Source organism: Lathamus discolor, chromosome Z, assembly GCF_037157495.1.
Source record: "Lathamus discolor isolate bLatDis1 chromosome Z, bLatDis1.hap1, whole genome shotgun sequence".
NCBI classification, from domain to species: domain Eukaryota; kingdom Metazoa; phylum Chordata; class Aves; order Psittaciformes; family Psittacidae; genus Lathamus; species Lathamus discolor.
In genome coordinates this window covers 15,641,306-15,910,000 of record NC_088909.1, presented here as the reverse complement: position 1 = coordinate 15,910,000, position 268,695 = coordinate 15,641,306, and the positions used below count along the sequence as shown (strand labels likewise).

The window sequence follows — 268,695 nt, the reverse complement described above, 5'->3', positions numbered from 1 at the left end:
GAACATAGATTGCTCTCACATAGAACCATGGAGCAAAATATCCGCAATTGTTTCAACAACACTAATCAGCTGAGGCTCAAAATCCTGCCAAATTTCTACCCAGTTTGGGGTGTCCAGTTTAAGACAAAAAGAGATCTAAAGAGCTATGTAGGCTAAGCAGTATACGGTTGTGGCAGTATGACCCAGAGCCACCAAAGTCCTGATATATTCATGAGAATAAGGCAAGAGTTGCAATTTTTCAAGCCAAGGTCCATGCAAACTCTGAGAGTGGTGAAGAGCAGATGCCTAGGGAACAGAGTAAAGACAGATTAGACTGTGATTCTTTGGTCTACTAATCTCCCAGCCTCCAGCAATCTGTAGTTCAGGGACCTTAGGAACCAGGTAAGGGTGTTCTTCTGTTCAATTTTTATACTTTCTCATGATTCACACAGCTAAAATATAGTTTATTCTAACCTATTTTGTGAGGTCAAGCTTAGCTCTTGTCAGGATTGAGCCACAAATATGTCACCCACGATCATATGGTCACATCAAAGCATGCCTCTCTCATTTGACAGGCCTGAAATAACATTTTCATAAGAACTGCACTGATTTGAGTTCAAGAGCAAGCATGCACAGTAAAGGTGACAGCAGAATTAGGTTGGCTTCCGCTACAGTTAATCGTGCCTGATTGAAAACATTACTAAACTAACCTGGCACGAACTATAATGTGGATCACAAAATGAGATATAAACCATTTAATAAACACTTACTTTGGCCGCTGCTACACACTGGAGCCCTACAGACACTTAGACACTACGTATTGTTTTACCAAACCCATCCTACTTATTTGCTAAAGGAAGCAGAAGCAGTAGCTGTATACACTTACAGGTTTGAAACATAGCTAAATATTTGCTCTATCAAGTTGTCCCTGGAAGAGTCGCTTTTAAGCCAAAGTATTTGAAGCTTCAGAAAGCAGAAATGTATTTAGCATGTTAATACACCAAAATTTTCAAATTCTCTCCCTCAACTAATAAAGCTGATACTGAAAATCTTTATGCAATGCATGCTATTCTAACTTGTACTGCATACAATATATGTCACAAACAATGATGAAACTAACTCTTATTTCTTTGTAGTGGCACTTAGGAACTATTTGGATTAAATATAAATTTCCTAATCACCACTTCAGTGAAAAGATTTAGCCACTGCTTTGACATGCCAGAGTATATCACAAAGTATCTTGATCCTCACTTACTAGATTTACACAGCAATGTCTTGGGTAAGCAATGATGATACACAGACATCTGTTATCTTTCTGATTCAGACAGCTCCAGAGGGAAATATTATTATACAGTGAGATTTTCAAAGATAGAAAGAAAGTGAAGTATTCAGTTAATACTCATTTTAAGTCAGATGTCTAACTGCCTTTGTAGCTTCAGAAATTCTCCCATACATATTTAGGGTATTCTGACAGTAGCAGGAAGTTGGACTCGATGATCCCTAATGGGTCCCTTCCAACTTGAGATACTCCATGTTTCATGTCCTCATCAGAGACACTGAGCCATTCTGGTCACTATCAAAAAAGGTTACAGACACATGAGGGGGTTCAACAGTGTAATGATAGGGTCAAGGACAGAGATTGAAAAAAAAGAAGTAAGGGGATGACCAGGAATTTGTCTTCAAAAGTTAAAAAATACGGGCTAGGAAGACAAAGATTTAAAAGTAACATGGAACATAACTCAGACACTGCTTTTTACCCATTTCTTTAAACTAAAACATTGTCTCATCCAAAGAAATGGAAAGGCAACACACCTAAATCTCTGAGAGGGCATATTTTTTTCCAAGCATTTTTTCCACAACAGTAAATTGATCAATACTTCCTCCTAACAATGAAAAATTGAAACTTGAAACCAAGCACAGTAACATTATTTCATGGAAGTAAATATGTCATTATTTGGTTTTAGTACCACTGTAGCAACACATTAGGATTTTGATTTTCTGTACCTTTTTGTAACCTGTCCCCCGACGATTACATCCTATTGACACATCTTTGACACCAGCTCTGTAAACGTACCTAATATTACTTTAAATCGGTTAGTTTAAAAGCAGATAATCTACCAGCACAAAGCACAATACATGTTAACTATGCAAATATTTTCCCTGAACCTCAGCAGGTGCTACAGCTTCCCATAACTTCTGTGATGCGATTAATGACCCAGGCCAACCAATTTGGACATATGCACACCACACAAAAGTCTCAACTTATTAGTCATTATAATAATCAATGACAACTGTATAACTACTTTATACCTTATTGTATTTTTGCAGTTATTACAAGATTGCTTCTAGCAGAATTCTAAAAATGAGTGAGCAAAATTTCTAGATGCTTGCAGGGCATACATATCTCTTAATCACAAGGCAGCCTGGAAGTAATCATAGGTTATGTCAGATGCACTTCAATTTTTTTAAGACCTTTGATGAACAATTGCTCTTAATCTCAATTAAAATTAGTCAGAAAACCACAGGCAAACATAAATTACTTAAAAACTAAATCTTTATTAACACAAGATGAATTTGTAGGCAGTGGTGTTTCATGCTTTCAACAGTGACAAAGAAGAAAATTCATCAGTATTGATAAAGTTTGCAGGTAACAAATGGAGAGCTCAAACACAGCAAGAACAGGTCATTTATATCCAATTAAAGAACAGATATAAAGAAAGCTAAATGTGAGATAGGTATCTATGACCAAATGTAGTTGGTCATATTGATAGGATGAATTGTTCTGGAAAGCAGTAACTCTGAAAAGAATGTTATAGTCCTAACAGGTAGCAGAGTGATAACCTAAAAAGCATGAGCTCCCTGCATCATGCTGTGGAGGCAAGTGCTACTGAGGTAACTCTTCCAGTGTGTGAGAACAACAGCGTAAGCTCATTTAGTTTTTTAGATCAATGGAATAGAGATCTCAAAGACCTCCTTTTCAAAAAGATTAAATACTGACACACTTGCCTCTTCCCTCCAGAGGTCAGCTAAGTGTCCTTCTTTTGAAGCAAGCAAATGAAACCTCTGTATAAAAGAACAACATTACTTACAAGACGAATACATGTCATTACATGCTTAAACCATTATAGAATTCTTTTTGTCTATTTCTTAAAAACAAAGAAACAAACATGCTTTACTAGAAAAAAAACAGCAAAGTGGAAGGTAGGATATCCCTTCTTTAATTAGGAGCAAAACAACTGAACAATTTATTTTTCACATCTTCAGCGCAGAACAAAGAAGTGTAACAGTTTGCTGGGAGGTCACAGAACACCTGATACACTCATCTATATAGAACACTCTTGGGCAGAGTGATTATTACTATATACAGATCTAGAGAGTTCCCTGTTGTCAGGCAGATTGTTGTTGAGAATTTTAGGATGCTTAGAGTAGTTAATTAAAGAGAAGTGCTGGGAGCATTGCAAGGCTATAAATTCCTCCCTCATAGCTTATGGGGCTCAGTGCTGGAACTTTCCATATGTCTGTTTTTAACTGGCATAAACTTGTTTTGACCTTAATCAGCATTTTAGAGTAACATTACAGAGGGAGGAGAGACAGAAAAGGAGGGAAGAAGTTACTAGTCAAAGAGGCTTGCTTTAAGACCTGTATAATGGGAAAATAAGCACTCTTGATTTATCCATTGGTATGTTAAAAGATTCAAAGCAAAGACAACATGGCATTTTATAAACTAACTGTTCTACAAGAACATAAGTTTATACACATTTTGCAATTAAACCAGCAAGCATTTGAAGAACAGGTTTGCTGTATCTGTAGGTATCAAATATCATAAAACATATAAATTAACGAGTCTGTAGATTATTAAATGACAGTTGAGATGCCAGCTTTCCTTTTTTTATCATGGAAGATATTCCCAGGATCTGTGACATCTGTGGTGGCTAATCCCCCATAGAGAAACTGACATTAAAAGGAATTCACACTGGTAAAGACATACACCATTACAATGTTAGCTATGGGTTTCCAAAGCTCTCCTCAATTCTAGGCTGCAGAGCAGAATGTGGGTGAAAAATGACAAGGTTGTTTCTACACTTGGCTTGCAAACAATAGCTTTATTAACTGTGACTTTGAACAACTTCACTGTGGTGAAAATTTCCAACATCTTTCACAGGAAAAAAAATGTGCCACTGTTCTCATCTGGTGTCCTGAATGCCTTGCATCTTTCAAGAAACAAGTCTTTCCAATTGCTACCCACATAATTTTCAGCATATGAATTGTGATTTTTTAAATTTTACAAAAATGGGAAGATATCACTGTGAAATATCACTGAAGTCTCTCCAAACAAATTGTGTAGTTGACAAATTTATGCATTATTCACAACAACTTTTCAGAGAAAAACCAAGAAGGAATGAGCAAGTCTACCAGCTACACCATTTCATCCCAGGTAGTTAAGGAGTATGGTCTTGCTTCCATTCCAAATTCATGCTCTGCTGGTCTTTCATTCATGATCTCATTCCAGTTCTTCCTTCCTCTCCTAAACCCCTCCAATTTAATTAGTTCAGCTCCTTTCTGATAATGACAGTAACATGCTTTTTTCTATCTTGTGCTTTTGGGTTGCAAATATTAAACCTTTGCATTTCCTCATTCTGGCCTCAGAAGTTCCTTGCTGTGCTATCAGCTTTTCAGTATAAACTAGCACAAAGAGTGACTATTTTGGATAGAAGGCTCATGTCATTCAAAGATTCCATCATCACACTCCCAGAAATACAACCTACATAATCAGTGTAGTTCAAAGTATTTTCTAGTATCACAGGACCAAAGAGAATAAACCCAGAAACTAGCAGATCACATGATAAAAGGCCACTGTTTCAAACTGCAACCTCATTTGTCATTTCTTCATATTAGCTGCAAACAGCCACCTGCTGGGCTAGCAGTTGTAAACAGGCAACTATAGGGGACGGACACTGCAATGAAATCAGGCAATTACCCCATAACAAACTGCATCAGTAAAAACAGAAGTGATAAGGGACCCAACTGAATTTGCATTCAACATTTGCCTCTGCTAGAAAGATTTCAAATAGGAAACTATTTCTGCTCCATTACTTTCAGAAATAAAACTCCTAAAAGGGACGTGACCTTTAAGCATCTCATACAAGGAATTTGTAGGGCTCAAGCTCATTTATAACGCAGGACTAAGTCCTTATTGTGGTATTGCAGTAACTTCACACATAAAAACATTCAAAATACATAATTTCTAAAGCAATAATCATACTTTCCACTAGTCCTGAAACACAGTATTCTTTCATTCAAAATAGCATCCCCAAAGTAATACTACATATTTTTACATTGCTGCTACGATAAGAATAGCAATTACCAACTATGCACATAGTTTCCACCTATTTAAACAAAATTACTCACTCTTTTTTAAAAAAGCATTTTATGCTATCTTATATTATAATAAAGATATAAATGAGAACTCTCTACAGCATAATATTTACCTCTCATATAAGTTAAATCACCCATGATGTTTACCTGAATCGCAACACTGTCCTATCATTACACATTCACATCCCACTAGACATTCATTTTTTCCTTCAGTATGTCAGTCTTTCAATGACCACTTCACCATGCACTGTATAACATCTAGGATAAAAGCATAATTAATTAGCACTGAGGAGAGAGAAGAAGCTTCAACAAAAAGCCCCAAATAATTAAATAACAAAGGTTTGAGTTACATCAGAAGGATCATATTTAAAGAAAGGCTGACACATCATTCTAAAAGAATACAAACTATGTAAATAAAACACATAATTCCCACACATACATAGAATCAATCATCTATGAAAGGAGACACCTAATCATTTGGTGGTAAACACTGTAACACCACCAGAATTACTGCTCAATCCCAGCAATCTCTTTTTGCTGTATTCCAGATAGCACCTACTTTTACAATACTGTGCTCCATCACTCTGAACTCTTCAAGCTGTATAAACACAACATGAACAATGTGACAGTCACAGTGAACCAACCATCCCTGAAAGCACCTGTCTTACTGCACATAAACACAACAGCAGCCCCATGCAGCACTACAGGTTCTATCTACGACTTGTGCTTCATTTATTTTTAATCCAGGCACATGATAGATCACACAAGTACAAATCTATGAACAAAATGAAACTGTGAGATGGAAAATTTTCCTAAGTTTTATAGTCTTTAGCTTTCTAATAGGAGCTGATGTAAATCACATTTTGAGTCACTGAAAATATGATTAGGTAAAGGTACAGGAAAATATTCTGAGCCATAACTTCATCAAAATATAAAAAATTGTAGCTCCATTCTAGTTTGCACTTAGATAGTAAAATATTTTGGATAAAGACCATCTTCTTTAGGTACCTATAACACCTAGCACAAAGAAGCCTTGACCTCTACACCAACAAAGCAGCTGCCAGAGCACACATCAGCTAAACAACCTTTTAATGTGCTATATTCCAGGGTTAATTGAAACAAAAAATTAGGTCTAAGGATATCAAAATCCATAAAAAAGCAGGAACAGTTGTCACAGGAACATGAAATCCAATAAGCTGCTAATATCAGTCTGATAATCACGAAGTATAATTGTTTATTCTAGATGGTGGTAGCAGTGTTTTCTCTGTGTGATCAATATGGATATAGATCCACAAAGAAGATTCTCCCTACTGTTAAGCAAATGTGTATCTGATTGCAGAACTAAGACAATGAAATATGGAACTTCAGTTCCACACAGAAGCAGTAGTTCCTGTTATCAAATCATGAATCACATCAGATATCCTTTCATTTATATCCAAAACTCAATTCCATGCAGTAATGCTGAAGAATTAATGCTGACTTGAATGCTGAATAATATGCTCAAATAAAATGAGACAAAAAAGGAGGCAGCACAACACTGACACTCCAAATGGTGTAAGTCATACACAAAAGCCTTCTAGTTGTCTTCCCAAGGTCTTCAGGTGCATGAAATAGGCATAGAATCATAGAATAGAATCATAGAATAGTTAGGGTTGGAAAGGACCTCAAGATCATCTAGTTCCAACCCCCCTGCCATGGGCAGAGACACCTCACACTAAACCATCCCACACAAGGCTTCATCCACCCTGGCCTTGAACACCGCCAGCGATGGAGCACTCACAACCTCCCTGGGCAACCCATTCCAGTGTCTCACCACCCTAACAGGAAAGCATTTCCTCCTTATATCCAATCTAAACTTCCCCTGTTTAAGTTTTAACCCATTACCCCTTGTCCTGTCACTACAGTCCCTGACAAAGAGTCCCTCCCCAGCATCCCTATAGGCCCCCTTCAGATACTGGGAGGCTGCTATGAGGTCCCCACGCAGCCTTCTCTTCTCCAGGCTGAACAGCCCCAACTTCCTCAGCCTATCTTCATATGGGAGGTGCTCCAGTCCCCTGATCATCCTCGTGGCCCTCCTCTGGACTTGTTCCAGCAGTTCCATGTCCTTTTTATGTTGGGGACACCAGAACTGCACACAATACTCCAGGTGAGGTCCCACAAGAGCAGAGTAGAGGGGCAGGATCACCTCCTTCGACCTGCTGGTCATGCTCCTTTTGATGCAGCCCAGGATACGGTTGGCTTTCTGGGCTGCGAGCGCACACTGAAGCCGGCTCATGTTCATTTTCTCATCGACCAGCACCCCCAAGTCCTTCTCTGCAGGGCCGCTCTGAATCTCTTCTTTGCCCAGTCTGTAGCTGTGCCTGGGATTGCTTACATCCAAGCTCTTCAATGGCTTAAGGGCTAAAATGTTATAGTGAAAATCAAGCAGCTACTAGGAATGGGGTTTGACCTACTGGTAGTATTCTAAATAGCCTTCAGGCTAGCAGGAGCTTCGAACACAAACCATTCTCTGTACAGCGGCCATGTGAGAGCAGCTTAGTGGACATTTTTTCACAGCATAGCTGAAAGGTAGCCACCATTCCCAACACAGTTCCCACAGTCATAAAGCTCTAGAAGCAGAGGCAGGTGGTCTGAGTTTTTCCTTCACATCTGAATGCTAAAATCAGCCTGAAGATTTTTGGCAGAGTCACATGCAACTATATAAAGGTTAACTTGAAGCAGCCAGAGGCAAAGAAAAAAAAGTAGGCAGCAGGAAAGTCAAGGACACAGACAGAAAGGCATGGTAATACATCCCTGAGAGAAAGCTGAAAGAAAGCAAGGGAGCAAGTGCACCTTCTAAACCAAAGGACTAGGAACTATAAACCAAGAAATTATTTGCTGTGATTTGATCCCAACCATGTTTAGACAAGCAGAATGTACAATAAGGAACCGCTTTTATGTGTCTTTCCACATAAAAATTTCTTCTCTGAACAGGAACCTGTAAAATGCTGAACAATAAAGCTCTTATGCTATTAATATCCTGCATTTATGAAGTACCAGTTGTCATCAAGAATACTCAGTGTACCAGTCACTTCCAGAGAAACAGTCCAATTGTAAAACTTTCAGCAAGCGTTTGTATGATTAGTGAAGGACAGTGAAACATAAATCTGCATTTGGCTAAAAATAAATATGAAAGAAAGAATACAACTACATTTGCTATGGACAACAGGAACTCCTACATCCCTGTTTTGGAAAGTGTTCTTCCTAAGCACCCATGTAAACAGCCAACAATCCATGTGCTCTGTTTAAATAATTTATTTTAAAAGAGCAATGTGATTTGTCATTGCACCTGCAGTAGATGTAACATAGAATTCACACCAAGAGGTCACTTTAGTATTTTCCTTCAGGAAATTTCTTTTATCCAAAAGATACAGTATGTTCACTCTAATAATTCATTTGGGGGACTACTCACTAGCAGTGGAAAGACCCAGACCTCTCCTTTCCATACGAACACTGACCGACCTTTCCTCCTGTGCCCTACATTACACTGAGCCCTAAACAATGGCCTTATCATAAAAATCTTTGCATAGTGTCTGCATCATGCAGTGCTTGGAGCGCCTGCAACTGTTCCTATAAACTGCAGTGTTATTTTACATTTAGTTAAACTGTGCAAGTCTTGTCTATCCTTAGAGAACCATATTTTCCTGGTCAGCCAAGCGTTCTAGTTAAACTGACCAGCAGAGTTCCACATAAACAGTCCCTGTTAATAAATGCCCTTCCACCCAAAAGATAATCAGTGGGACTAACCTGAGAAGGAAGGCTGTTGTTATTCAAAGTATTAACTAGAATCTGTGCTAAAATTAAATAGGAACACGATCACCCAGAGGTCCAATATAGTTGCCAACATTTTTCCCTTTCGTGTGTCCTCTAGAGGAGGAATTAAAACTGTAACCAGGAAACCAACATAATAGCATGAACTGAAGTTTCTTTCATCTAAAATGACCCAAAATGCCCTCCTGAAAAAAAAAAAAAAAAGGGGGGGGAGGTGGTGGGGGGAAGCTTGCCTTCCCACACTACTGCTAAATCTCTGGGTTAAAAATCCATGCAAATCTAATGCAGTGAAGAAATATGAGGAAAATGAAATTAATGTACTTTTGTACATTTGAGGATTTAGAAGAATCCCCTTTTCTTTTGAACATATAAAATGAAAAGATCCACAACACCCAGAAGGCTGTGAATAATTATTTTTACTAACAGGACTGCCAGAAATTTTTAAACACTTACTAAGCACAAGATTTCAGGATAAAAAAAAAAAAAAGGCAACTTTTAAGTTTTTTTCCCCAGATTCCTTTCCTCAATAGACTTCACATAAAGAACTTATTTCAATTTTCCCCTCTATTAAAAATAAATTACATTAATAAAGCCAAATAGGAGGCATTTCTATTCATCTAAATTCTGCAAAGGGAGCGCATTTATGCAGATGGATGTGGTAGTGAACAGTAAAAATCATTCAGAAATGAGGCTGCAGTGATTCAGTTTTGGCCTTCCTAGTGAAGTAAACAATAAGCTTGATTCTGCTCTGTGACTTCTTACATAGGTGCCACTCAATGGCATATTTTTACAGCTGATAAGAAGTACATGTTCATCTTATTTCTTGTGAACTTTCAGCAGCTGCAGCTTTGCATCAGTCAGTGACAAGTATGGAATAGTTCTGTGGAAGAGAACTCAGAATTATTTATCATGAAAGCCAACAGAGAGCTCAAGTTCTTCTGTTGCATATGCTGAAGTAATCCTGAAGTAACTTGATTTGTGGAACCAAACTGAGTTTTGAATGAATTTTGGTTAAAATACTCCAGGTGCTGTGCTAACAAATAACTGTAAAATAGTCTTTTTCCCCTTGTGGGCTAAGCTGAACTCTTCCAAATAGGCAGAATTTAACTGTTTATGAACTACAGCATTCCAGAGTAAAGACAGTGGTCCTGTCTATTTTGCTCTTCTTTCTTCCTGATCAGCATGTATTTCTATCAGCCTCTGATCTCTAGAATATGACAGTGTGGGCTGTGAAATCCCCAACTGCCAAGCCTGACATGAGAATTCAAGTATCTTTAACCTTTGGTAAAACCTGATCTCAGTTCTCCTACATGTTAGACAAGATGGTGGTATTACAAAAACAGAAGATCATCCTGGCTGCAAAGGGCCTCGGATCTTACATTCACAGAATAACCTTTCTTGGTATAAGGAAAATAACATAAAGACTATGGTTGATGCATGCTACATTCAGTTTCTAATACAAAGAGGCCTGAAATTAACTAACAGAGCCTATCAGAAATCTGACCTTATATTAAGGTATGAAAACTTATGTATTTAACTGAAATATTATTATTTAATGAGCTGCCTGTTGGCTATGAGAAGTCATCACACTTACACCCTCACTCCCCAGTTTAGCTGAACTGGACAGTAGCACACTCTAGCCCAATTAAGCCACATGCTGTTCTAAATCTGGTTATAAACATAAAGGCTCCACATATCTAGCCGGCTTATACAGCAAAACATGCAAAACTTTGTCAGTGAATAGCTGCCAAAGAATTAAAGCGAAAAAATGTCTGTCACCAAGAATAACCCATGCAACTCCTTCACTACAAAATTATATGTCCTTGAAGGACATCTAAGTAAGTCAACTATTCATCTGTGTAAACCAGGTGAAAATACTGACACTGTCATCTCAAGTTCAATTCTAAATTTACCGTAGAAAAACAACTGTTCTGTTTTTTTATAAATCAGTTTGTGAAGGTGTATACTAAGCATCGTTGATAGAATTATAGTTTTAATGATAGCGTGCAATACCCTGAGGAGACTCTCTATCCTATTGACAGGACAAGAGCCTAAGATAAATAACTCTTCTAAATAAATATTACTTCTGGAGGAACAACATTAAATATTCCAGTACATGGAAACTATTAAGAATTTCAGCAAGAAATCTCCAGAATTGTACAACAAAATTGCACACTCTCCATTCTCCTCCTGCCCCAAGAAAATGACAGCAAATACCACGGTCAGTGCTCACGAACAATTCTACTTTTGAATTCTGAACCCTGACTCTTAAAGTCATGCTTAACTGTTATCTTGAGCTGGGAGCAGAGGACCTAAATTAAATATTATCATTTTTCTCTGCACTCCTTCATTCTTTATTTCCAAATCAGCGTGCCAGTTTGTAGTTGACCAACAGGGGGCAAGGTAGGATCCTGTTAAAATAGCAGCTGCTGTAAACCTTAGGTAAAGTGGCTCCTAGTGTTACTATGGTGGAACAGCAAAACAAAGATGTGACTGCAACACAGTTCAAAAAAAAAAAAAAAAAAAAAGAAAAAAAGAGAAAATGAACCTCCAAACCAAAAAACACAGAAAACAAAAAAATTCTGCAGAGAAAATGTTAATAGGTTAATAATGACCACATAATTTCTGTCTTCATTGCTGCCTTAGATGTACCATTACAGGGCACAGCTTCATTTTGGCAGACATTTATAGATACTTAATGTCTCATCAACTTTTGTGGTCTTTGTGTACTCATGCCAAGTCGAAAGTTACTGATATCTATTCCTTTTCGGCAATGAGCTTGACTTAGTGATACACCTCTGGAAAATGTAATTTCAGTTTTCACTACATCACCTATTGCTGTAGTAGCATTATTCCCTTCCCATGTTTTACACCATAAATTATGTCAGAATAATAATGAATCAACTCAAAACGCAGAATGACAGTGTTTACCTGGTATGAACATACTTTGAGAGTGAAATTAGACTTGCTAAACTGCACAGGCATAAAACCTCATCATGTACATACATCATTTAGCATTCTGACAAATATGTAAGTGCATATTATGAATGCAGTTCAGCACAAAATGAAAAAATGTGGGACATCCTGACTGTTCAGTGCCCAATAAAAATTGGCTTTTACATGCTGTGGGAATACCTTTTACATCATTATTTAAGCCTTAATGGATTGCTACCAACTTTGCTTGCTGGTTTTCTCACAACTGTAACAAAACTTCACAACTTCCAGGTATCTGGGAGTTTTTTCCAGTGTTTACTCCACATACAAGCTATGGTCCTCCTTTCCTAGCAATTTCTACTTAAAACCTTGCTATTTGTCTCCATTTCTTCCTTGGATAAAGTGAAACAAAGTCATTTTAAGCATATTGCTTGTCAAGTTTCAGTCATTGGTATGTAAACATGTATTTGTACTCTTATGGTTACTCAAATGGGTGGCAAATTTAGTCAGGCAGAACCAAGATCCTAGAACTTTCTAACAACCACAATTAGACTGATAAAAATTTGATGGTCTTGCAACCTACTGATGAAAATACCAATTTAAATTATAGTCTCATTGATTTTTGTTCCACCACCCTATTACAAGCCAAGCACATAAATGGGGGAAAGGAACCAAAACAATACAATCATATAGAAACATTTTAAAATGGTATCCATCAGTACTTCAGTTAAATACCCCCCAAATGATCTTATTGATGTTAACATCTTTGACGATTTTGCACACCCAGAATAGATTCCGTGACATTTTGACTTGTCTGTTGTTAAAAACAGCAACAAGAGGAAAAAATGTATTTCAGTATTATCACAAAATATTTTGATTTGAACAGAAAAAAATAAGCAAGCTGATTGGCAATCAAAACATTAATACTAATGTAAGCACTGTAAGCTTTATCTTATTTTATCCTGTAATTCTTTCAAATAGTGTTTGTTTATAGCAATAAAAGTAAGTATTGTAATGTGCTAGATAACAACCTTTTAGGCTGATTAAATAAATCCAGTGCTATTTTATCTTTAAAAAGCCATCAGACTTGCAAAGAAAATACTCATTAGTAATTTGAAAACCATGTTATGCTACACTGGCATTTAATAAGGTAACAACTTACATTTATGCAGTACCTTTTATCCCAAAGCAATTTACAACTTACAGCCAGAGATTATCACTTCATCTCCAGTGAAACTTGGCAACTGTGAAGTGTTGCTCTGTACAATAAAGTAAGAATTCTGGTAGGTAACAATAAATATAAGGTTTCAGTTGAATAAATATGACTCTTGTATTTATGCCTCCAATTAAATAAAGCAAAAATATTAATTTTTTTTTGAAGTTTCATTGCTCTTTTCATCCAGCATGAACTTGCCAAATGAGAAACAGGTTCTATAAATCTGCAACATCCCCTTACAGATTATCTGAAACAAACATTTTCAGCAACATTACTGATCCAGCAAGGACCCTGAAAGTGCCACCTAATACATAGTTAAAACTTCTTCCTGAACTGCTTCCTATGTATAACTTTGGCAACAGTACTTAGGCATAGCTTGTGATCAGGCGCTACATTTAGAAATACCTCTAATGTTCAGATATTTCAATGAAGATAAGGTTTGAGAGAGAAAAAAATAGTTATGCCAAGCATTCAAAATGTCACAAGTTCAGCTCTTGCCACTAGAATAACCATATTATGCTAAAACAAATACAAATTGTATACTTCCATTTTCTGTTAATTTATTCTCCAAAATACGTATTTTCAACTTACACCCTGGAGCAACAAAGATGAAAATATTACTTCTTAAAGTAAACAAACAGACAAACAAAAACCCAAATTGAAACTAAAAACCAAAAACCACTGAAGGCAAGAAGTTATACGACTTAATGTACTGTGGATGTAGGGAAAAAACTCACTAGATTGCTATAAAGTTAAACACAAGCAGTTTTGTTTTTCAAAGAAAATTTGGCATGAGGGTAATTAAGTACAACTGAAATTCATGCTTTTCTATGTAGAAAAACAAGGGCATGTGAATTAAATGAGAACTCTGATGAAAAAGAAAACACCTTCTTGCCCAATCAGGCTGTGGGACCACCTGCCATAAAACAGGGTGAAAAGCAAAACGTGAGTTTAAAACTTCAGACAGTATTGGATCATCCCATCCTCAGCTTGCACACAAAATCCTTCAGAGAAATAAATGTTCAACATGCCACCACACATTTAAGTTGCCTAATGCAACTCTATGTAAACTTTCATGACCTGCTAAGATAAGCAATTTTTAGAATTAGGAGGTTCCTTTGGAGACAAGACCGCAGAAGGTAAAGAAAGGTTTACAAAAACCTACACAAAAATTCCATTCCAATTCCAAGATCAAAATCTGATTCTTGCCCCAGGGCCTACAGAGTGCTGTAATTCAGTTAACCTTCTACTAGAGGGGGAAACAAGGAAATTACACCAAGAGGCAGATCTTCTAAGAATCTATTAGCAAAAGAACCAGACAGATCATTGATCTGACCGATTTAATTTCATACGATACATAAAAATCCTGCGAGAACCATTTTCATGTTTTAAAAATGGAAAGAATAAGTAAAGCACTAATTGATCATCTCCTGTGAAAAGGTTGGGAGAAATACTTAAAGCACCATTGTGAATATTCTGTGAGAATAAATGATAAAGCATGCATTTCCATGTGTATCTCAGAGTGAATTCTTCATGCAAGCTGACACAGCCGTTTTGACATCCAGTTCTTCTCAGACACTCATGAATAAACACTTTGTTACAACAACATTGATGAGCAATGACATAAGGAATTTAGGTCTAACCAACCAGAACAGTTGTCTGAACAGTTACATGCTTAAATCCTCAAACCCCTTCCCCTCACTCCTTTAAGCAAATGAGGTGGGGTTTTTTTCTTTAAAAATGCAATTTTCTTCAAAATCTGATAAAAAATTGATCATATATTTGTCATTTAGTACATTTTTTCAGCAAACCCCCCAACAGAAGAGCAGCACAATAAAGAGAAGCATAATGAGAGTACAGTGGAGCCATGTTCTTCCCCACAGATTGCACCCATCTCCTCTCTCATTCTACCTCAGGCTAATTATTCACAAAGACTTCGGAACAACTAAAATTGGTGCAGAGTTTTAGCAAATCAGCCTAGCCAGACAAATCTCTCACAGTTTTCATTTAATTTCATTTCCTTTCTGCAACTGTCAACTTTCTAATCACAGCCAGTCTTTTCTAAAGACTCTGTATTCTACTGTTTTCAGAATACAATAAAAAGCAGAATCTTAAATCAAAAGTTCGTATCAATTTTTATGTGATAGTAATTTCTAAGTAGTAATTTCTAACAGATTCATAGCCTGCAACAGGTCCTTAATATTTGGAAATTGAAATAGTATTATTTCAGTTACATATAACCAGCAATCTAAAGGGTCAAGTGACCTTATAATACATCCTATTTATGCTGCTGTCCTCCAAGCTTTCTCTCAGAAAACATAATTGTGGAGGCCATCAGAGGCTATAAAAATATGCTACAAATTGTGTGTTCCCCATCCACACTACATCTTTGGCCAGCAGTATCTCTTGGAAGCTTCAGGAGATAGGATGCACAACATAAGAAGATCAACTATCTGCCACCTTGCTTGTTATGGGAAAGTTAAAAATATTTCAGGTCTAATTTATATAAAAGTCTGTGGAGTGCTGAAGGTATTCTGGAAGAATATGATCCAGGATGTCATCACCATACTAACAAGCATGATAAGCAGCAGATCAACCATCACTGATGTTGTCTGTCTTCTGAAGCACAGGCGTACACTCCACACTACTTTAAAAAGTAAGTCACTTCTTCCAGCTCTTACAGGCAACATGTGAAGTCCTCACTTCTGGACTGGCCAAGAAACATAATAATATGACACAGATAAATTTACCTAAGCTGAGGTCCCGGTACGTTAGCACCCTCTGGGTCACCACCCTGGTCACTTGTTCTTAAAATTAGCAAGTAACTGCTACTTCTTTCAGTACTTATATTTGGTAACAATCATCAAGGACAAGGCTAAATCATATCTTCAGCTTAATCTGAACAGCCCAGGCTGAAGTTGTTCATAAATTTTATTTCATTTTTAGGCTATAGGCTAAAAAGCCAAATGAAAATCAAGCCAAGGAGGAGTTAAAACATCTTTATTTTTAACTTCCTCAATCTCAAAATGAAACTTCACTGTTATTTTGATGTTTTTGCCAAACAGGAGTGGAACCTTCCTCTTTTTTCCTTTGTTTTTTCCTTTACCCAGAAAGAAAATTCCACTTGCCACTTCAGAATAGTAGTTTGACTAAAACTGACATTCCTTAGCAGGCCCCACTTAGCATGGAAAATGTTTACTTCTGCTAGAATTTGCAGAGCAGCATTATACTGATTCTTTTTTCCTTGCTTTTCTCCCTTGACATGTACACCAGTGCATACAGTATAAATTTTCACCTCTGCACACAGTGCTCTACAGACCCTGTGGCATCCTGCTGAGCTTCAACATTTTGCAAATGCCTAAAAGAAGTTTGAACTAAAAGGCAAAGAAAGGCTGGACCTTTCATTCTTTTTATTGCAGGGAGAAAAATAAATGGGTTCCACCAACCTGATCAACAAGCAAAAACAACACATTACCCTGCCTGTTGGCATTCACGGCAGCATCACCATGCAAACTCATGTGTAACTTTGGCAGGTGTATGTGTGTGCAGGAGAGCATAACATACTGTTGGAGCCCATTACCCCTGCTTTCTTGCCCCAGCTCATGCAGTTCATGATACCTCACACAGTATTGCAGTGTCACAGCCTTGCTGGAGCATCTCAATCATGTATAAAATACAAAGAGCTGAGGAGAAGCTGCTGCACCTGTTGTGAATGTCCAGGACTCCAGACCCTAGCAGGTGAAAACCAAAGCTGTTACTAAAGTCACACACAGGGTGGGCTGCAGATACCCTGTGGCCCTGTGTATTTTTAAAGTATGTATTTTCAAAGTATGTATTTTCCACGGCAAACTGGTTCAGGATTTCTAACCAACTAACAGTTCATTAATGGCTTGAAGATAAACACCCTCAGTAAGAGCTGAGCTAAAACCAGAATTTATCCTAAAAAACATATTTGACTACTTGAAATTAAAGGTCTTTTAAAAGTAACTGTTCATGGTAATGTCTTGTACTGTGTTTAATCAGATAAAAAGCAAGTAAAAATGGTCTATTATGTACACGTGAACAAAACGGATTCGTTTTCCTTTGCGAATTACACCACCAAGTGGCTAACGCTCTTATTTTTTTCTGTTCACTGTTTCCTCTAGAGACACAACTACACAAAACAAAATAAAAAGCTGAACTGCTACCTAAAATTAAAAAATTAACCGGAGTATAATCTGAGAGATTCAGCCGCACATTTGTATTAAACTTTTTCCTATTCTACCTTGCAAGTGCAAATTTAATACAAGCATAAATTTTATTATTTGTTTCTCCTCTTATAGCAACTTAGGAAAAAGTTCATCTCCACCTTTGCTTGGGTGATACATCTGTCTAATGGTATAGTCTGATGGACCTGCTATGAACACAGGCATCTTCAGATGCTTCATTAAATTTAAAATATGACATAAGCAATTAAAATACATACTGCTATGGAAGGGAAAAAAAATAAATAAAAGAATGGTTTAGGACTTCAAATAAAATCTGGCCAAGCAAGTGAATCAAAGAAATTCAGAACAAGCTTGTAATATTTTAACTGAAGAAGCAAAGCTTGCAGGTATTTGAAATGAGCAGGACTACACGAGTGAGACCAACACTGCTACAAGATGGCATGGCTTTTCTGGAAATCTGCTCCATAAACAACTAGCTCATCATTTAGACAACACTGAGCTACAATTTTTATGTTAAAATTATTTATTCCTTAAGCTATCTTACTGAGAGGATTTTATTAAGAGTTAAATACTTCTCCAAGCCTGAGGGACACACTTCTTTCAGTATGATTACAGCAAATGCCAAGCAAAACTTTAGACCTTGCTGTTTCAAGCACTGGAGAAAGACGGCAGCCAGGCTGCATGCAGGACTCACACAGATTTTAGCTAGACATGTACAGAAGTAGACCCACTTCCCTGCTACATGGTTATAAGCATACAGCAATCACAGAGTGAAGCTTCTGTTTCTTTGTCCCGTATGTGTTCCAGGAAGTCCACTCCATGATAGCCGCTGCCTTAAACACCTTAGAGTAAGCTTGAAGTAGAAGAATATAACTAGTAAGCAAAACAGACAACACAATGGGATTCAGATTTCAACTAAACCCACTCAGGAATACATGTGTGATTTGCATTCAGAAAGGACTAGCTAAACAGAAACAGAGGGCATGAAGGTGAAACGCTGGGCTGGAACAAGTCACCACACAAGACAATACCCTGCACTGAAAAATTTCCTCTACCAGTAACACTCTAAAGAACTTACCTGCTGCAACTGCTAAGAAAGGCTTCAGTCCCAACTTGTTTGCTATTCAGGTTTCTCCCTTCTTTAGCTCCAAATCCTCCAGCTGACTAAGGAGAAATGGGAATGATTAATAAATCCCATTTGTCCATCCATCTCCACTCAGGAGGGAAGCTATGCAGACCCAGCTGAATCGTGTTTAATTTTCCCAACCTGTGCAGCAATAGCAGCTAAGAACTAATGTCATAAATATTCAAATTTCATGCAATTTCATGCACGTCTAGCAAAAATTGTGCTATTTTAGTTCAGTGCAACAAGGTATTTCTTCAGGTGCACAAAATAAATTCAACAGAGATTTATTAAAAGAAGCACCCACAGGATTTGGACAAGGTTGAAGGAAAAGTATTCAGAAAACACAGACTTACACAAATATACACACCTATCTAACAGAGTGATCAGTACGACTGCTCTATGGACATCAAGGTAATCATCCATAATTACAACTGAATTTCAATGTTATTATAAAGTTTATTACAGTCTTACAGATCTTGGGGTAGAAACAGATTATTATTTCTATTATCACAAGTAAATTAACTAGGAGTACTTTTCTTAGACAAAGTGCCATTTCTTCACCACTAATACTTTATGACGTGCTTCCAGAAGGGAGTTACCACTCCCAGAATATGCTGCACTTCAGTGCTAAAGTAAAAAAGCGAAAACACACCATAATAATGAGACAGTCTATTCAAGCTAAGGGATACATTCCATCTGCCACAATAGATTTTGTCAGGGCATATACATGTGGCAAATGACACTGTCCTTTTAATAGTCACAGGATCAAGAAAATAGTCACATCAAATCTTTTAGCTAATAAGTAAAAGTCATACTGATAGTAATACAGGAATCAGTGAAACACTGTCTACATTCCTTACTTCAGCTATGTGTTTAGATATTTTTAGAAAGGTGTGCTAGTGTAAAATACTGGGCTTAAATAAATATTTGTCATGAATAATGTTTAGCCCAATGTTTCTGTGTGTCACAGACTACAAGCCAAACCTGCTTATGAAAAACTCCCAAGCTTTTACATACTTGTACACACATGGAAATATTCTTCCAGAGCTTTTAGCAGACTTGGCTCCCGTGCTTTGCAGTGGTCTCTGCATCCTTCTGCTTTTATTAGAATCTACCTCTTCCTTCTGGACTACACTAGTCATTAGCAAGAGGGTTTCAGTAAGTGAAAGAACTATTATATTGGTTATGCTATTTACACACTGATCAAATACATACCTAGAAATTACTGTGCTCATTGCATCCTTCTTTGCTCAGTGTTTTGGGTGGAAAAAAAAAAAAAAAAGAAAAACCAAACCCCCCCCCAAAAAAAAAAAAAAAAAAAACACCACCTACAACCAATTTAAATAATTACACTATTTGAGGTCCAGTTAAATGAATGTAGATTAATATGATCTTATGCTATCCACAGATCTCCATCCAAGTTCTTTAAAAGACAGATGAAGGTCCATGAGAAAATACTTGGACTTCTCTTTTCCAACATTTCCTCCATTACTCTTTGAGGCTAACAGTGATAGCAACATGCATTATTTTCTCTCACCCTTAAATGCTAGTTGCTATAGAAACTTGACACTGATTAAAATGAGGAAAATGATCCTCAGAAAATATCCTCAGAAATTATTAATCCTGTACATGCAACCAGCAAGAATGAGACCTTGCGATTCTAATACTACAAAGTGATAAAACTTACAAATGGCTTTCTAGAAATTATGCCCACACAGACATTTTCTGAACAATATCATACATGGAAACAATGTGACCTGAAGCAGTTACTGACAGCTATTTGATTGCTAAAGAAAAGTATTTCAAAGAGCATAGGTAAGAGCTTTAAAAGCATCTATTCAGAAGCAACTGTTGACACAGAGGTTCTTGCCCTGGCCTAACTCTGTGTTTCGTGTGCATAAGCTGCAACAAATTTCCTTCTTACTCTGTGATGTAATTCTGGAATCCATTCAGCTGACATCTGAAACATCTCTGTTCACATTAGCAAAACACATGCACACTTCACGCACTTCAACTTGCAGTCTCAGTAAGAATTCTACCATGTTATTGCATTAGCAAAAGTCATGCAGCTTCAGCTGACATGCAGATCTTGTTACAAAGCTACATGCAGACCAAGTAACAACAAAAACTGTTAACTTTCCTAGGTGACAACGCAATATTTTCAGAGCCAAAGCAATATTGTCTTTTTCTTTGTAAGTAATGGAAGCTTCTCTATTTGCATTCCCTCAACCAGAAAATGTATTTTGTTCAAAAAAAAAAAAAAATCACGCAGGAAGGATAAATTTACTTCCAAAAGTTGCATGCAAGTAAAAATCTATCATCAACTCCCAAAACAAAGTTTATCAAATGGAACAAAAGTTTCTGCAACCTTTAGAAGAAATAGAAGACCTCTCATCTATTTAGTCGTTCTTTAAGCCATACTGCACATTAACTTGAGAACATAAAAGATATACCCATTGGTATTGAGCATTAACATCTAATAGCTTCCCTTTTAGAAATCTGATTTGCCTTCTGGAAAGCTGTGTATTAGAAACTGTGTTACATTGTTTCCATGGTACTTCTTATATAGTTCCTCATTAGAAACTTACTGTATGATATTTTTTATATAGAAGTTTCTATATTATACTTCTTACATAGTTTCCAGATAATTCTGCATACAACTGAAAAATGTTACAATTAAACAATGATTCAGTAGGCTCAGTATTAGCATATAGCACACATCACGCAAAAAAAAAATCTTAAAATAACTAGCAGCTAATTTATTCCACTTTAAAGCCTATTTATGGGAGGCACCCCATTTTCTACACAAACAGAAAATAATGAGATTATATAATTTTTAGTAGCAACAGAGAAACATAGGATACGTTCTTATTTTCCAGCTGGAGTTAAAGACTGTTGAAGGAAATTTGAACACTCCAGTGATCTGACATATTGTAGGGGGTCTTGCTGTGCTTGTAATCAAAACACATGCTTCATGAACAGATTTTTAAAAGCCTGTATGATAAAACTACCAATAGCTGCTCTCAGCCTTGTTCAAATTTGTCTATTTCAGTGCAAATATACACCATGAAAACTTTTCTGAAGACAGGGAAAAGAAAGAAAGTGTTTGACATCAAATACTTTGTCTGTTGAAGACATTTTGTTAGGAATGAAGTTAAAGCCCTTCAGCAAAAGTCCGATGGAAATCAAATGTCTATGTGTGATTTTAATTAAAGACTAGGAGAACAAAAGTTTCTTTCACAGCCATCTGCAGACTGTACACTGGAGACAGTTACAAGTTTTCCTATCTATTCTGACTTAAGTTAAAGGAAAAGGAAGAGAAGAAAGGAAAAAAAGAATAGGAGAAAAGGAAACGAGGGGAAAGGAGAGAAAAGGAGGAAAATACGGTATGGTGAAATGAAATACTCCACTCCTCAATGCTTCACCCCTCAGGTAATGATGCCAAATTTTACACCTCGAAGTAGGGTGCTACAGTTACTTCAAATCCAAGTGACAAGAGGAGGCTATAGAATATACATCACATATGTATACAATATATATATGATGTATTCTTGCTGTGAGTGGATTAAATCTTTGGATTGTCATACACTGGGGGGGGGGGACAGGGACGGGGACGGACGGGACAAAAACCACAAAGAGGTCCATTTCTTGAACTTGTAAATGCTTTGAAATTATTTTCCTAGCCATAGCAACTCAAATCAGCAGAACAGCCCATTCGGGAAGCATTACAAACCCGAATTTTTGAATGTGTATTCCATGCTAAGTTGGGTCCAAATCCTGAAGTCTAGAATATGACTAACAGACATCACAGAAGTATCAGACAGAAGTCAAGAGAGTCAGATTTCCAAGGAAGTCACCAGATTAAACAGTGCAAAATGTAGATTATTTGAACGTGGGGTTTTATTTGACTTCCCAGTCCCTAGGGTTCACCTTCGCCATATTTCTAAGTCTTTTTCTATAATAAGAGTATGTAAGAGATTTTATTTTAATGAAAATTTTAATTACAGGTAAGTAAATCACTCCTGTAGACAGGAACTCGGCAAAACATTAACAGTGTGAGACTTGCAGTAAATCAAAGAAAGTCAGCTTTCTGCAGTCTGTAGCTCTGGCCACCCTGAGAGCTCTTCTGCCATGGCACCAGGCATCTCAGCAAAGCTCTGGCAACCTTGAGTCAGCTCTGAACACAAACAGCCTTCACTTCCATCAGGCAAAATCAAACATGTGAACAATGTGCTTGGTTGTTTAAAAATATCATTTTATCTGAAAATACAAAACACCATTGATAGCAAATAGCATGTCACAGTAAGGCCTTTATTTAACAATGATAGAACAAATTACTTTTCAAACATGTAAATGACAGCTCTTCCAAGTCACAACCAGCATCTGCATTGAGCTGTAGAACATTCAGGATTTTCCTCTTTGCACAACTGAATTCCCCTGAAATTGGAAGGGATGTCCCTGGCTGGGGCTGAGAAAACATTATGTATTGGAAGAGGAGGCAGGGATAAGATTCCTTTACTCTTCCTCTGGTGCTACAGGTAACAGCAGAGCTGGTTCTCAGGGAAGTGACAAGCAAGACCCAACAACAGTGCTCTCGCAAACTGCTGAGGAATGAAGCACCTTCTCTTTCCAAGCTAGCCCAAGCCCAACAGCGATTTGAAAGGCTGTGTGAGTAATTTTGAGGGGAAAGGAATACCGCTCTCTTAATGGGAAGGGAGAGCTAGAGACGAAGATGGCAAACCCAGTGCATTCCAGGGGTGGGTGGGGGTGGGGGTGGGGGTGGGGGGAGTGTGTTTGCTAACAGTTAAGAACAAGCATCTTTCTCTCACCCATGGAACGTTATTGAAGGAGACAACTAGAAAGAGCAGCTCTCAATGTTGCAATATCTCACATTACTTGTTTGTGTATAATTCTCTCAAATTTCATTAAATTCAGGACATGAAATTTCAGGATAACAATTGAACAAATGGTCATGTCATAACATTTAAAAGGAAAAAAAAAAAATACTTGGAAAGTCTGCCAGTCCTCTTGTAAGAATAGAGGATATAGCAACTTTTTTTCATTCTATAAAGCACATCCTTTTAATATTTACTAGTCTTGTATTTTTTTACATGTGGCCACATTCCAAGCAAAAGCCCTCTACCTCTCACTAAAGTATGCTTAAGAACATTCACTGCGCATGTAATAAGAGTATTAAAGGATCCAGATGTGAATTATAAAAACAACTGTGTCTATTATAGCTGAATTTCAAACTACTGGAGTAAGATCAAGCAGCAAAGCTGTGGCTTGTTCCAGAGCACCACCCACACAATTCTCTCAGTAGGTTACCAAATGACACTAAATCTAACCAGTAAAATGCAAAACAAAGCTGTCACATCTGATTGCATTCCCAGTGACTGAATGGACAATGAACAAGAGATTTTCCTCTAACTTCTCAGGCTTTCAAAGTAATCCTTGTGTAGATGTACAGCCACCCATATCATACATTTCTAATTAACAATGTATTTTCTTTGGCTATGAAGTATCACATATGAGTCAACAAACTTGAGAAGTACTTACAGGACTATTCTGTTGGAATAAAATTGAAGCTTCTCTTTTTAAATAGACACAGTTTATTTTTGGCACTGTATAAACTTCAGAGAAGTAAAATTTCAAGAGGTATTACAGAATAGGTGTTAGCAGGAAACATTATGTTGTTGAAACAGCCACAACTCCAGTTTAAGCAGTGTCAGCAAATACACTGCTAGCTTTGAAGGACTATATAATCAGTGTTATTTAATTTTGAAAACCATTTGCTTGATTCGAGAAGTACTGCCAGGAAATGCAAATGGGTTAACTTCCACCGCTTCTAGGAAGCCTCAATTTCTAAGTTTTTTTAACCTGTAATGGGTAATACACATATATTTGCCTTAAATTAGTAACCTGATTATAAAAGCTTGGTTTTTGAAACTGGTGAGCATTCAGTTTAATCACTCATTCTGAAAGGCAGGGCTGGAACAACCATCACAACTTTGTGTCAGAGCACAGCACAGACCTGTCTGTCCCTCCCACTGCTGCAGACCTCAGCGCACCTCTACAAACTCTTCTCTTCCTCAGGCACATACAGCCTCTGCTGTTCTTGTCGGTACAAAGTTTGGGCACAGGTCCTCAACTTTTGGGCCTAGTTCTCAACCTTTGGGCCTTTATCCTGGACTGAGGGTCTGCTGCAAGCCAGAGCTCTGCAGCAGCACCAGGTCGAGCGGACCCCTTCATGCCTAGTCAGGTGCAACTTAAAACTGCTTTAGGAAAGCAGGCTTCCCCAGCACCCCTTCTGCTTGTACCACACCCGCCCTCCAGCGCTTACACCCACAGCAGGGCGATGCCGCAGCGCAGGCTAGTTCCAACAAAGGAGTACTTGGGGAGCATCCTACAAAAGCCACTGGAGCGCCGCGCTACCCCTAGACCCAGACGTGGGCAAACAGCGGCTCCGGCAGGAGCGGTGGGCCCCGAGGAGGGCGCACCCGGAACACTGCCATCACTACTCCTCAACCGCGTCAGCCGAGACGGCCTACTTGCCGCCCTTCCGCCACTGCGCATGCGCCGGCTGCAGCGCTGCTCGCCGTACCTCCAGCGCGCCAGGGGGCGCTGCCTCCTCTCCGCGAGCCCTTCCCGCCGGTCGCGCGCGGCGCCGCTTGTCCGGGGGGCCGGTCTCTGCCACAACAGCGCGGCCTGCGCAGGCCCGGCCGGCGCCATGGGGAAGAAGCACAAGAAGCACAAGTCGGACAAGCACCCCTACGAAGGTGCGTGCGGCGCCTGCCGGCAGGAGCTGCCACAGCGGGCAAGGCCTCGGCCCTTCCTGCTGCCCGCCCCGCCCGGCCGAGGGGCCTCGCGGCCTGCTTGGGCCCGTGTCCCGGGCGTAGCGGCCTAGTGCCGCCGCTGAGCCCGAGCGGGGTTTGCTGGCTGGGGCTGGGACCCGGCCCGGAGGCGCTAACTCCTTTCGAGGGCGATGCAGAAGAGGCTGCGAGTGTGGGCTAGTGACAGGCTGGGGGGGGAGCTGGGGCGGGAGAGCTTGTGGTGGCGGGTTCAGGCTGAGGGCAGCAGGGCTGCGCTCACACCGATTGTTTCTCCGCTGTTCTAAGAATACGTAGAAAAGCCACTGAAGCTGGTGCTGAAAGTTGGAGGAAGTGAAGTCGCTGAGCTCTCTACCGGAAATGCAGGACTTGATTCCAGCCTGTATGAAGACAAATCCGAACATGAGAAACACAAGGACAGAAAAAGGAAAAAGAGAAAGAAAGGAGAAAAACAAGTTCCTGGAGAAGAAAAGGAGAAAAGAAAGAGAAAAGTTAAGGTATGTATTCATGAAGCATGTAGACATGCCTCAACTTTCTCTATAGTCTTCACATGAAGAGGTGAGCCCATAGGACTGTTACTTGTATCCTTAAGTTGAAACATATTCAGACTCACTATGTTAGTTTTGCAGATTCCTTTTCTCCGGGTGGTTTCATCAGAAAAAGATAAATGAAGTCATCTGGAATATCTCATCTTGCAGAAAATATAGAAAATTTAAAAGGGGGGGGGCAATTCTGTCTCTAAATTCATTTATATAAAATAGGAAGAAGGCTTTTCAATTTAGAATAATAGAATCATAAGTTCTTAATTAAAACTGAAAAAAAAATTGTCAAATTTTTAACATGGTAATTAAAACACACATTTATTTGAAGAATTATTGGTACCTGTAATTTAAATTTCCTGGCTATTTCATAACAGCTTTTTTCTAAAACTTAAATAAAAAATCTTATTGGGAGCTTCCCTGTAAACTCTGTGTGCAGAGTTGTTCCTGTCATGCTGTAAGTGGCTGTTTGTCACATTTAAAAAAATAATCCAGTGGTGCATTGGATTCTGTAGCTGAATTACTTTATTGTCCAGCAGAGGGAGACAGTACATAAAGTTTAAGACTTACAACTTTATTTTTTAAACTATGTGAAGTTGTTTTGAATGATCCAGAGAGCATTATGTGCAGTGGTAATGCTGGTTTTGCAGCTTCTGTAAGTTTCTGTGACAGTATTTCTCTTTCTAGGAAGATAAAAGGAAACGGGACCGAGACCCTGCAGACAGTGAGGGAGAACAGGAAATGAAATGTCAAACCCCCATCAGATTGGAATTGCCACCAGAAAAACCATTGACAAGTACTTTGTCAAAACAGGAAGGTAGGGGGGGAAAGAAAGAAATTCCTTTTTTTAATTGCAGTTTTGCAGTTTTCTTTAATTGACTCAAATTTTATTGTTCTTTGTTTCGGTAGCAAGTAACTTGACATTTTTTGCCATAGTGGTGTTTTTCCCCATCTCATACAAAAATCTGAAACTACATTCCTCTATACCACTTTTGCAGAATGGTACCTGGTACCTGTGTCAGAGTGGGCAGAATGTCAAGGCCAGTGAGAAAAGTAGATCCTCTATATATGTTGTCAGTTTTGCCACAGTATTCTTTTCATTTATGATAAACTCTCAAGTGGCATCAGTTTTGTTTAGTTGATTTCTAGTACCTTGGACATTTAGTACCTCTTGCAGTCAGTTCTGTCTCACACCCTTTCCCCCTCCACTTCTTTTTGATCTAGAGGTGGAGCAGACACCGCTTCAGGAAGCTCTGAATCAACTCATGAGACAGCTGCAGAGGTAAATGTCTGTGCTACATGCGTTCAGGGCTATAAAATGAAAATAACATACATTAAGGAAAGAGGCATATAAAAAGCTGAGTGAAAATATTGCTAAATATATTGCTAATAGGACTGGCTTAGGAATTTACAAGTTTAAGAATGCATGCGTCTAACTTCTTAGTTTAAACTTCTGGTAAACACTTCCAGTTTCAAGTTTAAGGTATTTTTAAAAAACTTCCAAAATGGGACAATTTTCCAGTAATGTGATGCTTTCTGTATAAGAACTCTTTTTTCAGAGAGGCCCAAGAGTTTGGAATGAACTTGCCAAACCAAACCTTCTTTTACATGGCGTTTTCCTATTTTTATCATTATTTACTATAGAAAGGAAGTACACATTGAAAACTTAAATCACATTCTCTTACTGTCTTATTTACCAAATGTCTTGATCAAAATACTCAAATTTGCAGAGTTTGCAGTTCTTTCAAGTAATCTGTGGTTTAACATATTCATTGTTGACTTTAAGAATATCTGTATGTCTTGCACAAGAGTGGTTGAAAGATCTCTCCCTTTACCTGTATCATCAGATTAAGCTTGAAACCTGGTTCACAACTTTTCTCTTAACTTTAAGTTTTCAAGACTTTGGTGTCAGTTTCAAGAAATTTAACAACCATAAAAAAGTGGATGTGTTGTTTTGGCTACCTTTCCACACAAAGAAGCAGTCACTTTTGCTTTTGAGTCCTTTCTCTCAGTTGGAAGCTGTTGTGCAAGTGTTCCACAGATTTCGTAGAGTATCTGTGCTGTGTGCTTCTGCAGATGTATAGCAAAAGGCTTTTCACTGTTCTTTAGCAACTTGGAGCAGAAATCCCTAAGTCATAAGTAAGCCTCAGGAAGAAGGCCTGAAATGCCAAGGATTCCACCAGTGAGTGTAGTATCAGCACTGGTATAGGAGGCCAGTGTGACACTGTTTTGCTCTTCACTGATTTCAGTGAAAAGCAAAACAATTTTTGCTTGGTTTTTTTTTTTTGCTTGGTTTTTTTTTTTTGCTTGTTTTGTTTTTTCAAAACACTGTTTGCTTTGCCGTGAGTTCAGTGAAAAGCAAAAAACAATGGTTTGGGAGGAGAGATTCTTGCCAGCTTAAAGCCAAGCCTGATCCTAAGGAGATGATAACAACCAACTATATTTTGATTTGAATGCTATTAGAAGCACCCAGGAGCATCAGTGTCTGTCAGAGATCACCAAAAGTCTTAGGAAATTTTAATTTAAAAAACTATTAACATTAATTAGTACTTCTATCTAGTACTTCCATCAACAAGCTTTCCCTTCTGTTAATTTTATTGTTAAATAAACAATGACAAGTATATAGTCTCATGGCATGTGTTCCCTTTTGGGTTTTGGTGATTTAATTATAGTACAAAACCACTTTTTGAAAAGCCAAAACCTAAAAAGGAGGTGGTTTTGTTTTGTTGGTTTTTGGGGTTTTCTTCTCAGGAGTACAGGTAGTTATCAAAATGTGAAAATAACTTCTGTAATATGTTTGTAGCCCTTTTTTGTTATATAGGTTTGCCTAAGGGATCTGTTCAACCTTCAAAAGTGAAAGATTGTGCTGACACAAGCCATTTCTAGCTTATGTTTTTGATTCCTTTTCAATTTAATCCTTTTCTATTTAATTTCCAAGCTCAATATGTTCTTTGTTATAAATTGAAGCATAAAAAGCTGTCTTTTCATTTCTCAACAGAAAGGATCCAAGTTCTTTCTTTTCATTTCCTGTGACTGACTTTATTGCTCCTGGCTATTCCATGATCATTAAAAACCCAATGGATTTTAGTACCATGAAAGAGAAGATCAAAAATAATGGCTACCAGTCCATAGAAGAATTAAAGGTAATTCTGTAAATTTTATTTTGACTACAGAGATGTATTATGCTGAGTTGACTTGAACTCTAGTATTTTATGAGAATATGAAGGTGCCAAAAAAACCAATACTTCTGCCTGAAGAAATGTTTCTTGTTGAATTTTAGTGAGCAAATTGATTCTGGAAGTGAAAGAGAAAACAATTCTGCTTTGGACATGCACATCCCAAAGACGTGGACAGTTTCAGGTTTTATGCAGGATTAAATAGAACCTGTCAGTTTGTTCTTTGGTGTGTTGTTTTAGATGTTTACTTAAGAATGACTACGTTATCGTTTCTGTCAGTTTCTATCATTTTTGAATGTATTGCCTTTCAAAAAACAAGGAGTCTGGTGAATTTCTTGACTTTGCATGTCTGTTGCTACTTCATTACTTGTTTCCAGTCACCTCTCTGCTAGCCAGGCTTATCCAAGTAGATTCACAACTAGCCAAGGCAAGATGAGCTCAGTCTGTTGGCAGCAATGGCTTAACCCTGTGCTGTAGTGTGTCCATTCAGGGTCCTGTCTTGAAGGCCCCTAACATTTCTAGAAGGTGTGGGAGCCTGTTTTATTGTTCTTTTCAGCAGAAGTATTCTCTAGTTCGATAAGCACTCAAGAAGTGTAATTTGTGTAACAGTTGCACTTAGGCAGATTTTGGTTAATAGTATTGGTTGTATTTTCTAGCACATTCCTCTTTAGAACTCAAAAACTTCAGAAGAGTATTCCCTGTTGTTTCAGCTGTTTCTGGTTAGTTTTTCATTTTATCATTTTGTCTTCGTAAATAGCTGAGAATGTGATAAAACATAGCTGCCCGTAGAGGCTCTGCAGCAAGTATAAAAGTGAAGTTCTAGTTCAGTCATTCAAGAAATGAACTTCAAACAAGCATACGTTTCTTTTCCTCATTGTAACTGCAACTTTGGCATATTCCTTATAATGATTTAACTTTGAATTGCAGCTTTTCTGTTGTAAAGGTTAGCTTTATTGTCTGTTTTATGTTACTTCACCTTGTTTTTTCTTATAATGACTGCCAGTTGTTCAGGGAAGTGGGTAATTTTAGCTGAGAGGACTTCCATTAATGCTTTAAAAACCACAGACAATACTGGACACCTAAGAATACTTTCAGGATGTTTATTGCTAGTTTTGAGACTTGTAACTTATCTTTGTTTAAATTTTTAATTAAATAGATTTTGTAGATTCATGAATTAAGAGTGTTCTTTGAAGTTTATTTTTTCCCTCAAGCTCATGACACTGCATTTGCAACAAGGATTTTAACACAGTATAATATAAAAACTTAATTTTCTCTCCAAAATTATTAATGTCTTTCCAGGACAACTTTAAACTGATGTGTACTAATGCAATGATTTACAACAAACCAGACACCATTTACTACAAAGCTGCAAAAAAGCTGCTGCACTCAGGGATGAAGATACTGAGCCAGGTAATAGAAAATACAAAACAAAATACTAAAAGATATGCTGCTTCTTTTCTGATCCCTATTTCATTCCACTTTCCTTACAGGGATCTCATGAAAACTAATAAAAACTTCATATTTGTCAAATGTTTGCATATAAGAATTTAAATACATTGTTTTAAGGCTCAGGCTTCAGTACTGCTGCCAGATCAGTTACTGAAGAAGTAGTTTGCATTTAATGATTCATTTTTTGAACTGTCTTTATATTTGCTAATATAAGAAAGAATGAATTGAAATAAAATCCTATCTGTGTAGGTTACAAAAAGATTCATTAAAGCAGCAGATAAAAGGATTTCTGTGATTTTTTAGGAGAGAATTCAGAGCCTGAAGCAAAGTATAGAATTCATGGCAGACCTGCAGAAGACAAGGAAGCAAAAGGACAAGCCGGAACTGCAGCAAACTGGGGAAGATGAAAATGGTCATGGAAAAGACAAAGGAGAACCTGTGGATGGTGATGCTAAAGCATTCAAAACACCTGGCAAAGAACACAAAAAGTGAAGTATTATGTCAATAATAGTTACAGCATACACTCTTTACATGCTGCAGAAACAGGATGACTTCTAGGGACCAGTGGATGGGGGTTTGTCTTTTCCTGATACTGCATAAAGACTTCCTCATCTCGACAGAGCAACATTTATATAAAGCGTCCTCATAAACCAAAAAGAAATTAGTTTAGACTCTATTTACAATACCCTTTTTTTTCTTATGTATAGATGAAGAATTTTTTTTTAATCTATATAAATGACCTTTTAAACATTTTGGTACAAATAACTATGTAGCCAATTTCAAGTACTGTTGGGGGTTTTTGCATTTGAAACGTGTAAATGCATAGCTACTGAATGTATACTTCCTGAAATATCTTTTAATATCTAGAAATACCCCTTTCAGTGTTCTGAAATACTAGAGACTTTATTTTCACAGATTTGAAAATGCATACAGTAAAATTCAGAGTTATCTAGTATTTTACCAAAACTATCCTTGTTAGTACTGTGGGAGTGATGACATAAAAAAGCATTTACTGATACAAATCTGTCACCTACTTTTGCCAGCTATATTCAGTGGCACTTTTGTTAGTTGTTTGTCTACAAAAACAGTTTGCATAGGACACAAAACCAATTTCTTCACTATATCCTTTCATGGTATTTAACCAGTTGGCATCTGTTAAATCTATCTGTTAAAGCTAGTAACTAAGTTATGTGCGTTTTATTCACAGGAAGGACAAAGATCTGCTTGAAGACAAATTGCGGAGCACTAACTTGGAAAGGGAACAAGAGCAGATTGATCGTATTGTTAGAGAATCTGGAGGGAAGTTAACAAGACGGCTTGCAAACAGCCAGGTAGGTCTTTCTGTATTTAGTAATGCCTTTCACTTTTTCATAAATAGGATAACTTAGCATCTTGCGTCAGCTGAGACTTAAGGTATGCTTTTACTACAGCTACAGTTTACACCATTCCGCATGTGACTGATCTTCCGTGTAACATCTTAAGGTCAAAAAAAAAAAAAGGCATATCAGTTGAACACATGCTGATTTTCAGCAGCAGAGCAAGTTCAGCTTAAATTTCTAGAAATTTTACATAAAGTAGTAGAAAAGTAAGAAAAGTAGGAACCTCAAAAAGTCTGACCTGCAAAAACCTGTAGTTCTGAAAAAGCCACATACCTGATCAAAGGTTATTAATGCTCCAGGAGAAGGAACCCAGTTTGGTAATAATGGGCCCACTTAATTTTCAACAGGAATTACGTGTATTATCTCTTAGCCTCTACAGAAACAGCAATAGTTACCATCATTTCTTAATTCCTTGTGCCTGTACCATTAATAAAATTATCTAGTGAAAATAAAAAGCTAAAGCAGCACTCACTTCTGAGTCTGACCTTTCCAAATCCCTTTCTGATTCCTGCTGATAGAACCATTTCATTGAATGTTTTTATTACTTTAAGAAATTAAAGTAGTCTGTTCTTATTTCAGTGTGAATTCGAAAGAAGAAAACCAGATGGTACAACGACTCTGGGCCTTCTTAATCCAGTTGACCTTACTGCAGGGGGTAAGTTGGTATGATTTAGGTAACAAGCTGCTTTCACCTACCAGGCCTGCTGCTGTTTTGCTTGAGGAGATCAGCAAATGCTGGCTAAGAACTGAATGGGTTTTTTTTCAGTCTGATAAAGATCTGGATTTAAAAAGCTGCAGCTCAGGGAGCACGTAGATAGGGACCAGTTGTGCCTGTTACTGGGAGCAGCTGGAGAGAGCCCTTAGTGGCTGCTGCTTCTCCTGTGTGTGGGAGCTGCACTAGAAAGCTTTTGCCATTGGAGAAGGGAGCACCTGCCATATGCTTGGGCACATTTCATTCTTGGACTCCCCTTAAGTCTGGTCTGTGTACAGAATGCAGTGTCTCCTGACCCAAAAGGTCACAGATGTTCCAGAATTAGTCACTGGGAACATGTTGGTGCCATCTGTGTAATGCCACTAGCTAAAAGAGTGCAGGTGGTTGACATTTTAACTGCTAGCTCATTACAGAGCTGAACTGAGTAGGTTAAGAACAGGCAGAAGTCAAGCTGAAGTCTTGAGTTTTCTCTTTCACCTATTAGTTCAGTAGAAAACATCAGCAAGAATAAATAAAACGTGGTCTTTCTCGTGAAGAATCAGATCCTCTAGTTACGTAGCCTCTATTAGTGGAGGGCAGGAAGGAGGAAGACTGATAATGAAAACTTAAAGTAAATTTTAAGTTTTCTATACTGAAGTAGTATTACCGCTTACTTAGTCTGGATTTCATGTTTAAGACTACACATAGTCTTCATTACAAAGCATTTGGGGAGGAAAACTTGCGAGTTGTGGCCTGTTTATTCTGACGTTTCTGGCTGAGTATTAAATGAGTATTAAATAATTTCCACATCTTGCTATGTCACCTAACTACGCCTAACATACGATTGTTGTATAATGATACATCCTATTGCAGAGCCAGGTTACTGCCCTGTAAAACTGGGTATGACAGCTGGAAGGCTTCAGTCAGGAGTTAATACATTACAAGGGTTCAAAGAAGATAAAAGAAACAAGGTTACTCCAGGTAAGTGCTCGTTTGTTTTGTGGTTGGTTTGTTTTGTTGGTCTGTTTGGTTTTTTTTAAACATATATCATTCTTCTTTTATAATTAAAATATGTTGATCTCATTAACACACAAATAGTTTTTGGAACTAAGTTTTTTTTTCATTATAAAGTGAATTATTGCATGTCTGTCAAACAGCAGCATAGCACAAAGTCTGGCCTAATTTACACATATAAGAGGAGGCATGCTTAATCTTCATCTATATTGAGAAAAGGTTTTCGCAAGCTTTGAGGGAGTGTAGTGGATAGCCTGAAAAGCTGTTACCAGCACCAGACTGAATTTTCATATTGTGTTAAGGTGCACAATATTGCTAATAAAACATTTTTAAACAAAAATGCATTTGAGGTGGATATTGCTGGAACATGTTACAGTGTGAACAGATGGTATTCTGTGGAAGTTTGTTTTCACTGTAAGAAATGTGTTCCTAAAAATTTCTTTTGGGGGATTGTTTTACAACCCCTTCTCACTTTTACCTGATGCACACATATCGGAGGTAATAATTAATACTGTTGTTATTCATTAGTGACATACTTGAATTACGGACCCTATAGTTCTTATGCTCCGACATATGATTCCACATTTGCCAACATAAGCAAAGAAGATTCTGACTTAATCTATTCAACATATGGGGAAGAGCCTAATCAAGGATCTTTCAGGTAATAAACCAACTAGAATGTGTATTACAGCTTTCACAGTCAGAAGCAGCTATATGTCACCGCAGGATGGACTTTGTCTTTGCTGTTTGTGTGATGTTACTACTGTCCTTATAGTCTGCTGGGTTTTGTTCAGTTTAAGAAACAAATAAGAGAATTTGCCTGTGAAGTGAAATTAACCAAAATTGAAGGATTTTGATACTAGTGATGCATACTACACACAGACTAAAATTTAGGTATACTTATGACTAACTTTGAAGGACTTGGGTTCAAAGCCAGGAAAACGTTGAGTGGTACAAGTGTTTATACAAACTGGATATTTTAATATTAATGAACTTCATTACTGCCTTGAGTGAGGCATGTATTTGCTCAAATACTGACCAAACTACTGTGGTTGTAGTGGGAGAGCTGAGTGCAGAGATACTAGTTCCCAGCTGCATTCTTAAATACTGCGTATACTGTTTGATTTTTTGGTATTATTTACTACAGTGCAAATAATTCTCATTCTTTCTGTTATTCTTGATTATAAAAACTTCAGTGTTGAAGTGCTCTTGATTTATGAGAATTTCAAAAATGGTTACACAGTGGTATAAATTTGAATGAGATGTGGGAATACCAAAGGGAAGTACAGTGCAAGTTTTGCGCTCTGTTCAGTGCAGCTGCCTGAGGCAGTATAGTTTCCTAGTTTTTCAGGTTTTGTTAGGAATCTGAATGGGTTCCTCAGCTACAAAAGGCATGGATAACTAAAGCAAGCTGTTTAGGTCCAGTTCTGTGCTACTTGTATTTCTATGCTGTACATACTGGTTTGAGTTTACGTAACATTTTTCCATTGAACATTTGGTATTAAAGTAGTTACATTAACTCTTTTGATCTTCAAGTTTTTTGATCTTTAACTCTTTTGATCTTTCAGTATCCATGATTTTTTGATGAAATCACAAGATTATCCTTTCTTAATGGCTGATAGTTTGCTTGATGTTCTAACTAAAGGAGGACACTCTAGAGCTCTCAGAGAACTGGAAGTGGTAAGAGTGGATTTGGGTACTGTCAGTCTTTGGTTTTAGAACACAAGCTCCCACTCTTATCAGCACTAGCTTCTATTCCATTCAGTAGGAAAATGCCAGTAAGCAGTAGTTTAGAAAGGAGGTGACCATGGACAGGCTTTCCTGTTTCCATGAGAAATATATCGTGTTCCTAGCAGCCACTCTTTAGTTCAGAAGAACTAGTACTTAGTTTTTCCCTTTACTTGGTGCAGTGCTTTTAAACTCAGGTATGTGCTATGTAAAAATACTAAGAGCTACTCTTCACCTCTTAGGAGATATCAGTATATTCCAAACATGAAGGGAATCAAAAGGGCTGATTTGACAATGTTAAATTAATTGGCAATCTAAGAATGAGTTGAGAATCTCCACAGGACAGTTCCTTTTAACTAGAAGTTTTGCCTTGAGCTTCACATCAGTGTAAACTATTAAAATAAATGGATCATAGCCTTTTATTAATGGGTCATACATTGGCTAAGTTAATACTAGCCATAGTTCATGGGTCAAAGATGAGCCCCAGTTCAGACATTTGCTTAGTGTTACTAGTTCAGCTCTTTTTTGGTACCCAGCAGTGACACTTATAGGGTTCCTGTTTCAAGTATAAAGAGAAATACAGTTGCATAGAAACAATACATTTCAGCCTCTAAAGGTCATCCTTCTATTTCTTCTTGCCCCCCAGTAAATAATCTCTGATGTAACATCACTGGGGAAGAGCATGTGGACTTTGCAAAAAGCAATACAGTGTGTGCTGTAAACGTGAATTTTAGTCAACATTAATACCTGAAGAAAGTCCTCTAAAAACCAGCTTCTTTGTGACTTGGTTTACAGAGGAAGGTCATTATACCATTATATTGTTACCACAGAAGTCGGTCAGAGAAACTCTGAAACTCAATTTGGAGTTTTAGAAAGCAGCATTCTTTATTGCAGCACTAGGGTGCACATGCAAATCATTTCGCAAAGGTGAGCGCCCAGTAGTTGCCGACAGCGGGTATATATTTAGCATACTCATGCATATTCATAGCTTTGCCAGGAACTAATTATTATATTTGCACCCTAATTACGATATTTGCACCCTAATTACACATGCACTTTTCTTGCTTTGTGGGGGTCTTTGGTGGTTGCCAGTAGTCTTCCTCACTGTGTTTACTGAATGACCTCAGTGCTTGTGTGTGCTCGCAAGGTCCTAGGGCTGAGTATGAGCTGGTATGTCCTTGCTTCTGTTCTGTTCTAGTCTTGCCTCATGTTGGTGCCACTCGCTATCTTGAAGGCCAGTATCCTTGGTCTTAATTTACTGTCTGCTTAGTTGTTATCAACCCAGTGATGTCCCTTCCCCATCAGCCAAACATTCCTTTCTTTCTGCTAGCAAGTCAGAAAAGTTTGGTTTATTCTACTGTGTTAAAGCACATGCACTATGGTTAGTTTAAGATTTAAGGTTACAGTATATTTACCTCAATTTAAAAATACTGTATTTTGCAAGGTTTTGCTTTGACAATTCTAATGCCTTTTTAAAAAATCCTTTCTCAATTCAGCCATCAGAGGAGGCTGAAGTCCCACATGAAAGAAGCAATACAATGAAAGATGTAAAGGTAAAACTTCTGAATCAATTAACTACTCTAACCTGTCTAGCCCCACAGTTACAAAACTGCCTACAACTGCAGGGCCTGTTCAGCTATGCAGAGTGACAAGCTGTAAATGTATACTCTGTGACTCGTGACAGGGGTGTGCCATTGTGTAGGCATTTGGAGAGTAAGAATCTCCAAAAAGTTAAGGCTTAAATGAGAGTTTACATCAAGAGAACTGGAAGAAAATGTCTATATATTTTTTCCTGATTATTTAACCATGCTTTAGATCTGGTTCGCAGATACAGTCATTTGATTGTTACCTTAACCTGATTTGGTTTAACATGAACTTGTAACATAAGTGGGGAATACCACATGATACACAGTTGTCTTTGAGAAATTTTCTCAGATACCTTGCGGCCATGTAAGTGTACAATACAGCTCTAAAATCATTCCACCCAAACTTGTTCACTTAAAAAAAGTGTAGCAGCATTTCTAGGGGAAGGGGTTGCTCTCCTGGAGCATTCATCTGCAGCCCGTGCCCAGACTAGTTTTCAGTTCTGGCCTCAGATCTTAAAGCAGAGAATTTGTTTAGGTGAGCTAAAGGGAGTTTTATTCTTTCTTTTTCAAAATGGGGAGGCTGGTCTTAAGTTTCTCTATCATTTGTGCATCCCCCCAGCGGTTTTGGCAGGTGCCATTTTCTGTGCAAGTATGGAACAGAATCATAAACCGAGTAACTGTAGAGCAGTGGAAGTTTCACAGGGTGTCTTTTCAGCTTTCCCTCCATGTGTTCACATTTGTGGAGCAGATTAATTTTAACTAACTTTGCGTTTGGATTTTCCCCAAACAATGTTGTTGTTGTTTCAAGGCTGATCTAAATATTATCTAAATTACTACTTGCTGCTTTTTCGTTGTTTTAGATCATGGAAATTGATATTGCTGCCAGATTGGACTCTGCTAATAATGACAGGCTTACAGCACTAAAAGCAGTTACAAACTTTGGCATGCCCATAGAAGAGTTTGATTCTGAGGGTGAGTTTTCTTGGTACTTGCACGTTTGGTCTGTCTGTAACCGTTTCAGTTTCTCAGTCCCTTTGCATAATCAGCCTTACTATATTTTCTGTCATAATTTGAATAAATACACTCTGTTACTAGTTAGGAGTTTCTTTTCTTCGTTACACAGAGGCTGAAATCTTCCAGAGGAAGCTTGATGAAACAACAAAGCTGTTGAGAGAACTCCAGGATGCTCAAAATGAACGACTAAGTACAAAACCACCCCCTAATATGATTTGTCTTCTGGGTCCATCTTACAGAGAGATGCACTTGGGTAAATACACTTTTTCTGATCATTCTTGCAGAACTGATCAAGTCTCAACTTGTGTTGACTTCAAGAAAGATAAAAGTTTAACAGTTACAGTGCAGACTGTATGCCTTGTTAGGCATAGAAAATTCAGGGGGTGTCAGTGTAAAGCCACATGAAAGTTTTGAATAGTAATTACAAGTATTTCCTCTTTATGAATAGATTACCCTTAAACTGATAGGGAGCTTTCTGTATGCTGCAGCAGACGATGGAAGCGTCTGGTTAGCTTATTGATTTTTGAACAGGGCCTGCTTAAGTATTACTGGGTTCTTAGCATAAGGCTAGCTTTACTCTAGGTTTGATCTGGTTATCATCAGTTTATTTTACTATACCAGTTAATACCAGTCATACATTCTTTAATTGTTTGAGCAAAGCTGCCCATCTCTCAGGTCAATTACACAGCCTGGGTTAATGGCAGCCTTATAAGACAGGACTGTGTACAGGGGTAGCCGTTATGGAAATAAAACCAACTCATGCAGTACCAACTATAGCATATGTGGTCTAAAATCACCCCCTTGAAGTGGTAAGATAAATCCCCCATTATTGGGGAAATATTACCAGTTGGTATTACACCAAGTCTAAACCAGATCAAATACTACGTTTTTTAACATGTTTTAAGTACTTACAGCTTCCTTCTGGGCTGAAAACGACATTTGTAGCAATAAGATCAGTGTCTCTGAGGTACATACAAAACTGAATGCGGGCTCCCAAAAGCCCTCTAGTGCTGACAAAGTGGCTGTGGGTGCCACCACGTTCCCCTTCTGAGTGCTGTGTTGGTGTGCACCAAACATTTTTAGCTCACATCTTAGCTTCTGCTGTTCCTTGACCACTTCAAGCCTGACCCAGCAGCTCTTCCCTTCCTCCTCCTCTTCATAACCATCTCTAGTTCCCAGTGTGTCTTGCATAACTGCATGCAGTACAGCCAACCACTTCTGCTGCAGATACAATACTTAATGTAGTTGCATCTGTATTTAAACAATTAAGCTGTTTTTGCAGTGCGAAGTGCTTATTTTGGGGATTTTGTGCTGGTATGCAGCATATAAACACATCCACTTATCTTTTCCAGCGGAGAGAGTAACCAATAACCTGAAAGAACTTGCACAACAAGTGACTCCAGGTGACATTGTTAGTACGTACGGAATCCGGAAAGCAATGGGAATTTCAGTTCCCTTACCTGACACGGAAGACAGCTGGGTAGATTTGACAGAGGGTGAGTGTACAGAGATGTATTGTAGCATCTGTTCAACTAAAACAAAACCACATCTGCAGATCATTAGACTGGCTTGCGGTAAAACTTGCAGTAACCTGGTTCCACCTTTCAGTTCTTCTCCCCTTTTTAAATTCTCTTTCAAATGGGAAGGTGATGTGCTTGGTCTCAGTCCAGAATTAATCTTTTGGATGTATGGAATTTGCGAAGCAAGGACATCACGCTTCCTCTTCTTCCAGGCTTGTACAACTTCCTTTGCTTAGTTTGGCCAGCTGCACTGCATTGTAGGTTGACAGCATCAGGCCAACTCAATTTCTCCAGCCAAAAGTAACTGCTGGTTTGAAGGGGTTTAAGGAGTCAGGTCAGTGGAAAACCAAGTGCCAGAAGCAGCTCCCCCCATGTGGCACATGATGCGGAAAAAGTTATGTCCCTCCCCACTCTTCACAACAGGCGAGTGGTTCCTTTCAAGAAACTAATAAACACAACAAATTTATTCAGTCTGTGGTTGCAATTAAGATATTTCTTAATAAGAAGCGCGGGATTACTTCAGGAACTTACCTCTGCAAGAATACTGCTCAAGAAATTTCAACTGCAGGAGTGTTGAACATTTTCTATTCCATAGCACTCTGCAAGTGAGGGTATGTTACAGAGCCAGCCAACACATGGCATTTTCAGTACAGATCAGTGCAGATACTCTGGCTAGTGCAGAGTGTGTAGCTGACTTGAGACTGTGCACCAATAGCAGATGCCAGGAGGAGAACTCTAGGGGAATATGTGTAGCATTTAGGCATTTCCTGTGCTAACTGACCTGGTACCTACTGTAACCTTTCAGACTTTCAAGAACCTAAGAAGACTGTCACCATCCTGGAAAGAGAGTGTGGCCCAGTCACAGTCTGAGGCTCTGGTCCAGTTTACAGCTGTCTAAATGAACCTCCTTCAGGTGCATTTGCCTGGCACATGTACTTGGTGTGTTAAATTACTTCTGTTTATGAATTCTTGGGACTGGTGACACTTGAAATTGAATGGTTTGTACTAGAGTTAAGTCTGCTACATAAATGCACTAAATTATTCTTTTGGCATTCCTTGGTGCCTCTGATGTGTTTAAGTTTTCCTGGATTGTTAAATGTCTGGAAAAGTCAAAGCATAAGTGAAAATGTACCTGTATATGGGTCAGGGACTCCATCAGCAGTTTCTAAAAGCAGTCTATAGACTCTGCATCTCAATCTGGTTGGGGCAGAAATCACTAGTATCCAAACAGGCAAGTGTCCCGTTTTAAAATTACTGTGCAACTCCAATGATCATGAGGAAGAGAAATGAACTTTTTAAGAAATAAAGTTTTTAAATACAAACAACAGACCCTGTCTTAAGAGAAGATCAGCTGTGGAGACTCTGAATGTGGAGCCATCTCATCTCAGAGAGGCACCGCTATCTGCTCCCAGGGTTCTTAAAGCTTGAGGGCAAGCCAAGGCACATACCATGCTGGTGAGGGGAGACAGACCCACCCGCTTGCTGCCAGCAGGTGAAGTACCACACTGCTACAGGATAGTCAGCTCTTGAGAATTTCACACAGGCAGTGTTACTGGGAGGTACTACTGAACATTACCTGCGTGATGATTTTAGGCAGGCTTGTCAGAAAGAAGCATCTAGTTGAAAACACCTAGCATTAAAAGTAGAGTTCCTCGTCACCAAACCACTGCCAAAGCAGACTGTGACCATACAGCTTTTGGGCATGGAGGAGAAGTCAGGCACCTCCATGTCACTGCACAAGTAGGGTGAGCCCTGTGCTCATCAGTCTCCCACAGCTGGGCAGTGTTATACATGGGCTCACCATAGGCATCCTGAAGCATTTGTAGGTACTGCTCCTTTTGCATGGTGTTCCCAGTATAACCCTGGATGTGGCCAGGAATGATGTGCAGCGTGCCAGTCCTTCTGCTCAGCAACCACAGAACATGCAGGGGCATGGAACTGGACTACTAGGTAACACAGAGGCAAACTATCATGGTGAACTTTACCCCTACCCCAGTCTAGCTTCATCCCTACACTCCCTCCCTTCAGCCACAGGAATGTTCAATTGTTCTGAAAGTTCTACAATTAAAATTCATCCCAGAAAGACTGAACTCTAACCCTGGGTCTTGCTCCAGTAGTTCCAGTTGTCCCAGCTAATTTCTTAATAAGAGTAAAACTTCAAAACCACTAAAATTTTTTCACAAGTCAGTCTTGGTAATTGCAGCTGAGATACTGTTCCAGGGCATGATTTTTTCCATGGGTATTTTAGGTAATTTCCTTGCTATAAGAACACCAAAGGCACAAGCACAATGCATCTCCCTTCCCATCTTTTACATTGCGGATAGTGGAGCAGGCGGACACGGGACAGAATACCAAGTATTGAAATTATTCTGTAGCTGTTGACACGAGATTTTACAGCATATTTTCCACTTGTACACTTTAAAAAACAAAAAATATAGATGTTGACTTTACAGGTAAAAGCAATCTCATTAACTCTACAGGGGTATAAGAAATGTACTTCCTTTTCATGGGGATCTTTATCAAAATTACTGCAGACCCAAACAAGTTTCAGGAAGTTTTTTATTTAGTAGTAAAACCAAAAGTTTGTTCTTTAAAATAGACTGCTAGTTCAAGATGTTACTAGCTCTTCAAGTGAGACACAGTGCCGTTTTTTCAGTTTAAGGAAACAATAATGCTGTAAAGAAAGATTTTGATAACAAGGTTATTCCTTGATCTTAAATTTCACAGTTTGCTCTCACAAGGACTGTTGAAAACAATTATTTAAATACAACAATTATTTAAATACACCTGCTGCTTAAATTGAACTTTTTTGGTGATTGAATGTAGCTCTCATGTTACACAGTTCTAGTTCTGATGAGAAATCAGTCCTCTGTCATCCCCAGATCCAACTCCTTTGTGACAGGCCATCTCACGTCCCAGGTGTGCCTTGTATAGCACACAGACACTGGGTGAGCAGCGCCAAGTAGCATTGTGTCCTCTTAAATATGCAATGCTCCAGGTTCATCCCATTTGGAAGCTGCAGCTCTCTACATCCCTTCTGGAAGTGAGCTTCAGTTGAAGTTATGCCCAAGTAGGTTGGCAGTACAGTGTAAATAAAAGCATTTCAAAATGCTGTTATAGGGAATTTTCTTTCACAGATAACATACATCAATGTCCTACCAGGTCTGTGACCAGGGACACTTAGAAGCCAGTGCCAGCCTCAGGCACAATGCACTTGGCAAAACATTCATGAGGCAAATAGTCACTTCACCTAGCATACAGTATCAGTGACCAAAAGGAGCCTTTGAGAAATTCATGGTCCTTAGAAAACAATAAATAAATATCTCAAAACAAGTGCTTGCTGAGCATCTGTAACTACAAACATACAACATATAAGAGTAGCAAAAGCCACTTTAAAGTTTATTCAACTAAAGTTTATTCAACTACAACACTGACCTTACACTAACACGAAAAAGTACAAAATGTCCTTCAGTGAGTCCATGTGTGACCCAGTCAACCTCAAAGTTTTCTAACCTGCTATTTCTTGTTGGAGACTTGCTACAGGCACAGGCTTGACCTACCAAACTGACAAAGGCTAGAAGCACAATGTTTAATCCATAGCTGGCCAATACTTGGATTTCTGCCTGTCTTGAAACAGTCACTTCATCTTCTAAAGAAATCACACACGAATTGGAAAGTGGCAGTGATGTGTAGAACTGCTTGTTAAACACTTTTCTGGTACTGGTTAGTACTAAACCCAGAAGGATTAGTAAACACTGCTTTGTAGAAGAGTAAGGCTTAACAAAATAGATGTTGAACTTAACCACCATGCTGCATAGTCATACTACATGTGTATCAGGGAGCGGGGATCCATCCTTAGTTAATACCTATAATTGGGCACAAGCTGTTAGCCTCACAAAATACTACCATCTCCACCAAGAGAAAACAGACTGACTGCAGTAAGTAGAATAATGCAATTTAGAAAACAGCAAAAGCCATTAACAGTGTACAAGTTAACAAACAAAATCAATGTCAGCAAGTCCATTTCTGCGATGATCTTAACTAACACTCTGCATGTACTTCCAGTATTGAGGCTCTGCTGAAAGATTTCCATTATGAATACATTTTTTCCCCACATACTTTCAAAACCTTCAAACCCAATCTGTTTCATAAACTACATTGCCTTTAAAAGGTACATAAGCCAGCCAGAGGCTAGTCAAACTGAGGAAATAAGAACATAAAAAAAAAAAAAAAAAAACACAACCCCAAGCCACCTCTAACACAGTTCTGTTTCTATTGTATCTGGTACTGCTGCTAATCTGACCTTATAAATCTGTTCTTCAGTCCAAACAATTCAAACTGGGTTATATTTGATCCCGTAAGTGCCCTCAATGCAGCCAGCACACAGAGCTACCGCTGGCACCAGCAACAGAAGCTGCCCTTGGATCCTATCTAATAAAGCACCAGGACAAACCACAGGAGGTCACTTCTCCTTGAGGTCAAGTCTATGTTTTTACATCTAAAGCCTTAACACTCACCTAGGTGACCATACAGAATGTGCATGCAGATAACCAGTACAGACGCACAGAAACACAACAGAGGACATGTACTGTAAACATGCCAAACTGGGTGAAATTTAGCTCTGAAGAGATGTTGGTCACGAAAACATTTGTTCAGTACAAGGTACTACTGTGGAGGAGGCACAGACAAGGAAACAGGGATTCCATGATGTGCAATTCTTTTTTCCTGAAGGAGCTCAGCACAATTGTCACAGGATATATTTACTTGCAATCCTCTTCCCGTTATTCATCATCTGCTGCTGTGCAGTCTGGTTTGCACTAAAAAGCAGGATATGCAGCACCCACAGCGTCACATCGTTGTCCATGACAAATGCAATACTGTAGTAAGCAGGTGTGGGGCAGAACCAAGCAGAGTAACATTCTAACCTAGTAACGAGTTCTGCTGTGCATCCACAGCTTTTGGTACTGGATCTGTTAAACTCCCACAGTGCAGGTAAGGAAAGGATCTAACTGAAAACGCTTCATGATAACTCCAGGTAAATCCCCAAATCGATACAGGAAAAGGTAGCCTGTTTCAGGCTGGTGGCTGCGAGCCTTCCAGGAACTATTCAGAACTTCTCCTCTTGAAAAAAAAAAAAAATAGTAAATCATTCTCTTATCTTGAGATGTAGAGGAAACAGGAATAGTATATGTATGGTTTTAGAGTAAGTCCTTCACATAAGGAGAGAAATTCTAAGTCTTCACAGAAGGGAGGCAGTTCTAAGTCTATTTTGATCAAGTTCATCATAGCCTCAGTTCAGTCCCATACCTTGGTATTTGGCTGTCTCCGTGCAAACAAAGTAAGTCCTCAGTTCTCCCTTGCCTTTGACATTAATGAGTCCCCTACATTCACATGAATATCCCAACTCCTGCAGTATTTTACTTGTTTCTTCTGTGACCTTTGTGTGGAAAAGAATGAGAAACTTGTGAAAATCTTCTGATTATTCACAATAAACAATCAGCAATAATGTCTTAGACATTCCGGGCTCGTATGTTTACCTGGATTTTCCCAAGCTCCCCCGTACTCTCCATGCGGCTGGCAACATTGACAGTGTTCCCCCAGATGTCATACTGAGGTTTCCGAGCACCAATCACACCAGCTATCACAGGGCCATGATTTATCCCTGCATAAACAAGAGCAGGTGTCACTACTTGAGCAGAAAGTGTGATCTCTACCTTCAGTATTAGCTGTAAATCATGAGCTTCAGGGGAAAAGAAACAAAACAAAACCAAAACAACCCCTTTACCCTGCACACATTTCTAGCATGTGGTGTTGCCATCGGTCTATAAATATTAGCACTGTCGCTCAGGAGATTTGAAGTGACTCATTCGGTGTAAAATGGGAAGTCTGAGAAAGAGCTAGGGCACAGTTCATGCCAAAGCAAAGTTCTTCCTTGTAACACACAGAAATGAACATTTGTATAATGACAATTCTGTCTTTAGTTAACAGTTAATGGGAGGGTATTTCACTCTCCATCTGTACCTTTAATGTTCTCCAAACTCATCCAGCTGCAGTCTTCATACTACTCCCTCCAGTGATTAGAACAGCCCATCCATGAAGGAACTTGGCACATTTAAAAAGCTAGATTAGACAGCACTGCCTTCAGTTATTCATCATTTTATAACAATACAAAGACTGTGTTCAGTGCTAAGAAGAGCTCTACCGCACTTAGCAATTTACCTGTGTTATCCTACCTCATTTTTAACTTTTACTGCAGAGTTCATGTTCTTCACAAACTGAACTTACCAATACGAAGGCGGAAATTGTTAAAGGAATGTCGGTTGATGCCATCCAGTTTACTCATCAAGGCAATCCCATATTCCACCATAATCCCAATGTGAGCATGCTGTCTCTCCTTATCCTGTGCAGTTCATAATGCATATTAATGATCAAATCATGACACAGAAGGTTGTGTCAGGCCACTATTCCAAAACAGTACTATCAGCACATAAAATATGTGTTTATAAGGATGAGAGCACTCACCCTTGTCGCTGTGCCGAATTGCACATTCAACAAACATTCAGAATGGATTTTAAAAAGTATGTAAATTGAACCAGAATGACTGTGAGGCAATAAGCATGGCATGATTTAATTTTATAATGAATTTCTGACTGGCCTTTGGTATTTCAGGTTTCATATTACACATTTTGTAGATATTATGTAAGTGCATCCTAATGTCACACGTAAACCTGTGATGGTGAAAGTGAGCCTGAGTACAGAAATTGTTTTTTATTCTTCTGGGAGACAGTTTCAGATTCAGATCTAACGTGGCACTTGAGGATTCCCTTTATGTGCCAGTTAAGAGGTGTGACAAAAAGCTTACTGTCCAGTTCTGAGATGGCCTTGTCTTTGGCAGCCATTCTTTGGTCTCCCTATTATGACAGCTATCCTATTAGGCATCCAGAAATGTTAAGCTACTGGAATCAAATATTAAAGATGTAAAAAGTATGCTGGGGTTATAGGTTTAATAAGCGCTTAGGAAAAAAAAAAAAAAAAGATGGAACTAGGAGACAAATAGCGAGTTCAACAGCAGACAGCGCACTTTTATAACATTTTTCATATTTCAGAAAGTCACGCTTGGAGATTTATTTTCTTTTTGATATCACATTACGTTTTGTTACTTTGAAATGCACCCCGCTACACAGATAATATCAAGGGCTGATTTCAGCGACAACGCACCTGGCTGTTCTCTTGGCCGGGTGTAACACTGAGGCCAGCTGCTGCCATATAAGTGCTTCCAATGGTCTTTATTTTTTCAACGCCACTGAACTTAGGTTTTAACAAGAGCTGGTTTTGAAGGGAAGGAAAACAGAAACTTGAGACTTTAATACCATATTTCAGTGTGAGATTTAGCCAGAAATCTTTTACTGTCTACAATAAGCATTAAAGATCTCTAGGAATACTATCAGTCACATGAAGGTCAGATAAAGAACTGAACATTAGTTTCACAGTTTTGCTCTACCCACTCTCAGGAGAAATAAAAACACTGAAATACTGAAAGTCCTGAAATTCAGGACTTTCAAACCATACTGCAGACGCATTAGGTGATGTAACTGAAAAAAAAACATCAGATGGGAATATATCTTTCACAATAGCAAGGCTGAAGTCAGAATTTAGTTCAGCGTAACAGCCTTCCCTCCACCCCAGTGCTCACAGATGTAGTGAAACACTGTATTTTGCAATAAATATGTAGTCCAGGCCATTTTTGCCAGAAGCTTAATTACCTCATCAAAATCAGCAATGATTTCATTTAACAGCCGCAAGCATTCCAGGCCTTCTTTATTGACATCACATTCGGTATAAAACACCTTAAAATCTGGTACTGATGCAAACATGACACAAACACAGTCGTAAGATTGATGGTACCAGTCCTACAGGAAAACAATATATTCACATGTTGTCAGCAGGCACTTTCCACCACAGGTATTCAAAACTATGATTATTGTTTGTAACCACTAATCGAAATTACAGTATTCCATGAAGTCATCTCCAGTACTTTACAGTGGACATACTACATTTTATCAGAAACATCAACAAAAACGACTTGCCTAAAGAAAAGCTGAGATATCTGTGTATCTTAAAGATTCTCATCTACTTTCGACAGTACCAGCGTTCTGACACTCACCATGGCTGTGAAATCAGCAATATTTATTCTAATAGCATGCTGGCAGAATAAGACAGATGTCTTTAAAATAGAAAAACATTATCAATGAACTTCTCACTGGGTTGTTACCAAGGCGATACTATCTGTTCCTCAAATAACTTTTTTAAAAGGAAGGCTATCTTCTGTGGTAAAATATAGTCTTTGGAAAAAAGTAAATCTTGTTCAAATACTTGCCAAACTCAAACTGTATCCTGAAACTGGACTACGAATTCTGAAAACAGATTTCAGAGGCCAACGCTAAATGTTGGCATTTTTTTTGAGGCCACCTGGACAGCAGATTCTTGGGCTGACAAAGGTCTTGGTGTACAAAGAGACAAAACAGTGCAGACCCTTACAGACTTCTGTGTGCTTGTTAACATGGCATTCTATGTCACATAAGTCCAATTTACTGTCCTTCACACAGCAGAGAATAAACATACCTCATTTCGTTTTTCACCAATGAAATATGCAGCAACATGTGCTGGAAGCACATTTTCCAGCAAAAGCCTGTTAACATTCTCCATTGTTTCAAACTGTTCATGTTCTTTTTTAAACTTACTCTTCCACAGACAATCCAGTCGACAGTAATAGTCAATCTGCAAAGGGACAAAGTATGATAAATTAAAGCCATATAATATCTTGCTGATAAATATTAATCAATTTAGTTCAAAAGTGTAATAACAAAGTTTCTTCCAGGCCTTCCTTTGGAGCCCATGTAGTTACGAAAAACATGCTTTGAGAATGAAGGTTAGAAAAATATGAAGCAGTCAGTATAAATATACCAGGTGTATTTACCAAAATGACATTTTTATAATATGGTGATCATTTTAATCTTGAATTGCTGCCTATATTTATAACTAATATTGACATAAAAGTAAAGATAGTTTCGAAGTGGAAGAATTTTAAAGTTGTGTCTTCTGTAATGCACTGTTCAAAAAGATAAGAATGATCCCACACCTTCACAGTAAAAAGTTTTACATTATCTGTAAGTACAAGTGAGCTCATTATCTACAACCAAGTACAATATATTAAAAAGATTCAAATATGTAGTCATTTAGAGCACAATCTCAATGAACAACACTTTTGCACTTTATCTAAATCAACTTGCTGCAAGCAGAACTCACCCGTTGCTTTTTAAATACATACCTGTTTTGCAAGTAAAATCAGAGTTATGTAAAACAGAACCAGATATAAATTAGTCGTTATCCTTGGCTCTTTGATGAAAAGCCTGAAAATAAGAAAGCAATACAAAGACATCTGTATCCTTTAAGAAAATCCACACGATTAAGGGTTGGGGGAGGGGGAAGAGGAAGAGGAGAAGAAGAAGAGCACAGCAGACAAGGGTGTCCTTGTTCAGACATCCACCACTAATGCCATTGCTCCTTTGTGCCAGTAGCTATCTGGCTATAGGCCCTATCCTAACAATGTGAAAGGATTATCACTCAATTAAGCACATGAACTGTGTTTCCCATAACAACAAAACGGGTGCTGAAACTTTGTTTAGTAGCTATTATAGCAATGTGCTCAAGTAAACATGGCTTTATCATAATGGAGCCATCTTCATTTCCAGTGCACCAAGTTGCAGCTTTCCACCCCACACTGCCGCACAAAAACACAGCCCCACAAAAACACAGCCCACAAAAACACACCCAACACAACCTGGAAGTAGGAAATTTCATATATACAGAAGGAAAGATGATAACAAAAAAACCCCTAAATGCTAAAACAAAGACAGACATTAGAAATCACACCTGTATATAGTTCCATACAAATCTGAGAGGCCACTCATATTTCATAGTAAGATTAGTCTGCCTTATCACATCTACCAATTTTCACAAATGCATCAAACAAAATTCTCATTATATGAATAGCCTGGGCTAAATTATGAGCTCACTTAGGCTTTTTAAGCTGTGCTGGCAGCTCATAGCCTCTGCAAAATAAATTCTTCCTAATCTTCAGCTATGAGACTATGCTGAGAATCTGAGACGGACTTACAAATGAACAATAAAACCCCTTAATAAGAGAAATCTTAAGTGTTTTTACCGTTTTTCAATTAGTTTGGTAAACTGCTGTTACTTTTCAAAATACATGTAATTAGTAAAGTAAACAAAGAGTTCACTATTCTACTGACTAGCAAGGTCTCTTAAGTACAGCTAGAGCATCAGACCTTAGCAAGGCTTTTCTTCATAGTTTAACAGAAGATCAACCTCATTATGAGATTAATATTCTACCCCCCAGCCTTTAACTTAAGGTTAGTTTACAGAGCTCTCAGAAGCCATGTTACAGAATTTTTCAGAAAACACACTTCCTTAAAAAAAAAAATAAAATAAAAAATCCATGTCATTAACTTTACAGAAAAGTTTTTAATGTCCAGCTTACATGATTTTGATATTTCAATATTCCTCTAAGTGTAGAAAAATCTAACACCTTTAATGAAACATTATTGTCAATTATAAAAAACCTCACACTGCACCTGGTACTATTGCCATAAACGCTCAAGTTTCTGTGCTGAAGGGTGTTGAAAATGATGAGGTACACGGTCACAGCAATGGACAGGAGGAGAACTTTGAGTTCGAAACTTATTTGGAGGAACACAGAGCAAGCGATGAATGCCAATATGCAGCAGTAAGCGTAATACTGTAAAAGAAGAGTTGAAAAAGCAGTTGAATTATTCAGGCTTTATGCCTAAGAGGCCTTCAAACAAATGTTCTAAATTCACGATAGTTATAATTTAGGTAGAAGAAATCACAATCACTTGCTAAATACACCTATAGTTTGGTTTTTTTTTTAATTACACTAAAGGCTGAACTTAATAATTTCTTTTTTAAGTGTTTCTTCTTTTTTAATTAAGGCAAACAAAAAGCTTTAAAGAAAAAGGGTAACACTAACATAAGCAGCATCAGATAAAAATTGAAGAGCATTGAGAATTTATCTTCTGAAAGCTATTAATTTAAGCAATTGTTTTTTTAAAGTTCAAGCTAAAGCAGGCTCATAGTCCAGTCCATTATCCAAGGGAATTTCTGCAAAATATCCTAGAGAATCTCAGTTCAAGTGTGGTGTCTGAGGTCACCATACAGCCGGGAGCACTGAAACTATCAGGTGCTACAAAGTGCACTGTGCAGGCAGGATTGCTCCCTCCAGCCACAGACACAGGTATAGGACACTGAGCTAGCACTCTTTAGTCTACAAACAACTCCAAAATTACCTCAGCTTCTGCTCCTTAAGAGTTTATTTCTCTTTATGTACAAAGCACAGATTTTCACCCACAACAGCACAGACCTACCACAGATCTGGGAGGTTCTTGGCTAAACAGTTCTCACTTCTGCTGAAGTGAATGAAACCAGAACAATTTGTAGAGTAATTCAGGATCAGAGCCCATATAGTATTGTATTATACTAACTCTGTCACCCTAAAGGCATTGAGTCTAACTTCCAAAAGGTAATGAACACTCAAAACTTATAACCCTGAAAAAGAAACCACTGAAAAACCTCTGGAAAAGAAACCACTACCTAGAGAACACTTTTTCCTCAAAGTTTTAGATCTACTTTTAAGTCTGAAATTTCAGAAATTGCAAACCCATACTTCATTCAGCAAAGCAACAGCAGCTGAGACAACTTGATTTCATGAAGACATTTTCTGTTGTCATATACCTAAAAAATCTGGTTTATACAGGAACAGAAGCTGCCAGCTGTCAGTAATATATACAATATTCAAAGATCTGGGTTTTAAAGTAACATGTATTCACTACTTACAGTTTCCTCAACGCAGGATTGAGTTGTGTTTCCAAAAGGCTGATTTACAGACATGCAAGAACAGAAATTACCAGATGAGCACAATGTGCATTATGTACGCGTAACATCTTTTATTGTAAGGACATGAATGAAAGGGCCCTCGCACAACCTCCTGCACTTCAGTCACAAACATGTCCAGCATCTAAAAGGTATCTAAGAGCATCCCCAACATTTGGACAATCTGAAAATAGATTGCTACTTTGAAATTAAAGAGGTAAAAGAATGAAACCCCCAGAAATAATCCTTTTGTGTCACTAGCAAGTGATGAATAAATCCTTATTGAAATGCTCAAGAACACCTTTCGAAGGTGCTGAGTAACCAAAATAAGCCAAGATTCCATCTTTACCCGTGAGTAGTCCAGACTTCTGAAAAATTCAAAAGAGATGCACAGTAAAGCCATAGCTAAAAATAGAAAATATCCATTGGACTACCTTGTGGCATGAATAAGTATTTGTGTTCAATGATTTAAAAATTCTACCTTTATAAAAAGATTAAGAATATCAAAATGCTGCCATCCATCTATATTACACACACCATTCAAAACTGATTTTATTTTAATCTTAGAAATGAAGACAATACTCACATAGGTGGCATCAACCAGGTCATTTGATACAGTAAGGTTTGCAGGTTTGTTCCCTTCAGTGGTCTTGATTTATTGGGGAAAAAAAGAACAATAACAAAACCACCTTAGAAACTTAATAGCAGGTAGTCACTAATGTTAAGTTTTTCTCCATATGTTATACAATAAGTACTGATCTGGTTGCCCTCTTAGTGCTACTGTGATACAAGTGTTGAAATACAGTGATATCCCATATAGCTGTAGTAAACATACACGAACACACAAGGTGCAAGAAGGTTAAAATTGCTGAGTAGTTACTTATTTTTTCATTTAGGGTGAAGTTTCATATTATGACCACTCTCAGACAGGAGCTAACTAGCACAAGTGTGTGGTTCTGTCTCACCCCTGAGTTCACAGCTGCTGCTCCTGTTTTCTTCTAGTCTGTCCCTGATGCTGTCATGGTTTAAGCCCAGCCAGTAACTCAGAACCACGCAGCTGCTCGCTCACTCCCTTTCCCTTCTTCCCCCTGGCTTGCAGAGGGATGAGGAAAAGAATCAAAAGAATGTAAATCTCATCAGCTGAGATAAGAACGGTCCAGTAACTAAGCTACAATACAAAACTACTACTGCTACCACCAATAATAATAAGAGAAATAAAAATGGGAAAGAATAGGAAACTAAAAGGGGAAAATAAAACAATAAACACAGGTGATGCACAATACAATTGCTTACCACCTGCTGACCAACACCCAGCTCAACCTGAGCAGCAATCTGGGCCTTCTGGGTGACTACCCCCGGTTTATATACTGGGCATGACGTGCTGTGGTATAGAATGCCCCTTTGGCTAGTTGGGGTCAGGTGTCCTGTCTCTGCTCCCTCCCGGATTCTTGTGCCCCTCCTCACTGGCAGAGCATGAGACTGAAAAGTCCTTGGTGAGGGTAAGCGCTACTGAGCAACAGCTAAAAACATCGGTTTGTTATCAGCATTGTTCTCAGACTGAAGTCAAAAACACAGCACTGCACCAGCTGCTAAGAAGGAGAAAAACAACTGCTACTGCTGAACCCAGGACAGGTGTTGCTCACAGGACACTACTGAGAAAATTCAAGGACCGAAGCCAGCAGAAAAATAACCCTACAAAAAAAAAAAAATTTAAGCATTTCCTGCAGAGTTTCAGAAGAAACTCCCCATGGTATCAGAAGAAAGGCAGATGAAGCACGAAGGATCAGAAGGACATTACTTTTAGTAGCTGGCTATCAGACAGAATCATAGAATAGTCAGGGTTGCAAAAGGACCTTAAGATCATCTAGTTCCAACCCCCCTGCCATGGGCAGGGACACCTCACATTACACCATGTCACCCAAGGCTCTGTTCAACCCAGCCTTTAACACTTCCAGGGATGGAGCATTCACAGCTTCCTTGGGCAACCCATTCCAGTGCCTCACCACCCTTACTGTAAAAAGAACTTCCTCCTGTCACGCAGGACAGTGTCGAATGCTTTGCATAAGTCCGGACAGACGACGTCAACTGCTCTACCCCTGTCCATCAGTTCCGTAGCCCCATCATAGAAAGCCACCAAATTGGTCAGATAGTAGGTTTAACTCTTAACATGATGTGTTATATACAACTTGTTTGAAAAAATAACACAGCAGAGTGGTCTTGATCATGAGGTAACTCCAAAGGGTTGTTTTTCAAATGCATATATCCCAGGTTCAATACAATACTCAAACTACAGGTAAAAGACCAATGCCATAGTCTAGCAGTAACTACCCACAATATCTTGGGTCTTAAGAGAGCCAAGCTATATTCTTCCCTCCCTCATCTGCACTAATATTGCATTAGCAAGTAGCACAGTAAACTGCTTAACCACCTACAGCCAAACATTTAAACCCACATTAAGAAAAATGGAAGACCATCTTAGTGATGATGATTACAACCAGTAGTAAATTCCATCTTGAAAGCGAGAAAAGGTGGTGTAAACTAGAATTCAAGTCTATCACATGCACTTTTAGTTCTACAAACTGGGAGTTTTTACTTCTAATGCTTTTACATGTCATCATGTGTTATCTTTGTGTACATCAACTCATGTTGCAAATCAGACATTAGAAAAAGCAGCAAAAAGCACAGTACTTGACAAAAAGAATACAGGAAGTTAAACTGTGGATGTTACAATAAATTCACAGAATAAAGATAAAGTGATTACTTACAAAATTAAAAATGGCTATAATCAGCAAGGCACCAATAGTGATGACTGCTAAGGGAAGCCTGAGTAAAGGCATTGTTTCCACGTTTTCCGAGATAGCACAAAGGTGGCGTAGAAAAGGCCAACGTTCTGAGCACCGCTTCTGCAAACAGAATTAGGTTGGTTTAGTAGCATGGGTTACACTTTGATACATGGGCAAAAAGAGTTTTAAATATAAAATGCTTTTTTCTTGCAGGAGAGTGTCAAGAGTCTTTGCTGGAGCCCTAATTTAGCACCGTGAAGCAAGTCATTCAGATCAAATATCTAATATGCTTCTTCACATCTGAAAATAGAGATAATGCTTCCTTACTTCAAAGAGGCTGGGTCCCAAGCTTTTCTTAATTTCTGCTTTAAAAATGCAAAATTATAATCTCATTGAAAGCTCTAGAGAAATGTTACTAAAAATACAGTTTTAACCTATGTTGTTTTGGGAGGGTTTTGGGGGGCTTTTTATTATTGAGCTGTAATGTTGTATCTGGAACTACATTGCCAGATGACTGAATCAAAACCCATCATAGATGGTCCCCTTTCTTGCCATCCTTATATCCTCCACTTGTTGCTATATAGAAAAGCATCTAGTAAGGCACATGCTTTTCATGACTGCAAGAATTATTCAAGGTGCTATACCAAAACACTCCCAGTGTAAAACTCCAGCCTGCTGCAATTACAGTCTTGGAATTATCTTTTTCTTTTCTCCATGTGTTTTTTCATATGTAGAAAACACCCATGCACACATATACACACACCTTTCCCTCTTTCTCTCCATAGACATATATATAGACAAACATATATATAAAACCCCATCCATACATATACATATATATATGAACACTATACATACATAAAATCTATACATACTATCTAACTGTACTTTTAAATTAGTCATAAAACTTTACCCTGTGTACAGAGTGTAATCATATTGGTTTTTTCTTTCCTTTTTACACAACTCAATCATGGCTCTGTAAGTGTCAGTGTCTTTTTGTGCTAGTTTTCCTGCAAAAGCACCACCACCACTGGGCTGCAGGGTGATGGTGGCATGTTCTCAACAGAACTTCAGAATTCCCTCCCACCCTTGGCTTAGCACAACATAGATTTGACAAGTGTAAGGAACTCCCTAAAATCCCTTCCTTTTCCCACACCTGCCTCCGTGTGTCTTATGTCACTATGGGCCCATGGGCTGTCTCTATGTCACTATGCATTTTTTTATACAGTAATTGCATACATATTTAATAATGCAAAGAAAAAGGAACTACAAATGCAAAATGGCCTAATGGATGTGATGGTGAATTTGGAATCCTAACAGCTGTGGAATTGTTGCCAATAAATTATTCATGTTTGTAATTTTCATGGGACCTTATGAATTATTATCAAAACCTTCATTCAAACTTATTTTTAATATTTTTTTCAGTATAGAAAATATCAAGTTTAAAAGCAAAACTACTATTAGGGACAAACATACAAATAAAAATAAATTTAAAACTCCCAGCCCCACTCAGCAGGCATTAATATCTTCTTCCTACCCACCTATTCTGCCATCCAAGTAATTCTGAATTACAGTGAGAATTTTCAGGCATGAAAATCTGTTTCAGGCAATAAAATCTTCTGGTAAGGCAAGGCTCAAGGCTCTTGCAATTCCTATTGGAATTAACATCTTAATTCATCATCCTAAAAGATAGACCAAGGTGCTGAATTGCCTACATCTGCTTCTGAAAAGAGGAAGTTTTTTTTTGTTTTAAATAAACTTACCATACATTTCTCAGCAAAGCATACAAACAGAATGAGTACAATGATGACTGCAACAATGCCAAAAGAAATTCCCAGTTTTGCAGTTCTAAACAGAAAACATAAAACAAACCAGTGTTAAGTAGATAGGGAAGGGGAGAATCAAGCCACAACTTAGACTAACGTTTACTAACACTGTTTCTCTAAATTGAAATAAAATTTTTCTTCTAATAGCACTGGATGACCATACCACTGCACAGGCTATTGTTGCTCTGTTGTACAAATACTACTTTATGATATTCTATTGCTCACTGACAGCCTGAACTGCCACCCCTTGCATAAACCACATGGAAATTGCACTGCAACAGCCATGAAAAACACACCATAAACTTCAGAATTATCAAACATCTGCTTTCTCAGAGTATGAGAAGCAGCTCAAAATTCCCTCCTTGTATTTCTACAGACAAAAGGATCACTTAGCATATTTAACCAGGTAATCCAATTTTTCATTGCTCACTCATATTTTAATATGCTCACAGCCAACTATTCTTGTAAAATAGGATTTCTCATTTAACTGAACACCTCCCTGTGTGAAGTAAGCAAAAATAATATTAAAGAAACATTTTTATTTTATTTTCATCCTGATATCTAGGCAGTTATGCCAACATCATGACTGCACTCCTTTATTAAGGTGTAAATTGGTCCTAAGACGTATATATTTCTTAAATGTAAACCATCAGGTTCTCCAAAAGACTGTAAAAAGTTCCATGCACATGAGTTTCAATTTAGCTATTGGCTAGCTTGAATTATAAATTATTAAAATACTGACACTTACTTTGGCATTATGAACATCTGTATCAGAAATATACAAAAGAACACGAAACTGGCACATGCAAAGTAACTCTTCAGTTTTAGAATTGGGATGGTGCGATACTGAAACACAAACCATAATAAATTTTAAAGATAATTCCAGGCTGTTTTAAAATTCTATTGCATTTTTGTGATGATACACATATGCAAATTTATGCTGTATCATTAAAAATATACATATAACTAAATGGGAATGAAAGAAAACCAAATAAAATTTATTCAAACATCTGTCAAGAAAAAACATCTAGTCCAAAAGATCATTTCAGACCAAGAGGGAAATCCAGCAAGTACGTAAATCAGTACTTCACAGATGCAGAGCCAAAATCATTAAAAGAAAAGGATATACACAGAAGTAAACATAAGGTGTATACCTAGTCCACCCACCCCCCCATTAAATACATACAGTGCACCACAGCACATTAAACTAAAGAGCAGGTATTCAAACAGGAAAAGTACACTGTACCTAACAAATAACATTATACTTGCAACGAAACAACCACAGAAAGCAAAGCATTTTCAAAGTACTTTCATTATGGATGAAGAATTTTTTTTTTTTTTTTTTTTTTTTTAATTTTTTAATTTGTATTGCTTCCGAGAGAAGTTCTTCATATCGTAAAGTTGACAAATTCCTACTTACTCCTTTATGGCAAGAATTTAACCACAGACTAGAGACAATTTCCTTTAATTTACAGAATTAGCATTCTCATGAAAGAATGACCAACTCAAACGAATCATAAGATGTGCTTTCCATTAGTTACCAAAAATCTCTTCAGACGTGCAGCCACCTCCAGAATCCAGTTTCAGAACAAAAACAGTTTCAAATATATTCTTATGCTGCTCTGAAGTGTAAATCAAAGACCAAAAAGGATTATTTTGATCTTACCAACCTCTTTTTCAAGACTGGGTTCTGCAAAAATCAGTGAAAACCCACAGAAGTCATCTGATCTGCCACACCATGGGCTGCATTTAGAGAGACACACATTACAAAATGTAAGCCAACAGGCCAAGGAGATTATGCAAAATCATCATACTTGAGACACCATAGTATACAGGGTAAGAGTGCCACTGTTTTACACACATTTGACAGTTCTGCAAGCTCTTTATGTTTCATAGCACAAGAGCAGTTATGCTGTTATGTAGCTGACAGGCAGATCCAGAACACTCTCACAGGCTCCAGTGCCTGCCAGTCACACGCAAAATGTAACCCCAGGCCTTGCCAAAGGTTTACAAACACCAGAGTATAATAGCAGATGTTAGAGATGGCTCACAGCCTCCAAAAACTTCCCCTAAATAATATCGAGCCTCCATTAGGAATAGCTGAAGTACAGTGTTAACAGTCATGCTATAATTTAGATGAAAGAATTTTTTTTCTTCTTGAATCCACTGTTTTACATATGATAGCAATTTAAATACTGTTTTAAATTAAAAACAAAACAAACACCAACCACAAACAGCATTGCCCGTGTTTGTCTGCTTTTAAATGCAAATATAGTGCCAAATGCACCACCTGCTACTGATACACCATTTACCTTCCATGAACTAGGCACTAAGGCAATTATGTTGCTACCCCCAAAAGTGTGGTTTGACTTTATACACAGGTTTTGTCCAGTACTGCACCCAATTTCCTGATATTTTAATCAGCAGAACACAAACATTAACTTCCTATACCATCCACACTGCAGTTCAGCTCATAACTTTGGACAGTCCTAAGAAACAAAGCAATCATTTTGCTATTTCATACCACCCCACATTGAACAGCTATAGTAACCATTTGCTTTTTGGCATAATAATGCAGTAATACTCTCTGATATTCAAACTAAAACCAAAAAGGATCTAAAATAACTGAAAAACAAACAAAAACCAAATGAGAGGCAAGACAAGAATCCTGGTAACTATTCATTTTTTAGAACTATTTTTTTATATGACCTTAAAATTGAGAGTGAAGATTATTCTCAAAGAAAAGATGAAGAAAACAATAAGATACTGCATACTTTGTTGAACTGAGGCCCTCAATGGTTGACATCATTTCATCATAAATATCTTCCTCTATCCTCCCCTTCTGAGATGAATTTCTGGGAAAGAAATTAAGTCCATGTCACAAATGCTATTCAGAAACAGGGAATGGCTACAGGGGTCACACTTCCAAATGACACAAGTGGGGGAAACTACCACAGAAACATTAAAAAAGAATCCTCCAAACTGATAAACATGCATCCATAAGCACTTTACTGAGCATTTCTTTAGTTACTCAAACCATGCATTTTTCAAGGCAATATTTTTATAAACTATAAGAATGTTTGACAAGTGAAAAAATCATTTACTTGGTTAACTCAGGGGTGCAGGTACTATTGTAAGCTTTTCTACATATAGTGGCCAATTTTTTATTACAATATGATGGCATACATTAACACTACTAGCCAAAGGCATTGTCTTGTAAAACATAAGATGTATTTATTTATAATACAATGATAAAATTTATTTATTTGGTACCATAATGCTCATGAACAAAACTAGCATCTAAGAGTAAGAAAACTAAAAGCTGAGGTAGCACAAGCAGTTACAGTATAAACATGTATACCATATATGAGGTTTCTTGATTTGCTTTCCAATGCTCTATAGGTCTCTTACTTCCCTACTCCCTTCCATCCTGCTACAGGCCATAAAGTAAAATGCAAGACGAATGACTGAGGGGACAGTGACATAAAAAGCGTGGTGTGACGACCTCCTGTTAGAGTCTAATAATAACAAGCGTCAATTCAGAGATCTTTTAAAGGCCAAAGATTTAGCTTAACCCATATAATGCAGGGATACTGTATGCACAGTGATTAATCAGCCAAAAGATCGCATGCTCTCAGTACCCTCAACTTCAAGAGGAGCACAGGATCACATATTTTAAAAGAAGAAAGTACTTGACAAACCTATCAGAGTTTCTCTGGCGCCCAGTGGAACTCAAAGGTATTTCCTAAATCAAATGAGGAATTAAGAATAAGTTACACACTCAGTAAATGGCAAACAACTATTGAAAATCAACTTCAGGAAGCTGCCAAAACCATTTTTATCCAAAAATAAAAATCAGGAACCCTTCTCAAGTAGAAAAGCTTATCAAAAAAACAATCCTTCCAGCAATGTCTTCTGCTTTAACAACTGAGTGTTTTCTGACAAAGAAATCGTTCAAAAATAATTGAACAGATATTCCCTCTTATTTTTCTCCACAGACAGAAGTAATTAACATCAGCAGAAGCAAGTAGATTGAAAACCACTTCCACAGACCTGAATGGACCCATACTTAATTTAACATTTACTACAGCTATCTGTCCACAGAGAGTAGTACAGCCTTGCTGCACCTCCAGGAGCACACCAGAAAGCATGCACATCTCATTTCTGCTTTCAGGAAGAAAAATGAGTTTTCTTAAAATTTAAAATCTTAAAAATTTTAAGAATTCATTATCTTAGAAATCCTTTACTGACACAAGCCTGTTGCAGGCAGAACCTGTGGATGCACTGTTAATTTTCTGTACATTTTAAGTAAATGTTCTGTGCATCTGGAGGCTGAGATAAATTATCGTTTTTCCAAAACCACATGTGAGCAGGACCCATAGATGGAAAAAATATTAGGGAGTGGGAGGTGGAGGAAGGAAGATAATTTCAAAGTTTTACTTTGAAGGCATACTATGAGTATAGCATTCTAGAGAATGGCTAAGTTCGAATACTGTTAAGTTCTGACAGAAGCAGTTGTTTCAGAGATAAGTAAACACCATGAGTCAAAGCAGAATTTCAGCCACAAAATCCATGTCAGATTTCAAGTTTCACACCACAGACACAAGGAGCAGTTTGCAATTGTAATTACTCCTTTAAACCTCACCTTTCTTTGCTTTCCTTGTGAACTTGAAGAGTCACTGCTCACACTTTCTCTGTGATTCAAGTGGGCAAAGGGCCTGGCTGCTCCCCAGGACTCTAAATAACGTGTCATTCGAACAGATGCTCGCATCTTCAGCCCATCATTAACTCTCGTTTTAGGGAGATGATTATTTGCTGTGCATTGTTTGGACTAACAGAAAACGCACACATTTAAAAACAAGAAAATTACACAAATTACACAAATTACAAACAAATGAAGCTCTGCGTACTTTAGTAGTTTAATCTAACTATTTAGTAGGACTCTAAACACATACCAGCAATGTGTCAGTCAGCCTCAACTCCTTTACCTCTTTTAATTAACGTGAGCTAAACCAGATTATGACGTAATCAATTTGCTCCATCTGCCTTTACAAGCCTTCACTTGTAACATTGCAACATCCAAACTTCCTTTTTTATTTACAATGTGAGAGACTGCAGGATCTTATGATTATGAATAGATAAAAATTCCTTGCAGTCAGCACCTCATCAGAGGAAAAGATTCCCAGTTGCTGATCTGGGGTATATCAAAACAGTGGTTAGGAGAAGATCCCACAAATTACAGACTCAACATTAGATCATATCCCTGCATCATAGGTAATGAGTTAGACAGTATATACAGGGCATCCAGCAATACCTTTGTGGGTCTACAAGGAAGCTAAAACTGCAGAATAAGCCATTACGTCAATCACTGGTTATCCTCTAACATTTCACAGGTACCTTCAGGTAAGCAGGGACCATTTTAATAGACTTAGATCCTTATTCTGAGAATATGTGCTGTGTACATGTAGGGAGGGTTGCAGTGTTGAGTACATAAAACATGCAACAAAGATAAGATTGTGCTCTTGCTAATTAAAAGTGGTTCTATGCTGTTCCTTCTTGTAAAGATCCTGAAAGAAATAACTTCGTCATTTTCATTCTTTTTCCTTTTGAAATATTTTACTCATCAACCACAAGCTGATTCAAACCTGCAATACTCCAGGTGTCTGTGGTTAGCAGGCTGTAAAGGGACAACCAATAGTTGCTAACTTTATACTCTGAAAAGAAGGTGACTCTCACATCCAAGATAGTGAGGAAGATGATGTCAGAAACTGTTTTACAGGGAGTATCTTTCTGAAGGTGATCACACAGTACAGGCATTCTTTCATTACTTCATTCCACCCTTTGACTAGTATTTGCGAGAGGCACACTTCACGTAAATACAGTCAAATACGTATTTTTACTGAGTTGACCACATAAGAGGTTTCATCATAAAACTTACTACCTTCAAGCTAAAGACATCTTATAAAACAGTAGCATGTGCTTTCAGATCTGAAGTCCCAAATCCAAGCTACTCAGATGGCCCATACCATGCTTCAATTCTGCTGCTGAATTTAAAAGGTATATGTACCACAGTCACCTATGTCCTTAAAATGTATGTATATATTTGAATAAATACACATTTAAAAACAACCACATACCCTTGGATCAATCACTAAGTAGGTTTTGATATTCATAGATTCAAGATAAGGATCCCTCAGGTGTCCATTCCCTTCTTCTACTTCATATGCTTTGCCTAGGTGATTCAATGTTGCTTCAGTGATGTGAACACGGCTGAGAAGAGGAAAAAGAACAAGAGACCAAAACACTTACAGAAAGGTCACATTAGGCATTCCATTTACATTTCAAAGGCCACTGCTGACATTTCTCCTTTTCAGCCATCTTGTGCTTTGGCAGCCAACTGCAAAATCCTGCCAGTGCTTGAAACCATATTTGCAATCCTTTACTGCAGTTCTCCACAGGGCATCTTTCATAGAACGCTGAGAAACACTTCCAGAATGAGATAGCATCAGTATAAAATTAAATTTAAATAAGCAAAGATATATAAGAAACAAGAATAAATGTGATCAAAGGAGATCTGATGACTGACAAGACAAACTTGCAGGCAGGTTGTTTCAGATGGCAAGAGCTGCAGGGAAAGCCCACAAACAAAGCACAAGGGAGGGCTGTCTCATGCTAGAAATGCATGAGGAGGGGAGGAGACATCTGGGGGAAAAATGGAAAAGGTTTTTTGTCAGCTAGGGGCATAATTGTGAAGGCCTGTCTTTTCTGAAACAATCAGAGGAGACCATAGCACAGCAAGAACAGCAGTGTGCTTCTAAGGGGAACAGCTAGTGTTTTTCTGTACCCATTCACATGCTCCCTTTAACATTACTTAGTTCAGTATCCTTAATTGCATAGTTCCATAATAAATTCTGAATAAAATCTTTCCATAGAATTTCTCAACAAGAGACCTGAGTGTGTTCATTAAATAACATTTCTTTTCTTATATTCTACTTTTTCTTTGTTATCTTCCCACAGCTTTTCTCACTATTCTTTGGCACGGAGGGGTTAAACACTGCTGCCAGTCCTACATCCATCAGCACAGAGCTGGGGAGGAACATTCCCAGAATGGAAGCTGACTGTGCAGCACTCCCACCTAACTACAGAAAGCAAGGGGATCACTATCCCATCTGCCTCTGCTTCCTTATGCTGCATGAAGGTTTGCCTGGAGATAGTTTAGCCAAGACCTGGAGACCACTGGCTGTGGCTTCTCACAAGGAAGATGAAAAATTCCTCAATGCTTTTAAAGCCAAAATGTACAAGTTCTGGAATATACAGGATGCATGGTTTTATTTGTTAACTGCTAATTCACCTCCCCCCCCCCCCGAAAAAAAAAAAAAAACAAAAAAAAAAAAAAGTGGTCTTTAATTGTTACCCTGATTATGTAGTTTTGCAATCAAGGTGAATCTTCACACCTGAAATTTTAAAGCTTGCTCTAAAGCATCACTTTTTCCCATAGAGCCTGGGTGATGTCTGTATTAACTGAGCCTTGTAACACTCATGTACCGCAGCACATTTTCTGTGCTTTTCCACCTACCTCAAAAGGAAATAAATTTGTTCACTATCCCCATGTTCCACTTTACCAAGCTTTCTCTCCCTTTTTCCCCAAATCACACATCGTTGTGGGACATTTCAGATCTCACTGCAAACTTCTTCCCATTTAAATTACCATGCCAATGATTTCTCAGCAGTTACTAACACTTATTGGATTCTGGGATCAGTACATAACCAAAATTGCTAAAGCTGACTCTCAAAGGCAAGCTGTAACACGCATCATTGCACTTCCAATGCTACTGCAGAATACCTACTCTACTGCATTTCATTTCCTATGCTTACAGGCCTGAGAATACCATGTTCTCATCTTTTGGGCATATAGATATTAGAGAGAATAGGTCATAAACACATTTTTAAGTTCAGTTTTATGCTAGTCCATTCTGTTTTGCTAATGTATTACATTTTTTAGGAATTCAAATAAGAAAATTGGGAAGATGAACAAGAAATAGAAAGAAAATATTTATACAGTTATAACTTTTCCTGCATCCTTTCAAAAGTCTTTAGAATTCCTTCATTTATAGAAACCCAAAATAGACATACTTCCTATTTTAAATAAAAACCTGCAACTGCTCCTAATGACAAAACTTCTGCTTCCAAAGGAGCAGGACTAGCTAACATTGGAATGGGGAATCCCAGACACATCTTTTTTCCACAGAGCAGGAAACAAATTTAACATTTACATAATGAATAGAAACCCTTCCTCCCTGTGAGGCTCAGTTTTCCACAAGTCGAAGGTTTCCTTTGGCTAATTTTGAACCACATGATAAGTGAGTTCTAGATATGTATAGATATAAGAAGCATTAAGTGTAATGTTTCTGAATCAGCATGACAACCAGCTTTAATCTTTAATAGATCATCAAACATAAGCATGCAGAATGTAATGTAATAATCAAAGTTTCCAAGATTAGGCAATGGTCCTAAACATGACTAAGAAAATGACATTTGCATGCCATATTCAGTCATGGTGTTTGCTTTACCAACAGAAGAAACTTTACAACTCTGTATTAGTGTTTAATCATGCTGAGTAAACACACCAAAACACTCAGTGTGAATGGTATTGCAACTCTTAACCAAGCAACAATTCATTGTCTGCTTTAAGCACCAATGCAAGAAAATAATTTTGTATTCATGTCCCCTTATTGCTTTGCAGAAATTAACTTTTAAGTTACAAGCATATACCTAAAAGCTGACTGAAGCACAGAAACAATAAGAAACCCTTTTATGTGCCTGGTTAGAATCACGTTCTAAAAGAAGCCAATACTTTAATGCTTAAACATACATCCTGATGAATGTCATTCAATTAATAAGTACTAATTTGCACGCACTACCAAAAACCTACAAAATCACAGGCTTATTTGGTAATGAAAAATGGGAAACAATATGGGGGAGGAAGGAAGGTGAAGTTTCTTAGCTTAGTTGTAATCCCCTAGTTCAGCTTGGGAAATAGCATACTTTTCTAAATGCTGGTGATTTTTAAAAGCACTTGTATTTGTCCTTTTCAATGAGCATCTTAAAAACGGCAGCATGAATACTAGCCTAAGACCCAATCCTCTGCACTGCTGAGCAGCACATGGCAAGTTACACTACCGCTTTGCCTCAAGCTTTTTTACTCAGGACCACTCACTTTAGTTCCTGTCTGCCCATGACAAATGCTACAGAGAGAAATACAACAACCAACAACCCCAAATTCTCCTGGCTTGGATGCTCCTCAGCAGGCTGCATTTTAATTTTTGAGTTGTTCACGTTTTTGGGGGGCGCTGGTGGTGGTGCATATAGGTGCACTCTATATATAAATTTAATATAAATTGAATATATTAATATTCAATACATTAACAGAAACACTAGTTAAATATGCAGCTTTGCTTTGTCATCCTAAATAGTATATGTATTCTTTAGGTAAATTTACAAATATATGTTATACCTGTGCACATGAGTTAACTAAATCAAAGTAATGCACTGCTGAGGATACACAAGTTTCTCCAATGAAGAGAAGGTCAAGAAACAGTCACTTGCCAAAGAATAGAATTTTATAGCCCACTGAAAACAGAATCAGAAAATATCAACATTTTACAGCTCTGGTGAGTACACATTTGTCCTATTGTCATCATCTCCTCATGAAGATCTGTGTCATGACACAGTTACAATTTCAGACTCATAAACCAGGATTATAAAAACCATAATGATAGAGTGCATTAGCACTGACAGGGAAGATTCTCACCCAGGTACGCCAGCAGATTCCATGCGGTTTGCTAAGGATACATCATGTGACCAGACATCATACTGCCACTTCCGGAGGCCGATGACGCCGCACAGCACGTTCCCAGAATGGATGCCAACCCTCATGTTGATATCCACTCCCGTGGCTTCTCTCACCTGCCTATGGAGGGAGGAGAGTATTAGAGAATAAGTTACACCTGTGATTTTCTCCCCACCTCCTGGAGATCCATTAAGATTTAGTCTCATTGTACACTTAGTGCAAAAGACAAGAGACTTACGACCCAATGTGTAACTATTCAACTACAGCTACTTTGAATGTTGACAAAAAATACTTTATTCAGTATCTTCATAGCCTCAATATGTTAAAAAGTCTTCTGTGCTATACTTACTTTATTGCTTCACACATGTCAAGTCCCATTTTAACACAGTTCCTGGCATGAACCGGTAAGGACACAGGTAGGCCTGAGACACAGTAGTAACAGTCTCCCAGGATTTTTATTCTCATGCATTCATTCTCCTGTGAAATTATAGTAAACATATATAACAGGAAAAAACAAGTAGGCTAATGACACCAAAACTAGGACTTGTCTGTATCATTTTGAGAAAGTCGGGCTTCATTCAATCCTTGTTAAAGCAAAACTTATTTCTCTTTTCCCACATCCAAATGACTGGATATTGCTCAGTGGAGAGTAAGAAGAATGATCACTTCAAGCACTTCTGAAATACAATCATCTTACTTGTTTCTCACTTTATTCTTGGAACTGTGTGCAACTGAGAAACTACAAATAAAAATAAAACTGTCACAGCATTTACCATCCCAAGGGTGCAATCTTCCTGTCTATTTTTTAACCTCTGCCTTTATTAGCACCTGAACTAGAGGCAGTTTCTTTACCTTTCGCTCAAGTTTGGCATAGCAGCCTCATACATAACATTGTGCATCATCGTAAAACCCATACAGAATTTAGAGAGAAGTGACAGATACCAGGTGCCCAAACTGGTAGCTTTGCAGAAGCAAAATGGGACTTTTGTTTCAAATATGACTGAAGAGGAAGCTGCACACACTACACTTTGCTATCACTAATATGAAAAACATGCATTACTATCTGGCAGCAGCAAACTTTTTCCTAACTGTGCAACAGAGGATACTGCTGCCTATGACTGGCTGGAGGGAGGAAAGGGGAAGAGCAAAGAGCTCCTCATACTGTCTTTTGCTAAAACACTTTTGAAGAATTTTAACTACAAAGGCGAAAAGCAAGCCAGGGCTAATTCTGCAAGGTTATATATTGATGAGTAGAGATGGTTTCATTTGAGCCAGCTCACACTTCCAGTTGCCCAACCCTCCCTGCCGTGGAACCAGCCCAACAATTCTTCAATCAACCAAAAAATCAGCCCAAATCACTGGCAATTCAACAAACTAAGCTGCTCTTCCTCATCAGTCAAACACTTAAGAGAATGTCTGTCATTCTGCTCCATCTTACACCCTCCAGTAGGTTCTGAGCATTGCAGCAAGCAACAAGCTTACATGATCAGCAAGGGAACCCAGCCCTAGATTACAACTGTTAGACTTCAGCATCCAGCTCTGTGTCCAGGTTAGCCATCAACTTTTACTAGGTAAACTAGAGCCCACACCATTTTTACAGTATGGAAAAGATGACTGAGAACACTCCCCGGCAGAACAAAAATAGCTCAAAAAGCAGGAATCTCTTCTTACAATCAACCACAGAGTTGCAAAAGACCTTGACTCACTAAATCCAGACATTTTTTAAATAGAGCAGTTTGCAGATGGGAGAAAATGAAGCGTATCACTCAAAACCTAGAATCTTCTATATTTTTATATCTGAAAAACAGTTGCAAAAAATTACCAGATATGTGTAACTTCTACTCTGACATAAAAACCTTGTAGCAAATAAGATGACATGGCCTATTCTGTGTATTCTGAATAGCTGCTTCACAACAATACAGTATTTAGTACGACTCTCTAAATAGCCAGTACTTTTGTTACAGCAACTGTTTACAGTAGTTTTAACAACAACCAAATTCATATACATACAAAATTTAGCAACGTCTCTTAGTCAAAACTGTTAACTAGGTTTTTAGCCAGGTTTTAATCAGTGATATATTTAAGAATTTATTCAATGACATCCACAAAGGTTTAATTAAAGCTATTTCACTCCTCTGCTACATTAATGTTTTTGGAATTTTTCCACTTTTTCTGAAGAATTTCTAGAATTTCACAATCCCAAGATTTTTCAAGTCCATTAGCTTTCTAATTTACACTGAGTATATACAAATACAGTAAATTATGAAATCAAAACAACATCTTTAAACCATGGGAAGTTTTGATAGCTGGTAACTCATTAGTCTCGACTTACGCTTTACCAGTGTTAGATTTCTAGAAGCATAATTTGGGTCGGTTTGGGTTTTAATTTTTTTTTTGTCACTTAAGATGCACTAAACACAGTGTTTATTTTCCTAAAGCTGTATTTGCCTCATAATACTAACAAAAAAATCAATAGCTATGATGGAACATAAGCCTAGGATTAGGATCAGATTTAGGGAATAACAGAAATCATCACACAGAGTCAAATCATGCAAACAAGTATATGATACAGTCCCTGTAATGTGAGAACTCAAAAACAAAGTTTGCAATTACCACTGCAAAGAAGTTAACCTCAAGCAGCACTTAGAAGTGGAAGAACTACTGCCAGCCTAAAGGGTCAGTAGTAGGGGTATCTCTTGATAGGGGCCATTTTAATCAACTTCCCATTCTTACATTTTCCTGTAAGCACTCATTACTAATTATTACTCCTGAGTAAAAAACTCCTTGGTCTGATGCAGTATAACTGAATTTATTAATGTAAATGTGTGCCTGAGAGTTCTCCATTTATACAGCCAACAATCCTTCTAACTGTATACAGCAAAGCTCCTCAATAGAGCTTGTGTATAGTACCTCTTCCAGTCTTGTTACAATTATTTCTTGCCATCAGACAATTCCCTGAACAATACAGATAAACCTCCAGACTCAAGAATTAGAATTACAGTAACAGATTGCTAAATCTCCTAATTCTGATAAAAATTTTACTGTAATGTGATTTTGCTAGTTAGTTTTAAAGCTAAAACAGTCTTCCCTTTCTGACTTCACAAGCACCAATACCAATCGCCTTCTGTCTTGTGGAAAAGACGATTTCTTTTTCCAGTGGTGGCCTTTATCCCTGCTGCACAACAAACTGCAACACCCACCTTTGCAATCTGATCAAACTTTCCAAAAAGTTCATTCAGCATCACTACCAGTTCCTTAGGAGAGCAGTCACTGGCAAGGCGAGTAAATCCAACAATGTCTGCATAAAGAATGCTAGACAGGAACAAAACGGAAAATCAACATAATAGAAATACGAACATATGTCTATTCTGCAGTCAGCTTAAATATTACAGTGCATTTAATAGCAAGTGTCTCTCTCCTTGGAAAACGACTCCAGAAAAAAGGATTCAAGTAACTCAACTGATTAGAAGACAGCACATCAGTTCACGACATGTTACCTTCCCACAACAGAAAAAAAGCATATTCAGCCCGAAAGTCTACTTCCAATTTTTAATTTGACTGGACCATATGGATTGTTAAGAATCAGCAGCTTAATACAATTGCTTCTAGACTTTGTACTTACCTAACATTTTGGTGCCTTTTCACATATAGACTATGGAAGTTATTGTCATGCATTTGTCTATTATCGTTAGTTTCCTTTAGCCGCTCTATGATTGCTAGCTTCATTTCCATAGAGATATGAGCTGGCAGTATGGATAAAAGCAAATTTTCCTAAAAGGAGAAGAGGAAATAAAAATAAAAATCAATGATGCAAAATTCTCAATATAGTAAATTTGAAATGGCAGGATTTCAGTGACTGCAAGAAGGAACAGAAAAAAAGAGAAGCCTTTATTCAAATAGCCTTTGAGTAATGTATGTCAGGGTTCCCAGAAAAGACTTTCACATTTCTGTTCTCAAAAAATCAGAGATTTTACAGTTAAGTAAGGTTGTTGCCTTTTTTTTTCTTTTGTTGCAACCTACATATGACATATCTCTGTAACTACGACACACACACAAATTCAGTACTACAATTTCGGGATAAATGAATACTTACTTTGCCCACCAATCTCAGTGCTATGTTAGCATTGTCAGATAAAGCTTATGGTAAAAGCTTACAATTGGTAATGAAAACTATGCGGTATTAAAAACCCTGGTGAATTCTCAAATGCTGGAAAAGCAGCAACAGACACCAAAGTGTCAACAACATGCTATATAGCTTAAGTGAACTGATGCCACTGAAAGAAAGTCTTTTGAATTAAGTGACAATACAAAGTCTTCAAAACCCACTTACATTGTTTGACTGTCCAGTGCACTGTTTTACACTGGCTTTGGCTTAAAAGTATTTTCTTCAAAAGACAACCTTGCTAAGCTGGTGGGCAGAAGAGGAAGACAAAAAGAGTACTTTTAACCCAGGAAGGGCTCTGCCTCAGAGACAGTCACCAGAGAACAGGAAATGTTACATGGAGCAGCTACAAGCAGGAACTTTTTCAGAGGACATCACCAGCAAGGTCAACACATTGCGTAACTGAGTGAAATGCTGTCGTCTTGGACCAAATCTTTTCCGTTTTCTGTCCCCTTTTCCTGAATACCCAATGCAGCAGCATTCAGAGGGCAGTAAGCTGCTAGTGTTACTTAACCAGTGCCTGCCACCAAAATTAAATGCCTCAGGATCACAGTGGGAGCCCTTGAGCATCAATTACTGCCCTACACTACATATACACAACTTAAGTTTGATACTGCCCCCAGAAACAGAAACACCTCCTTCTCTTCCTCTAGCATTTTAATACTAGGAGAGTCAACCTTGGAGAGCAATTTAAACAGACAGCACAGCCCAGCGACTGCAATAGGGCCATTTGAGGCTGACACATTACACAGTTTTCAAGGAAGTGATGTTGAACACTGAGCTGCATTTCTCACATCACCTTCACAGAGAAAAATTGGGTGGCAATAAGGAGACTTAGAATTGTCTGACAAATTACAACACAGATGAAAGCAAGCTATCCATAGAGTTTAAACATACCTACACCTCAAACAAGCAACCATAAAAACCATGCAAGTTACCACATCACCCAAAGAATGAGAGCACAGCGCCTGTATAAGCTGATCAGATGCTTTCCTGGCTGCTGTGTTGGGAAATCCTGCCAGGACTTTCATGCAGATTTGTCCTCTCATCTGACAAGATTAGCATCAGAGGAGAGATCACATTAGCACTGTGGCATTTTCTTCCTTTGAATTGGATCCTGTCAGTCACTTTTCAGCCCCTTCCTTTTATCTAATAACTTGTGGGCAGAGAACTCAGTACACATCAGCCTTCTAGGGCTGCTGTTCTTAACCCTAGTTATACCAGGATAAAAGAGGAAAGGCGCCTTAGTTTCAGCTTTGCTTCTTCTTTACAATCCTTCCTTTGTAAGAAATTTATGTTCCTTGCTTATTTTTTAAATAGCACTGGAGTTTATGGAAATAAACAATTTCATACTCAAACGCGGCAATGTATTACACAGTTTCTTTTTCTGCCTTAGGCTCCAATTTTCTTCTAATAAAAGAAAAATAGTTTGTGAGACAAGAAAATACAAGAACAAATAAAACAAAAAAATGTGACCACGGGAACCATGAAACTAACTGTTGAAATTGAAAGTATTTTTCAGGGCATTAAGGGCATGTTCTTTCAAGTTATCTTGAGTCAGTCCCAGTAACATTTTACGCTTGGAAAAAAGTACTAAAATAACTGGAAAATGCATTCCTGTTACAAACATGGTGATTTTCATATAGACAAGCCACAGAGAACAGCTTCCTCCTTTTAACTTCCTTCTTTTGTTACAAATGGCACAACTTTTGTTTTTGACACTAGGTGGGTATCTCAAAGATTGGACCAACCCTTTCAACATGCATTAGTCATCAACTTCATAAAATTATACAGACTTTAGAAATTAAAACAAACAATTCATAACATGAATTAATTCACTCACTTGTTGCCTCTTTTCAATCTTCAATTTCATTCGGACCTGAATGCACTTTAAGGTGTACCTATACAAATCCCACGAAGCAACCTGCATTTGGCGTTTGTGAAATGCACCCATCAAGTTACCACAAAGGAAAATGACGGCATTGGCAAATAGCTGCACAAGAAGAAAAATATTTATCTACTGCAGAACAGTCACTGATACTTCACTAACATATACGCTAGTCCCTGAAAACCTATCTACCCCAAGGCGCATGCAATTTACCCCATAACACACGAAATCACACTGTTGCAATTAGCCAAGATGCACGAGGGGTATCAGCTAATTTGCACAGTCACAGGCATTCCTGTCCAAACATACAGTAGTATAATGAAACAGAAAATTCTGCTATATCAGTTAGCATTTATTAGTTTGCAGAAACCTGCAAACACACTCATGCATCAGTATGCTGTGTGAAGCCTGACGCATCAAAAGAGCTGGGGTGCTGCTTTCAACACACTATACTAATAAGTGTTGGTGAAACTTATTAAAAAAAACACAGAGTGGCACTTCTAGGTCCTACTGACCCCTCAGGGCAGCAAAAGCCCTTTTGATCCACCTGGTAAGCAGCGCTAGGTGAAATTAGACAGACCCATCTGAAATAGCAGAGACTGGGAAGAATGACTGTGACAAAGTCTGACATATTTTGAGTAACCTAACAAAGAAATTAAAATAATAATTCTTCTTCTTCACTTAGGTCAGAAAGTCAAAATTCGTTCGAGATTAAAATAACTGCAATTTTATGAAAAGCTTGAAAACCATATTGGGCCCAACCTCCAAATGCATGAACGTGAAAGATGAATGTGGAAACTTGCAACTTATTTAAACAGGATAGTTACGCCAATATCAAATAGTGATAAGACTAGGGTTTTTAATTACTTAACAAGGAGTATTTCCTTACCTGAAATAGAATGGATTCCTTATTTTCTTGAGAAGTCATGCTTACCATAATGCTTAGAACAATAATATGGGAGAGAGCAGAAAGAACACTAATTATGACAGCACCTCGCATCCCAAAGGGTAGCATGGTATAAACTGTGAAGATCATGAATAGAAAGAATGGCACCTTTGGAAAGAAAGACAGAAAGAAAGAAAAAAAAGGCAAATAATCACACACGCGTGATATGAGGCACCTGCCAAAAATCACTACAGAATAAGGAGGAAAGTAGCAGGATTCTTGCTCATTAAATTAAACAATTAATGAACAATTAAATGTTGACATTTCCAAAAGCACAATTAAAACCATAATGACAGTGGTAGTCCTAAAAGCCTGGAGGGAATTGTTATAGAGGGAAAATTGCTTGGAGGGAAAAGCTATAGATTCATAGGTAAGACAGTTTAACATGACACATCACCTTTAAGTTTTTCAGTTGTCCTTGCCCTTCCATCCTTAACTTATCCATCACAGCTGAAGATGCATTTTGTACATCCCATACCAGGAACAGTGTGTTGCAAGGGTAGCAATATTGAATAGAATCAGATTTCTTACCTTCTCCAAGTTTTTATTCTAATGTTAATACCACCCAATCACATGTATATATTTACTCCGTATTTGATAAAAATCAAAAAATCCAACCAACACTTCCTGTTGCTGACACAATAATCGTTATTGCCGCTGACTACATATTTAGCTGCACAGATTTTACAAAATGCACAATGGTCCACTAAACTGCTAGGGAGCAGATGGAAGGTCTATAAAACTTAAATCCATACTTAGAGCTTTGCTATAGTGTTTAGCTCATATATATGGAAATTAACAACCCTAATCAGAGAATACTGCAGTGTTCCTGGCTCAGCTCCATCTCACCACCACAACTCAACTTGTGTCATTCCAGACATGAGCTTCTTTTAAGGAAGTTTCAAGGCCCAGTCTGCATTTAAAAGTTTTGCCAGAATTGATAGCTTTACTGGGACAACAATAAACAGACAAACAAGAAAATAAGAGTTTTCGTTCAACCAAAGTTATCTTTTCATGTTCATTTCAACCCAAACCATTCCATGATTCTATGATCTTTACTATTTTAGCTGGACTGAAAAAAACCTTTTCTGCCATATGTACAAGCCCCATCACATAATGTTCTAAACACTGTGTAACAGTTTTATAATCATGGACAAGCAAAGGTCATACCTGCTTTTAAGTAATAGCTTTAATTAGTGATAAATTTGTAACTTAAGATAAAAGTCTGAAGTGCACCTGCTTAGTTCTACTTTCTAATCTAGCATCTTATATTTTAGGCTTTAAATCAATATTAATGAATTATTACCGCATGACAACCCAAGACATTGGCTTGCAGCACTGAAAGCAGCAAAACCAAATCTTGCTTCGTTACATGTTTGTTAAGAACACTGAATTTTTTTTTTTTCCTAAACTAATAGGTTCTTCCTTAAGTTAAAAAATATTGAACAGCAACTGTAAATACACAGTGCTGGCTCTAGGCCATAATACAAATCAGATTTTGGTTGTTTAACTGATAAGTTAAATCTTTCATTATTTGAAATAAAGAGGGGGAGAGTCAGTAAAACAAGATAAAAAGTAATTTTTATTTCAATCAAAAACTCTTCTGTTTACATTATGCGATCTTAGGAGGAGTTTCCTACAGATTATGGTATTTTTGGCATCATATTGCCCGTTTTCTGATCAGAGATACTGAGCAATGGACTTTAGCCACACCCAGCTATGCCAGGATGTGTCACTAATTCTCATTGTTCACTTCACCTCTCCCACTGATTTGAAAACAGGCTCCCTAGGGCACACCCAGCTCTAGACTCCTTTATACATTTCTTGAACACCACTTCGACCCTATAAATTAACAAAGCAAGTATTATTCATGAAAAATTCTCTCAGTGATGAATTCAGGGTAGTTAAGATTCAGCAAAAGACAAATAAAAATACAATTTAATTATAACTTAATGATGCAATTCCTACACAAATTTATGCTGTGATCCAATTTTCTCAGCTGAACTGTATTTCATTATCATAAAGAATACAAACTAAAATTTACTAAAATAAACTAATAAAACCAATTTAGAACATGAATCTAAATCTCACAAAAAATTATTATGCAATTATAATATTCAGAAAAAATAAAGCCCACAAAACACATTCACATATACTGGCTAGAAGTTTCATGCAAGCACCTGAATAAACAAGATATACACACCTGCTCCCACAATTGGTAATCATTTTCTCTTTCAAAAAGTGATACATATCCTACGATTAAGAAGCAAACCCAAATCATAACTCCAAATAGCATCAGCCACTTCCGAAACAGAGATTCAATACATAAAAGTAAGTACATGACTGCAAATATGACGAGAGCAGCACATACTGCAATAATGAAGGCAAGATGATTATGTGCTTCCTGCAAAAGGAAAACAAACTGTTATAGTTGGTCTAAATGTCCCCTTCAGAAAAAAAAAAAAAAAACAACAACCCAAAACCAAAAAAACAAACATAAAATGCTATGCTATACTATCCTGGAAACAGGATAGTTAAAGCTTAGATAGCTTTAAAATATGCTAACCTGAGTTCCTAAGTAGTCTAACTGCGGCAGCATTAGCACTTCCTCATATTCACACACACAGAGATAACATAATAAATACTATTACAGATATCCAGTCTACCCCAGTTCCACCATTATTATTTCTAAAATTAGCAGGTTTATGTTTTAAGCTAAGGTCTAACTACACTATATTGTACAATGCAGGTGTACCCAAATTAAAACATTTGAGGAGTTCAAGCTTTACTAAAAAAGTTGTTCAAGGCTCTTTCCCAAAGTTTTACAGGAGATGACTTCTTACATACAAATAGCATTGCTACTTCTTTCCTTTTTTAAGATAATAAAAGCTAAAAGGGATACAAGTGCAATCGGTAAGATTAGATTCATTGCTAAAGAGAGATGTAAAGGCAATTTATCATGAAGCACAGTATTTGGAGAGCAGTTTTAGAAGACAGTGAAGGATTAGAACAGCTTCCTTATTGCCTTTTACAACATTATCTTTAAATCAACTCCCCTTTTCAACAGCTGCCAACTGGACTGGCTTGGACGCTAAATTTCTTTACAGAAAGTTTATACTACGCAACAACAAATTCTTTAAGCTGCATCTTTCCTATGCCTACAGGATCCCTATTCTTTACTAACTATTGATTCAATGGGTCACCCATTGTACTGGGAGATTCCTGTTGTGTTTGAATTAATATCTATAAATGCTTAAATAAAAACAAAAAGAATCACCTCAAGAATTCATAACCAATGAATCACTGTATTATTTCACATTTCTTAGCTGACTCTAAAAAACAAAATATGAGAAATGAAGTACATTTTAACTTTTGTTCTTGTTCCTTCCTTGGTCCCTTTAATTACTAACTTACTACCATAGCTACAATTTAGCATAGATTATGATTTTTTCATAACATACAGGAAGACAAGAACAATGCTTATAGTAACTGCATGTGCCTATAAACAGTCTCCTCTCTTCCCTGTCCTTTCAAAACAAATACAACATTACATACATAACTACTTGATTACTTTCAACACTGCAACTTTGATATCATGCAGCTCAAAAAATTATTTAGCTAAGTGTTTCATGTGCTGTTATAGTAACTTATCATCTTTGTAAATATCAAACGCAAAGAAAAAGGTATACTCACCTCAGTGGTAAAAAAGACTATAATTACAGTAGTCCAGAAGATGATTGCAATGAAAAGCAGCAGTAGGAGGAGCGGGTGCTGCTGGCTTGTATAGCGGTACTTCTCATAGAGTGGGTCTGACATCCTACAGTCATCAGTTTCATTGAAGAAGTATTTACCTTTAGCTGGCATTTTTTCCCAGGTTAGCTGCTATTGCTCTCAGTTCCCAGTGCACAGAATAAGACACAGCTGAAGCCAGTGTTTCAAAGAGAAGGTTTGCCTTTTCGCTGCTGCCTCTGCAGTTTTCAGGCATACAGAGTAACTCACATTCTTTGGTTTTACTTCTCATGAGCATTAACTTCAGATTTCCAATACAACAAGAAGCAGTAGCTAGCCTCCCCACAACCACAGGCAAATCATCACCAACCTGTATTTGTGAAGAAAAGAGGTTTTGGTATGTGGTTTTTTTTTTTTAATTATTATTTTGCAAGCCTATAACTCCTTTCCATAAGCTTGAATCTCACTTCCCAGGATGAACTCTGCTGAGACACAGTATCATCAACAGAATGTATTCAGTTACATGTATAGAGTGTTGCCCAAGGCAAGAAAAAAGGCAAAACACATTCCTTAAATTTCCTATCCAAAAGCTCTAACCAGTGAGCAATCAGTCTCTTGTTCACAGGGTGGAAGCCCAGCAGCCCTGTCAGTGCCTGGCAGATACAGGGACTGGGCTCAGGTAGTGCTCACCAGTGCCTGCCCTGCACACACCAACTGTGCCCTGCTCTAACAGCTGAAATGTTTTCATATCAAAACCATACTAGCTCTGTTTTGCTGCCTTTTGAGCAAATGACTGAGTTTCCATGAGCATGTTGTGTAACTAACTCTTCTGAAGTGATTGTGCATGCCTCCGTGTGTGTACATATATGGAAGTGTAATCACATTATACATTGTATTCTTCTTCAGAAAATACATCTTAAAAATTAAGAAATCCTCCTTTTTTTTTTATACCTTTCACACTTTAATTAAAAGGCATAGAAAAAGGAAAAGAATACAACTGTCCACACCAAAATTCACTAAACTCTTTTGTAAATGAAAAAAGATAGTTAACATCTAGTTCTGTACACTTCATTCAACTCTAATTAATAGTGTTTCCAAGGTAATAAGTGTGTTCTGTTAACAACGAACATTAAGGAGTGAACTGTATTGTTAATGACTAATGACCAACCTCTTTCAAAGAGATTCACAAATATAGTTCACTCAATGCCAAGACATGTAAAACAAAAAGAAAGCAGGGGGATGGGATGGAGGGAAGCATGAAAAACAGGATTCCAGAAGAAGTTTTAATAAAACTTGATAGCAGCACAACAGCTTTTTTGCCACTTCACTACCATCACCATGGTGCCCAAGGTTATTGCTTTGGGGGAAAAGAGCCCACTAAAAGACTTGCAGAAAAGGCAAATCCTTACTCTCAAAAGGCAAAAATTTAACCAGACACGTGTTGAGACTGCATTCACACTACAACCAGAAGTGGTGTAAAGGAAAAAGTTTCAGAAGCCATACTGAGTGATTTAGCCTATGTAAATAGAGCCAAACACCAGCATACTACCTAATTACTAATGGCCAAGCAGACAAAAACAGATATGCCAATGGTGAGACTGGACAAAAAATGTTAACATTGCAGCAAAATGAGTAACTACAACCTAATGCCCAGAGTTTATCACAAACTTGGATTAATCACAAAACCAGAAAAGATTATTTTATTATTTTTATTCAGAATAAACTCACATCCGTATTAAAAACTGAAATAAGACATCTTTCAATACTTCTTTCCTGCGTATAGTTAATGGTACACCTAATATCTCACCTTTACTGGTTATTACTGAGCTTTCCTTCATAAAAAAAGGCCTCCCATTTCTCATCTAAAAAAAAAAAATTCTTCTGGTACTCATACATCTGCTGTGCGTAGTAGTGCTCTTGCAAAGATGTGCAAATGCAACGTGGAAATGACAGACACGTAAAGTAAAGGCGATGCCAAGAACAAATGGAAACACTCAGATCATGCCCTAATGCATTTTCCAAGTCATACTGGTGTCTGCAGAATTACTTGAGTATAGGCCATTTTTTTCTGAAGACGAGACTATCAGGGGCAAGTATTTTACTCAGAATTCATCTTTCAGTAACAAAGACAACACGCTATAGACAGTGGGAAGGATATGACTGTGACACACTGAAGAGACCAACAATTCCTGAAGAATTCCTGAACAGCCTGAAGAATTCCTTTACCATGGGGGCGTAAGTGCAGGTATGCACTCTGCCTGATGTGATCTACTATATACAGAAGAGATTATAGGTTTGCTGTCCCAGTTCCCTTTTAAAAGTGTATTTTCAGACTAGAAACAATAAAAAGGGTTCTTTAATATACTTAGAACTTGCAGAAATATGATTTTGAGGGTAATTTTTATGATAATGGGTATTGTGAGAGGCAGCATTATTTTTTTCAGTTAGCAGAACCAAACCCATTTTCTAAAAATAACTGCTCATTGCTAAGCAGTAATACTTTCACAATTAGGAGAGACAAGCAATCCTGTCTTGGGCTACTTAATATTAAAATCCAAGAAATATTACTTCACAGCCCACTTTCTGTAACTTATGCGTCTATGTCAATGAAAAAAAACAATACCAGGGACAATCTATTCTATAGAACTATACTGTGTGGCTGTGATTCAGCTATCTAATGTTCAAAAGATGAAAAAGATGTCAAATGTTAGCTTGGAACTATCTCTCAATATTATTTAACAGTTTTACAGGATACCAAGTTGAAGAGACATTTCACTTCAATGGTTTAATCCATTTTAACGAAAAAGAGACTGCTGCCTTATCAATTTGTTCATTTGTCCACCAATCTTTGTGGATATATAAGTAATTATGAATGTCATAGATTTGCTTCTCAAAACTCTGTTAGGTAAAGAAAGCTTCAAACAGTACTGTACTGGTTATCAAGAATTTATAATACACTGCATAAATGCTACTTTGAAATGAATAATTAACTCTGAACTATTTTTGATTTGCATCCCATGTCCCCCTGCTGCTACTACACCCCTTAAGAAGTACCCGAGCAACTTGTGCTCCTTCAGCACAAGTTAAATATTTATTTAGATTGCAAATTACTTGCAGCACACAAAATTGGCTAGTTGAGAATCATGCAATTATGCATTAGTTAAACAAACACATTTTTCCATGTGACAAACATAATGATTTCCCAATCATCACCTTACAATCAAAACCAGAAATACACATACATGTATATTAGCATAGGAATTGTATTTTGGCTCCAAAACCACTACAAACACTTAACAGCTTGTTGTTGATTTTATTTATTTTTTTTTTTTAACACTATTGGCATTACCCCTTTCCATCAACGTACAAGACAAACTTTTGTTTAAGAAACTTCCACAGACTAGGCTGGAAGTCACCACTTTTTGTGCCCTTCCCCCTTCTTCTCTGATAATTTTTCCAGCAACCTTCTGAAAATGTAGAAGACAGCCTTGAGAGAGCAAAAAAAGCTTCTACCTCAGGGACGGCATTACACTCCACTAAAATCATCAATCTAATATACTCCTGCTCACATATTTAAGGCTCACATGAGCCCTGTGCAGCACAGCATCATTTTTGCCTTTTTTTTTTTTTTTTGGTCATTGTTTCTTGGAGGTCTGCTATTCTCACACCACTAGAGAGGTGTAACCCTGAAACGGCAACAAGCCACAAAAACCAAGAAGCACTCCCAAGAAGTACCAGTGGCAACACACCAAGCCAAGTGGAGACTGGATCTAGGCTGCTGCCATAAAACCATGGAGCTCTGATCATCTGTTTAATAAAAAAAAAAAAAAAACAAAACAACTAATTTCTTTAGAAGCCTTCATTGTGTTTTGAAGAATTAGAAAGGAGAAGGAACAATTTGTCAACCAGATCTATATATATAAGAAACAACCCCAACAATAGGGGTTGGAAACTGTACTAAGAACCTACAGGAATGTCTACCAAACAAAGAAATATCATTTAGTCAGATCTGGGCGAATTCCACAGCCATCTGCATGCCAATTAACATGAAAAACATTTGATCACCTAAAGAAATTTGCCTAATGAATATGTGAGAACGAACATTGGACATGTGATAGGCATAAAAAAAAAAATCCTGTACAATAGGATTCCTTCCAGAACATCAGCCAGGACAGCTACAGCCTTCCAAATCTACTCTGTTTCAAGCCACTGGGCCCAAGGCTGTGCTCAGATTCGCAGAAGAATCTTAACTAGGTATGTACTGGGCAAGACCTAGCACACATGCACAGCCACTTTTCACCTGCCAGCAAAAAATACAAGCTTCCACAAGTATGGGTACTTCTGACTGCTCTGTGCTCTTCTCCCCATAAATAGGAATTTTCAAGCTCTCTGATATCCTACTGAAAAGCTGTAACACTTCACAAAACATATGAAAGCCAGTATTTCATTAAGCTACTAGGCTTGGACTGAAGCTCTTTTGTTCTCCTGGGCTAGTTAAAACTGTCCAGAGTGCTTTGTGTCAATACACAACGTTTTCTTAGGAACTGACCTGGACTAAACCATTGCAGAACAGACATGACCAGGCTACAAAGCCTACAGAGACTGTTACAAAGCCTACAGAGGCCAACTGTTTTACATAAAACTAACTGAAACATGGTATCATGGGCTACCCTAGCAGTCATGTTACAAAGATCAGAGAAGCCTCTTTCTTTGGCAGTTTGCTTAAGGTAAGTAGCTAGAAGAGAGCCAAATCTCTTCATAAGGAAAACTAATCTGGGAACATGCATCACACAGACCAACGTTTTACGAGGCAAAGCAGAAAATTCAGGGCAGATGAGGCAAATCAGCTGATGGGGTAAGAACACAATTCCTTGCGCCTCCAAAGCGGCAAGGACTTCCTTCATTTCCTGTCTCCAGTCTTGTACACTACATATTATTTATGACATCTAGGTAAAAGCCTTCACCCACATATCTGCACTGCAGGCATATTTTCATAATATATTTTCATAATATGGCTAGTTACTAAACAGATCATTCTTCCTTTCATCTTATTTTCTAAATAGGCTATTACTACTTTCTAAGGCGCATCAACAATGTATTTTCCTTTCTAATGGCAAACTGTCATGCAAACGAATTTGTTAGCACCTCAAATTTCGTACTCTGGTGAGGTGACCATCTGTAAAATAACGCTAAAGTCTGGAAAATGGAGATGACTTTTGCCTTCCAGTGATTTGTTCAGCCCTGCCTGCACAGCAGCACTCCATAGCCAGGAAAATCCAAGTTGATTTTTCTATCAACTTGAAATAGAATCACATTGAATTCTTGTATTTCAGAAGCCCCTTGAAGTTTAGGCTGCTAAGGTTTTAGTTTTCTGAAACAACAGTAAACAGGAAAATGCCATAAAGCTCCAGGCTTCTTGAGATGCCTCTCAAAATGTATCAGGATTAAAAGTTTGGCTTGAGTCTTTGTCCTGATAATACCTAAAAGGTCTTGCCCCTAGGCCCCAGCTCTTTTGACCAGCAGTAGTTAGTCACCAGTGTGCAACAGCTCTTTTTCAGTTCCAGTGACCTTTTCTGACATCTGGACAACTGCCTTGCCTCCAGAAAGTCCCCCATCCTCACTGCCTGCTTGGAGCTAAAGGTAGGCGCTGCTTTGCTGCACACATCCATCCCATCTACAGCTCAGGTAGCAGAGGCCCACCAGTTTGCCCCCACAACATGTGGATGCATTTGTTTCAGGCACACTGCACTGGGCCCCATTTTTCCTTTCTTTTTCTGTATTCAAATCACTGTGGGTCACACATCAGCACAAGGGTGTTGATGCAACTTCAGCACTTTACTTTCCAGCAACTGTCCACAATAAGTAATGCAAGGGCAGACAGTGGAGAGAGAAAACAGAAGAACACTGAAGGCATAAAGAGAGCAGTGAGTTATCTTAAACTGTGGCACAAAAAGCATGCTTCCTTCAGCAACGCAAGGTGGAACAACAGGAAGAATCATGTGTTACCCAGTACAAAAATCAGACATCACAGCTCTTGGGATGGCCCTCTTTGTCTCCATTTTTGCAGAGCATTAACAGTTTTCAGCTGCTAGCTCTGTTGCTGGCTGGGGAGTGCATCTGGTAAACCTGCACCCTGCACTTTCTTACTCACACAAACAGGATGCACAAATGGCTAGTGATCATGTCCTTCCCCCCTTCTCTTGGGATAGTCATTCACAGCAGCTACTGACCAAGTTAATGCTTTTCCAAATGGGACCAGAGTATGTTGCAGGTCAGTTCTTCATTTCAACATTACTGATGTGTTCATAAACACATCCACAACTGCCTGGACAATTACTGAAGTATTTTTTCACTTAGCTATTCGTCTGCCAAGGACTCAAGGCTTGCTCACCTAAAGAAGTTTGTTTACTAAAAAGCAGTCTCACCCACGAAATATTAAAGGAAACCCTTACTAAGCAAAAAACAAGTCATATATATTGCCTTATACCGCTGCACAAAAGCAAGCTGAACCAGTTTTTCCATCTTTAACTATTACAGCATCAGAGACAGAACGTGCAGTTTTGATTTCCATTACATCTTTTGTTTCACACAAATGACAACAGCGTTTCTGAAATTACTTTAGCAATTTCCGTGACAGGAATGATTGCTGATCATAATTACCCATTTGCAAATATTAAAAGAGAATCAAGGATCTACAAACATCCAGTAGAATAATTGAAGCAGATCAGTAGATGAATTATGAATCTCAGGCAAAAATAATCTCCAGTCTAGTGGACTCCACAACTAATTCAGTCTAGGAAATTAACATTACCAATCCAAACATATACCACAGGAAATACCATTCATGTTAAAGACAACACTTCTTCCTTTTAGACTTTGCTTTCAAACGCTAGCCTGCAGTCACCTCAGCTTTTTCTGCTCATACAGGAATATTACACAGCGAGTAGATGGGGTTTTAATGATCTATCTGCTAACAGTGGTGAATACTACTTGCGCAGGTAAGTTTCTTTACAACGGTAAACCTTTTTTTTGTGTCTGTGTGTGTGTACATATATATATATATATATATAAAATGAAGTTTTTCCTGTGAAATTTCACCTTAATTACATCTAATTTCTGAAGAGCTCCTTCTGCAACACTTATATTTACAGACTATTTTCTTACAAAAAGTGAGCATACCCACTTCAGCACATCATGACTCAAAACAGTATTTACATAAAAAGAGCCAAATTGATGCAAAAAAGTAGCCTGTCATTTGGGGAGGAAATAAATAAATAAATAAATAAGAAATCCCACCACATGTCAGAAAGACGGGAGTTAAGATATGACATTACGTTACTTAGGCTGTGCCCTTGAACACTGAGAGCCACAACAATGACAGTGCTGAACGCACTGGAAGGCAAGCATTGAGACAGAACTTTATTCACCATCTTATTTCAGTAGATTGCTTCTTCTCAGGACATTTCTTCTAGAATAGCCTTTAAAATAGGAATAACCTGTTATTCTTATCTCAGATTACACAAATTGTGTAATCTGAAAACAGTTTTTTGGTCACCAGTAAAAATGGAAGATGCAAAATACCAGAGGCTGTGGTTTCACAAACACAGACCTGAGCCCAGTGGTGGCTCAGAGCATTGAAGAAGGAGGTCTCACCCACTGGGACCACCCATCCTGCGCAGCTGCAGGGCCTGCCTGCCCGCCCAGGCACCCAGCTCCTGCACCCACTGGGCCCTCTTCAGAGCTTGTTCACTAACTACAGCTACAGAGAGCTATTTTTGGCAGGTCACTTCTCTGTCAGGGTGGTGAGGTGCAACAGCTAGCAGAGGTACTGATGAGCTCTGGAGCTGGCCCAGCGTGTGGAAAGGAAAGGCAAACCACAAGTAGTAAAGCAAGGGTAGCAGTGAGCTGTTAAATTGAGTCATCATGTCTCACAGATCCACAGCCTAAGAATACCAAGAATTTAACTTCTAGAGCTGGGGGGTTTGTTACTAATTTTTAAATACTTCTATTATTACGGGATGCACTTTGAGGAGAGATTAGTCACAGAAAGAAATCTCTACCAATCCAGGCAGGACAGAGAAATTATGACAGAAAAATGATGACAGAAGATGGGTCAGGACACTGAAGATTTGTAATTTAAGACTAGCTCACAAACTAATATAGTGAAAAGGAAAGAATCCATATAACCAGATTGGTGCAACTCAATTATATGGGAGGGTTCACTACTGTTCTAAGGTAGTTTATTGTGCAAACACATGATGGTTCAACCAACAAATCTATTAGGCCTTATAATTAACTGCTGGGTCTGGCTCAGCAGGGGAGGGAGGGGAGGGAAAGTAGTCTTTTTATAATACTGGTTTTCATAAGCAGCTAACTGCAGGGTGTAAAAAGATACATCACACCGGAAAGGAACTGAGCTGTGCTTTGCATCTTTCAAACTCCAAGGTGTGTGATTATTTCGTGATTCCCAGACTCCCTGTCACATCTCACAGATAGATTTTCTGACTTCAGCAGGTTTAAAACTGAACTTACTACTACAAAAGTCAATATTCACTTACACTTTAAGTTTTCAGTGACCTATTTAAAATTCATGTATTTGAACACTGTGGCCTCAGAAGCCAGGACAGGGTTAGGGTTAGGGTTTTTCATTGTGTAATTTCAATTTCATTATATCACATGCAGAATGCTTTTGCATTTATTTGTATCAATAAACTCTGCAACATTAAGCTATATAAGATGCAGGAAAATATAAAAACAAAGCAACACTGAAACACAGAATATTTAACTTGAACACCATGAGGAAAAGTAGCGTTTTCAGCCCATATAGAAATATGGTTGAAGTGTGTGTGTGTGTCTGTGTGTGTGTGTCTGTGTCTGTGTCTGTGTCTGTGTGCGTGTAAAAGCCTCAACTTCTACTAGAATGCCCCCGATTTTTACAAAAATTAAAATCCTTGACACTTTCAGGGTTTTGTTGTTTTGGTTTTTTTTTTTTTTTTTTTTTAAGGAAAAAGGTGTATTACAATACATAAGACTAAGACTATATTGAAATTTGTGATAAGAAAAAAAAAAAACCACTTCAGGAAAGGTATGTTTAAACTGTCAAGAGGTTATTTTTCCTGACTTTATCATTTAGGACACAGAATTATAAGCATAAGGCAAACAAACATGCTCAAGCTGACAGACTTCCTAAGCTCAATATATAGTTACTTAATTACATCTAGAAAAAAATATCTCATTTGTATGAATATGCCTCAGCTTTTCTGCTCACAAAAGGAATCAAGAAGCACAGGCTAATGATGTGATGGAGCCAGAGCATGAGGCTGCAACATTACTTTTCTAACTATGGTTGGATATGCCAACAGATATTCAAAAGTTAAAAAACATTCAAACACACACACACTGTGAACAGGAGTGTAAGGGGCACTACACATTACTCTTATTTTTCCCCTGTCTCAGTTACTTAGGAGGAGTGTTACAGCTCAACATAGAAATGCATCTTTCCCACCTCTAGGGTAAACAGCGTATTTGCACAGAACAGGTGCAATCATGGCAAGGGATAGGCCATGCTATGAGTGGGAAGAAGATAAAACCTGACCTGAACAAGGTGAGAAAACACTTGTTAATCAGGTTCAGTCCAACTAAAACCAATAAAACAGAGAAGGACGCTCAAAGATAAAAACCTCTTTCCTGTCTACAGCACTTCCACACTGCTGAAGTGAGTAGAAATACACAGAGGCAGCTGAAATACAAGTACTGTGCTGACATCAACAACAGCTTCATTTCTTTGGCTATTTTTCTTTTCTCCCAAGTCTCTAATTTTGCTGATGAACAGGGACACATGCACTGAAAATGTGTCACTGAATGTTTGCCAAACATCATGACCAATTAGGGAGAGTAAACCATAAGGTAAGAACAATATCACTTGTGTCTGCTGCTGAAGGCCAAACTGATTGTTTCTATCTTTATTTGTTTACTAAACAGTCTCATCTGTATCCTCCTTCAGATTAGTACTCCTTCTGAAGCAGCCACACTGGCAACCTTGCTTTGGAAATAAACTTCAGCCCAAGGCCAAGAGGTGGACAATGGAAAGAACACAGTTGTGCATCAGTTCTTGGAGCAATGAACAGCAGGATGATATTCCAGTACAAATATTTTTGTTAAGGTATAAAATGCTCTTTAGGAAAGCAAAGCCTTCATACCATTTATGAGGCAAGGGGGAAAGGAAGGAGACAGATTAAATCCAATCCCACCTTTACTTAACAACTAGTACGTCAAGAATAAATCCTATAAAGTAGACAGTTTTTAAAATCTCATTTCTAGATCCTATTTATTACAGGGGAACTTTAATGTTCCCCGAACTTCTTCACATGTCAACCAACCAACATTTGTTACACCACCACATCCGTACTTCACAGCCAAAAAAACTAAAATGAAAACTAACACTTGCAATGAGGAAGTTCCCTCCCTTGGAGGTTAAGTATTCAAAACACCACCAAGGAGACACACTTCTAAAAGAAGAGTTGTTTCTGCAGTCATGCCCTGCAACTGCAGCCAACCGCAATTCTTTTTAAGAAGTTTTCCAAAAAGTAACATTTAGGGTTTAGGAAAAGTCCTTTGCAAACTCATTCTGAAAAAAAGCAACAGTAATGGGATGCAAACCTCTGCAATCTTGTGCTTTCAGTGCCACTTGACAGCAGCACATGCTTCAAAATTGTGAGGAGTCATACACATATATTTCACTGGTACAGGCAACATGCCACACAATCCAAGCATTCACGCATGCCTGGATAAGCATTCTGATTATAGAAAGAGCCAGGCCATGTAGAAGCAGTGACAGCTTTACACGGACAACCAACATGCCTCATGGGATATTTTTTTTTTCCATGCTAAGTTTTGATGGTCTACTCACATAATGGAATGTCCATATCCAATCACTTTCATATTTATTTTGTCCTATCTTTCATCTTACCACTTTTAGAGCTTTGCCAGCCAGCCCTACTGTTCCCAACTCCACCTGGATATTGGAAGTCTGTACCATGGAAAGACCACCTGGTGACTACTGAGTTGCCAAAAAAAACCTGGGTATCTCACCTGACAACAGCCGAAATTAAACAGACACTTTGCAATTAAATTAATTCTCCTTGAACAGCTTTATCCTTTCGGTTTGCTGATACTAAGTCCAGTTAACTAGTATTAAAACAGAATTCGTTAACACCAAAATTCTGAAATAATAAAATACTCATGGCAAAACTTCAGAATATGGCAAAAGCCACTTTTCTAAAAAGCTATGTAATTACTGCCTCAGAGCAACATTAAGTCCACAGAAGAACTTTCCAAAATAGCAAAGTACACAGCCACTGCCCTAACAAGGGTTATCACTGACTAGTACTAGCCAATCTCCAGGGCTGTGTACAGCCATTGAGAAAGCATGTTTTCCCTGTAATGTAATGCTGAGCTGTGCACAGCAGATTACTCCAGGGGTTTATGGTCCTCAATCTCATTGAGACCACCTGCTTTTTGTTTGCTTACCATTACAGGCCACAGGGTTCATTGGCAAAAGTCATATTTCTCCACTCCACTGTGGTCTGTTCCATCATTTTGAAATTCCTGCAGTTGAGCAAGTGAAGCCCACTTAGGTATGATCCTTGCCACTAATATCTTGACATATCACATACACCAACCTCCAACAACACAGGAAATCTTTACTCCAAGGACCATATTAACAATGCTTCTGTATCTTCCCCCTTAGGAACTAGAAACTAGTCAATCTCCATCTCCACACACTATGAACCTTTTAACCAGACAATCAGTAAAAGTATTTAACTATTCTGTGGCAAGCTGCAACATTAATGTAACTTGACAGAAAAACTAAATGATAGATGGAAATGTCTGAGCAGAGGGCTGAAGACTGATGAAGGATATCACCTTTACGTTAACTGATCCCAATGCTTTTCAGCCAAAGCAGTGTGACAGCTAAGGATACTCTGCTAAAAAGAATGTTTTACTAACTTGTATAGCCTTCTATAATGAAGGCCTTAAGATTTTTCCTATGAGATTTATTACACGTCAGCAATATCAGCAATAAAATAAATAAGCAATCAATATAAAATTAAAAAAATAACCCAAGAAGTAAAATTTTAATATAACAGTGTATATGTAGTTTAAAACAGCATAAAATATTGTTTGGTATTCTGGATCATAGCAAATATGACAGTACGGCAGGAAAAGCAGCTAAAAAACAAAACAATAAAATATTCCCTTCCTGCATCTTGCAGATCTGGATAAATACTTTTCTACTGCTAGTGTAGAAATGAAAAGGTTCTGCCCTCTAGGTTTGCTTGTCTTAGAGCACAAGAAAGGCAGAAAGACACATTCCTAGGATGTCATGAATCGAAGCAAATGATCAGAAGGCATAGTTGGGTTATCATCCTTTAACTTAGCACACCAACTCTCCCGTAGAGGAATCTGTATCATAGGCAGCAGCTGTCAGCTTTGCCTTCCTCTCTTCCTACTTCATTGTCTTCACATGCAGTACAGGAACCGTTTAGATGTGAAAAGATGCCAGAGAAGTTCAATACCTCGAAGTACCCCAGGCACCAGCAGGAGGCATGGTTGCTCACTATTCATTGCTGGAGTCCAGCACACTCTCACCAGGGACAGGAACCAAGCAGGGGAGTAAATAGTTATATGTAGTGTTGAAACAATCACCCAAAAGAGAAGAGGCCCAGAGCAGGAAACCAGAATTGCTATGTCAGTGGGAAAGCTGATACAAGTTAAATAGCTGTGCTGGAAAGGGAACATATCAACACCTACTTTGTTGTTCACCTCAAAGCTCCGTCAACAGAGACCTACTTTGGAAACCAAAAGGCAAGTGAAACTGCCCCGTAATGAAGCATAAAATCAGAGTGGATGCAAAGTATTTTATTGTAAAAGAACTCAAATAAACCCGTATTTATTTTCAGATAAATTTTTGCTAGGACACACGGATTACTTTAATCACCACTCAAAATAGGGTACCCTATTCTATTGCAGTGGATTAAACGTCCAGTTCACACCTAAGCCCTGGGACAGTTCTGACCAAGTCCCAGTACCTTTTGGGCAGGAGTTAGCTCCACCTAGCCAAGCCAAACAGGCATCAGTATTTATAAAGGTTAGGCAGAAACTGGAGCTGATTCTTAAGAAAAAGGTCAAGAACTTGACAAAGTCTTCTGGCAGCCTTGGAGATACATAAGAGGGGAAAAAGGACATCTTGCAGAATTCATCTGAAAAGGCAGATACAAATCTACTATGTGTGTGTGTAAAAGCAGACAAAAAGACTTAGAATCATAGAATCATAAAATAGTTAGGGTTGGAAAGGACCTCAAGATCATCTAGTTCCAAGCCCCCCTGCCATGGGCAGGGACACCTCACACTAAACCATCTCACCCAAGGAACCTGGCCTTGAACACTGCCACGGCTGGAGCATTCACAACCTCCCTGGGCAACACATTCCAGTGCCTCACCACCCGAACAGGAAAGAACTTCCTCCTCATATCCAATCTAAACTTCCCCTGTTTAAGTTTGAACCCATTACCCTTTGTCCTATCACCACAGTCCCTGATGAAGAGTCCCTCCCCAGCATCCCTGTATGCCCCCTTCAGATACTGGAAAGCTGCTATGAGGTTTCCACACAGCCTTCTCTTCTCCAGGCTGAACAGCCCCAACTTCCTCAGCCGCTCTTCATACGGGAGGTGCTCCAGTCCCCTGATCATCCTCATGGCCCTCCTCTGGACTTGTTCCAGCAGTTCCATGTCCTTTTTATGTTGAGGACACCAGAACTGCACACAATACTCCAGGCGAGGTCTCACAAGAGCAGAGTAGAGGGGCAGGATCACCTCCTTCGACCTGCTGGTCACGCTCCTTTTGATGCAGCCCAGGATACAGCTGGCTTTCTGGGCTGCAAGCGCACACTGCCGGCTCATATTCATTTTCTCATCACTTTGTTTAACCTGTTACAGGTTCAAACTGGAATTCGCAAATAAGCTGCTGCTTTACTTCCACCTTATTATGCATTCAGTGTTAAGGATGAATCCCTGGTAATCAGCAGAGAGAGGTATCATTTTCCTTTGAAATGGACCAGCGCTGTGTGTAGAGCAATACGAGGCAGCAGTTTATTGGTATTCAGTTGGGAAAACTAGGTTGCCCAAATAGGGGGTCCCAGGAATCTCACAATGCCTTTTAAAAAAATATACTATGACAGATTTTAAAAGTCATCCCTGAAACAATACTTTTCAGAGTTTTTTAAAAGAGCAGCTAAAGGACCTAGAATTGTTGTTGTCAAGGTTTATGAAGGTACTTAAGTGTAACAAGTGTAACCTGCAGTGTACTAATTTAGCTTTTAGAGAACTAATTGAACGACTAGAACTATGCCAAATTCACAACATTTCACCAATATTTTAAAAATGCATCTAAAAGCAGAACTTTCACCATAGCCCCTGATATGCAGTTGTACGCAAGAATCACTGCTGCAGAGGAATCAAGCTGCTGCTCCCCCAGCAGTGTTCTCAGACTTAGGTCCTGAGGAGAGTTTACTTCCTATCACGCACAGACATGAGTTCACACACAGACATGAGCAAAGACAGTAAGTGAGAGAAAGGCTACATCAAAACTTAAGGACTGGGTGGAGGGAAGAGAAAAAACAGAAGATTCTCTGTGTATTTGTAACTGAAGCTCCTCAGGGGGACCATCTGCTGATAAGTAGCAAAGCTTCCGGAAGCAATACACAGACTGAGTACTTGGAGCCATTTTTTGATCTGCAATACAGACAAACACCTCCACATTCAACACTAACCACAGGCACCTATTTCCCTAGCAACAGCTTGCAGGTCATTTTCATTTTGACTGAAGAACATTTAACCACTTACATTATAAGCACTGCACCTTGCTGCTCTAACAGCAGCTGCTTTTCACACCTACAAAATTGTTATTTGTGTAGTATTGAGCTGGTGGATCAATGCTGCACCTGCAGCACAGATCTGCTTATCATGTTTTTTTAAAAAGTATCTAAACTTTACTAGGTTAGAACTGGTAAAAGGTGAAAAAAAAACCTACAATATTAAAAAAAAAAAAAAAAAAAAGAAAGAAAAAGAGAGAAAGAGAGAAAGGGAGGGAGGGAGGGAGGGAGGCAGGCAGGCAGGAAGGCAGGAAGGCGGGAAGGCGGGAAGGCAGGAAGGAAGGAAAAGAGAAAAGTCTTCATTTTGCTCCATAGAACACCTCTGTCTATGATTATTTTCGAGTTAGGTTTGGAGTATTGGAATACACAGTAGAGGACAACACACATGACAACAGTTCTTGATTAATTTTAGGAAGACTTCAGTAGCTTCAAGAAACAACAAATTTCACATAACAAATTCCAGAATGGAAGAATGGATTACTTTTATGTTATGAAATCACAGATTTATACACTTTACCAAATGTAATACTTGTTTAGAGCAAAGACTTGTGAAATTGTTTGGTTCTTCCTAGTTTTATTGAAGACATCTGTTCATTGATTGTTCAACAGAATATTTAATAAACTGTGGAAATCCAGATTTCACTGTGGTTCTGGAAATTACAGAAGTTAAAAAAACATTGGGTTTGTTTGACTCCCTTTTTCAAAACAGTAACCCCCTTCTCTTTCTTCTTTTGATCCACTTATGAGATTCACTTTGTATTCTGACCAGTAGCTTCATTTTTTTAAGCATAAGTTACTAATGATAACAGCCTTGACTACTAATTTCAAAAAGTGTTCCCACTGTCCTCACTCAGAGTTTCTGACTGGTTTAGTCGACACATCCACAAACCTCTGTCAAGAAACTCTGCAGTGCACCAAGGCTTGGGTTATCTACCTAGTTTATTTATTAACTTAAAAGTACAAAGTTGCCATGAGTCTCAAGAGTTTAGCCTGCTACTAGGCACAACAGCAACACCAAGATTGCGGAAACCTTCATATGTATGCTCACCCTGAATTGACACAATTATACAAATACTTTCTTTTAGTTCAAATTAATCACATTTACACTGAGAACTGAACTGTTCTACAGGAAATCTTTTGTATAATTTTTTTTTAAGAACTTCCCTAATAAATATTCTTAAGTGAAGTACTGACATTCGTTTATGACTTTCAGGGCAAAATACAGTTGCATAATGTGTACCCAATACATGTTTGGAAGTATTTTTCAGATCTGTAAAAAACTCACTTTTTACAATAATTTTAACTGAACAAAAGTAGTTTAAAACAAAACTGTGATTGCATTGTTAAAATACCATGCTCCACTTCAACTATATCTTAACAGTCAGATCCTTCAGACACCATTTTATAATGCCGCTGAAGTTATTTTCCCCTCAGCTACATATAGTCCTTATTTGAAGTACTCTCAATATTTTTCAGAAGTGTTTAAGATATGTTTCATATTATCTTCTTAAAAATAAACAATCATTTATGAATCAAACAAATACTCTTGCAAATACCAAGATACTTCTTCCTGTTTTACTGCCTGGCTGGTACTCACAGATCTTTCAAAGATCACTTCCATGTTATCCTAAATGGTAGTGTAAGGAAATACAAATTGAACTGATGCTTAGCTTAAAGTTTACTTTATTCAGAGGCATCCAAGATTATTTATTGTAGAAATACTATAAATGCTCAGGAATGAAAAAGAAAGTCAGAACAAAGCAAACACTACTTAGATGAACTGGTACTACTTCCTCTCCTATACCTATACCTTCTAAATTACATTGAAAACCACAAGAGTTGACAGTCCACTGATTTCTCCCATAAAAGGGATTTTGAAATTCCTAAACTACAACATGAAGGAAGATGCTGACAATACATGTTCCAACTCACTGAACAGCTTTCAGTTCACTTCATTTTACTTCATGTTGCATTTGAACATGGCTACCACTATCTTATAAACTTACATGAAATAAGATCCTCCTCTGGATATATCTAGAAAACTACATCTGTACACAAAGACTGATTCCCTGTTTCTTGGGAATAATATTTCATTAATGCAGGAACTACTTCCTGAATGTGTGAAGTTTGAAGTGAGAATATACACAGGCAGAGCCAATCTTGAAAGTACTGCTAAAGAGGTTTCCGAGAGTTTCTGGCACAATCTTTCTTCCTCTGACAGGTCTAAAGGTTATGTGGCACTGCCAGAGTGGTTTTCAGTTTCAGTAATTAGGGTTTTTCTACCTGGTACAAGAAGTTAATTAAGAACTTTGGAAGCAGTAGTTCATATTTAAACTATTTCACACCTAAACCTGCAACTTTTTTAAATAAATGCAACAACAGAAATGTCATTACTACAGGGCATTTTCAAAGAATACATGGTTGTTCTTGCAGCTGCAGCTCTCCAGCTTCAGCAGAAGCCATTTGGCAAAACTCAGCATGGGTCAGTTTGAAACACTCCCTTTCAGCACATCCATACTGTTGTCTGGTTTACACACGCATCTTAACAGGGTTGATAGTGACAGGGATTGACACCAAACCTAGCCTGAGTGAAAAGCACTACAGGATCCACCAAAGGAGACAGAAAATGTGCCAAACTAATAACACAACAGTGGACTTCAACTGTTCACCTACAAGCACGTCAAAAGGCACAATGAGATACAAAATTAAAAGTGCTGGAAATTCAGAAATTACAATCTAAGAAGTAACCATTCAAAACTGAGAGTAAGCAGTATCCTTTCATGAAAATGTAATTGAACTATCCAACAAGTACCCAAGTTTATCTTTTGATGTTGAGGGAGGAAAAAAGTTTTCATGAACACTACACCCCAACAAAACACAAACTAATAATGGACTTAAACCATATGCCTAAGATATGACCTGCTGATGGCTTCCTAAAAGGTGACCTATGATTGAAAGACTTTACATTCTACATAGAAACACCAGAGAAAAGCAAGCAGTTACACTTAGGAGAAAGTCAAATCCCATGCTATGAAGCACCTCAGGACCAGATCTGTGAAGAGAACCCAAGCTTGGTAGCTTGATACTGGCCAAATCCTACCCAGTATATCAGGGAGCTCATGCAGAAGCACAAATTACCCATTTAATTAGCATCACAGCCATTTCCCCGCTTTTCAAAATTCTAATTACTTTTAACTTTCACTGAGTTGTTCAGCACAGTTTAAGAGCAGGCCTGAGATCCAAACATTGCCAAAAAACCAAGAATGTTATTTCATAAACCACATCCTGTGGTTAAAGCATAATAAATTCCAGAGGTATTTTTCTCGCCTGTAATCCTAGCCTTCTTTTCTGTGCACATACAAATTCTCTTCGCCTCTGTATGAGAAGGATGACCACTGTGATTAAAGCAAAGAACTCAAACCCCATTTTCTAGCTTTTGGCTCTCCCACAGATTTCCTGCTGGCTGGCCTGGTCTGAGTGTGTGGTATCTCTCTCTTTTCTCCCAAAGGAACTGACCTAATACAATCATCCATCCACAAAAGATGCCAGCAAAATAAGTGAATACTCACAAGACATTTTAGGAGAACGGTAGTCCCAAAGCTTGTAAGACACAAATAAATTTTGAATATAACAATGCATTATAGTAAACACCTTCATTAGCACTTAATTAGTCCACTTTGCTGGACTTCAATCTGATACTTCCAGAAACTGATATAAACCCTGAAGGAGAATGTCTGTTCAGCTGTGGCAGGAAGCATAATGCTGGGCTTTAAATATCACACAAAATAATAATTAAGTTATTGTGTAATATTATTATGTTTAAAATAAATATATAATTAAATAAGAATGCATGATATTAAAGATTGAAGGACTGACATTCTGCTGCTCCCACTGATAGACACAGCAGTTACAAAACCAACACAGCAAATCAGTGCTGTAAATTCAGTTACAGAAGCAGGGGGAATCTTTCATTTAACACCATATTTTTTATTGGCAAATGAAATCAGTATCTCTGAGCAATGGTAAGGCAGAACAGTGGATGAAATCATGAAGTTCCTTTCATTCCTTTTATATGGTGGTAACATGAACACTCTTTTTTTTACATACAGTGCAAGCTGGCACCTACATTATTACCATCGCTTCCTATTTCTAAAGTACAATTCACTGTTCAAGCAAACAAACCCAAACATAATGGGAGAAGGACCTACATGTGAAGTGAGAGGTACTACTATCAGGGATGTATTCAAATACAAATATCTACTGCAGCAAATATTCATAAATCAGCACCCTCCCTACATGTAGTTTAAATTAGTTTAATGAACCGAAATATAGAAAGGAAACTTTTGTTGCCCGTTTTCAACAACTAAACCCAAAGGTCTTGCCTATGGCTCTGCAACAGGGGTATCCCAAGTAATATTTGCTCAACAAGTTTCTCCTCCTCCTTCACTGACCACTAGCTCCTATCTCATCACGACACCAGAACATTCTTTAGTTAGGTGGATGTCACTCTTCCTAGGCCCACACACTGACAGATCAACTCAAATATAAGCATTTTTGTCTCTTCTTTTTTGTTCCTTTTTGCCTACAAGGCAAACAGTGGTCAGTGATTGCAGCACAGTTTTGTGGGCAGCATGGCAAGCACAGCTGGGAGCGGTGGGCTGCAGAACAGAGGCAGGACAAGATGACAGCAGGAGGGTGTTCCTTAACCTGAAAAGGCTGCTGCAGCCATCAAAGGAACTGTGCTCCCACAGGTGCCCCAAAGCAAGGGACAGCCCGGAGAGAAACTAGACAAACACCAGCAACAGAAAACATCAACTTATCTGGGGGGAAAACAGATCTCTTAAAGCCTTTGCTAAACAAATGGTTAGGGTGGTCTGTAATTCTCTATTTTAACACCTGATAAAGCTATTAACAGTTTGGCTATACCCAGTCCACAACTCAAGGAAACATTCAAGAATTTGAAGAACAGGGACCAGTAAACATACACAAGCAGGGAAGACTCACCCAGTCAGACTGGCTTTGGAAGCTGGAGCTGTGAATAAGGAGATCCAAGATGCTTTCCCAGACTAGGGAGGAGAGTCATAATTGCATCATTTTTCTAGAGGAGCAGTGTCAACAATTTAGGCTGTGAGTCAGTACTGAGGCAGTCAATGCCCCACGATGGTCCCTGGGGCACTGTGCTATTAGAAGTGATGACTTTCACAACCAGCTGCTGAGCAGGATCCAAGCCGACTTACACTTATTAAGATAAAAAAGAGAACTGCTACTTTATTTTTCAGTAAGAGCAAGAACATACTGCCAGTACTTTGGGCAACTTCCAGCAGCCAAATTACTGTTAACGTCCAGAACGCTTCCACTTTTGTCTGGGGGCCTCTGAGATGAGTAAATAAAACCTCATGTACTCTTACTTTCTTTTTCTCCAGAAAGAAAAAGCCAGAAAAAAGTCTGACTTGCTAGAATCACCCTGTGAACACTATTTTACTGCCAGGTTTATGCCTCCACCACTAAATCACACTCAAGATTGCTGCCTTAAAAACCCCAGTAATTTCATGAGGGAAATGAAAAACAAAAGTGCTCTTTACTCCCAACTTGGAATTGTTGCCTGGCAAGGTGTACACCAAATGTATCTATATTCAAGTGCAGGAAATGGGTGAGGATTAATCAAGGGAGTTTCAAGATAAAAAGAACTAAAATCCTTAAATTAAAAACCGTAGCTTCTAGTCAGAAGGGAGTTAAGCACACACACTGAAAAAAATACTAATCATTTTGGACCATTTTGCAGTTCATAATACATCTTGGTTTTTATCTTACACAACTCCCGTAAGCAAACCTCACAACCAAGTATTTTTGCATTTGATTATCAGCCTAGAAAGACATACAAGTTCCCATAAGAAAAAGTCACAAACATTCATATGTGCGTAGAGTGTTTCAGAAGTGACATACTTCCAATATGTTTACAAATCCAAAAACCACTTTTACACTAAGACTTCTCTTGCACCTTTCTGTTGGTTTTAAATTAACTCATTGAACTGACTTTCACAAACTTTCACTATGAAATACCATGAGGCTTGAAAAAGAAAATGTCTCAAAGGCAAAAATGTAACAAATGAGGCAGAAACCACTGAAATACAACAATGCACAATATGACAAATCCTGTATTCATATCTGTTACTGAGTCGGCCCAGTTCATCCAGGAGCTAACAGCCAAATGTTTCAGGGTAAGGAAAAATATAAACCATATGCAACCCTTCAGTGACCTGAACCATGCATACAACACACACATCTACATTTTTAGCTACTCTACGTATTACACACAGACAAAAAAAATCTGTAACACGTATTTAAATCATGAAATACTGGTTTACATCCAGACTTTTAGCACTTTATCACCGTATTAAGCCTAGGCATACAGACACTACAAGAAGTCAGAAATGAGGAAGGGAAGTACAAAATCTAAGTGAAAATGTCTGGTATGTACTTCTGTTAAAAAATTCTAATCGACTATTTAAAATGACTGTAAGCAGTTACTGTTTGATCATATATGCATTCAGGCACGTATAACTCGGGCTACAGCAACAATTCCATCACCATCTCCTTGTTACGTATGCACATAAACACATACAAGCACAAAAATCAGATGAGAAAATAAGTTGCAATTAAATACAAGGCAACAGTCAAAACTTGAGTTTCAAAACTTTTTAATTGTTCCAGAAATTTTTCAAAAAGTCAGAAATACTTGAGTATGTTCAGAGAAAAGTGTAGAAAAAGACTTGCTCACACAAACTCCCAGTTTTAGATGGACTTTTAAAAAAAAAAAAAGGTAGGGGGGAGGGAACACAGCAGATCTGCAAGAAAGGTGCCAACAGTTCAAATGATGTTCCAAACAAATCAGCGAGGTAAAAGAAAAAAGCACCGCATTGGTAAACAAATTGTGCATCCTTGATAGCAGATATGAAGCACAAATTAAGAAAGTGTTCAGAACAAGGTTTTATATTTAAACAATAGCTAGGGCCAATGAAAATAGAAACTAACTTTCACTGAGCTCTTCATCCAAAACGCTGATTTATGAAACCCTGAATTCTTACAAAGGATAATACAACAAAAGAAGTAAAATAAAGTAAAATCAAAGCTGCAAGTCAAGCATCCCAAATACAAGAGATATTTTACATGTAGTATAAATACTAGTTCCCCGCTTTATCAGCATCAGGGCTGGAAATAATACTGTGAACATAAAGGAAGGATTCAAGTCACCCACAATAAAAAGATATTAAGATTTACAGAAAACTATATTCATAACAACATTTCCCCTAAAGTTTCCTCCCTTGGCTGAGATGAAGCCTAGGACCTAGCACAAGAATGTTTAGAAACCCAGCATTTAAACAAAAAGCAATACATAAAAATTGTGAGTGTGAGAAAAAAAAATCCCGAATTAAGTACTGCTACATGTGTGTAATTCTAATGTTTCTTCCTGCAGTTCATATTGTGAAGGCCAGCTGCAGCACTGGAATGGAGCGCTACCCATTCCCCAGTAACTCTGATCACAGCCCTGTGATGTGACCTCCACAGAGCTGTTAAAGACCAGAGGAGAGGTCTGATCATCCCCACTGATGGACAGGGAGTTGGACTTGGCCTTACGACTGCTCTTCCTCCAAGCACGTGAGCAACTTTGTCATTTTGACCTTGGTTTCTGGCACAACAGACCAGGAGGAGGTCAGCCTAAGGAATAGGGACAATTCAGTGAAACATGCATCAAGGAACTCAGACTGCATGGTAAATCCATCAAGAAATCCCAGATAAGAAGGTATATTCTCATTCTGGCAGAAGTCAAACATAAGAAAAGCCAGGATGCTCATCAATAAAACTAGATGTTTGTGTCAGGACTCCTACTTTGAGAAGGCTGTACCTCTAGTTCTTGTTCAGAAATTAGTCTCTTGCACAAACAAGCTATAAAAACGGTACAAAGCCAAGGTAACTGCATCAATACCAAACCCTATAGCATATTCCAAAAGCATGGCATATAATCCTAGCTATATATTCCTTCATTTAGTGTGCCTGAAATCTAAAATTAGTATTTCATTACAGAGAAATATATGTAAAAATGTAAGTCATAGGCTGAAAGAAAGTGTTTAAAGGTTTGCTGACTTCTTCATTAAGACAGGAAGGAAGTTGTAAGAATGATTTAGCCCACTGGCTCACAAGGCTGGTACTTTATCAGAATATTAATGATAGCAGACATTTTTAGTGGAGGCTAAATCACAAAATTGTGTTTCAAAAAAGCTTTTAGCACTTGACAGCAAAGAAAACCTCAACTTAGGCCAAAAATAGATTAAAATTCATAAGGCAAGTGAAAGAACAGCCTCGCAGCTTTGAAATGCCTTTCTTCTTTTTAATGACTCGTAACCAAAAGCTGTTTGTCAATATTGTAAGGAAGGGGCTCCCCCAGGGTTACTATCTTTTAAGAAAACTATTGGACTTTTGGTTTGTTTTTTTTTTAAACAAAGAAAGGACAGGTGGGTAAAAATCACTGTCGTTTGACTTCTCCTTTTTTTAGCTACATATCAACATAGGTAAGACTTAGCAATAATTAATAGTTTATGGGAATACAGGCAAACATCCCCAGCAGCTTACAACTACATAAAACTCCATCTTGGGATCATCCTGACACAGGTGTTCTTTCCAATCAAAAGGCATACAACATTTTGTGTTCTACAAACGGTCTGTCCAAATTATCAAATTGATCAGATTTTAAAGATTTTCTGGGGTTTTTTTAAGGCTACCATGGTAAAGAAAACTACCTACCTAGTTACACAAATAAATTATTAGTAGATAGTCATCCCCACAGCAAGGAGGCTGGAACTACATGCTCTTTAAGGTCCCTTCTAACCCAAACATTCTGTGATTCTATGATTAACACATGAGGATTCATTGCATGTAAAATCTCCCATAGTAACTCCCAATGTACAAACTCAAAGCCTCTTGTAAAAGAAAGTAGAACAACCTGTCTCACATTCACCTCATGTAGGATAACATTATACACAGGTAATAACTAAAGCATTTAACTTGTTCCCTGGCAACATTTTGTACAGTCATCCTCTTAGGGTGCAGCTACCTGCCCAATTACTGTCTAAAAGCTTGTGTGGCTGTAAAAACCAATCTGCTCCCCTGATGTAAGAATACAAGTTTCTGCTAAGAAGATACACATGCAGCCTGGCTGTATACACTTCTGGAATGAGTGAGGAAACAATGTCAGCATAAGCAGCTCTGCAATCACAAATTCTTATGACTGTAGCAGAACCCACATACATATTCTGAAATTCAGCTGGATGTCACTAATGCTCTTTTAAACATAACTTTTTTTGTTCAAGAAGGGGAACACAGTTAGGAAGGGCTGGTTGTATGGCACTGCACAGAGTGATGAGCAGCACTCAGCTTCCTCTGCTGAACAAGACATCATTAGACCATCCACAATTACCTGGGCCATGCCCTAGCAGAACAAGTAGCTAGTGCCTACAAAAACCAGTTTTTCAGGTCTGAACTCAAATTGTGTGGTAACCACGCAACAGACCACCCAAGGGTTTGCGACTCACCAGAGGGTCACACAGCAGCAGAGGGAACAACAAAAGAGTCAAAGTCTCCTCAGATCGTTCTCACAAAGCAAAGAAAAGCCTGTGCTGGAAGTGTCAAGTACAGGAATAGGGACATGGGAACTCTGGAGAGCATCGATCAAATCCCAAAGAACACTCCAAAGAAGGGAGATTCAGGGAACAAACAGCATGCAGTATAGTTTATTTTGCATTGACCAGCAATCTCCAGCCTCACCTAGAAAACTGTTTTAAAAATTCCCCCCACAACTATCTGTGTGTCTTTGTGACTGTCAGCTCTCGCATGCCTCCAAAAGTTAAGTGTTCCTAGCAGATGGGACTTTGGAGAAGTTTACTTCAAAACAGATGCAGAAGCAGTGATTTTAAGGTCCACACCAGTTGGTTCCAAGGTACAGGCTCTATGAGCAAGTCCAGAGAGGCAGCAGCCAGAACCCAAAGGTGCTTAAAGCACTCACGTATGGGTTAGACATAAATAGAGCTAGCCAGTGTCTCACAGAAAAGGCATGAATCAGGCTAACACCACTAACTAGCATACAAGAATAGACCTCACTAAAATTCGACCACAACAGTGAAAAGAAGAATGGAGTTGTTCCCCATTCGGAGTCTGCACACTTCCCCCACCCACTCCTAGGCCACTGCTCTGAGACCAGTGCTCAGGTCACAGCAACTAAAAAAATGCTTCTGGACTATGTAATCTCCAATGTGATACGTAGCAGCATGCACAAGTGCTTTTAAAACACACCAGGTTTCCAGAAGACATAAGCCGCATTTCCCCTTTCGGCATCTACGGAGTTGACATTTCAACATTATCACTAACCCAGCCTGACTCTGGATCAGGACAAGTTTTTCCGAGGTCCACTACAGTATTATTATATAATATAATTAGGTCTCCTCTGCCCGCAACCTACAAGTTACTCAATTTCTGTGAGGGCAGTACCACAGCTAAGGAAATCTTTCCTCTCCCCAACTCATTTCTCTCCCTCCCTCTTGAAAGCCCCTTTATTTCCAGTGAAAATGTTTTTATAGTATGTAAGAACTGCAACGCCTCACCCTCTTTCCAACTCCCCCAACTAAACACTGTGTTATTCAGTGTGCCAGAAGTCATGCTGAATACACTGTACTGGAGAAGTGCTGCCTCACTCCTTGCCTTAGTTTGAATGAGAAGCAAATTAACCAGTTCCCAGATTTCCCATACTTTTTACAGCCAACACTCCTCAGACTTAGCAGCAGATAATAAGTTTGGTTGTTCTGGGCTTTTTTTTTTTTTTTTCCTAGCAAGTGCTTCTCAAAACATTAGCTATCCATTTGTAAATATACAAACCCAAAGAATGATGTCTGGGATACCAATACACAGAACATTATGAGAAGCCATCCAGAAAAATAAAAAGAAACAAGCACAGTATCTTTCAGATTGTGTAGCATCCAGAAATGACACTTTAGTTTTCTTTATTTATACGTATAATTTATATGTACCTTATATACACATATTTCTATTCACAGCAGAGACAAATCCAAGAAAAGCCTAACCATCACTGATTAAGGATTTATATTTCAACACAGTTCAAAACAGGCACAGCAGAATGCATTTCTAAATACAACAGCCTGCATAAATGTAGGACAAAAATTAGTTCAACATGTAAAACAAGTGTTTAATGCTACTCTGGTAAACCAGTTTAGCTACAACTAGATCCAAATTCCCTGTGTGAACATGTTTGATAAACAGTTATGGAACACAGCCAATATAAGAACAACTCTCAGTTCTTGCCTAAATCTTGAAAAAGAATCTTGAAACACAAATTTACCCCCTTTATTCTTCCAATGTATTATTCATGAATTGCAATTTAATCTCCTTTATCTAGCAACATTGTAATTTATTGATCTGCACCTGACCAGGAGCAATTAACACCCACATGCAGCTCTGCTCACACTGGCAACCAGTGTCACTAAATCATGTTCTACAGCTCCGCAAATGTGCTCTGAACATGCAAGTAATCAACAAGTCAGCTTGCCAGGGAAAATAAAACTACCTGTGTGGAATTTTGCCTATCCTGGCACTAAGAACCGCATCAAAGCGTTTTTTACAAAGTAACTAGATGCAGGGTTTTTTTTCCGTTTCTTTGAAAGCTAAACATGGTGCTTATGGTCTTATCAAATTAAATTCTCACTTTCTCAGAGCAACTCCTAGCTTTGACTAGCTTCCAGCAGCTGTGACTTTTGTATTATTATGCTGGGTGCAAAACCACTGCACTGTTGCTATAGCACTGCAATGCATTTTCTGCCTTATTTAGTTCAGCATCCTGAGGAAAAAGGGAGTGGGGGACTTGTAACTGTTACTGTATTACAATTAGCAAACTGAAAATAAAAAGCAAAAACTACTAAATCCAAAACAGCATACTCCTCAGGAACTTGCAAAAAACTACAGGTGTTTTTTTAAAAAATACTACATTGAAGTATTTTCACACTCATTTCCTCCTGTACAAATAAAGCAGAGAAGCAGAGTTCCTTCTTAAGAAATACTGATACTGAATTAACAATTCCAGTGGCAGTACCTCAAACCAAAACATAGTACAGATTACTTTTCCAATGTATCTGCAGAAGCATAACTTACTACTTGGATAACAAGTAGTTAGATAACTTGGGAGTACTGTTTACAGTACAGCCACTGCAGAAAACAAGGGAACTGTCCTTGCCTGCGTCTCCAGAAGTTCAACACATTCTTGCCACTTCATCAAGCTTAGCTGTTCGGTTCCTACAGTGAGGGAAGGATGCGTAGTGGGGTGGGAGAGGGGGTGGAGGAGAGAAGTCAGACTGAAAAAAACGCTTATCCTATCAAAAAATAGCTTTTTGACCATTTGGTTCCTTGAATAAGCTCACCAGCAGGTTAGATGAGCACCAGTGCTGACTTCAGGGAGCAGTGTAGCACAGGCATTGCATGCTTTCAGTAAGGGCTGCTGGTTGAGCTAGCTCAGCTACACCACAAAAATCACACCCTCCATTGCTCTTACTCCTGCAGTTATAGTCTAAGTCATATAAGAATATTTCTAGGAAAAGAAAAAAAAATTATCAACCATCACTAGTCATTCATACGTAACTAGTGAGTAGAAAGGAAGTTGAAGTTCTCAGGACATTTCCAAAAGCTTTGCCCTCCTGTACATATACAAGCCCTTGCTGGGAAAAAAAAAAAAAAAAAAAAAAAAAAAGTTAAATTCATGAGCTACATGAACACCTCACAACAGAGCAAAATCAGTCACAAAAAACCAAACCTCAATCAGATCACAAGATTGCAAAGTGCCTGGCAGTCTATGTCAATTCTAGAGGAAGAAAAAAGACTTTCGGAGTTAGAAGTCCACTGCCAGCGGTTTCATACCAGAGGAGAGACCTTCTGGGCTCTTCTCATTGTAAGGTAAGGACTTGCACAATTAATTAAAAATCAGAATTGATTTATTGGCTTATATGTGGTAAGAATTTTTAAGGCATTTTTACCTCAAAATCCAGTTCCTGATTAAAACGTACTAGTAACGACTACATACATTTCTCACATCTTCTGCCATTATCCCAGCAAATGAGTATGTCACAAACATATAAAGGCTTGTTTCCTTGGTATTAAAAGGATAGCCACTTCATGGCAGCAGGCTGATACTGCCAGCAAAAGAGCAGCAGAAGATCAGGCAGAAAGTATCAGGAAGTGAGAAATTTTGATAGCCATACCCCAGCTTCCTTTCAAAGAAGGAAATTGAAACCAACATTCTGTTCTACTACTGCAGATTTTTTTTTATTTAGTCCCACATAAGCTCAGTAGCAATAACAAAGAAAAAGAAAAACCCCAGTACAAAGTTCATCCTCTCTCAACTTGACCCAATTTGTTTCCCCCCCTACCCCCAGCCTAAGTCTGAGCTTGTTTCACCAAGCAGCTCCTGCCTTAAATACTGTTAACAGATGGACTGCGGTTGACATAAGGCAGGTGCTAAGATTATCTGACATTTAAATGATCAGGGGTTTATTGCCCTTTTCCATTAATTTCAGCTGACTTTGAATAAACTTCAGTGAGCTCAGTCTGCTTGAATCCACCTTTGACAGCTCCTTCACAGCTTCATTCATTACCCAGTCCTTCCACGTGCTTTGTCATTTTATTAGCACCCTTGTTTCCTCACCATTTTGGTTATGTGGATGGAAAACAGTATCTGAGTAAGAATTAGTCACTGCTAGCTGGTTTGATCATCAACTAGTTCTTTAAAAGAACCCTCTAGTATGAATGTATTATATTTTTATATCAATAAACTTGACATCACAGATTGTACATTAAGTAAATAGTAAATAATACTAAAGCACAGGCTGTATTGCAATGAAAAACATCTTACTGAAATATTTTATTCAACTCATCAAAATGCTAACTAATCATTATTAGTTATAACAAAACTTCACAGAGTAAAAAGTAACAAATTAAAAAACAAAGTTATACAGTCACATGTAAACTATTTCTACATTTATCTACCTGTAAAACACTTCTTATATTGTCTCCATATTTATGTTGAAATAAAGCATGCATTCTGAAGACCTCACAACTTAAAGTCCTTTTAAAACATTTCCATACTGATTGTATTACATGAGTTTGCTTGTGGCTTTATAACCAGTCATTTCCAAGGCAGCATTAAAAAAAAAAAAAAAGGGAAGGGAAGGGAAGGGAAGGGAAGGGAAGGGAAGGGAAGGGAAGGGAAGGGAAGGGAAGGGAAGGGAAGGGAAGGGAAGGGAAGGGAAGGGAAGGGAAGGGAAGGGAAGGGAAGGGAAGGGAAGGGAAGGGAAGGGAAGGGAAGGGGAGAAGAGAAAGGAGAAGAGAAGGAAAGAAAAGAAAAAAGAAAAGAAAAGAGAAAAGGAAAAGAAAAGAAAGAAAAGAAAAAAAAGAAAAGAAAAGAATAATTTATTGCTATACTTGCTGAGCACCTCAGAGAGACACATGCCTTTTGTTATGGCCTGAGTGACCACTCACATGTTAAACAGTACTTGTTTCTGCATCACACAGAACAGAAGATGGTACAAAGCCCAGTCACTATTCTTCAGCAAACTGTGATACAGGACACAGGAAAAGGGGTCTGAAAATTATCTTGTTCAATTATCCTGACCAGCAAGTCCCTGAAAGCTCCCTGAGCAGAGCAAACAGATACACACTATGGCCAATGCAGGTATACGTACAGCACTGTGGCCCTTCAGGGAGAAGTTGCCAGAAAGAGACAGCCCTATTCAAAGAAATTTGTCACCTTTCTCCAACTTGTGCCTTGGCAGTCTTCGTTATTTCTGGTTTACTTATTCTCCCAGTTTTATGCCCAGAAACAGAAGTTAAACACACCCTGTTTGTTCCTTCTCTTTCATTACAGACCAGAAGCTACTTTTAATGCTGAGATGAGGATTACAGAACAGCTGTTAGAGAGAAGAACATTTTGGCCATTAGCTGTGAAGGAAGCTCTTAGGAGAAGTGGTATTTGTGGCCCCACATCACATGAGAGCCAGCTTCGACTTTGTTTTGTCTTTAAAGCACCAACAGTACTGAAGCCTCTGAACTGTGGGTTCTGTAAAGTCAAAACAGCAGCCTGGCTGCCACAGAAGACAAGGTTTATTTGATAGTTATAAAAAATGCTACTGCAAACAAGTAAGTTTGAAGGACACGTTTTGACACAAACTCATAACTCCAAGCTACTGAGATAAAGCAATTCCTCAAAAAAAGGAAGAGCAGCCCCACGTTCTACTTAGATTTTGCCATTTATCTTTGCCATTTTTCTAACATAGACAAAATTATTTCACCCTTTACAACTCAATTTTACTAACTCTGAAGAGGTAACACTCTGCAGTAGCAACTTATACCTGATGTGCAGGAAATACTACTACAGCATATTTACACTATTGTACGTTATGCTTATTAAGCAAAGAAAAACACTTCCGAAGGAAAGATCAAATGTATTGCTTGCTCCTCTGCCTGCATACATGGAGGACCCTTGCTGCTTGGCACTGCAAGACAGAGCCTGGATCCTACTTGAGGTGACTCAGGAAGATAGGATGGTGTAAGAAGCAAAAGGCAAACAGCAATAGTTATTTAAAGTGACTTGCAAGTCTCTGGAGATAACAATGATAATGATTTTTATCATGAGATAAAATTGTTATAAAACTCCCAATTTTTTGAAGACAGCATTTTTTTTGCAGGTGAAAATTATGGTGTTTTTAAAATAAGAGGAAATCAAACATCAATGTCTTTACTGTTTTCAAAATGTAAAATATAAAATACATTTTCAGCAAACACAAGAAACTGGCTATTCATGAAGTACACCATAATGATCAAAGGAAGAAGCTGCACTTCCTTATTTTAATAACAGATGATCTAACTGCACAGTGGTTACAAACTATTTCACACTGTAACATCCTGTCAGCTTAGCAAATAATCATCTTGAAACTTTGCAGATGCTAGTTTAATAGCTTATCTCCCTATTTATGCAGTATTCAGTCTTTGAAAGAACCGGTTAGCTCCTCAAAAGGTGCTTTAAAGAGACTGCATTTAAGAACTTGAATACTGTCTGCGCTCTAAATAGAGGAAAAGAGCGATCTTCGCCTCAGACACGTCCCAGTTTTCATCTGAATAACGCTTTCGGCTTAAGTAAAAAGACCTTAAAGAAGGTCTGCAACTCCATTTTAATAATCTTTGGAACTGCTTGTGAGCACAGACGGTCTCACACAGAGCATCAAATCCAGCCCAAAAGAACAGCAGCAACTAGTGAGTAGCTCAGACAGTGGCCAACGCGTGCTCGCTACTAGTGAATACGGATCCTCACACCTTGGAACGTTAAAACAGCGCTGAGCCAGACAACTCTTTCTAACATATGAGGACAACACTAATTCCATTGGCTATCTGCTCGTACAGATAATTATCCCAGGTTGATTTCAGATTACGGTAAAACCCCCTCTGATTTACACAAAAAAAAATATTTCTATATATGCAAAGCCTTAAATGACACTTGCAATACATAGAAGTTCTATAGATGCTTCATGCAGTTGGCCATCACATTTTATTAATCTAAAACTCCAAGCAAATCCAGGTAGACCGGGTCCTGTTGCAGAAAGATAAAATATAGTTTCAGCACAAGATTGAGGGAGATTGAGGGAGCTGTCGCTGCGTGAAGTATTTCAGCCTACATTTTACAGCCTTCAGAATGAATCAAAATCAGATAGAGTCATTTTGATAAATCCTACGTTAAATCAAAGTCAAAGAAGTAATCCAAGAATAACTCTAACAACTCAGTTTAGAGGTTTTTTTTTTGTTTGTTTGTTTTGGTTGGTTGGTTTTGTTTGGTTCGGTTTTGGTTGGGGTGGTTTTTTTTTGGGTTTTTTTTTTGGGGGGGGGGGGGGTGCTGCTGTTGTGGTTTTTGGGTTTGCTTTTTTTTTTTTTTTAATTCCAGAGCAGATATTGTCTTTTTTTTAATCCAAGAGCAACAGGCAATTACAGATTCACCCACATTAACAGAAGACAGTGGTCATCTGTCTCCAGGCTAACACCTAAACTAATTAGCTCTCACCCAGGAGCTGCTCTGTCACTTAGCACAGACCATGAGAACATAAATATCCACATACACTAGGGAATGAAGTATCTTCCTTGCTTATTCTTAATGGTGTTGACATTACCTTCATTAAGAAAAAAATTAAGGAGTTTAATGTCTGCCTTGCAAGAGTCTCCAGTGACCCTAATTGCTGTTAGTAATGACTTCTGGAAGCATAAATAACAAGCTATAATGGCCATTAGAAATCAGTATTGGCTTACTGTTCTCAGCGTTATTCCACATACTCCTCATTTTCTGTTCTACACTTCTGGATAGGAGGAAACTGTCAAAGTGTTGGTGACTTTAGCAAATACTGGGTTTTGTGTCAATCGCTGCAACGATTATTTTTCTTTTTTAAAGTACTTAGCTCACTATACAGACAAACATTCCATGAGTGCACTCTATCACAGGTCTTAACGCAAACCTGCAACACATTCCTCTTTCACCTAGAGGGAAGCGTATAAAAACTTCCAAATCAGGACTTCAACACTGGCAAGGTCAGGATACCTAAACAAACATACCCCCAACACGCACACAACCACACCACCCGCTGTTTGTATATTTCTGACCTAGACACAATCATTAAACCCTGCTAGACACATTCTCTTTCTCTCCTGGAATCCTGCTTGCTTAACAGCTGTATTAAAAAAAAATATATAAAAAATTATACCACCACATTATTCTTATTTACCCTCAAAACATATAGTAGCTCTCGAGTTTCTTTGGTACTTTTCCTTTTTAGACACAGACAAATTCCTATCTCTCCCTCTTTTTTTTTTTTTTTTTTTTTTAAGATTTAAAAAAAAAAAAAAAATCCTGGATGTCTTTTACTTTAAACAAATAAAAGACCCCCACATCATGAATCTTAGCACAAAGCAGTACAGTCATTAACACAAGTACTGTTACATCATATTACACACGATGTAGAACTTTGCATCTTGCAGCACAGGACATTTTATTTCCTATAAGTAAATCTCAACCACCTCAAAATCAAACCCACAGTTTTCAGATGCATTCGTGTGGATTTCCTCACCTTGTATTTACCCAGCACTTTGCACACCGTGGTCCTGGACCACAACCAAAGCACGCAACAGTAGACACAAAATATAACATATCTGAAAGGAGCACAGCAGACTTCTATGCTGGACCAACTTCAAAGTTTACACCACACATTTACTTTCCGTGTCCAGAAAACGCTTTGAATGTGTCTTTGCCGGCCTTCAGCACTTCTGCTGACCACATCCTTACTGGTCATAAAAGAAACCTCATGTTCAATGGACTTTAGCAAGGTCCTGGACAGCTGGTGATGATATACCCCTGCTCTATGATACACTTTACCTACCACCGGCAAACATAAGATCCAAGCACTAACGCTGCACTCTGCGTATTAAAGCATTTTAATCCCTTCATTAACACAGCGCACTCACGTGTTACAGAAATGCCGTAACACGTCCTGCCGAGGAGCGACCTACCTATTCAGCCCTCATAAAGACACAAACTACAGGTATTTAAAGTTTTCCCCGATAGCTAATCACTTCTTCGAACCATTTTAAGCGTTATATCACTAAAGAAGTACTCAGTGGTTCGCGGAGCGGGCCCGTCGGGAGGAGAGTCCGCTGGTGGCCGCCCGGACCCGTTCGGCTGTTCGGATACCCGCGGTCCCCCCCGGCGGCCCCACTCCACTACAGCGAACTCCAGCCCGCAAGCCTCACCCTCCCCAAGACCCCCTCCGCCGCCATCCCTCACCTGCAGCACGCGGAAAAGCAGCGGCAGCGGCGGGGCAGCGGCCGCGGGCCGGGGCCGGTCGCTCCGCCTGATCCCGCCTCCTCCTGAGGTGTCTCTGGGGCCCGCGGAGCCTCCCCGGCTCAGCGAGGGCGGGACGCGCGCGAGGCGGCGGCGCCCCTCCTGCCCCCTGGCGGGTGGCGGGACGGCCGCCGGGCCCCCTCAGGCGGCCATGAGGGACGGGGGCCTCCGCCGCGCACACAAGCGGCCGGTATCGCCTCAGCCTCGACGCTGACGGTGGATTTTTAGCAGCAACGCATGAAAGGGACCCCCTCTGCTGTGCTACCGCTGGAGAGCCGCCGGGCAGGGTCTACAGCACTCCGTCCCTCACAGGCTGTGGGGGTGTCCACGTCCCCCTGTCCTGTTCACACAAGTAACCATCTGCATCCACTCGGTAAAGCTGCAGAAACAAACTTCTTACAGAAAACTTCGGAATAAGTTTAAGAAATAAAAGGTTTATTAAGAAATACCAAGGTTTATAGCCAGCTGTCAAAAACCCAGCCACCGTTGTGGTGCTTCTGGCAAGCTTCCCTCAGGCAAGCTGCACCTGCTGAGGGGGGACCTGACCCTCACAGGCCATCCCATGGCACCAGCTTCCCATCCCTCCATTTACTTAGTGCTTTTTCACCCTCTTGGTATGTTTTGGGTGAGTTTCCAAGATGCGACAATGATTCCTCAGTGTATTGAGCCTTGAACATCTGGCTACTAATGCAGACCAAGCCCAGCTCCACCACACGTAAGTCCTAAGCTCACTGTAGGTAGCAGAAACACTGGTTTCTGCGGCACTTTGGATCAAGTTTACCTGGGGGGTGTTAGTCACCAGTGACCACACTCAGCCCGTGGCAGGCAGGCGTGTGCTGGCTACCTGCAGCTACAACCATGTGTTAGTCATCCACGGCCCTGCTATGGCTGCAGTCATAGGTTAGTATCTAAATACAACCATTTTTATTTGCGCACCGCTAGCCAACTGGTGTTTTCCACACTCTAAGGCAGAGCTATGTGCTTGAATTGACGCTCTTGGAAGGAGCTGCACTTCAGTGCATGCACCACAAGCATGACAGCTTCATTTGACTCTAAGCTCCTGTTTGAATATAGTGAGCAAATAGGAAACATACTGGGACTGCCCAGCCACTAGAATGCTCTTGGGCTGTTAGGAATAGGAATCTCAAAAAGGAATTTCAATCAAGTCTCAGCACTTTGGGACAAGTATATAAGGAAAACAGAGAAGAAGCAGTTATGTACCTGAGCTACAGGACTGGGCAGCAAGTGATCTGGACTCTGCTCCTCTGTTCCCTGTCCTGCGACACTTTCATGTGCAGTCCTGAGCATGTTACTTAATGTTACCTAGGTCTTGCCACTCCTGTTTTGCACATTGTGTATCTGAAAAGAACTAGGAAATTATTGGAGCATTCAGATGAAAGCAGTGAATAGGATTTCAGACTATTTCTTAGAGAAGAAGAGAAAAAGGATTGTCCAGTAAAATGATTGTTAAAAGAATTCGTTGTCTTCACTGAAAGTTGGATTAGATAACAATACTTACTAACTGCAGGAAATGGAAAATGCATTGTTCTGCTGAGATCATAAATGGAGTCGTTTCAGAACAGATGGACTCCATTTACTACTTCATCAAAATTTTGTGGACCTTCCGAGTACACAGATTGCTTAACATCGTTTCTGTATACCCACAAATATTTGCTATCCCAGAGTAAGATCTAAAATTCCTGCATGATTCAATGCAACTGACATTGTAGGGATTTTTAATGGCAGCAGTTCCAAAACACTCCAAGTGCTCTATGTACACTGTTGTGCAGATTACTCTTAAATTACTGGTAATTATTATAACAGTTTTAAGAAAATGGATATAAAAGGGAAAAAGCAAAATATGAAGATTAATATCCATTTAATTGGCACATGCTGCATATAGACTTCCTTTTTTGTTCTTCTGGTGCTAATTTTTGTCTCCACTGCCATGCAGCTGAAGTAGTCAGGGCTGTTTTTCACAACACAGATGCTACTACCCCTTGCTGGAGAGCTCCGACATTGCTGGAAGCCCTACTCAATGAGACTGCCCAAGTGTAAGGCTCTGTCCTGGGTGAGAAGTGATGGCACTTAATTTGTCATTTTAATAGCATATCTTTTTGAACCTACAGATTGATCTAAAACCAGTTTCCTATGTGTATGTGGTAGCTGCAAATGTCTGATTTTGTGAAAATGTAGCCCTTTATCAAACATCCATCTGAAATTATGTTGTTCAATTAGAATGCAGGTTTTATCTGCCTCTGTCTTCTGTGAGTGTGTTCTTCATACACAAGCATTAGTATTTTCAAGCTCTTGCTTAGAAAAAAGTCTAGCAATGATATACACATATACAATGATACATACATATCAAATGTGTAAAACCAGAGTATTAAACACACAAATCTAATCCTCCCAAAGATTGAACTAGGTAACTATATCATAAATAATACTAGATTTTTAGTTAAAATAAAAAGCTACACATTAGCTGATAAAAATCTAATGAAATAAAATTCGAACTATTTTCCAATTTTCTATTTAAATTATTTGTGGCTATGGTATTTATACCAAACCTACTTGCAGTGCCATTTGCAAACAGAGTTACAGAGCATTACAGAAATCTGTTTTGTACAGTTCAGATGTGTGCTTCAAGTACCCAGTGCCATGAATCATTATGAAATAAGGAAAACCCACTATTTTTAAAATAAGCAGAAATAGAAAAGCATAGTAATCTTCAAGATTAGTTCTCATGTGGGGTTACATTTTCCTCTTAGTAAGTCATTGTGGGTCAAATCTGCCTTCAGTATATGCATGCTTGTACTATTCACAGTAGTTACAGGGACGACGGTTCCTTCTAAACCATTTTCTTTGCAAAATGTTTGAACATTCAGGTTTAAAGAGGCTCCCATAAATGAGCCAGCTAGGACCCAGAGGATGGTTGCTGAACAAATAAGTATGTAACAAAAGAAAATCAGAAATATAACCTCAGAAAATATTCTTTTAAATCCTTGGGAATAATTTGAAAAATAATATACAGTAGACTGTTTTATGGGTTAGACATAATATAATCCTAAGTGGCATAATAATGTTAAATAGTATTTTTAAAATTAGCAGGCAGACTTTTGACTATATTCACTCCTTTCAAATATTCCTTTGACAGCCTGCAATACTGCAGCAGTTAGCATTTAGGAAAGCATGTTTTACCATGCTGCCCTTTTCAGTCCCTCATATCCAGAAACAATGAGCAGGACAATCTTAACTTTTGCTTCACTTCACTAGCTTCCTGATTCTGATTGAGAGCCAGGACTAAATGTTGTCTTTAATAATCATAGAATCATAGAATAGTTAGGGTTGGAAAGGACCTCAAGATCATCAAGTTCCAACCCCCCTGCCATAGGCAGGGACACCTCACACTAAACCATCCCACATAAGGCTTCATCTGCCCTGGCCTTGAACACTGCCAGGGATGAAGCACTCACAACCTCCCTGGGCAACTGGTTCCAGTGTCTCACCACCCTAACAGGAAAGAATTTCCTCCTTATATCCAATCTAAACTTCCCCTGTTTAAGTTTGAACCCGTTGCCCCTTGTCCTGTCACTACAGACCCTGACGAAGAGTCCCTCCCCAGCATCCCTATAGGCCCCCTTCAGATACTGGAAGGCTGCTATTAGTTCCCCACGCAGCCTTCTCTTCTCCAGGCTGAACAGCCCCAACTTCCTCAGCCTGTCTTCATATGGGAGGTGCTCCAGTCCCCTGATCATCCTCATGGCCCTCCCCTGGACTTGTTCCAGCAGTTCCATGTCCCTTTTATGTTGAGCACACCAGAACTGCACACAGTACTCCAGGTGAGGTCTCACAAGAGCAGAGTAGAGGGGCAGGATCACCTCCTTCGACCTGCTGGTCACGCTCCTTTTGATGCAGCCCAGGATACAGTTGGCTTTCTGAGCTGCGAGCGCACACTGAAGCCGGCTCATGTTCATTTTCTCATCGACCAGCACCCCCACGTCCTTCTCTGCAGGGCCGCTCTGAATCTCTTCTTTGCCCAGTCTGTAGCTGTGCCTGGGATTGCTCCGACCCAGGTGTAGGACCTTGCACTTGTCGTGGTTGAACTTCATAAGGTTGGCATCAGCCCACCTCACAAGCGTGTCAAGGTCCCTCTGGATGGCATCCCTTCCCTCCAGCTCATCAACCGGACCACACAGATTGGTATCATCGGCAAACTTGCTGAGGGCGCACTCAATCCCACTGTCCATGTCAGCAATGAAGATGTTAAACAAGACTGGTCCCAACGCCGATCCCTGAGGGACACCACTCGTTACCGGTCTCCAGCCGGACATCGAGCCATTGACCACAACTCTTTGTGTGCGGCCATCCAGCCAGTTCTTTATCCACCGAGTGGTCCATCCATCAATTTGGTATCTCTCCAATTTAGAGAGAAGGATGTCGTGTGGGACAGTGTCAAACGCTTTGCACAAGTCCAGGTAGATGACATCAACTGCTCTACCCATATCCATCAATTCTGTAGCCCCATCATAGAAGGCCACCAAATTGGTCAGGCAGGATTTCCCCTTAGTGAAGCCATGCTGGCTGTCACCAAGCACCTTGTTGTTTTTCATGTGCCTTAGCATGCCTTCCAGGAGAATCTGCTCCAAGATTTTGCCAGGCACAGAGGTGAGACTGACTGGTCTGTAATTCCCCCGGTCTCCCATTTTCCCCTTCTTGAAAATGGGGGTTATATTTCCCTTTTTCCAGTCGTCGGGAACTTCACCTGACTGCCATGATTTTTCGAATACGATGGCCAGTGGCTTAGCAACTTCATTCGCCAACTCCTTCGGGACCCGCGGATGGATTCCATCAGGTCCCACAGACTTGTGTGCGTTCAAAATAAATGCTACAGTAGAAAATATTTACAAAAACAATTTTTTTGTTTTGGATGAGATCTAGCATATATTTACCAGTGTGCATACACACTCACATTACTCTCTTTGGCCACTGATCAATTTAGAGAATGAGATAAATAACTTCAGTAAAATATTTGCTATTTCCTGTAAATTTATGAGATCAAAGGTCTCTAATAATAGAACAATTCCAAAGTGCTAGAAACTACAGGCTTAGGGAGGATGCAATATAAAATTGTTTTGAGCTACCACCCTCATTTACAGGACAATATTAGAGTCAGTTGCTGAACACCACTGAGTTTATGTTATTAAATGCAGGAGGTTTATACTGCATCAGACAGACTAAAGAGAAGGTAGAATTTCACTGCTGTTACAGTTTGCATTTCTAGGCCTTCAGATCAATTCAACAAAGTTTTGGGAATCATTTGCTGCTTTTCTGTAAGCAAAGCAATAAATCCTATACACGTTTCTTTAGGGAAATGAAAAGCCATTCAGGTACTTGGCTTATTTGTTGCTTCTTTAAAAGTTGCCCAAGAGTCTAACTGACTTGGAATGCTGATCATATTTTCTAGGATTCCAGATCTTGTGGAAGCCAGTGGGACTTAATTCTACAACAGTAATTTATCAAAAGAAAACTTCAAGCCCAGTGCAAACTCACAGCACTGTTAAATTATAGAAATTAGCATAAGTACCAACAGTCCAAAAAAGTGTGTGACTGAGAAGCTAGCAGCCCGTTTTCTAGAGAAAATGAGGGATTTAGGAATTCTAATCCCACTGCCTGCAGCTCTGCAGCCAGGGCCAGGAGATTGTGTTTGACTTCTTCGATTAAGAATTGGAAATGTATCTCTAACTACTCTCCTGCTCATGCTTCAAAGTCTTTCTCCAGAGTGAGAACATGCAGTATGCCTTGAAAACTCAGTGCCTGGCTAATCACTTAGGCCTTCCACCTGTACTTGGAGGTGTGATTTGGACTGCACTAGGGGATACTGCAGTCTGTTTGAAACAGATCTGACTTGTTTCCAAATCATTGTGCATACTCAAGTTGACCTGCATTAAAGGGGAACATTTTCTCCTATAAATTAAATTATTCTCCACAAGGCTGAGTGACAGAAGACCTGGCCTTCTGAAGACTTGTGACTTCCTAGAAAGCTGTTAGATGGTCTTATCAAGGGGTCACTGTTTCTTTTCGTTAATTGGCAAGTTGCACAAGGGAAGAAAATAAATGAAATGAAGGCCACTTTCCTGTCAGGTACCATTACGCTGCAGGTGGAGTTTGTAACAAAATGGGAGACCTTATTGATTTAAAGAACACAGAAAAGAACAGACTGTTTTATTTTCACAGTGAATGATGAAACTATTTAACTAACTGTTTTCAATTTGCACTTCCAATATCTTTGTGTTAGGAGCCAGGAGGGCATATTGGAAAGAAGAATACTTTGGAAAAATCAGTAAAAAAAAATGGACCATGTATATTATTAGTGAAGGACATTTTTATATAAATCAGAATAAAATTCTAACCAGAAGTTTCTTAAAGATTCTGCTAGAAAACATGGATTTACTGAAAAAAAAAAAAAAAAGTAAAAACAATTCTGTTAAGAAGCAATTTTCAAAGTGTGTGGACAAATTTTATTTGGTTAAGTCAACACAGTCCTATTATATTGAAGTCAATGGAGTAAAAATTACTTACATTACATGAGGATCTAGCCTTTCATATTAACTTAAGGAAGCTCAAGGAAGTAGCTGAATTCTTAAAGATTAATTTATTTAGATTGCAATTATGGTTTGAAAAGAATCAATACAGAGCAAGAACATAGCCCTCCCTTTATTTTCCCGTATGCTGAGAAATGGAGTGTGTTTTCCTCCAAGTAGCTGGGATTTTCAAATAAACCAATATAAAAACTACCCTAAACTGACTGGGACCAAGATGAAAAATCCTTTAGTTCCTTACTGTTCTGATATCACAGTGCTTTGCTGCAGCAGTGATGGATGGTGTCATTTAGTTGCTCCAAGACCAATATCAAAAGCTACTCTGGTACCACTGGACATCATGAAGCTACTAAATATAGGATAAGGAGATTTTAAGAGTCTATCATCTTGCCCCAGCAGATCAAACAGTGGGCAACTGGTTATCTAGCTCATGAAGGCAAACAGTTATAGTCACTGGGACCTGTCCCTGGTGGGGTCTGTGGTACTGGAAGTCATTCACCATTCACCAGGAGCTGGAGGAATGACTTCAAGCACTACCTTCTCCTTCATGCACCCCCCTCCAGGAAACCACCAGCTGCACACAGTCACTCTGTGGGTTTGTAGGGTTTCTGACATTGTAGCTGTGATTAATTGTCTCCTAAACAAACCTGGAGTGAGAACATGTCACTGTTAACAGGTGGCCTGTAACTCAGCAAGACGTCTGCATAGTTCTAGTTGCTCCACTGATAATAAGCATAAGCATTTGCTTTTGTCTATAAAAAGCTAAAAGTCTGAAGATCTGAAATCAAGAGATTGAGAAAATACAGAGGAAAAAACAGGATAAATTGATCTCACTAAAATCAGTGGGAAAACTCCCTGTAAATTCAAGAGAACCAGGATTTTAGTGGTAATTATTAAGAGTAAGGCAAATAAGTAACCTCAAATTTGCAACAGCAAAGGTTTCTCTCCTTTGCAGTAAAATCTAAGGATTTTTAATGATATAGTAACATTAAAATTGAGTTCATACTCTATCTTCATTATTCATATATCATATTATTAACTCAAGTCAGCTGGCCTTAACATGTCCACGATAGTGGGCTGTACTGGTATTTTTCTGACAAAACTTCCAGGTGGATAGACTACAGAACAGGGGACAAGCTTAGCTATCTTCTAACATGATTGTAAAAAAAATGGACACTTGCTGTGCTTAAATAGTAATCCATCCAGTCCATAAAAGTAAGTCTTCACTGACAGCAGCAGCCAGCTCAGGCAACAGGAAAGCCGTTACAAGGGGTAGCGGGTTCAAACTTAAACAGGGGGAGTTTAGATTGGATATAAGGAAGAAGTTCTTTACTATGAGGGTGGTGAGGCACTGGAATGGGTTGCCCAGGGAAGCTGTGAACGCTCCATCGCTGGCAGTGTTCAAGGCCAGGTTGGACGAAGCCTTGGGTGGCATGGTTTAGTATGAGTTGACCCTGCCCATGGCAGGGGGGGTTGGAACTAGATGATTTTGAGGTCCTTTCCAACCCTAACTATTCTATGATTCTATGATTCTATGACTGCCTGTGCATGCCAGATGAGGCACAAAGGTAAGAAAATGTATCAAAATTTAGCCATTGATGAGGATGCAAAACAAGAAATGGAAAATAAATAACTTTCCAATAATGACATCAGAAAAGTAAACATCAATTGTTAATTGCAGTTTTCTGTTCTAAGCACCACCAGAACATTCAGACCCTCCCAAAATACAAGTACAGTAATTAGAGTTCACATCTACTGGTTTTTGGTGACAGATTTTTATGTGTAAGTGTTGAGAACTAGAAAAAAGTATGTAATACATAAACTATAGAACTAGCTTTATTTTATAACTTGTTACTGTACTCTATTGCTTTTATTTCAAAAATACTCCTCTACAATACCACTGTAATCTAAAATATTGCTTTATTCAGTAGAAGTGCAGTAAAGTCATTTGAAGATTTAGGGGTTTATTTAGTTGTTTTTTTCAATCAGACTACCCATTCATGGTGAAGTTCCCAAACCAGCGCTCTTTGTAACTGCCAAAGTTGGATTCCTTCCCTTTTATGTTAATGCTTCAGCTTCCAGATTCCCAAGTTCTGTATTTGCCTGTACTCCCCAAGAAGTTTGTTCTGGTTTTGATAAGCCATCATGTGATTTTGTTCTGAAGTATTTAGAAGTACTTAGCTGATAAATGCATTTCTGTAAAGCACCCTGTGTAGGGAAGCAGGCCCAGGGAGCAAGAGCTGGCCGTGGTGCTCTCTGGCCCCATTTGCTGGAAGAGATGAAGGCCACCTGCCTGCACAGGCAGAGGTGCCAGGACAACCCACTGCACCGGATCCTGATCTCATAGCTGGTACCACTCTTACCACCTTGGCTTTTGACCCTACTAATAGTGCTTAAATATTTTTTGTAAGCAATAAAATTCAGTTTTCTCAGCTATATCCTCATAGTAGTGGGATACTGTGAGATGTAGGATGCAAACTTGCAAGCAGTAGCTCAGCAGCATCAGTTAAATTACTACAACCTGAAGGTGCTCTTGCCTGCATACAAACAAAATTGTAAAACAGGAAACTTCAAACTACTTTCCATAGTTGGAATATGTGGCTTAGACACCGCACAAAGCAATTCACAAGATGGCACCCATGCCAACCCAGAGATACTTGAAGTTTTCAGCAAGTAGATTGCTTTATTACATTACCTTGATGGATAAAAGTTGGTATCACAACACAGATTTAGTAAGACACGCTTTGGGGTGAATAAAGATCTTACAGAAAACATTTTACAAGTTATTCCTCCCTTGCACTGTCAAAAACTTTGAGAAGAAAAAGCAAACACACTAGCACTGAAGGAAGACAATATGAAAGACTTATAGCTGCTGTTGGGTGGGCCATTGATTTTTCTGACTAAGAACGGTCTTTTCACGGTTACGGATTACCAGGCAACCATAAAGGGAGTTTGAGTCAAAACCCACTACAGTGAAGCAGAAAGTGGAAAAAAATACAACACAGCTTTAGTCAGTCCCTTACTAAGTCTAAGAATGAACATCAGTTTTGTTTGGAAATAGGCCACACGAGGAAGGAAATGCAAACAGCAACTATTAATGCTTATTTCACTTAAACCACATTATACTGTTTTTGTAAGAAAAACCTGTCATCATACTCCTTGTACTACAATCTGTTGTAACACACCAGTAAGGTGGATTTGGTTTGGGTTTTTCAGAAATGAGAGCTTTAAGTTGAGAATAGATATTGTTGTGTTACATTGCCGGGTGGCATAAAAAAGCAATTTGAACCAGGTTTATTTTCAGATTTAAGCATCACCAAATCAGTAAATGAACTTTAGACCTGGGAAAATGCAGCTGAGAGCACAGATGACCTTCTCTAATAGCTATTTGAAACACTTGATTGCTTAATGATATTTCAGCTCAAGAGTCAAACACTGCTTCATACATAAGCAAAAATAGTTTTATTTACCTGTATAAGAGCATTTCTTTCTTTCTAAACAAGCAAAACACTCACCACTCTGTGCACACGGTTCCTCAGATTTCCTCTACTACCACACAAAAGCATTCCTTACAAGCCAGCTCTTGCACTCAGCCAAGTGGTTTCTTTCTCAGGTGTTTTGTACTATGGGAAATTAGCATTTCATTATAAGAAGGACTTGGGGGGGGGGGGGGGGGGGAGTTGGGGGGTGGTGCAAGAGGGGGGAAATTAAAAAAATCGGCCTAGCATCCACACATCACACGGATTTGCACAGAAACTAGCTTCAAATATGGCTGTATGGGGGCTACAAGGACATATTTTTACTTGAGCCAACTCAGATCATGAGGTTTATGTTTTTATTTTTCTTTAAAAAGCAGCTGTAGCAGTAGGACATATTCTTTTTTAAGTGTTAACAATCTCCATCCCTTTTCTGCTTCACTGTAGCCCTTTGGGCTAGATTTCATAAATGACATACTCGCCACCAAATCTCTGGGCCACAGAAAAGAAAGGGTAGCCTCAGAGTTAAAAAAGGATCAGAAGACTCAATTCATCAAGATATCAAGAGCCATCAAGGGTTAAAAGAACATCTTCTGAAGGACTCCTAGCAGGAGAGAGCAGAAAAAAGACATACCAGAATCAGTCTAATTGCCTACAAACAACTGTTTTTTAAACCTGGTGCAGAATGTAGAAACGTCACATACTTCGATTGTGAGCAGACTCACTGCTCTGGTCATTCTGTATCAGATAAGAAGTAATGTCAGAGCAAGCTGGCTCACCATAAGACCTGCAGCACCTCATGGTTTGTGCACCCTGGAGGCAGAATGACGGCGTTCCTCCAAAGGGCTTTTATGCGGAAGATATCTAAGATCCCTCCATCTTCCCTTACGTACTTATATATGTGATTTTCAGGATCCCATCAGCTTTTACCAATTAATTTACAACAACAACAAAGATCCACATTTCCCCCCCCCCCCCCCCCCCCCCCCAATTCCATACATATCCAAGTTCCTTACTGGTTGCACTGCTACAGGAAGGAGCAAAGGAGAATAAGCAGTTTTTAAGCTGGCTACTGCCAAGAGAGGCCTACTGAACTGGACAGTCAAGGTGTCTGCCAAAGGCACTGAACTTGGAGTCCACAAATTGGTAAATTGGTAAATTGGTCATGGTGAGGAAATCAGTAAACAGACCAAGAATTAAAATCAAAACTGTTCAAAACTGACTGATCTAAATTTCAGAGTAATCAAAATGCAGATTAATTTGGTCTAGCACTATATGCTCAAATGCACAAGTAACAGCCACCTTCTGGCTCTTGCATTCCTATTTCAAGTGGATACCTGACACAAACTTTGGGCTTGTAAAGACTAATTAAGGCCATTTTAATTTTAATTCTTGTGTTACTCAGAGCATTGTCCATTAAGTAACTTGCAAAGGATTCTTGGTATTGGGTAAATTCTCTGGGATCACCTCTAACATCCTAATAACCAGCCTTTGAAAATTAGTTAATTAGGCTCAGAGCAAATTACTATGGGGAAGAGCCAAGTAACTTTGGCACAACAAAACCTACAACCGTGAGGTAATTCAGCACCATGAGAACTACAAAGCTGTTTTCAACTGATACATGAAACCATGAATACGTATATGTCAACTGATGGTAAATGAATCATGGAAATACAGGCAAGACACATTTACATTTAAGTCACTGCACCCGGAAAACATTTTTGAGGAAAACTTGTGGTAACACTACAAATTAGTTAGAAAACTAAGCTCTCAAATTCTGCACTTTCAAGAGTTTCAAGACATGGTAGACTTGATTCTTCAAAAACTTTTTTGCATCATTAAGCAAAAGAATAGAGTTCTAGGAGTCAGCAGAATAAATAATCACTATGTTTTTCACTTCAACACTAATTAAATGTTTGGGGTTTTTTTTGTTATTGGCCCTATATAGGTAGATGTATTCCCTTCTTGAATAAATACATACTTGTAATCTCCTGTAGCTTTTACTCTTCAGGAAATAGGCACACATTCAGTTTTAACATCTATCATGAATTTTAACATCTTTGTTGAATGGCTGGTTTGCTTTTATTTGCAATGCATTTTCAAGATGACACTACTTTCCAGCCACTTGCTCACCTTATATTCAGGATGCACTCATGATGACTCCAGATGTAAAATGGGAAAGGTCCATTTTGAAAGTACATAAGAGAGCTGCCACCAGCCATTGGACTACTCTTTTCTAAGGATTAAGTTCTAGGAAAACAAATTTATTATAAACATTCAAAATCTGAGCTGTAAGTTCTGAGGAAGCCACACAGAAAATGGAGGTTAGTAAACAGAATCACATCACATCTCACAAACAGGAAGGTTTTCTTTCATTTCAGCTTCTTTTCTACTACAAGGTAGAAGATGGACAAAAGAAATAAGTAATATACATCTTTTAACTATAAACACCATTTGAACTATTATTTAAGGAAAAAAAAACCTTTAATAAACCAAACTAATGTAAAAAAGCAAGACATATAAAGATTTAAGCTTATTTATCTATTTCAGACAGTCTTTGGTAGACTACCAGTTGCAAGACTACATGTGTAGCCTGCTCTTTCCACACACAGTGCTGTGAAGGAAAAACAGGTTAAGTGTCAAGAATAGTGATAAACTGCAGTAGTTAGATTAAACATTTATTTTTCATATATTCACAAAATCTTCACAAAAGTATTGAAACTCAAAAAGGAATTAGACTTGAGTCAAATACAGAGATGAAATGTACAAGACAAATGAGCAGGCAAACTAAAAGGTCTTGAAAGTATTTTACTTCAGATTGAAAAACGAACAGTTCAACTGTTCTGTTTAAATAAAGATTTGCAAGATATACAGTATTTTATGAATACAATGCTGGTCACTTGAGGCAATGTAAAATACCTCAATTTTTCCTTCATGCTTTTTTTTTTTTTCCTTTTTTTTTTCTTTTTTTTTTTTTTCTTTTAGAAAGATACTGTTTACCAAAAAGAAACTTGAGCAGTCCAGGAAAAGCTATTTTCCATTAAATTTATGAAAACCATAAATTGAGGCAAACCTAAGATTCCCAATGGAATCAAGATTATCTTCCCGCTACCACCACCTTAAAATTATCACATGCTTATTGGAACACTAATATCTGTACCCTAAGAGTACATCTGCTTTCAACGATGAGGGTGATTCCTTAAAAACACTTCAGTGTGGTAAATGCGATACAGATCTTTGCAAGTATTAAGTTTTGGAACAGTTTTGCTAATAGCAGCTAACAATACTGGATTAATATAATTTATAAATAATTGTTCCCTAAGTGGTGAACATAGGTCTACACATTCACAAGAATCTAAACCAAAATAAATACTGTGATTATGCATAATGTGGTACAACTTTTACTAGTTCCTATAAAACAAAAGCTCAACATCTGGTGGATAAAATTATCTGATCAAATTAAAGTATGAATCTAAAAATTAAAAGAAAGAAAACCCCAACCATTGTCAAATTAACATCACTTAAGCTTAGTGTTTGAGTAAATGTTATGACCTTCCTATTTTTTTGAATTTTCCTTTTTGAAGTACAAAAAAATTTCCTTTTTGAAGTAAGACACTTTAACGTGTTGAAAATGTCTATTAATTTAAGTGATTACATCAGTTCTGGTCTTATTTTAGTATTATTTTACTTTAAAATCGCTGTACTCATTAGTGCCCATTAAAGGTCAGGTTGGTCTGTAGTATTCTGTAAATGTGTATTAAAAAAAGTTTCTAAAAGCTAATAGTACGTTTTATGAATGCATCTTCTCCAGAACAGCTGCATTAAATACAGCCACGTATGCCAGCTGCAGACTTTCTCTTTACAGAATTAAGTAAAAGTAAATGCCACTTAACTTCCCTGCACTAAAGTGTCCCAGCTCCTGTCCCAGGCTATGCCTGTGTGTGAGGGTAATTACACATTTCATTCGCATTCATGGCATCAGAGTTATTGCAACCTAGATGTGTAATGCAACTGAACCGGACAAACGCAGAATTGAAATTAAATGACAGCTAGCTCAACAAGAACTACCATGAGATATGAAAAGTTTGGGTCTTTAAGGCAGTACAAAATATATTTTATTATTTGAAGTCATTTTGGCTTTTTAAATAATTAAGTGTAAATATAAAAATGCCTAAGAGGGGAGTGAGAAAAAAATACTTTAATTGTGAAATTTACTTAAAGCTTCAACAGTTATCATCTCCTACAGGGATTAGCAAAAATATAAAAGACAAAAAAACCCAGATCTGGAAGGGGGAGGGAAGGCACAAACAAAGAGGCATGGGATTAAAGCAGCCCAGGAATGCAAACGTCTGTAACAAATCTAGTTCTGTCATTTGTGGTTTTTTTTTTAAACAAACAAACAAATAAACCAATCACCATCAACAACCAAACAAACCCTCCCCCCAAGGGGCTTTATATTTCTCAAAAAAATGAAAAGGTCTGGGAGAGATCACTAAAGGGAGGAAGAGAAGGATGCAACTATAAAATCCCATTGCCTGAAATGATGGCACTCTAGAAAACAAGGTGAAGGTTACTTCTCCGAGATGACAAGCTCAGTGTCTACACAAAGTACATGTACACTTTATGCAAATGAAAAACTTCATTTGCCATCATAAGCCTTTCTTGCAATGAAACAGCTTTCACAGATCAAATGTTCTATTAAATCTTTTAAATGGCAAGAAAAGAAATTCTGAGCGATATAACTAGCAATGTCTCTTTATATGGATGTTAAGATGACAATTCAGATTATTTTCCAAACTAATCCTGAGAAAAATTCATGTTTACAATTTAAACAGTAATGTTATGTAAAAAGTATTAACAAATCCACTATTACAAATGTCAGTTTTCCTATATGGTCATCTATATATACACAATAAAATGGTAAGTATATGCAAAAATAATTAAAAAATCATGCACAAATTACTTTCACCTTTAAAGGCTGGGTTTCCCTCAAAATACATTTTTTTGCTTTTTTTTCCTATTTTTTGTGTTTGTTTGTTACCACCCCCTAGACACACTGAGTACTACCTCTACAGGTCAGCATGAGCTGATGGGAAATACATTTATTTTACATTCAAGCTTTTATATCCTAAATGACCCTGTTGTAGCATATGACTTATCAAATGAGCAGCCTTTTCCTCTTTTTTTATGTTTTTCTTTTTAAGTTTTTTTCCTTTCCTTTTATTTTTTCTTTTTTTTTTTTTTTTGTTTTTTTTTGTTTTTTAACATTTTTTGCAGTGATCAATCTTCATGATCCGTTCCGTGGCGAGCTGGGAAAAAAAATGCAGTTGCTAATCAATGTCTGAACAGTCTGAAGCTCCGGAAAAGATTTAAGGAGTCACTATCAAACTATCCTGTAGCATGAGATCATTGCACACAGAAGAACAGTCATAAAATAGGCAACTATCTACAAAGGTCTGAAAGGGCCGCATCCCTCTTGTGTTTCCTCTTTTTGCCGTGGAAGAACGGATGGTGTGATTTGCTGCCTTGATGTTGTTTGTTTGTGACTGAGGTACTGTGGCTTGAGTTTGTTGGACCTTGGAAGCCTTTGTTAGAAGAGCGAAATAACCGTGCAGATCCATGCTGTGAAAGAAAGAGAACATGGTATATCAGTGTTAACAGGAAATAAAGCGTCGTAACTACACAACCCTACTTTGGGATAATGAGGACTTTTAACTCATGAAAGCATTACACTTGAAACAACTCATAAGGCAAAAGAAGCCAGGCCATTGCTTAGACAGCAGCATAGTACCATGAATCTTTCACTTTAGTGGCTGCACGCAGATGCTCATCCCTAGACCCAGCACCATGCAGGTCAAGAGAGGAGAGCAGAGCACTTCGAACTGTGAAAAGGGCAGAACTGTTTTATTTGCTCCCATTTTCCAGCTATCCAAAAAGCCTTTTACAGAGCAGAAAACCACAATCCAAGGTGACAGATGAAAAATGCTGAAATCTCATCTTCTGTGCAAAATTAAGGCAAGAATCTTCTAAGGCCAGGACTAACTTTATACCACATTTTTTTACATATGTAGAGTATCTCTGATCATGCACTTTCACATTCCAGCACCAGAATTAGCTCTGTGCAGTCACACATTCATGGTATATCCAAGGCCAGTTTGTAAACTTGGTACTAGCTAGAGATAGACTGTCAACAAGTCGGAGGAAAGTTTCCAGCATTACTTTTCGGAAGCAATATTCCAGACAATTCCAGACTATGTTACATGTATTAAAGAAGTCCTAAATATTGAAAAAAGTATGAAAAATTAAGCTGCATATATCCAAAGTATAGTCTATATAGAGGCATACAGTATTTCTAGATTACTGACTCGTAACTCCTCAAAATGAGAAATTCCTTAAATGCATAAACTCTGGTAGTTCTCATCGTAAAAATATTTGTCTTTAGGAGTAAACAAGAGGGAATTTCACGTATTGGCAAGCAATCTTCATCTCCCTTAATGAAAGACAGTTCAGCAAGTACCAACAGCTAATAGAGCTGCCAGTCGTAGTTTGTAACATAAAATTTTACTAACTGTTTTTCACTAAGTTTAGGCAATTCTCCTTAGTTTTCAAATTCTGCAGTCAAGACTGGACTGATGTGCTTTCTGCACAAAAGGAAACAGGTACAGCACAGCTGTACACTGCTGGCAACTCCAGGTTTCCCAAAATAAAGTCAATCTGATTTCATCTGGTTCAAGGCTGGGAAAGCCACTGTTGCAAACTCCTCTCTGTGTAAGCTAAACAGAAAACCAGGTGATTTTAGATACAATCAGTGCTCAAAGCTTTTTAATGGGGTGATAGGGAGGTGAAAAACGCAGTGTTTCTTTTCAAGAACAAGCTACTCTTCCATGAAGGACGTGTACTGTTCAAAATTATTTATACAGTTGTTTCCAAAGGTTTCACAAACCTGAGATTTGTTCGTGTTGCTGGAAGCATTGGCTGTTTGGCTATTTTGTGTTTTCCCACTTGACTGGGAGGATTCCAGTGACACTTCTTGTGACCCCACTCTGTTTATGGCAGACTGGCGACAACTCAACTGTTTAGAGGTTTTGCAAGGTGTTCCATCAGAATCCTTCAGGAAAATGTAAAGTATTAGTGAGGTTTTTAAGTGAGTTTTTCTATTAGTGAGTTTTCCCATAAAAATAAAGCTAGCAGTGGACAAAACTTCAAATGTGTTTATTATAAATTAAAATTCTTTCAATCCAGAACTCTTATAGAGTAAAATGGACAGATTTAAAAATGTATTGATGCATGAATCTGATTTCAGGATTTAGCGCCTTTTTTTTTTTAAACAGGATTCCCACACACTTTAAAGGTTTTGTTTTCTGGGTTTTTTTCAGCATATAGCTTAGGACTACCAGTCTTGGGTTTTTTAAACAGTTTTCCCAGAGAAAAGAGGGCTATACTAACTCTGTATATACTGTATTCACTTTTTATTTGTTGTGTCAAAAACACGCTGCAACTTACATGTGTAGAAACTGCATAGGAGGTAACATCTTATGCAAGTTAGGATTCTGGATGTCATAACTAACTGGGATTCCAAACTTACAAATGTATTCTGTGGAAGTACAGATCATGAAAAAAGCAAAACCCAAAGAAACTGAAAAAAAAAAACCCCTGAAATCAGAAAACCACCAGTACTTACTACATCACTAGAGCTGGACAATGTAGAGGATGATGATGATAAAGGACCTGATGAAGAATTTGAAGAATGTTTACTAAGTGTTTCTGAAGTTTTATTTCTAGGTTTTGACAGTGCTTCATTCTCTTCAGCAAGATTATTGTTGCATTTGTCTAGCTGCTGAGTATCTACTATCAAGGTTACTCCATTACCTATTAAAAACAAAACAGAAGCATCACCACACAGTAACTGCTAAAATGATGGTTTTCTTCCTTTTTTTTTTTTAATATATCCTTTCAGGTATTACATATCTGTTATATCCAGCAGAACAAGTATAGGCATCTACACACATGCATACTTGTAATACATGCAGACGCATGTTTGTGTGCGTGTACTGCATGCAGCAAGCCAACAACTCGCAGAAGGTGTGGTGGTTTCCCAAGATCCATTCATGTACACTATGTAAACCACCAAGCACTACCTACAGTTGAAGCTGGAAATCAGAGAGCTAAGACATGGAAGAAGGTAGTAACAAAGTTCGTATGTGCTGTTTAATGAGACTGATCCACAACACACTTCAACAGCACTCAAATAGCTGGGTTTAAATTCCATTCCTATGAGCCCAATACTCAGCAGCTCCCATTTTATTTCTGCTAGAGCTGCTAGGATGATGAGAACTTCAAATAAGGCTGGTTGCTTTGCATGATACCCTACCCTGAAAATATGATACACAGAACTCTCATATCTCACTATCTCTACCTTAATTTAAAAAAGAATCAGAACTTAAACCTAAACTAAATCTACAAGATGATCACTGTAACTGCCACCATTATTTTCTTGATACAGGGTTATTTTATTAATGTTTTATCTCCCAGGAGTTACCTCTGATTTACATAGCATACATTTGCTGCCTCACTAGCTGTGTTTGCATACAGAGGTTAATACATAGATCATATCAGGTAGCTAAGCATTACTCTGTAGCTTGTGGGACTGACCAAGGGTTGGCTGCCATGACTAAGTTGTGTAGCAGTGCAACAAGGGTCTGCGAACTGATAAAACACAAGTGGTCCAGGAGCACATTCAATTTCCCAAGGACAGTGAGGGAAATCACTAACAAAAGCTTTAAAAACAAACAAAATCCCATCCTAAGGACTTGGTAGTTGCATCATCTTCTCTCCTTAACCCCTAACAAGAAAACACTTCTAGAAGGCAACATTCTAAAATTAACTGGAGAGTATTAGCATTAATTTTAATTTGAAAACTTCCAGACAGCAGATACACCTACACCAAAAGAGGCTGGCAACTGGCTGGTGAAATCAGAGGATGGGCCATGAAAATAAAGACAATTTTAAAGGACATTATCAGCAAGTCCTTCAGCTAGACTTTATGTGTTTCCATTTGTTAGTAACAAGAATCATGATGGATATTTCAGGATTTTTCTGTTTAAAAGACTGATTCCACTTACATGGCCAATCCTGGTTTAAATATTGCTTCCATACAAATACAGTATGTTAAGCTTTAAAATGAAAAAAAGAATAACAGAGGGTAAAAATTTAGATTTAAGCCAGCGTTCCCAGTCTTTTAAAAACCCTGTCAACCTTTAAAGGACAAAGGAATTGTGACAGTAATGATGCGTAATTTTAAGTTTTTCTGAAGTCTCCTATTGCAAGCCCAGCAGTCTTTACAGACCTCTATGCTGGCCACACCTATTGCAGCAGAATAAAGACAGATGTGGCATGGCCTTTCTACTCTTTTACAAATCTACACCTTCTGGATCAGAACAAAACGAAAAGCAAAAAAGTGTATTCATATTAAGATACATGCACTGCCTTATATGAGGCAAAAGCAACACCAGAATCTGATCAAAGCATGCAGGAAGCTTCCCAGTATCAGCCATGCTTGGTCAAAACTCACCGTTACACGAAGACTCTGTCCTACTTTGTATTCCCCACTGCTTTGATATCCAGTCTCTGTATGTGGCCACCTCTTGCGTTACTCTAATTATTCTACCTAAAATACTGTAAATGAGGAAAAAAAAAAAAACCAAACCAAAACCATCAGCACAATTTTTAGACACACAGAAATATAAGCAATTAACGACTGAGATTTAGACTCATAAAATTTACCTTTCCGTTTCGTTGTTAGGATAATATTTAGCTATTGGGGAAACTGCATGGCTCAAAACAACATAGGCATAATCAAAAGCCTGTTTCACTTGCATGGCACCATAGGAGCTCCTCCCAACATCATTACCTTAAAGTAAGAATAGAATTAAATAAAAAAGTAAGATTGAAACTGCGGTTTATCTCCTTTCAGACAGGAGACAAATTGCCCTTACGTCCCAACTCACTGCGGTTACCTCTTGTAGAATAGGATTAGTGGAGCATAACTATTTGAAAGAGCTTAAAGACCAATAGAAATTTACATGCACAGAGGTTTAAAATGGCAATTCTCTGGGTCAAAGTGCAATACATAAATAAAAAAGTAACCATAAAAACTTGCACTGCTTATATTACACATGTAACAGGACTGTCCAGGATGACATTTTTCTAGATCAGAAATAAGTTAACTCTCTTCTCTGAATAGCACTTGACTCACCATTCCAGAAGCCACCCCACTGAAGCCAACAATCAACCTTTATGTAAAGGTAACAGTACAGAATGAAGCCACTATGCATTTATGTAGCATTGACTGCAGCACAGGCATGCTCTGGGGTGACACTGTAACTTTTACTGGGAACATGTCTTAAAGAACACTGTTGTTTTCTGCATCCACCTTGTGTTCAAAGACATGAATGAGGTGTTTCTGTTTGGTTTTTGGTGGTCACTCTACTATTCTTTAACTCCTCTGGATTAAACATTCCCCTGATTTTTTCTTAGTATGTTAAGTGTTGGTTTATGAGGATACCTGGCTGTAACGGATCTTCAATATACAGCATCGACGGCCTGTAGCCATCCAGCATGCTTTTTTGCACTTCATCCTTGGCAACGTAGGAGCCACCATCCTTTATTCGGATTCCAGTCTTCAGATAATTGAAGTGACGTCCATATAATTCAAAAAACTCTATTAAAAGAACACCATAGTTGGCATTCGGCATACAGGCATCTTCCCTGGGATGCAGCTGTTAGGAAGAGAGAAAAAAAATCATTTTCTTCAGACTTTAAGTTTCAAGTGCCTTTGCTTTGTCACAACAAGTACATCTAAAACCAGTAAAAAATAATAAAAACAGAATATATAAAACAAACTTGTCTAAGTACGCTCTTTTCCTTGATAAAGCAGTTTTAAATCTTTAAAACAAGATGCTACCAAAGCTTTCATAAACTAAGTAGCTCTTAAAAATAAGGCTGTCAAGTATTAATGTTTTTGTATTTTAACTTTCAGTTCAGTAAGTGAACATCCAGCACTAACAGCAGGGTTCTTATAAAAAACAAAGGTATTTGCACTTCACAGACCTGGGTTTGCAATACAAATATAGGCATTAATGTTTACAGCTATAGAAATTATCCCCTCTGCTGTTAGGTATGCAACCTGACAGATTATGAACAAAACCCGTTCATAATTTTAACTGATAAAAAAAATGACTTTTTTTTGCAGAGCAAATGGAGATGCTATTAGTCAATATAAGAAAAAAATGGGGAAGGGTGAGATTTTGGTTTCTTTCAGAAAGATAAGCCTGTGCTCTTCATTTCTTTTTTGCTCAGCAGGCAACTGCACTAGCACTCAGCAAACACCAAGCTCCAGCTCAAGGCTCAGGTTTAAAAGTAACTACAATCTGTAAAGTACAGACATACACATGTACACATGAAGTTACACGACAGCATTTAATACAAGAAAAAGAACAAGGCCAATAAAGCCAGAACTCAGCTACTTCGTATTTCTACAATATTTTTCTCCCGCAGGCACAACAATATAGATTGAGCTCATGCACTTTGTTCTCGTAGACGTAAGAGAAAGCTGTAAAACACGTTTATTCGGTATTGGCTTAAAAACCTAGGCAAGCTAGCAAAATTCTGCTACTAATTCGTTAAGCACACCAAGGGTGTTAGACCTGGAAAACAACGGTTATGAAGGACAGCTACATCTAACAGTAACCAGCTTGCTCCAAATAAATCATACAATGGTCATTTTACCATGAATGTATGCCTGGTACTGATACACCAATGGATGTTCCAAACACCTCTAACACCAAAAGTGCCAGTATAGGAGAAAGAAGGCAGGTGGAATGTGTTTATTTATAAACAAAAGGAGGGTGCAAAACCATTATAGTGTAGATGATTAAACTGAAGGGTTGATCAAATTCTTTCTTAACGTTATATCCTTTTGCTCCAATGGCATCAACAGATTTCATTAAGCTTACCTGAAGGAAGCTGACAGCCATTAAAAAAAGACTATAAGAACCGATTCCCCCTGTAAATACTTCATTAAGGTCCCTCTGCAATAGGAACTGTTTCAATACTAAAACTAGATACGGTAACACAGGGTATTTCTGAAAGAGAAAAGCAAAGGTGTTAGCATACTGATGCATATATACAACTGCTGCCAAGAAAGCATATTGAAGCTATCTGCTACATTACATCTCAAAGCTAAATATGATTCTGATTTATCATTTTTAGTACCGGGGAGAAGCCAAGTGCTCTGCCTGTGGTCACTACAAGTATTTTATTTCTTCAATTCCAGTGTCAGACATTAACAACAGAAAAAAAGTTATTACTATCCATAAAATCAGAATGATTTTGTTAGGTTATATGAATACATTTGATTTTCTCAAATTGAAGTGAAAAGGAAAGCAAAGGAAGAACTGGAGAGATATCTATGTCTGTAGCAAAACCTTCCTGCTGCAACCAAGCTGATATTCCACAGTGGGCCGGAACTTCTATCCTGCAAATTCTTCTGACGCCCAGAATTCAAAACAGTTCTTCAAAACTACTACACCCAGATAACACTTTTGGAGGAGCCAAATACTTACCTTCAGGTACCTGGTCCTTCAATAGGTTTGTCAGCATGGATTTCCTTAGAGATGTGCATACGCTGCACGTGCGGAGAACATGGACCTTTTGGGCAGCAGGGGAGGCTGGGGCTACACCTGCACTCTGAACACCCCCTCACAAGGTAGGGGAAAAAGAAGCTCAATAATATCACTCCTGTTAGCAGCACAGAGCTAAGAAGTTATTTACTATCAGGGAAGAGATGTGGATTATGGCATCTGTGATTGCAAAAGATTAAAGGGAAATCGGGAATTTTGCCAAGAACAAATCTGCACAAGTCTGACAGAGAGTATCAGGAGCCGTATTTAAATGAAGATCCCAAGATCAGTTTTTGAACTATTAAGAACTTAAGAGTCACAAGCTGGGGTGTTGACTATACCTATATGTTCAGAGATGGGATTTTTCTTAGGAAACTGCAAACCCTTAATTAAGGCTTCAGCCATCTCAAACTTCCCAAATAAAATGTGTTAACAGAAATAAGCATTTCCAAGGATAATACTGAGCATGACACCTCCATTAGGTAATTCAAAGTAATGTGGGACAAAATAAGACCCAAGAGAATGCCCTGCAAGTGTTTCATAGAGTGATCCTCAAGAACACCACTACCAGTACATGCCAGAGCTGAATGCCACCTCTGCCCACGCATGGGCCACCCGTCATCCATGCTCAAGGCCAGCTCTGGTGTGGCACAATGGCATGGCCTTGGCTTGGGCTGCTGGGAAAACAGCCCTGTGGAAAGCCTCTTTGGGAATCCCTCCACCTCACTCATCCCTCCACCAGCTGCTTTTCATCTCTGCTGCTTCCCTGGTGTCTGCCTGAGCCATGCTGTTGTGCACTGATGCTGATCCTGACCCTAACGACTGACCTGGTGTCCTTAGCCTCAACCTCCTCACTGGAAAACTGCCTACCAGCCACTGACCAGCCTGTGAGCTGACCCCAACTACTGTCACCAGACCTGCTCTGCCCCTCAGGTACCATGGGACTGCACCCCTGCCTCATCCCTGCCCAGCTGCCACTCACAGCTCTCACTCCCTCCCCAGGGGCACAGCCTGCTCTCACCGTGCCCTGACCCAAGACCAAAGGGTCTCTAATGAGTTGCACATAACCCGGGCAAAAGGAACACACTAATACACTTCTCTTGTTAAGTACACAAAAATGCTTTCAGACTCTTCAGAGAAGACTACCTCCCCTCTTGAAATTAAGAGGCACACAGGATATTTTGGGCAAGCAGACAGGGCCCTGTGGACTTCCTAAGAAGAAACATATGCAGCATGTAACTGAAATACAGCCCGTGTTGCGGCAGAAAACCAAATACAGATTGCCTGTCCACCAGAAGGCAATGTGACAACTCACAGAATGTTAGCTGCCAAGTTCCAGGTATGTATCCCAAGACAGAGAGAATCTGGGAATTTCCTTCCCCAACAAGGAGCTACATAGCACAAAACTATCGGTCTTGACTGTGCCGCAAAAGGTTGGCCAACACAATCAAATTATGTCCATCACAGAGACACTGAGAGAAGGAAGGCCTCTGGACCCACCCCATCCTCTTACTCTGAACATGGGTGCAAGAGGCCTCATCAGCACAAGGTTTACGTATGAGCACATAGGTGAGACTACGCAGACAAGAACTCAGACTATTCTACTGAAACTAAGGACTGAGGTTTTTCTCCTGTGTCCTTCTACAGCTTAAAGAAATAGATGCTATAAGAACCAAACTGAGCTACTTTCATACTTGCTTCTAATCATAAAGAAAGGAACTGAAGATTAACAAGTTGAAGGCTGTACATTCAGCTCATCACCAACTGAAAATCCCCATTTATAAGACCTCTTGCTACTCAATGACATTATTAAAGCAGATGTACATGATTGCTAACCCTTAAGACTGAAAGAGAAGTAATTGCTTTATCCAGATTTATGGAGTTTTATGAGGAGTTTTACACGTTCAACTACTGAAATACTTTTGATTCTCCTGCTGTTATTAGCTTGGTTAAAAACCCAAAGTTAGTAGTAGAACAGTAATACCTACACACTGAAGGAAGACTGAACTGCACTTCATCTCCCTACACAGAACATGAAAATCCAAGAGAAACTTTCTACTGCTTCTATATATGCTACAGTGTCCCTATACACTGAATAGCGGAAGGGAAGGAAAATAGTGCAATGATCCTTCAAAACTTTAAATAAAGAAGCACATTAATGCTAACACGATGACCCCCTATACTAAACAAAAATAACCGTAATGTATCTATGATACAAGTATTAGTGACTCCCTGAACAATGACTTACTAGATTTAACTTATTTTACTTTATCAGCATTTGTATGCTGAAATAATATTAATTCCAGAACAAGATTATTCCTCCTTTCTCAGCAGTGCATGGTTATTACTAATTTTAAGCTCAACGAACCACAGTTAGAGCAGAACATTTAAGGCAGGTATTAGTGCATTTTCTTTAGTCACTGCACCATTAAAACTTCTCAATATTTTATACGTTACTATCTTCAGGCCTTTCAGGGCAAAATATCTAAAACCTAAGAATAACACAGAGTAGCAGCAGACCACAAGAATAACAGAGTGAAAGTGTATCTCTAGTCAGGATGCAGTCAAAGTAAAACATAAAATCAGGTCATCAAATATTCAGCTCTGTAGTTCTATTACAGTGTTGCCTAACCTTGATAAAATCTTTGATGAGCTGGGCTGCTTTAACCCCATTCTGTACATTAAAGCTTATATCAACTTTTACTTCAGTGAAGGAATCTGTCAGTTTAATAATGGGTACCTGCAAAAGAAAAACAGGCTAAGTCAACACAGATTTCCAAGACACATTTGGTTTCATTCTTACTTATATGCACCAGTAAAACTGAAACATTTTATGACTTTGTGGAGACAAACCAGGACTACTGTCTATTTATGAAGTCGCTCTCTTTGCCAATCTGTTTACATCAACTTTGCTTTTCTAACTCATAAATGCCATTTTCAATTTATTATCATGTTTAACAGAATGTAACACTTCAAAGTGATTAATTTCATATTGGTCTTAGTTCCTGATGCAGCAGCGTAGTTCTAGAGGGAAAAACAAACACCAGAGGGAGACAAACACTTAAGAAATGAAGATAAATGGCAATAGACACTCTTAATAAAATACACACTCATGTGTTATTGTGGGTCATTGATTCGTCCTCAAAATTATCTTCAGACAAGAAGCACAAGATACTGAGAGCACTCTGAGACATCTCCATGTGAGTGGTTTCCAAATTACAGCCATCAATTAGACACCTCTTTTAACCGCAACACATTTATCACCTTAGAACTAGCAGAAGGTAGGAAGTTATAATGGAATTAATCCTATCCTGTGCAAGGCATACTACCACATAAGGCTGTACTTATACTTCTATGTAAAATGTGTTATGTCTGCTTCCTTACAATAAGAAAAATTAATTTACTCATGTACAAAGTCCAGAAATTTACAAGTTTAATCACATTAATTCACAGCAATGACTAACAGAGTCTCACTTAAAAGCAAGTGTATGTTGTGTAGCATGAAAAATCACATTTTCCCCAACAGAAGAAATGGTTCTGTTGGAGCACTATCAAGTTGGGTTTTTTTGAGTAATAAAAACTGTACGAAGTAAAAAGGCTCTATTGCTTCTATCTTGTATTTATATATAAAATAGTTTCTGCTTATGAAAAAATAATCCTTTTAACCAAGATATTTTATTAGACATTTAGCTTAGAACAAGGAAATACCCTTTTCCCCCAAACTTACAGTTGCTTTATCTAAAACCTTTACTGAGTTTTCATCTGCTACATTGTGCTTTCTAAGAGCTTCTTCCAACGTCCAAAGAGGTAATGTCTCCCACTTTCCAAACACAACTAAATCAATATCACTGAAATAGAAAGAAAATAGATTTATTCAAAGACCAATACACTCAAAAGATGAACAGCTGACATCCACACATAACTAGAATAAAGTGACCAAATGTAGCTTAGCCAAATAATTTATTCTTAATTTTCCGAAGAAAGATGAGGGGATGAACTCTTACACCTGGAGAACTACAGAACATTTCAGATTACCAAGGGAGGGGACAGACACACACAAAAACCACCTGGGCTGCAATCCCAAGATTTGCCTCTTCAGGCCACACTGTCAGTAAAAAGGGATCAGCTTCTCCAGAGTGATTCTGAGCAAGACATTAACTTGTTGTGGAGCAACACCTCTGGGCTGTATCAATCAGTAATGCTGATTTAACAGCATGTAACTGAAAGTCCTGTTCTGCATCCTCTGCTCCCAGATGCATGGCCCAGTCTCCTCCTTTGCTGTAGATCTGGTGTTTGTCTAGTCCACAGCAAATCAACTTAATGGGTCTGGCCAGAAACCAACTCCCCACCCCTAAGAAACCCTCAAAACACTCTGGAGTAATTTCCTGCTTCTTTGCATCTCAAAGTTGGGTTTCTGGGTGATCAGAACACCAGCCAGCACATGGCAAGCAGCTGGCCTGTAGTGCCAAAATCAGGCAGTAGTGAAGGAGAGAGGAAAATGTGGCGACTTTGACTTCAGGAAGCAACAAGCTGTTAAGTAAGATCAAACCATCTAATTAACTTCATTCATTAATTCAGCTCCTTGAAGAGGTGTCTTCATCCCACTACACTTCCTCCCTGTGCACACACATACTCACATCTGACTACGCAGGGAGCTGACATCCTAATTCAATACCTAAACTCAGATCCAAAAGGTGACTGTGAGGGCCACTGTGAGACCTTGAGCTCTCTCATTTTACTACCCAACTTCTTTGATTTCCCCCGCTTGTTTGGGAACACAAAGGAGGCAAGCATGTAACCCTGCAGCTATACAAGCAGACCACTTCAATGACACAGGAAACTGTGCAACAGGTAACACCAAAAAAATTGTAACACTTTTTCCCCCCAACAGATTCCACAGGTCTGCTGATTCACAGACAACACTGCTTTAACAACCTCAAAGAAACCACATCTGCAGCAGATGAAATACCTCTTGCCAACAAGCAGTGTCAGCAGCAGTTCAGCTGCATACCAATTAGCTGCAAGGGTAGGCAGCATTCAGCCAGCTGCAGAAAACTATGTTCAAAACCTGCCTGGAGAACATGAAATGCTGCTGGACGCTTATCTGCTAAACTAAATTGGTGTTAAACCCACTACTGATGCTGAGAGTTAACAACAAGAGACATTTCTCTGATGCATACCAAGATGGAAAAAGCAGCTCTGTTGTCACCTTGAGTATAAATATGCCTGCAAAATAACACAGATATCCAGCAGCAAAACAACCCTGTGCCCAACCTTCAGTATCAGCTTAAGTAAAAGGATATTAGCAAAATATAACATAGAATAACAGAATAAAAACCACACTATAGGTCTTTCACAAAAAAGTGAAAAACCTATATAGCCACAGCTACTACAGTAAACAGTCTTAATTTTTCTATGCACTTTGCAAAGTACTAGTAGCTTGACACTTTCTTAATATAACAAGTATACGCACAAGTAACATGGATATCGGGAGGTAAGTCACTACAGATAAAGGTTTGACAGGCTATCTTTTCTCTTGTACAGAATTTCTACTGAAAAATTACTGACCTTGTAGGTAAATATAAACCAGTTTTGAAACTTCCAAATATCTGCACCTGAAACACAAGAACAGGATATATGAAAACAAATTCTCAGGCTTCAGAAGACAAACAAGTTCTATTAAATTGCTTGTAAAGGCCAGTTATTGCTACCCTCCATTGGTAGATTTTGGTATTGCTAACAGGCACATTCTGAACAGAAGTTCTCTTTTCTGCTAAAGCATTCACATCTTCAGGGTATTTAAATCACTAATCTTGTTATTACCCATGAAACATTAATAACTATGACTTTTCTATTACAAAACCTTCTTTTAATATAAAAAATTTCACCATGACCCAATTTAGCAAAAATCCATAACCCAAAAGACTTAAAACACTTTAGAATGATAGAACATTAAAAAACCCCAGTATCAGTTCATTTTTTGCTTTCATATCTCAAAGTGTACTCTTCAGTTTTTAAACACATTTTCTAAGTTTAATATATTTCCATTGCTTTGCATACTAAAAAAAATTATATCACAATCCATGCTTTTCTGAATCACAGATCAAGTAGCACAACTCTCTTTATTTCTGCTTAAACAACAAACAAAAAAATGTTCCAGAGAGTTCCACATCCCCCAGATTTCATTTATTATGCTGGATTTTTACTAGAACTGGAGGTTTAAATAAGGAGGTTTCCACTGTAAGCTGTCCGAAACCACATTCTCATTAACTTAGCCAAGCCTCGCAAGGAAGATCGGACTCATGTGCTAAGTCTCAAAGGGGGACTGGTGAGACTTCAAAGTGCAAATATCTACATATTTGGACTAATTTTCAACCAGACAGTCTTCTGATGTGTTTCCTGGAGCCACTGTACAGACTTGTGTATTCTGCTTTAATGAGTCTCATGCACTATTTTGACTGCCACCTAGTTGTACGTCAAGTGACCCACTTCTTATGTTTTTCCCCTTTAGGATAAGAAAAAGGGAGAGACAGGAAAAGATAATGTTTTGCAAGTAAATATTTTGGTACTTTAGTAGACTGGGAAGCAATCTGAGCGCCTCCTCTTGATTATTTTATATCGCTTAACTCTTCTTAATCCCTCAAGTCATCCCAAACAAAAAGCACATACTGGCAGTAATTCGAATGTTAAAAGTTCTCAGCTTCTCAAACTAGAAAAGACTGCAAGAGATGCCACAGAACTAGCATCAACATTGTACTAGATCTTGACAAACGTATAAAGGCATCACAGAGCTAAGATAGTAATAATAACTATTATTACTGTTTTAAATCCAGGATAATAGTAAAAGCATCCCCTGTAAAACTCTTTGGGTTCAGTCAAACCAGGATATTATCTGGACACCAAAAAAATCTGTGGATATGTGGAAAAGTGCTTTTCCACAATCAAATAACCACTGATGGGTTTGGAAAAAAATGAATGTCTTTTCACATTTTTAAACAAAATAGTGTGCTCAGCTGAACAGCAAAGAGAGCCTTTACTGAATACACAACCCCAAAAGTATTCATAAACTTACTGATTCAACATATATGACCTTTACGGAAAGGAATGAGACAACATCTGCTGTTGTACAATAATTTAGAGTATGAGATACACTGAATTATCATAAAATAAACCCGCACCCACACTCCAGTGCCTCTCTGATCAGATCTGGAAAGATGGGAGAGAAAGAGTGAGGAAATCAGAACAGAACCATTAAAGGATTTTGACTTACAGAATTGGTATTTAAACAGTTGAAGCTCTGTAGCCACATACATATCTAAAGCATCCCAAATACAGGAAACTGTCATGATTTGAGAGACCTGAGAATTAGTTTTGTAGTGTGCCAACACTGCCAATTATGGTTTTATTCTATATGGACAGAGGTATGTATTTGCATTCATAAGATTACTTCATATAGAACTTCATATAGACTTCACAGTACTATAATGGACTCCTGCTCCTGTATGTTATTGTTACTGTTTATCCTACATTTCTTCAAACTCACTCATATTAAATTCCAAAGATCCTGAAGGAGCTTTAATTACAAGCGTGTGTCCAAATATGTCCTCGCTATGAATAACAGAGCTCAGAAACCCACAAAAGCCTGGAAAGTCCTTGCTACCAAAGCCCCTCCATCAAGACAAAACGAAACAAAATCCATCCATATCCCATTTAGATTTCCCTTTCTTCTACATCATTAGGTAGAATTTTCCAAAGTTTGTCAAACTAAACAGAGTTAATCTTTCTACTTCCATTTCCAATGATAGTATTTTCACAATTGAAGAGTGTGAAGTATGCCACATTACCTCTTTTCAGATCTATGACGCTACATAATACTCAGACACGAAGCTGAGGACATTGCGACAAACATATCCTAACTTCCACTGTATAACTACTTATTTGTTCAGTAGTCAAACTTTCACATTCAACTGGTCAAAAAACTTTGTCATAAAATGTTTGCATTTAATGTTTTGGACTGTTCAGTTTCAGCGTAATTAAAGCTTTTCTTACGGTCAGAGCCTTGCTGATGCCAAGAACAGTTCTCACTTAGTAGGAATGTTTCCTTCTAAGCACATTCCCCTGAGTAAGAAAGCAAATGACACAATTGTTAACTTCTATAAATAAAGCAGCAGTTTAGGATACCTAGTTTTACCCTCCTTCCATGTGCTTTTTCAGCCTTTTCCTAAATGGAACAGGAAAAAGAAGTATGTGCACAGACACATACCACACACTCACTATAGTCTATATGCTTAAATTCATGAAGCCTGATTTTCATTTTCCTTGGTATCTGATTTTTATAAAGTCTGTCTTACCTATGTGTTTAGTGAGAAATTACAAACTGAATGTGTATGTTTAACTTATGAGTTTATTTTAGCTGCATTAATTGCATCTATGACTCAAAATGAACAGCTTAAACATTAACTTACCACTTTACAGCTAAAGGTGAGGACATTGGACCAGATAACATTTTACCTTCTCAGAGCATGTATTCAAAACTTAAATCTTACAAGTATCTAAACCAACACAATTTCCAAAAGTTAGTGATTAACTCAAGCAGCTGAAAAATTACAATAAAACACTGTCACAGCTGAACACAGTTGAGTTCAGCAGTTCAGTTTCCAACCAGACCTATAAAGTAAGTATTAGGAAAATAATGTTACAGTAATTTCCAGATTGTCACCTGGTGTGCTGTGTCACTGTTCAACTCTTCTACCCTCCAGAAAATGGAAGGGCATAAAAAAGGAGAATCCTCCCTCAACATAACAGTAGCATACAAAATGAATTTAGGCTCTGAAGAGCAGGTACTGACTTCAGAAAAACTGTCACGTTCTTGCTCTCGATCATTTTCAGGAATAGAAAAAAAAGAGGGTCATGGCAGTTTTAATTTGCAGTAATTGAAAAGTGAACCTCAAGTTTTCAGCTACATGGGTTATGCTTCCTTTCAATTATGTTACAGCTAAGCCCCAGTGGTCAGCTGTCACTTGTGGCAGGGCTTGTAATTTGCTTCCTCCTCTTCAAGGGACTATAGCAACAAAAAACTGTTTCATTAGCTTTAGGAAAGACTATTTTCTTAAGTCCCAAAGTCATATATATATATAAACCCCATTATTTTAATACGAAAGACCTAGCTTTCACAGATCAAGTGTGTCCTACAAACTATCTCTGGAAGCATGAAGTTCTTGTGCCCTATTCAAAGTGTGACTGGTAACAAAGAAAGATCCCCTGGTAGCAAACTCATTCACCCCATTACACTAGTTAAGTCTGCAGCACACAAACATGTCTAGGAAATAGTATCAGTCTTCTCCTGGCTGAAGCAATTAGCTATTGTGGTGAAATCTCCTGTTACTTCGGCAGGGTGTATCAGAGCAAGCACTATTTTCTACTGCGGCTGTTTCCTACACTATCGCTTGTGAAACAGGCAGCCCACTATTCCTGCTCTTGATTAGGGTCTAAACACTGTTTCACTGGGTTAGAGGAGAGCTATACAATAGCTGTGAGATACGTTGAAGTCTCTTACACAGTTTCCGTGGAAAAGTTACTGTTTTACTCAATGAAGATACGTGTTGTACTGAATATATGTACGTACATATGATACATCACTAATACATTGACCATAGCATGAATCACCTTGAAAATGTGAGTGTATTTTACACACAAAACTACCCACCACGTACATATAGTTCAGAAATGATTCCTATTCTGTCATATTCTGCCAATTTCTAAAAAAACACATTCCAAACAACAGGCTAAGATCTGAAATGAACAGTGGGTTTAAGTTGCTCATGTCAAACCACTATCTTTAACATGGGCAGGATCAAAGAGCATTTCTTATACTAAGATTTTGCTGTCTGAACTTGGTTTGCTATTCCAGCTAACAAGTCCTTATTTTCCATTATTGTTATCTACAGATAGATGACTACAGCTATACATCTGCATTCTGAAAATGAACATTATGTTGGTGTAGGGATACAATTAAACTAGATGCAATTATGCTAAAAATCCAACTGTGTGCCCATAAAATCCTGTCAAGTTGTAAAAGCAACTTCTCCACCTTCTCTTTAATCCAGCCTTTTCATAGCTCTGCACAGGAGAAACTTGTTTCAGCTGAATGAAGTACTAACAAAACCCCATCTTCAGTGGAAAGAGGCATTCCAGATTTTAAGCTCAATACAACAGATCTACAGATTCACAAACTTGTTTTTCCTGTACAAAAAAACTGGTTCCTTTAAATTTGTAAGATGTCAGTTGAGTTTAACTGCCTATTAAAAATAGCATGGTCTACGTAACACGGCATTGCTGGCATTCCAGCTTAACAGACTATTCAAGACCACAGGTCTTTGGACTAGAAGCCCTGCTACTAGCAGAGCGATGACTTTCATAAGATATGTACGTTTTTAACACAATACTTTACAAGCATGCATGCTTCGTATGTTTCCATTAATTTTAGTAAATAAATATTCATGAGACTAAGTGTAGCCATACCTTACGAGCTCTCTGACTACAGCAGACCTATATTGTCTTTGCTCCTATGTGTGACAGAAAATGTTGACCTGTATTATTCTAGGAAGAAAGATCATCTCTCTCATTTGACCAGACATCCTTTTGTTGTTAGGTTGTTGGGGTTTTTTTTTGTTTTGTTTTGTTTTAAATATGGAAAAATAAACAGTATTTTCATTATTCAATACTTCATGAAATAAACAGGCATAAAACACTTATTAAAAACCAGAACAGCGTCCCACTCACATCTGCATTAGGCCACAGCTCTTTTATAACGTTTTCTATCCTGTTCACCACTTCCATCCGCATTCTCTCTTCTTCAGGTCTGGGAGACATGTACTTATAGAAGTCAATGATTTCTTCATGAAGACTAAGAAAGGAAAAAAAAAAAAGAACAGAAAGTCATGAAAAAAGCCCACAGCAGACCGAAACAGCAACTACTCCATTCACTCTTTTTAAGCTTCTAGTTACCTATCTAGCTAAGGGTCGGTTCAAGAGCAGCATGCAATTAAAAAAGAAAAACAAATGAAAAAAGAACCAACAACAGGTTCACAACACTTCCTAATGTTTAATTTCCTGTTAGTTTCTTGTGCCATAGGTCAATATTGCACTGCACTTCCTAAAAGCATGGAAGCAAATCTAAATCCAAGCACCTTCAATTCACATTGGAAGTCACACTCTGATTTTACTGCCAGCACAATATAAAAATGGTTCAGTCTTCAACTCTGAAAGCAGTTGCAAGGGCCGAGTACACAATTTAATCAGGAGGTTTTCTGCCAATGCTTCCTAGTCAGACCTTGGCACCAGCTAGAGAGTTTCAGGCATAAGTCTGTGTTCAGTATCAAGCGTTTAAAAAGTTGATAGCAATTGTGCCAGTACTAGAGCTGTAAAACTGCTTCTTTTACTCCTTAAAGACACATAAACTAGAAAGCCACTCTCCCCCAACAACAAGAAAGTAAGTACTACACACACAGCAGTGGTGGCTCAGAAGCGTGACTGACAGACAGTTAACCCATATATTTTACAATTTACCATATCAGATGTCAGTCATTAAGTTGTATTTAGACTACCTATGATTAGAGCTGAAATAAAAATGTCTTCATACAGTGCCACAAATTTCTATGCTTCCATAATATCATAAACACATCATCTTGACTGTGTATTTAGAAAAACAGACACAACCCTTTAACTTCAGCCACAGAGTAGCTAAATTAATGTCATCTGTTTCCTGCGATGACCATTACAGTAATAGCCATTTGTTTTTTAGAAATGTATTGTTTCTAGTTACCAAGTACAACTGCAACTCCTCTTAAAGCTCTGAGGGACCGTCAGAAGAGAGCAATTTATTAAGAACAAGCCCTCAGATGATACTTGGAATCTAATACTTCCCCAGTGCATACACAAATAAATCAAATATTAGTAACTGGAAGTTGAATATAGGTGTCAACAAAACATTAAAATACCTGAAAGTTGTATTTAACAGTGTTAGGGTAGAGACAGAACTCAACCCATCTGCATTACATTCTTCAATACTGCAGCGTTACGAATAACGCCAGCTTCTTTCAGAGACAGAGGAATAAAATATTTACATTAATTTGTGCTGAGCATTTATTGGAATCTTCCCCCCACACAGTTAGAGGAACAGTCATAAAAGCCTAGCATCATGGCCAGCACCACAGCTCTCTATAGCTAACACAAACAGAAGAACTCTCAGAGAGTTGCTTCAAAGGGAAATCCAGACACTCAATTTAGACAGCTAAATCAACCTCTGAAGACGCTTCTCCCCCTCTGACACTTACAGAAGGAGCCTTACAAACACTTAAACTAAAAACTAACATAAAACCACCCCCCAGACAATCTGCAAAAATACGAGGTGCCACCTTCCTCCTCCACTCTTACTGCCACACAGGCACCATGCCCTGTTCACACACATCACCTCAGGTACCACAAGGATGTTCCGAACACCACAGCTACAATGTTCACACCAGTAAATGCTGACTTTGACATTGCTAGGAAATTTCTCACTTCCTCCTAGGGCTGTTTTTCTGTTTTACTTTGGAAGCTTACAACCTGGGGCTAATGTGCACATTCCACACCATCACTGCCACCCCTTAGAGGGACACTGTCTCCTCTGCCTTTGGTTTCTCAGCCATCTCCTGTTCTTCTATTCTTCACTGCTATTCACATGTTGAATAGCAACTTGAATAGCACTTTATGTTGGCACTTAAAACTTCTTACAGCTATCCTCCCCTTGCAAGAACTGAATGCAGAAGTATGTGACAAAGCACAAGCTGAGTACTCCAAAAAACAGGTTCACTCTCCATCCACACTGCAAATCACACACACTGAATTTCTAATATGGTCTCCACAAGCTTGAACATTGATGTAGCATTGAAAACCAGCAGCAATAGGGAAAACAGGCAAGAACCTGATAATCAAACTCAAGAAAACTCCAATTATTTTTCAACTGTAATTTGGTGAACCGGCTTACAGGAAGACCTTGGCTTCCCATCATACATAGCAAACTCTTTAGTTATGGGCTACATTGTGGGGATTTGATCAAGCCCTGTTTCTGCATCTGCTCCTCTGGCCTCGCTGGAACACACTGGTTAAATCCACAAGGCACAAGGTTTACCCCAGAGCAAAGTTTTTAGTAACATAAGATCGAGCGCACGAATGCATTGCATGCCATGCAGAGAGGCACCACTTTGTCTGAGGGCACTTAACAGCACATGCTGAGATAATATCGAGGGACTGGCCCTGGTGAGAAATTAATGTACGGCACAGCACAGATCCATACTGACCATCATTAGCAGGCTCAGCTGCTGCTGGTCTTCTGTTTTACTGGGGCTAATTGTTCCCCTGCCCCATAACAGAACTTTGGAAGAACAAGACAATCAGAAATGAGGTCCCCAAAGTGCATAAAGGGCCAAGCCATACATTCACTGCAGTTCTCAGGGCACTTCTCTTTATTAACTCCACTGACACTCTTAATTGAGATCATTTTATCAGTTGGTGCATTCTTCAGAAGCACATAAAATAGTGATGTGTTGTCAGAACCAGATGCACTTCTTTTTATAAACATAAATAATGTATGTCTGCATATCTTTAAATGAGATCCTTCTTAATCTCAGTCATGTAAAAGCCTTATGGCAAAACAAAAAATTAAGCAGCATGGAAAACCACAGAAGCTTACATTATACATGCACTGAGTGTTACTAAACAATGCAGATATAGAAAAAAACGAATTTTGCACTTTTTTTGGTGATAGAAAAAAAGATTTAAGGTCTACTAGAGAAAGTTCCCATGAGTGCACCAGCTGGAAATACTAGGGACATATCTGTATTTCATTCACTGCTAGGACTGCCTGTGCTGCACAGACCACAGCATGCAGATGAAAGGCAGAAGCCATGAAGGCTCAAGACTACACCTGGAACCATACCTCCCTGCCCGATAATGGCTGCTGCCAAGAAATAAGAGAATGATTAATTAAAGCCAAGACAAACAGAAGTGGCCATATGCAGATTCCAGAGCAGCACAATAAGACTTGGAGGTGTGACTCTAATTAATGTGGAGCTAATTCAAGCTGTACTGAAAATTAAAACTCAGTGTTATTCACTGTCTTAACATCTATTACAGTAGCTGTTTTTCAAAACAATTTGTTTGGATTAATGGAGTCTGTTTACAAGAGTCTCTAGTGGAATTTTATATCTTTAGCTGAAATGCAGATCAAAGAGACTAAGGAGCTATTTTTGGCATCTGAACAGTATTTTATTATTTAATGCCATTACACTCATTAGTTATTTTACATAAAAGTCCTTAAAAGGAGACTTGATTTTAGAAGTGAATTACACTGTAATTAACCTGATTTCACTACGGAGAAATACTTAATTTGGCTTTACAGTCACACTGAAGCATATCAAGACCCAAGACCTACTCAGGATGCATGGAGAGCTCCCTGCAATATGTAAGAGCATTAGTTTACTGGTTTTATTACAGTAAATAGTTGTACTAGTGGGTCTTTGTTGTGCACTTCAGGATATCTTGACACGTGGGGAAAAGAAAAATAGAACAGTGTCTCTCACTTTATCTGAATATGTTTTAAAACAAAGTACTACCTGCACTACACCCTGTTTTCAAGCCTGGATGATTCCATCAGAATTTCACAGACAGAACAGGATTATACAGAGGCCACTAGTTAGTGGATTATAGCATGTTATGTTTACCTGACACAGATAGTGATGCCTCATTACAAAGTAAATTATGGCTGCAAAAGCTATAACCAGCTTCCCACCATAACATCACTGAATAGCACAAGGAAGGCAAGTCTGCTAGGCTTGAGCCATTCAGGTGAAAAGCCCAAGCCTTCGTGCAGATGCAAGCACTACAGAACACAGCACTTTACGTTTCTTTCTTAGTTGGATCACACCTTACTTTATTTTGTAGCACAACTTGTGGGCCCCAGATGTGCAACTCAGTCTTCTCAAATGAGTTTACATATACTCAAGACATTTTTATTCTGGAGTATATATCTTACTGCACCTCTGGCAATCAATTAAAAAATAATCAGGTATGAACAAAATGTTATCTCTGTTTTGTATGAACAGCATACAGATATGTGGACAGCACATGCATTTGATCACACACTTCATCTACCTGACACATAAAGCAGCACAACTCACTACTGCTGCAAACCCAGAACTAGAACCAACAGTGAAACTGGGAGGGACATTGCTTTATGAAAAGTTAACTGGAGATGCTACAAGTTTCACTCCTCTGTCCTAGGATCCATGTCACAGACTTTCCCTGCCTGCCCCAAGCAGCTGAGCAGCAGAGCACAGTCCTGCTACAGGCAGCAGCCAGCCAAAGATTATTCTGACTGCTTTTGCTTACTCACAGGCTAGCAGTGACGTGTTGCCTTTGCATGCCACCATGCAGTATTATACTAACCAGAACACTCAGTTTTAATTGAAAAACTTCCTGCTTTTGTAATTCTGGAACTGTGCTATGCTTCCACTTTCCTCTGGCTCTTCTTCACTCTTCATTTCACAGGAGAAATTATGCAGGCACGCATGTTCTAATTTTCTCAGGGTGTTACCCATAGCTTCTGCTTTAGTGGTTAAAAATGACTCAGTGATGACTTTTGCCATTCAAACTCTGTGTTTTAAGATGAACCACTTCTGATTTAAGAGTTTATTGATTTTACATCCACACTTGGATGGGATATTTGCAACACACCCTTTTAGCATTAAATTAGCCTTTTGCATCTGACTTTTCTTTGGATGAATAATTCCTGTAGGACAATGTTCAGTTGCTGCTATTATTTTAAATCTTCTCTGAAGGAATAAATAAATAAATAAAATTCAAAGGTAACAAGGAGAAATATTGTAGAATCCAGGTTTGTAACTGTCTTTCGGGAAGATTGTGAAGAAGGAACATGAGGTATTTTAGCTTCTTCGAAGCATCAATACTTAAAGAGTCCTAACTGCATCCATCCCTCCACTCCTGCACTCCTGACACAAAAAGGACTGCTGCACAAAAGAGCAAATATCTCTAGTTTGAAGCTTCCCAAGGTGTTTTGCTAAGAAAAAAAAGGTACTGTTTTGTCACAATATAAAAAAAAAAAAAAAAAAATCATGGGAGGAAATTCTGATCCTTCAGAAGTTTCATGAACTAAACAAAGTTATTCCCTCTCCCATCTGCAACCTACTTAGTGCTGAAGTGGTTGAAAAAAAATTTTAACTAATGGACAGAGAGCCCAACCCTTCCTCTCTCCCCTCCCAACTGCTTTTTTTATATATATATTTATTTGAAAAGCAAAATGGACACTCTACAAGATGGGGAATTCAACAGCTTCCTAAATCAACTTTACATTTTAACATTAGTCTCGCACGAGCATAATGTCATGGTTTAAGCCCAGCCGGTAACTCAGAACCACACGGCCGCTTGCTCACTCCCCACCTTCTTCCTCCCCCAGCTCCCAGAAGGATGGGGAGGAGAATCGAAAGTGTAACTCCCATGGGTTGAGTCCAGTAACTAAGGTATAACACAAACAACTGCTGTTACCACCAATAATAGAAATGATAAGGGAAATAACAAGGAAAGAAAATACAACCACTCACCACCAGCCCACCGATACCCAGCTTGACCAAGCAGTGATCTAGCCCTTTGGGGTAACTGCCCCCAGTTTATATAGTGAGCATGATGTGCTGCGGTATGGAATACCAATTTGACTAGTTTGGGTCAGGTGTCCTGTCTTTGCTTCCTCCTGGCTCCCCCTCCTCCCTGGCAGAGCATGAGACTCACAAAGTCCTTGGTCAGAGTAAACATTACTGAGCAACAACTAAAACCATGGGTGTTATCAGCGCTGTTCCCAGGCTGAAAGTCAAAAACACAGCACTGCGCCAGCCGCTAAGAAGGAGAAAAATGACTGCTACTGCTGGACCCAGGACAGGATCCACCCCGTATTCCATACCATTTACGTCATGCTCAGATCCCACATTTTTCAACATACCATCAGTCTTGTCTCAAATATATATACATATATGTGCATATATATATATACACACACACACATCCACATACACACAAAGAGAGAGATATCATTCCTTAGTGCATGGAACAATCGCTATAAAGCTGCTGAGTTCATCTGGTCCATAATGTCGGGCTCCACCTCTTGTAACAGTCTTTCAGAGCAGGAGAGACAGTGTGCAGTGTTGAACTGCTGCCTGCTGATGACACTGCGGAACTTGTCTGGTTACTGCTGAGCTCGTCCGGTTTCGTCAAAGTTCATTCTCTGTTGGGATGATGGTCAGAGGGAAGTCAGGGCCAGTCGCTGGTGACCTGGAGACATCTAGTTGGTGGTCTATAAAAGTGCTACATAGCAGGCAACAGCATATAACTGAGTTCAGTGTCTGCTTTCCCCTAAAATCAAGTCCTCTAGAAGTACACATAGGACTTCTCCATCTTCCTACATTACTCACCAAGTATACCCGGGTCACTGAGGAAAAGCAATTCCACGAGTGGGTTTGCCTTTACCTGAAGCAGGAATAACCCAGACTGTCTTCCCCAGCAAATTCTTTATGTGCACCACAGGAACTTTATCCCCTTCTACAGTATGTAAAAGTTCTGACTGGGCTGGGCCAGCCCTGTTGGCAGATCCTCTGGTGTTGACCAACCAGGTGGCTTTTGGTAAATGTGTATCCCAGTGTTTGAAAGTCCCACAGCCATTGCTCTCAGTGTAGTTTTTAACAGCCCATTGTACCGTTTGATTTTCCCAGAGGCTGGTGCATGGTAGGGGATGTGATATATCCATTCAATGCCATGCCCTTTGGCCCAAGTGTCTGTAAGGTTATTCCGGAAATGAGTCCCATTGTCTGACTCAGTTCTCTCTGGGGTGCCGTGTTGCCACAAATTCTGTTTCTCAAGGCCCAGGATAGTGTTCCGGGCAGTGGCGTGGGGCACAGCGCATGTTTCCAGCCAGCCGGTGGTTGCTTCAGCCATGGTAAGCACATGGTGCTTGCCTTGGCGGGTTTGTAGGAGTGTGATATAGTCACTCTGCCAGGACTCCCCATATTTGTACTTCAGTCACCATCCTCCATATGAGAGAGGCTTTAACTGCTTGGCTTGCTTAATTGCAGCACGTTTCACAGTTGTGAATAACCTGGGCAATAGTGTCCATTGTTAAGTCCACCCCTCAATCACGAGCCCATCTGTATGTTGCATCTTTGCCCTGATGGTCTGAAGTGTCATGGGCCCACCAGGCTCAAAATAATTCACCTTTATGTTGCCAACCTGAGTCCATCTGAGCCACTTCAATCTTAGCAGCTTTATCCACTTGTTGGTTCTTCTGGTGTTCCTGCGTGGCCCAACTCCTGGATACACGAGCATCTACATGGCGTACCTTCACCACCAGGTTCTGCACCAGGCCGTGATATCTTGCCACAGTGCAGCAGCCCAGATGGGTTTACCTCTGTGTTGTCAGTTGCTCTACTTCCATTGCTGCAACCACCCTCACAGGGCATTTGCCACCATCCATGAGTCAGTATAAAATACTGGCCACTTTTCTCGCTCAGCAATGTCCAAGGCCAGCTGGATGGCTTTCACCTCGGCAAAATGACTCGATTCACCCTCTCCTTCAGCAGTTTCTGCAACTTGTCATCGAGGACGCCATACAGCTGCCTTCCACCTCTGATGCTTTCCCACAATACGGCAGGACCCATCAGTAAACTAGGCATATTGCTTCTCACTTTCTGACAGTTTGTTATATGGTGGGGCCTCTCCAGCACACACCACCTCCTCCTCTGGTGACATTCCAAAATCTCTGCCCTCTGGCCAGTCCATGGTGACTTCTAGAATTCCTGGACAACTGGGATTTCCTATTCGAGCTCGCTGTGTAGTTAGTGCAGCCCACTTACTCCATGTAGCATCAGCTGCATGATGTGTTGAGGTGACCCTGCCTTTGCGCATCCAGCCCAGCACGGGCAACCGGTGTGCCAGGAGGAGCTGCGCTTCAGTGCCAATCACTTCTGAAGCAGCTCAAACCCGTTCATAGGCTGCCAGTGTTTCTTTCTCAGTTGGGGTATAGCTGGCCTCAGATCCTTTGTATCCCTGACTCCAAAAGCCGAGGGGTTGACCTTGAGTCTCCCCTGGAGCTTTCTGCCAGAGGCTCCAGGTAGGACCATTCTCCCTGGCTGAGGTGTAGGGCACATTTTTTACATCTGGCCTGGTCCGGCCTGGTCCAAGGGCTACTGCATGAACTATCTCGTGTTTAATTTGCTCAAAGGCTTGTTGTTGCTCAGGCCCCATTTAAAATCATTCTTCTTCCGGGTCACATGATAGAGAGGGCTTACAATCGAACTGTAATTTGGGATGTGCATTCTCCAGAGCCCCACAGCACCCAAGAAAGCTTGTGTTTCTTTCTTATTAGTGGGTGGAGACATTGCTGTCACCTTGTTGATCACATCTGTGGGGATTCGGTGATGGCCGTCTTGCCGTTTTACTTCCAAAACCTGAATCTCCTGTGCAGGTCCCTTGACCTTACTCCATTTTATGGCAAAACCGGCTTTCAGCAAGATTTGGATAATTTTCCTCCCTTTCTCAAAGACTTCTTCCGCTGTATCACCCCACACAATAATGTCATCAATGTATCGCAGGTGTTCTGGAGCTTGCCCCTGTTCCAGTGCAGTCTGGATCAGTCCATGGCAGATGGTAGGGCTGTGTTTCCACCGCTGCGGCAGTCGGTTCCAAGTGTACTGGACGCCCCTCCGAGTAAAAGCGAGCTGTGGCCTGCACTCTGCTGCCAAAGGAATTGAGAAAAATGCATTGGCAATATCAATTGTGGCATACCACTTGGCTGCCTTTGACTCCAGTTCGTACTGAAGTTCTAGCATGTCCGGTACGGCAGCACTCAGTGCTGGTGTGACTTCATTCAGGCCATGATAGTCTACTGTTAAGTCTCCACCCTCCGTCAGACTTTCACACTGGCCATACGGGGCTCTTAAAGGGTGAGCGGGTTCTATTGATCACTCCTTGGCTCTCCAGTCTATGGAACAGCTTATGGATAGAAATCAGGGAGTCTTGGTTGGTGCGACATTGCCACCAGTGCACTGTTGTAGTCGCCATTGGCACTTGTTCTGCAACCTTCAGCAATCCCACAACAGAAGGATCCTCTGAGAGACCAGGCAAGGTGGACAGCTGCTCAATTTCCTCTGTCTCCAGAGCAGCAATACCAAAAGGCCATCGGTATCCTTCTGGATCTTTGAAGTGCCCTCTCCTGAGGCAGTCTATGGATTTTGCACATGCTCAGTGGTGAAGTTCCAAAGCACTGGAGGGGCCCACTGGCCTAGATACTTGCGCATACTATCCCACACACCCTGCCACTCGTGACTGTCCACCCTCGTGGAAAAAGCGACGACTGGAAAAAGGGAAATATAACCCCCATTTTCAAGAAGGGGAAAATGGAAGACCTGGGGAATTATGGACCAGTCAGTCTCACCTCTGTGCCTGGCAAAATCTTGGAGCAGATTCTCCTGGAAGGCATGCTAAGGCACATGAAAAACAACAAGGTGCTTGGTGACAGCCAGCATGGCTTCACTAAGGGGAAATCCTGCCTGACCAATTTGGTGGCCTTCTATGATGGGGCTACAGAATTGATGGATAAGGGTAAAGCAGTTGATGTCATCTACCTGGACTTGTGCAAAGCGTTTCACACTGTCCCACACCACATCCTTCTCTCTAAATTGGAGAGATACCAAATTGATGGATGGACCACTTGGTGGATAAAGAACTGGCTGGATGGGCGCACACAAAGAGTTGTGGTCAATGGCTCGATGTCCGGCTGGAGACCAGTAATGAGTGATGTCCCTCAGGGATTGGTGTTGGGACCGGTCTTGTTTAACATCTTCATTGCTGACATGGACAGTGGGATTGAGTGCGCCCTCAGCAAGTTTGCCGATGACACCAAGCTGTGTGGTCCGGTTGATACGCTGGAGGGAAGGGATGCCATCCAGAGGGACCTTGACACACTTGTGAGGTGGGCTGATGCCAACCTTATGAAGTTCAACCACGACAAGTGCAAGGTCCTACACCTGGGTCGGAGCAATCCCAGGCACAGCTACAGATTGGGCAAAGAAGAGATTCAGAGCGGCCCTGCAGAGAAGGACTTGGGGGTGCTGGTCGATGAGAAAATGAACATGAGCCGGCTTCAGTGTGCGCTCGCAGCCCAGAAAGCCAACCGTATCCTGGGCTGCATCAAAAGGAGCGTGACCAGCAGGTTGAAAGAGGTGATCCTGCCCCTCTACTCTGCTCTTGTGAGACCTCACCTGGAGTACCATGTGCAGTTCTGGTGTCCTCAACATAAAAGGACATGGAACTGCTGGAACAAGTCCAGAGGAGGCCATGAGGATGATCAGGGGACTGGAGCACCTCCCGTATGAAGACAGGCTGAGGAAGTTGGGGCTGTTCAGCCTGGAGAAGAGAAGGCTGCGTGGGGACCTCATAGCAGCCTTCCAGTACCTGAAGGGAGCCTATAGGGATGCTGGGGAGGGACTCTTCGTCAGGGACTGTAGTGACAGGACAAGGGGTAACGGGTTAAAACTTAAACAGGGGAAGTTTAAATTGGATATAAGGAGGAAATTCTTTCCTGTTAGGGTGGTGAGGCCCTGGAATCGGTTGCTCAGGGAGGTTGTAAGTGCTTCATCCCTGGCGGCGTTCAAGGCCAGTTTGGATGAAGCCTTGTGTGGGATGGTTTAGTGTGAGGTGTCCCTGTCCATGGCAGAGGGGTTGGAACTAGATGATCTTGATGTCCTTTCCAACCCTAACTATTCTATTCTATTCTAAAATCTCTTGGTCCCCCTACATCATTGTCTAACCCTAGACAACACCCAAACCCGACTCTGCTTAACTTTTGAGATCAGACAAAATGGTCATGGGTAAACCACACTCCATATGTGTGCCAACATGGTGATCCCCATCACAATCAGGAGGCAGGTCTCAAGGGTACCCAAAAACCATTCAAAACCTTCAGAACTCTCAAATGATGCTGCAAATAGTCTGGTGGGGGAGCTGGGAGTGTAAAGGGAATGTCTTCTTCATAGGCTGACCACCCAAGGAGGGAGAAAAAGATGTGTAATTACTAAAGACTTCCATTACATACCTCCCAAAGTATAGAGGTGATGACCACACTGGGAACACAAGCCAGATCAGTTTCATCATCAATTAGTCTATTGTACTACAAGTCTTTACTATAAAGTACAGCAAAACAAGAACCTTAGCCAAGGCCCCTCAGCCGATAAACACTAAAACAGCAAACATCAGCTGTAAGCAAGGTACGACATGCTGAAACTGTGAGATCAAGAGCAACAACTTTGAGAGCCAATAAACCAGCACTGTGATGAGTGCCTATTAATCTGAAACAGTGAATGCTTATCACAAACACGATTAGACACACTCTGGTCAGATCTGTTGTTGCTATCTCAACACTTCGTGCCCCATGTTGGGTGCCACAAAGAACTGCTGTTGTTTAAGCCCAACCAGTAACTCAGAACCATGCAGCCGCTCATTCACTCCCTCCCCCCACCCCTTTCTTCCCCCTGCTCCCAGAGGGATGGGTAGGAGAGTCAAATGAATGTAACTTCCATGGGTTGAAATAAGAACAGTCCAGTAACTCAGGTATAACACAAACCACTGCTGCTACCACCAATAATAATAATAATAAGGGAAATAACCAGGGAAGAGAATACAAACAATCACCGTCTGCCAACCAGTACCCAGCCCAACCTGAGCAGTGATCTAGCCTTTCCGGGTAACTGCTCCCAATTTATATACTGGGCACGACGTGCTGTGGTATAGAATACCCCTTTGGCTATTTTAGGACAGGTGTCCTGTCTCTGCTTCCTCTCCTCCCTGGCAGAGCATGAGACTGAGAGAGTCCTTGGTCAGAGTAAACATTACTGAGCAGTAACTAAAACCATCAGTGTTATCAGCGCTGTTCCCAGGCTGAAAGTCAAACCACAGCACTGCACCAGCTACTAAGGAGGAGAAAAATGACTGCTAGTGCTGAACCTAGGACACTTAATAAAATAATTTCTAGATTACTGTTGCCATCTACACACGCTAAATGATGAAGCATGAACAACAGCTGACACTAAAGATCACACTATTTTCCCACCTACGATCTCAAGCAAAATTGAGTATTAGAGTAATGAAGGGAACTGCAAAAATGAAGCATCTGCTGAAGTCAACTCCCTACTACCTGAGCTTCTGTAGCAGGCAAATTCTTTTAATATTTGCAGGTTTATGCTACTGAAAAAAAAACACTTAACTGCACCTGCAGGTGATTTAATAGGCAGTTAAGTTTCACAGCAACAGATACATCAGTCCGCTTAAGAAACTAAAATTGGCATAATAAACCAAACAATTTTCTAAAGCCCCAGAGACTTTGACCACCACTTTTTTATATCCCTAGTTACTGAACCATATCAATATATTACAGGTCACATACTAACCATATTTTGAGCCGTATGTGCCCTACTGGAGCTTTAAAATGAAACATCCTAGAAGATGTCTGTATTAGGAACCTTACAAACCAGGAAAGCTCATACATTTTTCTTCAGTTCAGTCAACTGTTTGAAATACAGCTTCACATATGATCTTTTCACAGCTTACCTAAAACCAGACATGAAGAAGAAACAGGTACTCCGCTGCCATATGATTACTAAACGTCACTAAAAATCAGGATATCTACTGTATAAACAGCTTCCTAAGGTGTAAATGGAGCATTTCACCTTGCAGAGTGCCATGCAAATGAGATTTATTTCCTTCACCTTCCATTATAACCCAGGTGCTTGTTATCACTCCCCAGCTTCCCAGAGACAACATCTATTGTAACAGGATTACTATACCGGATTATTAACAGGTCTATTGTAACACAGGCCTCCTTCATCCATCAAAGCAAGCTTAGCCAAGCGGAATCCCACCACCTCCAGCTAAAGCAGCCACCTTCTCCTAAATGTAATGGGGAGCCTGAAGAGGGGCCCTCAAGGCTGGCAGCAGCAGTCACGTGCAGCCAGGCAGTGAACAGTGAAGAGAGGCCAGTGGAAGGAACACCTTCACTTGGTGTACCTACATCCGGATGACTACATCCGGCAACCACACGGTATTTGAGTAACTTTTGGTATTTACCCAAAGAACAGCTTGACCTTTCAGACAATGTGAAGTGCAAGGTCCTACACCTGGGTCAAGGCAATCCCAGGCACACCTAGAGTTTGGGCAGAGAAGAGATTCAGAGAAGTCAGGTGGAGAAGGACCTGTGGGTGTTTGTCGATTAGAAACTGAACATGAGCCAGCTTCAGTGTGCACTTGCACCTCAGAAACCAACCGTGCCCTGGGCTGCATCAAAAGGAGCATGACCAGCAGGTTGAAGGGGGACTACAAGGATGCTGGAGAGGGACACTTCATCAGGGACTGCAGTGGTAGGACAAGAGGTAATGAGTTTAAACTTAAACAGGGGAAGGTCAGGTTAAATATAAGGAAGAAATTCTTTAGTGTGAGGCTCTTTTCTGTGGGCCACTGGAACAGGCTGCCCAAAGAAGTGGTAAATGCCCCATCCCTGGCAGTGTTCAAGGCCAGGCAGGACAGAGCCTTGGGAAACATGGTCTAGCGTGAGGTGTCCCTGCCCATGGCAGGGGGTGGGAACTGGATGATCCTAAGGTCCTTTCCAACTCTAACTATTCTGTGATCCTATGATTCTATGACTAGAATCATCTGCTGAATAATTCACAGAATTGTCTTGCAGAACTGAGGGAGAGCAAAATTTTCACAAATATGTAAATAATTCAGGAACCCAGGTCCTGTTTTCAGGATGTCTTTCAAGATTAAGCTAATCACTCTGACAGCAAGTTTGAAAACACTTTTCTGAATGGAGTTAGTTTATTCATTTGAACAATTAATGGTGGACTGATTGAAGCACATTTCTTCAAATGCTGTGGAGTAAAGTAAGATGCCACTAAATCTACATTACAAGACCCATGATTTTTATCCTGTGCGAATACTTGAAAGTATATAGTGCAGTTTCCTGTTTCTTCCCCCTACTCAGCCCTCATCATCCCAAACCCCTCAAATTAATGTATTTTTTTATTTATGTTCTGGGTTTAACATTAATTTACAGGTTAACTGCACCATAAAAGGCATTAGAACACAGGAGAAAGAAGCAATGTGGGCAGCTCTTTCCAATTATTTCAATTGTTAACTCCATTTTTTATAGATCCGTTGTTTCAACCAGGATGAATGCTCTCTTCTTCAACTCATTAAAGTTATTTCTAATTAGAAGTGCCAATCACACTCTTCAGTCAAGAAGTAAGAGACTATCAAAGTACAAGCAAGCATTTTTTGTGTGTGCTTTGCCTACCTAAAATACACTCAAATACACTAGAATTTTCTCCTGAAGAAATCTGTCTTTAAATACGAAAAAAAGTCCTACTGAATTTTAATTATAAATCAGATGCTTGAATTAGTCCTACCAATAAGCAACCTGAAGTATAACTCTGCAACTGATCCACTGGCATTTAAACCCATGCCATACACATACTCAGTCTTGCTCTCTATTTTTTTCAGCATTTCCAGCAAACATATGAAATGCCAACTGAAAACATTTTTGAGAAGTACCCTAACTTCCCATTGCCTTTTTAATCATACTTTACACAACAACAATCTAGCTGAATCACTATGTGTGAATGTGTGGGAATAGTCTTCTATTTCTTCCCTGTAAAGCATGTACATATCGTCCGTCCTTCGCATCTCTGTAAGCGAGTGTTATGAGAGTCTGCTGCTTCTCTTCTCCCAGGCAATGTGTCTTGCTTAGCAGAGGAGTGAAAAATAAAAATAATTACGAGAAACTGCTACCTCAACTGAGCTGAAAGAAAAAGTACTAGCAAAAGAACAAGATGAAGCAGGAGAAAAAGTTTTCATGCAGGAAAACCACAGTGGGAAGAGCAGAGATGGCAAATAGCTGTTCTATTTCATGACAAAAAGGCTTCAACTATTGCAATATCTAATTATCTTGAAACACACCAATAATTCCAACAACTCCTATAAAATACTACCACAAGGTTTTTTCTTTAGCTTACTTGCAGAAAAGTATCAGTCTGTTCAAACAGTTACACATACAGGCCAGCTATATAGTTTTCAACCTTACAATTTGTGTAATATTAAAAAATAAATAAATCTTTAAAGAGTAACTATTAGCATGCTCTTCATACATTCTGTACTTACAACTTGAAGTAAATTTTCGAACAGCTAAAACCACGGAGAATTTAAAGGTATCTATTTCCTATAGTGGTTAATCAGTAATTCCTCAGCCTGCCAATTCCTCTTGCTTAAAAAACTCTCACTCAGAAAGACCAAACAAGAATTTTTACTTCTTTTTTTAAACTAGAGCTTAACAAGAAGTAAGCCATCAATATAAGCAATAGTGTTACTACTAAGCCAGAACAAAGGCATACAGCAGGTGGGCTAATACACCTTTCTGTATGTCTTCATCAGGCCAGGCTAGCAGGACAGTTATTTATATATCACTAGTATATTGATACTGTTTTGTTAGTGTAGCAAACATTATCACATAAACAAATAATCTGTGACCTGCCAATCAATGACACCACATGCTATCTGGGCAGGAGCAAGACTAATTCCTATCAGGCTGATGAGCACTTCCAATGCATATAATGTGTGCTCCGAAGAAAGTCTCCATAGGAAAACTTGGATCAGAGCTCAGAACTCACAGCACAGACCTGTGTCACCATGTCAAAGCTGTGTGTGCAGCAGGTCACACAGCATGAGCCACGCAAGCCTAGTGTGGGGCTCAAACCAGGGCTTTCTGACACAGGAGAGAGGGGAGAAAAGGTCTCTGCTTTCATGCACACAGCAAGTTCTGCCTGGCAAATACTCTTATTTATGACTTGACAAATTATTTGCCTTAGTTCAAAGAATAGTTGAATGCAAGGAAGGAGAGCAATATAATCATTAACTCCCATCTCCTTCTATCAGAGCCGCTTTAAATCCCAAATAAACCCGCACCAGTCCCTAATCAGGAAGGGAGACACTCCCACAATGGCAGGTCACCTCAAACCCAAGTCAAAAAGCTGTTTAAAGTCTGAGTTCCTACAGGCAGGCAGTAGGAGAGCTTACACACATGTCCCTGCTAAGTAGTAATACACACCCCAAAGTGAAGTGTTCCTACTCCAGAAAGCTTCCTCACGTCCACCCGTGCAGCAAGCCTGCCTTCAGCTGCTATGTGGGCAGGAAAACCAAGAACAGAATAAAACTCTGAACCAGCTTATCACCCATTCATTACTTGTTACTTCACTTCGGTGACACTCTGCTACAATACTAACACAAGTTTAAATGTGCTGCTGTCCTACCCAGGCAAAATTCAAATCCCAGATGTAGTTCTCCCTCTCCCTTCCAAAAGCTTAAACGTGACTGGAGTGGGAGCATTTTGAAGGAGGGGAATGAACAACCACACAAACTATGGCAAGGTACAAGGACCATTTCAGATAATTTTATACTTCTGTGATTTGTTATCTTTACAGTAAGGGCATATACAGGGCATATAATTTATGTTGAGATTAATCATTGCAGTAGTCATTTTGGGACTCACAATGCAGCAATATGCTCCCTTAAAGGTAACTGTTAGAAACTATTTTTTCATATTGTTTTGTCCTCTTGTGCTCAGATACTCCCACTTGCAATGCAGCTTGCACAGGTACCAGAAAAACAATTGGCCAGGAGCATTAGCATGCAACCTGCAAAATATTTTGGAGAATCTGCTTAACACTCCAGGCTAGAAAGCTACAAACAGTAACTGTCAATAAAGGAGGGTGCCTAAGCAGATCACAAATGTTTCCTGAGGTCACCTCTATTAGCCCAGTGAGAGAGGCACATGCTCAAGAGCGTCAGTGTCAGGAACTGTAAGAAAACTTCCTCCTCCAATGTAGGTGACCAGTCTCACCCTTCAAAGTATCTGGAGAAGCTGGCCTCTGACTAACCCTGTGGATCAAATCATGGGTTTTGTTGTCTCCTTTCCCCTGAAGCTTCAGCTAATACATCTGTCAGAAAACCACCAATAAAAGACTAGAAAATACTTCACTGAAATTCTTTTCACAAGTTCAAATTCTTAAAATTCAGAGACACCAACACACTCTGAAAAATGACTTCTGAAAGACTTCATGTAAGGACCTCAATTGCTGGGCTCCGCCTAGGCATAAGAACAAAAGAATCAGCACATGGTGGCAAAAAAACCCACAAACCAACCAATCCAGTGGTATTTTATTGATTTGAGAGTTAAATCCTCACAACCGATCCAGGTCTAACATGTAGGTGGAACCTACTGTAGGATGGGACATCCCCAGCAGAACACACATCCTCACTCCATCCACGTGCTGTGCATTAACACATTTGTGCACCATCTTTGAACAAAAGAGCAAACGGAGCACAAGGGGCTGTGCAGAGCCCTCAGAAACACACTCAAGATTCATCCAGCTCACTTACCAAATACACTTTCTCAAAATAATTTCAATAATTTGAAAATTAAGCAAATGTGTCTGGCGAGTAGCGAAGCAGCAGTGGAGACCAGCTATCAGAGAAGCTAAGAGGGTCGCTGCAAGCTCCACAAACTGATGTATCAATAGCAGCCACCAAGGGCAGATTTCAGCCTGTCTGAAGCAGGTATGCTACAGAATAGCAAAGGCTGAAGTAAACTATTCCAGCATATAGTGTTCAGTGACTTAATGCCTACAGGCAAATACCACACTCTACAAGAAACGAGAGAGGAAGTTTGTTATTACACAGTTAGCCCCTTCTTTTGCTTCAAACTGTCAAAGCTGACACTGCTACTTACTGCCATCGAAACATTATTTTTACCACCCTGTAACATCTGGCCAAGTTGTAACAAGAGCAGCTTTGCAAGATCTCTAGTTTATTCAAGTTTAGATAGATTTTAGCTAAGAAAACATTTGTAGCTGATATCGAATGTAATCACAAGATAGCAACAAAAGCAAGACAGTGCTGTCCTTTCTGCCTGATCTCAGAAACTACCCCATAAGAAGAAATCCAAAAGGTCAATGACGCAAAATTCTCTTCCACCTGATGCTGGAAGCAGTGAAGTGAAGAAGTTGCTTACCTCAAATAATGACTTACTCTTCAACGCAAAAATCAACATGAAAATTTTCTCCTGTGAGTACCTGTCAGATGACTACTACAAGGAAAAATCCCCATGGATGAACAAGAGTAAGACACTGAGTCCAAAACACAACTAAAAGGCTAAGTAAATAGAAGATCCTCAAGCACAACTTGAATCACCCAATTGAAGAAGCATGTGGCATAGCAAAGCAAAAATTAAAATTAATCAAAACAAACTATCAGGGCCTCACTTGTTCAGCCTGGCTCAATACTGACCCAAGAGTGTGCGATTTGCAATCACGATCATTATTCAGATCAAAACAGTTCCTTCACCACACCATGTTTAACACACTAATTTAACTGACAGTTGTGGCCAGCAGTACCTCTGAACACTAAGAAGTGAAGCCACTGTGCACAGCACAAATCTGGAGTAAGACTTCATGCCATTTTCAAAAACCATGAGCATACTTACTCTAGATTAAAGCCAAAATCTCACTGAGGAGAAGGTGGGAGGAATGTAAATACATACAAAGGAGCATGCTTTTGTCACAATCCCCTTGAAACAAAAAACCCAAAACCAGAACAACAAAAAAACTTTTGCTGTTTGCAATACAGAAGAAAACATCAGCTGTTCCTAAGCTAAGAGAGGAAGCAAACAGCTCTAAAATTAACACAGTGAGACAAAAACTTAAGGAGAAAGTTTTTATCACACTTCCTCAGTCTAGATCAACCACGACATCAAGAGGTCAGGCAAAGTCGACAAGCTTTGATTAAGGGTTTGCCATCTTCAGGCTACATATTGACACATAAGATCCAAACCTTAGTAAATCACACTACAGCAAGATATTCCTGCATGCTGTATTTTAACAGTGTTCTTGCTCCAATTAAGAGTATGACATTATATGAAGGGCTTATCTGTACTTGGTATTTTTGACAGGTTAATACAAGTTCTTTCAGATTTTACTGATCTATAAACAAAGTAATTGTAAAAAAGCATGTGACACTTCAAATGTGTGCACTTAAATCTACCTAGAAGTCAACCTACACTGAGTAAAGATGATAAGCCAATGTTCCTACTCACGTACACACCTCTTCCTCTACTAGGCTCATGTCCCTGATTTGGAAGTTTCTAGAGGACTTTAATGATTGCATTTGCCCATTGTTATAGCCCATTACTTGTAGAATCACAACATTATTTCCTCCATGCTGTCTAACTACATTTTCGATATTGTGTTGGCTATTTCCTCCCTAATAAATCACGCCAACAAGATGGAAGAGCAGAGATGCACAGTCTTATTTTGATCCTAAGCCTCTGCTTATTTGAGCCCCTACTACTACTGTTTTCAGTAAAAATCCCGTAAAATTAAGCGCAAAGACAATATTGCAAGATGTATGCAAGACAGTATAGCAGTGGAGAATTCCACACTGTAAAGCCTTCTCAAGCAATTGTAGCAAGGCTGTGCCTCTTTAGATGCATATCACTTTTGAATAATTCAGATGCAGTTCTCATGCCATGGAGGACATTACGAAACTGTCAGAGAGGATGATCTAGAATGAGGGTTGCCAAATAATCTTAATTGTTACCATGGGAGGAAGAAAATTAACAGCTGTTGCTGATGTACCAGTGTAAGACATCCTCAGACCCAGTCACGCAGGCAGCGCATCCTCACACTGAGCTGATGTGCTACAATTGCCCTGGAGCAGCTGCCTCTTGCCTGCTCCCACCCTCAGAGCTCGGTGGCTGTGGTACAGTCAGCCCATGGGCTGTGCTGCTCAGCCTTGCACAACTTCTGTGACACAGCTTTAAGGGTCAAGAAGATAACCATCAGGGACAGCTTGCCCCAAGACCCACACTCATATATTAATTGCATGATATGATATAACACACAAGTACCATCAATACAAAGATACTGAAAATATTAAAACAGGCTCTAGAGGTATGTAGGAGAGGGTTTTGTACAAATTTATGAACAATCCACATTTATCTCCTGTTCTGACATCCTAAGTTCACTGTATCCCTCGAAAAAAAGTCCTGCTGCATTATCTATTATAGGTTAAAGTTACAAAATGAGTAAAGTTCAAATTGCTCCTCCTGTAAAGCTGTTTGGAGCCTGCATCCAATTCACTGGTTTTCCTCTCTTTTTCTTGCTTATATGACGACTTTCTGTACCCTCAATTTCTAGGCAAATGGACAGAAAGCAATATTCAAATATGACCAACATCTTGAGCATTCTTTGGCAGTTCATCCAGAAAGAAAATTCAAAAAGACAAATCACTTAAGAAATACAAGCACATTCAAATAATGAATTAGCATGCCAACAGCTCACTAAGAACAGCGATAGTATTTATTTGCTTATAGTATGTATTAAGCAAGATTTTCACTGATTATGTTGCTGTACTGCTACCAGCACACACACTTCTCAACACAACACCTAGGCTGACTCTAGGCTGCATTCTCCCACTACTGCCGGTTCCAACATGCTGCAGAGGGAGCATAGGAACCATTGGTTTACATCACATACAACATTAACAACAAAGTTCAAAGCAACAGTCACCTCTTAAATTTCGCCATATACATTGTTTTGGGAGCACATACCCATATTCAGAGATGTATTCTAAATCACCATATTCTGAGGTCAAAAAAAAGTACAATTATTTCTATTATTGTCTATTTTAATAGTGAGGTTGTGTATACAACTTCTCAAAACCACATCTCACACTTTTCCAGATTCCCAAAGTGAAAAACAGATCTCACATTCCAATTTCAAGTACTATATTTACTTCATATAGACATCTCTATCTACCAAAAAAATAGTCTGCCAAACTTGTGTTCCTTATAGAACAAGGTAAATAAGTACCCAAGTCCCAAACAGATTATAAGAACTGGAGAAAACAAAACAGTTCGCAGGAAGCCATTAACACACTGTTTCCTTGCAGGTGTAGAAACCAGCAGGCCTCTGAAGTCCTCCTTATATTCTTTAAACAAACATACCAAAATGTTGGCACCATCCCAAAGTTCTGCAAGCTCAAACAATACTGCTATATAATATTCACAGTATATGCCCTAAAGGTTTTCTCTTAACTGCGTCTAATTCAACATCTTCACCCCCTAGAAAACTTGTTTCTCTCTCCCAGTCTCTCCAAAAGAACTGACTTCTTACTGCAGGAGGCTGTGGGGAAAAATCTGATTTCACTTCCATAAACCCCAGATGAGCACCTTCCAAGAGCTGCAAAAGCTGTCACAAGGGCACTGTCAGAACTGTGCCACAGCATGACTCATAACAAGACAGACAGCAACAGTAGATCTTATCAGACCCATACAAGAAAAGAATTTGCACTCATTTCTTCCTTTCAGCTTACATATGAAGCTACAGAGTGAGGGGACAGTACTGTTCTAAGAGTTTTTTTCAGGAAGCAAACAGATTTGTGTCTATGAATCTTCCCTGAGTAACTTATTTTTACACATGATGTACATGATAAATTCAACTGCAACTTATGTTTTAACACACACGTCTTTACTAAAATGCAACTACTGTAACAGAAGACACATTAAGAAGTTACGCACACACATCATTGTTTGACCAGAAATAAGAAGTCCGCACACAAAAGTGCTTGTATCATTTATGTATCCAGTAATGCCACATAAATCAAACACCGCCTATGTATTTGATTTAAGCACATTAAGAGTACACAATGGAAAACAATACAGTTGATTAGGATTTTATCTGATTTCCGTAAGTTAGGCATTCAGTCTGGCTAGATGGTTGCTGCTGGTACACATACCTGCTCTGCTCCCACTACACTCAACTCTTTCTGTTCACCCTCCAGCCCACACAGAAATCATGCCACTGTGGCTGATATCATGCAAGGACCTGAGCAAACAAGAGCTAAAGGCACACAGGCTAAGTTATCTCAGGCAAGCAGCTGTGTTAGTGTAACTGCATGTCCTCTGGTCAGCTCAAAGCCTGCAGAGAATGAGCTTGTGCCTGCATTAATACACTTAGCTTCTTCCAAAAAAAAAAAAAAAAAAAAAACAAACCAAAACCTACAAGACCTGAGAAGCTCACAAACTTCATGTAGAAAAAAGGAAAAAAAATAATAGAATTTCTGTAGCAAAGACACATACCTTTAAGCTATTTACTTCCTAAAGTAGTTATTTCATGGTATCCTCTGTAATACTGTGCAACATACTGGGAACCCCTGTATCAAATAAGCTGAAACCTGCTCAATTCCATGCCAACCAATTCAGCAGCCCACAGGTGTGTGTGTGTCCATGCACACCTCTCCTCTGAGGTCACAGGATTCTCTCCCTGTTATGGCAAAGTTCCCATCAGTACCTCAAAAATGCATGCATTCGATATTTCAAAATGCACTGTCTTCTATTTAGTCTAGGTTCCTCCTTGGGAGTACACATGGCAGATTTTCCACCTTAAATTCGCATATTAATTGGGTTCTTGCCTTTGGCTGCAGATTCCTGTAAAAACTAACCAGCTCCCTGGAGAGTGCAAAATCTACAGCTCCTGCTGGGAACTGTGCACTAACTAGACTCTTTCCTTTGGCACAAGAATCACAGAAATCTATAAGAAGACAGGCCAAACTCACATGCAAGCCTTTATTTTCAGGTTTTGCTACCCTTAAGGCTTCTGGCTTTACCCATTTTTCTTGTGTCACTCTTTAGCTAGGCTGGCTGAACCTAAACTTGGTGAAAGCTGTAAAACAGCCGCTTCAGTATTCCAAAAACCTTTTTCTTCCTTTTTAACTGTGATACTACTGACACTGTTACCCTTGGGGGACACACACACAGAGCATCCCCTCCAAAATCCCAACTCACACATCCTTCTACATCCTTGAGTTTTGCTATCAAACACCCCGTCAAGGTAAATCCCATGAAACTCTTTGAAGGTTTAAGTCACCAGTACTATCATATGCATACTGTAAACCTCTTCATTCATTTTCTGTGTTATCTGTTCTTTTTAGCACTACGGCCTGTTGACAAAGTCTCCAGAGGGGATGCAAGATACACAGGCTGAATACGGCTGGTACAAAACAACTTGCAGGCAGCACTAGACAACTGATTTACAGTGGTATTTCAGAAGTCACGAAGTTAAGAGTGCCAGAACAAAGGGGAGTACCTGTAATGCAAACATCTACATTGTTAACAGAACAGTAAATCTGAAAAATTATAATAAGGGAGCATACTAAAACAGGCCAGAATACAATGCATACAATAGCATCATTAATTCTGTAAGACTGGCCACCTGTTGAATGTCAGTAGTTCAGCATTCATGGTAAATGTTAGCAAATATTGTGCATTCTTTGTAAGAAACCTGTATTGAAATTAAAAACAATACTGTTGCGGGTCATTCGTTAATTATTTGGTTATCTCTTTGTCTACATAAATATCATTAACCAAGAAAGTACTGTTTCTCAATAAATACATAAAACCTGAAAAGAAAAAAACCCAACAGATTTCACTGAATAGGTATTTATCTTCCAACAAAAATCTCCACTATTTCAACATGTTTACCTTACCTAATTTTTCAGACAGCTGTTATATGTTTACATAAACTGTCCAACTAGCTAAAATTTATTGGACTGGTTTTTTTCACACAGCTGATCAATATAATTGTGTACTCTGAGTTGTTTTGCACAGCCATGTACACAAGTGACATCCTTGCCCTGGAAATATGAATGTCACATGTCAGCATTCAATCGTGTTTGCCAGCAAGTCCGGCCTAATCTTTCTGAAAATGGGACTGTTCCACAACACTTTGCTATTTAAAAGACTCTAAATTTAAAGTCATTAATTGAAAAAAAATTACAGGATGGTATAGCAAAAGGTGTTGAGGGCCTTTACTATTTTTCACAATTTGCATCAAAGCAATTTGGAAAAAAGGTACCTGTTATCACACAAGTAATGCTGTAATAGAACTGTGGGTATCTTTTTTCCCCCAATAACTGTTAGAACTAGTTAAAACAAATTCGGGAATTCATGTTGGAAATAACTAATACTTACTTTGGCAACAACCTCATCAGCTAGGTTACAAACCTCTCTATCCACCATTCCTGCCTGGTGTCTCAAGAACCAAGACAGATGTCTCACAACAGACAGCTATTAAACAGAACTCATATGCGGGAGCGATGGCAGCATCTCAGTGCACACTGCAGGCAGTGACAGTGGAGGCTTCCACGTGGCCCTACCAGCAGCCAGTCGGTCACACTGCAACCTCCACAAGAGTTAAGCACCTCCTATGCTTTCCTAAGAGGCTTCAGATCCTTTTAGAAATTGTTTTCACAATTCTTCATTCAAGACTGTTAGCCAACTGTCTCCAAATACCTTTGGAATAAATTGTTTTTTTAGAAGCAAACACCACTCCCACAATTTAGGAAAAGCAATGTAGGGGGGTGTCTTCAGAGACATTCTACCTTACCCTGCTTTGAACAAAGGAAACAGCTAAACCAGAACCTCAGTGTCATGTACATATATGCCATTAACTAGACATTCAAGCCAAACATAGAACCATGTAACATACTTGAGTACTTTTTGATACTACTGAAAAAAAAAAAAAAAAAAAAAAAGTCCACAAGCTGCTTCCACTTGGACTTTGAAACTGACTCAGCTGAAATTCTACTCCAGCAATAGACAACATCTTGGATACTTTGGTACAGTTGTCGTTATTATAATCATCATTATTAATCTCTTACTGAATTTCACCCTTTTCCCCTCTCTCCCCCATTCCTTCAGTAAAGGGAAAAGGTTTCTGGATTTGCAAGACAGAGCGGAAGAGCAAAAGGCACTTCTAAAAATGTTCCTCAACCTTCAAGTAAATAAACGACAAGCTGGAAGATACAGAGTCCAAAAACTAACTTACAAAAATTCAGTACTCTGTGTGTTTTGCACACAGTACTTTTAAGATACGTGAAGAAAGTTAGGGAAGGTTTCAATATATAGTGGCTACAGAACTTAAAATAGTACACTTCTGCAGTGTCATTTTAGGAATTACTACAACCCCAGCAGTAAAGGTAACATCGGAGAGCCCCAGCAGTAAAGGTAACATGCCAAGAAAACAGAGAGCCAGAGGTGGTAAGAGTTTGTCTTCCAAATTTGAACAGTCATTTTGACAAATCCTACCAAAGGGTGATTTTGGAAGGTAAAGAGGGATGGGGCTGAAGGACCCTTAGGTACAAGCTGGGCACAAAAAAGCTAACATACCCAAATCATTACCCATTTCTAAAACGAGCTCTTCTGGGCCTTTACCACTTGAACACCTCCACGATTTGAGCCCTGGAAACAAGCCAGACTCCTTTGTAAAGAGCAGGATTGGAAAAGGTATTACAACTGCACACACCACCCCAGATGCCCGTACTGAATGGGCCAAACACATGTCAGAGTGCTCTTGCTGCAGAGATGGGGGAGACAAAGTCACAGATGTTGCCAAATTGTTTTTACCCAGGGCATCACTCATGTCAAAAGCCATCCTCTGTTTAAGAAAGAGTGGGGAGGGAGGGCTTATAACAGTGTTCAGGCAAACAGAAGATACATGTTTGCCTGCCCTTGCTCTCTGTGGGTTATGCAAACACAACTGACAAGACCTAAGTTAACACAAAAAACACTATGGGGAAAATACTCGTATTAGAACACACATTCCACAGTCAGAGATCCATGAAAACCATTAATAATCCCATACTGAAATCCATAATACCCTACACAATTTTGTGCGCCTACCTTCTCTGTCAGGTCTTAGAAAACACACTCCCCATGTAATTTCTTAGACTGTGCACTTTCTTTCAGCAGCAGCAGATTATTGGTCTTTTTTAAGTTATAACTCCTACTACACATTTGTTCCACACACAACACAAAGCTCCAGAAGCCTGCACGGCAGCGGCTGCGGGGGGCAGGCAGGCAGAACCCGCACCGCTGACAGCGTGCTGCTCGCTGTCCTGCTGCCCTCCCCAGCCTCACCCGGCCCAGCAGCATGTGCGTGTGCAGCGCTGGCATCGGACCCCTCAGCGGTACCACCGCCAGCACAGCCACCGCAGAGCAGCGGGGCGGCAGCAGAACACCTGCGCCGGGCAGCATGGCGCCGTACCGGGAGAGGCGCGGCTAACAGCCACACGTGCACACGCGGTGACAACAGGCGAGGAGCTCCCGTCACCGCGGGCAGGCGCGCCCGCACCCGGGCACCCGCTGCCCCCTACGAGAGTCGCCGCCGCCGCCGCCCGGCGGGGCTCGAGGGCCGCACGAGGGGCTGCCCGCCGCTGCGCACCGGCGGGGCCGGGCGGCGGTTCCTCCCGCCGCGCTCGGGCAGGCGGGGCAGCGGCTCGGCACGCGCGGCCCCTGCCTGCCCCCGCCGGCGGCCACCGGCGCCCCGCGAGCCCGGCCCGGCCCCCCCCGAGACACCCGCCAGGCCCGCGGCCGCGCCCCACTGCCGCCGCGCCTCAGGTGCCGCGGCCCAGCGCTCCCCACCGCGGCTCGGCCGCCGCCCCGTGCGCTGGCCCAGGGGCTGGGAGGGCCTCGGCCCCCGCCTCCCCTAGAGGCCAGGCCGGGGCCAGGCCCCGTGCCCCCCGGCCCGGCGCCGCTGCCGCTCACCCCAAGACTCCCTGGCTGTAGTTCCTCTTCTTCCAGGGGGTGCCGGTGTACAGCGGCTCGGCCAGGCCGGCCTGGGCCCTGGCGGCCGGCTCGTCCCCCAGGGCGGGGGCCCGGCCCTGCCCGGGGGGGCCCAGCAGGAGGCTGTAGTTGAGCCCGAAGGTGCTGGCCTTGTTGTCGCGCTTCCTCTTGTTACTGGCGGCCGCGGCGGCGGCGGCAGGCGGCCCCCCCCGTGCGGGCCGGGCCCAGGCGGCGGCCCCCGGGGGCGGCGAGGCCTGGCGGTGGCTGCGGTTGTGCTGGTTGTTGGCGCTCTCGAGCGGCAGGAAGTCAGGCTGGGGGTCGGAGCGGGGGGCGCGGTACATGCCGGGCGGGGAGGCCGGGCCGGCCCCAGCGGGGGCGCTCTGCTGCTGCTGCTCCTGCTGCTGCTGCTGCTGCTGGAAGTAGAGGTTGCGGACCCCCTGCGTGGTCTCCCAGATCTGCATCCACAGGCGGTTCGAGGGGCCGAGCTGCTCTGGCTGGAACCAGGCTATCCGGGGATCCATCAAACGGGGACCCACCCCGCCTGCCTCCGCTCCCCGCGCCGGCCGCCGACGCCGAGACCCTGTCACCGGGTCCCAGCGCTAATGGCGGCTTCTATAGAAGGGCAGCTCCGCGCCTGCCTGCTCGCTGCCGTCGCTCCACAGCCCCCGCCCCTCCTGGCGAGCGCGGCGAGGCGGGGCCCGGCTGGGCCGCCGGCACACGGGCCGCGCGCAGGCGAAGGGGGGCGGTGGCGGCGGGGCCGGGCCGGGCCGGGCGCTGCTGCGGGCGGGTCCCCGCTCCGCCTCGGCCCGGCACCCGCCGGCGCTCCCGGCCTCGCCTCGCGCCTCAGCCGGGCCGCAGCGGCGGAACCGCCCTGGTCCCGGCCCAGCCCGCGGCGCGGCGCGGAGCGGGTTGCTCGGGCACCCGCGGCGCACTCCAGCCCCGCCGGCGGCAGGTGCGGCCGGGGAGGCCCGCAGTGGGGTGGCCGCAGGGTCCGGCGCCCTTCCGGGGATGGCGCTTCGGTCACTGTGCCTCTGTTACACCAGAGAAGAGTTACGAGGCGTACCGGAACCGGCGCTCTCTGGTGCGCTGCTGCTTGTGCAGTCGCGTTGCCCTCCTCGTACACTATTAGATGCCGCTGCACTCCCTTGAAAGTATTTTGGGGATGGTTATTGGTACTTCTGGGTCCTTCTGACTTTCATGCAACTTCATAGGAGAGGGAAAAACAGCTTAGGTGCTATACTTGCATAGCCAACGCTTCTGCAGGTAGGCATATTACACACAACACAGCAAATAGCAACATTTAGTAGTACAAATTCTGGTCGGTTCAGGTTTATTTTTAGTGTTTTCAGATTACAGCTTAAAAAACCATCTTTGATATCAGCTAGAAAGTTTCCAACATGCTGCATGGAGGGTCTGGAGCTTCCTACAGTTTTAAGAATTGCATGGGAAAGGATTTCTCCTTTGGAAGATGGAAGTTTTGGAATAAAAAAGCCACATCTCAATTCCAAGTATTGCCTGAAGTAGACAGCTTGCAAAGAAGCCTTAGAACCAGCTCCTGGTGACAACCAAGGATTAAAGTTCTAGCTTCTCCCCACCATCCCAGAGCAGGACATGTTGCCCTGATCCCTCTCATGTTCTGTCACAGGGTGCTTGGTGTGTACTTTCCGAGAGAAACCCAACTACAGGAACAAGCTGTAGGATGAAATCTGGTTTTGGAGTTTGAAATCTGTTTTTGCCTTTGAGAATTAGGGTCTGTCCATAAAACTGCCATCAAAAGCCACACAGAAGCTGGCTGAATTTAAGCACGGCTTGGAATTGGAGAAGAAAAATCCTGAATAACCCTATTTTCCAAAACCCACATTCTTCAATTATTGTGAGAATTATGAACATACCAGAAAAGGTGACTAGAAATGACTAGGCTGATGTTGCTTTTACATCACAGATGCAAATAAAAAGTTTTCAATTCAGAAACTTCAATATTTTTAAACACAGCACAGAAAAGTGAGCATAAGTCTTATGCTGTCATTAAGGAAATAACAGTAATGGGAAAAAATAACTTTTTTTTTCTCTAAAAAACCCCACCCTAATCCTTCAAGAAACAATTATTTTTTCTACACCCATAGAATGTAAATGTAAACAAGTGCTGTTGTTGGACTGAGGCTTATTAATTTAACGATTCCTCAGTAGCAATCCTAGTCCCAAGCAAATAAACCCAGGACTCAACACGGTGGTGTAGTACCAGAAAGGCTTTACATAAAGTAGTATACCTATGGGATATTAAAAATGAAAAATAATAAAAAAGGCACCCCCCAATCCAAACCAACAAAATGGTCACTATGATTTTTTTATAACATGATTTTGAACTTTCACTCTTTTACTTACTAAAATGAGAACTTCCCAGAAAAGGTCATTAAGAAACATCATGCACTTTCCAGTTGAATCACCCATTTTTCAGCTGAGTTCTGGAAATGCCTTTTACTCTCCGTCAAGAGATATAGGGGAGGAGGGAAGGGGCCAATGCAATTCTCCTTTAAAGTTAAAAATATCCCCACATGTCAGAAAAAAGGAAACAAAGAATCATCACCAGGACTTTTGTCAGCAAAGGAACACAAAGCCTGGAGAAGGTATACTGAAACACCAGTGCACCTCTGAAAGCAGTGTAGGTATTTATGTGAGTGCCTTGCAAGCCCACAACTGCATCAGAAGCCTCCATTGTTTTGAGAGCTCATACCAGGCACAGTTGTTCTAGCAGTGTACAGATCATTATAGCAGGATCTTATTGCTGTTCGCAAGCAGTTTGATTTAAGCCCTTCATGTAACAGTAACGCAAGGAGTTCCTGACACCCAGACTGGAAAGAAAAGCATCTTACTATTATCCTTTGCGTGTATCTTGAACTATGTTCTTATGTGGTCACTGACCTATGTCTGACGAAATGCCTCACAGAAACAAGGAACTTACAAAAATAATACAGAAACAAAATTAAATTAGACTGAATTGATTTAAATTCATGGTATTTTTCCCAGAAAGTACAAAAGTTAACAGTGTGAATTTATTTGGAAATTAGACAAAAAAAACCTCCACCACTCAATAAAAACTTCTTCAAACAGAAAGGCTCACCATGTTTCAGCCCTATGGAAAAACGTAAAGTTCCTTAATTTGCTGTGACTGTCAAGAGTTTTCAGGTTTTGCCAATTATCTTAATATTACGTATTTTAACAACACGTCCAGCACAGCCTATATTTAAATTGTTTGCTCAATTCATTTGTGCCGGAAAGGAACAATCACATTATTTTCAATTACCAATACAATTGCCTTAATTTTAATTTGAAACAGTAAATGTAAGGCTAGACATTTCTATCCAGTCCTCTGGGGATGCTTTTACCGAAAAGATGAAGGAAACGGAACTTGAGTTTATGCACATTTTGGCTGGTTGTTTTATGTTAATATTCCACAAGATATGCATTTCATTTATAATACTTAAACTACAAGCAGATTTTAAATTAATTTGTTCTCCAACACTGTTCTTACTGTGCAACTTTAACACGCTCTGATTTTTTTTGTATTTTCTCTCAAAATACAAACATAAAACCAAGCCAAGTAATACCAGTTAAAGTTATTCTTGTTCTTCTAAGATGACAATCTTAAAAAAAAAAAAAAATGCACAAAAAATTACCTTCAACACACACCACAAACTCCAAATACTTAAGCTACTGACTGTAATGTGGTATACAACCATCTTCTGAATGTCAAGCGTGACATATAAAAAGTACTTCACATCATTTTGCCAGCTGCAGAGGCCAAAGCAGCAGTAAATGCCAGCAGTCCCACTGCTTTTGAACATGGCAAGGAGCCCACAGCCCTCCTTACACTCTTAATGCCATAGATTGACTTAAATTCAGCACCTATTTGGTATAAAAAAATCTCAACTCAAAGCCAGATTCTGCTGTGTTAGGTGTCAGACAGGGAAACAAATGAAGCAGCAATCCATGCTTTCAAGGGAAATCAGCCACACAGTTTCTCCCTCAACAGCACCATCCCTCCCGGCCTCCCCCTGCTCCCGGAGAGATGGGGAGGAGAATCGAATGTGACTCCCATGGGTTGAGATACAAACAGCCCAGTAACTAAGGTATAACACAAATCACTACTGCTACCACCAATGATGATAATGATAAGGGAAATAACAAGGGAAGAGAATACAACACCTCACCACCCACCAACCGATAACTTGCCCCACCGCCCCCCCCCGACTGAGCACCTATTGATACCTCGTCCAACCCCGCAGTGCACTAGCCCTTCCGGGTAACTCTCAGTTACACCCTGGGCATGACGTGCTGTGGTATGGAATACCTCTGTGGTCAGTTTGGGTCGGGTGTCCTGTCTCTGCTTCCTCCCAGCCTCCCTCCTCCCTGGCACAGCATGAGGCTCAGAAAGTCCTTGGTCAGAGTAAACATTACTGAGCAGCAACTAAAATCATCGGTGTTATCAGCGTTGTTCCCAGGCCGAAAGTCAAAACCACAGCGCTGCACCAGCTACTAAGGAGAAAAATGACTGCTACTGCTGAACCCAGGACACCTATTTAAATAAACCAATGCCAAAAGAGCTCCCAGATTTAATTTACACCACATCATCACTTCTGCTGCTGCCTTAATTTTCTTTAACTGTGTCAGAACAACTTTTGTAATCCTCACTTTACAGATTAGCTTTTCTGTACTTAAAAATCGCATCTGGTTTTAGGCCCCAATCTGACACTTAAGTGACCAAGTCTCTCTTTTCACATGAAGGAAAAAAACAAGGTCTGATAAATTATATTAAGAAAACCAGGTTTTCTAGTGTATGCCCTGTCTTCCCTATATTTGCCTGCAAGTTTGAGATTCATATTTGACAATGATACATTCCTTCTCTTAGTAACCTAAAAAGAATGCCCAGCCCCAAACAAAAAATAACATACCTCATTGTATGTACACTTGATGGAAAATGCAAAGTACAAGTACACACTTGTAACAGAGTAATCCCATGAAACAGAGCAAACTCTTAACCAAAAGACCAAAGAGCAGCTTTGGAGAGAAGGATTGAAGGGTCCTGGTGGACAGTAAGTTGAACAGAAATCAGCAGTGCACCCTTGCAGTGGTGATAGCTAACAAACAATGGGCTGCATTGGCAGAAGCATGGTCAGCAGGTCAAGAAAACTGATTACTTTCCTCTTTTCAGCAGTCATGAGATCACATCCACTGATTTCATGTGTGCAGTGTCCAGTTTTGGGTCCCCCATTACAAGACACAGTTGGACAGATCAAGCAGAAGGCCACAAAGACAGAGGGCTAAAGCACATGATGCACAAGAAAGGGCTGAGGGAGCTACGTTTACTGAGGGTGGAGAAGAGGTGAGTGCAACTGTTGTTTTCAACTAGCAAATGGGGTGATAAGAAGAAATGGAGCCAGGTTCTTGCTGGTGGTGTGCCGTCAAATGACAAGGGGCACATTTTGCAGCAGGGGCAAGTCCTACTAAGTATACACGAGTGAAAAAAAAGTGCCACAGCAAGGGCAGTCAAGCACTGGAAAAGGCTGTGCAAAGTTATGGGGTTTCCATCTTTGGAGACGTTCAAGCCCTACCACAACCTTTCTGACTCCAAAGTCTTGCTTTAGCAGCGGACTAGACTAAGGAACCTCCAGACATCCTTTCAGATTTAGATTCTCCTGCAATTCAGCGCAGCACCCAGAAAATGAAAGCAGAACTTTCTGCATGGAAACCCTTTTAAGTGCTCCAAACAAATATTAATACCTTGTATCAGGCTAATAGTATAATATTTTCAGTGCACAGCAAGTATAACTAACACTAGGATTAAAATCCACGCACTGCGCAGTCTTATGCCATAACCCACCTAGCTACTTCTTCCTCAGCTGTTACACTCCAGCCCTTTTCACTGCAACCCCGGTCAAATCCCAGGATAACCTTTCAACTGCTCCATGCTCCACACTTCTCCAGGCCAGGCTCAATGGTCCTTGAGCCTTCCCAATCCCACTCTCACTCACTCATTTGATTAGCAGGCATCGCATCACATCACACATTTCACCCAACTCCTGTGAAGTACAAGCCGTAATGGGACTTCCAGGCAGCACAGCTGCTTAAACTTACTTTGCACTTTCCCTTGCATTTGATAAAAAAACATATAGTCAAGATTTCATAAAGTCAGTCATTTGCAAGTTATCCAGGCAGTTCCTGAGCCTGCTTTCTAATCTAAGAGACTGAAATCTAACAAACCAGGCAAATCTGGTCTTTGTAGTTCCATGCCTAACATCATGGGCACAATTCTTCCAAAAACTAGACGCCTGTGCTAACACAGCATGTTAAGCGAAGAGGGGAAAAAAAAAAAAAAATCTCACATTTCAAAAATCGGCATAACAAAAAGTGGTTTTTTGTGCGTTTTTTTCCCATTAAAAAATGTGTACAAGAGGATCTCATTCACAGAAACAACATCAAAGCTCTTATATATGGCAGTACACATACAAACTTCATGAATCAGTGACATTTTTTTTAAAATAGTTTCTGTATTTTACAGCTTAAAAACCTCTTACAAATATTTGAAAGATATTTCAAGCAATTATAAAGTTATTTTAGATAATACCTCAGTATAAAAATAAAAAAAACCCAAACCAACACCTTTTTATTAGGTTGACTACTTCCCTGAATTCAAATTCATCCTGATGCAGAATTACAAGGAAGGAAGGAAGTCAGGAGACTTGATTTTCAGAACTACCAATCAATATAAAAGTAAAACCATCGAGCTGTGCATAAATGTAGGATTCTCTTACACTGATTTCCACAGCAGAAAGGTATCCTACTGAATTCATCACAAATGAACCTGAAACAGTTTTTGATAAACCTCATGAAGTAACAGATCCAAGTGCTGGCAGTAACCTACACACTTATCTTGGGAAGTTTGCTGCAACTGCCTGTGCAATTCTAGAAACAGACGAGAGCAAGTAAGAATATTCCGCCATTGCTCGATTCCCTGAAAAGTATCTTTTGAGCTTTTAAATTTTTTCTTGATCTGGCACATAATTGAGAATATTTCTCTAAACTACTTTTTCATAGAATCATAGAATTATAGTTTTCCACCAGGACATGCAAGGATTTGTAAAAAAGGACCGTGGTGCTATGTACAGACCTCAGGACTGCAAGAGCACATTCTCATCACTGCCAACACTTAAATCTCCAAGTACGCTGTTTTTTTACACTGATGTGACTTTCATGTTGCATCAAGCCAGAAGCATAAAAATATTAAATGTAAAAGATTGCACTACTAACATGAAAACTTCTCTGCTCAATAAATTTTAGAAGTTCAAAACAGTTTTATTTTTGGAAAACGTTATTCAATAAGGGAAACCTTAAAGTTCTTCTTTGTTGCAAGTTGGACTTTTCCCTAGTGTCTCCTGATATGCAATGAATCTTCTCAAGTTCATCTTCACATTGTCAAGAACACACAGCTGATCTTTACTATATCTTCCTTTGCCTTCTTTTCGCATCTGCAAAACCAAGAAATATACACTTTATTAATGGAGAAGTTTCTCCTACTATGTCACCTAAAGTTTACAGTAATTCTGTATAGTTCTTCTATAGACACGCTACAGACACCTCTTGAGAACTCCAACATGTTCACGTGTGCAAATGCATGGGTACCACTTATTTCTGCAGGTCAATTGACATCAGACATCTCTGCTTAAAACTACACTATTGTTGGCATGCTGTTTCATAATCTGAAACATACACTTAGTTTCTGTAGCTTTTTATATGAAAGGCCTTGCGTGTATCTAATCAAACAACTGTAGCACTGTCAGTTATGTATTTTGTGTGTACAGTGCTTGGCTTTAAGATTATGAAAGTCATTCCTTAGGCTTCATCTGACTAAAGAAACAACATATCAAAGCTCAATGTCTATTTAAGACAAGGATGTACTTACAATTATAGTTTAGAATTTTGGCCTTGTGATTCATGAAAACACAGAATACTTGATCTATTTTAATTAACCACCATCAGAACAAAAATGCCCACCGGCAGCTACAGCAAGTTATAACCAAAACATGTAACTTCAGAAGGGACTTCTCTCCCACCAGTTTCGCTGTTCTCCTCCAGAGACATCTGCAGGACTTTTTTTACAAGGATTTCAGAACAATACAGTGATTTGGACATCAGTAATGCTGATGGTGTAATGCAGATGTTGCAATGCAGATGCTGTGCTGTTACCTTGATGCTTCCACGAACTTCAAGATAAGTGTATTTGCTTTCTTCTAAAGATATCAGGAATTCAATTATGTGGGGATGTTGATCGGGGTTTTTTTTATATTCATCTTGTAAAGCCATACATTCCTGCTTAAAGCTACAACCTACACTGTGTTGAGACCCTGAGCTGGCTGCATTTGATGCTTACCCTCATTTTGAACACTGGCTGAAATTCTTTCAGTGCTGGAAGCAACCTGATCTCTACCGCCGCCTTTTCTGCTTCTTTACCATCTGCAAATACATCAAAAAGTGCATCCAAGGCCTCCCCTGCTACCACAAGAGAAGACTCCTTCATAGCAACCTCAAGAAGAAATTTTCCAATCACCTGAAATAAGAAAGAAACATTTGTTTTTCCAGCAATGCTTAAGAAAATTGAAAGAAGTATCAAAACTGGTTTAGGCTTGCAATGCCAATTTTGCTTTTTTACCTTTAGCGTTTCAGCTGTATCTTGTTCTTTTGCCAGGATGCTGCCAGAAATTCCAAGGATGCTCACTATATTCACTTTAACACTGGCGTTGCTGCTGTCCATACCAGCTTCACATAAAGACAATAGCTGCTCAGGAGTCATACACTGCTTAGCAAGGGGAGCGTAGGGGGGAAGAAAAAAATAAATAAATAAAAAAAGAAGACAGACACATTTCCATTTCCATGGAAATTTTCAAATATGACATTTAGATCATTTGCAAAGAGCCCTGTATTATCAAAATGTTAATTCTGAAAATGTAATTAGCAAGAACACAGTTAAACTCTCCCTTTCAAGCTCTTAAGGTGTTTCTTCCAGAGCATAACCAAGGCTGTCATGAACCTGAAGGAAAAAGTTCAGAGCCTAAAGGGATTTTCACAGATTTACCTAGCTCAATACCTATTTCTCCAACTCATTACAACTTACAGAATCTCATTTTTCAGTTTACAGCCAGCAAGGACCCACAGAACACCTAGTATTATGTCTTGTATAATAACCTATTATGCTTCATTCCTATATTTAGCTCATTAATTCTTGTCTAACCAAGATTTTAGAAAGACAACCAGATTTAACTGGATGACTCAGGAAATAAAGAATCCACTTTTCCAGGTGCTAATTTACAAAATGCTTGTCATTATGTCCATCTTCTAAAGATAGCACCTGTAGCTCATTTCTATTTTGGTTTTGAAATACCTTTCATCTGTTTATACGTTAAGGAAGAGATACACAAAAAACCCCACTCCTGTAAGGTCTATAAAAAATATGAAGAGTGAATGCTATTAAATCTGTTCTTTCAGTGTTCACAGTTGCTGAAATTTAGAACTTCAAATGTTCTTGTTTCAAAAACTTTCCAACACAATCTCACATGATTTTGTGCCGACCAGAGCATTTGAGTTTGAAAGACTTTACCTGGGAGATGTTCTTTGATGCCATTGTTTGTAAGAGAGCCCTCAAAGCGCTAGTTATGGCTTCTAGGAATTCTGTGTCTGTAGGGAGTTCTGTCAAAGAATTGAACCCAGAGCCAAAAGTTAAACAGTAAGATGAAGGACATGAGAAGCAAAGAAATATAAATTCCTTAATTGTCCCTGCAGGTAGTACCACAAACAGGAAGAGCTAGATTTTCAGAGACTCGTCTTTGTAGGTTGTAACCATTGTGATTTGTTTGAATTCAGTATTAATTGCATTTGGAGGTTAGATCACAGTTGGTCCTCATTTTCAGGTATATCCTTGGTTAAGACACTTCGTGTGACCTAACATACAGCACAAACCACTGCCATCAGAACAGAGGTTTGTAAACTGATTATCCCATGTAAGCCATCATACCAGAACTAAGAAAGCAACAGAAGCTGACGTTGTATTTTAATGCCTTTCTTCTGTTTCCCAAGCAGGCTTTTTAGGCACCCAGAATGCTGGACTCCTGCCAATTCATATAAAGGGCATGTTTTCCGGTGGTTTAATAACCTTCCAGAAATGTATGACTCATACACTGCGTATTTCTTTTTTAACTACAAATTCATCAATACCAGCCATCATATTCAATACATGTTCTGCATTTCTTGAAGCTTTTTCTTTCCCCCCAGTGTGTTCTTATTTTCTGGACCACTCCAGATGCAGAGCCTCTTGATGATTTCATGCGTATATTTCATGCATATCTCCTCCCAGAACTATATACACCTCATTTCTGGCTACAAATGAAGATACCTGAAGGAAGGAGAGAAAACTGAGCTTCTCAAGCTTGTAAGACCCGTGCATACACTAGACTACAACAGAACTGTCTTAGGAAAAATGTTTTCTGACAATTTTTAGAATTGAGACATCATCCCATCATCACTGACCTTAGAACAAAAACAGGTTATCAGAGTAGCCTCCATGGAGCTGCCTGCCAGGGAACTGGATCAACAGCTTTAAACCAGGGTTTGGGGTTTTTTGCCCCCCCCCCCCCTTTTTTTTTTTTGAATCTCAGTTCAACTTCTCTAGTGCCAGTAACAAAGATCATAGCATAAATGGCCCAACAGTACTATCAAAATGATGCTGATCTCATGTAGATTACAGGAGGCAGCAGGAAATGCCAACTATCTACATTATCTTGATAGTAGACTATATACACTAAACTATCCAATAATACAAATACCAGATGATGTACGGGGAAACCATCACAGTGTCCCTATGAAATAACATGCCTTGGAAGAACTACAGTGGATGTCTTCTAGTATTTACCAGGATGTATCTGATGCTCAAAAATAGTACTTTTAGGAAAACTAAATTTATTGCCTTCTCCATTTAACTCAAGCCACCACTGTAACAGGAAGTTGAGCAGCTTCAGTATTTAGTCTTAAAAACTTTGCACATTTTCTTATTACAAACAGATTTCTACTAAAGCTCTGCAATCATATGCATAAAGCACCTCCTGGAGACAAGGCAGCTGCTCTGTTTCCTAGTGTCATAAGCATGTACATTCTAGAGATTTTTGCAACAACCTTCATTGCCATAATTTCTTACGATTAAAAAAAAAATTAATAAAAAAAAAATAGTGAAAGACTGCTAGTTTCCCTTTCCCCCCCCCGCCCCAGTGCCTATTTAGGCTAGTTAGCACACTTAAGAAGAAAGTATCCCATCTTCTTCATGGCTTGTCTGATTGACGAAAACCTGCTATTACCACAACTATGAGCAAACAAATAGTTTGGGTCTCACAGGAAGGCAGAATTCATTCACTAACAGCAACTTGCTGCATGCAAACAGATGTAGAGCAAATTCTTGCGTTAGAAGCCTACATGCTTAGGACGCAATTTGGATAAACACATCAGGATACACTGTTTTGTCAGCAGTCTTCTGACATCCAGTATGCTTACTTTGAAATGCTGAAGGGATAAACTTACTAATAAAATGGCATTAAAACAGCACAATGTACATGGCTGCCTTTCATCTGTAAGTTTAAAGAGCGTCAGCAAGCCCCCTTTACAGAACATCTTACCCATTTTAGCAAAGACTAGCTGCAAGAGGTGCTGTGCAATGGACTGAAGTGAAGCTCCTCCAAGACAATCTGTGTCTGACACTAACAAAAGGTTCTGAAGACATGTTAAAGCTCTACACTGCACTGCATTGAGTCTGAAAAAAACAAACAAAACATGCACTTAGCAGATCTCTTTGAACAGATGTCAAAATACAGAGAAACATCCTCAATTAAATAAGCCTGTGATATGGTATGCAGTTTACAGAAAGATTTGTATCTCTTCATACAAAATCATGTATCAGATCTGCCATTGTTTACACAAGTAACTCAAAGATAGACAATCCCTCTGAGAGTACTAAAAGAACTGAATATACATGAAAAATAGTAAGAGAAACAATAAAATTCCTACTTTTTAATTAATGGTTTCCAGGATGGATTGTGCATACAGATGTCTAGAGCAACACTGCTTGGAAAAGCAGTTTTTTCAAGAATCTGGGGAGGGAAAAAAGAAAGCCTTAGCAATAAGGCTTTAGCTTAATGTAAAACAGATACTTCAAACTACATAATTCAAAGCTCCCCAGGTAGCAAGTGTCTCACCTTGCCAGAATCTTTCTCAGTCACTCAAATGGTATAATTATACACTGGGTTTGGCACAGACTGTTTTAAGTATCCAACTGTAAAAGGTGATTTTCTAGGTCTCTGCTAATCTTTCTTATTTCAATCTTTCTTTGTACAGATTCCACTACAGAATTTTCAGATAACCATAAGTCTAAAACACCAGCCATGAAACTTAGACTACTTGCAAAAAGCCTTGAATGTTTTTATCTCACACCCTCATGACCTGGGTCAGAATTCTAGCATAGTAACTGATGCAACTGATGATCTTCATCTTTACAACTCCAAAGACTGAGCAAAACTCTGAAACAAGAACATTTGAATTCCTGTCAGTGTCAAAAAATTGTATTTCAGACACCATGTATGAAACAGCGGGAAGAACTTGCACTTATTCAGTGCTGACTGTTGCCACTCATGTAACATCAACCTCTTTAAGCTAACATGGAAATCTGGCAGTCATGCTTCTGCTGAAAGTTTCCCTTCTTTTAGCAAGTAATCTCTTTGACACCCAAATCAATATTCTAGAAAAGCCAAACTGAAAACACCACTACCCCTATCCCCCCCAAAAAAGAACCCCAAACAATCAAAAATACTCCCAAACTCAAACCACTAGATTTCTGAAACTCATGAACTCTCTATTCCCACTTATATGAAGAAATTATTTATGTCAAAACAGCTCATGTATCGATGCTCCACCTCTAGGCCAAAAAAGTGAAGCTAAACTGATTTTTAGAAATACTCATTTTCTACAGATGGATTTTGATCATTTGTTTGCCTAACCTGGCATACAAATCAGGCAGAAGGGAAAGGCTGTACCATGTGTTGGAAACAAAAGACAATACCTTCTTTGGAATGAGATTGTTCATAAATGCTGAGTTAACCTCATCAGAGAGACACAGAGGTGACATTAGCAGCCCACCCCCATCATTGTACAAGTTTTCCATAAAGTCACTTTCATCACTGCTGGAAAGTTCTTCCCATTCATCATCAGAGGGATCTGAGAAAAGATGACAGACTTGTAATAGCACTCCCACAATAGGTATCCTACTTCTCACTTATACCTCTTGGTTAGGTTCTTCACCTGTTGGTCAGGAGTCTTTAAGCTCTTGGGCTTTGATGAGATCCATGCAAACCAACTGCCATTAATCCACAGTTCTAAATATTATACTACTTTTGTTAAAATTGTTTATTTTTAAAAAATATTTATATTTATTCAGGCAGCAAGCATGCTTACATGACAGGTACTTCATTATCTTGTATTAACTATGCCACTATGCTGCACTTAAAGAAAAGGTATAGAAGAAACATTCCATAAAACATTTATTAAGACTTTAACTCAGGTTGTACCATTTAACTTTTTGAGGTATATTCAAGCATGCAAATACACCAGTTTAGCTTAACTTGTTTACTAACTGAAATAAGTTTTAGGCAACTGTTTTCTCTGGCAATACTGAAGCCACACACAGGTGTCCTTTGACTGAGCTGTAACTGAGTGGGATGAAGATGTTACTGTCTCCACAGCAAGGCCAGTTGAAAAAGGAAATGATGACAGCAAAACAAGCCAAAGCAAGCCAGATCATCACTGTTACCCCTTTCAGACAACCTATTTTAAGTAAAATAAACCTGAGCTAGGTTTATACTACTAACAGATCTGCAAGGGCAGACATGGTGAGAGGAGTTTAGGCCAATCACTAATGGGCACAGCTACTGTAAAAGTGAATAATCTGTCCATGGTTAAAAGCAGACCTGGCTTGGCAAGCACACGCTAAGTCCATCATTTATATTTAAATTAATAAATCTACATGCATAGGGTTTACACTGTTTTATCTGAAGTTGTTTTAAACCTGGTTACATTTTAACTGGTGTGACACTGGTGTTTACACAAGTCCCAAGTCTACAGGTCGCTCAGATCCTCCTCACTGACAGGTGAAAGCTCTGCCTGTGTACATAGATCAGCACATTTAACTACAGAAAAAACATCGTATTCACCCCAAAGTGACTTTTTCTGGCAACACAGATGCACATGAGATCTAGGTCCTGTAGTAACTGCAGTAACAGCCGTATATGTTTCCAGTGGTAAAGGTAAATTCATTCACTTAAAGCAAGAAAGGTCTAACCAAAAGGCATTTCACCTGCACCACACAGCAGCTTAAAAGTATCTGAAGGTGATGACTGTTGTTTATCCAACACAAAGTAACTCATCAGGCTGTAACAACCTGATCACACAGACATCTTCTTTTGCTTCTGGAAATAGCCAATTCTAGAGGTATAATATGCTGTAAAAGAGCCAATAGCTTTTGCATGAGAAAACAGTTGTCTTTTATGCTTTACCAGCACACAGCAGCAACAAGCACGAAAGTAAAGCGGACACCCCTCTTTCAGTCAGTCTTTTGCCTCGTACAAAAAAATTCCATCTGCATCTTTTCAAAACAAAGCAAAACTTTTCTTTGAAAACTAAATGAGAACTATATGAACTGACCACGGAATTCAGCAACAACAAAGACAACAGTCATCGTATGTGCACAGTGGGTGACCAGGGCAGAGCAGGAACTGGGCTCTAGAACATTAGCCCACAACCAGACCAGATTTTTTGTAACTTTATTGGAAATGCAGAAGCATCTCCAACGACAATCCCGTCTTAACTAGTGCAGGTAGGGTAACCTACAACTACAGGCTGGGGAGCAACACTGGAGTCTCCTGGCTTCCCTCTTGTGCCCCTGTTCAGGGAAGAGCACTCTGCTTCTTCCGAACGCTGGCCAGCATTCAGTAGAACACATCTCTTGCCAGCCTGCTTATTGCCCTCAATTCTGTGGCAAGCTGAGTGTTTCTATAAACTCAGCATAATAGCTACAGCTATTTTAGTCCCCAAATAACTTGAAAATTAAATGAGCAGCTGCCTCTGGATTCCTCTTAATTTCTACAGACTATGTTTCTGTCTGCCCATGAATGGGTAAAGCACTGTGGTGAAATACAACACAATCAACCTTACATTACACTGAGTGAATGGCAGAATATGCAGTTTACCCACAAGAGATTTTCCAATTAAAGGGGAGAGCTTATGAATTACAGCTCATTAGATGAGAAATGCAGTTTATGAAAGAAGTTTCATATACTAGGTGCAGAAACTCCTTATGTTGCAAGAAGTAAAAAAAAAAAAAAAAAAAAAAAAAAAAAAAAAAAAAAAATCACCATTGGGAATATCTGCGTATTACTGTGGATTTTATTAGAACATGAATGATCTACTCAGAAAATTCTCTCCTCTGCAATTATTTTGCATCAGACTTACAAACTGTAGCAGCAATTGTCAGTCCTGTTTGGTGGTTCTTTTATTATTTTTTTACAAAATTTGGAAATCACTTATTTGTTTTCATGAGGATTAGGAGAAAAGCTATAAAACAGAGCATCAGAGTTCATAGAAGATACAGAACATCTAATTGTTACTCCAAGAATAACAGCTTGCCTTTCTCCTCGGAAAAAAGCTCTTAAAGGTGGTACTCCAAACAGTCTAAATCTGCATTGTTGCCAGAGCTGCATGCAATGTCTCTCTTCCTTAAAAAGATACTTATAGTATCTTTTTGATACTACAAGAAGTTTGATACTTATAATATCAAAACGACAAGATTTATCTGCTTAAAAAAACATCGATGCCCTCATCCTGCAATAACATTCACACCCATATTGTAACAGATGAACTCTCAGAGCATACTTTAAATGAACAAAGAATATGCTGTAATACTTTTCTGGAAACACTTCTTCATTACAAGTGCTTTCTTGTTCGTTCTTAAATGACGGCACATGTAGTTCTATTTTAAATGTAGTTTTCATTTTAAAGAAATAGGTAAGCAAAGGAAAATACTTACATGAGAAAAACCCATACAATCTGATCTGCCCCCAGTGAGGGTGTCAGGGACAGTAAGTCTGTGTGCATTTGATCTTAGAAGCTAAGATGACCGAACAGCAAACTAAACACGACCTGTTCCAAAACCAAAATGAACTACAACACTTGCAATGAAAGAGAGTCCTACAAACCTTCACTGCAGCACATATTAACAATGATTTCCAGAGCAGTCTGCTGAGCCATCAGTAAAGCAGTCACTTCTTTCAGTTCCCATTGATCAGGCTAAAAGGTAAAAACATGAACCAAATTTAATTTTGTAAAACAACATTTCAGTGCAATTTAAAACTGACAGCTAAAAATTCAACCCTGCTGTTTCCTCTTCTCATTCTACACGAAAATGTGAAAAAACAAAACCACCAGCAAAACGAAGAGGCATTATCTATCATCTTTCTGTTGAACGCTTCAGAACAAATTCTGCCATCAAGAAATGCCACCTGCACTAAAGCTGTAACAGAAAAGATTATCTAATATTAGCTAAATGCTGAACAGAAACATGTAATTCTGTTATTCTTTTCATGTACATCATAGTGAATGCATTTGTTAACCTTCGAGCCATCTCCACTCATGACTGAATGGTTACAACTAATAAACATATCACTTGCCACATGCAGAAATCAGAACTTCCTGCAGTGGCTACAGGTAGAAACCTCAGATAAATACATACCTTCCACTACAGGAAACAAACAGAAACATGCTTTACTAATGTACTGTGCAACTTGATCACACTGGAACAAATTGTGCTGGAATTCCCCATGCTTGGCTTTGAAGTTTTACCTACATTAGCCAAGCTATTTCGCAGCAAGGATTAGTAACACTCATAGTTTACTCTAGTTAAGACTGGATCAAGACCAGTCAGATGCCCAGACAAACACACTAAGCTGTCCAAGAGCCAGGCAGACACACTTACTGGAAGGAAATCAGAAATGTCATTTTCTCCCTTTTTGACTTTTCCTTTTGGTATTTCTTCCAAGTCATAATCTTCACTCAAAACACAGTTTTCTGTAACATCACTCATGTTTTCCTCCGTTTCTCTCTCCACAGCAAGTTTTAACCTATTTTTTTCAGCTTCTTTCATACGAATAATTGTTTCGCCAGCATCTATTGCTAATGATTCTGAAAAAATCTTCAGGATTGCATTAATTATGCTTCCCAGGCTGCCTGGTGGAATTGCACCCTTGATATTCCAGACAATGCCTAAACATGAGATAGATGAAATAAAAGAATTAGTAAAATACTCAACTTCCAGCTCTGCAATATCCATGCATTTTCTAAGGACACAGCCTCCACTACTCTCAATACCTAGTGCTTACACTTCAGTGTGAATTTTCAAGTCCTTTCTTTAAAGACTTGTATTTTTTTCTGTTTAACATTTCATATACTTACCTTTAAAAACAATGTTAGGCCCAAATCTTAAGTAGATTTCAGCATGTAAGTATACACAGAGTATTTACGTGGTGTCACCTTGGCGTCACATTTTAGATATGATAATAAATCCACATGAAGTAACCATTTTCTAAGAATTCTCAGAATTAATTTATTACACTCCAGTATCAAAAATCACCATGGTTGAGCATTTGAGGTAGAAAGAAGAATGAAAGATAGAGAACTTTGGGTAAAAATCCACACCTATTAAGATCAAAACAATTCCTATACTACTTGACTCATTTAACTGTTGAAAAACAACGGAACAGTTAAAAAGCATTATCATGCTAAATTCAAAATCTAGCATTTAAGACCATTTTAAAAGCGGTTGTAAATACCTGGTCACTACAAAACACAAGCCCAAAAGGCAGAAATAACCTCATGAACCATCTATATAGGCTTTGACCAACAGCGAACTATAGCTTAGAATACTAAGCCTTTTGTCCTTCCCACCCTCCTTTAGCTGCCATCACAAAGTGAATGCCCTCAAGCATGGTACCTGCTGTGAGTGTTCTCAGAAGGATGTGCTTCATTGTGTTCTCTGGACATAACATCACTGTTTCCAATACTTGTTGAGAAGAAGCATTAAACGAAGAAAGAAGATCTGGATTATCTTCTGTCACTGCCTGCAAGCAGTTTGCTGCAGCAAACAACAAAGATAATTAACAAACCCAACAGTAGCTTTCACTCTCCTAATAAGAAAACATTACTTTCTGGCAAGATGGAGTAATGAAACACAGAGACAGGAAAAAACACTTCATATAGCATCGTGTTGTAATAGTATGACACTCTTTCACAAACTGCGTTTTAGATTAAAGACATTCTATGGTAAACCTCTATATAAAACAGGTGAGGGCAGTACCACATCAGACATGGGACTAGCTGTGCAAGCACATACAGCTGTAAGACCACTATAAGACTATAATAGCAATAATATTAATAAAACCACATTGAAAGTGATAGAAGTTGTTTAGGTATTTTTAGATGGACTATGCCCTTTGCTCTACAAAAACCTATTAAACCATTCACTAACAAACCCAGATAACAAATTTAAAAACACAGCCTCTATCTAGAGCTTTCTTTCCACAATTTTTTTCACTCCCATGTAACCACCAATAAGCCATTCTTCTCTGGACTGAAAACAAGCACAACAGTTGTCAACTTCTGGCTGATGTGCTGTTCAGAAAGTCTTATATTCAGTGTAAATTTAAGTAACTACAGTTTAAGTAATGCTAAGGCAGGTACATTATAAACTTGATGTGACATCAGTGCTACATTTATATAGTAGAAAGAAAAAAAAAATTATCTTTAAATCCTTATCTTTCTACCACTTACCTGCTGAAATAGCCAGATCCACATTTGTAGAAAAATTTTTTATGTAACTTAACACAGCCTCCAGACATCCTTCCTTGTTGAATATGTGTACTGCGGTACTGCTGCATTCACTAATGCATAAGAAAGATTAATAAAACACTTTTCCCATGAAAAAAATCCTGTAACAATGTTTTAAGTAACATGTACTAGCTATTCTCACATTCTAAAAACCCACCTAAGAATTATGCATGAGCCCAAAAGCTATTCTTCATTACTGCAGCTATGATCAACTCCATAGAAAATGGAGAAAGCAAAGCGGCAATAACCTGGGCACCTTTACGGAAAGTTGGCTTTCGCCATCTGCTTCCTCAAGCACAGTATTCATGAGTTTATTTGGGAGCCCAGGTACAGTCTCCTGCAGATACAGCCAGCCTAAGGGTGAAAGGCAGCTTATAGCTGCCGTCTACAGGCCAGCCCAGGGCTTTCTGCATCCATGGAAGGCTTCATCCACAAAAGTGCTGACAACAGAGGAGGCTGTTGCCTCCAATATCAATATCCACTTACTCCAGGAAATGACTGCTCTTAACATTTCAAAATGGGTGCTAAATCAATGCTAAATGTGGCATTTACTTTAATTACTCAACACTGGGATTTTTGTTCCTTCAAGTTCTCACAGCTATTCCCATTTTTAAACTAATTATCAATAAAAGACAAATTCAAACTAAAAAACACATGGGACCTAACTAGCTACAAGGGTCTTAAAAATTTACTTTTGAATACATTGTCTCTGCATCAATGTCAGCCCAAATTTGATCAGTACCAAACTCAGCAATGAAGTCAGCAGTTCATGGTCATTGCAAAAAAGTTCAAAATACAGAAGTGATTTATGGCACACTTAATGATTACAGTTCCTGTTCCAAAGCACTTATGTCTGCAAAAGCAATTAAAAAAAGAACACAAAACATTGTTGAGTCAGTTACAAAGGGTCATGTATTCTTTGTGAGGTGCTGAGCAAGCAGTTTCTGAGCTGTTCTAGATTCCAATCCCCCCCCCCCCCAAAAAAAAAAACAACAATGTACAAATAAGGACTCAAGCCAGCACCCATACCATGAAGACAGACACAGCGGCAGCTGCACTGCAATACTGTACAGTAAAATTCTGTACAGACCAAAGAGTATAATGACATGAAGCTGCTACAAAACAAGGAGAACCAAAATTTCAAGAACTTCCAGAACTCATATGTAGCACTTCAATGCTTCTAGCCATTTCTGTATTAATAAAGTTGCCATTTCTCTTCCTTCACTTGGTGTTTTCAAGGTAAACTACTACGTGAACTATTCACATTTTTTCTCACTTAATTAAGTAGATTTATAGCAGTGTCTCACGCACTAAGGGATAGTTTGTCCAAACATTTAATACTAACTTTACAGATGACCAGTAGAGGGATGAAGTAGTACAAAATCTCCTCATATTCCCAAAGCACTAGAGCCCAATAATCAGAATTTAATTTCCTTTATCTCCCATATCATAATAAGGATCTACAGGAACTGCATGGAAGACCCCACAATCCGAAAACTGTACACAAGATTGACAGAACACAATCAGAAAAGTGTCAGAACTTCGGATGAACCACCCGTGGGGAAGGGAAAGAATGTAACTCCTAAAACTAATAACCAACTTTGTACACTTTTAGAATCCTTCATCAACAAAAGTAACTTGCAGTAGAAGATAAAGCTGTATTTCAGATCAGATGAGGGTTTGCCATTTATTAAGGAGGACATGCGTAGGAGCAACACAGTCAGAAACCAGAATCAGCAACTGAATATTTCTTCACATGCAAGGACAGTAATTTAATTTCTGCCTCCATTACCATGCTCTTTTTTAGGAACAATTTAATTTAGCTCTTTCAAAAGGCCAGTGTTTACACAGTACTTACCATACATTCCACAGCAAATTAATAGCCTCATTGGCTATGTCTTCAATATAGTTTTTGTCCACCTCTATGCGTTTCTCTGGAGACAGCTGGTTAGCATCCAGTCCAGTGCTGCACTACAACCAAACAAGAGAACCAAGGTTGGGCAACAAACAAACCAAGAAGCAAAACCTTGAAATATTAGCAGCAGAGTGAACGGAGAGATCTCTCTTGAGTGTTTATTGCCAGAAAACAAGACTAGTTTCCTATTCTCTCTGAAAACTGAGCCACAATGGAACTGAATCATTTGTAAATTTTCTTCTGTTGTAGACTGTCAGTACTTGCTTTGCATTCAATAATCTTCAGAATGATTTTTTTATAAAGACTTAGCAATTTTAGAACCTGAAATGCTGTTTCTTCCTAATACAGACTGTAAGCAATTTTCAGCAGTTCTTTCTAATCACAAAAGTTAATTCAGCTAACATCTCGCTGTTCTTTACAATAATGCTATTACTCAAAACCTAAAATGGGGAAAAAACATACAGAAAATAATGATACTGCTCAAGGCTTCTCATACACAGACAGCAGGTGACAGAAATCAATGCAATTTCCAACCTGCACTGCAACACCTCGATAAAACAAAGAACTCAGTACAGATTATTCTACAACAGAAGTAACTACCCAGCTGCAAGTCCCAAGATTTCAGTAGACAAAACTGCTTGCCAAAATACCCTCACTAAGTAATGTTGCAACATAAATGTTGGATCTTCACTGACAAAAAAAGATTTGTCTTCACTGACGTTCCAGACCCAAAATCACCCCACCACTTACGCAAAAATCATCCTGGACAGCAAACTTTAGCGCAGACCCAAGGCAGCAGGTCAAGAGGCAAAATCAAGTGGTTTGAAATCTCTGGAATACTTTTTGTCCTGTCCTACTGAAATATTCATTTAAAAGATCTCTCAAATATCCTATCATGAGAATAGCTACAAAAGTTCAACTATTTTTGAAAATGGGATAACTCAACGACTAGATCAGTTTTAAAGCTGGAATAAAAATAAACACTTTTAAAGTTGGAATAAACACTTTTAAGTTGGAATAAAAATAAACACACCTCTTTCAGAAGCGCAACAAGGGGTGTCATGATGTCTTTTGACACCATATCATCACAGACTTCAAATCCCCCACAAGCACTCAGATTTCTGAAAAAAAAAAAACCAACAAAACAAAAACCAAACAAACCAAAACACAAAAAAAACATGCTTTGATAAGGTTCAATACTTTGCAGGAATATTAAAAAAAGAAAAACCAAAACACCATGCATTTAGTATTCTTCTCTAAAGGTTATGGTACTTTTCATTTTAAAGTCAATCTGCTTAATCAGCAAGTTTAATTTTCTACCTTCTTAGCATAAAAGAGTAAGTTTGATGTTAGGGAAAAAGATTACTTTCATTTACTTGTTTAGCATAACCAGAAAAATTATCTGCACTAACACATGACTTCTGTTAGATACTACTCAAGTGTAAGACACAACATGAATGTTAACAGGTATTAGCATTAAATTTTTGTATAAATAAAGCAAGCTGCAGGTTTGACTGCAGAAAAGCAGCTCAGAATTATGCTGTTCAATATTTACAGGTTTCTCCAAAACACAGCTCTGTGCATTGGCTAACTAACCCACCACTCATACAGGGTTACCAAGACACAAAATGCCTTACTAACAGCATTCAAGTTCTCTGTATTTCTCCATACCACTATAGATTTTTTCTCTTAACATAAGGATGAAAAGCAAAACATTCCACTAGGAGCAGATAAAATTGTAATAACTAGTCTAAACCCTGCTCCTGCCATTAAAATTTCATGACAGCCTACTGGAGCAAGAAAAGCTGCTCTCTCAGGGATTTCAACTGACATAGGTATATTTACTCAAAAATAAGTCAAAGCAAGAGAGGCTGGCATTCAAGTTCACAGCTTTTAACAGGAAAACCCCTCTCTTTTCCATGCCAGGAGTACCTCATTCTAACCAAATACTAGCAACTGTTTACCGGAGGGCACCTGCAGCTGTCTCGCGAACAGCTAAACTGTAATCCATCAACAACGGCCCTAAACAACGGACCACGTCTCTCTGCAGGAAGGCTGGGATTGCCTGCTGCTCCTGCAACAGCTTGGAAATACTGGCACAGGCATACTCTCTTACTTCAGCACTTGGATGCTGCACCTGGGGAGACACAAACAGGGAAGATTAGGGGCAAGGGAAAAGGTAGCTGAAGTTTTTATTGAGTGAAAAGATGGATCTGCCCTTTGATTTGCAGTCCCAGGACTGTAGCTCCTCTTCTGCTCCGGAATGGAATCAAGAGGTTTTAACTTCCATGGAAGTTTATGTATCTTTCCCTGGGTTATCTGTGTAGGACCAGACAAATACTATTCTGGAGCTGCAGTTCAGACACAGATTTGACACTAGCTGTACCCAGTGAGACCTCATAGCTACTTTCAATTACCATGTTTAAAAAATTTAAAAAAGGACAAAAGTGGAGAGAAAAATACCATCCAGGAAATATAACAGACAAAATATGCCACCTTACACAAAAACTGAAGAATCAAAACATACAAACAAAGCATGACAGTCTTTAAACTAAAAACATCTGCCCCAAGTCAAGAAGCAAGCATTCTCTACATTCACAAGACAACACTGCCTTGCGCTGTAAGAGGCTTAGGTAGATGCAAGAATCACAAATCATAAAAATAAAAGAACGTCAGAAGTGCCTGTCCTGGGAGGTCATGGGGCTTGTCAAAAACCCAACTGAAAAGACAAACATCTGCTGAAGAGCAGACTGGCAAAGAGTGGTACCTCACAACCTACCTCACTGACACCGAGGTCTCTGCGCTCATCCTCACCTGTGCATTTATGTAATTTTTTTTACTCTCCCTCTTTCTTCTTTACTTTATAAGATTAAATAGGCTAGTCCAGAGGAATAATTAAGCAGTCATTTGTTCAATGAGTTCACTTAGGTGAAGTGACCACAGGGTATTTAGTTCCTTAAAGGAAAACAGATTTTTACTGTAGATTCTAATGTCACATGTGCAGAAGAAGGTTTAAACTAGCTTTTATCTGTAGCACTTAAAGCAAAACCAGAAACGTGGCCAACACGTGGCCAAACCCAATCTCTTCAGCATTTTCTGTGAGCTACTTCTCACCTGTGGATCTTGGACTTACTGCCTTGGATACCACAGGTGCACTCTCCATTCGGGCAGACTGAACCCAAGCACTGCAAGAGCTCCTTCAAAGGCTCGTCTGGGACAAAGAGCTCAGAGCAGCCTCCTCAGACCAGTCAGGAAAGCGAGAACGAGAGCCCGCTCGGAGTGCCGAGCCCGGAGGCAGCAGCTGCCCGCCAGCCGGGGGCAAGGCCACCGCCGCCCCTCCTCGCCGAGCCGCTGCGGGCGCAGCCGCAGCGCCCGAGAAGCAACGCGGCAGCGGGTGAGGAGCCGCACAGCTCCCTCCCGCGCCCGAGAGCAGACAGGCCGCACCGCACCCAGGCCCTCCACAGCGCCAGGACAGCCCGAGACCTGTCCCCACCCGCCACAGGCGGCGGAGGAGCACAGCCCCCGCCGGCCACGCAGCCTCACCGGGCCGGGCCGCGGCTGACCGGCGCCCCGGTCCCAAGCCGGGGTGGCGCCGAACTCGCCCTGCCGGCTGCCGCTCCCGAGTTCTCGCCCGCACCTTCTCCAGCAGCTCCGCGGCCGGCTCCTCGTCCGGGTCGTCCTCCTCATCGCAGCGCTGCTCCAGGCCGGCAGGAGAGAAGGGGACCTGCCGGAACCGCCTGCCCCGGCTCTTCCCCATGCCGCTCTGCCCTCCACGCGCCTCGGCACCGGCGCACCCACGCGCAGGCCCCGCGCAGGCGCAGCCCAGTTCCGCGCAGGCGCAGTCCGGCGGCCCTCCCACAGCCAGGAGATGCCCGGTTAGAGATAGGGCCGCGGGGAGACGGTAGCCCTGGCACGGGGCTCAGCAGAGCCCCGGAGGCGCCGCTGCCAGAACAGAGCTACAGCAGCCCTATAACCCTGGCACTCAGAGCGTGCTTCTGGATTTTGCGGTTTTAAGCAGGAGGTGTCAGAAAAGTTACCACAGGGATAACTGGCTTGTGGCAGCCAAGCACTCATAGCAACATTGCTTTTTGATCCTTCGATGTCCGCTCTTTCTATCACTGTGAAGCAGAATTCACCATGGCTTGGATTGTTCACCCACTAGTAGAGAATGTGAGCTGGCTTTACACCATCATGAGACAGGTTAGTTTTACCCTGCTGCTGATGTGTTGTTGCAAGAGTAATACTGCTCAGTACGGGAGGAACTGAGGTTCAGACCCCTGGTGTGTGCACTTGGCTGAGGAGCCACTGGTGCGAGGCCACCATCTGCGGGCTTATGACTTAATGCCTCTAAATCAGAATCTTGCCTAGACACAGCGATACTCCTAAGAGAAGGAAAACTTAACTTCAGAGCTGGGTAGATGGAGCTCATCTAGCCTTGTAAGGTCTTCCATCGAAGAGAAGGCCACTCTAACCAAACCTACGGCCTGTGGACTTTGCTGTCACCGTCTTAGCTCGCTAAGCCCTGGCAGAGAAACCTCAGGTGAAAAGGGTGGAGCCAGTTCCGCGCATGCTGTGCTTCACCTAAAAAATCCACTGCACAGGCCTGAAGGGTTTAGTCACTCTTGTAAAGCCCTGTAGCGACAGGCAAAGGACAAAATGGCAGGTGATAAGGTGCAATGGGAACCGCAGACCCAACCCTGTATGCAGGAGGTTCAGGGCATTGATCAGTTGAGACTGACCCAGGAGATGACAGGCTTGTTCAGAAACACCCTGAATGACCAAGCAGCCTTTTTTCCAACCAGATTTGCCTAGCCCACATTGCCCTTTTAGTCCTCATCGCACTTGTAATAAGCGTGGGTAAAGCCCATCCCAAATCTTCATTTGTGAAGTCAAGCCATCAAGAGCATCCGCATATGCGTTCAGGGCAATGGTATCTACTCCACACACTTCCCCACGTCAAAAACTGAACAAAGTAAATGTTGAATAACCCATTTCCTCTGAGAGCACTTAGAGAGGCAGGATTGACCTGGACAGTGGAAAACTCGAAGGACTTTCTTTCTGGTGTCAGTATCGTACACTGCATATCGTACATTGAATACAGGAAATATTGGTCCAGTATGAAAGTTACAGAGTTCAGCTATAAATTCCTGAAGCTCTTCTCCATTCAAGATCTGTATTTGCACAGTACAAAAAAATAACAGCTGTTTATACAAAGAATTTATTTTATACACATTGACCTACAAAATATACAGCAGTTAAAAATAATAGATGGGCAGAAGGGAAAAATTACAGGAGACAATTCTGAAAGTCTCAACTGACATGGTTACATCCATAGGCTGCCTTTAAAAGCCAGTCTAGCTTGTAGTAGGCGTTACTAAGTTGCAACAGCTTTGCAGTTTTAGACCATTAGAAGAGTTTGAAACCATTAAAAAGGCACCTTGAACAACCTAAAACTCTTTACAATTTAGCTATTCAAAAGTTGCACTTTATGCACATGACATCCACATCTTGCTTTTAACACTCAATAATAAAATTTGTTATTTTATTGTGGCACTCTATTTTCTCCACCAAATCTGAAGTTATACATTTTTCAATATTAGTTTCATATTGGACTAGCATAAAAATCCTCTCAGAATGGTCACATGGACTTCAGATACAGTCCAGATAGTCAGGAAGGTAAAAGCATATTTAAAATACTAAAATCTGAAAAGATCAGTGTTGTGAACCAGATCACACCATTAACTATGTATGATCACAACATAAGTGGCGGGTGCACTATATACACAGACTGACAAATGTGATCATTGATGCAGCTGCAGTTCTTAAACAGTGAGACCAGTTTTCTCCAGGACAGACAGTCTTTCCGCAAGCCTTTAACCGGTTCCAAAAAGAATGACCAGGAGACAAGGACAGCTGTAATGAGTAAGTGTGCTAATAAAACATCATGGGAATGGTAAGTGTTCCTATCAATACTGCTCACGAGAACAAAAAAAAATCCATACAGCACATACTACTTCTTTTCCTGAACACTGGCATCCATCTGCTATTTACAACAGCTTACAAAGACACGTAACACACACGAGGTTTGATTTTCAAGTTCAACTTCATAGCCGATTAACATACTTCACCTGCATGTTCTCTTCTAGCTGAAGTAAAAAAAGTGACACTAATACCGAAAAGGAGGTAATCAGAAGTAGCAAAAGCACTGATAATATGATACCAAAGAATTTGGGTAAGTGTTCAAGAAATAATATTGCACACTTTCACTGTCAACTGTGTAAGACTTTTACTCCCAGGCAGCAACAACCAGTCCCGTTTGGTTTTTGTTGTCACACTACCTTAAAAAGGTCATTTTTGGTTTCCATGGCAGTGGAAAAAACCGAAGGAAGACAGCCCTTATTGAACATGAGGCCTAGGTTTCAAAATTAATTTTCCAGTCTGCAAGTCAGAAAAAAAAAAAAAAAAAAAATTAAGTTTAGACCCTGAAAGTTGAGCCCAAGCTCAATTTCACAGGCTAAGTTTAGAAAGACACACAGAGCAATACTAATTATTCTACTTTCCGGTTTTGCAGATACACAGAATTTGTTAAAGTGTATTCATAGAATCACAGAATGGTTTGGGTTGGAAGGGACCTTAAAGCTCCTCAATTTCCACCTCCCTGCCATGGGTAGGGACACCTTCCACTCCAAGCCCTGTCCAACCTAGCTTTGAACACTGTCAGGGATGGGGCAGCCACAGCTTCTCTGGGCAACCCTGTGCCAGGGCCTCACCACTTTTATAGTAAGAAATTTCTTCCTAACATCTAATCCAAATCTCCCCTCTTTCATTTTAAAGCCATTCCCCCTTGTCCTGTCACTACATGCCTTTGTGGCAAGTGCTGTTCAGAAACAAACAACTGTGTGCCTTCTCCAATTATTCACATTTTTTCAAAAACAAAGTTTAGGCAATGACTAGCACTTACATCATCACAGGACATGTTATATTCCGCCAAAACAGTTCGACATCGGGCTGCTATACTGTGTGGATTGTGTCAAGGAAAGCAGCTAACACTGGTACACAGAGCAAGTGAAAACCAGAAAAGCAATATTAGCACAGGTTTCAGTAACAGCAGTAACTGCAACACCTTTAATCTGACCAACACAATTGAAGGATACATTGATGGTGCCACCACTCTTTTATGTATTCCAGCAAAGAATAAGCCTATTAGGGTAATACAACTAATTGTGAAAAATGGATGATTCCAAAGTGATGTGAAAAATGACACCTAGGAAAGAAATCAAATTAGTCCCACTGCATACTTCTAAAACATACAGAAAGTTGCTGCCTAGCTCACTTAATTAAAAACAAAACAAAACAAAACCATACTGCTCCTAGCTGTTTCTGAGTACTTGTGAATCATTCTTTAGATAAGCATTCAAGATGCACATATTGGTAGGCATTATTGTCCCAGGACATATTCCAGAACAATTCTGGAGAGCTCAAGACCTTAACTGAAAATTATCTCCCAGTTTAATGGGAGAACCACCTGTAGCCTTTCAGTTTTCAATACTATACTTGACTGCCACACACTACATTTGGAATTAGCCTGATTCTTACCTTTTGTGTCTCTGGGTCTATTAACCAGTTCCAGGCACCAGTTGCTGTACAGACTGACACCACTATCAGAATCACTGAAAAAGAAAAGAACAAGAGTCATAAATAGTATACCTCTTACCAACAAGTATTTCTTTTTCATCAACAGCTTTCACAAATTTCTTTCTTCTCCGTCTTCTGGAGGAGGAAAAGTTTCTAGTTGGAAGGTAGAAGTGAAAACAGGCAAAGAAACTTCGATTATGTGAAACCATAAAGATTCTGTACCAGTTTTGCAGGCAGGACAAGTAGGTACCAAATTATAAATTTTTGTGAAGTAAAAACATCCAAATGCTTTGGAGAAACAAAAGTTTCTAAAATAACACCATTAGCAAAAATATGAGTTGGAAGACTGGAGTAAGAGCTGTACCAAATTTTCAGTATGCTCTTTGAGCGTATGCAGTCTGGGCAATGGAAATGAATCACCATTACATTGCAGAGCAGAATTAAAACATCTATCCCATTAGCTCTTCTACATGAGAACAGCCTGAGGCATTAGCAACAGCAGTTTCAATGGCATATCTGAATTGTGTTATACTCCCTACCACAATCAACACAATGACAAGCAAGAAAGCCAACACAGAGAAAAAAGATAAACACTAAATTCAAACAGGAGTCAGAAAGCATGATAGCATTAGCACATGAAAATTAACAAAAAACCTGTACATATTCCAGAATGGCTTAGGAAGTATAGTCAATTCACTGTAAATGGATAATGCTAGATACCTACTAGAGTAACACAAGATACTAGACTGATTTTGAGAGACTACAAAAGGTTGGGGAGCAGGGGTTGGTGGAAAATGAAAACAGAACAAACATAAAGGTAGAGAAAGCTCCTATTGTATTGTACAGCCCTGAAGCCTTGCAGCTTTCATTGGGCATTTGGCACTTCTGAGGGTTTCCTGTGGAGCCTGAAGTTCTGATGCAAATAAAGTCTTTTATGGGGTGAAGGGAGAAGAAAACAAAAAGCAGCACAAAAAAAAATTGAAGAGCCAGAGTTACCAGCCTTTGTGGTCATTGGGAAGAAACTAAAAATAAACCACAGATATTCATGAAATACTACTTTTAGGTTCGTAAGACTGCTATAATTTACTACTGAGTTACATATTCCTTCTGCATATTACAAAATCAGAAACAAAGTTAAAAAGTAACCCTAACAAGTTATGTTAAAAAAAAAAAAAAAGTTGGAAAAAATCTGTCAAAAGCATACAGCTGCTTCTCTATATAAATACCTTTCTCCTAGGACAATAGGAGTAAAAGTTAAAATAGAATTAAATCCCCCACTGTAATGAAAGTAAAACATCCCTATTTTACGTGAATTACAAAACTAGGAAAACAAGCAGTAGGTAAAAAAATTAGCTAGTGAAAACAATACTAGTTATGCAAACTTCATTTAAATATGCTTAGAAGCTCCCAATATTTTTTTGTTTTGTTTTGTTTTTTTATTATAGCTGACAGTAAATAGCAATTCTGTAGGCTAAATTCATTCCCAAAGTAGGTGCACACAAGTTGGGCAGACCTACTTAGAAATATCTGCTTGCCTCCCAGCTGCTCTGAAACAACGGGGTTGAGGGGGGTGTTGGAGTTTGGTTTGTTGTGTTTTGGGGCGGATATTTTGTCGGTTTTGGTTTTTAAGCAGTCATTCCTCCAGTTCCTTCATTTGAAAATAACATCTTGGACTCTCAGGAAAAATGATGCTATTTTGTATGTTCTAAAAAAATGTCTGCATTTTTTGAATGTGGAAACTTCAGTAGAATCTCACGACAAAAAAAGCCAACTGTTTTCACCCTGGACTACTGATCCCAAAGTTGGCAACGTTATCTATGGTATTTCTTGCCTTTTCCCTGCCTTCAAACTCCTGTTAGAGCAGAGATTAGGACATATTCTGCCTTTATGGCATACTGTTGTAACTTTTTCACCTTCATTTTAGAAGAGAGAGGAACAGAAGCAGTATTTCACTCAATCATATTTAGTTCAAGTAACTACAGTGACTGTCTGGGAAATCTGAATCTTCAAAACAAAAGCAACAAAACCCCCCAAAACAACAAACCTCCAAAACTACAATAACTTACTGTCCCAACTACTTCAAGAATAATTCAGTCTTGAGCCAGTTCAATCTTGACTTCACTTTTCCAACTTGGGCTAAAGTATTAGTTTGTTATCTTGAGATGGTGGTTGTCTATGATTATCTTGTTGCAGACTGTTTGAATGTAGGCTACAGAAATTTTTAAAGAGTTTAAGCACAGATTTTTGTTTGGGCAAACATTAATCAAAGATACACACCAATAAATCTAAAATGCTTTAAAGAGAGAATCCTATTTATTCCTTGGAACATCAGACTTACTTCTCCAACGTCCTGTAGCTGGTTGCAAACATGCAATATATTCCGTAAGTCTTCTTTCAAAAGCTTTGAGATCTGGTGAGGATATATATCAAGCATAATTAGACCTCCAGTTATTTAGTAAAATTTTAATGAAAACCATAAAAGGAATTCACTTTTCACCTGTGCACACCCACTTTTTAAACAGGCAGAGAAAACCAATGCAATGGTCATTTACCTGCAATTAAAGCACAGTCAAAGTAGCTTTGTATATTTAGATGAAAAGTACAATGATGGAGTTATACCAAATGCAAGAAACATTCCCACTTACAGAAAACAAAATAGTAGAGAAATCAGAGTATTTTAAACATCTTAAAAAATACTAAGAATTAGATTCAGAATAGCTTATGCAGCCTTTCCACATAGGAAAGAAAAAAAAAAAAAGTATCACAGTTTGGAGTATTAAGTCCATCAGGAAACCATTAAGTTCCATTATCTATATAATCATAATTAAAAAAAGATCACCCTTTGCTAGCTGTTCAGCCGTTATTTGTGGCAGCATGGCTTTGATGACTTTTGTTTTGTAGAAACTTTTAATGCCATGATATATATACAGACACTATGTCAAAACCTACAGCAAATGCTAGATCTTATACTTTTGTGGGATTTTTCCTTTAAATAGATCTTTCTTCATATTCATCATTCTCCCATGGTCTTTCCACTGAAATCGCTGTTAAATGCCAGGCAGCATTTCAAGTGTATACTCCTAATTTGTTAAAAAAAAAAACCCAAACAACAAAAAAAACCCCCAAAAAAAACCCCAACAAAAAAAAAAAAAAAACCAACAACCAAAAAAACCCCCAAACAAAACAACAAAACCCCAACAAATCTTAGCCACCTAACGTTTCTCTAGAAGGAACTGTTCCACCTGAAGCGTATGTTGGATTTCTCTTCAACAAGGTCAGTATCTGACAACACTCCAGTCAAAAGTAGAATTTTACCTGCAGTTAGGTTTTTCTTAGCATAAGTTTAACTTTCAGCTAAAGTATTTCAATTAGCATCACTCTGGAAATACTTCTTTCAACTTGTAAATATTGCTAAATTATTTACTCTGATAAACCAATTGAAATATAAGACAAAATACTCCTCTTATGATCGTTACTAACACAGTTTTCGAAATTGTACATTTACTCCTAAGTGTTTCCCAGGTGAATTCAGGAGGGAAGATTACAGCATTTTGATTCCAGCCACAGAAAAGTTAACTAGTCTTAATTACTGCCAACAGCCCGGTAGTTATGGCCTGTCCTCCACCTCCCTTCTGGGAAAGCTAAGCCACTACCAGCAATTAAAGCTAATTAACTGTTCCCTGACTAGCACAAACCCCTACAACCAGCCACTGAAGTGAGAGGGGGAATATGAGGCATCACGTGAAAATCTGCTATTTGAGACACAGCAGCCTGGGGGCATAAAATCAAGCTATTGATAACAAAGCTCTCTAGAAAACGTTTGTATAAGGTAGACGGCATTAGAAAGAATAAAAAAAACCCAACGCCAAAAAACCCCAAAACACAGGAAAAAACCCCAACAAAATTCACCAAACTTTCAAAACACAGGCACTTAAATTTTCATCTTATTTTTGTCTATATATGCTCTAAAAATCTTCTCTGCGTTTACCACTTTGACACCTGGCAGCTGTAACTAGCAAGGCACCCTTCTTTGATCCCTACAGCTTGTACAGACACAGCAGCAAAGCCATACCACCACCAGACTATCATTTTTTGTTGACTTGTCTACCTCTAGTATCTGCTAGAAAATACCTGCTAAGGCTGAGACACTGATGCGTTTCTAAAGTTTCTACCAGACTTATTTTTGGACACTAAAAACTCCTTTCAGGTTTCTGACATCCTGTAAACTGCAATTTCAACGAACTTGTAACCCAAACCACCAACGTCCTCAGACAACTGCAGCCTACTCGAGGTCACGGCTCTTCAAATGCAAGAGGAGCCCTGGCAAATGCTTGGTGTGCTAAGCGGGGTTCAGGGCTGTAAGAAATGTATTTCACGTAAAGACCGTGATCGGAGAAACAGTTACCGCAGCACGGGAGAATTTTAACACGCTAAAGTCGAGAAACCTCGCTGACAATGGGCACGGGAGCCCACGCATAGAGCCCCTCAGCACAGGCCTTGCCCGCGGGCGGCCACAGTGCAGCGGCAACCCGCCCCCGAGCCCCGGGGTGCGACCCCACAGACCCCGCCCGAGCTCGCCTGTCTGTGCCGAGAAGGAGCGCAGTGCAGAAGCAGCCGAGGCCTGCCGCTGCCGCTTCGCCCCCGGCAGGGTAGCGCCCCGGCGAGGCCCGCTCCGGAGAAATGAGGCAGCGCGCTCGGGCAGCGCCGGCGCGGAGCCGGGGGCTCCCCGCACAGCCGAGCAGTAGCTGCGGGCCCGCTCCGCGCCGCCGCACTCACCCTCAGCCTGGTCCAGAGAGTTCATGGCGGGCAGCAGGAGGCAACCGTAACCCCACCGCGCCGCATCCGCCCGTCGCACAAGCCCCGCCCCCGCAACAACACCGCAACCTACTGGCCAGCTTTCTACTCGCCACGCCTTCCCCGAGCAAGCGCGACTTGCGTTGGTCACGGAGGGTGCTGGGGCGTGGCTCCAGCAATTTGAGGGCGGGGCGGAGCTCCGCTGCCGCCGCCGCTCGGAGAGGGGCCCTGCCGGAGCTCGGTGTTTGCGGGTCTGGCCGGCTCGGGACGGAGGGCTCCCGGCCGGGCCGCGTTTTGTCTCTTCCGGGGCGCCTTCTCCCGCGTGCGCTCGCTGTATGCGGTTGGAGGAGCGCGAGGTGCCCCGTGTCCGCCCGGCTGTATCGCCTCCCGCCCTGGGCTTTGGGTACGAGCGGATTTTCCTGCAGCGGCGGCCCTGGAGGGATGCCCTTGGGATGGGACCGTGGCAGCGGCGCGTCATGCGGCCTCTGCGTCAGCTGTCGCCTGGGGCGTGCAGACATCCGACATAGTGCTTGAAGGCTGAGGGTTTGTAAGCGTCCCTTTGGACGTAGAGATCAACCGTCATCATCCCGTAGCTCCTGTTCCTGCTTCCTGGGGTCCCAGCCAGGATACAGAGCTGCCGAGCTGCTCCGCTACTTGCAGGAAAGCGTTGAAATACAGTGACTTGATTAGCGAGCTCTCCAGGGACCACAAGTCCCTGCACTGCCATTTGTTTCGAGCTAAGCCATACTGGAGGCCGGAGTGGTGTTTTGTGTGCAGTAGGAGTTCTGTGCTGCCATTCTGCAGAAGCAGCCACGGGGAGCTGCCGTGCTCTGGGGGTGGTATGTGGTGTGGGCAGGATATCACTTGTGCACAAAGACTTCGTTGAAGGAAACTTGGGAAGTCGTGAAAACATGATTTATAGTCGTCTTGATTTCATTAAGTGTAATCACAGAAAAATGGTGTCTTCTAGAAAGTCTTAAGTTACTGTTTCTCTGGTGATGGCTCCCTGAATCAAGATGACAATATAATGTTTTTTTAAGAGCATTTGTGAGTTCAGCTTATTATAGCTGTCCGTAAGTAACTTACGCTGGTTTTGCCAATGTAAAAACCAGCAGCAACATGCCCACCAGTGCTGGTTGGGGTTCTGTCAGCCACATGGGAAGGCTGAGCACCTCGGGTGTTTTTTCTAGTTGTTGCTAAAGGGTATAGCAGATACTAGCATTAGAATATTAGACTGGATTGAAAAGTTGGAGTCTGGGAAGTACGTATTTTCTTCCTTACTTGCAGTTGGTAGAACTTTGAATTAAACACGCCCTGTGAAGTTAGTGTTACTCTGAAAAATGCAGTGCTGTGTGTGGCCTTTGGAGACTTCTTGTATCCTGACAGTATCAGAAAGCTGTAATTTGTACTAGGCTATTAATACTTCTGTGAGTTTGTTGATGTGCAGATCTCCTGCTGATCTCTTCTATCTTCTTTAGCTGTTCAGTTTACTTCTGAACAGATACAGGTATCTTAAAGCTGTGTTTTATTCAAGCTTTCATGATTCGTGACACTTAAAAGCTGAATTTACACCAGGAAGAAAAAATCAACAGTGATTATAATTCCTGTGCTGTTTGTAATGTAAAACTTCTTGGGTAGTTCAAAATGCTTTTATTTTCTCTGAAATTTCCCAGTTAGTTTTTACTCTTCCATACAATTCTCTTGACAGGAGACTAGGTAAGGTAAATGAGACAAGACAATATAACTGTCATTGTGCTACAACTATAAGTTGAGTAAACAGTTTCTTAGGCTTAGTGCATCTGTTACTAACACTTGATACCTTTTTCTGCCTCTGAAGCCTTAAAATTAACAGCTTAAGCAAAAGTATACATTTGGCTTGCTTCACAATGCAGAGATGATTGGAAGAAACATTCTTTGTCAGCTTAGAATGATATCTCAAGTATCTCTTTGAGGTGTAAGGGATGCATCTCTCTGAGTTTAGCGTCTTTGGTATCTGGCTCTCACAGCTGTACTTTGAGCATAATGTGGGAGCATCTGTTAGCAGCATCTGCTGACAGATAATTAGGATGGGTCACCTGTTTCTTAGTTTGACTGCATTTCCAGCCTTCTCTTGCATGTTTTCATCTACATAACCCCTTCTGCTGCTTTTTTTCCTATAAACAATTCCTCCCTCTTGAGGCAACATGCTACTTCAGAGAGTTAATGTTTAAGGCTGTTTAAAAATTCAGTCTTTACCTTTATTACTCTATGTATTTTTATAAATCTGTTTATTGTAGTAACTACCTTCCACGTTTGAAGTGTATTATCCTAACTTGCATTCAGTGGTGCAAGGATAGTATTTACATGCTTTATATGGACATCTGAGCAAAATCCAAAGGATCATCTCTACATGATTGCCCTGGGTTCAGCAGTAGTAGTCATTTTTCTCCTCCTTAGTAGCTGGTGCAGTGCTGTGGTTTTGACTTTTGGCCTGGGAACAATGCTGATGACACCAATGGTTTCAGTTGCTGCTCAGTAATGTTTACTTTGACCAAGGGCGTTTCTGAGTCTCATGCTCTGCCAGGGAGGAGGGGAAGCCGGGAGGAAGCAGAGACAGGACACCTGACCCAAACTAGCCAAAGGGGTATTCCATACCACAGCATGTCATGCCCACTATGTAAACTGGGGGCAGTTACTTGGAAGGGCTAGATCACTGCTCAGGTTGGGCTGGGTATCGGTCGGTGGGTGGTGATTGGCTGTATTCTCTTCCCTTGTTATTTCCCTTATTATTATTGGTGGTAGCAGCAGTGGTTTGTGTTGTACCTTAGTTACTGGACTGTTCTTATCTCAACCCGTGGCAGTTACATTCTTTTGATTCTTCTATCCATCCTCTGGGAGCAGGAGGAGGAAGTGGGGGAGAGAGCGAGTGGCTCCATGGTTCTGAGTTGCCAGCTGTCCTTAAACCACGACAATGATGTATAGTGTAGAAATACACATTTTGTCTGTCTCAATGTAATTAAAAGAAGATTCATTTTCACTTCTTAGAATTGTAGTATGAAATGAGTTCTGCCACCCTGAATATCTGAAGGGGGCCTATAAGGATGCTGGGGAGGGACTCTTCATTAGGGACTGTAGTGGTAGGACAAGGGGTAATGGGCTGAAACTTAAACAGGGGAAGTTTAGATTAGATACAAGGACGTTTTTTACTGCGAGGGTGGTGAGGCACTGGAATGGGTTGCCTAAGGAAGCTGTGAAAGCTCCATCCATGGCAGTGTTCAAGGCCAGGTTGGACAGAGCCTTGAGTGACATGGTTTAGTGTGATGTGTCCCTGCCCATTGCAGGGGCGTTGGAACTGGATGATCTTAAGGCCTTTTCCAACCCTAACTATTTTATGATTCAGTGATTCTATGAATATGCGAAGTTATATCTTGAGGTGCTAGAAATAGTTTGAACTTTGGTAGTCTATAAATTTGTCTTCCTCTGTTCTTTTTCTGCAACTGAAATGAGGGGGTTTACATACATGTAGGTATTTAGGAGTAGTAAAACTCACCCTGTTATCCTTTATGGCACTTCAGAAGACAGGCTTCTTATATCCAACAGAACTTAATTCCTTTTTTTAGCTTGTTGTTCCTCTTAGCACACTTTAGGGTAGCCTAAAAGAATGTTGCGCAAGCTCTGTGTTCTGTAGCATGGAGTTTTATTGATCTGTGCTGACTGTTCCCTGCTGTTTGCCTTCAGTATTAGTCCCTAAACTTTCTTGACTTTCAGCCCAGACATGCATCCAGGTAGATTCCATGGCTTCTGAAGTGAGTAATATGTAACACCAAAATGTTGCTATGAAGCAGTTTATGAGAAAAGTGAATCTTTGGATATTAGATGTAGAATATAAAATTAAACAAAACTCCCTCAGCCTTTTTGTCATGTGTATATATTAGGAGAGGATTCTTGTTCAGTCTTGAGTCATGTGGTTTCAATTTTTCCAGTTCCTAGTCCTTCATATTTAGTTCACAAGTATCTTTTCAGCCTCATGCTTTCCCACACTTTGTATTTGGTTTTCTAAAAAACTGAAAGAGGTGTATTCATCTGCTTTCCATGTTTTGAGGGGTACTTTAGTTCTTCAGATGTCTTTCCTCATATGATAATAAAGTGACAAAGTTGTTTCCTTTTATTTACTTTCAGGTTGAAAGTTATTTGTTAAGAACAGGGATGTTTTACTTAGAAATTTTGGGTTTATGGCAAAGGTATTGCACCATAGTAGTAATGGCTAATAGGCAAACTAAGCTATTTAAAAGTGTGGAGAATCCAGGACTGAAAGCTGAACTTATTTATTTTCTCATGGATATAGCAGTGTCATATCCTTGCTGTGTGTAAACAGACCTTGAGGTCTGTGAGTGATGGGGCGCCTCTTCCTATCGGCTTTGTCGTTCCCCATGGGTATGTCCTTGTGACAGCTGCCAAACAGGAACACCAGTGGGTAGTGTAGCCCAAGGGTGTTAATGTGAGCTGTGATGGTTGCACTGCGTAGTAGGACGCCTAGATACAGGAGCAGGTAGCTTGTCTTTTTGAAATGCTAAGACATAAACCTTGTTGGTTTTCCAGGATATGCTGTATTTCTTCTTGTTTCTAGGCATGGTTTAGGGCATTTTTTTGTTTAGTTTGAGATCCTGTGCACAGCAGCTGCTTTGAGGGTTGTTTGCAATCTGTTTGCTTGCCCTGTACTGTTAATCTTTGATATCACTTTTGCAAAACAATGATTCCTTCCAAGTGTAAGTGCTCCTTATTAAAAACAAACGAAATAACCATAACCACAGAAGTCTGCTGATGCTTTCCTTTTTTTTTTTTTTTTTTTGTTGTTTGTTTCTCACATTGCTGCACCCCATAACTGCTTCCAAAAAAGCATATTCTGAAATAACACGACAATCACTCTGTTAAGTAAACATTCCTTACTCTTCTCTCTATGGAACTGCAGTTATATTGCAGGGATGTTGTCCGGGAAGCTAGGGACCAGGTTAGGAAGGCTAAGGCCCAGTTAGAATTAAACCTAGCCAGGGATGTTAAGGATAACAGGAAGGGATTCTACAGGTACGACTGGAAAAAGGGAAATATAACCCCCATTTTCAAGAAGGGGAAAATGGTAGACCCGGGGAATTACGGACCAGTCAGTCTCACCTCTGTGCCTGGTAAAATCTTGGAGCAGATTCTCCTGGAAGGCATACTAAGGCACATGAAAAACAACAAGGTGCTTGGTCACAGCCAGCATGGCTTCACTAAGGGGAAATCCTGCCTGACCAATTTGGTGGCCTTCTATGATGGGGCTATGGAACTGAGGGACAAGGGTAAAGCAGTTGATGTCATCTACCTGGACTTGTGCAAAGCGTTTGACACTGTCCCACACGACATCCTTGTCTCTAAATTGGAGAGATATCAATTTGATGGATGGACCACTCGGTGGATAAAGAACTGGCTGGATGGCCGCACACAAAGAGTTGTGGTCAATGGCTCAATGTCCGGCTGGAGACCGGTAACGAGTGGTGTCCCTCAGGGATCGGCGTTGGGACCAGTCTTGTTTAACATCTTCATCGCTGACATGGACAGTGGGATTGAGTGCGCCCTCAGCAAGTTTGCCAATGACACCAAGCTGTGTGGTCCGGTTGATATGCTGGAGGGAAGGGATGCCATCCAGAGGGACCTTGACACGCTTGTGAGGTGGGCTGATGCCAACCTTATGAAGTTCAACCATGACAAGTGCAAGGTCCTACACCTGGGTCGGAGCAATCCCAGGCACAGCTACAGATTGGGCAAAGAAGAGATTCAGAGCGGCCCTGCAGAGAAGGACTTGGGGGTGCTGGTCGATGAGAAAATGAACATGAGCCGGCTTCAGTGTGCGCTCGCAGCCCAGAAAGCCAACCGTATCCTGGGCTGCATCAAAAGGAGCGTGACCAGCAGGTCGAAGGAGGTGATCCTGCCCCTCTACTCTTCTCTTGTGAGACCTCACCTGGAGCATTGTGTGCAGTTCTGGTGTCCTCAACATAAAAAGGACATGGAACTGTTGGAACAAGTCCAGGGGAGGGCCATGAGGATGATCAGGGGACTGGAGCACCTCCCATCTGAAGATAGGCTGAGGAAGTTGGGGCTGTTCAGCCTGGAGAAGAGAAGGCTGTGGGGAGACCTCATAGCAGCCTTCCAGTACCTGAAGGGGGCCTATAGGGATGCTGGGGAGGGACTCTTTGTCAGGGTCTGTAGTGACAGGACAAGGGGTAATGGGTTAAAACTGAAACAGGGGAAGTTTAGATTGGATATAAGGAGGAAATTCTTTCCTGTTAGGGTGGTGAGGCCCTGGAATGGGTTGCCCAGGGAGGTTGTGAGTGCTCCATCCCTGGCAGTGTTCAAGGCCAGGTTGGATGAAGCCTTGTGTGGGATGGCTTAGTGTGAGGTGTCCCTGCCCATGGCAGGGGGGTTGGAACTAGATGATCTTGAGGTCCTTTCCAACCCTAACTATTCTATGATTTTATATCAGGGAAGTAGGAGATAATTTCTCTTGGGGCTTTTGGATAATTATCTTTTGAGATAAACCACAATCTTCCTAGATGAAACATGGAGTCTAAATGGATTATTTGTTTTTAATTGTTTGTGGTCAGTTAGATTAGATGTACCTTTAGAAACCAAACAAAATACACCCCCCTAGAGCTATCGTATGTTTGTTTGCATTAATATGTTAGAGTATGTCTTGTCTTAGAGAACAGGATCTCTAGCAAGTCCAGCAATTAGTACAAATAGAGCACAACATATCCCAGCTGTGTTTTGGAGCATACTTAATCACTGCAATAGAAGTATAAAAAGAGGGTGAAAACAAGCAGACAAACAACAAAAAACACCCTGGTGGGTTTTTTTTTTTTTTGTTTTTGTTTTGGTTTTTTTTTTGGTGGGTTTTTTGGTTTGTTTTTTTTTTTGTGGGTTTTTTGGTTTGTTTTTTTTTTTTGTGGGTTTTTTTTGTTTGTTTTGTTTTTTGATTTGTTTTGTTGTGTTTTTTTTTTTACAAAGCTGTACTCATGAAAGACATCTCTTGGTACAGGACAAAGTAAGCAAGTATGTATGAGCTCATCTTAAAGCAAGTTCATATGGACAATTCAGGATGTAGCTTTTCAGTAAAGTCAGTACTGTGATTGAAAAACATGCTTAATTCAGTGTGTGTAAGTGATGTACAAGTGATGCATCTTATGGGAAGCAAATAAATGATATGTTATCATAATTTAGTTCAGATACTGCCAGTTGCTGATGCATAATGAAGGCCCTTTCTATTGTAAACTTAAGGAAAAAATGGATGAAGCAAAGCTTTAGAAGGATCTTGTGTAAGAAGAAATCTTGGCTAAAGATGTCCCCCTGTGGTTGCATATTTTTGCAATGACTGTTATGATGTCAGAGTATTTCTCTTGCCTTTCTTTCACCAATGTTGGGAGGATCTGACTGAGCTGCTGTATGGTGTATCATAAGGTGTTCATTCAATCAGGCAAAGCTGGACAAGGAAACATGACCTTTTTGCATCTCTCCAGAGTTTGTTAATGAAAGAGTGGGGAAGGAGAAATAGTAGATATCTCTTATCTGATACAATGACATTCTTTAAAAACACAAATACAGTATGAACATCTGTTGAATGTGCTTATTTCATTATTGTTGAACACTTTGTGTTATTCTAGATTTTAAAAGATTTTTCTGGTGTAACCTTATATTCTTCTGTATGTAATTTTACGTTTGTATCTATGTACCCTTATATTCTTACCTCCTTTAGTATAAATCATTGTGGATCTTGTTAGAAAAGTCATTCTTTCCCATATGATTATTCAAAGGATTTTGAAGCTTGAATAGGTAAGAAACTTTCAGTAGCATAAATAGAAATTATTCTAAAGCTTTAAACGTTCTAGATATTAAACAGAAAAGTATTTTTAGTGCTATAGCAGGAATATGCATTCGTTTTAATAGTAATCTGGTCGTGAATAAGAATATCTAAGAAGTGTCTCGTGCCTTGGAGCCTACCAAATTCTAGACTGTGCTTTTCTAGTTTGAATTCCACAGTGTTGTCTGTTACAGGTGCTTGGCTACAGGGTTTGTCTGTGGCTAAAAGAGTGGATGTCATCCTGAAGAGTCATCCTGAAATTTTTGAGGATTTTGTGACTAGTTACATCTCATTAAATAATCTTTCTTTTTATGAGTGCTCAGAGAAACTTACTTCCCACTAGAAACTAAATCTAACTACATGCTACTAGCATAAATGCTAGTAGTATGTGATGCCGAGTGCATACTCAGATTACCTGGAAATTATTTTCTAACTTTTGGATTTTATAGTTTAAACTTCTAAAAATAAGCTTGAAAAAAAGCTCTTGAGAGTTTAAACATTATCTAACTCAGTCAAGCTATGGTTAAGTAAATTTCATGTTATTAATTTGTTACTCATACAGTTTAAAAAATGTTGAAATGGGATTAGGTGATGTGGTCTTTTAAGAACCTTTATTATAGTGGCTTTTGTAGGAAGTTAAGTGAGGCTTTTTTAATGAACTACTAGAGTAATTTAAAAATGAGATGCACAGCTTGACAGGATTATCATTGTACTGAGCACAATACTGCCTAACTATATAATGAAAGATTATAATGAATATATGAAATTGTAATGAATATGGGTAATGAAAAGAGTGTAGGAATGTGAGTTATAATTTAATCCCTGGTAGAACTGAGTGGCAAAAAATGCATAGGTACTTCCCTTCAGGGTGAAGAAGATTATTCATGAAAGTTTTTCTGTTACTGCCTAAAGTTGTTTATCCCATTACGTCTAGACAAACTAATGAATGGTGTAAATGTAGTCGCATGTGGGAAGATCTGTGTGAGGAATAATTGTAACTGAATTGTAGGATAACTTATGGATTTACCTGTGCTCATCATGTGTTCTTCCAAGAAGGTACAAGAGGGATATTGGCTGAATAACTACCTGGTCTTTTGCATAGGCAAGTCAGTGAGCAATAGTGTCTGGCTTTAGTGAAAAGAAAAACCAAAAAGCAGTCTGGTGGCTTTTCCTAGTCTCTCAGTCTTTCACTGGAGTGAGTTTTGAGTTCCAGCACCAAAGGAGAAGAAAATTCAGGGGAGAATAGGACAAAAATAATCCTCTGTAGGTTGGAATAGATGAATGGACTGTTCTCAGATTAATTCTGAGAAGTCTGAAGCTGAGTTTAATGATGTTTCTTATGTCTTGTTTGTCTGTAACAGATTTCCTCAGGGAAAAAGAAAAGGGAGGGGAAAAAACCAACGCAGCTTTGAAGAACTATTTATATCGGTTTTGACAGTATTGTTACATGGTAAAGTAGTGAAGACTTGGTGATGTTCTAGTGTAGTTTTGCAGTCTGTGCTGTTGCTTAATTGATTTTTCACTTGGTTGCAGGTGACTGCACTAGGGATGATTGTAGAGAGAAGCTCTACTTGCAGTTTTACCAGCAGATGCAGAAAGAATGAGACCTTCTGACTGACATTGTTGCCATCAGCAAGGAGCAGAAGTAGGTTTCTATTAAGATTTTTTTCTGCTAATTCTATTACAGAAATGGTAATTACATGGGTAAGTGTAACCCAGTTCAGAAGTGTGACCCTACAAATATGTAGATATTATCTGAAGATCCTACCTATTTAATGTTTCTGGATCTCCTTAGTACTTACAGTTAGTCCTAAAATTTATAATGTATCTCCCAGGCTTTGGAGTATGGCAGCCACAAGGGACTGTTCAAGTTCTTTTTTTCTTTTTTTTTTCTTTTTTTTTTTTTTTAATAAAAAAGACTCAAGTCTGATCTTAATTCTTTTCTGCTTTAAAGACCATCTTGCAGCATTTGGTTATATTTTAGACTTTTTATATTTTCTAGACCTTTCGCTGTGCTTTTTGCAACTGGTTTTGCCTGTCTCACATTGGCCTTTTAGTCATCAGCGTGCGTAGTAAGCATGGGTAAAGCCCTTCCCAAATCTTTGTTTGCAAAGTCAAGCCATGATGATGATGATAATCTAGACATACTAAAAGTAGTTTCAGATACTATTGATGCCCAAGTAATCTTTGCGGGTTTTGGTGCATGTCAAATATCTTTCTAATGTGAAAGATTCACAGTTGCCAACAGAAGGAAAAATTGAAGTTGGCAATATAAAAAGGACTCTAAAGTGCACAGAACTTTTGGTCTGTTCTTTAGTTCTTAGTATTAGGAGAACACTCTAGGAAAAATGAATTATTAGGGTAACATTCTGTTAAACAGAAGACAAACTTCTGTCACAAGTGTTTAATCCTGGAAGAGCTAGTTTCCATTGTATTGCTGCTTATCTTCTGGAGGCGAGCTGGATCAACTTGAATACATAGATCTTAACCACTCAAATACACAGAATTCCTTTTTCTTGTTAAAGGACTATCTAGATAACTGGAAGTCTAAACTATAGCTCCTTTGACTTCCTTATTGCTGCTTTGGTATTTTAACTTTTGTTTTTCTTCCTCCCCATAGCAAAGTGTGTTGTACTAAACTTGTTACTGATATTGATTCCCGTATGTATTTAATTCATTTGAAACTTACAGGAAATATAGATGATCTGTTTTTCTTCACACACCTTCTAACAACAGAATCAACAAAATTATTTTAAGCTGAGACAGTTGCCTTTCTTTGTATTAAATTCTGGCACTGTAAATGCAATGTTTAATTCCCTTCCTCCTCACTGAACTCTGTATTTGACATAACCCCTTCTGATACTCAAATACGGTTGGAACTACCACACAGATTTTTCTGTTTCAGTTCATGGAGTGTTGCAGAAATATAGCAGTACAGTTGGAATTATCAGTTGGAAATTCTCTGACATAGTTTAGTGGTCTATTTAAATGTTTGGTCAGTAGTAGAGAGACTCAGGAGGAACTAGAGCTGCTGCAGCTGGGTTGATTAATGTGCCTGAAATGCAAATATCATGTGGGATAATCAGAGGAAGTTGTAAATTGTCTTCTAATTTTTTTAAGCAATTAAAAATAATCAAAGCTGACAAAACAATTTGTTTTCACTTGTTCAAGCCCAAGTGTGTTGCTTTAATATGTAAATGAAACACTATTAGAACTGTTTAAAAAATGTGTACTACAGGGTATGAAAAAGACATAGTTTTTCCTTGACTGTCTACTTTCCTGTTTGTAGTTTCAGGATCAGTGTTAGCAAGCTTTCTTGCTGGTGAAGCAAATGGAGTTTGTGACTTTCACCTCTTCATATTGCTGTCAGTAAGAAATGTGATCTTACAAGTCTAAAAGACTGAAATCAAGATATCTGTAAAATCCTTAAAGGATACTGTGTAGCATTTATCCTGAGAACATGTGGATCACTACTCTTAACTTTTGTGCCCTCTATCTTCAGTGTTTTTTCAAGAAACAGGCTACTAACAAAACTACACTAATGTCAGTGTAATAGTTCATACTGTTTCCAGTCAAGTATTTATCAGTATACAAGGATGTTGATATAGAATCAAACGCTAAATAGAAATTATTTCAATAATTAGAGTATGTCACTCAAATCTAGCACCAAAATGTGATGAGGCAAAAATCACTAACTGCATTTTTCTCTGTGTGGTTTAAAACAGAGATCACAGTTACTTCCTGATGTAACAAGTATATCTGATCAATGAGCACACCAATTTGTGGGGTTTTTTACACCTCATAACACTGGACTTGGTCCTTTTGCTTTTGGCACATATAAAATGGCAAGAGCACAGCAATAGGAAACGATGACAGACTTTTATTTGCATATAGCCAACTTTTTCTCCGGGGAAATATGCTAGGTTTATAGGCAATCAGTTACCAGAACCTGGTGTTATAGTGGAAATAATATACCTTTCCTAAGTTAGATCTCACACATGCACTCCAAGAAGCAAGTAATGATTTTGTATTCTAGAACCGCCCAATTTAGGATTTCCCTTGTGCCGTGTAATCATGTTTCATTCTTCTATCAAAAGAAAGTTGTGCTTGTTTGAGAGATGTCACTTAAAACAGTCCCCATTCAGAATTGCAGTTTAAATTTCTTTTAACCCACTAAAATTTTAAATGCTAATTCATTGTACTTCTGGGTAAAAGATTTGACCTAGTTAAAGTGAGACAGCTTTGAAATAGTTCACTGAATTTGTAATAATTCATATTGCATGGAGTGATTAAATATTTGTCCTGGATTACTGCTTAAATGACATGAAATGCAGGGAACAAATTGCCATATACAATAATTAATGATAGTTATATAGAAATTGCTTAATTAAAATTTCCATGTCTTGCGTTGATTCTATGTAAAAGAATCACAATTGTTTTTGAAGTTTTTATCTGCATTTGTTTCTGAACTTTTTATTGTAAATTCACAAATTTTGCATCTTGTATCAAGAACACAATAGTAAAAAGGCATCTTCTGCTGGAGGGAAAGTATGTGCCCTGTTCTCTAGTTAGGTAAAAGATATGCTGAAATTAAGCATTGCTTAATATATGCTGAATAATATGCTGAATCATTTTATTTCAGCTGTAGATGTTTGTGAAAATCTTTGTATAGAATTGGGAATCTTTTTCAGTTATAGCTTTAGCTTATGAATGGCCGGTAATGTTTTTACAGTGGGAAGGAGAAAATGCAGCTTTTCATTTATATTTCAAATTAAGTTTATGTACTGGTGCTAAATCAAAATTAACCTCTGCATCTACAGGAGGGCTATATCAATATTGAACTGAAGGTTTAAAAATTTCCCTCAGTTATATTGCACAGACTTAACAGCTATGTTTTTCTGCCTTCTTGTAAATGTGTGAAGTAGATGAAAACACAAGCTTGTTAAAGCCAGCTATTTCATCCTTGTGGTGCCTCATAGCATGCCTGTGGAGGATGCTCTGGCTCTTCTAGTTAAAGCTTTTGGGAATACATTTGCTGAGCATGAGCAACAGGAGTGTACCAGGGTTTCACACAAGGCAGATGATCTGGTAGATGACTGCCTAGCATGGGAGCTGAGAGATTACAGTGTGTCTCTGGGTATTAGACATATTTCTGTTAAGTGTGGGGAAATACTTGGATTGGGTGTAGTTGAGCTCAGTAAGTGGCAATGCGAAGAGCAGAAAAGACATTGAAGAATTAGTATTTTTTCCCCACTGAAATACAACTTCAAGCATCTTTTAAAGCTGATAAAAATAAGCTTGGGTACATTCCACATAAATAATCTGTAAATGAGTGCTAGGCACTAGAGATGAAAAGTTCATGTGTATAATGCCAGTGTGTGTATTAATGGGCATGTGCATCATGAAGTAGGATGCTAATATTCCTCACAGGACTAGACCTGTTACAAGGACATATATACAAGTCCTCTAACGGGCAGTTGCTCTCTCACAAGTTGTGGTTGCAAAATGAGTATTTCATCATCTGTTAATGCTTTTGAGTATTTAAGTAATACTGCACACATAAAAGAATTTAAGTTAGTGATATCCATCAGTCCGTTAAGTGGAATGCAACTCCTGGTTTAATATAATGGTGTATAAACTTTTTATCTAAAGTATAAAATCCAGAACATTTCTGAAAAAAGGAAACACACTTGCACCACAAACAGCCAGATTATGCACAGGTAAGGATCTCTACTGGTGCTACAAAGAAAAAGCAGTAGGTTGTAGTAATAGGGGACTCTACTTTGAAAGGGATGGAAGCACTTGTCTGTCGGCCTGACCCCATCTCGAGGGAGGTGTGCTGCCTACCGGGAGCATGGATCAGGGATGTTACAGAGAGGCTGCCTGCTCTAGTAAGTTCCACGGACTATTACCCGCTCCTGGTGATCCATGTGGGCGCTAGGGATATAGATAGTAGTAGACTGGGGACCATAAAGAAAGACTACAGAGCCCTGGGAGAGGTGGTTAGGGGCTCCGGTGCTCAGATAGTCTTTTCGTCAATTCTCCAGGACACAGGGGAGGACCAAAAAAAAAAAGCTAGGAGGATTGGCCAGGTCAATAGATGGTTAAAAGGGTGGTGTCATAGTCAGGGGTTTGGGTGTCTTGACCACGGGACTGAAGTTAGTAGGCCAGGTCTACTGGGGGCTGGTGGAGCTGCTCTGGTGAAGAAGGGGAAGAACAGTTTTGGTAGGAGGCTTGCCAGACTGGTCAAGGAGGCTTTAAACTAGATGTGTTGGGGGAGGGGGGCATCGTTCCATCCCAACACACCCAGTCAGTTGCTAACACCTATAATAAATGCTCGGAGCAATGTAGAGATATTCCAGCTGCTCCAGCCAACGAGCCGGCTTCAATTGGAGCTCGGCTCAGATGCCTCTATACAAACACCCGTAGCATGGGGAACAAACAAGAGGAATTAGAGATGTGTGCACATCTACGGGGGTATGATATAATAGGCATCACAGAAACATGGTGGGATGGCTCCTATGACTGGAGTGTTGGAATGGAAGGTTACAGGCTCTTTAGAAAAGACAGGCCCGGCAGGCGGGGAGGGGGAGTTGCCCTTTATGTTAGGGATAGGCTGGAGAGTATGGAACTCTGTCTGGGGGCAGGTGAGCAGTTTACAGAGAGTTTGTGGGTCAGGGTTAAAGGGAAAACAGCCGTGGGAGACATTACTGTGGGGATCTGTTACAGACCGCCTGATCAAGGAGAACCTGTGGATGAAGCACTCTGCAGACAGATAGGAAAAGCCTCAAGCTTGCAGGCCCTTGTTCTCATGGGGGACTTCAACCACCCTGACATCTGTTGGAACGATGGCACTGCACGGCAAAAGCAATCCAGGAGGTTCCTCGATTGTGTGGAAGACAACTTCCTTCTGCAAGTAATAGAGGAGCCGACAAGGAGAGGTGCCATGCTTGACCTTGTGCTCACCAACAGGGAAGGTCTTGTTGAGAATGTGGTGCTCCAGGGCAGCCTCGGATGCAGCGATCACGAGATGGTCGAATTTGAAATCCCCAGGACAGTGAGAAGAGCGTGCAGCAAGCTCACTGCCCTGGACTTCAAAAGAGCAGACTTTGGCCTCTTCAGGAGCCTGCTTACTAAGGTTCCATGGGATATAGCCCTGGAGGGCAGGGGGGCCCAAGACTCTTGGTTGATACTCAAGGATCACCTGCTACAAGCTCAGGAGTGCTGCATCCCAACTAGAAGGAAGTGCGGCAGGAGGGCCAGGAGACCTCCTTGGATGGATAAGGAGCTGCTGAGGAAAATTCAAATAAAAAAAGAGGCTTATAAAAAGTGGAAGCAAGGACAGGCGGCCTGGGTAGAGTACAGGGATTTTGTCAGGGAAGCTGGGGACCAGGTTAGGAAGGCTAAGGTCCAGTTAGAATTAAACATGGCTACGGATGTTAAGGATAACAGGAAGGGATTCTACAGGTATGTAGCAAACAAAAAACAGACTAGGGACAACATAGGCCCCCTGAGGAAGCTTTCGGGAGAACTGGCTACACAGGATTTGGAGAAGGCTGAGGTTCTGAATGACTTCTTTGCCTCGGTCTTCACTGGCAAAGGCTCTGACTGCACCACCCAGGTCTTAGAAAGCAGACGCAGGGACTGTGAGAATGAAGACCTTGGGCCCATTGTGGGAGAGGATCTGGTTCGAGACCATCTTAAAAATCTGAAGGTGCACAAGTCCATGGGACCTGATGAAATCCATCCGCGGGTCCTGAAGGAGCTGGCGAATGAAGTTGCTAAGCCACTGGCCATCGTATTTGAAAAATCATGGCAGTCAGGTGAAGTTCCTGATGACTGGAAAAAGGGAAATATAACCCCCATTTTCAAGAAGGGGAAAATGGTAGACCCGGGGAATTACGGACCAGTCAGTCTCACCTCTGTGCTTGGTAAAATCTTGGAGCACATTCTCCTGGAAGGCATGCTAAGGCACATGAAAAACGACAAGGTGCTTGGTGACAGCCAGCATGGCTTCACTAAGGGGAAATCCTGCCTGACCAATTTAGTGGCCTTCTATGATGGGGCTATGGAACTGAGGGACAAGGGTAAAGCAGTTGATGTCATCTACCTGGACTTGTGCAAAGCGTTTGACACTGTCCCACACGACATCCTTGTCTCTAAATTGGAGAGATATCAATTTGATGGATGGACCACTCGGTGGATAAAGAACTGGCTGGATGGCCGCACACAAAGAGTTGTGGTCAATGGCTCAATGTCCAGCTGGAGGCTGGTAACGAGTGGTGTCCCTCAGGGATCGGCGTTGGGACCAGTCTTGTTTAACATCTTCATCGCTGACATGGACAGTGGGATTGAGTGCGCCCTCAGCAAGTTTGCCGATGACACCAAGCTGTGTGGTCCGGTTGATACGCTGGAGGGAAGGGATGCCATCCAGAGGGACCTTGACACACTTGTGAGGTGGGCTGATGCCAACCTTATGAAGTTCAACCACGACAAGTGCAAGGTCCTACACCTGGGTCGGAGCAATCCCAGGCACAGCTACAGATTGGGCAAAGAAGAGATTCAGAGCGGCCCTGCAGAGAAGGACTTGGGGGTGCTGGTCGATGAGAAAATGAACATGAGCCGGCTTCAGTGTGCGCTCGCAGCCCAGAAAGCCAACCGTATCCTGGGCTGCATCAAAAGGAGCGTGACCAGCAGGTCGAAGGAGGTGATCCTGCCCCTCTACTCTTCTCTTGTGAGACCTCACCTGGAGTATTGTGTGCAGTTCTGGTGTCCTCAACATAAAAAGGACATGGAACTGTTGGAACAAGTCCAGGGGAGGGCCATGAGGATGATCAGGGGACTGGAGCACCTCCCATCTGAAGATAGGCTGAGGAAGTTGGGGCTGTTCAGCCTGGAGAAGAGAAGGCTGTGGGGAGACCTCATAGCAGCCTTCCAGTACCTGAAGGGGGCCTATAGGGATGCTGGGGAGGGACTCTTCGTCAGGGTCTGTAGTGACAGGACAAGGGGTAATGGGTTAAAACTGAAACAGGGGAAGTTTAGATTGGATATAAGGAGGAAATTCTTTCCTGTTAGGGTGGTGAGGCCCTGGAATGGGTTGCCCAGGGAGGTTGTGAGTGCTCCATCCCTGGCAGTTTTCAAGGCCAGGGCAGATGAAGCCTTGTGTGGGATGATTTAGTGTGAGGTGTCCCTGCCCATGGCAGGGGGGTTGGAACTAGATGATCTTGAGGTCCTTTCCAACCCTAACTATTCTATGATTGTAAAAGAAAAAAAAAAAAACCCAACCAAGAAAGAGCCCATAAACACACAACACACACATACACACAAAACCCTAACAACTAACCCAGCCACATATGTAACTTACAGACTTAGAATATCTGTGCAATTTTGAGCTACTCTGTGGAAAATTCTTGGATCCCCTTGGGATAAGGGGATAGTGAGATTCATGCAGGCTTCTACTTGTGCTCTTTATCTTTTGAAGAATGGCTTACTGCTTTTGTTCATTTAGACTAAGTCTTGTTGAACAAACTGATACTTCAACTGAAGTTGAAGTCAATGTGAGGATGCAAGGTCATGTATAAGCATTGCCACCCATACTTTAAGTAAACCTGCACCTCTGCTGCTGCCAAGCAGGATTGCTTTCTTAAGCCAGTCATCCCTTCCTCAGGTTAAACCTTCATTTGGGTGGTAGACCATCAGGAGCTCTTCTTACAATATTACTTCAGTTTTGTATTTCAAAGTAATTCGTTGTGTTTCCATGACTGACTTGATCACTTCCCACAGTACATTTACTTATAGAAGTAGAACAAAACCTAGCAGATACTACATGAACTATAATCAAGTAGGGGGTGGGATGTGGAAAAATCCAAACTTGCAAATATTTGGCAGTGATCAAATAATACTTGAAAGACTTAACTCAGCCATGCTATTTTCAGAGCAAACTTTATGTGAAAGAATAGGAAAGCAGGGGAGTGTACTATTCTTTATCTAAAAAAGAATTCATTCTAACATTATAAAAGTATAAGAATATAAAGCTCACCTTTCATGTTCTTAGTCTGAAATCAGATTCGACTACTATCCTTGAATCTGTTTGAAGTTGGTATGGGTTGAGGTGAGCACCTGGCTATTTTAGAAAGGCTTTTTTCCTCCCATTGTGAACTTTCCCCATTCTACAAAGCTTTCTTTTTTAGTTACCAAGTTGGTTGCATTTCTTTTGAGTTACTGAAGCTCATTGAAAACCAAAAGGACAGCAGAAACAGTGAGGGCGGTTCAGGCTTTAAACATCAATATTCTTGGATGCATAGGATTAGAGTGTGGTGTTTTATTATAAATTAAATACTGCTTTAATGATTGAAATAGGGAAGTCAGCAAAAAATATCATGACACTGCTTAATTGGATTATTTTCTTTTATTAAATGACAGTGTAAAAAGAAACCACATGTACACTCTTGACAGCTATTCATGTTAGTCCTGGGTCTGATTTCTTGGAATGAATACTAGGCACAAACTGTATCCAAACTAGTGACCTACATTATGGTCATGGATTAAGTCCTTGCTTAGAGGCAGACTCAGAGTACGTGTAATATGCTTGTCATGAAAAAATAGCTCAAAATCTGACTTTAACTTTCCATACAAATTGTAATTCGTCAGTTTGTGATTTAACTTGTGTGTGCAGCTAACATTAATATCCGGAAAAGTTTTACTTTATAGTGTGCTCATGCTAAGATTAGTGACACTGCAGGCCAGTATGCTCTGTTGTTAAATGTGGACAGGAAGCTTATACTTATAGCTCAGTGGTTGTACATCTTTTGAAGTAGGGCACTAGGAATGGTAAGGACTAAGGCATTTGTAGCTGTTGGTGTGTGGTCTCACTACTTTGTCCAGAGTTCCCATTTCTATACCTGCTTTCAGCTGGGTAACTGGCATTTTTCAAGCCTGGTGTTTTCAGACCCTCACAGTTGAGTGTCCTGTGCAAACAAAAGCAGATTTCACTGTTTTAAATCAGTTGCAATAAAGAAACAAAAATCATTTCCAAACAGGACTGTCAGATGCAAAGATAGTCTTCCACCTCTTCTTTCAGCACCTGCTAAAGGATTTGGACTTCTGAGATATTTTTTATATCAACCTGCAAAATGGCCACTGCTTGGAGGGACACCTGTTCTTTCACCAATGCCAGGTGAGAGTGACAAAGCTCTGTAGCTGCTTGCTTTAATAACTGTAATTTCTAGTTAAAACCTTCATGATGCGGACAACAATACATCTAGTCTAGCTGGAAACTTTATTTCATTTAAATAATGAAAACCATAGCTGGCTGTCTTTAAGCCAGACTCAGACTGAAGGATCCTGTTTCTCTATTGGAATAATTAAATATGAGTTTCTAAAATGTACAAGTCCAGTAGGTTTCTTTGGCTTTTTCATAATAAGGAGGGTACTTAGCACACAGATGCCTGTGTGGTTGTTACTGTTGTTATCAAACAAAATGAAATGTTATTCAGGGTAGAAAATAATGTAAATTATAATTGGGATATTTAGAACTTAAAATAGGTAGAAAAAATATTAGATACTGCTGTAGATGTAAAATAAAAATAATAATGCATACTTCCAGACTCAAATATTTTTTTTACATGGAGAGAGAAAGAGGGCCTGATTTCTAAGACAGCTGGAGAAGATGCAGACCTTGGGACGGAGATATCTTCTGTACCTTCTGGCCTGTAGGAGGGCTAACCAGCTCTTTTGTAGGTTTGCCTTTGGTTTTGTAGATGTAAGGCATGGAGAAAGGAAAGTGCGACACTGAAAACAACTTTCTCCACAAAGTTAAAAGAGGATTTGACCCATAGTGACTGGTATCTCTTACAGCTAATGATAATCTAGCTACAGAGCCTGTCAGAGCTGCTTGCTTGTTTTTGTTTTTTTTTTGGGGGCGGGGGTTCCTCCATTTTGGCACTGATGTGAGAACTTAGATGTTAGGTTACCTGTGAGGATACTAAACAATCAAAAGTGTATAGCAAATCATTAGGTTCGATTATAAATAAAATGAAATGTTGAGATGGCAATTAACCTTTCACTAACGGAAGAGTGGAACTGATTTTTAGATATAAGCAGATGTGGGGAGGGTCACCAGATAGAGAAACTACAACTATTTTGTAGTATTTGTTGTATTTTATTGCAGCTCTTCATGTTAACGCAGTACAGCACCAGTGGGGAACCTAAGAAGATGCTGCTGACACTGGCAATAGTGAAAGTCCTGCATTGCATTGCACCTTCTGTTGCGCTCCAGATTCTGTTGCAGTCCTATGAGAACTTCTGAAAAATTTGAGAAGGCTTTTCTATTAAAAGAAATGTTGATGAGTGTCAGTGCTGCACCTTTGTAATTTTAAATTAGATGCTGCTAAACAGTCACAAAATAAAGTTACCTGTTTTACGCAGTTGTCACCAATTTCACTTGTGGTTGAATCTACATCTGGCTATTCAAGTTAGAATGGGCAGGTCTGGTCAGACCTGACTTTTGATGCGTGTTGAATGGGAGGGATGGAATATCTCCAAATTCATGAAAGGTCATCGGTTATTTTTGCTTTTTTTTTTTTTTGCTGGAGACAGAAAAGTGAACAGATTAACTTTAGGCTCAACCAGAATTGTTGGTGTTACTTGTTCACCTAATAACTGACACCTTTGAACCAGTTTTATATTGAGCTAGTGAATATTGAATTTGCTTGAGATTGGTTTATGTTTTCAACTGTTTTCACTTTCATTATAACTTAAAGTTATAATAGTGGAAACATTAAGGAAAATCTTGAAATAATTGTTGTTTGAAAAGCAGTCAAGCAAATTAATGTGAAGAACCACTTTAATAGGTAGTTACATACAAACTGATCATTTAGGTTTAAAAGATACACTTAACCATTCTACTGAAATATCAATTATTCTTGGTTTTGATACATACAAAATAAATGGTAGTAAGTGTTTTTGCAGAGTGTCTATGAAGGTTGTTGTTGTTTATAGAGTGAACATGAATGCTAATCAAATACTGGATTTTTCCACATTCTGAAAGGCAATTACTTTCATAGGGAAGGTGGTTTAGATGTATATGAAGCACACATTAAATGACTGAAGGTAACTTCTGTGATGCATTAAATACATTGTAGGTGTTGCAGCCGTAATACTCACTGTACTTTTTCAGAAACGAGTAAAATTTTAAAATGGTTGTGGTGTCTTAAAAATGGAAAGTAGTTTTTATTTTAGATATTTCTGGTGTGTATGACAGCTGCTTTCATAACTGCAGCAGAAAGTTTCCATTGGTGGTGAATAATAAATTCTAATGTGTGTTTTATCAGTATGTCAGAGAAATTAAATCTTTTTGTTCTTTTTTCAAGACAGGCTAATGCTTTCACGGTGGATTGTGTGGTGGAGCACTTTGCTGTCTAGAGGGTTACACAGTGACTTCAGTATTATGTTTTTCTGACAGCACTTTTTTTGGCTTTATCATAACTCATTTGTCAGATGAGTTTTCATTGCTTAATTTGTTCATTTTATGAATTGAATCAATTAATAAATTCAGTTTTGCCAAGAAACAATACCAGCTATAGAATTAAATAGAGCAAATTTTCCCTGTAGTGAAAAATGTGGAATATAGTGCTCTGCTTCAGAACAAAATAGTGTCTTTCTGCAAGGCCTGCCAACTTATTTTACCTTGCAGCTTTTTCATTCATTCATTCATTCATTTATTCATTCATTCATTCATTCATTTTCATTAATGTGTTAGGTAAAACCATTAGGAGCTAGCTGTCCGCCCAAGAGTAAATAATAGAACTTGCTATTTTTCAAGACTCACTCTAATACCTGTTTTCTAAGTGATTTCTGTTGTAAATAATAGTCTAATGGCAGTACCTTCTCTGGATAGTTAACTAGTCCTCAAAATGATTGCAGCCTACCTTTGCATTTACTTGGCTGTTGATACTACAACCTCTGAGAGCTCGTTGCACTCATAAATTATCCTGCTGCTGTCCATGTGAGTTAGGAGATTGCATAGGCTTCCCCAGTGGAATCTGGAAGCTTGTTTCAGAGCCTGGAATTGAACTAATTCTCTTGAGCCCCACTGTAGGTCCTTAATCACAAAATCATTCCCCACTTCCCCCAAAGGGACTAAATGTAATAACTTGTATCATTTAAGGGTTTTTCTTTTTTAACACTTGAGGTTGAGGTTTTGAGATGAACTTTGCTAAAGAGTTACCTGTCATGGTATAAAATATCTCTCTTCAAAGGCAGGGACTGGGAAGCTGCAGCACTGTTCTGGCACACACAGGGATTGGTCAGGTCCTGCTTGGTCCTGCAGTGGACTCCAGCCATGGGTGGAGAGCTGGCACTTGTGCATGTTATCCCTAATCCCTGCATGTTATGGGAAAGGTGCTAAAACTAAATATCCTAAGGGAATAAAGAGTGAAAGAACTGTGAAGAACAGAAATGAGTCGTGTAGAAGAAAAAGGGGTGTTAGTTGCCATTTTACGAGTCTGCTTGAGCCTCTGATTTCATGTGTAAAAAGGAAATGTAGGGAGCTAACCAAGGCAAAAAACAACACCTGTGTCTGGATGCAAGTGGGGCATTTCTGTGGATGTTTACTTTTCAAGAGAATTAGGTTTAAGTTAGTAATCCTACTGGTGTGAAATTAGAGAAAAATAAAACCCCAAAGTTCTAAATTCATCATGCCTGTGCACAAAGGAAATACTGTTTGAAACTTCTTTCATTTAAATACAGAAAAAAGCCCACACCTAAGCACAAAAATCCAAACCCAAGCCCTGTAGAATGTTGCCAACTAATTGAACTATGAGCTTTGGATTTATTTTCCTGAAGAAACTTCTGAGCAGCTTAGAGTAGTTTAGATACTCCTTTCATTGACCTGCTATTTGCAGACTCTTGAAAGTGGCCTCAAGATGATTACAGGCAAATAAAAATACTCATTTCTTCTTCAGTGAGGTGTTTGGGTAAGGTATGCTCAATTTTAAGTTGATTAAGAAGGCCAATGGTCCTTAACAAACATTCACAGTACTGGGGAGTGTACAAGAACAGAGTCATGGTGATGTGTGGCACTGTACAGGGGGAAGGGAGGCAAACCGAACTTTGAACCTGCATTTTAAAGCAGGTGACATGGATTCCATCATGGCAGAAGTGCCACTGTGATTGAGGCACGGTGCAGGGCAGTCGGTCTGCCTGTCACTGACCTGAAGCGGTGTTCCAGGGACTGCCTGCCCCGAGGGAAGGTGTTTCCACAGGGGCGGGAGTGCAAGTGCTCCAGTGCAAATGGAGCCAGACGATGGGTTATGAATAGTGAAGGAGAGAGATTGAATTCATACTTAGCTGCTTTCACTGCCTGTTTTCCAGTCACCTGTGAGCTTCTGGAGGTGTGTTCTCCTCAGAGCAACCACCTGTGTGTGGAGGGCAGGGCTGCGTGGAGCAGGATAAGGCTGAGGCTTTGCTATCTCTTTCCCTGTCTTTGAAACTTCTTTTTATACCCAAGGAGGGGAATAAATAGGAAGTGTGGCCAGCATCAGAGGTCTGCAGGAGGCATCTTGTGGACACAAAATCACTCTCAGTGCTTTCTTTGATCAATCTGATGTTTATTTTCCAAACTGCTTAGTTGTGCAGTACTCACTCAAGGCCTACATCGTGTTTTACAAAGAAGAAAACATATCAGATGAGATTTTAACCAGAATCCTGCTCGGGTGATCAAGTAGAAAAAGGAAAGATAACTTTCATCTGTAGCTAAGGCTGACATATGGCCCAGAGAGCTGGATTGTTGAATGCTTTTCATACCACCAGTACTGCTGTTGATTTAGACGTCCTCAGGGCTCGTGCGGTGATATATTTTAAAGGCTCCGTAGTTCTCATCTTGCGTTCTTACATCTTCAGCTCGATTTACTTTTCTGACAGAAAAATTGAATTTAAAGTGTTTTTCAGACAAATACCAGTGCTATTCTGACCTGCTTTGAACTTAGACACTGTATATGAAGTAAATGAAAATGTTGTTTAGCTGTAGCCATTCTGCAGTGGTCTGGCAAAGTTTGAGTAACCAAGGCAAGAGGAAATTACTTTCTCATTTAAAATGAGTGTTCTGGGTCACACAAGTTCTTTTTGCAGTGTACCAACATCATAGCTGCGTTTCAGCATGGTACTTTCCCTAGCGCCATGCACCTGAGGCAGCAGAGGTGGAAGAGGAGCAGGATGCTGCGCTCACCTTTCTGGGCAGAGCTGCTGAGGGGAAACCTGGGAGCTGAACACAGATTGTGAAGGGCAAAGAAGCTGCTCTCCTGCCTGAGGAGATCAAAGTTCCACAAAGAGCCCTACTGCTGCTGCAGCTCAACCAAGGGGGAGGAAACACTGCCCTCGCTTTGCCTTTTATTTCCATGGGCAAGATGAGCCTGCGGTGCTCCCTACCCACAGCAGACCAGGGAGAAAAGCACATCGCTCCCTTTGCCAGTGTTTTCTTTTATCCTGTTGCTTCACCACATGCCAGCTGCCAGTGGGCAGGTGAGCCCTGTGCTGGGGTGGGCAGAAGGGTGCATGTCAGGAGGAGGGCCGTGCGGGTAAGAGCTGCTTCATGTACATGTGTCTGAGGTAACCTATAAATTACAAAAGTAGGCTTAAATTTTGCTTGTGCATATTGTTAAAAGGCTGTGTGTGAAACCTGGATGCAGTGGGTTTAGCTGTTTCCATGCCTTGTGGTGCCCAGGCATGGCATGAATCCTGGGCAGGCTGTGGAAAAGGCATCTGCTCCATCTCCCTCAAGCACTCACATGACCAGTGGGATTGAGAAAGAAAAGCTATTGGTTTATGAATGTGATTTGTAGTGTTCTCCAGATGCAGAGTAGGGTGCTGGGTGCTATGTACCCTGCCATAGCATGGTGACAGTAAACTTTGGTCTTTGCAACAGAGGTGTTGAAAAATAAAAGTACTGGTTGGGTTGTTAGTTGCTGAGTGATGAGTGCTGTTGTTTTAGTGTCTGAGTGCATGGTGATGGAAGCTTGATAGTTAACTATTTTGATGGTTTTAGATACAGTTTTTTAAGCATTTCCTGATTCTGTATTCTTTCTCAAACTGGTTTTGGGGTGGGGTTTTTTTGTAGTCACTTACAGTTGGGCATACACAAATACTTTGATAATGTTTTAGTTTGCTTTTTCTGTTTTAAGGAGTTTTGCTAAAGATGAATGTGCATACCAGGCAAGAAGATGCTTCCTCTTGTGTTAATGAGTTATTTATGTGGAGCTTGCTTTTCTTTGATCTGTGAACTGAATAAATGGTATGAACCCAAAGACCTTACCTTTTCTTTTATGCTCGCTTTTGTGTTGTGAACTTGCTGGCAATGTTTGTGAAAGTATATATCTTACTGGCTATTTTCCTCTTTGGTATTTCTTCCTCATCATCCTTTTATAGTGTTTAATAGGGTATAACACTGCTGGGGATGTAAGTGGAATGCGTAGAGGGAAGAAAATATCCATTCTCAGCTCTGTTATGAATGAAATTATGTACAATGTTGGCTTGACAGTACTTAAGCTGCTTTCATGTCTTAGTAGCTTCTTAGTATCCCTTCAGTGAGAACTAGTAGTTCAGAAATGCTTACTGCAGCATCCTGGCTTCTACTGCAATTATAATTCCTGATTTCCTGAGTAAATCTTAGATCCAGATGTCAGTAACTGAGAACTGTTGAATTCTGATTTATATAAGGTATGTAACCTGTGTTCAGAGCTAGTTTTATGTATTTGGCCTACATTAAGAACACTAAAGCTGCCATATCAAATATTTAGAAGATGCTGAACTGAGTCTCCTGTTCAGTCCCATTCCTGATGTATATAATGATTATGCCGTATTCCTTAGTTATGGTAGTTCTCTGTTGTGTATGATTATTGTTCAGTTATTTGTGCAGGATGTCTTTCAATATCTGGAGTGTTTTAAAATCAGAGCTGCCTCATGTAATAATGGCAGAGGGTGCTGCGGAAGTTGGAAGGCTCCTTATAGATTAAAGTCAGCAACAGGCTCTAATCTTTTATGGCTGTGTTGAACCAGGGAGCTGAGAGATCGCAAAAAACATCATGCTTTTCCTGGAGTTTCTTGCCTGTCACAGCTTTTCCATGTAACTTCAGAAAAAACATATAAAAAGTGTCTGTGACCGGGTCCTGTCTGTGTAAGCATTTCTTTACTTTGAGTACCCAGTTTGGTATGCTGGTGGTGGGAACACCAAATCCTCTGACTCTTGGCCTCAGTGACAAGGGACAAACATCAGTGAAAAGTCAGAGGCAGAAGGCTGTGTACAGTATATGCGACATCCTGGGTGGTTACTGAAGGCAGTCCCTTAGTTATACTATAGTAAAACCCTGATGGAAAAATAAAGTTATGCATTGCTCCTTATTAAGTAGTCACTGAATTACAGAAGTGGCAGAGCTTTATTCAATGCACAGTCTTTTAGTCAGTGTCCCATACTGCACATGGGTATTTCAGAGACCCTATGGTGGACCACACACCTTCAATTTGGACATGTCCTAGCGCCTGAATACTTTTTTCTGCCTCCATAAAGTTTCATGAGGCATCTAGCAAACAGAAAGATTGTTGTATTGCTGTATTTAGTTGCAGTAATGCTTTACTATATTGCTCTGCTTTCTTCAGTAGCAATTTCCTATGCAATTCAGTGCAAAACAGCTGTGGAGCAGTTTAGTAATGTCTGCTTGGGTCTCCTCTCTGACTTTGGAGAAAGAGTGCTACATTGTGTGATTTGTGTAAACTGATTAAATGTGTTGAAGCAAGACACATCATGCAAATGAGGTGAAGTTGAAACTCTTCTTGGAAATGTATCTGCTGCCTCTTGTGAGCTGCACTGAAATTGCAGCAGTAGATAATGTGTTTCATGGGAGCTGTGAGGTTTCAATCCGCTTCATCTCTCACTGTAAGCATTTAGGCTCCTGGGTTAAATTTCACTGAAATTTCTGCTGCTGACAACTGTGTGGAAAGGTCGGATCCAGAGGCAGGCTGTGGGCAGGATGAGTTGGTTTGTGAAGCCACACGCAGCCTGTGTGCTGTAGATTGAGCACTTCTAAGTGATAGAAACCCCTTTTTTTCTGGTGGAACTTTCAAGCAGTGAAGCAGCAAGGTAGTAAATAACAAAGACTTTGTTTCTGGCTGGCTGGGTTGGCTAAGTGGACTCAATCAGCAAACACAGCCACAGGCAAGAGCTGGCTCTTGCTGCACATCTGGGTACAAAGAAAGGAAGTTGTGTTTCAGATGGGAGATGGTGCTTTGGAGCTGCAGCTGGAAGACTTAGTGCTGTGCTGCAGTGAAAGAAGTTAATACAATTCTTGTGCAGCTGTTTTTCTTTTGGTTCCATTAACAGAAGGGGGAACACACACACTGGTGCTGTTTTTGAAAAAAAAAAATACTAGAATTGGCTGTTTCAAGTCCATGTTTTAGGGAGGATTTGGGGATATATTGGGAGCCTATTTAGAGACCACAAAAAGAGCCATGGCTGTGAAAACAAGCCTCATGCTGTAAAGTTTTAAGAGATTGATTTTTCTCACAAAAAGATGATTGGATATGATATGAGTGTCCAGGCACCTCAGCAGAGGAAAGACGTGTAGTAACTGGGAGGTTTTTTGCCCCTATTGACAAGGATGTCATGTGCCCCAGGTCCCGGTGGTTCCCCATTGAATCAACAACTTCTTTCTTTTTCCTTTTTCTGTGTTTTTCATCTGTCCTTGCAGGGACTTACCAAAACCACTGTTGATACTTTGGTTTCTCTGATGCTTTTTCTACAGTTTAGAGCTGCAAGGAGTTAATTGCTTTAGAGAAGTCATCTGCATGAAAAGGCACAGTGGATAATCTAATGACTGTGAGTTTACATCCTGGCAGTAGCCGTGGTGATTGTTATTAATTACTCCTGCCATTGGTTAGCAACCACAGCTACCACCTCATCTGCAGCCCCTGCCTTTTGTACTGCTGTTGTAGCACCTCTCTGGAGCTTGCTGAATGGTTCCTCCAGTGCCTTTGTTTTCTCCAGTACTGGGCCCTTCTGTCATAGTGATGCCACATGCCTTGAGCCCTAAAAGGACTGCGAGGGAATTGGAGAGCAGCCCTTTCCATGCCATACTCTGCAACTGTTTGTGTGTCCTCTGACTGACCTGCTCGCTGATACCTTGGTGCCAGTTCTCCAGCTTTGTGGGAAGGAGTGGTGAGGGTCAGGAAAGCCATGACTCTAGAAAGGATGGGAGATGTATGCGACTGGCTAGGACAGTGAGGATATTGAGGGTTATTTCAAGTTTTCGGTAGGCACTCCCGGGCTGGAGCAGCACAGCTTGGGCTCGGCTTTTACTCCAGAGCAAGCCCGGGGATGCTGCTCGGCTGTGGCTGGTGGAGGAGACACCTGCCGAGAGCCCCAGGTCACCCGGAGTGGGTGCTCTGTCTGCCAGAGCCCCGGAGGGAGGGAGCACGGAGCGGGGCACCCGCAGCTTGCGCCAGCCCCCGCGCTCACCGGGCGGACGGTGCCGGTACTTGCGGGGTTCACCCCGCTGCCCAGAGCCCGCCCCGCCAGCGCTGCCTCCGCCTGCCGCCTCTGGCCGCCAGGGGGCAGCGGCGCACCGGGGAGCGCGCGGCGGGGGGCGGAGCCTCCCGAGGGCCGGGTGCCGAACCCCGGGGGCTCCGGCGGTTCCGTGGTCGCTCCGCGCGGCCGGAGTGTGTGAGGCGGCACGGGGCAGCCCCGCGGGCGGACGGGGCTTGCAGCACCGGCGCTGCGTTTGCTTCTGGAAATCTCCGCAAGCGGAAAGGAAGGAAGGGAAGAGCAGGGAGAGAAGTTAAACTAAGGCGCCGGGGTGGCTGTGTCAGCAAAGCGTGCGGGAAGGTCTCGGCGCCTTCTCTGACGCCAGTGTGCGCTAGTGCCCTGTTCCACAGCATGTGTCCATTCGTACACAGCCTGTTCTGGCAGGTGGTTAGGAATAGAACATAAACCCAGAGGACTTCCCTCCGCAGCCAGAGGGGAGCCTCGCACATACCTTTCACTGTGTTTGAAAGCAGTGGGTTGGGTTGCGACAGGTAAGAGCTGGACCTTGCCAGGGCCGCAGCCCTTCGGGGGGGGGGGCACAAAGGAGCATCTCGGGTGTGGGGGGGCTGAGCTCCCAGGCCGGCCTGCACCCCTGCTTCAGCAGTGAGAGGCACAGCAAGGCCCAGCAATACTGCGAGGCCAGGAAAATCACCAATCCTCACTTGGTTAGAACTGGAGTTGTTATTTTAAGTTGCTTTATCTGGGGAAAATCAAAGGTCTTATCTCTGCATCCGTGCTGTGTCTCTGTTCTGCCACTGAAAGCTTGTGTAGCTGAACTGCGGAGAGGGGCAGAAAGTTGGTTCTGGATTTTCTTGCTGCTACTTTGTTCTACTTCGTACTTGGAGCACTTGTAAGAGAGCAAGTAGTGAAGTGGAAAACTGGTTAAAAGGGTGGAAATTTACATTAAAACATTGAAATGGATTCAGACTAGAAAGGGGAATACTCTTTGCCACCTCTGAGTTTTAACAACAAGCAAACAAAAACGCCCCAAGATCAGAAACTACCCCCTCTGCCCACAGCCCCAGCCCACCCGAGAGGGGTGAGCCCAGTGCTCCGGGGTAGTGGGATTGACAGGGGGGTCCAGGAGCACAGCACCTTCTGTGCAGAAAGCACTGCACCCACCTGGACATTATGATAACACACAGCGAATACAGGCTGGCTCTTCTATTAAAAATCTCCCAGACATACTACTGAAAGATTAGATAACTACAGCAGCGCATAAACAGCTGGTTATTTTCTGAAGTTAGGAAAGTACCCTTTTGCGCATCAGGGTCTCCTGCCTTCTTGCAATGGCAAAGTAGACTTGAAAACTCTTTGCCTGCAAGCCTCAAGTGAGACTCTGAAGAGAAGAGTTTCATTTCATCTTTCGGTGTGGAAGTTAGCAGAATTAGCATTACCAAGCTCTGCAGTCAGGGCAGACAGACACAAGGTGCTGGGCTCTGTGCAAACAAGGGGATTGTACAGCTGTGCAATTATTCTTGCAAATTCTTATAATGAAATTGATCCCTTTTAATATCTTATTGGGGACCTGAGCAGTCTTAGGAGAAAAATACGTGCTCTTTTTTCCACAGGCGGAGTGTGGCTCTGGCTGGGGAGGTCACCTAGCCAGGGGTGATGGGGGCTGCTGGGACACTGACTCGTCCAGCGTCCTGCTTGCAAAGAGCCAAGACCTGTCACTGTGGTCCTGAAAGGCAGGCCCTTCCTATGCTCCTGGTGTATTGCAGGCTGGCTGGGGCAGAGCAGGGCAACACATGCCAACAGACTAGGTCTGTCTGCCCTGGGAAACTGGAATAGCTTTACGCTGTGAGAAACAATCTTCTGTCCCACTGGTGTGCAAAGTCACCTCCTCTGTGCTTGGGCACAAACCAAGTTACCTGATTAATGTTAGTCTTCATCTGTACTTTCAGCCTGAGCTAATTTTAGAGCTTGGAATAAGGTTGATAATGGATTCTGTTGGTCAGAAATAGCTATTCTGCTTTGAATACACTGAGCTGGATCCATACGAATTTCCCCATAGAGGCAACTTTTTCAAGCTAAGTGGGTTTTGCCTGTGTTGTGTCTCATCTGCGACTAGTCAGCAGAGCAATGCCCCACTGCGGAGCCAGCGCTGGGCTGGACTGGGCTCCACAATGCCTATTGGGGCCCTTGTCCAATGCAGAAAGAGACCGGGGGCCCTTACCTACCTGCCAGTCACAGCCTTTCCTCATAGGATAGAGCACCTCAACTCCTCCTGATGGCACAAGTCCCCTGGAGGCACAGGCTGGTTTTGGTACTGGGAGCGTTTATTTGTGTTACCCTGCAGGTGACACTTCTCTGGCCGTTTTACTGGTTTCTGTTTGAAATTGTATGATTGTGTCAAAACAGTGACACAGCAGGATGGGATAACTGGAGGGTATTGGAGAAGGGCCAGGTGTCGGAGGGCAGGCTTAAGAATATTTTGTCCATTGATAAAACCAGATAGAAGTTCCCTTACAATCTCTTCCAGACGCATTTGCATTTGGGAGGACCTTCCACAGCTGCCTGTCCCCACTGCAGTGCCATGGGACATGGTTATGCTGCCACCATCACAGGCCTATGGCAACGCCCTGGAAGTGTACTGCAGCCATCTGTGGCAGCACACCAGGCTGGATGGAGACTCTGGGATTTCAGGAAAGTCTGGAAAATAATTAAAAATCTGTCTGGTTTCTTCTTTAAGAAAAACACTGCCATAGACAAAAAGAATGCAAGAAAGGGGATTATCTCTTCTTAAGTTTGATATCCCCTGGGCATCCCCTCCACACAGGGTGCCCTGCCCTGTGCCTGCCCTGGCTCCCAGGCTAGCCACGCTCTGGGCTGGTGGAAGTGTCAGAGGTGAGAGTTCAGTGCTGAGGTCTGATGTGAATGAATCATGGCAGGGATGTTTTTTCGTGAAGAAACAGTGTGGGAGCAAATTGCAGTAGATCAATGTAATCTAATTTCTTTGCTTCCGTGATCTAAATACATGCTTTAATAATTTAGTAAGGGGGAGCATCTAGCAGGCAGGAGGGAAATGATAAAGGATGGTTTAACAGAAAGCAGTACAGGGCAATAAAATATTGAAGCCAGCTATTAAAAGGTGGGTGATGCCCAGGTAGTTAAAGGTGGGAGAGAGAGATGGTAAAACAGGCTTTGTGTGTTAGTCAAGAAGCATGGCAGGACTGTTAGAAAGTCCAGCAGGTATGAGTTTTGTTCAGTGCCCTTCCATGCAAATTCTAAAGGGAATGATGGGCGTATGGGCTCTTCCATCTGTTAATTAGATTTAAACTTAAAACTGAAGAGATACAATAGGAGGTTTCTAATTCTGAAAATTCACTATTGTATTCTTCTCTGCTATTAGTTTAGTTCACAGAAAGGGTTTGTTTTAGCTTGAGCTGCTGGATTCTGGGCAGAGCACCCCCAAAGCAGCCCTGCAGGCAGCCCGGTGGAGATGGGGAGCTGAGGTGCACACAGACATCAGGGTACCACCCTTTCACAGTGCGGCACCAGCCGTCCTCACTTCCCTGTGTCATATGGCCATCTGTGGAAGAAACATCTTCACTGCTTACACTGTCCACCCATCCACAGAGAGGTAAAGGACTGAAATGGCACACCAGTGTCAGTAATGGGGACAAAACCAGCTAGAAATGGTACTGTGAGGGATTAATTGTACTGAAGCACCAGATCTTGTTCAGGTGTTTGAAAATGAGTATCCAGCTGGGTCTCTATCAGGATTAGGAAGAGTGGTAAATTTTAATTCTTCCTGAACCTTGTTTTCTGTGCTTGCACGGGACCTCATACAGACTGACACTCAGGGAGTGCAGGTCATGTTCCCACTGTATCTTTGAAATTGCTTGTGCAAAACATGTGTATCATCTAGTAAACAGCAAGAATAGAAGGCTGTGTGTTTTTTTTGTCATCTTGTACCTTTAAGTATTTTATAACATGCCCATTTAGGTTCCTGGACACAATTTTGCATTAAATAGAATGTGATAGGAAGGATTTGTCTAAGACACCAGTTTGATTTTACACTGCACTGGAAATTTCTTCTTGGTAGCCCTGAGCATGTTTCATAACTACCTCTGGAGATGGGACCAGTGCCCAGGCTTGTGTGGGGCTCACACACACTGGTGATGGAGGGGTACAGAATTAGTAATTTGTACCAGGTATCTTTGAATTTGCACCTAACAACATAGGGAATTGTAATTTGCGTTGATTCTCTATATATTTAAAGTTTTTTAAAGTTTACTCTGCAGAAAAGCAGCATTGATCTTTTATACAGTCCTGAATCCTGGCTGTATCCAGTGATATACTTCATATACTTATTTTTCTATTATTATATTTATTATTACATAGATTTTTATATATAAAAAATATATAAAATATATATAAATTAAATATATAAATATAATATATAATAAATAGATAATATATATAATATATAATAAATATATAAATATAATATAAAATGTATATTATATATAGATATATCAATACTATTATATTTTTCTATTAATAGTACTTAGTGATTAGTATGTAGTAAGTGATTTAGTCAAAGCTGTTTGGAGGCCAGATTTTCTAGGGAGTTCTTGTGGATTTACAGTATCATTAGTGAAGGGTCAACTTTTAAACAAATTCAGATTTGTTTGACATTTAGCAGCCTGAAGTCTATGTAGGCATTATTTGTGGCATACTCACTGTAAATGGCCCCTGTGCATTCGGAGAGGTTTGTATCTGCAATTACATTGTTTCAACAGGAAAGCGTTGAAATAAATAAATGCAATTGGAACACTTTGGCAAACGTGTTCCAGCCAAAATCCTCCCCCCCCCCACCTTAATTTACCTCTAATTACAAGTGACCCCCCCCCCTTGCCGGGCTTTCCTCCCTGTGTTCCTGTGGCATGCTGGGCCTGTGGTTGGAGGAGCTCCACAATAGGGCCAGGAGTCGGGGCAGGGCGACTGACAGGAGTAATGGCTTCGCTTTGTACATCTGTCAGCTAATGCTTAACTAATGCAGAATTACTGTCAGCCTCCTACGGAGCTCACTTTCCCCTCCACCTGAATGCGTAATGACTCCGTGGCAAGGAATTGGAAATAATCGCTTAATGGCTGGACATTTAGAAAAATTAAGGAAGTAGCAGAACTTTGTCACAGTTGTGGTCTCGCTGGTTTTCCCATTCCCTGCAGCAGATGTGGGGCAGTGGGTGCCGGTGGTCCCTGGGCAGCCTTCAACCACCAACCACCCTGGGATGCAGTGCTGCCTGGGCGCACCAGTGACTGCCAATGCCTGGTCTGGGGGCTACCTCCCCTGCAGGGGCAGTTCTGCATGTGGGAATCTGTCCTCAGTGCCAAGGCCATTGCTGGCATCACCACCATCCCAGTGCAGTGCTGGTGTGCGGGGTCTCTCCGGGGCTACAGTGCACCCTTGGAGTTACTGCAGCACTCACCCCAGAGAGCAGAGCAGTCCCTGCGCCAAGTTCTTGTTGCTCAGTTTGCAAACCCCTTTGGAACCATGTGGGAGGAAATATGTTTTCTAAATGTTAGTCATTACCAGCTAATGGGGATGTTAGCAAACGGGGAGAGATCAGAGACGCGGGGGTGGCCAAGCACGGGCCGGTGGGAAGGCTGTGCTGCCACAGGGATTCGGCAGGATGTGGGGACATGCCATAGGCAGCCCCAAGAGGTAATTCCTCCAGTTGCTAGCAATGGTGAGCTGTGGTTCAGTAGGACGGGGGCAAATCCCAGGCAACATTGTCTTCTTGCAGTGGGGATAATACTTCTGCTCCTCAATGTCCCTTCCCTCATCTAGAGGGGCCTCCATGGCATACAGGAATATATCAGTGTTTCCATGCTGCTTTGGGGCAAAGGGGTCTGCAGGAGTTTTCATCAATTTTGGCTCATCTCTGGCTGGGCAATGGGGGACTCCAGTGGCCAGCAGCCTGTCCTGGTGGCACGGTGATGGTTGCAGCTGGCTGTGCTTCCTGCAGATACCACAGGAGCAGAGGCAGTTCTTTATCTGAGGCCCAGTCCTCGTAAGGTCTCCTTTGGCACCCTCACAAAAATAATTTCAGGTTGCATATCTCTTCCTGCCTTATCTCTCACCAGAGATGTTTGGAAACCAACATTGACCTCTCTGCTTTGGGCAGGAGGGGTTGATGTTTCCACCTTCAAAATTTTTCAGTGCACGTTTGCACCAGTGCTGATGACAAAGCTGGGCATCACCTTTAGCAGACTGTGGTATCCTAATTTCACAAGGTGAACAGCAGTGTTAGATCATGATTGGAGGAAGATGGCTGGGCTGAGACATGTGCTGTGGGTGGACAGGTGTGTGCTTCTGGACATCAGGTGGGACCACCGTGCCATGTGGGAGGATGTTTCCTGACTGGGTGTCTTTAGGATCTGGGCTTTTGTTGTTGCTTTTTTCCCCCATGTACTACTTTTCAGCTAGCAGAAAACATTCAGGAAAACAATTGTGCTGGAAAAATTTAAATCTACCATAATTTCTCAGTATAAGCCACCAGGGAAAATACAGCCTCACATACAAGTATCGAACAAGGTTTTAAAAACAAGCGGAGTCAGAAGTGACTGGTGTTTAGTCTTTGAAATACCGGATGAAATGTGCATTTGGAAACCCGAACATGAGCCGGCAGCATGCAGCAAAGCCTGGGGCTGCTGGGCTGTTGTGCTGCAGTGTGTGATGGCTGCCCCAGGGCCACAGGGCTGTACGGACTAGTCCTACGTGCATCTCCCACTGATACCCTTGCAGGAGCTGGCAGATGTTCCCACTGGCTTGTTAATAACCACACCTGAGGCAAATCCTTGATGCTGGGATTTAATGTCGGCTGTAGTTATTAATGTATCTGAAAAAAGAAAACTACAAGTGAGAGGCTATCTCCAAGTTGCGCTAATGGAAGGATCATTTTGATTTACTTAGCAGAGGCAGGTATGGCCATTAAAACAGCTTTAAACCAGTATCTGGTGGATAAAGGAGTCTAGGAAGCAACTGGTTAGTGAACCTTGATGTTTCTGCACTCTGTTAAGTTGCTAGGATATTACAAATTATTCTTACATGTTACTGAGATAACAAAAATTATGCTTAATTAATTACAATGATTAGTTTAATAAGGGCTTATGGTTTTTAAAAACACAATGGAAATCTATTTCTCAAAGTATGTGCCTTTCAAGAACATGTTGCATGCATCAGCTGCCCAGAGTGCCTTGAACCTTGTACCAGGCAGCCTGGTCTGCATACCCGAACTTGCACCATTGCTGTAGTGACAAATTGAAAAACCATTAATTTGTCATGCACTTCTGGTTTGCTTCTCTCCACTGTGTGTTGCCTTCATTGGCGTGGCGGCCTATCTCAGGAACAGCACGGCGACCAACCCCAGGCAGCTCGGTCCATCTGCTCACAGACACCAATGTGGTGGACGGCAAATGGCGTTTATTGGTGGGTAACACAGCATTATATACCCTAAGTTTACAACGTCACTTCCATCTACTTACATCACAAACCAAACGTTACTGGCTCTAGGGAGAGGGGCCTTATCTTCTTATCTTTCCATACAGAGCGACATCTTCCGACCGCCGAACCCTAACTACCACAACTGTGTCTAATCACAAGCTTAGGAAGATGTCTCTGATGTGGGCTGTATCTCGGGGCTTCTTTGCAGATTACAGTATCTCCAGCAACTGCTTGCTGTGCTCAGGCGTTATTAATGTAGCCAAGGCAGGGTGAGCACTTTGGGTTGGACTGGGTGGACTTCATGTACCATGCCACTATTCTCATGGCTGATGCTTAAACTGGGGGGAAAAAAAACCCAAAACAACCAACCCCTCAAAAACCTCAAAAGCAAAGGCCAGGAGAGCAGGAAGGGATTAGGACAGTGTTCTGTGTGTCCTTAACTATGTCACAAACTGACTCTACTGCTGGAAACCAGCAGGTTTGCCACCCTGTTCCCTGTTCCATACCAAATATTCAGTGGCCTGACAGATCTTTGCCATGTGAGGAAGTTTTGGCTTTGTAGAGGAATCAATCTTATGTTTGAGCAATGTCCTCTGAAAAACTAGTAAAGCAACCGCAGTGACAGGCTTCTACTCTGGGGTCTCCTAAAACTGTATAAAATGAAGGGTGTTTGCTCAGCTCTTACAGGGCTCCCGCACACCATCTTCTACCAAGGAAGAGAAAAACAGTATACTTACCTAGATCCATCTGGGCCAAATATTAGCTAGAGCCATGCCCAGCTGTCAAATGGCTTAATTGGACTGGAGGCCTCTATGTGCTCCAGGGTTTAGGGGTCTCTTTTAAACAGCCACTTCCACACCCTGTGTATGCATTCCCCACAGCACTGTCACTTGTCTTTGAACAGCCACAGCTCTAATTGTTTGAATTTTGTGTGCAGTTTGCAGCATCTATTATTTCTTTTGCATCTTCCCTTTTTGAAGGGGAGGCTCCATGCGGGCTCGTTCGTGTAGTTACAACAGACCTAAAAAGTGAATCTTCACCTCTTCTTGGTACAGCACCATCTGCAGAAATCAGAGCATAAACGCAGAGTGAGAAAGGGCAGCAACAACAAGAGCAGAAGAAAGCAGCATGCTAGGGAGAAGGATATGAAGAGAAAAAGAGAGAATTTTCTTTGATGTATTCGTTTCCTCTTATTAGTATCCATCTAGTGGTGCGCAGGCTGAGATAGCTGACCTGTCCAAAAGTTAGTGATCCACACACAATCCACTCCCAATAGTGCAAAAGTACAGACATCACAGAATGAAAATAGCAGAAGTCAAGATGAAGGAGGAAACCACGGGCTGTCAGATATGAGTGGGAATAACCTAAGTTCACCCAAGTGGCAGAGGAACTATCTTAGTCTGTGGAGAGTGAGGGGGAAAATATCTTAACAGTCTCATTCTCCCAGCTATAAGCAGATCTCTTCTGTGTTTTCTATGCTATTACTGATAAAGACTGCCTATGCTTGAAAGAACCTGGCAGGGTACAAGGTCAACCTTATACAATTTCATCTAATTGTGTGGGCCTGGCTGACCTCCTTATTCCAGCACAAGGAGGGATAATGACAGGCAGAGATGACAAGGGCAAAAGACGGCCAAAACTTTTCCTGCCCTGGGGCAGGAGACTGCCTACATTCACAGGCTGCCATTTCCATAACACAGGCTCGTGGTGTGCTGGCTCCTTGCCACTGCCTGCACGAAGGACACCGCAGAGGCACAGGGCATTACACACCTGAATTAGCTCGGCCTGCCTGAAGCAGATGGCAAGCTTAGTTTTGCCCCACTCTTGGCTTTCTGTTCCGAAGCACTGAGTTGCTTTGCCGGATGGGAAAAAGGGGGAAATGCCCACCTGTGTGCTGCAAGACAGCCCTGCCTCTGATGCATAATCACCTCCTTTGGCTGAAGGTCCTGGAAATGCTATGTCCCTTTTGCAGCTCAGTTTCTTAATTTAGAGGATGCTTTTGTGCTTCAAAAGGTGCTTTGCTGTTTCCTGTGAGATCTCCATTTGGGTGAAAGCAACAACTCATTCCCCGGGTGACCACAGCCCAGACATCATGTGATGGCCCCTGGAGCATCATTCCCTCCAGAGCAGAAGGGAGTGCATCTCACAGGTCTCCACAGTGGCACTTGCACAGCTCTTCCCAGAGAGTTTATTGAAGTCTTGCCAGTCCTAGAAGGAGGTGCTTTGGGCATTGGTACTAGCTTAAAAGTTTATTTGAATTGCTCCCTGGAGATGGTGCCAGCTTTGTGTTCTGCTGTGTTGGAAAGAGATGAGAAGAAATTTCACAGAGACAGTAAGTCAATATCAGTGCTCATATATATTGCTTCATAGTAATGCCTTTTGACAAATGGATGTCAGTTCTCCAGAAACAGCTCAAGAAAGCAGAAAATGAAAACTTGCTGCAAGTTTTTATTGCCAGTGCTTCACATACAATCACGGGGTGTCTCACCACCTTCTTTCTTAGCACTTGCGTTCCTGAGATCAAAATCTAGTAGATGGACGGCAGTAAAATAAGTAACTGGCTCTTAAAACTATGGAAAATAGTATCACAGGGAATAATTGCCCAGAACCACTAAACAGACCTGTAAAGAAGTGTGCCATGGCTAGAAGAAGCTGAAGGATGTGCCCAGTAGGTCTATGGCTGTGCTGGCCCAGGGACTGGGTTGCTAACAGCAGCAACGTGCCGTGCGATAATACTGGGGCAGGTGGGCAGCATGTGCTCCTCTGCTGCAGCGGGACTGCCAGCACCCTATCCAACCTGGCCTTGAACACTGCCAGGGATGGGGCATCCACAGCTTGTCTGGACACCCTGTGCCAGCGCCTCATCATGCCCACAGGGAGGAACTTCTTCCTAATGTCTAATCTAAACCTGCCCTCTTTCATCTTAAGGCCATTCCCTCATGTCCTGTCCCTACATGCCCTTGCAAAAAGTCCCTCTCCAGATTTCTTGTAGGCCTTTAGGTATTGGAAGGCTACTATGAGGTCTCCCCAGAGCTCATTTGCAGAGATCTTCCCCCAAACTCAGACTCATTTATACTGTCTGTAAGAGGCAGTCTACTGGAGCTTGAAAAGGCAAAATGGAAACCTGTGCTGTCCATACAAAGGATTTATCAGCTCTGTTCCAGATTTGTTATGTTTGCGTGTTACCTGTGTGCATGGGTGGCCTCCCAGCCACCTCAGGATCTCTTCCTTTTGTGATGCCTTGGCCCCTGGGGGGCAGTGGTAGTGGGGTGCTTTGGCTACCTTGGGCAGGACCCGAATTTTGCAGGGAAATGTAAACCATGTGAGGTGAGCTGGGGAGCTTGCTGCTGGTGATGCCCTCACATTGCCCAGCTGTCTATCTCCGTTGCCCTGCTTACCCGGAAAGCACAGTCTTACCTGCCAGTCTTACAAACACCCAAACAAGGAGCCCATAACTCTCTGAAATGCACTACTTTGCTTGACAGGGATGAGCGGATTATCCACTTAAAACTCAAACAGTTTTGTTGATAACATTTGACATTAAAGGATTTGGGAAGCTTTAGGACTAGATAACCACAGGAGTTCAGGTTTGGAGCAGGTGTCAGGAACAGCTAAGGCAGTCTCCCTGCTGTGACACAGGACCAGGTATATCTAGACTGTTGCTAGCTTCTTACCTCACCTGGTAGGGAAAAACAAAGAGAAAAGGGCTGGGGCATCTCTGGAGGTGGCTCGTTCCTGTGCTTCTAATGGAAAAGTTCTTCCTGAATGCCAGGCTTGAATCTCCCCTGCTGCTATTAGAGTGCATCATCCTTGCCCTGCACCTGGAGCAGGACTGGTTCGCCCCCCTTCACAAACCTCTTTACGTGTGGGAAGATTTTAAGTGAATCCTCCCTAAGCCTTGTCTCCTGTAGACAGTCATGCCATTACGGGTCATGTTTTTAAGCTGCTCATGTTTTTTGCTGTTCTCCTCTGGACTTTTCAGCAGCTGTACCATGCTGCTGACCTTCCCACTCACATTGCTCATCAGGGATGGGGCCATGTCTGAGGCCCTCCTCACCTTCTTCAAGATACTTCTCAGAGGTCTCACCTCACTCCCGCTAAAGTGACTGACAGCAGTTGAACTGAGAGTGTGACTGGGGCTGGACCCGCTCCCTGTGCACTGGCTGATCATTGCCCCCACTGCTGGGGAGTGAGGGGACCCAGCCTTGTCTGCAGGTGGTGTTAATATCATCAAATACCATCAGAGCCAGCTTCTCAGAGCTGCACAGAGGTGAAAAAAATCCTGTCCCCTCTGCAGGGAGCAGGGCATCATGTAAGTACAAAGCCTATGGGCTGCATCCGACTCCAGCTCTTGCACTCTGTGTGCTCCAGCTTTGTCTTGCACAGAAACCCTGATGTATTTAAATTGCATTTGTGAGGTATTTAGCCCAATGTTTGTGCTTGTCAATAGCTTGCAAGAGCTTTACCTGGCCTTACTGAGGAGATCAGACATTGGTCTTGTTGGACCTGTTTTCAAAAGCAGCCTTTAAATCTGTGCAGTGAAATTGCTCTCAGAAGTGCATAGATGAACCGACTGACCATGCCGGAGAGCTGGCTGGTGACTGCAAGTGGAAGTTGTATTAAAAATACCTGAAAGAATAAATGTAGAGGTTGACCCAGGGCTGTCTTGGAAAAAGAGAGCATTTTATCTTCTTTTCTAGCTTTTATTTTCTGCCACATACATTGAACAGCCTCTCAACCCATTTGAGGATGTCAGGATGTGCAAAAAATAACAAATGCGAAGACGCTATTTAATAAAGTTATGGGGTGACAGGCTATCATGGTGATTCTCCAGCAACTCTAGGTGCTCAGGACACCTCATGACCACAGACCCTTTGGGGCTGATGCACTCGCAGCACTGCTCCCCTCCAGCACTTGCGAGCCACCCCGAATAAACCCAATCCCTGGTTTTTACTCCAAAGGCTCAGTGCTCAGCTGCTGTAAGCTCCAGCTAACAGCTCATGGTCCATAGAGAGCTTTACAGTTCCACTGCCTAAACCATTACATATGCCCTTAAATCTTATTTTAACAATAAAATGTGAAAATGTGTGTATGCAGGTAGAGACTTCATGGAGAATGGAAGCATGAGGCTCAAAAATATCTTAAATGTATAAGTATTTTGTTTAATAAAAGGGTAGGGGTTTATATATAACTAATTTACCAAGGACTCCCCAGCTGCCTGGTTTTCTGAGTGCTGACATAATAATCTTGGCATCATTACTAGGTAGACAGACAGATTTAGCCTTTAGTGTATGGGTTCAGCTGCAACAGTTATTTTTCTCCATCTTAGTAGCTGGTGCAGGGCTGTGTTCTTGACTTTAGCCTGAGCACAACGCTGATAATATCCATGTTTTTGTTGACTCTCAGTAATACCTATTCTGACCAAAGACTTTTCATTCTCATGCTCTGCCAGTGAGGAGTGGCACAAAAAGCTGGGAAGGAGCAGCAACAGGACACCTGACCCAAACTAGCCAAAGGAGTATTCCGTATCACAGCACGTCATCATGCCCGGTATATAAACTGGGGGGAGTCACTCAGAAGTCACAGATCGCTGCTTAGGTTGGGCTGGGTATCGGTCGGCAGGTGGTAAGCAATTGTATTGTGCATCACTTGTGTTTGGTTTTTTTTTCCTTCCCTTTTATAGTCTCTTCCCTTGTCATTTTCCTTATCATTATTATTATTAGTAATAGTAGTTTTGTATTATACTTTAGTAATGGGACTGTTCTTGTCTCAACCTGTGGGGTTTACATGCTTTCTACTCTCCTCCCCATCCAGCCTGGAGAGGGAGAGGAAACGGGGGGAGTGAGTGAGAGGCTGCATGGTCCTGAGTTACCGACTGGGCTGAAACCGTGACAGTGTAGAAGTGCTTCTTACAGCTGGGGTGTTACTTGTTACTCCCATGCTGTGCAATTGTGCGGGACTGTCCATTGCATAGGTCTTCAGGGCACCAGCACTGGATGGTGGTATGTCACTTTGATGGTCTATCTGTAGTATGGGTACTACCATTAAATAGTCTTTCTTCAGACTGTGCAGGATTCAGGAGTGTGAAATGGTAGTTGTGGGTGTGACTGTGTGGGGAAAGACAGTAAATACTCCCAGAAAGTTTCAAGACAAGTGCCACACTCCTTTTACATTTTTGGCCAACAAGGGAGATGGCCTAAGTAACCAGCAACCCACAGAAAATAGAATGTAACTCAAAGACTGCATAAAACTACAGCTGGGTATAAATCACAAAATTTAACCTCAATCCCAACTGTCCTATATTTTCCAGGAGTGCATTATTTTTCAGACTCACATTTATCCTTCTGAAGGTTTCCAGAAATTAACATGATGTCCATTTATCACAATGTGATGCAGTAAAAATTCATTTTAGTGCCTGTGTCTACGCTGCCTGAAATGGCGTGCCTGTGACTGCTCTAAACTGTACAACCACAATTTACCAGCTGACTTGAAAGTTACAATGACAGCAAAAGTGATTTTATTTAATACTGAGAGTACCTGAGGACTGAGATTCAGTGACCATTCTGGGGTAGGTCAAGAGTGAAAGGAGGACAGGGGTCCCAGGGAGGGATGGGTGCTGGAGCAGTCATTTCCATCCTGCTGTTTGGTCAGGCTATTGCACCAGAGTGACAATCAGCTGCCTTAATGTGGATATTACAGATAAAACCAGCTTAAACTTCTGCCATAAAAAGCATCCGGTGCTTTTACTTAAGGTAGCCACCATGGCAAGTATGTTTTTTTCCAGTTAATTTTAGACACGAAGAAAGCCTAATTCCTTCGGGTTGCTTTCAGTGCCGCAGCCTGAGAAAGCACAGCACAGTGTCGGTGGTGTTTTCCACAGGGGCTGCTACCATGCACGCTGCTCCATGCAGCTCCACAAGAACTGGGGCTGCTGTAATTAATGTAGCAAAACCTGGCTTCTGGTGTCAGTGAATTCCTTACATGTATGTGGTGAGGAGTGCTAAAGGGTGGATTAAAATCCTATATGTTTAAAAAGGGAAAAATTATAAAAGGAGGGAAGGAAAAGGGGAAGAAGAATAAAAGAAGCTGGGATGAAACCAGTTCCTGTGCACTGAGAAATAAGCTGTATTGGTGGGCTCAAGGCATGGGGCAGTGGCTGGGAGGGGTTTGGAGTGGGTAAGATTGCACCCCAGGCATGGATGTCTCCCTTTGTCCATTTTCCTGAAAACAAATAGGACCATAGCAAAAATCCTGCAGTAAAATTTGCAGAGTGACACAGGGCAAGGAAACAGCAGCAGGAGCCTTGATGGTCTCGCCTTCCTGTTTAACTGGTGTCTAAATGGGCTTGTGGGTGTAAGTAGCGGGGAGCAGGAAGGGCTGTTGCTTTCCAAAACAGGCCTATCCTAACATACACATTTCACATTCCAGGCAAAAGGGAATGATCTTCATATTTTAACTAGAATGTTGTGAGTCTGGTGAAGTTCCTGCTGCTGGACATGTATTGGCTGCTGTGTTGAGGTTTCAGAGTGGATCTGTCTGGGGTTTCACCTTCCTGCCTGGAGCCGCATCTTTTCAGACTCTTCCAGTAGCTCTAACCTTAACCCTAACCCTAGAGGCATTTTCTACTGATGTTTTTACACTTGTATTTAATCCACCAGGACCTCCAGGTCTCAAAACTGAACCTGAAAAATAATTAATTGAATGTTAGCCAACTGCTGTCAGAAGCAATGTTTACTGTTTGCATCTGAGGAATGTGAAGACTGGGAACTTGTGAAGCTCAAGCAAGAGAGGCAGCATGGCCCCAGTGTTGCAAGCTTATCAAGAAAGGAGTGGTTACAGATAGTGGGGATTAACCAAGGCATCAGTTACACTTAAATATAAATAGAATCATAGAATCATAGAATAGTTAGGGTTGGAAAGGACCTCAAGATCATCTAGTTCCAACCCCCCTCTACACTAAACACCTCACACTAAACCATCCCACACAAGGCTTCATCCAACCTGGCCTTGGACACTGCCAGGGATGGAGCACTCACAACCTCCCTGGGCGACCCATTCCAGTGTCTCACCACCCTAACAGGAAAGAATTTCCTCCTTATATCCAATCTAAACTTCCCCTGTTTAAGTTTTAACCCATTACCCCTTGTCCTGTCACTATAGTCCCTGACGAAGAGTCCCTCCCCAGCATCCCTATAGGCCCCCTTCAGGTACTGGAAGGCTGCTATTAGGTCCCCATGCAGCCTTCTCTTCTCCAGGCTGAACAGCCCCAACTTCCTCAGCCTGTCTTCATACGGGAGGTGCTCCAGTCCCCTGATCATCCTCGTGGCCTCCTCTGGACTTGTTCCAACAGTTCCATGCCCTTTTTATGTTGAGGACACCAGAACTGCACACAATACTCCAGGTGAGGTCTCACAAGAGCAGAGTAGAGGGGCAGGATCACCTCCTTCGACCTGCTGGTCACGCTCCTTTAGATGCAGCCCAGGATACGGTTGGCTTTCTGGGCTGCGAGCGCACACTGAAGCCGGCTCATGTTCATTTTCTCATCGACCAGCACCCCCACGTCCTTCTCCGCAGGGCTGCTCTGAATCTCTTCTTTGCCCAGTCTGTAGCTGTGCCTAGGATTGCTCCGACCCAGGTGTAGGACCTTGCACTTGTATGCTTAAGTTGGTTTGATTTTCATTGATGGGTTGCATCAGGGCAGTGGCTGGCTGGAGCCATGCACAAACCTGTCTGCTTGTGAGCCACAGTGGAACCCCAGAGGGGTGCCCAGCAGCTGTGCAGAGGGGAAGGATGAAGGACATTGTTCAGCAGATGATGCCCTAGTTCAGTTCCAAACAGCATTTTTCATTTAGGTTATGCTGTCAGGGAGTACCCTGTAGCGAAACAGAAAAAATCCCCAAATTTGCATGTACGGGGGTTTGCACCAGTTTCTCTGCAGCTCTGTACTAGCAGTGTAAGTGAAACTGGGCTGCAGCCTCCACCAACAGGCAAAGCCCAAACGACTTGCCAGGCGAGGCATGTGGCCATGGCAGAGCCGTAGCTGAGCCTGCGCATCCCCTGCTCACAGGTGGCTGGTACCTGCAGCCTGGCTCCATTCAAGCAGCCCTTTGCTATGCTTCACTGCTGGTGGGTGCCTGGCTTCCTTGCTGCCAGGGACAGCTCATTTTTCTGGGCAGGAGGCGATGTTGCGGGCAGCAGAGCTCATCTCCTGTGTGCTACGTAGGAGGGCCTCCCATGCCCCAGATACATCAAACTGCATAACGTTATCTCCTAATGGGAGCGCTGGGACTCTGCTTCAGGAATCCGCAATGCCGGGGCGGTTCCTCGCCGGGAGAGCAGGACCTGCGGGTGCCAGTGGTGGGGCAGTGGCTCTTGGACATTGTGCCTGCAGTAAGCAGGGAGCCAACAGGACTTTAAATCGGATGTCCCTGGTGGGGGAGCCCTCCAGCACTGATCACCATGAGGTCTCTGCTTGCATTCATCTTGCTCACGTCCTCCTGCTGCGCTCCCTCCAGGGATGTGTTTGTAATGGGCTTGGAGGGTGCCAGCAATCCATAAAAGAGTGACAGACAAGCTGTTATATTGTTATATTTTGCTACCTATCATTTTAATGTCACTTTTAATGTATGAATTATACCCCCATTGTGTGTAATTATATTTCTCCTCCCAACCCTGCTCAAAGAACAATGAAAAGATGGAGCTGTTATATTAAAAACAGCACATCTCTCTCTCAAAAAAAGTTAGAGGTCACACCTTAATTCCTAGTGCATGAGGATAGTTAATCAAAAGATGATGGGACTAGAATGAGTATGGGGACAGAAATATCCTGCACAATTTCTCGTGGAATTTAATTAGAAAGGAAGTATTAATAGCATCTGTATGTGCAACTCTGTTTTGCCTTGCAATGTGAATAGCTTTACCTGGAGCCAGGTGGATGGAAAGCCCAGTGAACTCTGGTCTTCTCTTTCTTTCCTCCACCTTCCTTTTTTTTTTTTTTTTTAATAAAGGAAAATAATGAGCCAAAATCAATAATAATACTACTTAATAGCAATAAACCCCAGTAGGAGTTAACTTCCTAGCAGCTCTCCTTAGAGTTTCTCTTTTAGATCAAGAGATGATGTTAATCGATGAGGCATTTTGCAAAAGTTCGTGCTCTACTTGTCCCAGTAATGAACCTTCAACCTTTAATTTTCTTAGTAGCACACAGTTCCTCCATGGGAAAGTCACTATGGGGGCCTTCGTGTTGGAAAACCAATTATTTATGCTAACTGGAGGGTTGGTACTGTTTGACTTTGGTCCCCGGTTGCCTCAGCAGGTCCATTCCTTGTCCACCCCATCACTGTGGGATGAGTGCTGGCTGAAGATCAGAGCTTCCAGGCGGCTTTCTTCCCAAATGATGGTCTGTGCTCCTGGGGCAGAGACCTCATTCTGCCTTCAGATCCACAGAGTATGCCTGCTGAATGGCACTACTGGAAAATGTATAAGCAGAAACCTAAATAGCCTAGTGCAACAAAGTGGATTTCCTTCCCTTCCCACTCAATACAGACTGAGGGTTTAATATTCTTTTTTTATTAATTTTCTCACAAAAGAGAAAAAGGTGAATATAGCCAATCTCTCACAACTTGATTTCAATTATGAGATCATAAAGCAGGCTCTGTTTCTCAATGAAGAAAGGAAAGCTTCATTAACTGAATTGAATGGTTTGCAAAATGCTTTGTTCAGATGAAACTGAAACAAAATTGGGAAGTTAGGGTTTTTTGGGGTTTTTTATTTTTTTGTTATTTGGTTTGCTTTCTGTTTGTGTCTCCCAGGCAGGTGGGCTGGAGGCTGGCCATGCAGTGGGGGTGCAGCTTTGCAGCTCTCCTGGGATGTGATGGGATATGTGGACCAAGGAGATGTGAGAACATGGGGAAGAGGCAAACACTTAATGGGACAGGATCTCCTTGGGTCACGCATGCTGTTCCTAGCTCTGCCTCAATGAATGCTGTATCTCAAACAGTTCATCCTTCAAGTGCCTATTATTTTTTATATTATTTTTTTTTGTTTAGCAATCCTGATACTGAAGGAGATGAGGCACATAAACCAAATTAAATTTAATCCTTAGTCCCTGAGCATGCTGTGTCACTGGTGCTGGAGACCTGACCAAAGCAAATGCCATTTGTTCCGTTGCCTTTAGTCGGGGGCAGGAACTCACCCAGTGGTTTCAAAACAGCAGCTTGCACCAGAAAGTGTGCTCAGGTGTCCCATAGGCTGCCTCTGCCCACACAACCAATTTAAATTGCCCTTCTGCTCCTGGGTTCATTGTTGTATTTTCAAAAATATTCCTTTTCTTAGGACAGTGAATGACCCAAACAGCTCATCAGTAACATCAGAGCCTTTCCATGGCAGCTCCCATCCCATGAATAGCACAGATCCGACAGCAATGTGGAGGGGGGCAGAGGGTTGGGGAGGTCCTGGTCTCCTGTCCTTCACACTGGCATAAACAAATACCATTGCCAACAAAATCACTTTACAAAACTGGTTCCTTGCCCTGGCGTGGGGCCATTCACCCATTGAGTTTTTATGGCGTTGCTGAGCTGCACTGCAAAGTGACAGTGCTTCATCAACAGCTGCATTCATAGCACTTGTGTCAGGAGTCAGGATTTCCCAGAGCAGCAGTAATGTGATAAGCCCTTCGCAGGAGGGTGGCCAGAACAGGGAGCACTGCTGCTGCTCTGTCAGTAGATGGCTATTAGGAAGGGGAGCACTTGGCTACCTTGGAGCTTGGTTTTGTACTTACCTAGGGAAAAAAAATTGTGTTATGCAAGTGAGGTTTGCTTTGACCTTTAGATAAAGATAATCTCTGCTAAGCATTCAGGCTCTTATTTTATAGTGGTGCCTGGTTTTCCTGAAGATTCTTCAATGTGGGCTTCCTGGTAAAAGGAATCTTATTTTATATGTGACTTACACAGAATGATCTCTCATCGTGTCTGGCAAAGATTTAAAAAGTATGCGTGGGAGCAAGTGTCGTCTGGGCATGAATGTTTGAACATGGTCCTTCTGGGATCATTCGAGTCCCTGAGCTGTGGGGTCTGCAGTTAGATCACTGACTCAGCTGAGTGATTTGTACGATTACATGGAGCCAGGCGACACGCTACAGGCTGAGCATCTATGTGAATAATAAATAACCCCACTGTTTGCATTCCTCCAGCATGCCTGGCTTCTCCAACCAACAGAAATGGGATGAGATGGGATATTGTCATGGTTCCTTGTGCTGCTGCTTGTGCCACTGCATGGCAATGGAAACCTCGACAGGCATGAGCATCCTTCCTTTGTATAACCTTTTATTTCTTGAAGGCGACCAGTGGCTGCAGCACATGTAGGGGAGGATGAGGATTGTCCCCATGCAGGGGCACAGGCGTGTTCAGGCACTGGGGCTGCTGGCGGCTGTTGAGGATTTCCAGCAAGCTGTAGCTCTCAGGCTCGTGCAGGCACTTGGGCTCCAATTATAGTGATATCTTGCTCTCAGCCCAATTAAAATTTCATAATCTCTCCACCAGCTGGGGTGGACAGGGTGTACACCAGGTCAAGAAATATATTCTAGCTACAGTACTTCTCCAGGAAGTTTTTGGCTCCGTGAGGAATAGTGCCTATACAGATCTGATGGAGAATGGCTGTAAAATCGCAGAACTTGCAGCTTCCTTGAAGCCCTTTTTTTGCAAGCTATCTTATTCTACGTTTGGGGGCAGGAAAATTAGGCTTTGAAATATGAGTTGTAGATAAGGCTGTGAGGAAGCTTAGGATCACAGCCTTAGGTGAAAATAAAGCTGTAATACATAAAGCATTAAAAAGGTGAGGTATAAGGCAGCCTCCGAAGACTTCTGAACAGCTGCAAGGAAGTCTGCCTTATTGCTGTGATTTTAACATGAATTATATGACACTACGAAAGACCTGCTTCTGATCAGGGAAATGGCTACATGGCCGTTTGCTGCAATATACCAAGGGCTTTATTTTAATCAGAGGTAGGTGCCATTCAACCACCTTTTTGTTAATGGTGTTATTGATTACACAGAGCAGCTCTCAAGCCTCAAAGCACTTTACAAAATTAGGGGAAGCCTCTAGAGCAGAGTTGTTGTTTGTTTGTTTTTCCTCTGCAGAGCAGCTTCACCGCAAACCAAATCCTGAGGTCTGTACTTAGCTCCGTCTTAGCCAGACCTTGCTTAGGCAAAGCTCCAGCTGGCCTCAGTGCTTGCACAACAAAGGCAGCGGGCGGATTGAGACCCTGTCCTGTGCAAGCGGCCAGTGCAGCCTGTGGCATGAAATGCTTGGACTTTGCCCAGTGATTAATTTGTAAGTAATCCCTGAATTAATTAATTTGGGCCTTGATGGTGCCTGTCTTTGAGCTGGGTGTTGCTCACCATTTGGGAACAGCTCGTTGTGGGCAGAGCCAGGCAGGATGCATAGCCCAGGAGGTTTGGCACATCCAGCCCAGTCATTGCTGGTGCTCTCAAGTATGTCTTGATTCACGGGAGCACTCTGTCCCTCCCTAGAGCCTGGAATTGAGAACACACTGTGCTGGCACAGTGCTTCGCTCTCTGAGCTGGCTCTGGAAATGCAGCTAGCAAGGTGCAGGGGAACGGGCAAGCATGACTTTTCATCAGGCAGGGAACATTTCAGAGCAGAACTCATCTCCTCCTGCGTGCGGCTTCTGGCCTGGTGTGACAGCAGTGGTATTGCTACCATCTGTTGGCGAACAGCAGAAAAGGAGCAACAATAAACCTCTTAATAAATCACATCCCAGACATGCAGGTATGTGTGGCACCATGTTGGCCGCCATCCTTGGTGAGCGCAGGAAGGTGTGCCGTGCCACAAAGACCTCTTGGAAAACCTGGGTTAGAAGCTTCCCTGGGGACAGTGCTGGCTGTGCTGGCACTGGCGAGCAGCAGGTATGCTCATCTTGGTGTGGCAGGGAAAGCAGACAGCATGCTGCAGCAGGCTGTGAGGAGTAGTGGTCTCCCACTGCATTTTCCTCCAAAAGCCCATCCCTGCTGGGGAACAGTGTGGTTCTGGGGCTGCAGCTTTGCCAGGGCCACCCCATGCACAAGTGCTGCAGCACAGCGGGTGTTGGGGACAGCAAGCCCCAGGGTGCCTTCTCCAGGGCAGCTGAGTGGGGCAGCCCTGGCACAGCGTGGATCTCCTGGTGAGTTCATTCTGTATTGCCAGGCCCCTTCAGCTGAATGTCCTGGTGTGGGGCAGCCTGGCATAGCTGCAAAGGAGGGACCTAGCCACTGCGACCATGGCTTTAAGAAGGTGGTGGTACATCTTAATGCCCAAGAGATGCTTGCAGAGATCTAAACCTGCCCTTGCAAGTGCTGCTAACCCCTGGCAGAAGAGTTACAGCTCCTGAGGCTTATTTATTGTTTTAGAGGGTGGTCTATTTATCATTTAAAGGTGCTTTCTAAGATCCAGCCAGCCTTGACCATGATCCAGCTCATCCCCCCAGCTCCCTGTGGAGCAGGGCTCCTGTGGCTCCCACAGAGGATTTCTGTAGATGTTGGAAAGCTCTTTTTGTATATTTAATAACGAGGGGGACAATAACTCTATTTATGGGGCAATCTTCCTTTTGCAGCAGTATCATGTACACCTCTCATTTGTTGCTCCCTGTTCTTACAACACTCTTGCAAATAGGTAATTCTTGTTTTGATTTTTTTCTAGCAGGGATGTTTTGTTTTCCTGTTGGCTGATGCTGTCTACTCAGTCTGTGGAGGATTAACCTATGCGCTGTTGCTAGGTGGCCTTAAGCAAAGAAATAATGCAGATCATAGGCTCCAGCATTCCTACGGTATGTAACTCCCTTGTTGAGCAAGATTTTTCTTTCTTGTCCCTCTCATGTTTTGTGTTTATGGCTGCGGAGGTATATATCAGAGGATGCACATGTAATCTGAGCAAAAATAATGGACCAGAGTCCTCTAAAATGTCAGGTTTATTTGGACTTAAAATATTTAGTAACTAACGCTTTGCCAGCTCTTTCCATGGCTTGATTTCTGACAGCATCCAAGCCTCTTCCATTATTTTCAGAGTGCTTTTCCTTCTTGATATGAGGTCTTAGGTTCCTGAGGGTCACACATCATGCCAGCCTGCAGGTGCTGGGAGCAGGAGGTGCTTCGGGGCTGGGGTTCACATCCCCCTAAGACCACCCGTGTGTGTGGGATCTGATCGGGTTCACAGCATGGTGGGTCTGCGCATCCCACTGTGTACAAAAAAAAAAAGGCTGAGAGGGGGAAAGAGTTCAAGAAGTGATTCAGGGCTGACAGAATCAGCTGGGGAGAAAAGATTAGAAGAATTTCATAGTTCTGGCATGCCTTACTGCCAGGTCGCTGTCTACCAGCGCCTGTTGTATTTTGCAGCACTCCTAGTGCTTTTGCTGAAAGGACCTTTGAAGTCTCTTATGACCCAAATACAGCCTCCCTTGTGAAGAATTCCCCAGGGAGAGGCAGCAGTTATCGGCTCTGTTTGCTCAGTGGTGAAACTGAGTCACAGTGATTTGATAGCGTTGTTTTCCTGACAGCATATGCTCAGTTTTTAGAGGTAACTGCACTTCACATGGACACCGAGCTCCAGTCCCACGGCACTGCCCTGGGGCCATGCAATATTCACCGAAAACCTGGTCCACACTTCTGTCGACTCTGGAGCCTAACTTCTGTCTGCGCCAGCTCCCGTCTCTGCCAGTATTGCTCTGGTCCTCTGTGCCCTGCCTGCATGGGCATATTTTCTACTAACTAAAAATAGTGAGAGGATTTTGCAGCATGGTTTCACAGTGAAATAGGACTGCAGCATTATTCCATATGTGCATATCTGTACCAACTTCTGACAGCATTAGAGAGGCAGAGACCTCAAAGGCACCAAGTTTCTTCAGGTGCAGGGTGGATAAAAGCACCCTCCAAGGGCAGACGGGTGCCTCCTGGGGGAGAGCCCCTGGAAGTCTGGCTCTCCCTGGGAGACCTTTCTTTCATGTCTGTACCTCCAGAGATAGCCATCAGAATGAGGCAGTTGTATTTATCTGGGAAAGCCTTTTATCCCAACCTTTTTTTCCCCTGTTGTTAGACACCTAATTCCCTGTACTAACTGCTGATACTCTGGGATTTAACTTTCTTTTTCACTTTGACCCGTCCTGCTGTTTGAACTGCACGTAAGCAGCGTTTATCAGCCCTCTTCTGATGCTCATTAGAGCTGAGCAAATACATCACCTTGAGTATTTAATGAGTTGGGGTTTAAATTTTTCACGTTTTTTCTTGAGATTTCATTTTACACATTTTCTGAAATGTGGTTATTCTGAAATCGTTTACAATCTCCTGCAACTGTGTATGGGGCACTTAGCAACTTGCCATGTAAAGACTGTAGTGTTGCAGACGGTCACATGCAGCTGTTCCAAGTGTACACACTCAGGTGTGCAACTGTAGGCAGCAGTGACCATGAACATTTTCCACATCCAAAACATGCTTGCTGTTACCGTTTTGCCCAGGAATGCTCAGGTCATTTGGCAGTAAGTAGAAGTTAGGTACAGTGCAGCCACAGGCAGAGCTGGCAAAACCCACTCCAAATTACAAACACCTTTGTTTTGCAGCGCTATCACTTGCCTACCTCTGTTTCTGATCCCCAGCTAGAGGTGATGTGACCAACAGGCCTGCCAAGTGCTCACTGTGGATATGTTTCTCCTTCGCAGCCTCTTGTTTTTCAGGCTGGCTTCATGTTGAATCTGGCAGTTTGCATTAATAAAATAGGTTGGTCTGAAATGCCCACAGGATTTTTTTCTCCCAGCACAGCAGGGTGGGATTTTTTGTATATACAAAGAACTCTGATGTAAGATACATATTTCTACAAAGCTCTTGTGTTCTTCCTCCTGCAGCTCTTCGGTTCAGCTGCCCCAGCGTGTCCCCAGATCTCAGTGCTGGTGGGGGTGGCTGCAGCAGGACATGCACCGAGTGTAAGTCTAGCTGCACTGTGAGCCTGCTCACATGTGCTGTAGAGCTAACTGCAGATGGGAAGGATGAGCCTGTAGAAGGGCAATTGGTCTGGAATTTAGAAGCCACAGCTACCTCTGGTGCTGTCTGCCTTTAGTACATCATCAAGTGTCACTGTGTCTTGGTAACCTGTTCCCACCCACTGAAGCTGCCTTTACCCTGCAGTTACTGGGCACCTAACTGCTAAAAATGCCCTGAAAAGGTGATCTCACTTGTTCACCCATAGCTCCCAGGTGCCAGAGGGGCTTCAGAGTGCCTGGGAGCAACCCCCCAACCTGACAGCACCCTCACAGGGACAGGACCACTGTGGCAGGACAGTGGTGTTGGATGGGGTGCATGGTTCTTCTGGAACAGAGATCAGGAGGACAAAACCTGCAGCCATACCTCTATGGCCATCCCAGGGCTAGTGCCATAGACCCTTGGAGGTACAATCCATATTTTTCCTCCTGCTGTGGCAGTGCCTGAGGCAGCAGCGAGCAGACAGGGCTCACTCCACTAAGAGCCTAGGGGCAGCTATAGCCCTGGGCAGCCCAGACCGGCTAGAAGGAGGTGGTCTGCAGGAAAACTCTATGTCTTGGCTTCCGCTTGTTGCTGAAGGGGCTGGTGCTCCTGCCCCTGCATGTGTGCCCACCCAGGGAGGGGAGGTGAGTGGCTCAGAAGGAGCTCTATCCTTACATTCCATGTCTCATCCTGTGGGGGCAAATCTCCCTCTCCAAATCACTGGAGAATCAAAAACTGCTGTGTGTTGGGAACTGTTTTAATTTAACTCCTGAGGAAGGCAAGCTGGTAGTTGCTATGGACTGAAATGACTCAGCCCTGTTGCAGCTTCAAGCCAAAAACTCTTTCAGGTGCAGATGTCTGTTAATGCTGCAACAGAAACAGTAGGGATAGTTTTGAACTTTACTGTAAACTTTATACAGTTAAGCAATTTTCTCCAGTTCCTAAACCATGTTCTTTTGTCTTTTTACTTTCTTATATAGGTGAGAACCATGTTGATGTCTAAAATTAGGAAAGTGTTAAAAACCTGGCACTATGTATGTGTAGCTTTCAAAAAATGAAGGCTGACCTTTTGAAAAGGCTTGAATTTGCTGGGAATTTGTTTCCATTGAAGGTTAACAGGATCTGGGCAATTAGTGTCCCTAACTGCATAGGGAAACCCCAGCCTATATGCCTATCAGATACAACAAGGCACTTAAGGAGCATTTCACGAACAGAATCGTTGATGTAATCAAAACTTCCCAAAGTTTTTACTGGCCTGCTGTATCAGGAGTACTTGGCTATTGGTTATTAACGATTACACTGCACTCGGAGAAAGCGAAGCCTCATACAAATGTTATGTCTTATTGCTATTGATTGGTTGTAAGGGTATGACTTGAGCAGAGTACGGTGAAATAGATTAACTTGATTAATTATTTATCACATAGTAACTAGATATTTAATGTATCTGTACAGCTATTGTATATCCTCTGCAGTTTGATTAACATTTTTTTCATGCGGAAGAACAACACTCCCGTGCAGTAAAACATCTTTTCTGACATGAAATCGAGCGACAGAGCACTGACTGCTCCCAGTGACGGCTGGTTCTCCTCGGGAGCTGGCCCCTGCGCAGAACAAGCAATGGCTGTGCCAAGGGAGGAGCTGCCCCTGTGCCAGGCACTTCAAAAGAAATCTGTGCGCACAGGGAGCAGCGCTACGGCCACGCGTGTGATGCTGTTACAAATCCCTGGCCAGGAAAGCGGGGCTGTGGGAGACTGGCAGCCCAAAAATGGGGTGTGGGGGGAGATGACATAATCTGTGCCTCAGGCTGGGAGCGGTGGGGATCGGTGGGAGACCCGCAGGTGGCCCCGACTCCCGCAGCGGGGCTGGCGGCAGCGAGCGCGTGTGTGCGACGCGGGCTCCCCGCGGACCGCGTTCGGTCACTCGGAGGCACGGTCCCGGCCAGGCCAGCTCCGCCCGAGCGTGGGGCCCCGCGGCCGCCCCGCACACAAAGCGGAGGCAGAGCCCCCCACGGGGCCAGCGCTCACGGCCGCCAGCACCATCACGTGTTCTCGGCTTTAGCTGCTTTCCTTGGGAATGCGCTGGTAACGTTTGGGTCTCCTAAACGTAGCGGGCATGTCTGCTTGAACCTCAGCCCCTTTTGTGCTCACAAGAGGCCGCGGGTTGCTCCGAGGGGCCCGAGCCCGAGTGCGGGCTGCCATAAATCAAAGCGGTACACAGCCTGGCGTAACGCTGTTCCCAGAGCGGCTGTCCGCGCCCGCGGACAGCGGGGAGCGCTCTGCGCTGCCGGCGCTGCGCACCCCGGCCTCCCCTCCCACCCCCGCCCGGCCCCCGCCTCGCCCCGGCGCCTCTCGCTTTCTCACAGCTCCCGCTGGTTCGTGTTCCTCCCACGGCTCCCGTTGCTATGCCCCGCCGGGGCGGCCGCTGCCAGGAATTCGGGGCCCGTCCAGCTGCTCCCGCGCCCCTGGCTGTGCCGCCGATGAGCCCCTCCGGGCTGGGCACGGCACCAGAGCTACGGCCTCAGAAATGCACCGGGCTCCTTTCCCACGGCGTGTCTTCTTCACAGGGATGCGTTTCTGACCCTCTGCAGAAGACATGCCGGCATGTCACAGCGTGCTGTTCCCTTAGTGGAGATGGCTCACAAGCCAACGGCCACTTTGGGCTCAGTTTTGCCCTAGGAGCTGCAGGCGTGGGCAGTCAGCACTGCAATCCACTGCTGCCGGCCAGGGCCTGTCTCACTGCACTCACCGCGCTGGGCAGCAGCATGACAGTGTTCAAACAGCCCTGATGGTGCTGCACCATGCCATGCCATGCCATGCTGTGCCATACCAGGGCACAGCAAGGACCGCCAACCTGAGAAATCCCAGAGCCACCCAGCAGTCCCTGGGAGGCTGGTCTGTCATCACAGGCTCACCCCAAGACAGAGGGGTGGTTGCCCAGAGAAGTGTGCAGGGTTTTGTAACCCTTTTGGATGTTTGTGCCTGCCTCTAGGAAATGCCATACACTGGGGCCCAGGGCATTCAAAGCCTGATTGGGCTCCATAGCAAGAGAACCAAAGCCAGCAGCAGGGCAATCTTTAAAGTGGTGTTGCTATACATATTTTGAGAATTTGCACCGCTGCATTTAAAATTGTGCTTTGGGACTTAAAAAAACCCCAACAGACCAAACAAACAAACCCACCAAAACCCCCCAACAAAAACCTTACCTAAAAATAAATGTAATCAAACCCAGTTCTCTTAATATCCTCTGGCCTCTCCTATTTTGCCCAGCTGACTGTAAGCTTTATCACTGATAAGGCTTATTTCTTTCTATTTAAGAATGGACTTCTAATAAGAGAAGAATAAACACTGCCAATCATAGGATTTAAACAGGACGTAAGTTTTTCCCAAGAATAAAACCTGCGTGTTCTTACACTGCCACCTGCTCCTCACCACACACTCATTCACTTTATCACACTGATTAAGAGGGGGGCCATAAACATCTCAATATTGAAGAACAAACTTTCTCTAAGATACTGTTTTCAGAAGTGCCTGGGGGCTGCCTGTGCAGCTGTGGGGTTTGTTCATAAGTAGCACTATGCAGTACGCCATGTCTTTTTGTGTAATTACAGAGTGAAAGCAGACACAGAAAAGAAGCAAGTGGAAACTATTAATTTTGTAGAATGGGACTTGATTTGTGTTTCAGTTTTCTTTTCTTTGGTGCAGTGGGAAGGAGCTGGAAGAGGAGGTGACAGCAGCAGTTTGGCTGCGTGTCCTCAAGTGGCTTGGTTTAATGTGAACACACTGTTTGGACTTTGGTTTCCTGGCCCCAGGAGCTGCTCTGGGGGTGCAGAGGCAGAGGGGATGCTGCTGCTCCCTGGGACTGGGGTGTCAGGCAGGGATGGGGCTGAGCTGGGACACATTATTCTGCAGCTGTGAGCACCAGTCTCACGCCGCTGATTGCCAAAGCTGTCAAGTGATGGGTTTCATGGTAGAGACAATCTTGAGGGTGGGAAGGTTCTGGTTCAAAGGGTACCATCTCGACTTGATATGTGTGCTCTTTTAAGAAGCAGCGGCTGTAGTAGATGACAGGTTAATGCTGGCAGGATTGGAACTGTGGTTAAGGATTACTATTTTTGTTTGGTTTGTGAGGAAAACAGAGGTGGAGAGAGGCTGCTTCTCCCTGTTATTTTATTGGGAATATGCCAGATGAGTGGAAGCCTTTGGAAATACAGGATTTTTTAGACAAGCTGTGCTTGCCTGTGTAAAATGCTTGCAAGAGCCTAGACCCTGGTGACAGGTTGATCTTTGGCTGCTGTTGGGAGACAGGTCCAGATGGCCAACAAATGGGTTCTTGTTTGGCAGTCTTTGATGGGGTATTTTGAGACAGTTTCCATGCTGTGGGTGCTGCCACATCCAGTTCCGGGGGTGAGGGGGTGAGTTTGTCCCGAGACCTCCCAGCACTTCCTCACACCCTGCTGAGACCAGGCTTAATGGCTTTGGAAATTCACCTTACACTTACAGACATGACTCTGGTCAGAATGGGTCTTGACTGCAATGTGTAAGGAAAAGCAATGGGGTCACTGGATAAAGAAGAATCTTCTGTCTCTTGAGTGTAATTCTGAACATCTCATAAACATTATACAGATATCGTGGCACGGATATATATAATCATAAAAAGAAACAAGGATGCCCGAATATACTGGGGACATGAATCACGCTTAATGCTGGAGGTCAAAACTTTAAATAAGTACTCTGAGTCCAAGTGCTAATTATCTGCTAATGGGGTATTTGTTCTCCTTCAGTTATGTAAAAGTACACAGCATTCAGTGTAAAGAGTGTGCTTAAAGGGCTTTGTACATGTGGAGAATGAGCAGCCCTGGCTGCTGCTGCCATAGTTTGTCCTGGAGCTCCTGGATCTCCGTGCTGAGCTGACGGTGCTGCCCTGGCGCGGTGCCTCTTCTCTTCTCCCGCCTCTCCATGCTTCGCCCACTGCCCTGACCATTTCAGCTGAATTTCTGTCTTCGTATCTCAAAGCTACCCTCGTCAGCAATGCCGGCAGAGATGTGTCTACAATTATAAATCCCATATCGTGATTTTTTGCCACGGCTGCTGGTCAGACAGCAGTGAAGATGCCTGTTGAGTACAAAGGGAGCTTCCACCCAAGTAACAAAGCCCCATCAAGTGAATGAGCTCTTTGATCACAACCCTGGTAAGAAGGGGTCTCGGTGGGCACAGTGAACTGCTCTCATGGGAAAAGAAATGCAGTGACCCATCCTCATCGCCGAAAGGCCTTGTTGGAGATTGCAGAGCTGAGCTGACATCAAGGCGAGAGCGAGGGCCATGGGTTTGTGCTGGTGCCGGCAGCTGGAGGGAGACCCTGGTGCACCTCCACTGAGCACCTCAGTACACCAAGGCCTCACCCTCTTTTAACTAATTTCAGTTGAGAAAGTAGGGGTTTTATTATTTATGTCTTTTGAGAAGCAGTATAGACACATGTCCATCAGGGACAAAAAGAACCCAGAATAAGTCAATCACAGAAAGATACTTTGAGCTGTCATAAAAATACAAAAGCGTGATACTTTCTATATGAAACATTGTAAGTTATTAAGTAACATTGTAATGCTACAAACCATCTTTACGGGAATATTCAAAAGGCAGATGTAGAGCCTGGAGAATTCTTTGTGCTAAAGGTAGTTTTGTCACAAAGTGCAGACCCTCTGCCTGACTCCCACACCATTTCCTGAGGCATCTAATTGGAATAGAGGCCAAAATGAATACTGTTCTCTGTGAAATATAGAATAGAGGCCAAAATGAATACTGTTCTCTGTGAACTATAGAAAAGAAAAAATACATGCTCGTATTTGTAGGGTCTTGCACTGCATGTATCTTTGGCCCTGTTATCAGTAATGATTGTTTTCCTGTAACCGTGCAGGGGGGGGGTGTGTGTATGTGATTCCCCTGCGGATGGGTATTTTGTGGTGTTTGAGCTAAATTCAGCTCCATCATATGATAGTATTTTTCAAAAAGTGTCACTAACTGCACCACTTACTCTGCCTTGATTTCAGACTATTGTATGTCTTCTTTAACAGAAAGGAAAATGATTGATAGGAGTAAGTAAAAAAGACTTTAAGATCAGTGTGCTTATTAGAGATGTATGTATGCTAGTACTGGTGCCCATGGCATGCCTGCACATGGAACAGGCTCATAGTCCTGTGCGTGGTAAAATGTGTTTCAAAGTAAAACTTTCTCTTAGTTTTTCGCTGCTCTTGGATAACATCTCAATCCCTTCCCACTATAAATTCCCAAAGTGTAAACTCGGGAGCTCTGGCTGGAACCTGCCCACAGACACACCAACTCTTCCTGTGAAGCCTTTCCTTTCTCTGCACATCCTCCCACTGGAGCACCTCCAGTTTCTGCTGCTCTGTAGCCCAAATTTCAGGCTATGCCAGTCCTTTCTGTGACTGAAACGTGGGTTGCCAGTTATTTATTTATGTAAAGCGTTCGAAGGCATTAAGTCAAGAACACCATAGAAACTGGGCTGGTATTGTAGTCGGGGCTTTTATTCAGGTTGTCTGATGCACTGTGGATGCCGCCTGCCTTTGTGTGCTGCAATCCCATGTTTATCCTGATGATGCCTTTGTGTTCCCTATTTGACATATTTTACTGTAAATAGAGACACAGTCTTGCAGCTGTATCCACTGTGACATTTGACTCTCTGCTGAATGAGGGCATTGTGCCATGTGCTTTGGAAACATTATCTCAATTTTTAAGAAATAATCCAGACCTTTAATAGTTTCCTGCATGTGCTTTTACTCCTTTGCACGTCCAGGGAGCTCAGATGTGTGTCCACCTCTGTAAAACCTCAGCCAGACCAGTTCCTGCTGTGCCGAGGACTGATGAAGATGGAGGTGCTGTTGGGCATCAGGTCTCAGCAGAGACCAAGTCCCTTTTTGTGTGGACAGATGTGGTGGGTGGCTTTTCTGGGGCACTAGCATTTTGGCACTTTTCTCTTGCATATTATGCGGCACCTCTTAATTAGGTCTATGTGTATGATACATTCTTCAAGGTTGATGTTGTTACTGGCTGCTCCATAACAAAAGTGGTCTTCCCTGTGCTGCCTGGGCATTTGGTGTCCACCAGATCAGTCCTTTAATTTGTTTAAGATACTCTTCTTTTTGACTTCAGAAAGCTGAAATCCTCACTGAGGCTGGATTTCTTGAAGCGGACTTGGTCCATTGGGTGCCTAACTCCCTTAGTCCTCGTTGAATATCCCAGCTTTCATGAAGGTTTTATTTTGCCTTTATACAACTGTGCTATTTTTATGTAACTTGTGACTTCAAACTGATTCTGAAATGCTTTCAGAATAATTATGTCTATATATAGAAATGCATAGGGTTTTGCTCTCAGCATTGAATGCCAATAAATCCATATGTTACAGAGGGGCTGGTAGTCCAGCCTGCATTTCCCAGAGTAAGGCTGAACCACTAGTTTCCTGTAATGCTGCCAGGGTGGAGCTACCTGAGATAATATTGTCTGCGCCTGCTCTATGCCTTAAACACAATTGTTCTGGGAAAACTCAAGCCAAAGTGCTAATATTCTGGGCGTTCTTTGTCTGGTGTGGATGGAGTAATATCCTGAGAGAGCAGGATTCTGTAGCCACTTTCCAGAGAGAAAAGAGCTCGTTGTTACTATTGCTATGGGTAGGACCTTCCTAAAAATGTCATCAGACTTTAAAAGTTATGTTCACTCTGCATGCACATGGCAGAAGAGAGCAGAGCAGAATGAAATCATTTTAAGTCAGTTGGCATGAAAAGTAGTGTGTATATTGGTTTTCCCCTGTGTGAAAGGGGAATGTACTCATACAAGCACTGGCATCTCTGAGGAGGAGCACGGCAGTGAGCAGAGGGGCAGGGCCCACCACATCACCCCATATCAGAGCTTGGAGCCTCTGTGTCAGCCTCACAGGACTCAGATGGGGAATTCGATGGAGGAGGTGGCGGGTGCTGTGAAGCTGTTGGTTGCCTCCACCAGCAAATCCCATCTTCAGACAAAGCCATGCTGAGCGCAGGGGTCTTTGCTGCATCCCACTGCTGGTTCCTTCTCACCAGCAGCGGCATTGTCTATAGTCTAGGAGTTGTGTCATCTATAATATAGAACAGTGGCATCCCCAGAAGGGTTCCAAGCAGAGAATCCAGCATATAAATCGCCCCAGCAACCTGATGAGACGTGGATGTTGTCCGGAACTGCAGGAGGGCTCTTGGTTTTCTCCTGGAGAGGCCCGCTGTGCACTCTGGCACTCTTAGCTTTGTGCTTTTCTTAAAATTCCCCAGAATAAAAAGGAAAGGCATCTGTGAGGAAACAAGATTGGTAATAGATTCCAAATGTATTTTCAAAATGTATTTTTATTGCAATCTTAAATTACCATAATTAAATTATTAAATGTATTTTTATTAAATTAGCACACAGGCTGGTGTCATTTGCCTTAAATATTTTAATGAAGCCTGTGAAGTCTTCCCTTGTTATTACAGCTCTTGGAATGTATCTATTTTAATGACAATGTGAGTTTAAGTTCTGGTGTTGGGAAGACTGCCCCAGTGGGTGAACTCTGCCTTTCTCTGGGAGGCTTAGCAGGGTTGTGGGGCTTCCTTTGCTCAAGAGCGACAACCGGACCAGGGGTTGGGGGAATCACATGAACTCCCTGTACATATATCTGGAGGAGAGACACAAACGATGTGTTGTGACAACAGAGCAGCAGAGCATTTAGGCACACATTTTAAAACTCTGTGGAACAGAGACGTACTTACAGAGCAGGGCCTGGAGGAAATCTGTGTATCACTCGGTTTGAAGATAATAGAGACAGATGAATTAATAATTATATATGTGTGTGCTACATTTAAGGACAGATTTATGTATGTGTTTCATTTTTTGTTTTAGTGTCAAGTCTGCCTTCCTGCTTTCTTTCTAGCTATAACCTGGGTATTTTTCAGCAGATGCAAGCACGGAAGGCAGTGGTTTCAAGGGTGCTGCTGTTTTGACAACAGCTCTGAGAGTGAACTTGAACCATTTTCATGGGAGGGGTTCAGGATCAGACCAGGGCTCCTCACCTTGCCAGCAGCTGCTCCAAGCCAGGCAGGGGCTTGGGAATAAACCTTCTTAGTGGTCCTCTGGAAAGAAAAGGTAATAAATAAATAAATGAATTTATAGATTTCTGAATGAACTGAAAAAAGGAAAAGTAGAAACGGATCATTTTAATTGTAGCCTTAAAATAGAAGAAGTGTGGGCAGGGGGTTGGATGGCAAAGGGGTTGGGGGTGACAGCAGGGCTTGGGAATTACTTGCCTAGTGGAATGTATAAAGCTAAGGCTGAAATCCCCTCTTTGCCTGATTGCACGGGGATTTGAATTTGGGTCTCTGAACTCCTCTGAGAGTGCCCAACCGCTGGCACATTCTGGGATGAGAATCTGTCCTGCTGAAGCTGTTCTGCTTTGTAAGAATAATTAAATATTCATTGGGCCAGTGAGAGAACAGAAACAATTTGATAGCCTGGGGATTAAGCCTCTCCAATAAGACGAGGATACAGAAGTAATTCAGTTCCTGATCCAGCTCTGATGCTGAACGGATATGAATCTAGGGTCATGTTGCCCAAATCAACCATGATTATGGTTGTATTTTTCAGTATATCAATACCACAACATATTCCACACCCCCACCCCCCACCCCCGCTTTTCAGCCCTGCTTATTTCATTCTAGAAACTGGTATATCACATTGGGCTTTGAGGCCATGAATCTCTCTATTGATGGGAGCTATACCTGTTTTATATTGGGATCAGAACTGGGGCCACAGGCTCTTTAGCCCTGTATCGTTATCCCAAGTTAGCCTTTCTGAACCCTCAATTTGATACTTAGTGCAGTGATGTAGAGGAAGTATATCTTGATTATAGTGCCGTTATAAGAAACATTTTTTACTGTATGTCCAGTCTGTGGTGGCAATCTGCAGTCATACAGTAGGATGGAACAATAAACCTTTATTACAACATTAATAAAGCCAATAGTTTCTGTCAAACCTTAAGAAGCCAGAAAATCACGACTAAACATCCATTCAAAGTGATGCTGTGTTACAGTTCTATGGTGAATTCACTTGATCAAATTACAGACTCAGATTCCTGAGTTAGTTTGGTTTCTTTTGGTGTGTGTGGGGAAAAACGAAAAGAGGAAGATGTTTCCAAGTGAAGACTGTTATCAGGAAAACAGAGCCCTCACACAGCCCCCCACATGCTTCATCCCACATCCCTGTGCCTGACTGGAGTGCAGGTGCCTGGGCAGGGTGATACACTCTTCCTGCTGCCCATGGCCTGCTCCAGTGGTGCAGCCGGGTGCTTCTGCCAGGACTGTTTCACAGGATCTTGAGGACCTCCACCCTTATTCCTTCCACTGAAGGTACCTTCTCTTCCGATGTGTGGATGTACTGTCCTTTGGGCTCTCCTGGTGGCATGGGCCCACCCGTGCACGGCAGAAGGTGCCTGGAGACACAATTCCTCACGCACTGGTTGGGGTGTGGAACACTAAGTGTCACAAATGCCTGTTCCTACAAAGCAGCAAAGGGAACGGGAAGTGAACAAGCGTCGTCTAAGTGGTAGAAGGAACTCACTGAGGGTTTATCTTGAGCAGTTTCATTCATAACTTGGAAGCAAGTGCTCCGTGGGTAACAAGTTTAAAACACTTAGGATTTTTCTAGAAGAAACCTTCCCAGCAGAGAGGCGCGGGTGACTCCAGCTCCTGCTAATTTAACATGTTAGGAAAGGCAAAGGAAATAAATCTTTCCTCCAGCTCATAAGAAGCAGCCGAGCGGCGGGGGGGGGGGCTGAAGGGGGGTGCTTGTCTACAAACCCTCACAACTTCTCCCGCAGCTGCCGAGCCGCCCGCACTGGGGAGAGCTCACGGCCCGGTGCGGACCGCAGGCGGCTCGACCCGCCTGCGCGCTGTCTGCGCACTGCAGGCCGGCCGAGGAGCCAGCACCGGTTGGGGGGGGTAAGAGGGGTTTCGGGCGGCTGCGCGCGGTTCCGCGGCACTCCGCGCGGCGGCGGCGAGTCCGGTCCGCGGCTCGGCGGTCCGCGTTTTGCGGGCGGCCGCTGTATTTCCCGGGCCGTCCATGGCTCGGTGCTGTTGGCTCTCTCTCCGTCTGATCGGCGCAGGCTGCGCGGGGCTCCCTACGGGATCAGAGCGCTCCCCCGCCGGGACTCCACTC

The 268,695-nt window shown here is 40.8% G+C and overlaps 6 protein-coding genes and 1 long non-coding RNA gene across 14 annotated transcripts in view; 2 read left to right on the top strand and 5 right to left on the bottom strand.

Moving 5' to 3' along the window:
* The first annotated feature begins 25,275 nt into the window (after nucleotides 1–25,275).
* Nucleotides 25,276–40,900, top strand: BRD7 (bromodomain containing 7). The gene is made up of 17 exons (XM_065663490.1): nucleotides 25,276–25,428; nucleotides 25,768–25,976; nucleotides 26,706–26,835; nucleotides 27,243–27,300; nucleotides 29,017–29,161; nucleotides 30,494–30,604; nucleotides 30,947–31,131; nucleotides 31,851–31,974; nucleotides 32,602–32,677; nucleotides 33,587–33,694; nucleotides 34,256–34,388; nucleotides 35,296–35,407; nucleotides 36,952–37,008; nucleotides 37,902–38,013; nucleotides 38,165–38,308; nucleotides 39,408–39,551; nucleotides 40,381–40,900. Exons 1-17 carry the CDS (start codon nucleotides 25,380–25,382, stop codon nucleotides 40,443–40,445), a joined length of 1,962 nt encoding a protein of 653 aa, XP_065519562.1. The 5' UTR covers nucleotides 25,276–25,379; the 3' UTR covers nucleotides 40,446–40,900.
* Nucleotides 40,901–42,120: 1,220 nt separating this feature from the next.
* On the bottom strand, nucleotides 42,121–110,661 carry ADCY7 (adenylate cyclase 7). Of its 5 annotated transcripts, XM_065663488.1 has the most exons (28): nucleotides 110,584–110,661; nucleotides 76,694–77,099; nucleotides 75,204–75,404; nucleotides 72,944–73,108; nucleotides 72,010–72,159; nucleotides 69,627–69,775; nucleotides 69,205–69,316; nucleotides 66,354–66,481; nucleotides 65,966–66,124; nucleotides 62,292–62,424; nucleotides 60,800–60,985; nucleotides 59,856–59,899; nucleotides 58,929–59,009; nucleotides 57,825–57,897; nucleotides 56,903–57,000; nucleotides 56,092–56,176; nucleotides 54,311–54,448; nucleotides 52,132–52,194; nucleotides 51,510–51,548; nucleotides 50,231–50,394; nucleotides 48,904–48,985; nucleotides 48,198–48,353; nucleotides 47,339–47,485; nucleotides 46,794–46,901; nucleotides 45,861–45,975; nucleotides 45,113–45,237; nucleotides 44,883–45,012; nucleotides 42,121–44,696 (listed from the first exon to the last, which is right to left on the bottom strand). In XM_065663488.1, the coding sequence occupies exons 2-28, from the start codon at nucleotides 76,862–76,864 to the stop codon at nucleotides 44,683–44,685; spliced, it is 3,216 nt and encodes a 1,071-aa protein (XP_065519560.1). In that variant the 5' UTR covers nucleotides 76,865–77,099; nucleotides 110,584–110,661; the 3' UTR covers nucleotides 42,121–44,682. The 5 variants fall into 5 exon arrangements, with proteins under 5 accessions (XP_065519560.1, XP_065519557.1, XP_065519559.1 ...); XM_065663485.1 differs by having other exon boundaries at nucleotides 42,121–45,012; XM_065663487.1 differs by lacking the exon at nucleotides 110,584–110,661 and adding an exon at nucleotides 104,747–104,961 and having other exon boundaries at nucleotides 42,121–45,012.
* Nucleotides 110,662–123,380: 12,719 nt separating this feature from the next.
* Nucleotides 123,381–171,869, bottom strand: TENT4B (terminal nucleotidyltransferase 4B). Its single transcript, XM_065662175.1, has 12 exons — nucleotides 171,197–171,869; nucleotides 144,178–144,301; nucleotides 138,964–139,010; nucleotides 137,123–137,243; nucleotides 136,028–136,135; nucleotides 132,730–132,858; nucleotides 131,280–131,493; nucleotides 130,499–130,625; nucleotides 130,287–130,390; nucleotides 128,397–128,584; nucleotides 127,659–127,823; nucleotides 123,381–126,337 (listed from the first exon to the last, which is right to left on the bottom strand). Exons 1-12 carry the CDS (start codon nucleotides 171,733–171,735, stop codon nucleotides 126,158–126,160), a joined length of 2,046 nt encoding a protein of 681 aa, XP_065518247.1. The 5' UTR covers nucleotides 171,736–171,869; the 3' UTR covers nucleotides 123,381–126,157.
* Nucleotides 171,870–177,860: 5,991 nt separating this feature from the next.
* On the bottom strand, nucleotides 177,861–195,946 carry HEATR3 (HEAT repeat containing 3). Of its 2 annotated transcripts, none has more exons than XM_065661315.1 (15): nucleotides 195,784–195,946; nucleotides 194,111–194,283; nucleotides 193,180–193,267; nucleotides 192,090–192,202; nucleotides 190,175–190,284; nucleotides 189,339–189,479; nucleotides 188,325–188,611; nucleotides 187,549–187,639; nucleotides 184,362–184,516; nucleotides 183,314–183,396; nucleotides 182,926–183,059; nucleotides 180,864–180,952; nucleotides 179,919–180,062; nucleotides 179,640–179,816; nucleotides 177,861–178,737 (listed from the first exon to the last, which is right to left on the bottom strand). In XM_065661315.1, the coding sequence occupies exons 1-15, from the start codon at nucleotides 195,901–195,903 to the stop codon at nucleotides 178,600–178,602; spliced, it is 2,043 nt and encodes a 680-aa protein (XP_065517387.1). In that variant the 5' UTR covers nucleotides 195,904–195,946; the 3' UTR covers nucleotides 177,861–178,599. The 2 variants fall into 2 exon arrangements, with proteins under 2 accessions (XP_065517387.1, XP_065517389.1); XM_065661317.1 differs by having other exon boundaries at nucleotides 194,263–194,283; nucleotides 195,784–195,915.
* On the bottom strand, nucleotides 194,202–204,652 carry CNEP1R1 (CTD nuclear envelope phosphatase 1 regulatory subunit 1). Of its 3 annotated transcripts, none has more exons than XR_010608560.1 (7): nucleotides 204,558–204,652; nucleotides 202,120–202,191; nucleotides 199,743–199,816; nucleotides 199,301–199,410; nucleotides 199,108–199,162; nucleotides 198,485–198,584; nucleotides 194,202–194,283 (listed from the first exon to the last, which is right to left on the bottom strand). XR_010608560.1 is itself a non-coding variant. In XM_065661318.1 (6 exons), the coding sequence occupies exons 1-6, from the start codon at nucleotides 204,580–204,582 to the stop codon at nucleotides 198,543–198,545; spliced, it is 378 nt and encodes a 125-aa protein (XP_065517390.1). In that variant the 5' UTR covers nucleotides 204,583–204,652; the 3' UTR covers nucleotides 197,349–198,542. The 3 variants fall into 3 exon arrangements, 1 of the variants encoding a protein (XP_065517390.1); XR_010608559.1 differs by lacking the exon at nucleotides 194,202–194,283 and adding an exon at nucleotides 197,349–198,059; XM_065661318.1 differs by lacking the exon at nucleotides 194,202–194,283 and having other exon boundaries at nucleotides 197,349–198,584.
* Nucleotides 204,653–204,771: 119 nt separating this feature from the next.
* Nucleotides 204,772–224,877, top strand: LOC136004652 (uncharacterized). Its single transcript, XR_010608561.1, has 3 exons — nucleotides 204,772–204,978; nucleotides 223,526–223,621; nucleotides 224,615–224,877. It is a non-coding gene; the product is annotated as an uncharacterized LOC136004652 (long non-coding RNA).
* Nucleotides 224,878–265,571: 40,694 nt separating this feature from the next.
* LOC136005449 (uncharacterized) overlaps nucleotides 265,572–268,695 on the bottom strand; it is a 4,133-nt gene continuing 1,009 nt past the window's right edge. Inside the window, exons 3-5 of the mRNA XM_065662935.1 lie at nucleotides 267,892–268,035; nucleotides 266,556–266,615; nucleotides 265,572–265,799 (exon numbers count right to left, since the gene is read on the bottom strand). Coding sequence (XP_065519007.1) covers nucleotides 265,572–265,799; nucleotides 266,556–266,615; nucleotides 267,892–268,035 — 432 coding nt within the window. The remainder of the gene's footprint in view (nucleotides 265,800–266,555; nucleotides 266,616–267,891; nucleotides 268,036–268,695) is intronic.

Bases quoted from the DNA above. Each gene is read 5' to 3' on its own strand.
- BRD7 (XM_065663490.1), top strand. From the start codon at position 25,380: ATGGGGAAGAAGCACAAGAAGCACAAGTCGGACAAGCACCCCTACGAA. The intron at 31,975-32,601 runs GTAGGTCTTTCT...TTCTTATTTCAG, and splicing joins GACGGCTTGCAAACAGCCAG to TGTGAATTCGAAAGAAGAAA. The intron at 39,552-40,380 runs GTGAGTGTACAG...GTAACCTTTCAG, and splicing joins CTGGGTAGATTTGACAGAGG to ACTTTCAAGAACCTAAGAAG.
- ADCY7 (XM_065663485.1), bottom strand. From the start codon at position 76,864: ATGCCAGCTAAAGGTAAATACTTCTTCAATGAAACTGATGACTGTAGG. The intron at 57,898-58,928 runs GTATGCAGTATC...CTCTAAATGCAG, and splicing joins GAGGGCCTCAGTTCAACAAA to CCCATGGTGTGGCAGATCAG. The intron at 50,395-51,509 runs GTAAGTAGTGAA...CTTCTTTTACAG, and splicing joins AATCCTGCGTTGAGGAAACT to TATTACGCTTACTGCTGCAT.
- TENT4B (XM_065662175.1), bottom strand. From the start codon at position 171,735: ATGGATCCCCGGATAGCCTGGTTCCAGCCAGAGCAGCTCGGCCCCTCG. The intron at 144,302-171,196 runs GTGAGCGGCAGC...TTCCTTTCTTAG, and splicing joins TACAGCCAGGGAGTCTTGGG to TCTTCATGAAGAAATCATTG. The intron at 131,494-132,729 runs GTAAGCTTAATG...TCTTCCTAACAG, and splicing joins TGGCTGTCAGCTTCCTTCAG to CTGCATCCCAGGGAAGATGC.
- HEATR3 (XM_065661315.1), bottom strand. From the start codon at position 195,903: ATGGGGAAGAGCCGGGGCAGGCGGTTCCGGCAGGTCCCCTTCTCTCCT. The intron at 183,397-184,361 runs GTATTGTCTTTT...TTCCCTCCCCAG, and splicing joins ACAATCTCATTCCAAAGAAG to ATTCTTGAAAAAACTGCTTT. The intron at 179,817-179,918 runs GTAAAAAAGCAA...TTCTTATTTCAG, and splicing joins ATACAGCTGAAACGCTAAAG to GTGATTGGAAAATTTCTTCT.
- CNEP1R1 (XM_065661318.1), bottom strand. From the start codon at position 204,582: ATGAACTCTCTGGACCAGGCTGAGG. The intron at 199,817-202,119 runs GTAAGTCTGATG...TTTCTTTTTCAG, and splicing joins AGCTACAGGACGTTGGAGAA to TGATTCTGATAGTGGTGTCA. The intron at 199,163-199,300 runs GTATCCTTCAAT...CAATCCACACAG, and splicing joins AGAGTGGTGGCACCATCAAT to TATAGCAGCCCGATGTCGAA.